At 48.0% G+C, this 232,416-nt stretch overlaps 6 protein-coding genes and 1 long non-coding RNA gene across 12 annotated transcripts; 5 read left to right on the top strand and 2 right to left on the bottom strand.

The window, feature by feature from the left end:
• Window positions 1-8,842: 8,842 nt before the first annotated feature.
• On the top strand, window positions 8,843-14,571 carry LOC112870518 (RIMS-binding protein 3A-like). The gene has a single exon (XM_025933668.2). It carries the CDS (start codon window positions 8,948-8,950, stop codon window positions 14,030-14,032), a length of 5,085 nt encoding a protein of 1,694 aa, XP_025789453.2. The 5' UTR covers window positions 8,843-8,947; the 3' UTR covers window positions 14,033-14,571.
• Window positions 14,572-28,290: 13,719 nt separating this feature from the next.
• On the top strand, window positions 28,291-57,185 carry HIC2 (HIC ZBTB transcriptional repressor 2). 3 transcript variants are annotated; one of them, XR_015242408.1, is made up of 4 exons: window positions 28,291-28,483; window positions 48,588-48,685; window positions 50,442-53,391; window positions 53,436-57,185. XR_015242408.1 is itself a non-coding variant. In XM_086682325.1 (3 exons), the coding sequence occupies exons 2-3, from the start codon at window positions 48,660-48,662 to the stop codon at window positions 52,264-52,266; spliced, it is 1,851 nt and encodes a 616-aa protein (XP_086538451.1). In that variant the 5' UTR covers window positions 28,291-28,483; window positions 48,588-48,659; the 3' UTR covers window positions 52,267-57,185. The 3 variants fall into 3 exon arrangements, 1 of the variants encoding a protein (XP_086538451.1); XR_015242407.1 differs by having other exon boundaries at window positions 50,442-53,395; XM_086682325.1 differs by having other exon boundaries at window positions 50,442-57,185.
• A 7,995-nt stretch (window positions 57,186-65,180) lies between these two features.
• LOC147575459 (uncharacterized) lies at window positions 65,181-66,869 on the bottom strand. The gene is made up of 2 exons (XR_015242412.1): window positions 66,699-66,869; window positions 65,181-65,390 (listed from the first exon to the last, which is right to left on the bottom strand). It is a non-coding gene; the product is annotated as an uncharacterized LOC147575459 (long non-coding RNA).
• A 90-nt stretch (window positions 66,870-66,959) lies between these two features.
• TMEM191C (transmembrane protein 191C) lies at window positions 66,960-70,283 on the top strand. 4 transcript variants are annotated; one of them, XM_086682342.1, is made up of 10 exons: window positions 66,960-67,170; window positions 67,478-67,601; window positions 67,790-67,840; window positions 67,990-68,067; window positions 68,201-68,257; window positions 68,378-68,437; window positions 68,612-68,676; window positions 68,760-68,832; window positions 69,069-69,109; window positions 69,902-70,283. In XM_086682342.1, exons 1-10 carry the CDS (start codon window positions 67,016-67,018, stop codon window positions 70,014-70,016), a joined length of 819 nt encoding a protein of 272 aa, XP_086538468.1. In that variant the 5' UTR covers window positions 66,960-67,015; the 3' UTR covers window positions 70,017-70,283. The 4 variants fall into 4 exon arrangements, with proteins under 4 accessions (XP_086538468.1, XP_086538466.1, XP_086538467.1 ...); XM_086682340.1 differs by lacking the exon at window positions 69,902-70,283 and adding an exon at window positions 69,190-69,431; XM_086682341.1 differs by lacking the exons at window positions 68,201-68,257; window positions 69,902-70,283 and adding an exon at window positions 69,190-69,431.
• Window positions 70,284-78,588: 8,305 nt separating this feature from the next.
• Window positions 78,589-192,581, bottom strand: PI4KA (phosphatidylinositol 4-kinase alpha). Its single transcript, XM_086682310.1, has 55 exons — window positions 192,356-192,581; window positions 176,768-176,884; window positions 172,274-172,367; window positions 169,758-169,846; window positions 167,484-167,556; window positions 166,618-166,877; window positions 166,026-166,092; window positions 162,503-162,651; window positions 160,785-160,850; window positions 160,121-160,217; window positions 158,049-158,240; window positions 157,434-157,534; window positions 156,449-156,578; window positions 155,328-155,460; window positions 154,213-154,308; window positions 153,663-153,846; window positions 153,107-153,210; window positions 150,563-150,731; window positions 148,265-148,315; window positions 126,201-126,309; window positions 125,706-125,842; window positions 125,388-125,521; window positions 122,046-122,128; window positions 114,840-114,910; window positions 114,632-114,756; window positions 113,340-113,421; window positions 113,032-113,115; window positions 111,477-111,566; window positions 109,211-109,330; window positions 106,061-106,153; window positions 104,474-104,630; window positions 104,115-104,242; window positions 99,098-99,256; window positions 98,664-98,815; window positions 97,126-97,233; window positions 96,370-96,497; window positions 94,878-94,997; window positions 94,637-94,716; window positions 94,346-94,539; window positions 93,253-93,343; window positions 92,714-92,881; window positions 91,946-91,999; window positions 88,990-89,110; window positions 87,206-87,335; window positions 86,188-86,258; window positions 84,885-84,957; window positions 84,729-84,799; window positions 83,566-83,675; window positions 82,972-83,076; window positions 82,754-82,879; window positions 82,194-82,314; window positions 81,554-81,713; window positions 80,683-80,772; window positions 80,148-80,231; window positions 78,589-79,047 (listed from the first exon to the last, which is right to left on the bottom strand). The coding sequence occupies exons 1-55, from the start codon at window positions 192,533-192,535 to the stop codon at window positions 78,996-78,998; spliced, it is 6,333 nt and encodes a 2,110-aa protein (XP_086538436.1). The 5' UTR covers window positions 192,536-192,581; the 3' UTR covers window positions 78,589-78,995.
• On the top strand, window positions 131,015-143,633 carry SERPIND1 (serpin family D member 1). The gene is made up of 5 exons (XM_025933653.2): window positions 131,015-131,166; window positions 134,618-135,513; window positions 139,527-139,800; window positions 141,739-141,883; window positions 142,789-143,633. The coding sequence occupies exons 2-5, from the start codon at window positions 134,634-134,636 to the stop codon at window positions 142,978-142,980; spliced, it is 1,491 nt and encodes a 496-aa protein (XP_025789438.2). The 5' UTR covers window positions 131,015-131,166; window positions 134,618-134,633; the 3' UTR covers window positions 142,981-143,633.
• Window positions 192,582-192,750: 169 nt separating the features above from the next.
• Window positions 192,751-218,713, top strand: SNAP29 (synaptosome associated protein 29). Its single transcript, XM_086682354.1, has 5 exons — window positions 192,751-193,246; window positions 202,017-202,213; window positions 207,924-208,009; window positions 210,415-210,513; window positions 215,377-218,713. Exons 1-5 carry the CDS (start codon window positions 193,010-193,012, stop codon window positions 215,532-215,534), a joined length of 777 nt encoding a protein of 258 aa, XP_086538480.1. The 5' UTR covers window positions 192,751-193,009; the 3' UTR covers window positions 215,535-218,713.
• Window positions 218,714-232,416: the final 13,703 nt, after the last annotated feature.

Genomic DNA, 232,416 nt, shown 5'->3' with positions numbered 1-232,416 from the left:
AAACCACCCTGTAATATGGTTATCATTAACAGCCCATCTCACAGAAAAAGCAAAGAGAAGGCCAATGATTTGCCCAAGGTCATGCAGCCAGCTAGGAGCAGAGGGTGAGCTGCTGGCTCCAGGGCCAACGCTGGAAACTGAAGGATGGGATAGAGCAGCTGAGAGGCTGGGAGGAGATTGTTTCAAGCAGGAGAAAAGGCTCTGGCAAAGGCCATGTGGCTGTCTAGATGGCCAGAATGGAGTAAGAAGTATTAGAAGGAACAAGGGAGGCAGGTGACAGACCGGGACAGCCTTACAGGAACAGAAGGGATTTGGCTTTTCTTCTATGCTCTGTGAGAGACCTTTGATGGATGTGTGTAGCAGCCACCTAGTCAGATAAAATGTTTAAGGAAAGTACTATGATTGAAGAATGGGGAATGGAGGGGGATAAGCAGGGGAGTAGGGGCCATTTGGAAGCCTGCTGTAGCCAATCAGGCAAAAGTGATAGTGGTTGGGACCTAGGGTGTCAGTGTAGGCAAGGAAAAAGGTACCGTTTCAGTACACATTTAGGCCATGTGAAGGCATTTTTCTTCATTCTAAGAGCAATGAGTTTCCCATGAAAGGGGAGAAGAAGAAAGAACTGGAGATTTTGTAGCCTGGAATGGAGCCGGCCTTCCTCACAGTGTCCTGGGAGCCCAGGTTTGATACGGGTTGGGAGGGACGAGATGACAAGCCTCATGCCATCAAGATTCTGTTTGCCTTTTATCTCTCCCCAGGGCTGGCACACAGTGGGTGTTCAATAAACATTCAGCAAATGTGTGAGGGACTCCATTAGCCAGGTCCCTAGAGGCATGGGGGACTTGGAAGTCTGGCCCGGAGACTAACTCCATGATCATACTGTGTACACCGAACCTGGTGCTACATTGGCCCAGGTCAAAGAAAGACAGCTTTATTGGGAGCCTGCCCTGAAGAATTCCAAGGCAGTTGAAGAAGCACAGTGATTCCCTCAACCTGGACATGTGAAGCTGGCAATAGAAGGCGAGGTTCAGTGAGGGCAAATGAAAAAAGCTAGCCTTTGCTGTGGCATCTTCCTATTCCCTCACCATCACCTTGCAAGACGGCTCCCTTGCAGGTGAGGAGTGAAGGCTCTAAGCAGCAGAGTGCCACTGTTAAACAAGCATACAGAGAAATGTACCCAGTCCCAGTGGAAAAGGTACCTGGTCTTCGGGGCCCCTCTCCTACTCTAAAACCTTTATTTCTGCCCATGGCAAGCCTGGCTTCTGATCATGCCAGCTCCTTTCCACTCAGCTAATTCATGTTCATTCGGACCTGGCCTTAGTGTCACTTCCCTGAGCCTTCCATTAAAAGTGGCCTCTTCTGGGGCGCCTGGGTGGCGCAGTCGGTTAAGTGTCCGACTTCAGCCAGGTCACAATCTCGCGGTCCGTGAGTTCGAGCCCCGCGTCAGGCTCTGGGCTGATGGCTCAGAGCCTGGAGCCTGTTTCCGATTTTGTGTCTCCCTCTCTCTCTGCTCCTCCCCCGTTCATGCTCTGTCTCTCTCTGTCCCAAAAATAAATAAACGTTGAAAAAAAAATTAAAAAAAAAAAAGTGGCCTCTTCCTCCTCTTCCACTCCTCCTCTTCCTCCTCCTCCCAGACTCCAGGCCATTCTGGATACAACTTACCACATGCTGCTTCTTCTCCCAATCATCACAGGGTCCTGGATGCTCACCTGCTGGGTTCAGAGAGGTAGATAACAAGGTGGCACCTGCCCTCAAGCAGCTTGCAGCATCCTGGGGAGGCACCAAGGAAAACAACAGAATGTGGCAATGGTTTGGTGAAGTGTGGGAGCCCAGAGGAGAGGGCTGACAGTGGCCAAGGGAGGGGCCAGGGATGGAAGGAGCTCCGGGACAGGCTGACTGTATGCCCAGCACTGGGCCCTGCACATTTATACCCACCACCAAGTTCATTGGCACCACAGAGCAGCGCTAAAATGTTTTGTTTCTCAAGGTAAGGAAACTGAGGCCCTGAGAATAGTAGCTCACCCTTCATCACCCATAGGAAGAGGGGCTCCAGAAGTTAGATTCTGATCTGGTTCATGCTGGTGAGGCTTTGCCTTGACCTCCCTCTGTTGGCCCAAAGCCTCATGTCCTACATTTCTCCCTTCCTAAGACCAGTGTTTCTGCCACACTATACCCCCTGCCTCTGCCCTTGCTACTTCCTTTGCCTGTAATGCCTTTGTCATTCCCTCCCCCCATACTACCTTGTCCATCTGGCAAGTGCTGATCATTCTTAAGGACTCAGCTTACCATGGTGGCTCACTTGGGTGACCTGTCAGCCTGCTGTGTGCTGGGCTCCCAAGAGTGCAAATGCACAAGTGTTCTTTTTTTTTTTAATGTTTATTTTTGAGAGAGAGAGAGACAGACACAGAGACAGAGAGAAACAGAGCATGAGCAAGGGAAGGGCAGAGAGAGAGGGAGACACGGAATCTGAAGCAGTCTCCAGGCTCAGAACTGTCAACACAGAGCCCAACATCGGGCTCGAACTCACAAACTGTGGGATCATGACCTGAGCTGAAGCTGGACACCCAACCGACTGAGCCACCCAGGCGCCCCACAAGTGTTCTATTGACTCCCCCAATGGCCCTCTGAGGTCAGAGCTGTTATCAGCCCCATTTACAAAAGAAGAAACTGAGGCTCAAGGGGTCAGTCAGCTTTTCAGCCCCCTGGCTGGTCAGAGGGTCAAGCCTGAGTCTGCTCTTGGACTGTGAGGGGGAAACCAAGGTCTGTTTGGGAGACTCAGCTGACCTAAAAGTCTCCTTCTTTCCCTTCTATTCTCCCTCTCAACCTCCCTCTTTCCTTCCATCCTTCCTTCAGTAAATCCCATTGGGGGTACTCTGTGCTTAATGAGTGAGGAAATTCACATGGTGTCTGGCCCTGCCTTGACCAGATTGGGTGCTCAACAAACATTTGAAGGACTGTCCCTGACCTAGAGCAATGGCCAAATGACTGGACAAAGGGTCTTGCCACTGGTGTCAGTAAGAAGTAGATCAGGACTTGTGCTTCAGGCTGCATAGGAAGGAGGGCAGCTGGAAGAGGTTCAGAGGGGAGAGAAGTGGAGACGGCAGAAAACAGAAGATAGGTCTGTCCTGGAAACAGTGGAGGGCTGGAACAGTGATGCTGTCAAAAGTAATAGGGTCCTCAGGAAGCAGCAGACATTTGTCTGAAGGCTCAGGGATTACAATTACCCTCAGACTGCCAGAGCTCATGGGCCAGGCTATACTGGCACGAGTTCAGAGCCCAGACTTGGGTCACACAGGCCTAGGCCCAAGTCCTTATGTGACCCTGAGCAGTTTCCTCCTCTGGAGAGGACAGGGCCAGCCTCCATGGCTAGTGAGGACTCAGGGCCAAGGCCAGCCCAGCATTCCTGGGAGCCCTAGCCAGAGAGCTAAAAGGTGGCACATGCTTGTGTGCCCAGGAGGGCATGGAGCAGGCCAGAGATGGCTTTAGGGCCTGGGAACTGGGGGCAGACAACAGCACGGGCCCTCTCCAGGTACACAGCCCCATCCAGGAAGGGGCAGTCCTGGGGGTTCCAGGCCTTCCTACAACTCAGAGTAAGAAGACCTGGCTGGGCCTCTGCTGAGTGACCCTTCCTCTCTGAGCTCCAGTTTCTCTCTAGGCAACTGAGGACTGGGACACGATTGCCAAGAATCAATGCCAGAAGAGTATGGGCATGCCTTGAGCAGGGTGGGCATGGGAGAGAGCAGGTGTAGGCAGCCAGACCATAGAGGGCTGGGGGCTTTGCAAGGCCCTGCTGCCTGCAATCTGATCCCTAGGCAGCCCACCTGGGCTCTTAGGGAAGCCTGCTCTGGCAGAGGTCTTCACCCCATTGGCACCATAGCCCTCACTCACAGTCCCTGCCCACAATTCGAGCTCACTACACTCCTTTGCCATATCTATGTTTAACCTCAGGCTTTATCCCTTAGATTATAAGTTCCATGAGGACAGAAAGCACACCTGGCCTGTATGCCTCTGTCTTCTTCAGTCATGTATTTGTTGAGTACATACTATGTACTAGGCATTGTTCTAGACACAGAGGAGACATCAGAGAACATATAGAAAACACATTCACCCAGGGAAGCCTGGCTGGCTCAGTCGAAAGAGCACGTGACTCTTGATCTTGGGATCATGAGTTAAAACCCCGTGTTGGGTGTAGGGATTATTTAAATAAATAAACTTTTAAAAAAAGGTTTAAACTTAAACTTAAGTTTAAACTTAAAAAAAAAAATTTGGGTGGCTTGATTGGTTAAGCATCCGACTCCTGATTTTGGCTCAGGTCATGATCTCAGGGTTGTGGGATCAAGCCCCATGTCGAGCACTGAGCTCAGCATGGAGCCTGCTGGAGATTCTCTCTCTCTCCCTCTCTCTCTGCACCCCCTATTTCCCTCTCTCTCTCTCTCTCTCTCAAAATAAAATAAACATTAAAAAAAATATATGGGGCACCTGGGTGGCTCAGTGGTTAAGCATCAACTCTTGATTTTGGCTCAGGTCAGGATCTCACAGTTGGTGAGATCAAGCCCTGCATCGGGCTCCGCACTGATAATGCAGAGCCTGCTTGGGATTCTCTCTCCCTCTCTCTCTGCCCCTCTCCCTGCTCTCTCTCTCTCTCTCTTTCTCTCAAAATAAATACAATAAAAACATAATGAAAAATAAAAGGAAGGGAAAAAAAGAAAACGCACTGACCCAAAAACAAGGGATGTGGAGGGGAAGCTGGGGCTACAGGGGTCTGGAAGCTTAAAACCCTCCAGTGGTCTCTCTGGATGGAGCTGTCACCACTCACAAGGGCCAGGCAAGCTCTGTAAAGCTCTGGGCATGGGTGGCAGAGCTGAAACAGGGCCAGGCCAGGCTGGCAGAGGAGGGATGTGAAGAGATTGCCCGGGATCCCATACACCATGACCTCATGGCCCAAAGGTCACAGACTGGTGCTGGGAGGAGAGGCAGCATGGAGTACAAGGCTAGTGATGTGGCGCAAACCAAGGTGAGGGGAACAGGTGCCTTCTCTCAGGGTCAGTGAAATCACTGGGTGTCAGGGCAATGTGTGTGCAGTTAATAGACAGGAGGGGCTCTAACCCAGAAGTTTTCAAACTTGCTTCTAGCAATATGCCTCTTTATTAAGCTAAAATCTTCCTTAGAACCTAAATAATGATACTAACAGTTGGATGTGCTCTGTTGAAGCAAGTAGGGACAGTGTTTCCCATTTAGCTCTGGGCACATTCCCCCACCCCCAACAATCCTACAGTATTTCTCAGGAACCTTGGGACCCTAAGGAACCCAGTTTGAAAACCACCCATGTAATCAATCTCTTTTATATTATAGACAAGAAAGAAAGCTGAGACCCAGAGAATGCAGCTACATGGTCCATGCTCTCCCTGAGCTCAGAGTTGATGGGGCTGACAGGCAGGTCACTGGACAATCACTGAACAATGTGATGAGTGTGGGGATGGCAGAAGCCTGGCACTGGGGAAGCCCTGGTTTGCTCAACCACATTCCAGAATGCCTCTGACATGCCACAGGTGGTGCCAGCCCAGGCAGCAGTTGGATGGTGACTATAGAGTTCCCAGAGACTCATCCAAGGGTCCTCCTCCTTGGCAGCAGCCTACCTTCCTGACCTGATGGTACCACTCAAGGCTGCATCAAACATCCAGGCTGTGGAGCCCCACCCATTGCCCTGAAGTGACAATCCAGTTCTGCCGCAGCTGCCTATATGCCCTGGCAAGCCACCTTCTCCCACCAAGCCCCAGATTCTCCTCTGTCAAACAGAACTGTAGTGGGGATTGCATGAAGAATCTCTACCTGTGGCTACCACATCCAGTGGCCCAGCACCAGTTGAAGGGTAGAGCTGTCTCTCCATCTTGCCTACACACTTGACCCCCATATCCACCTTGTTTCTCAAAAAGAACATTAGGAATCGCCATTCTCTGTTTTCTTGCTACGTATCGTTGCCCAAAGGCATCTATCTCCCGTGGCACACCAGTGGTTCAGAGGACCCATGTTTGAAAAACATGAGTACAGAGGCACTTGGGTGGCTCAGTCGGTTAAGCAACCAACCCTTGAGTTCGGCTCAGGTCATGATCTCACGGTTGTGAGACTGAGTGCACGTGTTAGGCTTCTCATTGAGCATGGAGCCTACTTGGGATTCTCTCTCCCTCTCTTTCTGCCACTCCCCTGCTCATTCTCTCTCTCAAAATAAATAAACATTTAAAAAAGAAAAAGAAAAACGTATAGGAAAAAGTGTGGAGCCCACAGAACCACATGCTGAATGAACACAACATGTGCTTCTTTGAGCCTCTGTCTTCCCACCAGTGAGATGGGGCTAAGATCACCTGCTCACCTACCTGGAGACATAACTGTGTAAGTGAAAGGGCCTGAAACACAGAGAAGCCATAGATACCATAGACAGAGCCTCTTGGTGCTGGAGCAGGAATAGCAAGGAGGGAGGAGCCAGATTTAAGTAGGGCTCCTGAGTTCCCAAGCCGCACAGATGGTCCGGCCTAGAGAGGCTATGAACGCATGTATGCATGTGTGTCCCGCAGCTTTGGACCCCATCGACATCTCTAATGAGGCCTGATCCTCATTCCAGCCTAAAGCATCTGCCCAAAGCCCTGATAGGCATCCCAGAGCCTGGGGCTTCAGCCCTTGATGCCAGGTGGTACCTACATGTGAGAGGTAGTCAGGTTGGGTGGCCAGGTTGGGCAGTACCCTTTCTGCCCTTCCTGCCTGCCTGTCCCTGGGTCCCTATCCCTCCTTTCTGGAGAGGGACTTTTCACTTATTCCTTCTCTGAAACCACTCTGGGCAAGGACACTAATGTATATAAGATACATCCCTGCTCCAAATGGAAAGATACCAGGTAGGATGATCAGGGCTGTAGAATTTTAGGGAGTCCAGACTCAGCCCTAAGAGTCAGGTAAGCCTTCCTGGAGGAGGAACTGCTAAGCTGAAGCTACAGGACAAGACAAGGTTAGCAGCAGGTAAGTGGACAAAAACTCTTGATCCACTGGAGCTTGAGGCTTCCCATCTGTAAAATGGGTAGTTTAAATAATGAATGGCATGCATTTAGCACTGAGCATGGCACACAGTAGGTTCTTGGTCTGCAATGGTCATTGCCGTTATTTTTGTGTTGGGCAATACAGGCATCCCAGGCAGGGGGGAACAACACATGCAAAGGCCCAGAGGCCTTTGAGGCAGGGGGATTCTTTAGGTCCTGGAAGAAGCTTGTGAGGGTCTAGGCCAACCCATAGATGGGACAATGGGAACTTACACAGACCTCGATGCAGCTCCTATTGCACACCTGGCCATCACCTGACAGAGTCCTGGTGTCTCTCTAACCATGGAAGACTGGTGTTATCAATACATCCATTATGTAGAGGCCAGGAGAGGTGAAGTAACCAGCCATAGTCACTCAGGCAAAAAGTGGCAGAGCCTGGATGGATACCCAGGTCTCTGAGGTTTCCCATCTGCCATGAGTCATCTGGAGTGAGTCCTAGGGAGCACAAAGAGTACCTGTGCTGCCTTTACCATGGCAGCCCTGACTGGCTTCAGCCAAATCTTTGCTTGCAGACCTGTTTCTGTAGCTGCAAAAAAGGGACTGGGATTAGAATCAGTGAGCTGCCAAACAGAACCTTGCTCTGTTCTAGGCACTGAGTGCTCTTGCCTCATTGAATCCTCACAAACAGTAGAAATGGGTGCTCAGGGAGGTCAGGGAACTCTGGGAGGTCACACAACACAGAAAAGGGCTGCATTTATTAGCCCATTTTACAGATGAGGACATGAAAGTGGCACAAGAAGCTGCAGGACTGTTTAACTCCAAAGGCGTGCCAGTCCTAACCATCTGACCACTTTGCCCCTTGGAGAGCCATGAAAAATTCTCTGGCCTTGCTGCATCCAGGGAGGGGGGATAGAGAGCCAGCTGGGCCCATAAGGATCTGTGACTTTACCTTTTGGAGAAGTAGGAAGCCCTGGACACTCCTGGACCAGATAAAAGGTAGGCTGGGCCCCCATGGCATCCCCATTTTCTCACCTTCCTCCCTGGCTGGCCCCCAACTCTGGGTTCTAAATGACCCTCTCTCCTTTTGCATATGCAAAGTGTGAGACCCTGCCCTGGGAGAAAGAGTGGGGAGTGGTCTTCATAGCCATAACCCTGAGGTTGGGCAGATGGAGTAAGAGTACCCACGGACTCTGGAGGCAGAATTTTCTAGGTTTCACTCCCTACTTAGCTACTTCTGGGCAGCGTGACCATGGAGAGGTCCTTATCTCTCAGAGTGTCCTTGCAAGATGATCGTAAAAATAAACCAAGAAAACATAGGCCAGGGCTTTGGATCTCCAAGGAGGCCTTCTCCCCTGTCTCAGCTGGCACCATGCCCAGACTATGGGCTCAAGACTTCTCATCTGTAAAATAGGCATAGGAAGTTTAAATAGATAATGCATGCAAATGTCCAACACTTCCAGGGGTCCTTGGAAGGGTAGGTGCCTTGAGGGTGCAGACACCAGATGCATCCCCCAGTAGGGGTTCAGGGCTCACCCCCAAGTTTGGGGGCATTCTTTTGTGTTTCCCAGCCATTTAGCCCAAACAGGTCAGCTGAACCCATGACAGAGCCAGGCGCCATCTACCCACACCCCATCCTGATTTTGACCCATACATGGAGCCCAGAGCAGTAGCCCAGGCTTCCCACAGTGCCAGTTGGCCTGAAAGAGATTGTACGGTGTCTGGGAGAGTATCCCCCCGGGCGGGGGGGGGGGGGGGGGGGGGGAGGGTCACAAAGGACCTGGCACCAGGAACAGGGAAAGGCCTGGGATCACAGAGACCCCTGGGCATCCCAGAAAGGTCATGGGCTGCGTTGAGCAGGGGTGTCTGGAGGCCAGCCGCCTCACAGGCAGCCCAGAAAGGAGATCAGGCTAGTGCATCCGCGCCAGAGGATGGGGGAACACGCTCAGAGGCGGAAGGGGCGCGCGGAAACCCCCATGGGAAGCCGGAAGGGGCACATGGGGCGGTTGGCCGCAGCGGGGGCGGCGGCCGTTGGAGAGCAGCGGCCTGGGCCAGGCGAGGTCTGGCGTCTGGCCAGGCCCGGGGCTACCATGACCAAGGACTCGCCCAGCCCTTTGGGCTGCGGCCGCGCGACACCCAAGAAGCCGGGTAGTCCGGGTCCATCGGCGGCGGTGCTGGAGGAGCAAAGGCGGGAGCTGGAGAAGCTGCGGGCGGAGCTGGAGGCGGAGCGGGCGCGCGGACGCGCAGCGACGCAGCGCTTCGCGTCCCAGGCGCGCCAGCTGCGGGAGGCGGCCGAGCGGGAGAGGCAGCAGCTGGTTGACCATCTGCGCTCCAAGTGGGAGGCTCAGCACGACCGGGAGCTGCGGCAGCTGCAGGAGGACATGCTGCGGGAGCGTGAGGCCGAGATTCGGCAGCTGCTGCGCTGGAAGGAGGCCGAGATGCGGCAGCTGCGGCAGCTGCTGCACCGCGAGCGCGACGGCGTCATGCGCCAGGCCCGGGAGCTGCAGCGCCAGCTGGCAGAGGAGTTAGTGAACCGTGGCTACTGTGGCCGCGCGGGGGCGCCCGACGTCGCTGCTGCTCAGTGCCGCTGTCGCCTGCAGGAAGTGCTGGCACAGCTTCGCTGGGACACCGACGGCGAGCAGGCCTCGCGCATCCGACACCTGCAGGCGGCGCTCGACGTGGAGCGCCGGCTCTTCCTCAAGTACATCCTACAGCACTTCCGCTGGCATCCCGCTTTGCCTGTCTCCCCCGACCCCCAAGCCGTGCATTCTTCGGAAGAGCCGCCCCTCCATACCGCCGGCAACTCCCCTGGGCCCCCAAAGTCCGTCTGTAAACTCGAATCCTTGAATACTGACAGCCTGAGCGCTGGCATCCGCCTGCGCTCCCGCTCCCTAGACGTGGTGCCAGCCAGGTGCTCCAGCTCCCCAGACAGCCTGCTCCACACGCCGCGCTCCTGCTCTCTCGATTCTTTGGCACCAGCGCGTTCCCGCTATCTCGACAGCACCCTCAGTTGCCCCAAAGCCCCCGAATCCAAGAAGCCGGCCTCCTGGCCAGACACCCCCATCTTAGGCTCCTCGAGTCCTCCGCCCCCGCTACCCCCACCACCGCCACCGACATCGAAGGACAGGAGACCTAGTGACTCTCTAGGAGAGGACTCCGGGAGCCAGCCCTGCGAGGCCCTGACTCCCTCGCCGCCGGATCTGGACTACCAGGAGCTGGTGAAGCAGAACTCGGAACTGTCAGAGGCGTTGCAGGTGCTGGCACGCCGCTGCTCGGGACTGTGGGAGGAGAACGTGCAGCTGTGGCGCGCAGGTTTCCGGGACAAGTCCGACGAGGAGGTGAAGCTGCTCAACGTGAAGCACGCGGAGCTTGCAGGCCTCGCGAGGCGCCTAGAGGACCGGGCCCGAAAGCTGCAAGAAACCAACCTGCGGGCTGTGAGCGCGCCTGTGCCAGGCGAGAGCCGCGCTGGCCTGGAACTGTGCCAGGCCTTTGCCCGCCAGCGCGCGCGGGACTTGTCGGAGCAGGCAAGCGAGCTGCTGGCCAAGGACAAGCAGATCGAAGAGCTGCGGCTGGAGTACCACTTGCTGCAAGCTCGCGTCGCCTCAGGCATGAATACTGTCCCGCACCCTGGCGGGGGTGCTGCCCAAGCCCAGTGGCTCAACATCAGTGAGTTGGACCGGCTGCAGCGCGAGTCCCAGCGGGAGGTGCTCCGCCTGCAGAGACAGTTGACGATGCAGCAGTCCACCGGCTGCGCCCGAGCTGAGGCGGACGGCGAGAGCGCACCCTTCGAGGAGGCGCGGCGCCAGGTGCAGGCACTGGAGCTGGAGCTGGGCGCCCAGGCGGCCGCCGCACGGCGCCGCGGCGAGGAGGGTGAAGCGCAGCTGCGGGCGGCGCTACGCGAGGAAGTCTGGCTGGCGCAGGAGAACGCGCTGTTGCAGGCTCAGGCCGACTGGACGCGGAAGGTGGCGGCGGAAAACAGCGATGTGCGCAGGCAGCTGGGCTGCGCGTGCCAGGAGCGCGACGCCGCCGGCATGCTGGCGGAGCAGCTGCTACAGCAGGCTGCGCGCGGGCAGGACAGGCAGCAACAGCTGCAGCACGACCTGCAGAAGGCCCTGCGAGATCTCCAGGCTGCTAGGGAGGAGATGCTGGCGCTGCAGTGTCAGACTGGTTACCTTCCCCAGGAATCCCGGGAGGCCCCCCAAGTCCCGGAGGCTCAAGTCAGAGATAGTGAAAGGACCAAGTTCCAGCTGGAGCCTGAAGAGCAAGCAGCTTCACAGCCCAGTGCAGGCAAACAGGGAAATCAGGAAGCTTCTCAGCTGGAAAGTCCAATTGCTATCAGGGAGCCAGCCAGTGACCCTCAAGTGCCAGACAGAGTCCCAGCCAGCGGACCTCTGGACTCCGGGTCCCTAGCCAAGAAAACTAGCTCCCAGTCGAATTCTCCCTCTGAGTTGGAGTCCATATGGACCACGGTGCCATCTTGTCCTCCTCTGGATATGGACACAGCCAGCGAGGTGGAGGATCTGGAGCCTGACGGTGTGTCCTCTACCTTGGAAGCGAGGAGCTCAGAGGCCCCCCTGACTCCTAAGTTCAAGATCTTCCTGGCTCGGTATAGCGACAATCCTTTTAAGGGGCCTAATGAACATCCTGAGAGTGAACTGCCCCTCACAGCTGGAGATTATGTGTATGTTTTGGGGGACATGGATGAAGATGGATTTTATGAAGGGGAGCTTGAGGATGGCCGGCGGGGGCTGGTGCCCTCCAACCTGGTGGAGCAGATTCCAGACAGTGACATCCTGGGCTGCCGGTCCCCCAAGTCCCCTGACTTCAGCCCTACTCGACTCCTAGGTAGACACAGCAAGTTTTTGAAGGAAGACACTGGTCACAGCTTGTTGCCTGGGAAAGCCCAGGGAGCTATGGACAAGGGGACATGCCAGATGGTGAGGGCAGGCTCCAAGACAGAAGTGGCAATAGAGATCTCAGATGCCAAGAGAGAAGAAGACAGCTGGCTGGGCTCGCTGCAGTATGGGGAGGAGAAGGGCTTCTCTAGACCCCTTCTGGGGGCCACAGGGGCTTTTTGCGTGGCTCCCATGCAACTACACCTGCAGAGTGTTGCAGCCACATCAGCCAAGATTACCTGGGTCTACAGCAGCAGCAACCAGCCCCACATGGTATACCTCAATGACCAGGAGCATGCCCTGACCCCAGCAGGTGTGTGCTGCTACACCTTCCACAGCCTGCATCCTAGCACACGGTACCGGGCACGAGTGGAGGTGCAGCTGCCATGGGACTTGCTGCAGGTGCACTGGGAAACAACGTCCTCCACCATCACCTTTGACACACCACTGGCAGGACCTCCTCACCCTCCTCTGGATGTGCTGGTGGAGCGCCATGCTTCACCAGGCAGCCTAGTGGTCAGCTGGCTCCCTGTAACCATCCACTCTGCTGGGTCATCCAACGGAGTCCAGGTCACTGGCTACGCTGTGTATGCTGATGGGTTCAAAGTTGCAGAGGTTGCTGATGCCACTGCTGGGAGCACCCTGTTGGAATTTTCCCAGCTCCACCTGCCCCTGATGTGCCAGAATGTCTCTGTGAGAACCATGTCGCTTTGTGGTGAGTCCCTGGATTCAGTGCCAGCCCAGATCCCTCATGACTGTTTCACCTGTCACCAATTGCCAGAGACTTCTTCCTTTAGCTACACCTGTGGTGACCTGTCTACCTGCAGAGTCACAGTCCCTGTCCATCCTCAGAGTCTGGCACTGGCTCCCCTGAGTGCTAAAGCCAGCCCCCACACTCCTGGAAGCTGCAGGGGGCCCCAGGTCGAGTTTCTAGAAGCATTCCCTGAAGAACCCTCAAGGAGGCAGTCCCCGATGTGCAACCTGAGTTCAGAGGGAGAATGTGCAACTGTGGGGTCTGGCAGCCAACCCCAGGGGCCTATAGGGGCCCAGGAGGTCTGCAGAAAGGACTTGCTCTTTCAGAAGGGTTCCCCAAACCACAGACCACCTCTGCTCAGTGGACAGTCTAGGGGAGAAGAAAACTGCTACTGGCACATGGGCGCCAGAAAAAGCCATGCTTCGGGAGTCGTCCATCTGTTCCCAGAGTTTGGGCTTGAGAAGCAACCATATCAGGAAAAGGCTGCTTTTGAAAAGGTCCTTAGGCAAAAGCAAGATACCGATGTGTTTGCCCCTCCCCAGCTGGACACCAGCCAACCATATGTGTCTGACTTCCACAACATTTTGCAGGAGGAGGAGGCAGTGCACGTCAATCTGTGGGGCCCAGAGAGGCGAGAGCAGAGAAAGGAGTTTAGGACCCAGAACGGGAGCTGTCAGGCTCTGGGGAGCAAGAGAGAGTGCCAGCTCCTGGAGCCCAGCCCAGCACATTGTCCAGCTCCATCCAGCAAAGTCATTAAGATGTTCAGCGGTGGCCCCTCACCACTGGGGACAGAGGTGGACACTTTGGCCAGGGTCTTTGTGGCCCTCTTTGATTATGACCCCCTGGTGATGTCTGCCAACCCCGAGGTTGCAGAGGAGGAGCTAGCCTTCCAGAAAGGGCAGCTGCTAAGAGTGTGGGGCTCTCAGGACCCTTGTGGCTTCTACCATGGTGAATGCAATGGGCAAGTGGGCAACATACCTGGGCATCTGGTGGCCGAGGTAAAGGTAGGCACAGAGCAGACTGATGGGATGTGGCATTTGCCAGCACAAGGGCACCTGTCCTCTGTGGCCCACCTCGATGACTTTGGGGGGCTCACCAGCCCCCAAGGCTCCTTTCCTATGCCCCAAGGGAACCCCCGGAGGTCACCACTGTGGACTCCAACAACCATGATGACAGCTTTGGACTATGACCCCAAGGATGGGCGAGCAGGGGGCCAGGTGAAGGACAAGCTGTCACTGAGGGCAGGGGATATGGTCATGGTCTATGGGCCTGTGGATGACAAGGGATTCTATTATGGGGAGTCAGGTGGTCACAGGGGCCTGGTCCCAGCCCACCTGCTGGATCACCTTCCCCTCCATGGAAAGTGAGCAAGGCTCCTGCCGGGGTAGTGGCCTCTGGCCACCCACACCCCGCCAGAGGAGAAGCAAGAACTGGGACCCTAACTCCAGCATCCCTCCTCGACTCTGTGAGCAGCACTTGCTCAGAACGTCACTGTGAGAAATTGACACCAGTCCCCAGGAGTCCCCTGGCCTCTGAGAGGAGCAGGGCTTCAGTCTGAACTGAGCTGTTCCCAAAAGAAAACAGAACAAGCAGCCCACGAGAGTCTGACAGACTGTTTTGGAGTTGTCAGTGACTATGACAGGTATTTGGAGAAGGGCCTTTTTCTGTGCTCAGTATGCATTTTCTCTAGGAGTTTCTTTAGAAGTGTCCTCATCCATTGCGTTGTATGAAAGTCTCAAGAAAAGCCTGCCTCTTAAAAAAAAAAAAAAAAAAAAAAAAGTGACCAGAATGTTATTTTTCTATCTTATGTTCAACCCCTCATTAAAATGTTCATAGAAAAAAGAAAAATAATACTTCAGAAGTAAAAGCACAACCAAGGGAAACACAAATATACCTCTCTTCCCCTCTCTCTTCTGTCCAGGGGTCCTGCAATGGCTGCAGACATGTGTTCCCAGCTGGGGAGGGCACCTCCTTATTCTTTGGAGGGGGCTTAGCTTATGGTCTTCTGGCAGGACTATACAGGAGTCAAGCCAAGAGCCAGGGCTGAGAAGCAGGGCCCCAATGGCTCAACGAGGTTGACATTTCCCACAGGCTTCCCTGCATGTGGCCTGTGTCCCTGGGTGCCAGCCTTTGTGGAGAGTGGGATCAGTGTCTCCCGACTGGGAATCCCACTCTGCATGGTGTTAGTAATTGCCCCCTTTCCCCAGGGCTTCTCTCTGGGAGGGTGTTTCTATATTTACCCCATCTTGTAGAAGAGACTCTGAGGCTCAGGGGGCCCCCTCTTGTCAGGTGACACAGCTGAAAAGCTGTTTCCTCCCACAGTCTTCCTGGCTCTCCCTCTAGGAGAGCGAGAATGAAGGGTGGTCTTCATCCTTCTCTGCCTTTTTTATAAAGTTTTATTTAAGTAATCTCTATACCCAATATTGGGCTGGAACTCACAACCCCGAGATCAAGAGTTGCATGTTCTTCCTACTGAGCCAGCCAGATGCCCCCATCCTTCTCTGCTTCTGTTTGATACTCTTTTGTTTCCCTGAGTACATCAATGATGTCAAAGGAAGGGCACTGGGTGCAGGAGGAAATGACCAGAAGCATTCCTGGGCATGCGAAGGATTGGAGCCACTAGCAGTTTCCTTGGGGAGTTGGCAAATTAGGTCCGGAGGGTTCCACCATCTGTCCCAGGGGCTGAAGGCAGGAATTAGGAAAGAGCGGGCCCAGGGGTTGTCTCAACCTGACACACAGCTGCCTTATCCTCAGAAAACACAGGAATGTGGCAGCTGTGGTGTGCACACACACCACTCATGAGTGGAAGGCTCCGCTCCAGGTCTCAGGCTGGGAAGGAAACTGTTCCTTGTTCCCCATCCACAGGGGAGGTAAATCATCCCTTCTCATGTTTATATCCACCCATTTTACAGTGAGAAGGCATGCTCAGAACGCCCTGCAGCTAGCCTGTGGAGGCAACCCAGCCCGATTCACAATTTGTTTTAAAAAAAATTTTTTTTTAACGTTTATTTATTTTTTTTTTGGGACAGAGAGAGACAGAGCATGAACGGGGGAGGGGCAGAGAGCGAGGGAGACACAGAATCAGAAACAGGGTCCAGGCTCTGAGCCATCAGCCCAGAGCCCGATGCGGGGCTCGAACTCACGGACCGCGAGATCGTGACCTGGCTGAAGTCGGACGCTTAACCGACTGCGCCACCCAGGCGCCCCCACAATTTGTTTTTAATTGTGATAAAATATACATAACAAAATTTACCATCTCGACCATTTTTTATTTTTATTAATTTTTTAAAAGTTTCTTTATTTGGAGGCACCTGGGTAGCTCAGTTGGTTAGACTTCCAATTCTAGATTTCCACTCAGGTCATGATCTCATGGTTCGTGAGATGGAGCCCCACATCCAGCTCTGCACTGGCAGTGTGGAACCTGCTTGGGATTCTCTCCCCGCCTCTCTCTGCCCCTCCCCAGCTCGAACGGTCAGCAGGAACAGCAGAAGCAAAGGCCCGGAGGCATGAGAATAATGAGTGATTGAATATTTGGGGGAAACTCAGGGAGCAGGAGAAAGAGACTGGGACAGGTACCTATCCTCTGGTGAAGGCCCCCTCTCCTGGAAGGGCTTCAAAGTCCCTGGGAACTTCCTGATTCCACCACCAGGGGGCAGCCTGGGTGAACCAAGGGTTGTTCCCCAGGGACTGTACACCTGGGCAGACCTGCCTGGGCCCACACCTGCCTTCTCAGGCCCTGTGCCCTGGTGTCAGGGTAAGCAGAAATGTCTCTTTGAACCGGAAGGCCTGGGATTCAGGCCCCACCTATCCCTGTTCTCTCCCTCCCCTCTCCCCAATACACCCAGAGGAGCCCCTCCTCCCTACCGCCAACGGTTGTCCTTCTGGGCACCCCAGTGTCAGGCTTGGCAGGTCTGACACCTGGCCATAGGAAAGCCTTACTCTTCAGAACTCTTTTCACAGTCCTGTTCCTACAAATCCTAGTTCCCTTGAAGCCACAGGAAGTTTTAGTGAGTGAATAAAGAAGTTTAAGCCCTGGTGGCCTGGAGGGGGCAGGGCCAGGGAGTGGTGGAACAGCTGGGCTCAGAAACCCAGCCAGCTAGGTCCAAACCCTGGCCTGCCAGCAGACAGCTGGAAGGCTTGTCTGAGCCTCAGTTTCTTCATCTTTTTTTGAAGGCTATTTTTTAAATTAAATATATATATTTTTAATGTTTGTTTATTTTGAGAAAGAGCACAGCAGGGGAGAGGCAGAGAGAGAGGGAGAGAGAGAATCCTAAGCAGACTCCTCACTGTCAGCACAGAGCCCGATGCAGGGCTCAACTCACAAACCTCAAGATCACGACCTGAGCCGAAATCAAGAGTCAGACGCTTGACCGACTGAGCCACCCAGGTGCCCCAGTTTCTTCATCTTTGGCAGGGCTGGGAGTGAGGGCAAGTGGTTGTCTTGAGCAGATCATGTGTACAGAGCTCTCAGCCCAGGGTCAGGACCCAAAGGAAGACCAAGAAAGCTGGTAAGGACACAGGTCGCAGGGGCAGATGGGGCTGGGTCCTGCTTGCTTCCTGCAAGGGCCCTGAGAACCTGAAGACTTGGAACAGAGGCACAGGAAGGCTACGCGGGTCTAACGAGGTGGGTAGGCTAGGAAGGAGCAGGTGCCTGGTTGTGGCCTGCCCTGGGGCCCCTCCCCAACTGACCAGACCACCTGGAGGCCCAAAGCCTGCCCAGGCCTGCTCAGGAGGGGATGGAGGATGGAAAGCCCAGCTGGCCAGAGGGCAGAGGAGCCTAAGGAGTGGGCAAAGGGGCAGCATCCAGGGAGCCTGGAAAGTTCTGGAGCAAGGGTCACCAAGCCTGTCCTGGTGCTGTCCGCTTCTGCCCAGGGGCCTCTGGTCAGGGCAAGTCTCAGCACCTCACCAGCCCTCCCCCCATGGAGGAAAGGCTTTCAGTTATTTCTCATCAGGGACCTTGTTTCTTGCTCCCACTCCCCACAACATGGTTGTGGGTTATCCCATTTCACATGTGAAAAGAGAGACCCAGTGGCAAGAGAATAGCAACTGCCACAGAAACAGCATGAGGACGTCCAAAGGACTCCTTTTAGCCTTTCCCAAGGCCCATCTGCCATAGGGACCCCTGTCCTGCCTGAGCCCCCTGGAACTAGTCCGTCCCTGCCCCTTTACCTATTGGTGACCTGCTCCCTCTAGCCCTTTGTCACTGAATTTTCAAAGTATCAGGACTCAATTAAAAAAAAAAAAAACTCAAAGATACTTCTGAGGCCCATTTTCAGTTCATTCCACCTTTTGGTCACACCCCCTTCTGCCTATCTCACCCCAGTGGAAGTCCGATGGGTGGGGGTATGTGGGAGATCAGAGGTTCCACCTAAGGTCTTGTGAAACCAGGTGGAGCTGCCTCCAGGAAGCAGGGCATGAAGGGCTCCTGGGGCCATGGTGGCACTATTGACACCTCATCTGGCCCCACAGGTGCAGTCAGCCTCTGAGCTCAACCCCAGCTGTCCCTGTCCCAGGAGGTGGGTGGGTCTGCAATGGGTCTACTCTGGGCTGCAATATCCAGTATTTGTAGGTTCCCCCTGTCTCAAAAGCCCTGGCATCTGGTACCTGGCTATAGGCCTGTGTACCTGAACCCCCAGGTGAACTCTCTTCAAATCTTCTGGTAACTGACCACCTGGCAGGCTAGTACTTGCCTGCCTGAAACTCTAGGACATTGACCTCAGCCTGGGAGACCCCACTGGCCACACCCCTTGAGCAGAGTGTTTTGGCTAGAGGGTGCCCTCTTGGGGGCTTGGCCCCTTTTGCTCATCCTGAGAGTGAGGAGGGGGCTGAATCCGAATCAAATTCTGAATCACCTACTTCAGGTAGGGCAACCTCAGGCAGTTTTTGTGATTCTCAACTTCACTTTCCTCTTTTCTAAAACTGGCCTTCCAGCTGGGCTGCTCTGCCTCTTCAGCCAGCTTACTCCAAGATGTCCTTCAAAAGTGCCCTCCATCTAGTCTCTGGGCAGCTTCTCCATCTGGCCCCACCCTCACAGGGTTTAGCTGCCCCTCCCTTGAGCATGAACAGCCCCCAGGCATAATCCCTGTAAATAAGTAAATTACTCATTCATTCCAATTGCCTCTCCCATCATACTGGGTCTAACTCCACCTTTCACCCTCAATACCTGGCATTGGGGTTTGTGGGCTGGCACGTTCCTAATTTAGGACAGGGGCACCAACTGGCTGTAACTGAGACAGTCCCAAGAAAGTATTGGCCTGGAGCTATCGTTGGGTGCTTCCAAATGAGAACTGACCTTTATGAGCCCTCACCATGTGCCTTAGCTCACGTCCTGCTCACAAGCAACCCTATCCAGATGGTGTAATTATTTCTCCCTTTTACAGATGGAGAAACTCAGGCTCAGAGAGGGGAGGTCATTCATCAAGGTCATTCAGTTGGTAGGAGAGTCAGGGTCTGAACCCAGGTGTGTCCCTTTGCCCCTTGCCCTTATCTGGAGGATTCCTCCCCCAGCCTGGGGGCAGGCCCTGGGTCTAGGGAGGAGAGCAGAGGGAGGGATAGCCAGGAATTCAAATTGGTAGAGTTGGTTGGGGGGAGGGCAGGAGGTGCTGGGGAGTGGCCAGTAGTTAAGGCTTGGGCAACAGGGTGCTCTGCAGAGCTTTGCTTCAGGGAGGGAGGGGACAGTGGGGCAGGCACAAACCTGCTGGGCCAGAAATGCCCAAGGGTCTCCAGGGGAAGGCATCGGGAAGGTGGCTGTGAGCTGGGGCCAGCAAAGCAACCCAGGGGGGCAGGCCAAGTAGAATTGGGCACTGAGGCCCCACCCCAGAACCATGGGGATTTAAGGAGAAAGAGGCCTCGGAAAGGGCAGGAGGCCACATTTTCTAGAAGGAGGGAGTGGTCAGCCTGCACAAGGTCAGGCAAGATAAGAGTCACTGGGCCCAGCCTCCCTCGTGACTGTGACCAGAGGCTACTGTCTCAGCCCAGGGGCTTCCGTGTACTGGCCATGGTGGAGTTGGCCCCCTCCCCCACTACCACATGAACCCTGGTGATGAGGGAAGCCTTCCCGAAAGAAAACTGCAAAGTTGGGGGACACCTGAGTGGCTCAGTTAGTTAAGCATCCAACTTCAGCCCAGGTCATGATCTCACGGTTTGTCAGTTCGAGCCCCAAGTGGGGCTCTGTGCTGACAGCTCAGAGTCTGGAGTCCACTTCAAGTTCTGTGTCTCCCTTACTTTCTGCCCCTCCCCCATTCAAACTCTGTCTCCCTCTCTCAAAAATAAATAAACATTCAAAAAAGTTTTAAAGAAAACTGCAAAGTTGGAATTTGGAAATTCCAAGCCCTCCCCACTATGCAGCCTTGGTCCACTCCTACCTCTATGGCTACATGAGCAGAGGCCCCCGGGGTACTTCTCAGTGCTCCACAACTCTGTTCCCTGCTAAGATTCCAGAGGAGACTGCCCTCTTAACTCCTGCCCCATTCAGCTTCTGGAGAGGAACCTCACAAGGGAAATGAGCATTGCCTCACCTTGGCCTCACCTTTTGCCCTAAGGTACTTTGCCCACTTTACTCCCCTCTCCCCATCTGCTAAGGCTCTGGTGGGCTTCTGCCTGTCCCATACAAGCCAATGAGGCAGATACAGCTATCAGCCCCATTTACAGGTGGGTAAACTAAGGCCAATAGAGGTCAGTACTAGGGCAGCTGGCTGGTCACCATTACAGCCAGGATTTGGATCCAGGTCCAACCTCCTCTCCTTGAGCTTACCCCAGAAGCACAGACCCACCAACCTTTGTCTCTACCTTGCTCTTCACGGAGCCAGGACTGGGCCTCCTCCTTCATTCATCCATTCAGTGGAGCCAGCAGCTATTCAGGCACAGGGGTCTCAGCATCCTGCAGAAAGACCCCAGAACAGACACTGCCAGTCTAATGGTAGAGGCAACCAAGAAACCAAAGGGTTTAGTGGGAGGTTAATCGAAAGGGGGAGGCTCAGGGCCTGGGTGGGCTTGCAACCAAGTAGAAGACAGGCAGTTTTCCAAGAATGGTAACCAAGTAGAAGATAGGCAGTTTTCCAAGAATGGTAAGCCTCACTGAAATCTTTCTTTCTTCTTTATTTCATAATGGTTTTTCCCAAAAAATAACAAAAGTAATACGTAGAGGGGGGAGTCAGTTAAGCGTCTGACTGTTGATTTCGGCTCAGGTCATGATCTCACAGTTTGTGGGTTTGAGACCCACGTCAGGCTCTCTGCTGACCACGGAAGCTGCTTAGGATTCTTTCTCCCTCTCTCTCTGCCCCTTCCCTCTCAAAATAAATAAATTAATTCCTTAAAAAAAGTAATACATAGAGGTGATATAATAATTTCAACAATATAGGAGATTAAATGTGGAGTTACATGTGAAGACTCCATCCTCCCCCCCCTCCCCCATTTCCCCTCTTCCCCTGAGGTTCCCACCCAAACTTTCTTTAGGGATTTATGAGCATAGATAGAAACGGAAACATACAGAATTTCTAAAAACCATCAATGTGATTACATTTTACATATTGTTCTACATCTTGCTTCTTCCACTTAGGAGAATGTCTTGGCCAATAGTAAACTTTTCACTTTTCGTTGGCCAGTCTGTCTGGTGACAGTGTCACTGTCTTCAGCTGGGTTCCAGGGCTGTGTTGCTTTCCTTTTAGCCTTCCCTGGGTTGCAGGTGGAGTGGACTTGTCTACACGCTTCCAGTGCAAGCATGTTCAAGCCTCCTGCTGCTGGCCTGGGCTGACAAAGAGTGCACCAAATCGTATGTATTGACTGTGTAGGTGCCTGCTGCCATCCTAGCTACTTTCTGCAGCGGTGGAGAGCAGATGATTGTGGCTTGAGCAGAGTTCCCATTGTAGGGAGAGCGAGAGATGTGAGCAAAGAAGCACCTACATCAGTAAGGTCTTCACAGGTGGTGCAAGACCTGAGAAGCAGATAGGGAGTGGGGACGGACAATGAAGGGCAACTGTTTTAGAGCAATCAGATGAAGTTGTACTAGGAACAGCATTGCAGCAGATGCTGAAACATAGCTTGCCAGGTAGAGGGCACAGCATAGGCAAAACCTCTTCCTTGGCCCTACAAACCAGGGCAGTCAGTTTCTCCGTTATGACCTTGCAAAGCAGTCTGCACATCTCTTTGCCCGGATCCAACCCTCCTCTGAATAATATTCTCTCATCTCCTGCCTTGACCATGGTCTTCCAGGGCCAGGGACCACCACTGGGCTGTTTGCTAACATGGTGCCCACCTCATCATCCACGGTATCAGCAACTGTCAATTGAAGGACAATGGAGTGTGTGGCCTCTCTTGGGCTCAGGGTGTCTGGCTCTGCCTGGGGCTGTGGATGGCAAAATGAGGGGAGGTGGGTAGTGAGGAAGCCTCTCCCCAGCAAGGCATGGCCTTCACTCTAGGGAATATGTGGGGGGACTTTTCTTCAGATGGGGTACTGTTCTAAGAGGCTGCACCAAGCTCTTACCTGTCAGAGGGGCTTGGGTTTGAGCTTAGCTGTGTGACCTTGAACAGGTGACCTTAACCTCTTTGAGCCTCAGTTTTCCAATCTATAAAATGGGATCATAACAGCATCCTTTTCATAGGTGGTGATGAGAAACAGCAAGCCCATGTGTGTACAGTGCTTTGCTCACATGTAGAGTAAGGACTCAGTGTTGGGAGCCAATCACAGCAACCAGGAATTGGTGAGGCTGATGTTCTTGCAAGGGATATTCTGCTTCCCAGTTGAGTAACCTGAATACCAGGTTTCTGCAGTGCCATTCTATCTCCTGTGTGTACCACTCACATTACATCCTTTATGGTAAGGAATAAATGAACGCTACATGGCTCGGGAAGCAGTAGATGGGGTGCATGGTGGTCGGAGGGAATGAGGTGGGAGTTGGAAGGAAATTCATTCATGCATTCATTTGACTTTTTAGTGGAGCCTGACTATTTGGTGGCAGGCATGAGCTGGGTAATGGGTCTACAAGAATGAACAAGACAAAGTCTTCCTGCTGTCATGGAAACTGCCCATCAGCAGCATCAGGACTGCATCAGGGTGAGCAGGCTGGGGGCAGAGGAAACTTTCTGAAGGAGTTGATGTCTGAGCTGGGGAGGAGTTGGCCAGGCAGAGGTGGGGAGAAGGAGGAAGGGTGACACAAGCAGGAGGAGCCCTGGGTGCTAATGGCCAGAGGTGAGAGGAAAAATCATGGTGTGTATAGGAGCGGAGAGTTTGTCAATGTGATTTGCTCTTGGGATGGGGGCAGTGAGATGTGATTTTACATGGGGTATACTTACATTAAAATACTATAGGTTGTTTATCTGAAATTCAAATTTAACTAGGCATCTTGTATTTTTAAAATTTTTTGTTTTAAGTTTATTTATCTTGAGAGAAACAGAGACAGTGCAAATGGGGGAGGGGCAAAGAGAGAGGATGAGAGAGAGAATCCCAAGCAGGCTCTGTATTGCCAGCTCTGTATGAGCCAGATGTGGAGCTTGAGCCCAAAAAGCCGTGAGAGATCATGACCTGAGCTGAAACCAAGAGTTGGAAGCTTAACGACTGAGTCACCCAGGAACCTCTAGGCATCCTGTATTTCATTTTATTTCGTTTCATTTTTATTTTATTTTATTTTATTTAATGTTAGAAAGCATGCCAGGGAGGGGGGCAGAGGGAGAGAGAGAGAGACAGAATCTTAAGCAGTCTCCACACCCAGCGCAGAACCTGACTCAGGGCTAGATCTTGTGACCATGAGATCATGACCTGAGCTGAAATCAGGAGTCTGGATGTTTAACCAACTGAGCCACCCAAGCGCCCCAGCATCCTGTGTTTTTTATATTTGTTAAACTTGGCTATCATGTTAAGGCACTGTGATTTACCCTTTGGGGATATTTTGTATCATTTGTTTTCCTTTTGTTTGTTTTTTAATTGAGAAAAGACGATGGTAAAAGTGACACATCAGCTCTACTGTCCTTACTTGATCCATACTACATGACATAGCAATCATAGAGCTACTTTATCCAGGGCTTGCCAGAGCTTGCCAGAGCCTGATTCTGTACTCTATCTGACAGTTTCATCTTAATCAGTCCTCACAAGAGCCCCATGGGCAGGTGCCATTATTATTCTCAAATGACTGATGAGGAAAGATGATCAGAGAGGTTAGGTCCCATACTAGACACACAGAGGGAGCTGGAGTGCAAAATAAATCCAGTTCTCAATGGTTCTCCTATCCTCATTACTGTGTGGTTTTTATATTTCCATACTACCTTCCACCCAAATAGAGTTTTACGGGGTTGCTTTCAGTGAGAACAAAATCTTGAAACCTGCCATTTTCATTTACTATATCGAAAACATTCCCCCAAATTTTAAAGTTTAAGTGCTTATGTACTATTGCACTAGAAGCATGCTTGGATTTTATTAAGTGCTTGGCAGGAAATGGGCTTGAGGGTGAACACTGGATGTGGGGAGACCATGCAAACCTCAGAACAGAGATGGTAGGAGTCTAGTACAATATGATTTAGAAATCCTTTCTTCCCTCCTTGGATTTTTCTTTTTTCCTTCTGAGTTTATTTATTTATTTTAAATATTTTAAAGTAATCTCTATACCCAACACGGGCTTGAATTCATAACCCCAAGATCAGGAGTCCCATGCTCCACCGACTGAACCAGCCAGGCACTCTCGTCTTTCTGATTTTAAAGGGACTATGTACTAAATATGGAACACTTGGAATGTTCAGGAAAGTTAAAGAAGCAGGAATAACAAAACCTTAACAGGCTTGATATGAATTGCTACACCATTTGGGAAGTATACCAGGTAGGACCTATCCAAATTGAAAATGTTCACGTATCATTTAGCCCATAGAGTCTATTTCTAGTAAACTATTCTGCACAAGTGAAGGCAGAAGGATGTAAAAATATATATTCAATGACTTTAAAAATTGTTTTTTAGGGGCGCCTGGGTGGCGCAGTCGGTTAAGCGTCCGACTTCAGCCAGGTCACGATCTCGCGGTCTGTGAGTTCGAGCCCCGCGTCAGGCTCTGGGCTGATGGCTCGGAGCCTGGAGCCTGTTTCCGATTCTGTGTCTCCCTCTCTCTCTGCCCCTCCCCCGTTCATGCTCTGTCTCTCTCTGTCCCAAAAATAAATAAAAACGTGGGAAAAAAATATTTAAAAAAAATTGTTTTTTATTTATTTTTTTTAATTTTTTTTTCAACGTTTTTATTTATTTTTGGGACAGAGACAGAAACAAAACAATTTTTAATTTTTAATTTTTTTAAATTAATTTTAATTTTAATTTTTTTTTCAACGTTTTTATTTATTTTTGGGACAGAGACAGAAACAAAAACAATTTTTTTTAAATATTTTTTTCCCACGTTTTTATTTATTTTTGGGACAGAGAGAGACAGAGCATGAACGGGGGAGGGGCAGAGAGAGAGGGAGACACAGAATCGGAAACAGGCTCCAGGCTCCGAGCCATCAGCCCAGAGCCTGACGCGGGGCTCGAACTCACAGACCGCGAGATCGTGACCTGGCTGAAGTCGGACGCTTAACCGACTGAGCCACCCAGGCGCCCCAAAAATTGTTTTTTAAAAGCACCAAACTGGGGTCCCTGGCCGGCTCAGTTGGAAGAGCATGAGACTCTTTGTCTCGGGTCATAAGTCTGAGCCCCACATTACATGTGGAAATTAGTTAAAAATAAAATCTTTAGGGGTGCCTGTGGCTCAGTGGATCCTCTGACTCTTGGTTTTGGCTCAGGTCATGGTCCCAGGGTGGTGGGATCAAACCCTGTGCTTTGGGCTCTGTGTGAGTGTGGAGCCTGCTTTTATCCCTCTCTCTCTCTCTCTCTCTCTCTCTCACTCTCTCTCTCTCCCCCTCCCTCCCTCCTTTCCTCCCTCCCTCTGTCCCTCTCTCTGGTTTGCACACACACTGTCTCAAAAAAAAATCTTAAATTATATATATATATATATATATATATATATATATATATATATACACTAAACTGTAAGTAATCTGAAAAGCTATGATTAAGGGAAGTGTTTATGGAACCCTCATACTCTGGAATCTGTTAGCTATTAAAAAGTGAATTGTGTGATATGAACTAGAAAGATGTCTGTGGTAGCTTCTTAGGGACAAAGAACAGATGTCCTGTAAGTTCTAAAGTGACTTGCCATTTATATGGTATATTATTTTGTAGTTTTAAAAAAGTAAGATTGTTGTGTAACATGTGAACAGATACCTGTTGATGTCAGATGTACATGTCAAACTGCTAATGTTACTTCAGAAAACATATGGGAGTGAGGGGGAAGGAGAATGAGAAACTTTAAAAAAATGTAGCTGGAATTATTCCTATTAGAAATGTTCCTTTTGTAATAAAACACTAAAATATACATGTGCATGAAAAAAAAAATCCCAACCCCTAGAGAGAACCTCTGTAAATATTTTGGTGTGTTTTCTTCAATATTTTGCATGTACCTATATATATTTGTGCACTTTTTATTCTTAATATCATTTGCACATTTCCAGATCATAAAACATCTTTGTAAACACGATTTATAGTGGCTCCCTTACATTTTCTCTTGTGGGATATTTGACCAATCCCCTGTTGTCAGACATTTACTTTGTGTATGATTTTTTTCATTATTATAAATGACACTTGAAAAAAATTGATTGTACATTAATTTTCAAATGCAAATAGAACAAGGGACTACTGAGTGCCTATTAAGTCTCAGGTGTGTTCTTGGCATTGGGGTTCCAAGCTTATGATCTGGTTAGAAAGATCATCAAGCATATGGTCTGCAAATGTGATTAATTTCTTTAAAACAGAGTCCCAGAAGATGGATTACTACTGCTCCAAGGGGGTATTGATCATTTGAAAAGATTTTTATACTTGGCTCATACTGCCAAATTCACATTCAGAAATTTTGAAGCAATTTATGTACTTCCAACAATATATGAGAGTGATTACTCACCAGACCCCTGACTGTTTGAAGATTATAATTTGAAACTGATTCCTGAAAATAAAACCAAACCCTCAGTATGTTGTAGTTTATTATTTTTTTTAATGTTTATTTATTTTTGAGACAGAGAGAGACAGAACATAAATGGAGGAGGGTCAGAGAGAGGAGGAGACAGAATCTGAAGCAGGCTCCAGCATCCAAGCTGTTAGCACAGAGCCCGACAGGGGCTCGAACTCATGGTTCTGGTCCGTGAGTTCATGACTGAGCCAAAGTTGGACGCTTAACTGACTGAGCCACCCAGGTGCCCCAGTATATTGTAGTGTTAACTTGCATGTCTTTGGTTAGTAGAGTATTGACATTTTTTTCAGTAGTTTCTTCCATCACAGAATGTGCCTTTTCTTCCTTACCGATGTTTGATATTTCTCTTTTCATTTGTTATGTTCTTACCATTTCTAGGATCTGTTTCTAGGCTTTTTGTCCCCTTTCTTTCTTGGTTTGTACCACACTGAATTGACTGTGGTAGCTTTATAATTTAAGTATTATTAAAGCAAGTCCACCTTCATTTGTGGGAAATGAGAGCTGGTTTTGGTTATTTATTCTTTCAGGTGAACTTAGAATTTTGTCAAGTCCTGTTAGGATTACATTAATTTTACACATTACATTAAATATACATTTACATTTAATATACTTTAAATTTATGCATTAATCTGGAAAGAATGGTCGCATAACCAGCCTTCAGGAGGGGGTCTTGGCTAGTGCTAGGGCACAACTTCTCTGCATGGCAAGTCTGGGTTCCTCTCTCAGACGTTGACAGCGGTGTGTTCTTTTGTTTGGTGTTCAAAGTAGAGAGAGGTCCATTAAGTAACTCCCTAGAGAAGCGGCCACGCTCGGGGCCAGCTCCAGTCCCTCAGCAGGCCATCGGGCCACGAGCTTGGGTCCAGGCGGGCCAGCTTAGGCGCGTCGCTTGACCCCAGGGGCCAGTGAGGGTTTGTGGTCACCGGAAGGGGCTGGCTGAACACCGAATGCTCGAGACCTCCGCGTCCTCTGAGCAGGTAGGGCCAGCCCGGAGGGCTGCGAGAGCGGGGACCCGAGGGGTCGCGGGGGTCAGGGGTGGGGGTGGAGTCCCTTTCCCTACAGGACACAAATAACTTGGGCCTCCTTGGGAGCCCAGATCACGCCACCTGCAGTCCCCGGGGGCTGCGCCTTTGACGGCGAGGTCCCTGCGGGGGGCACGGAGCCAGGGTGCGAAAGTGTCCTGGAGGTGGGGCGCAGGTTGCTAGGGGTTGGGGGGGCTTCAAAGGGGTCAGGGTCAGGCTCAAAGGGGGTCAACTCTGCGTGTGTGGGCTGGGCGTGGGCATGTGGGGGTCCAGAGTCCCCATCCCAGGGGGTTGGGCGGTCCGGTTGTTTCGGGGTGAGGTCGCGGTCCTACCCCTGCACCTGGGGTCTGGGTCAGGCGGGGCGCCCACCGTCTGGGTCCCGGGTGCCTCCTGCGCGCCCCTCCCCCCACGGCGGCGTCCAGCAGGCCCACCGCCCCGCCCTGCCCAGTGTTCGGACCTCTCGCCGGCTCCGCCCCGCCCCTCTTGCCCCGCCCACAACTAGACCCCGCCCCAAACCGCCCCCGGCCCCGCCCCGCCGCTCGCCCATTCAGATGTGGGTCAGGGGTGAGCGGGCGGCGCCGACGTCACAAGCTTCCAAGATGGCGCCGGGCGGGCGGCTGTGAGCGGCGCTCGGGGCGCGCTGGGCGGGGAGCCGAGCCGGGCCGGCGGCGGGCGGACGGGGCGGGCGCAGGCGGCGCAAGCCGGGCGCCGAGGACAAGGGGCCGCGGGCAGGGCCGGCCGGCCGGCGGGCGGAGCGCCGCCGCCGACGCACACGAGGTGAGAGGCGGTCAGGGGCAACGGGGGGCGCGGGCGGGCGCGCCCCCGGGGAGAGGGGCGTGGGCGGGCGCGCGCCCGCCGGGTCTGGGCGGGGGCGCACGCGGGACCGCTGGCTGGACCCAGCCCGCCGGGGCTTTGTGGTCCCGGTGCCCGGCAGGGCGCGAGCGGCGGGGGACCCCGGGCACAAAGCCCCGAGGCCGCGCCAGGCCGGGCGCGGGTCTGCGGAGCGGGGGTCGGCGGGCTAGCGGGCGCCGGCTCTTTGTGCCTTTTCATTAGCAATCTAATCCGAACAGCGTCGGGAGAGCTGCGCTGCCTGACAGGCGGGCGGGCTTCCATTATGCAAACGGCCCAGCGCCTGCGGCCGCCCCTCATAAGGGGATTTTGCTATTTCCAGAACTGCGGCGCTCCTCTGCCTGCGGTCCCCTTTTCTTGCCCCCTCCCTGCGGGAAGACCGGCCTGGGCAGGGGCAGGGTTGGCCTTGGAGGAGCCGCTCCCAGAGGACCAGGCCCTGCGGCTGGTGGGCTCGCTGCCCTGCCCCCAGACCTCTCCTGTAGGCAGCCACTTGGCAGGAAGAGAGATGGGCTTGGGGGAGGGGGTCGGCTGGCAGAGGAAGGGGGCTGAAGGGCCCCAGCTTGTCACTCTGTTTATCTACTAAGATGGTTCATATTCACGTAGACCTAGTTGGTTGGGGGTGGGGGTGGGGGGGAGGCAGGGATGCCTCTCCCTGGGGGGCAGTGACTTCTGGAGAGCAGGGAACGAGGTCAGATAATGCGCCCAGCGGCCCCACCCAGAACAGCGTGGGACTGCCTGGAGAAGGGAGCCCAGTGCTGATCCAGATGGGTTGGAACGTTTTTGAAGTTATTTATCCATGCCTTTTATCCCCTCCACCCCCAGTGTCTTTTTCTAGTAGGAGTTGCCAAGCACATCTGGAAAGCTAGGTTCCCGCGCCCCCCACCCACCGCCCCAACAGCAAGGAGGGGTGTAACCCTGGGAGGCCACCCCTCTGACATATGTGGTGGGGGGGAGGGGCAGAGCTTTGCCCATAGGAATCCTGTGGCGGTGGATTGTTGACTGATGTGGGGATTGCTGTGCCTCTTGTCCTGGGGGGGTGGGTGGGGGGGAAGGAGAGCTGGCAGGTAGTGGAGGTGCCTCCAGAGCTTCTAGGCTGAACTTGGGCCTGTTCTCGAGGGACTTTGGCTGGAGGGATGGAGCTAGGTCACTCAAACCCAGGACCTTTCTGGAGCTGTAGCATTTATTGCTTCCTGGCTCCTGGCTTTACTTCTTCCCCTCCATTCCCATCTGCCAACCCTGGACTCCTTGGCCCTTTCTGCAGACATTTTCAGTAGCACAGGCCATGTGGCTGGTCTGTAGCCCTGGCTCAAGGAGAGACTGTACACTTAGAACAGGGTTGCTGGAGTGGTCTGAAAAAAAGCAGATGGGCCGGCCTCAGGCTGGCCTCTAGAGACAAAGCTGTGTGGTGAGATTGCTGGTTTAGCGGGCTCTTAGCACCAAGGGGGGGGGGGGGGGGGATGGGAAGCTGATACTTGGGGGTTGAACTGAGTCTTTTGGCCCAGGAGTAGGTCACCCTGCATTCCAGGGAACCTTTGGTCCTGTACAGTTGGGGTTATGAAAATCTCTGGGTCCCATGGGCAGGCAGTAGACTCAGAAGGCTGGGAGGGGCTCCCCACCTGACTGCCTGCTTCAAGGGTCGGAACTCCCAGGTTGGTCTGCCTTTCTTTGGCTTCTGGCTTTCTGCGGACCAGTTTTGGGGAGTTGCTGAGTGCCTCTTGCCCAGCTTCTCTGGCCGTTTGACTCAGAGTGCTGGTGTGTGCCCAGAATTTTCCCTGCAGTGTTTTCCTGCCAGTTGTTAGGACTTGTAGATTAGTCACTCAGCTTTTACAAGCAATTCCTGAAAAGAAAAATCTCCCTCTGGTTGCTGGCTCTGCTTAGAGGAAGAAGCAGCCCGAGGGAGCCAGGTCTGTAATTAAAGCAAAACTGAAATGATTGCTTCAATTGCTGGAAGGAGAAGAAGAGGCGCAGGTGGGGCAGAGGCGATATGTCCTGTCCTGCTGCGCAGTACCTGCTCTGGGGACAGGTAGGCACGATCCTGTCTTCATTCCCTGGTCTTGGCCGGCAGCCCAGCCTTCTCCACAAGCTGCAGTCCTGGATTAATCCTCACGTAGTGTTTTCTTTCCATAGATCAGATTTCTCATTTTGTTAATAAGCACAGCCTCCGATCCACTTGAAGTCAGCTGTCGTGGACTTGGAGCAACAGGGTTTTGCATTATTGAGCTGACAGGCCTGCTGCCTTCCCGGTGTCCTTATTGTCTGTCAGGGTCAGATCTGGGGGTGGGGGCAGTGCCTTTTAATCAGCAGCTAGCCCCCCAGAGAAGGGCTGGCTGGGCAGTTCTGGAGAGTCGGAGGAGTGAGGAAGGAATAAAGTTCAGTTTACCCAGGGGACCTGTGGTGTTGCCCTTTTGCTGGCCTGTTGGCCTCAAGCTGTCAGCCCCACCCGAAAGGTTGCTCGCTTTGCCCACTGGGGCTGAGAGCCACTGCCCCCAGGACCTGATCACTAAGAGGGTGGGGGCTCTTGTATCTGCCACCTGGGAACAGCTTTCACCATTGAGAAGAAACAACAAATCAGGTTCTTGTCCTCCTGGCTCTTGGAGCCTGGCTGAGGAGGGACTCAGAGTGCAGTGAGAGGGAACTGGGCTTAGTTAGAAAGTCTGGAGCGTGATGCAGACTCTGCCGTTTACTCTCCGTGTGACCTTGGACAGTGATTGACTCTCTGAGCTTTGGTGTCCCTCTGTCTAAAATGGGAGCAGAACTTGAGTTTACATATACATATCGCTGCCCTCCAGAGCTCACTCAGCCTGGGGAAGACTGACAAACAAATGATTGTTAAGATGGGGCGATAAGGTCTGGCACTGTGCTGTATGGAGTGTAGAGGGCACCACGGGGATGGTGGCTGTAGCTACCAGGCACAGAGGAAGGGCCCAGCTCTGGGGTGGAGGAGATCCATGAATGCCATGCTGAGTTGAAGTTGGTCGTAGAAGAGTTTTAATGGGGAGTTCACAGGAAGACCGTGGCAGTGTGGAGTGTGGCAGGGGAGACTGGAGAGCAACAAGGCAAGAACGTGAACCTGCAGATGCTGTGTGTTAGAGAAGCTAGCACCGGAGCACCCACTGCGGGCAAGGCACCTGGGAGGCTCTTTCACAAGCTTTTTATTTATTTGACAAGATTTTCTGAGAACGACACAAGGGTGCAGCACCCAACTCCTGTGGCTAGACTGGATCATGCTGGTTTCTGCCCTCTGGCACTCACAGCCTTGCCAACAAGTGGTCAACCTCGGGACGGGAGATAGGGGCACACTTAAGTTTTCTCCAAATCCTTCCAGGTCAGCACACCACCACTTAGTCTCCTCTTACACGGACTGGTAAATGAGACTCAACTGGGAGGTTACATAATTTGCTGGGGTTGCAAGCAAGCAACTGGTCAGGCTAGGGCTGGAGGGTAAATGCCTTTAACTCCAGGGCTTTGTGGCCCATGTAGTGTGGAGTCTGGAGAGGTCTGAGCTCCAAGCCAGGAGAGGCCAGCAGACAGCCCCCTCCCCAAGAGGATTCTGGCTCCGGTTTAGGGGCTTCCAAACAAGCCAGGCCAGTTTGACTCTGCCTGGCACGGCCAGCCTGTGCTTCCTGCTGGGAGGGGCCTTGCCCTGAGGGATAGGGACCTGGGCTGGGGGAGGTCTCAGAGCTGCAGTCTGGAGTGGCAAAGCCAGAGAAACCGTGGGGGTTGGGGTTGTGTGTGTGGGCCCCTAGTGAGCTTGATAAGGAAGGGAAAGCCGGGAGGTGACTCCAGGCCCACCACAGTCTAGGAGGGAAGGGCCCCGGCTGGGGTGCCTCTGCTGAGGGAGGGTGTGGCTGGACTGAGTGCAGTGAGTGACTCTAAGAGCCTGCCTGGGACGTTTGGGAAGGGGTTCAGAGCCCCTCCTTCAGACTGCTCGGTTTTCATGTTTTTCATGGTAGTGTCCCATGTGGGTGCAGAGGAGGGCGAGTGTGGCCTTAAAGTTAGAGCAGGTCTTTCTGTGGTGAGAGGGGACAGGGCAGCCATCTGTTGCTGCCTCTGAGATACATAGTGCATAGTAGGTGTCTGTTTCGTGTTTGAGGATAAGCCACCCCTGTGAGCACATGGGGTATGAATGAGGAGGGAGAGTGCGGTATGGAAAGGCAGGTGGCCCAGTCTTCCAGTGCTGTACTTCCAGCTCTCTCCATCCATTCCCTGGCAATTCTAAGGGCCACTAAGGAAAGGTGGTGTTTGGGCTTGGCTGGGGGGGTGCTTCCAGGTGGGGAGTTGGCCTCTTGTGGAGATGGAAGGGCTGTTGGCTCTGGCACGGGTGTGGCCGCTGTGCAGACTTGTCCCATGCGTTCCAGGCTGCTGCTGCTGCGGCCTCAGGCTTCTTTCCCAGCAACACCTGTGGGTGGGTGGGTTCTCTCAGGTGAGTGTGGGGAGGGGCCACTCCAGTGCTTTGAGAAGAGTAACTCCCCCACCCCCACGGAGTAGAGGTGCTGCTCCCATCACACACTGGAGTCTGAGCTCCCTTGGCCTCTTCATCAGCCTGGTTATAGGTCCTTCAAGGAGAAAAACTGCCCCATGGCCTTTGCAGTTCCCTCACCTGTGCTGCTTTGGAAGTTTATCAGATCTTGGTGAATTCTCGTACCTGAAATGAATGAGAAGCGACAGTAGGGTTGATGGCTAGGAAAGTGGGACCCGGAGCCTCAGTGGCCTGACCCTCTATGGACATCATGGAACTTTCCTTGTGATGAGTGTGTGCTGCTACCCTTGCTTCCTGGAAGAGGCCTGCCTGCTGGTGCCCTGGTTCTCAGCTCTGGACCTCAGGATCATCTGGGAGCTGGTAGAGGCCAGCCCAGCCTAGACTATTTCTAACGTCCATGTTTCCTAAGACTTGGAAATGAATTCAGTGTGCAGCCAAGATCGAGAACCACTGCTTTAAAGAATCTTTGTTGGTAATAGAATCAAGCAAGTGGTGAGTCCAAATCGACCAGTGCATTATGACCTGGGGTGGTCATGGACTGCTTTACTCTAATGGCCCAGTGGGATTGAATTTATTTGCAAAACTAGTTAGGTTGATTCTGTTAGTTACTAGGGTCTTGGAGAAGCACCAGACACAGAAGGGGCTCACTCTTTTTTTTTTTTTTAATTTTTGAGAGAGACAGAGCACGAGCAGGGGAGGGGCAGAGAGAGAGACACACACACACAGAATTTGAAGCAGGGCCCAGGCTCTGAGCTGTCAGCACAGAGCCGGACATGGGGTTTGAGCTCACAAACTGTGAGACCTGAGTGGAAGTCAGATGCTTAACCAACTGAGCCACCCAGATACCCCTGGGGCTCGCTCTTTTCATGGTTTTTCTTACTTGGTGGCAGTGGGAGGGACCACAGACTGGTGTGCACTAAGGGGACAGCTCTTCAGAGGTCCCTGGGGAGCTGCTTGTTGCCCTTGACTCCAGAACTCTTGGTCCTGCTTGGCTTTCAGAGTTTACCTGTTCTGGTTTTGTGGTGGCGTTCTTGGGCCCTGGTTGGCCTCTGTGTGCCCTGGCAGGGCCTGACATAGTGACATTTGGGAATCCTTGTGGCTCCCTCATGAGTCCACTGTGGCCATAGCTGGGGATCCCTGGAACCTGAGCTCCTGTTTTTCTCTCTGACCTCAAGGTCCCTGGGGGAGAGAGATTGATTCCTGAGGTTGCTTTTCTGGGTTGTTATCTGGGTAAGGTGTATAAGGGGCCAGGAAACAGTGTGGGGGGTGGCTGTGAGAGGCAGAGCTTCAGGTAAGACCTGGCTGGCCTGGCCCAGCTCCCTTTGCTGGAATAGAACCATGAACTGTCCTGGCGCTTAGTGCATATCTGCGGGCAGATGGAACATAAGACAACCCTGCCTGCTCTGGGCAGCTTACAGAATGAGGTGAGCAAGTGTCTTGAGTCTGGTGTGGTTCTGGTTGTTGTCTTGGGTAGGAAGTGCTGTTTTTTAGGGAAGGAAGACCAGCCTGGGCTGTGGCTGTGAAGGAGAGGGGATCAAGAAGTCGTGGCTGGTAGTTGAGGAAGAAGCAGGTGGTGTTGGGAGCACAGACAACATGTCCTCCCTCTCTGTTCTTTTCCACCTGTACACATCATGGTAGGTGGACTCTGGTTGTGTCTTGAGAGTGAGTGGTCCTGGGGTCTGGGTTCCTGCCTCAGCTCTTTTTGCCTCTTCTACCATGCTGCAGGACTTCCCTGCCCTTCTCTCTAGTAGAAGGTGGCTGATGGTTTCTGTCTGACAGGTGCTACTTTAGCTTTGCCTGAAAACTGGGAGAATTCCTGGCAGAATGCCAGGAAAGTGTGGCAGAAGATGGTTGGGCGCTCACTTTTAGGCTCTTACCCCATGGTAGCCCTTGTGGGAGGCGTTCGGAGTTTAATCCTTGGAACATAACCTGTGCAGTGCCAATCATTTTATCAATCTTCATTGTATAAGTGACTTAGAGAGGTTAGGCAATTATTTTCAAGTCACATAGCTAGGAGGTGGGTAGAGAATTTCTAAGGGTAAGGTAAACACAATCACACATGTGTGGCAGCATTGAACACGTATATTTGTGGGCTTCCTCTGAGCAGTGCCTGGGCCTGGAGACAGTCAAGGTTTTCGTTTGGAGTGGGGTGGCAGGATGACTGTCTTGGACAAAACCTGGAGGTGACTGGTAGTCCCTTGATAACTGCGGAGGGACCACTACAAGCTTGGTGAGCGGGTCCATTCCCCACCTCCCTCCAGGAGCTGGGGGACAGAGGGGACTCTCTGGGTCATCCTTATTCTACCAGTCTCAACTCCTTCCCTTCTGGCACATGGGACTCTTCTGTCCTATGGAAACTTTGGCCTTTGCTAACCACTTCCAGAAGAGCCTTGAGAGGGAGGCTTTGGGGGTTCCTGGGAACTCAGAGCTGGGCTCCTTTCCTTTTCTTGGTATTCTCACTGTGTCAGTGAATGAGAGGTGCTTGGGCCAGCGGTGCTGTGTTGTGTGACATTGGGCAGGGTGACCTCTCAGCAATGTGAGGCTCTTTCTTGGTAGATGGGTGATCTTGGTGATGAGGGGAGAGGCCAAGCCATAGCCTCTTCAGTTTCCCTGGGCCACCTCCAGCAGGTGCCTTTCTCACCTGCCACGAGGCTCCAGGTGCAGGTGGGTTGAACGCTGGGCTTGGGTTGTCCTTTGGCTGTGGTAGATGAACCTGAGCGCCAGAGGGGTGCAGGCAAAGGGGAGAGGACTGTTTCCAAAGTCCCACATTCCATGCATGTGTTGACGCTGATAAGGGCAGCAGGGCTGGCTTAGCTGCTTTGGGCAGGAGGGGACTTTGACTTCATGCCCCCAGCAGGCAGCGGAGCTTGCACATCCTGCTTCCTGTAGCACCCCTCCCCCTCCGCCCTCTCTGACCACCTGTGACTACTGCCTCTGGAGGGCCCACGACATGCAAAGGCCCAGCTTGCTCCCAAAGCATTGCCAGCTCTGAGTAAGCAGGCCTCTGGAGATCTGTTTGGAGTTTCTGTCAGCCCTGCTTTTTAGAGTATTTGGTGAACAAGTGTGGTTTTGAGAAGAGTGCCTCTCTGTGACTCATTTTCCTTTCCTGTAAAATGGGTTGTTAGAAATATTTGAGCTAATGCATGTCAACTGTTCTCAGAGTGGTTTGCAGACCCCTTGGATTTCCCAAGACCCTTTTCATAATTCTTAGAAGTTACTGGTCTTTGTCTTGTGCAAAGCTGTGGTGGGTGTATGTGTTGCCCAGAGTTGTGTTCTCCACTGTTGGTGCTCCAGACTGAGACATTCAGTCTTACGAGTGACTGGGGGAGGCAGTACAGATGACTGAGTAGTAAATCTAGACCCTGGGGTACACACACGTCTTTTTAGTATTCCGTGTGATAAAATGGGGAGTATGTGTGACTACTGTGGAGTACAACTGTTGTCCCCAGAAACATACTTTGCATTTGCTTGGGCTGAGCCCTGAACTAGCTGCTTTCTCCTCATGGAATATTGTTTTTACTTGAAAGAAGAACCGACAGACAAGGTGTGGTTACTCAGACTTGGAGAATTTGTGCAGATATTTTCTCAAATGAACAAAGTGAGCCTTGCCACTTTGAGGAAAACAACTGATAATATTTGTTGCCAGAGCTAGAACCCTTAAGGGAAAATGAGAGTTTTGGAAAACTATTCATACGGTGAGCCTGACTTAGACTTCACTGATAAGATCAGCGGTGATATTAACACATGGATTTTTTTGGTGTTGTATAATGAAATGTGACATTTGGAAGATCTGATTCACTCAGTGAACCAAATGACCAGTGCTTGATGTTGCAAAATCCTGCGTGAATATGAGTGCAGTGTAAACCAATGGATTTTTGCGTAACCGAATTTGAGATAGTCACAGATACGATTTCAGAGTCTCCATTGCAGCTTTTAAGAAACCTCTGCTTGTCGGGTTTTAGTGTGATGTCAGTGAAGAATAGCCACAGTTAGCTGAAAGGATTATTAAAATACTCCTCTCTTCTAACTATGTGAAGTCACATTTCTTGATAGACTTTAATCAAAACCAATTATCCTAATGGACTAAGTGTAGAAACAGGTATGAGAATCTAGCTACTTCTAAGCCAGATGTTAAAGAGATTTAAAACGTAAAACAAATGCCAAATATAAAACAGTACTACTCTTTTCACTAATTAATTTTTTTAAATTTTGGAATCTTTTTTTTTTCATAAAAAAGCATTTTTAATGTATTTATGTTAACGTCGTGGCATTTATGTTAATGTGTTTTTTTATTGATATTCTGAGTCAAGTATTTGTTTTAATTACCAGTTTTTTTTAATACAGTAAATGTAGAACAGTAGCACCAACTACAGTAACATGTAAACCACATGAAAGTTCTTTGGTTCTTTGGGAGTCCTAATTTTGAAGAATGTAAACAATAGTTTTGGAACTGCTGACATGGGAGGGCGCTGAGCAGCCTTCTCTCCTTTCTTGTTGCCCCCTTCTCACGGCCTCCTTGTCTTCTCTCACGTATTGTTTCACTCTTTTAGCACTAAACCTTTCTGACCAGCATTTGCTCACCTAATACACCTTTATGAGGGTCTGCTTCATGCACAGTGTAGCTGTGGCTGCTGGGCTAGTGGGACACAGGGTCCCTCACCTTTGGGAGCCTGCTTGGGGTGGGTAAGGGGTCTGGGGGGAGGGCATGAGCACAGGGTGGGTGCACAGAGGGAAGCAGCTGGGCGGCTAGTGCTGACATAGGTCCCGGGAGAAATGCAGGGCTGGCTTCGCAGAGGGGCACTCAGGCATGTCTGTGGACCAACCAAGCTGAGAGGTGGGCCAGGTCCTCTCTGGGAAGCACCCTGCAGGCCGGGCTGGAGTGTGGACTTTATCCAGGCATCGGGAATGCATTAAAAGCTTTAAGCAGGGGAGTGACTGGATGAGATCGGTGTTTGAGAAAGATAACTCAGGGTTGATTGGACTCCGAATTGGAGGGGGCAGAGGCTGCAGAGGGGAGATGTATGCTAGACTTTGATATTTTCGATTAGAGTGGCGTGTTAACTGCCCTCTTCCCCTCCATTCATTGGGAGGGTTCCTGGGATTTCCATCCTGTTGGGTAAGACACACTTGGCCTCCCAGGTATGGAGGCCCTGCTTTCTGTTGCTTTCTATTTAGGACCGAGTGGTACTTTCTGGGCATCTCCAGTGGGATGGAGCTCTCTGAAGCCCTTGTTGGCACATTGTTGCCATATTTGCCCAGCCATGTGGCTCTGCAGTGTGGGGTCCTGGGTCAAGTGTTGTGAGCAGTGCTCAGCGAGTATCACACAGCTGTAGTCTCTGGCTCCTCCTTGAATCTAGAAGGTCTTGTCCAGGGGTGTCTGGGTGGCTCCGTTGATTGAGGGTCCGACTCTTGATCTCAGCTCAGGTCTTGATCCTCAGGGTTTTGAGTTCCAGAAAGAAAGAGAAAGAAAGAGAGCGGGTGGGGGAGGGAGGGAGGAAGGAAGGAAGGAAGGAAGGAAGGAAGGAAGGAAAAGAAAGAAAAGAATTCTAGACGGTTTTGTCCTGCTCCCCTTTCTTTTGGGACTTCTGCACAGAGCATGCCAGCTTCCTCAATTGATTTGAAGATTATGCTCCAGGTTATTTACAAAAGTGTTAATGGGAGGGTGTAAATTACACATGCACACATATAGGTATAACTAGTGAGCAACACACACCCTTGCTTCCCCCACCCATGTAAGAAATAGCCCCTGGACACCCACCTGTGTTGCTCCCCAGCTTATCCCTGCCTCCCCCCAGAAATCACCACTCTTTTAGATTGTGGGTTAACTGTTCCCTAGCTTTTCTTTGTAGCTTCCTTGGGCTTGTCTGGATCCTTGAACAGCGGTTCACTGGGTTTGCTCTTTGTGTACTCAGAGCCAGGCACTAATCTCTATTTTGAGATTCACTGAAGTGTTGTGTGTAGCTGTGGTTTCTGTGTTCCTGTCCCTACTTGGAGTGTTCCAAGGTGGCACTGTCCTACATTTCATCCTACCCCCTGCCAGTGGGGGTTCCGGGTGTTTTTAGGGCAGAGTTTTTGTTACCTCCTAAGTAGCCCTGTTTTCACCTCACCCCCTGGCTCTACTTCTCCAGGAAGATAAATACCTCTTTTTCTTTCTTTCTTTCTTTCTTTCTTTCTTTCTTTCTTTCTTTCTTTCTTTCTTTCTTTCTTTCTTTCTTTTGTTCTTTCGTTCTTTCGTTCGTTCGTTCGTTCGTCCGTCCCTCCCTCCCTCCCTCCCTCCCTCCCTCCCTCCCTCCCTTTTTTTCGCCTGTAAACCCAGTTTCTTAATGCTAAACAATCCTTCCAGCACCACTGAGACTCCATTTTAAAAGTAGAATGACACTGTGTGTGTTTTTTTTCAAGTCTGAGTTGATCTCTCTGTCCGATTCCCTTCTGAGCTGTTGGCCTCTCCTGTGTCAGACCCTTCAAGATGACTGCTGGATGGGTGAGACCTCTTCTGTAAAGTACCACACCTGGAGGCTTTAAAAAGCCTTGGGCACAGGACCAAAGAGTGTGAGATTCTCTATAGAAGTTCACCAATTTTACTGTTAAAAAGGCCTTTTTAAAAACTTTAGCAGGTGCCTATGGTATCTCTACTTGATTTTTTTTTTTTTTTTTTTTTTTTTGGATTAAAAAAACCTAATCTTTGATCTTTGGCTATAGCTCCTTGAGTCATTTGTTTCCTTCTGCTTAGTGGCTCCCTTTGACCCCCTATACTGGAGGGCTACAACTACTTTCTTCCTGGCTTCCTCCCTTTGATGCATCCAGCTAGCTGCTCAGGGACCCGCTTGGGCCTTGGTGGAAGGTATACTGTTTGTACCTCACCTGCAGCTCTGAATTTTCCTCTCCTGAGCTTGCCTGAGTGGAGTTCTTCCTATCTGTTGAAATATCAGCTAGATGCTAGGATTAAAAAACGTCATCACATTGTTGTTACTTTGAATGGCAACAATGATTTTATGGTGGTTTCTAGATTTCCTGTAGCTTCCTGGCTGGTCTGTAGAGTTCTCTCTTCCAAGATGGATATTCTGCCCTGGATGTGGCCACTCTGTCCTGTCAGTTCTCTCTTTCTTGTCTTATGATTGTTGTTATTAGTGGTTATTAGTGGTTCAGGGAGGTTATTTCCTGGCTTGGATCTACTTGCTAATCAGGACCAAGACTGGGCCTTGCTTCCCATCCTGAAAGTTTCTGTGCACTGTATTGCATTCAAGTATATCGTACGTAGGAAATATGTGTAGTTGTGAATGACTGTTCCGAGGGTTCTTCACAGATGGACATACTTATGTAACCAGCATCCAGAATGAGAAACACAGCCCCAGAAGCCCCTCGTGAGTCCTTTGAGTCACCCCTTCCCCCTCCCCACTCTCCTCTCATCCCTGGATCCGTGTTGCCTGCTTTCCAATTTACGTGAATGGAATCACACCACATAGTCTCTTTTGAGTCTGGCTTCTTCGGTCAACAGAATGCTCAAGAGACTCATGTATGTGCACGTAAATCAAACCGTGTGACATCACCAACATTTTTAACCTATAAAAAGCACACCTGTATGTGTAAATGTTCAGTCCTGTGCATGGCTGGGTAACCGTCCTTATACCTTTGGCTACCCCCTGTCGTGTAGGTGTCGGGCTCCTGTGAACAGGGCTGCTGTGCACACGCTTGCCCGGGTTTTGGTGAGCATGTGGGTAGGTTTCTGTTCGTGTATACCTTGGAGTGCACTTCTGGACCATAGGGCTTGCATGTTTTCATCCTTGGTCTTATTTCTAAAATAATACCTTTCTCTTTTTCCTCAGGAAGTATTCTTTAGTCTTTGCCCGGCCAATTAAAGTCCCATCATTACTGTCTGGTATCAGGTTTTGTTTTTTCTAATTCTCCTTTAGGGTGCGATTTCTTTGTCATCCTGGCCTGCCATGTCATGGGGCAGGGCAGCGCAGCGCTGCCTCGATGCCAGCTTGCCTCAAGAGTTCTGACCAACCCACAATGACCATGGGGGTGAAGGGTTGTCAACCACCCTTTCTAGGGAAGGGCTCCTCTGCATTGAGAGGTGGTTCCTCCTCCTTTTTGATCATGAAATATTTTCTTGTCTGACATGTGAAGTAGAAGATGGTAGGAGTTTGGGTTTGCTTTGTTTGGCTTTAATTCTTTCAGAGTCCTTGGTGGGCATAAGAATTGTTATTCTTACGACTACCAGGTTTGGTTTTGAAATTGTGGAGTGAGCAATGGGCTCGGCAGCTCCTGCTCTGTGACTCAGCTGTGTCTCTTGCTCTGGGGCTCAGTTAACCTCATCTGAAGGGTGTCCCTGGGCCAGGTGAGACGACCGTGATAGTCTTTTACAGTAGGGCTGCCCAGGCTTTCTGGGTGCTCTTTAGCTCCTCACATGTGGAATTTCCACCTATTTACCACAGTGCTGTCCTGCCCCTCTCCTCCCTTGAGGTCTCTGCCTACCACTCAGGCCTGGCAGCCCCTACCCTTGGCCGTGTCCTGCCTCCATAGATGCCTGGTGACTAGGCTCTACCTCGCTGTCTTGTGTTCCAAGCCCACCATTTTTATTAATCACTCTCTGGGCTTATTTACCTGGGAAATCATGTCTTCCCTTTGGGAGCTATCTTCTTTCTCTCGACCCCCAACGGCTGAGCGTTTACTACTTAGCGTTTACAGAGCATTGGGCTTTCCTGGAGGTAGAAAACTTATAACCCACCTCAGTGCTTCCCAGACTTGAAATGTGCATGTGAGTCCCGTGAGGTTCAAATGCAAGTTATGCAGTGAGGTCTGAGCAGCAGCATTTCTTGTGAGACCCTGGGTGGTGCTGCTGCTGCTGGTAAATGGGGCTGGGGCCACAGAAACCAGTGCACTGGGGCCTCTCTGCCTCTTGACTGAAGTAGCTCTTGGATTTTCACTTGTTCCTTGCCTGATGGAGATGGCAGATGTCCTCTCCCTGCTCTGCTGTCCTGTTGGCCAGCCCACCCCATGGGTGCTCCATGCCTCCAGGCTCCTGCTCTGTTGCTGCCAGTGAGCCTTTCACCAACAGTTCAGGCCCCTCCTGAAGGGAATGCAGTGGGGGAGAGAGCCTGGAGGTGAGTGTAGCTTTTGTATGAATAATCATGATCTTAAACTGCTCTTCCCCTTCTTCGATCAGTGCTCACCTGCCTCTCCTCAGTGGCACTTAAGGTCGTGGCCTGGCTTGGTACACTGCTAGACCTGGCCCTCCAGTGGGACCCTGTCCTTTGCCTTTCCTGGTGCCAGCTAGCCAATTGTGTCAGAGCCAGCAGAAGAAATTCAGTTGCAGGCCCCCAAGACCATCCTGGCCTTGCTTCTGGTTGGCTTTAAAGCCAGGAGCAATGGGAGGGTTGTAGGCCTGGAGGAAGGAGGGAGAAGACCCAAGGCTGTCTTGGAGAAGCAAGGTTTGCAGGCTGTGGGGCCTGTGCACTGTGGAGCTTCCTGCCAGGCCTCTCCTCACACTAGCACTTTCTAACCTTTTCCTCACCGTGTTATTAGCCAGGAGCTGGCCCATCTCTTAGATGGGAGTGCACGGAGACGAAGGTGGTCAGGGCCCAGGCAGGACTTGGCCCATCACAGGCAGCACGGGGTCTTCAGTAGGGCCTAAGGGAATTTCAGGACAGACTCAAAGTCCAGCTGAGGTGGATGCCACTTGCCTTGCTGTTCAGGGTAAGCTGGTGGGTGGGTAACAGGGCTGGCCTGAGGGGCAGAGAAGGATGCTAGCACTGGGTCCCTGATCATTGTGCTACCAATGCAGTCAGTGGAACCCAAATGTTTATTTCGTAGAAGCCGCGTTGGAGGGAGGGCTGGGCTCCTGGCATTCGCAGAGCCTGTTGCTTTCCAGGAGGATGGTCTGGGAGAAGAGCCAGGAGCTGCTGGCTGGCATCCAGGGCTGGGCTAGATTACACGGCTGGGCTTGCCCAGAGCACTGAGTCCCACCCACCACCAGCCCATGCCTGGAGGAACAGGCCAGAGAGGTCATGGAGGCCAGGCAGGGGTGTTTCAGAAAAGCAGCATGCACAGCCTGGGCACCCAAAGCAGGCTGTGTGACCGGGGTCCCACCTTGTCGCTTCTAGCCAGAAGCTTCTCACTGGCCTCAGGTAGTAAAGGAGTTGGACTGACCTTATACATGAGGTCAGGAGAATGCAGCCCAAGTGAGGCCCTGCTGTGATGGGGAGGTGGGTGGTGGTGGGCAGGGGAAGGTGATGGTGGAGGTGCAGACCAAAATCCTTCCTTCTGGCTCTGCATGGAAGGTGGTGTTCCTGTACATGGCACTCCTGCCTGGCAATGGGAAGTGCATGCTCTCTGTCCATGGGGTAAGGAAAGTCTAACAGCGGCTCTAGATCAGGCTTTGAGCTCTTATTCTGCCACCTGCTTGCTCTTGTGACTCTGTACAAGTTCCTCAACCCCCAGAACCGTATCTGTCCCTGGAGGTAGAGATCACTCCTTAGTCTTCCCCACAGGCAGGCTGCTGTCTCCTGTGGGGCAGACTGAGGTAGGTCAAGGTGCTGTCTGGATGGGTGGGGAAGGGGAGAGAGGCTGCCGGTGAAGGGGATGGAAGAGACTTCATGGAGGAATACAGAGAAGAGGGGTGTGGAGGAGGATTCCCGGCCATGGGGACAGGAGAATGCAGTCTTGGGCTTCTGGTCTGCTGGACTGGTTGGTGGGTTGGGGGTGGGGCCTTGGCTTTTCTGGATCCTGAACTGCTTGTACCTTCTAGGTTGTCTCCACCATGCCCTCAAGCTGCTCTCTTGCAGCATGGGTGGGGCCAGGCCTTCAGGGAAGAGGCACTTGTTTGAGCACCAGGTGACCAGTGCCGGTCAACTGTGACTGAGGCGAGTGCTGACCTCAGATTCAGGCTTGGGGACAGTAGCCAGCATGTTTGGTGCCCTCTCTGACACAGAAGAGCTAAACCCCTGTAGGTGTGGAAGCTGCTTTGTGGCTGGCTGTACCTTGTGCCCCTCTGCTTGGCACTCTTTTGTGCCTCCTACCTGTCAGTGGAACTCTGGGTGGGCGATGAGGGGCTGGAAGATTCCTGTATCTCTGTTACTTCTGGCCAGGTGTGGTTAAAGAGAAAAGATGGTCTCCTGTTGGGTGCTTTGGGATGGGCTATCCTCCAGCATAGCCCCAAGACTCTTGTGAGAAGTACCACTTGAGGAAGTGAAGGAGGGCCACAAGAGAGGGAGGTGGGATGACAAATTTTCCAGGAGATCTGGGCAAAGAGGCCGGCCCAGGGAGAGAAAGCAGGTGGTCCCTCTTTCCCTGTCCTTCATCTTTCTCTCTAGGGCCCACCCTTCTGGTTGGAAGGGAAGGTGGAGAAGTTTTCTGAAATCTGGAGGCCTTCAGTCAAGGTGCCCACAGTGGTGTCTGGAGTAGGGGTGGCGTGGAGGGGGGGGGGCGGGGTTTGTTCCTGCCTGCAGGAGGTCAGGCATTGAGTAGAACAGATAGCATTTTTCTGGGGCATACTGCTCATGAGGGTCAGGAGTGCCAGGTGTGAAACACTCCCTGGGTTTGGCCCCTATCTGTGGGGCTGGAAATGGGTATGGGGTGTGCTCCACTTTCTCCAGGAGGGACGCAGTGCCTGCTGCCAAGCCCCAGGGAGGTGAGGCTGCCAGCCTGGTCTCCAGAGGGCACCACACCACTGGAGGTTGAATGACCAGGACAGTTATTTATTTATTTATTTTTTTTTCTTTCTTGATTTTTAAGTGATCTCTACATCCAACGTGGGACTTGAACTCATGACCCCAAGATCAAGAGTTGTATGCTCTTCCACCTGAGCCAGCCAGGCATCCCAGACCAGAGCAGTTCTGAATGCCCAGGTCTCCTGGAGCCCAGGCTTGGACACAATGGGTGTCCAGGCTGAGTTAGGCAGTTCCCATGAGATAGGTGGTTGGAATTGTTCTCCTGTGCTCTCTGCTTAACCAAAGATCACTTTAAAACTTCTCATGGCCTCTGAAAGGCTGGACTAGTGCATGCTCTTCTGCTTTTTGTAGAATGCTAGGAAAAGAGAGAGGCCTGGAGGTGACCCTATTCTAGCCTCCCCATGAGCTCTTGAGGCCATGTAGACTGCCTGGGATCATGGGCAAGTGGGGTTCCTAATGGGGTGCTGCTCCAAGGGTCAGAAGGCCATGGGCCCTGCCTCCTGCCATCCTCATTGGCTTCTTGTCTAGTGTGTGTTTGATGGGATGCAGGGTAGGAGATCTCAGGTCAGTATCCTTGACCTAGGGCTTTGAATACCTACCAAGAACCTGTGATGGCTGCCTAGCCAGGATGGAATCAGGAGGGACAGGGATCTGTTCTTGCCATTACCACTCTACCCTCATGGGCTACTTGTGTGCCTAGGATGAGTGAATGTTAGGTGGTAGTGGGCTGCTGAGAAGGGCATGTCCTTTGGAAGCCTCCGTTCTTTCACTCTTTGTTGGAATTTTTTTTTCAATATGAGGTAAAATTGACATATAACATGGGACCCAAATTTCTGGTGAGCCCTTGAGTTTTGACCAGTGAGTTCATTAACCTTAACCCAAACCTAAACCCAGATATAGAGCCACCCTGGGCCTAGAAAGTTCCTCATGTACCTTCCCAAACAGTGCTCACCAAACCTTCTACAGGCTCTTCTGATTTTGTTTCTACCATGATTAGTTCTGCCTGTTCTAGAACTTAATTTAAATGGAATCTTGCAGTCTGTACTCTTTTTGCAAGGTTTCCTTCACTCAACATCATGATTTTGAGACTTATGCATGTTTGTACATCGGTTTTTTTTTTTAGAACTTAAAAAGTAATACACACTTATTTTAAATTTTGAATATTATAGAAATGAACATAACAGAAACTATAGTTTTCCTGTACTTCCATCCCCCCCCCCTCCCCCCGCCTGCCCCAAGATAATCTTGTTTATTGGTTGGGTGTTCATGCCCCCAAGATGTTTCTTTACCGGATGGCATTGCCAGGTTGGGCCTTTCATGCCTTGGTTGAGGAGGGTAGACAGGAAGAAGCAGCAGACAGGTGCGGGGAGCTCCCCCTGGCTCAGCTCTATTGGCCTGACCTTCCCTTAGGTGGGTGTGTCTTTTAAAAGTCTCGGATGTCTGGGCCCTAGACTTGTCCTCACTGTGTGTATGTGGGGATTGCCGTTGGCTTTTCCGTGGCAGGGACTTGGAGGGGAAGGAAAGAAAATGTTACAGCCCAACTAGGTAGGTGGATGTTGACCATTTTGTAAACCGGGACCTGGGAAGGTAATCCAGCTGTTACAGCCAGGTCTTTCTGTTCATTACCACCCCTACCCCACCCTCAGCTTTTGTGTTCATAAGAAGGAAGGAGGCAGAGCTGGCTTTCCCCAGGGACTGTGTTTCTCCTGCCCTTACCTGCTGGGGTCAGCCTAGCCAGGGATTCTCCACACTACACCCCCAACCCATCCCACTGCCCCAGATCCTGGGTTTCCTGGAGCCAGTGCTCTGGCAGGCAACGGTTTTGAGCTGGGTGTGGATCCTTGGGGCTGATAGGCACGCTGCCTGGGCCTGCTGCCAGGGGGCTGCTGGGTGCCAGGAGCTGGTGCCAAGAGGTATCCTCATCCCAGCCTGCAGGCTCCTGCCAGGGCTGAGCACCAGCCCATGTACCCAGTGGGGTGTTGCACTGCCGGCTTACTGGGCCAGTCCCCACAGCCACGTTTCTAGTTACCTGCCACCCCCCACCCCCCGGCCCGCCGCCTCCCCAGGGCTGTGTCCTCTCTAGCTTAGGCGCTTGCTGCTCCCACACCCTGTGTTGAACAGTAGGGCAGAGGACTCTGCTGTTTTTTGCTGGGAAGAAAAGAAGCAACGCCTTGCAGGGGTCTTGGCCCTGCAGCAGGGGTCACCCCCTCACAGACATAGTGGCGGCCCACTATGCTGGCTGTGAATTCCCAGCAGGCAGCTCCACCGGGGCCCCACCCAGTGGAGGGTGCAGCGAAGCCTACTCAGTCCTGTGGGGAAGTTTGGGCTCAAGAAGAGTCCTGTCTGACCCAGCCTGGGAGGACTTGGTCAGTCAATGTGCCTTTCCGGGGCTGTGAAGTGGCTGGCACAGCTAGAGCAATGGGTACCTGTGGAAGCCCTCAAGTTCTGTTTTGCTGCCTGCTCTCTGCCTGGTTTTCTGTAGTTGGACTGATCTCCCACAAGGGCAAGTAATCCCTAGTTGCAGGGCCTGGCACATAGTGAAGCGGAGGCCACTGTGTGGATGCCTCAGCAGGGCTTGGGTTGCCCTGAGATCTGGTGGGGAGCACGCAGTGGCACAAGGCTGTATGGTGGGTGTCTGGTTGGCTCGAACATATCACTGTGTCTCCCTGTCCATTTTTCAGGGCTGCTCTCACCAGCGCCCAGGTGGTCTCTGCCCCCTTCCCAAGGCTGGGCTCTATTCTGTGCTGGCCATTTCTGGTAACACCCAGCAGGGGAGCCTGAACTCTTTACACAGGCAAGGGGCCCAGGCCACCTTCATTAAATGTAGATGCCCTCAGGCCTCTGGACCTACGGAGCTGGTTCTGCTGCCCTCTGGGCCATGGGTAGGTTCCTGGACCAACCATCCCCCCCCCTCCATTTCCCCCACACCCCTGGGCTACCCCATGAGAGGGGAGCTGTCCTAGGGGCCAGAGAGACAGCTGGTAGGCTGAAGCTGAGGCCTCCCAGCCACCCCGCACCCCAGGTCTGGTCACATTCCTGAGGGACCTGCTGAGCCTCCCTGGCCCAGGGGGTGGGGGAAGGGCAGGCAGGGATGGGCCTAGGGCTGCTGCAGGCCTCCACCCCCACCCCTGGCTCCATTCCAAGGGAGCCCAGACCTGCCTGAGTTGGGTGCAAAAAGCCAGAACCTCAGGATCCTAGGGATCTGCAGCTCTGGGGGGTGGGAGTGGGGAGCGGGAGCCCCTCCGCATCTGGCTGCAGCTGCCAGCTGCTTTGGCGGGCTGGTATTGAAAGGCCTGTCTTGCAGAAACTCCTGCAAGGGGAGGCCATGTGGTCAGGCTGGGCTGGGCAGGAGGGGGCTGGGCCCTCTGGGGGGTGGGGGGGGGGTGGCAAGAACAGATCAGGAAGGGAAGGAGGCAGGAGAGCCAGAAGCGGTTGAGACTGGTTCTTATAAATAGCCCATTGCACCAGGGCCTCCAATTTTGACCTTTTGTTATGTAAATGTGGCCAGCCTGGGAAGGGCCTTGCCCAGGCCTCCTGCCACCACGCCTGCCCGCCTGGAATTACAGAGGAATTACGCGCCTGCTACCAGCTCCCTGACAGGCCTAGGTGGCCCCTTAGAGTACCCTAAATCTCTTGGGTGGGAGGAGGGTGCAGCCCTGGTGAGCTCTCCAGACCTGTGACCTTCCCTGCCACCAGGCCTGACTGCTGGGCACTGTGGCCTCCATCCTCTGCCTGGCTGCCCCTTATGTCCCACCCAGAGAGACCCCAGACTTTCCTGGGAATAAGGGCTCCAGGGCCACCAGGTGCCTTCTCCTTCACTGTTCCTCCTTCCCTCCCTTGCTGGTGTATATATGGGTGACCCTGTCCATCTTCTCCTCCCCAGGTGACCAGGCATTGATGCACCCCCAGGGAGGCCACGCGCTCAAGGAGGCCACCCCCGCTGGCTGCTGCTCACATGGTTTCTGGGCCCCTGGCACTACGGTAGGCTGGGGACAGGGAACTGGCAGGATGGAGGGAGGGGGAGACATGGGGGAAGGCTTTCTGGGCGGCCCACACAGCCTTGCAGTTCTCAGCCTGGTCCTTTGTGTGTATGCAGTGCTGGGGTGCATGGAGGGGAGGTTGGGGCCCACTGTTCTCAGCCTGCAGAGGAGGGGCTGCTGTGGCTCACATGCTCTTGGAGGACGGGACCTCCTGCCCTTGGCCTGCCCCTTGCCAGTCTGGGAGCACCAGGCATCCTGGGTGCTGGTGGGGCTGACACCACATTTCCCTGGTGGCTGGGTGTCCCTGCCAGTGTGGAAGCTGTGCCTTGGGCTCTTTGTCCCTAACTGGCTGGCTGAGGAGCAGGGAGTGACAGAGGGTAGGTTCTCTTGGGACCTGGGCTCTAGCCTCTGAGCCCCAGCTGAACGGTCTTGTAAGGCTGGGTTGGCTGGGTTGGCTGAGCCCATGCTTGCTGCCTCCTATCAGGCCCTGAGTGCTAGCTTGTGGCTCTGTCTACCCATGTGTGTTCATGGTGAGTTCCAAGGCCTTCTTTGGGATGTGCATGGTTATTAGAGTTTCCGTCTATCAGAGCAGGTGTGGGGTAACTGGGAGTGGGAAGTGTTTGTGTTACAGAAAGCCAGCATGGGCGTGATCCCTTCAGGCTCTGCCCTAAGGGAGGCAGAACTGGGTTGGATACACTGGTAGAAGCTGGGAGGTCCTGGGTAGGGTGAGGCTCAGAGCAGTCAGTTACTTTTGGAGACGTGAAAGCACATTTGTCAACTGCATGGCACAGAGTTGCCTGTGTGAGGGGCCAGAGGGAGCATGGAGCCACACTTTGTGCCTTGGGTCCTGCTGCTCATTTGGGTGGGTGCATGGTCAGAGCATTACTGCTCCCAGAGACCATGTGCATGCTCTTACAAAGCCCACCTGCAGGATTCTCGGGGAGGTCAGAGGTTTCTGTGTGTCTATTACTTAATGACATCAGTGACTGTACCAGGCTGACAAGGCCAGCTGGCTGCCGTTCCCAGGGCCCCAGTGGTGCCAGAGGCTTGGCCAGGCCACCTTTTCTGCCCAGCACCTAGCGACCCAGGCTGGGGTGCTCAGGGCCCTCCTGAGCTGGGAGCAGGCATTGGCAAGGGACTCTGGCTGGGCTGCAGTGTCTGAAGGCAGGAATGTGACGTTGACAAACCTGTAAGTTTGGGAAGCCACTAGGGTTGTTTGAGAGGCACTCAGGGCAGAGCAGAGGTCACAGGTGGCAGCTGCATAGGAAAAAGAACCTTTATTTGACATTGGGAGGTTTAGCCGGGCAAACTTAATTTCTAGTTTGCCCTAAAAACCAGGAAGTTATATGCCCATGTGGGAAGTGAACCTGCCTGGGAGCTTCTGCTCACTTCATTCCCCACTGCTTCCCAGTACCTCAGAGTCCCCTGCTGGTCATTTTTAAGTCCCCTGTGGGCATGTGGTCGACTTGAGTGTGGAGACGGTACCCTGGGTTATGGAACCAAATTCACATCTGATTGTCTCTGCTTAGCATCATGTGACCCTCATTGTCCTCTGTTTCTGTTTTTCTCATTGGTGCAAATGGGGCCAGTGCCAGTGTCTCTTTTTCAGGCAGCATGAGCCCTGATGGGTAGTGTGAGTTCCCTGCTTGGGTACTGTGCCAGTGAGGCCCCCTGAGCACCACTGCAACCCCACATTGTCTCCAAGCCCTTGGATGAGGCTCCCAGGTGGTTAATGCCCCATGTGTTCTTGCCCACAGGTGGTACGCGTGGGCAGGGCGAGGGGACATGGGGCCCGACATGGAGCTGCCCAGCCACTCCAAGCAGCTCTTGTTGCAGCTGAACCAGCAGAGGACAAAGGGCTTTCTGTGTGATGTCATCATCATGGTGGAGAACTCCATCTTTCGGGCCCACAAGAATGTTCTGGCTGCCAGCAGCATCTACTTCAAGTCCCTAGTCCTGCACGATAACCTCATCAACCTGGACACGGACATGGTCAGCTCCACGGTGTTCCAGCAGATCCTGGACTTCATCTACACGGGCAAGCTGCTGCCCAGCGACCAGCCAGCTGAGCCCAATTTCAGCACTCTCCTCACTGCCGCCAGCTACCTCCAGCTGCCCGAGTTGGCAGCCCTCTGCCGTCGTAAACTCAAGCGAGCCGGCAAGCCCTTTGGCTCCGGACGGGTGAGTGCCACCGGCATGGGGAGGCCTCCCCGCAGCCAGCGGCTGTCCACAGCCTCTGTCATCCAGGCACGGTATCCGGGGCTCATGGACGGACGCAAGGGGGCCCACACCCCCCAGGAGCTCCCCCAGGCCAAAGGCTCGGATGACGAGCTCTTCCTCGGAGGCTCAAGCCAGGAGGGCGTGCATGGCCTGAGCCGGGCTGTCTGTCCCACCAGTGGGGAGGCTGGCCTGGGCAGCTGCAGCACCAATGGGAGCAGTGGGGGCTGCGAGCAGGAGCTGGGCCTGGACCTGTCCAAGAAGAGCCCTCCCCTGCCCCCTGCTACCCCCGGTCCCCCTCTGACCCCGGAAGACCCGGCCCAGCTGAGTGACAGTCAGCATGGCTCGCCCCTCTCAGCCTCTGCCCCTCCTGTTGCCAACAGTGCCTCTTATGCTGAGCTGGGGGGCACCCCCAATGAGCCCATGGATCTGGAGGGGTCTGAGGATAACCACCTGAGTCTGCTGGAGGGGCCTGGTGGGCAGCCCCGGAAGAGCCTGCGGCACTCAGCCCGCAAGAAGGAATGGAGCAAGAAGGAGCCTATGGTGGGGTCCCCCTTTGAGCGGAGGGAAGCGGGGCCCAAGGGCCCTTGCCTGGGGGAAGAGGGCGAGGGGCTAGGGGACAGGGTTCCCAATGGCATCCTGGCCAGCAGCGTTGCGGGGGGTGGCCCCAGTGGGCCTTACACGGAGCCCCCGTACTCCTGCAAGGAGGAGGAGGAGAATGGCAAGGATGGAAGTGAGGACAGCGGGCAGAGCGGGAGCGAGGGGGGCAGTGGCCATGCTGGTACCCACTACATGTACCGGCAGGAGGGCTACGAGACGGTGTCCTATGGGGACAACCTGTATGTGTGCATCCCCTGCGCCAAAGGCTTCCCCAGCTCTGAGCAGCTCAATGCCCACGTGGAGACACACACAGAGGAGGAGCTGTTCATCAAGGAGGAGGGTGCTTACGAGACAGGCAGCGGTGGCGCTGAGGAGGAGGCTGAGGACCTGTCAGCGCCCAGTGCGGCCTATGCTGCTGAGCCCCGGCCCTTCAAGTGCTCCGTCTGCGAGAAGACCTACAAGGACCCTGCAACGTTGCGGCAGCACGAGAAGACACACTGGCTGACTCGGCCCTTCCCCTGCAACATCTGTGGCAAAATGTTCACCCAGCGCGGCACCATGACACGTCACATGCGGAGCCACCTGGGCCTGAAGCCCTTTGCCTGCGATGAGTGTGGCATGCGCTTCACCCGCCAGTACCGCCTCACTGAGCACATGCGCGTGCACTCGGGCGAGAAGCCCTATGAGTGCCAGCTCTGCGGAGGCAAGTTCACCCAGCAGCGCAACCTCATCAGCCACTTGCGCATGCATACTTCCCCCTCCTAGCTCCTAGAAGCCAAAGACCCTTCTCCCCGGCCCAAGGGTGCCCTCTGCAGACTCGCCCTCGGGAGCCAACGGAAGGAAGAAAGAAGCACGGAGGCCAGGCAGGAGGGGCCAGGACCCCCAGGTCCCACAGGGGTAGCTCCTGGTGGCACCTCCAGCCAGCCCCCCCCCCCCCCCACACACACACCCAGAGCTTTAATGGACAGTCTGTACCAAGAGAAGAGAGAGGAGGGAAGCCGATGGGCCCAAGCTCCGCATGTGCATTGCTGGTGTGCAGTCTACCTCCCGATTCCGCCCAGGCCTCTGGCTCCCCGAGACGGCCACTGCGGGGCCCGTGGGAGTGGGTCATGGGGGTCTTGCTGGGATCTGGCCCCTTTCCCGCAGGCCGGGTCAGAGCAGGGGGCAGTGGGGGCCTCCCTCTGCTGGGGAGGAGCAGGGCTGCCCCGTGGCCAGGGGCGGTGTCTGTGTGCATGCACGAGTGCTTGTCTGTGTGCGGGCCACCCTGGCTTTTCGGGGAATGGTGCTGGAGGGGAGGGGACAGAGCCCTCCTTCCTGGAGCCAGGGGTCACTGCTCACTGGCGCTAGGACAGTCAGGGGGGCCCCCACCGCCTACCTCTCCACAGCTAAAGAGCCCTCTGGGCCTAGGTTGCTGTTATTCCTACTGATCTGTTCCTTTTTTCTTTTTGAATTTTGTTTTTTAAACCAAAACTAACAAGAGTTTATTTTCCTCCCGGCCCCTCGGGGCTGAGCCTGGGTCTGCAGACTGAATGTACAGGGGCAGCTGCCCTCCTGCCCCCGCCCCGGCTGAGGGGCGCCCACCCCTCCAGGCCCCAGAAGCCCTTCTAGGCCAAAGGCTTCCCTGGGCCCCGAGCCCCGCCTCGGCTGCCTCAGGAGAGAGAGTGATTTACCTATAGTTTCCGAGGAATATTCTTTGTTTAGAGGTACTTCTTTTTTATTAAGAGAAAAACCAGTGTAATGTTTATGTGAATGTTTGAACTGGAAGGTCTGGGACTTGTGGGGGGAGGGGGGAGGCTGGACTCAATGCCAGAGCCGTCGGTACTCTTCTTTTTCATTTTCTGTGTGTGTGTGTGTGTGTGTGTGTGTGTGTGTGTGTGTGTGTGTGTGTGTGTGTGTGTGTGTGTGTGTATGTATGTATGTGTGTGTGTGTGTAGTGTGCTTGGTGCGTGTGGACAGATATTGCGCTTTCCTTCCTTCCTTCCCAATCAAGGTGGAGAGACTTCTGACCTTTTGCTACCTCTTGAATTCATGAGAACAGTACGTTGGTGACTGGCAGTTGAGGCCGTGACACTTGTTTTCCTCCTGTTAGTGTGCATAGGAAGACGCGAGTTTGAGTGAGCCAGGCTCTGCCTGGCCCAGGTGGCCCTACTGGGCCCTCCACCCCCAGTGCTCTTAGAGGGGAGCTCCTGCAGCTGCTGAGTCACCTCGCATGTGTCTTTACCCCCAGAGCATGCGGCTAGCTGTGTCCACCCTGTGGGTGTTCTGAGTCCGTTGTGAAGCGTCAGGGAGCCTGCGTGTGTGCCTCTGATCTGGGGCTGGGTGAGGCAGGTGAGTGCTCCAGCCCCATGGGAGATCAGGGCCTGTAGCCAGCTCCCTGCAGTTCCCTGCCAGGGCCAGGATGAGGTGGAAGTGAGCCCCCCCCCCATCCTGTCTCCTGGGCCTGCAAGAGCTGGGACTTGGGAGAGCAGCAACCCCTCCCAGCCAGTGCAGAGGCTTAGGGAGGTACTGGCCAAAGTGATGTATACCCTCCTTGGGGACAGGGAGAGGTTACCTACCCTGCTTTGGCACCTTCTCTGAGCAGTCCTGGCTGCTCTGGCAAGAGGCTGGCTGCCACCCATTGGCTCAGCCCTGTCTGGAGTCCCACCCTTTACCCCTCAGCCCTCACCTTGGGGTTTCTCTACCAGCCACAGGACCTCTCCATGGGCTGGGAGTCGGGCTCACAAGGCCAGACCAAGGTCGCCGTTGGTCCCACTGTCCTCAGCTGACTGGAGCCACAGGATTAGGCCAGCAGCTTTATCTTCATTTTGCTTCATGCTTTTCTTTTTTTTTTTTCCTTTCTACTTTACGTTCAGACCAAAAAATTCCAGAGTCATCCTCCACCCTCACCCCTCCAGAGACCCTCCAGCTGAAAACAGCCTGAGTTCAGGGACCCGAATGGTGAAGGGTGTGTTTTGCAAGTGAGGGCTTCTGGCTGAGCCCATCTCAAGGCACCCCCAGCCCCAAGCTGGATCTTCTTCCCTATGGGTGGGAAACAGAGCACTAGACCTAGTGTCTTGTGTTCCCACAAGTCAGGTGAGGAGGCACGGTGCTTTCCAGGCCCCTCTGCCCTCCCGACCCCACCCCACTCCATCAGCACTTAAGCCACACGACACAAAGTCTGTACCACACGGGAGTTTTATGTGCGCCTGGCCTGTGTGTGGCCTCTTGGGCCGTGGGCAGCCGCATCCATGAGGTGACCCGTGAGAGTAGGTAATTCATTTGCAGAGCTTCAGGGACTGGGCGCAAAGGCCCCTCACTCAACGACGTTCGTGCGACATAGTATTGTACCCACCTGAGTATTGTATCGAGCCTTTTCTGTATTTTAACAAGAAAGCAAAACACTAGTTTCCTATTTAAGATTTTAAGGGTTTGTGGGGTGGGGTGGGACTAACACAACACTTGGTTTTGTTTTCTTTTTCCTTTGATTTCATGTGGAGTGTGTGCTTGCGAATGTGTGTGTGGAAATGTGTTAAGAGCCTCACAAGGAAATTAGGCCGTTGGAGGCCAAGGGCGGCTTACAGTTCTCTGCTTTAGTCACTTAATTCCTGAATGTTTCGGAGAAACAGGAAACAGAAAATAGCAGATGTCATGTAGGAAAGAGAGGATAAACAAAAAAAAAAAAAAAAAAAAGCTCATACCCAAATTCACAAAACCTATTTTTTAAACCAAAGCACATTTTGAATGAGTATGGAACCTCAATGGGCTCAGAAAAAAAAGATACTAATATATTTATCTCATTGTTTACATAAACTTTTACAGTTTCAGACCTCAGCAGCTGTAAGGCTAGTCCCAGTGAATCCCCACCTTCCGCTGGAGGCCCTTCTGAGTTGGCTCACGGGCAGAGGGGCAGGCCTGGAGGCCCCCCAGATTCACCTGAGCCCTCCTCCCCAGCCTGAGGCCTCTCAAAGCCCAGCTGGCACCAAAGAGCTTGGGCCGATGCTGACTGCCCCCCAGGCCTCCTGGCCAGACCTCAGAGGTCCTGGCTAGCTGGCACAGCAGGGGGTGGCCGTCAGCTCTGGCCACAGGACCCGAGTCTGGGGTTGGGCCCCAGGATAGAGGGTCCCCCACTCTGCCCGTGACCCTCGTGGTGGGTTGATGTGAGGGTCCCTCTCAAGCCAAAAAGCCGGGATCTTTGCACAGCTCCGTTAACTCCAGTGGGTCCCCACCCCCAGGGGACACTCCCACCCCCGGCAGTGGGGGGGTGCTTCCTGGGCTGGTCCTTACCAACACAGACGGTGCAAACACTCTGAACAGTGTTGTTTTTGTATCAATATGTTTGTGCAGTGATGAATGTATTTATTTCTCAGACTTGGGGCGAGTGAGCGGCCGGCTCCGCCACCGCTTGCTCCCACCAGACCGAGCCATCACAAGGGCTCCTCCAGGATTGCAAAAAAGGTAAAAAAGAGAAGATGAACCTTTAAGCAAAGAAGAATCTCAGAGACTCGCAGCATAGCCATACACCTCAGCCTGTGAAATGAACAATTCGGACCCAGACTGACTTGGAACCTCACGCAGCCTTGTGTGTGTATTTCCCGTTCGTCACCACTCGGGGGCGCTGGGCTGCCCCGCTATGCTCCCACCCCCACCCCGTCAGTATTCACTGGACTGGACCGCGTGCAGGAGTGCGATCTGGGCCGGGCTGGCTGGGCAGGCAGACCCTACCGCCCTCCCCACAGCCGTCCTGAGTCGGGGAGGCCTGGGCAGCCAGGAGGGCAGGGCTCAGGGAAGGTGGTGGGGGGGGGGGGGCGCTGCATCCGTCCACCCCCTTGGCTTGGGGAGGAAAGCAGAGGCACTGGGCCTCCAGAGAACAGACCAGGGATCTCTGCCCTGTTGTACCCCTAGAAGGGACCAAGGCCCTTGCTCTTCGCCAGAGTCACGTTGGGGCAGACATTACTGAACCTGTGAACTGATGCCAGGAGTGCTAGGATGGAGAGAGGGACCTACTCAGCCTCAGTGTGACATTCCAGATCAGGGGGTGGAGGTTCGCTGTGGGAATGGAGGCTGCCCAGGCCCCCGTTCCTAGGACGCTTCTCCCCTGCCAGCTTCAGTCACCCACTTTAATTTTTCTACCGGGAACCCCTCCCCCTACCTCACCTTGCTATTTATTGCTGTAATTTATTGACCTCAAAAATGCTGCATAACAGACCTCACTTGGGGCAGGGAGGTTCCCCAGGGCTCCCCCCCTCCTCTTGGTGGGGCCCCGTGGGGCCAGGTGCTGAGGGGAGCCTCTCTGTATCCCACCCATCACTTGTTTTCCCCCTCCCCCACTTGGGGGACCCCAGGTTGGGCACCTGCCCATTCGCAAATACCTCGAGGGGGAGGGGGAGGGATGGGGTTATAGCCGTTTTGTTTAATCGGAGAAGCGGGATCACGTCCTACTCTTATTTCCTTCCCGGAAGGGGGAGGGGCACCGTGATCGCACTCCTGTACTGGCCACCGCCGCTATCCGTCTTCGCATCGAGTTCACTTCCTTTGAGAGTTTGGATAAATTCAGGTCAGAGCTGCAGGTACGCAGCCCACAAGTGTCATAGAAAAAGCAATTCACCGACGACTGATCTCTCCATTCAGAAGCGTGCAGTCTTAATGTACAGTGATGAGAAACTGTTATTTTATGATCTTTTCATTAAAAGCTTGATTGAAAACTATCTTGTATGGGGCCTCTGTGTTCTGTGCCTGTTCTCTTCTGCTAAATGACACACTGCTTTCCTGTGTCCAGCACTTGCAAGACCCAGGAGGGTGGGAGCTGGGATGGGCCATCTGCCCACTATTGTCCTAAGGGCGGGTTTCAGGTGAAATGGCCCCAGGGGCTGGAATCTCACTTGGCCATGTGTGTGCATCCTGGGGTTGGGCTGTGGACCAGGGAACCAGCACCCTAGGGTCAACATCCTTTTGGGCAGTGTTGGCCTGAGTTAGCCTGTTCAGGAAGCAGTGGATATGTAGATAGGGACAGGGACCTGGTGGCCTGGATGAAGGGAGGTCTGGCTTGGGCCCAGGACCACCTGTTGGAGCAACAGAGTCATGCTGGGGCAAGACAAGGGCTCTCTACTGCACACTGCTCCTGATTCCTGCTTAGGGTAAAGGGGGGAGGAAGGAAAAGATAGTCTTAAGTTTCCAGGGGCAGAGACAGTAGTTCCAGTTCCCTGGTGGATTGTCCCAGCTACCAGAGGGGAATCCCAGAATAAGTGAAGATCCAGTAGGAGGGGCAGGGCTGGGGCCAGGAAGGTGGTCAGCAGCGGATGACCTCAGACCCCAAAACTCCAGAAGAATATGGACATTGCTGCTCTAAACCATGGTAAGCTCCATTGAATTATTTTTATTTCTTCTTTCAAGTGTGTTTTTTACATTTGTTTTTAAGTAATCTCTACACCCAACATAGGGCTCGAACTTAACCCTGAGATCAAGAGATGAATGTTCTACCAACTGAGCCAGCCGGTGCCAACTGTTCAATTCTTTTAAAATTCATGGGGCACCTGGGTGGCTCAGTTGGTTAAGTGCCAACTCTTGATCTCAGCTCAGGTCATGGTCTCACAGTTCGTGGGTTCAAGCCCCAGAATGGGCTCTGTGCTGATGGTATGGAGCCTGCTTGGGATTCTGTGTCTTCTCTTGCCCCTCCCCTGCTTGTGCACATGCACGCTCTCTAAATAAACTTTATTATTTTATTTATTTTTAATTGTTTAAAATCTTTATTTTTGAGAGAGAGAGACAAAGTGTGAGTGGGGGAGGAACAGAGAGAGAGGGAGACACAGAATCTGAAGCAGGCTCCAGGCTCTGAGCTGTCAGCACAGAGCCCGACGTGGGGCTTGAACTCACGAACTGTGAGATCATGACCTGAGCTGAAGTTGGATGCTTAACCAACTGAGCCACCCAGGAACCCCAAATTTTGTTATTTTCTTTAATGTTTGTTTATTTTGAGAAAGCACGAGCAGGGGAGGGGCAGAGAGAGATGGAAACACAGAATCCTAAGCAGGCTCCAGGCTCTGAGCTGTTATCACAGAGCCCCACTTGGGACTTGAACTCACGAGCGTTGAGATCATGACCTGAGCTGAAGTCGACGCTTAACCGACTGAGTTACCCAGGCGCCCCATAAATAATAAAATAAAAGAAAAGAAAGAAAAGAAAAGAAAATTTGTTTTTGTTTTTGTTTTTTTTCCACGTACTAACTGAACATAGTTTAAATAATCAAAAGCTTCTTTAAAAGGCTTAACACGGGTGCCTGGGCTGGCTCAGTTGGAAGAGCATGTGACTCATGATCTCGGGATTGTGAGTTTGAGCCCCATGTTGGGTGTAGAGATTACTAAAAAAAAAAAAAAAGAAAAAGGCTTAAAACAAACAAAAAATAGTCTTTTGTTCCCTTAACCCCATCACAATGTATGCAGACCCCCACTTCTAATTTGTAGCATCATTTATGCATTTATCTCCACATTTCTTAATAGTAGGCTTATACTGCTGTCTTATCTCATCCTTTTCAGAGTTGGGACGTATAGATGGGGATTTTAGTTCAGCTTAGTGCATTTATACCCTCTTCCCCTTCCCTTAAATTCCCCCAGATAGTTTAGTTTAATCTAGGGGTTGGCAAACTTCTGTAAAGCAGCCAGATAGTAACTATTTTAGCCTTTGTGGGCCATACAGTCTCTACAATGACTTCTCAACCCTGCTGTCACTGTGCAAAAGCTCCCACTAACAACATAAGGAGGTGGGCATGGCTAAGTTTCATTTAACTTCATTTATAAGAACTGGTGCAGGGGCGCCTGGGTGGCTCAGTCGGTTAAGCATCTGACTTCGGCTCAGGTCATGATCTCATGGTTCATGAGCTTGAGCCCCACGTTGGGCTCTGTGCTGAAAGCTCAGAGCTTGGAGCCCACTTCAAGTTCTGTGTCTCCTCCTCTCTCTGCCCCTCCCCCATTCTCTCTCTCTCTCTCTTTCTCATAAATAAATGAATAAATAAATAAATTAAATAAATAAATAAAACTGGTTCAGTGTGCAATTTCTGAATCCATACTTGTCATTATCACCATGTATTTGTTTATTGCTGAACCAAGTGGTGTAGTGCATCTTTTTGTACAATCTTTTGTTCTTCTTGAGGTTAATTATGTTTTCAGTTACTCAGATTGATTTGTGTCTCCATCTTCCTCCACCCTTTAACTCTGAAATGCTTCCCAGTACAGCTTTCCACAGAATCAGATGCTGTCTATTCTTTTTCCCTCAAGGGACATTCTTCTGGAACCTGATGTTTTCCTGCACCAATTTGGCAGGAGTTCTCTTGCTTTTTTTCCTGCACTGGAAGCCCACTTTTCTGGATCCCATGTGTTGTTTTCTCAGGTTACCTCCTTGTGTAGGTAGGATGTTTTATCTGGTACATCCTGAGAAAGAACACATGGGAGGTAGGTTTTTGAAGCTGAATGTTGAAAATGCTTTTAAACTACTCAGAATTGATAGTTTGGCTGGGAATAGAATTGTAGGTTGGATTTCATTTTCCTGTTGAATTTGCAAGTGTTGCTTCATTGGCTTCTACCTTCCAGTGTGATGAGAAGTCCAGTTCCCTTTGTATGTAACCTTCTCTGGAAACTTCTAATATTGTCTCTTTATTCTAGATGGTTTGTTCATTCATTAGGTTGGGCACTTGGTGGATTGGTTTCATTCTGGAGACCCATTCCCTTCAGTAAACTTACTGATTTTTAAAACGTGTCAGCAATTATTTTGAATTTCCTTTCTTGTGTTTGTGCTTTGCTTATTGCATTTTGTTCTCTTTTCATAGATGTAATCTCTAAGGAAAATTTAATTTTTTTTGACATTTTCTTCTGTTCCTTGCATAGTGTCTAGTTCCTTTTTAGATTGCCACTTTAGGTTAGTTTTTATACTTAAAAAATGTAATTTTAAAGGCTTTCTTCAAATGTTGGGTGACCTTAGCAGGCTCTGATATTCAAGAATGAGACCCTAGGGGTGCCTGGGTGGCTCAGTCATTTGAGCATCCGACTTCAGCTGAGGTCATGATCTCATGGTCCATGAGTTCAAGCCCTGTATCGGACTCTGTGCTGACAGCTAAGAGCCTGGAGCCTGCCTCAGATTCTGTCTCTCTCTCAAAAATAAATAAACATTTAAAAAAATGAAACCCGAAAAAGCATCTTGGAATCAATCCAATAGTTACCTAAGATGTGTGGAATGGAGGGAGATGAGACACTGAGCTGGCAGTGGCACTTCTGACAGAGCCTTCTGCCAAACTGGAGATTCTTAGTGCTAGGGGCTTGAAGAACATTCTAGAGAATGGTGAAAGGTGAGACGAAATACTCTATTGCAGGCAGACTCTAAGTCAGGGCCAGGCTGGGGAGTCGTTCCATGGTTAGAGATCAAAGACAGGTTCTGAGCTGTAAGTACCACTGTTCCCTTCCATAAAGTGTTTGGTTTATTATTTTTTTTAAACATGTTTTTAAACTTTTTTATTTTTTACTTTTATTTATTTTTTTTTAATTTTTTTTTCAACGTTTTTTATTTATTTTTGGGACAGAGAGAGACAGAGCATGAACGGGGGAGGGGCAGAGAGAGAGGGAGACACAGAATCGGAAACAGGCTCCAGGCTCCGAGCCATCAGCCCAGAGCCTGACGCAGGGCTCGAACTCACGGACCGTGAGATCGTGACCTGGCTGAAGTCGGACGCTTAACCGACTGTGCCACCCAGGCGCCCCCTACTTTTATTTATTTTTAAGAGACAGAGACAGAGCATGAGCATGGGAGGGGCAGAGAGAGAGGGAGACACAGGATCCGAAGCAGGCTCCAGGCTCTGAGCTATCAGCACAGAGCCTGACACAGGGCTCGAACCCACAGACTGCGAGATCATGACCTGAGCTGAATCGGACGCTTAACTGACTGAACCACCCAGGAGCCCCTGGAGTGTTTGCTTTAAAACATGCCTCTTTTCAAAAGCCATTTGAGGTAGATGGCAGTAAAGGAATTCTATGTAGTCGAGAATGAGCCGAAAAAAGGAACAAAGAGGGAGGAAAAACTACTCTGTTGCCATTAGGCCAGAAGATGTGACTGAGCGTGCTAGTTGGCTCTGTGTGCCTAAACAAGAGGGAGGGGAAAAGGTCAGGAAGAGTGAACTAGAGGCTGTTTCCACTTTCGTGCATGAGGAAGTATCCTGGATGCTAAATATTTCAAGAAATGTTTCCCACAAGACCTTCTACGAGAGCATTTGCTAAGTTGCACACCAAATGTACAGGAAACTTTTGAATGGTTCATTCTTCAAACCTGGTAAAAGCCAGGGTGTGTCATTAGAGTCTCAGGTGTGCTGTGAAACGTTACTGTTGGTGATTCCAAAGTGCCACCTGTGCTTCTGCATGTCCTCTGCAGGTAATATGCACATCCACTCTGAACGAGAACGTGTGAGACCTACACTAAAGTGGCCTGGCACCAAATCTGCTCTGACCACCCCCTTGGCACAGGCTGGCCTCTGCCCTCCTACAGCCCTGGGCCTTGAAGAGGAAGGAGCCTGCTGGGAGGCAGTGGGGGACCCTTCCTAAACCTGGAAGCTGCACAAACCTCACGCTAAGGAGGGCAGTCACCTAGCAGCTGGCTGGAGGAGTGTGGTCAGCACAGGCTCCCTGGGAGAACAGGTAGCCACGTGCCCCAGATTGTCCTCTGCCTACAACAAGCTGAAAGATGGCCTCTATGCTGTAGAAACCAGATAGGCAGAGAGGAAAGGTCTGATTCTTGGGAAAGGCAAGCTGGGCAGGCCTTGGCATCAGCATAGGAGGCTGACCCACCCTCGGGGCCCAGGCTGTCTTCCTCAGCATCAGGCAGTGTAGGAGGCAGGGATGCTGGAAGTCTTACCAGTTACTGCCCAGCCATAAAGAACCCCCTGTCCTGGGCACTTGGCCTTCTGGGAGGAGAGCAAGCAGCTCCCCTCCCCACTGCACTGGTCTCTGCTAATGCCACTGACCAGTGAGTTTAGGAAATATCAACAAACAGTCTTGGTGTTAACCTATTTCATGTTCAGCCCTTCTTTCTGGCCACAGGCGACAAAGCTGGTTGCCACCTGCAGGCATCCCTGGTGTGAGATCAGGGCCGGCACCAACGGAATGTCACCATTGGCTTCTCTCTGTCAGGTGGGTGTGCATCCATGTGACATCTGAGGAGCCCAGGACAGTAGACTGTGTGTTGGGCCCAGAGTCCTGGGTTCATTGATGGTGCATGGACATGGCCCCTGACCTCTTGGATCCTTGAGTCATGTGAAGGCGACAGGCAGATAAAAACTAATGCTAACCCGAGTCCTCCATAGCCAGCACTGTACCAAGTGCTCAGCAGCACTAGCTCTTGCGTTAACTCAACCCTGGGGGTAAATGGTAGTACTGCCCCTGGATCACCTGAGATGAAACACGTCCCAGAACTCACAAGGGAGGGGGACGGTGTCCACAGGAGGCTTGTGTAGCTCTCGAGAGGGTCAGGCCACTTGGAAGGGGACTGCAACCAGAAGCAATGGCAGTGGGGGGCTAGGGGGAGTGTCCCAGGCAGACACAACAGTATATACGAAGGCCAGGAGGAGGAGTCGGTGTATTTTTGGAACTGAAGCAATTTTCTTGTGGCCAGAGAGATGTGTGTGGTGGGGGAGGGTGGCACCCAGACTCTAGCCAGGCGGGGAAGGACCTCCAAAGCCAAATCAAACAGTTGGGCTGATCCCAGGGTGTTGCGGCAATGTGTACCTTCCCACCATTGCCATTGCCTCCCCAAGTGGGCCCTGCGCTTGGGGGGCCACCCCCAGCATTCTGTCCACCGGTGGGCCTGGCCCATCCTCAGGAGAGGGAAAGGGGTGTATGCACATGCTCAGGTTGTCATAACAGAGCACCACAGAAACCAGAGCTGAACAGTAATTTCTCATGGTCCTGGAGCCTGGAGGCCTGAATCCATGTCTCAACGGAGTTGGTTTCTCCTGGGGCCTCTCTCCTTGGCTTGTAGATGGCTGTCCTCCCTCTGTGAGTGTCTGTGTCCACGTTTCCTCTTATAAGGATCCCAGTCAGATTGGCTTAGGGGACACCCTAACAGCCTCATGTTAACCTAATTACCCCTCTAAAGACCTCCATCTCCAAATACAGTCACATTCTGAGGTGCTGGGTCTTCCAAGCTTAGGGATTCTGGGGGACATAACTCAACCCATAACAGAGGTGTGCCATGTGCAGCTTTAGGTGGCCGCAAAGGTGCCAGGCAGCCCTCTGTCCACACCACAGGCTCTGCAAGCTTGGCCTCCTGGCCTCAGTGTCTGCCTTTCCTTCTGAGGGCAGTAAGCCCAGCGCCCAGGCCCTTGCTCACTCAGATCCTCTCTGCCCTCAGCAGGCACCTGCTGGGCCCCTATGTCCTGCAGTGAAGGCGTCTCATCCACAGCAGGCCACCTGGGGAGCTGGTGAGGCTCCGTCCTGGGGCCCTTTGGTGGCTGCCTTCCCTGCCCTCACCCCACCTTCCTCATCAAGCTTTCTTGTTGCATGTCCATATTGCACTGTCGCCTTGGCCACAGGCTACTGCAGAGGTGTGTGGAACAGTTGGTTGTGGCCACAAGGGGCCTGCGGTAGCCATGGAGGGGGTGAGGGAGAAGTGGTGGCTTCCATCTTGGAGTGACAGGAGGCACCAGGAGCCTGCAGTGGGAGTCTCCAGGCTGCGTGCCTCTGGAGGTGAACGTCGCTGTCTTCAGTCCCCTTTCTTGGCTCATGCCAGTGGACTGTCAGCAAAACCCCTGGGATCTCACCTTCCCATGTCCCTACATAGCCTGTCCACTTAGGGGAACACAGACAGCAGCATTCAAGAGCAGCTCAAGGGAGGCAGCTGCTCACCAGCCTCTGTCCTTTGGTAGGAGACACAAGGTACTGCTGGGGCTATTGCTCTGCTGCAGTGCCAGGCAGCTGACCCAGCCAGGTCGGGAAAATGGCAGGGGCACCAGGGTCCAGGGGTGTCCTTTCAGGGAAGCAGAGGCAGGCCTAGGGGTGTGGCAGGTTTTGGCAAATGAGCAAGGGGCAGGCTGTGGGGTCAGAGGAAGGACGTGGTTTGGGGCCACAGCTCTTCAGGGTCATGGCTGGTTTGTGGCCTACGCTCTTGGACAAGATGCCACATCTCTGCACTGGAGACGGCCTGTCCACATGCCCATTCAACAACTCTGTGTGCCAGGCCCTGTCCTAGCTGTGCTCCTATTCCAGTGCAGGACACAGTACAGATTGTAGGTGGGTACCCATGCTGGGTAGACACAGGAAAAGTGCCGTAGGAGGTTGTGATTTGGGGTGGGGTCGCCAAGAAAGGCTTTCTTAAGAAGCTGGAATTGCGGGGAGGGTTGAAGGACATGAGGAAAGGGCTGGGCAAGGGGAAGAGCAGGTGCAAAGGCCCTGTGGTAGGTAGGTGAGTCTAAGGAGCAGTAGGGGACAGATTCCTGGGCTCTGAGGCCGGTTGCCTGGAAGAACAGGCTAGGCTGAACACCGTGAGGGCATGGACTTGTGGGAAGCTGCCAGAGAGCTGAGAGTGTGTGTGTATGCGCGTGTTGGAGGCAGGGGGGGAGCAGTTGACCTCTGGTTGCTGTGGGTAGATGAGGTGGGAGCAGGCTGACTACTTAGGAAGTTTTGGAATGATCCGGCCTGGAGGAATAGCATTGAACATGTTTAAAAGAGGTCAGAAATTGGAAACTTGTTTTTTATTTAAACTTATTTAACAAGGGTTTCTGTGTCACTTACTAGTGCCAGATGTGTTCTAAGGGCTTTGCAAACATCAGCTTCTTTATTCTTCATAACAGCACTGATGAGGTAGGTGGCTTCTCCCCTCACAGTGGAAGTGGACGGACAGGGCAGTAATTTGCCATGCAGCAGGCCCCAGGATTTGGGGATAGGCTGGAGGGAGGGTGAGAGAGGTCAATGAATCAGGTTTCTAGGACATCAAGAACATCAAGGTTTCTAGGACAACAGCTGGAGGAGAGGGGGCAGGACTACCTGGGGGGGCCATGGGGGCAGTGTTGGTGGTGAACCTCCTGGTGAGGGTGCATGGGGAGGGGGTCACCCCTCAGGGTGGCAAATGGGCATCACCACATGGGGAGGGCTCAACTGCAGGACACTGTGTGACATCTCCGAGGGAGAGAGGGGATGGAAGAGGAACAGCTGTAGTGAGAGGGGCCGGAGATGAGGGAACCCGGTGCAGGGAAGGGGCTTTAACCAGGAAGCCAAGACCTGCTTCCCTTGGGTGAGTCCTTGGGACCATGGGCCATTCCCCTCCCCCTGAATGAGCCTGGCTTCAGGAGAGTCCTGGACGCCTTTCCTGGCAAGCGAGCTATAGGGCAGGTTGGCACTGGTCAGAACTGGTGGCCAGGTGCCCATCTTCGAACAGCACCTGAGACTCGGCTCTCTTCTCCAGCACCTGTCCTGAGACTTTGTACGCCATGCAAAAGAACTTTTGATTTTGTATTCTTTTACATTTTTAAAAGTTAAAAAAAAAATTTTTTTAATGTTTGTTTATTTTTGAGAGGGACAGAGACAGGATGCGAGTGAGTGAGGGGCAGAGAGAGAGGGAGACACAGAATTGAATCAGGCTCCAGGCTCCGAGCTGTCAGCATAGAGCCCTACGTGGAGCTCGAACTCACAAGCTGTGAGATCATGACCTGAGCTGAAGTCAGATGCTCAACCGACTGAGCCACCCAGGCGCCCCTAAAAATATTTGTTTTAATTTTATGTTAGAGCACAAACGAGCAGGGGAGAGGGGCAAAAGGAGAGAGAGAGAATCCCAAGTAGGCTCCACACTCGGCGTGGAGCCCAACGCAGGCCTCTACCCCATGACCCTGGGATCACGACCTGAGCCCAAAATCAAGAGTTGGAACTTCAACCTTCTTCCTTTTAAGAACATCTCCTTCTTCCTTTAAAGATCTTGCCCATTTACCTGGTAATCATAGTTATTTTAGCATAAGTCCTAAATCATATTTTTTCACTAGATGAGATATCTCTAGACATGCCACCTAATTTTTAAACAGAACACTAATGATTACAAGTTTCCTTTTTGTGATTACTGTAAAGCCTTTAACGAACCATTTAATGCCTAGTGTTTTTTCTTTTTTAATTATTCCCCAAATTTTCAGGAGTGGAATAATTGGGTCAAAAGATCTGATGGATCCTGATATATATTTCCAAGTCTTTTCCACAGGAAAAACTGACCAGTTTGCAAGTTCCATCTTCAATTGGGGAACCAATGTTGTCTCCATTATTCTGCATTAGGTATTAGTATTTTATTAACCTTACTGATCTGATCTTGGCTCTTGCATAACATTTTTTGCGTGAGGGACGAAGCGTGATCCTGCCTGACCCTCGTCTACCGCGGCTCTGGGCGGGGCGGGGGTGGGGGCGTGGGGGCGTGGGGGGCGTTGGAGGGTGCGCTGTGCTCGGGCGCCCCCTGTCGCCCATTGTGACGCCGGTCGCGTGCCGGATTCCCTAGGCGAGCAGCGGCGGCGGCGGCGGGGCAGAGCCCCTAAACCATGGCCGAGTCACGAGAGCTGCTGCTGCAGCTGCAGAAGGACAACCGCGACGGGCGACTACGGAAGCAGGAGCTGGAGGAGCTAGTGCGGGGGCTTGAGGCCGAGAGCGAGAGCCTCACCGGGCGCCTGCAGGACCTGCGGGAGCGTGAGCGCAGGTGCGCGGGAAGCGGGGCTCAATGGGGACGAGGCGGGCGCGCGAGGGTCAGTACTACGGGTGGTGGCACCCAGGCCTGGGCAGAGCGGCTGGCCGGCCCGTCGGTTACGCCTCCCCGCAGGGCCCGAACCTCCGCTCTAAGCCGGCGGGACCTGAAAGATCTACTCAGGGGACCCACGAAGGGGAGGGTGCAGCGACCCGGCGCGGGCTTCCTCGGCCTCACTAGTAACTGGCCTTTCCCGGCGGTTGCGGGAGTCTGAACACCCGCCGCCTCCCTCGGTGGCACCGCCTCAGTTTCCCCTCTGCAGCCTACAGCGGAAGCGAAGCCAGGCGGCGCGGGCCCAGAGAGGCGAGGCGCGCGAGGCGGCGCGGGAGCGCGCGGAGCGCGCGCGCGCGCTGCTGGAAGCGGCGGAGCAGCATAAGCAAGACTTGGTGGGGCCTGGGCCTCGACTGGGGCTATGCCTGCGGAGAGGGCGGGGCCCTAAATAGGACCCGGGCAGGGTCGGGACCCAGTGTGGGGCCGTTCCGATGCTGGGACCCCGCCCCGACTGAGGTAGGGCCAGCAGCAGAGCCTGGGGTCTCTGAGAGGCCCAGACTGCCCCCCTCAACCCTATCCACAGGAGCAACACAACCGGCAGCTGCAGGAGCAGTGGGAGGAGCTGTCAAGTCAGGTACAGTCAGGAGGCGGCCTTGGTCTCTAGCTTCCCCTAGGAAGTCCCGTTGTAGTTCTCGCCCCGGTTTTTACCCTGTCCCGGCCTTTAAGGACATCCCCTGCCCCTTGAAGCCCCGCAAACCCCGTCCTCACAAGACCCATCCCTAGCTCTTCTACTACGGAGGGGAACAACTGAGTCAACAGCGCGCAGAACAGCAACTCGGGACCCAACTGATGGCTTTGCAGGTGTTTGGGTGGGGCCCCCAATGCCGGAGCGGCGGTGCGAGCAGCTCCCTGAGGGGCGGGGGTGGGCCAAGCGGACGCGTGGGTGGGGTTCCGGGAGTGCTGGGCTCCTGACATTCCTTGGATCCGTCGGAAGAAACAACTGGAGATGGTGGAGGCCAAGCACGCCAAGCAGGCCGAGGGCCTGCGGCAGGTGCGAGCGAAGCTGGGGTTTGAGGGAGAGTGTCGGTTTCGAGTGTGGGTGGAGCCTGGGCAGGTGCAGGATGGAGAGGGGTTATTATCCCAAGTCTCATCAGGGCCCCCCACATCCCAGGGCGTGCAGCGGACGGAGGAGGCTTGGGCCAGCTTTCAGGAGCAGAGCGGAGTCCTGCAGGTACGACCGCCCTCAGTCCCAAGAGCAGCTCACCTCCGACTCCACTGTGGCTCCCACTCCTCCACCCCCAGAGCTGCTCCTCTCTCTCCCCGCCCCACCCCACCCCCAGATCTCCTCTGCGAGTCCTGGGGCCTTACTCCCCCCCCCCCCCCCCCCCCCCCCCCCCCCGTCCAGGAGCTGCAGGGAAAGGTGATGGAGGCGGCGGCTACGCTGGACGCCTCGAGGGGCGGCCCGGAACTGTAAGGGGTTCAGGACTGTGGGGGTAAGGTGGGGTGGCTGTGGAACCGAGGCAGATCGTCCACCTCGATGCCCTTCCCGGCAGGTGCGACTCCCAGCCTCGACGGATGCAGGACTGCGCGGGCTCGCTCATGGAAGAGGTGGCCAAGGCTGACTGTGTGAGCGCGGGCCCTGGGCGGGGCGCGCTGGAGTCGGGACCCAACACATGGGAGATACCCACACCCACGGGGTCCCACCTGCCCTCGAGGGCCCGCCCCCCGACGGAATCGCAACCCCCGTACCCGCCCTGCGGGAGACTGGTCCCCTACGATTCCCTCCCGCTCCTTGAGAGACTCGGACCTCGCGGCGCCCTCCGCTCCGGCGCTGAGCTAGACGCTGCTCCGTCTTTCCGTAGGAGAGGCGGCTTTTCGGCGGCACCTGCGGAGCGGGCCTCAGGTGAGCCAGTGGCAGGCGGCGGGCGCGCTGGGCGTCTTGCCCGCCACTGCCCGTCTGTCCGTCCGTCCTTGGGTCCGCAGGCTGTGGGCTCTGGGCGCGCTGCAGACGCTGCTGTTGCTCCCGCTTGGTTTCCTGGCGCTGCCTATGCTCTGCCTGATGCTGGTGAACCCCTCCGCCCTTCGCGGGGGGCTCCCGCGCTTCGACTTGGACGCAGCCTTCCGCGGTTTGCGCTACACTCTGTCCCCGCTGCTCCAACTGCGCACGCGCGGCCTGCTGCCCGCCTAACGCGTATCATGCCGGCCGTGGCCACAAGCACTAAGCACTTCTGTCTCCTGTGTGGTTTCTGGGCGCCTGGGGGGAGGCCGAGGGGAGACTCCTGGGGTGGGGGGTGTAATGTGTCGCTCGGCCCAGCGGCCCTGGCACCTCCGGCTCAGAGGGTGCTGGGCCTTCCAGGCGGTGCTTAAGTTTGCAGAGGCTGTCCCGGGCGCCTCTCGGCGGAGCCCGCGACTCGGGAGTGAGCTGGGTGCGTCCTCGTCTGACACCGGCGCCTTGGGCTGGCTCGCACCAAGGAGCTCCCGGGAGGGGTCCCCTTTCCTACAGCCCCTGCTGCCACGCCTGAGCCAACTCGGAAGTTGGCCAGTATCTTTTGCTAAACTTGCTTTTTCCCTGCTAGTGAGCCTGGGGGTTGGGGGAGCAGGCCGGTCAAGTCCTCTCCGTGGAGATCCGTGGTTCCTCTGGCCCGGCTGCTTGGGGGTGATTTAGTTCCCCACAGTACCTCTTGTTTTTTTTCAGGGTCGGTTCTTCTCGGTGCGGGTCCGGGCATTCCTCTCCTGTGGTCCGCCCCGCTTTCCGGGAGTCCCAGGCCTGCTGGCAGTGCACGTGCAGCTCACCACTGCAGTCTTTGTGAGGACTCGTCTTTTTACTCATGTGAAATGCTCTGCTTAGTGGAAATGATGAACCTTGAGTTTCATTTTGCCCTACTTTTACCCATTACATTTTTTGGTAGTAAAATTGTTCCGTGTATCTCCTTGTTGCTGGCGCAGCACACAGGTTTTTGCTGTGGCCTCCAAATAATCGTTTTCTTATTGATTTGTTGGTGTTTTTTTTAGTCTTTTGGGAGTTAAATTTGTTTATGTAATCCTGTGTATAAAATTCTATCAAATTTAAGACTTAACGTGCTGTGTCCTAAATGGATTTCATTCTTGGGGTGCCTGGGTGGCTTGGTTGTGTTTGACACTTGCCTAGGAGTTGTAAAGATATTCTCAAACGATGGCTTATTTTTTTTAATTTATTTTTAATTTTTTAAATTTATTTATCTATTTTTAGAGAGAGAGAGAGAGAGAGAGAGAGAGGGAGAGAGAATTCCAAGCAGGCTCTGCACAGTCAACACACAGCCAGTCACAGGGCTCAAACTCACCAACTGTGAGACTACGGATGATGTTAGCTTAAATCAGGAGTCCTGTGCTTAACTCAGCCAACCAGGTGTCCCTCTCATACCTTACTTTTTTTTTTTAATTTTTTTTTTCAACGTTTATTTATTTTTGGGACAGAGAGAGACAGAGCATGAACGGGGGAGGGGCAGAGAGAGGGAGACACAGAATCGGAAACAGGCTCCAGGCTCTGAGCCATCCGCCCAGAGCCCGACGCGGGGTCGAACTCATGGACCGCGAGATCGTGACCTGGCTGAAGTCGGACGCTCAACCGACTGCGCCACCCAGGCGCCCCTCATACCTTACTTTTAAAATAATTTTATTTTGAGAGAGAGAGGGGGAGAGAGAGAGAGAGAGAGAGAGCACGCTTGGGGGAGGGGCAGAGAGAGAGAATCCCAAGCAGGCTCCACACTGTCAGCACAGAGCCCAACGCAGACTCAAACCCACTAACCTTGAGATCATGGCAAGAAATCGAGTGCAGCGCTTAACGGACTGAGCCACCCAGGTGCCCCCCCTTTAATACTTTTAATTGGTGTAAACATTTTGTTTAGCCATTCATTATAACATTTTGTTGCTAACCATTTTGTTTATTGATTCATGCATAGATGGCCATTTGGGTTGTTTCCAACCTGTGGTTGTGGTAAATCATGCTTCTGTGAACAAATATTTGAGTCTCTGCTTTCACTGCTTTTGGGTGTGTACACAGAAGTGGAATTGCTCGATTAGTACTTCTGTGTTTGATTTTCTGAGGACCTGCTCTACTCTGTTCCACAGTGGCTGCTGCACTTTACATTTCCACCAGCAGATCACAAGGGTTCCGATTTCTCCACATCCTCACCAACATTGGTTTAAGTTTTAAAAATAAGGAAAAATGCGTGCCTTAGTTGGTTGAGGGTCCAACTTCCATTCAGGTCATGATCTCACGTGAGGTGGAGCCCCACATAGGGCTCTAGGCTGACAGTTCAGAGCCTGCTTGGGATTCTGTTTCTCTCCTTCTCCTGCATTCATGCTTTCTCTCTCTCTAAATAAATAAACTTTAAAAAATTAAAAAAATAATAGCCATCTTCATGAGTGTGATTTTCTTTTGCTTTCAGTTTTTAGGCATCGCGTTATTTTTTTCTTCCAAGTTTTTTATTTATATTTGTCTTTATTTTTTATAGTTTATAATTACAGAATCAAATCCATGAAAGAAGATGTTTTGGGGAAGTCTAGCTTTTATCCCTGTGCCCTCTACCCTCTTGCCTGCATTCCCTTAGAGGAAACATTTGATTGTTTTAATGGACTCTTCTTTTTTCCCCTTAGCTAAGTGAAATATATCCAGTCACAACCTCTTCCCTCTTCCCAGTCACAACCTGTTCCCTTCTTAGGTGAACACATGGACTTCTCTGCTCCTCTTTTAGCACCTGGCTCTGAGCAATGTCAGAGAAGTGGTGTCCTTTACTGAACTGCAATGACATGGGTGGATTCCCATGATTTGCTATATTACATCAATAACTCAATGAGGAGCCTTCTGCTAACACTTTTCTGTATTTTTCCAGATAGTCTTTGAGATGGATTCCTAAAAATGGGATTGTGGGTCAAGGCTGGCTCCATACAGGATAGTGCTGGAGACCTGCCCTTTCCATTCCCACCATCACTGGATATGTCCCCTGTTGTCACACTGGGGATTTTTGTCAGTCTGAGAGGTGAGAAATGGCACTTCAGTGCAGTTTTAATATGCATTTATCTTATTATCAAGGTTAAGGAGCCCTGTGTGGGGCTCAAACTCACGACCCTGAGATCCAAGACCTTAGCTGAGATCAAGAGTCAGATGTTTAACTAACTGAGCCACCCAGGCACCCCAAAGTTAAGGATATTTTTATATTTAAGTGCCAGTTACCTTTCTTTTTCTGTAAACTACTCATATCATTTGCGTATCTGAAAAATGTAGGATTGTAGGGTTTTCTTCTTCCTCGGTTGGCATTTTCACTTTGAGATCTTTACTGTTTGTCTTTTACTTTGTTCATGGTGTTTCTTTTGCTATCCATACACTGGTTGTAACATTGTACCTGCCTGTATTGATTCTGGATTTTGGTTAGGAAAGTTCTCCTCACTTCTAGGTTATTGAGGAAACTTACCCATGTCGTCTAACATTTGCATAGTTTTCTTATTATTTTTTCAAGTAATCTCTATGATCAATGTGGGGGCTGGAACTCTTGACCCTAACATCAAGAGTCATACACTCCTGGGGCGCCTGGGTGGCGCAGTCGGTTAAGCGTCCGATTTCAGCCAGGTCACGATCTCGCGGTCCGTGAGTTCGAGCCCCGTGTCAGGCTCTGGGCGGATGGCTCAGAGCCTGGAGCCTGTTTCCGATTCTGTGTCTCCCTCTCTCTCTGCCCCTCCCCTGTTCATGCTCTGTCTCTCTCTGTCCCAAAAATAAATAAACGTTGAAAAAAATTTTTAAAAAGAGTCAGACACTCCTCTGATTGAGCCAGCCAGGCACCACTTGCATGGTATCTTAGTTCACATTTCAACCTCCAGTCCATTTCAGACTTAACTATGGTTTATGATGTGAGGATCTTTTGCACGTCTGTAGAAATTTTAGACTCGGCTTGTCAATTCTCATAAAAATGTCTGGGAAGTGAATGCACCGAATTTAGAGATCAATTTGCAGGGACTTCAGTCTTCTAGTCTTCAAACATGATGTCTCTGTCCAGTTTTTACTTCTCTCAGCAATGATCTGTATTTTTTTAGTGTGACGGTCTCGCACATCTTTACTTTTAGCCCTAGATATTTAATTTTTTAAAATTGTTTTAAAAATTAAAAAAAATTAACTTTTAAAAAAAATTTAATATTTATTTTGAGAGACAGTGAACAGGGGAAAGATAGAGAGGGAGACATGGAATCTGAAACAGGCTCCAGGCTCCTAGCTGTCAGCACAGAGCCTGACGCAGGGCTCGAAACTACAAACCATGAGATCCTGACCTGAGCTGAAGTCAGATGCTTAACTGAGCCACCCAGATGCCCCAAAAATTAAAAAAAAATTTTAAAAATGTTTATTTATTTTTGAAAGAGAAAGAGAGTGCAAGCAGGGGAGGGGTGGAGAGAGAGAGAGAGAGAGAGAGAGAGAGAGAGATCTGAAGCAGGCTCCAGGCTTTGAGCTGTCAGCACAGAGCCCGATGCAGGGCTCGAACCCACAAATTGTGAGATTATGACCTGAGCCAAAGTCAGACGCTTAACCGACTGAGCCACCCAGGCGCCCCTCAGTATTTTATGTTTTTGAATGCTATTAAAAATGGTGAAGATTTTTTAAAATTTCATTTTCCAACTGCTCATTGGTAGCATATAGAAATACAACTGACCTTTGTATATTGACCTTGTGTACTGCGATATTGCTGAACCCCCTTAGTTCCCTGAGCTTTTCTGTAGATTCTTCAGGACCTTATAGACAATGTTATTGTGCATGAGCAGGATGGTTTCTCTTTCTCCTTTCCAATCTATCAACCACTATCCTTACTGCACTGGCCACACTCTCCCCCAGTACAATGCTATTAGAAGTAGTGATAACGGGCAGGGCACTCGTGTCTTGCTCCAGACCTTGGGGTGGGGGGGGGGTACGTCTTGAATATTTCATCGTTAACATGTTAGCTGTGAGTTTTTTTCTCAGATGATCTTTATCAAATTGGAGATGTTTCTTCTTTTTTCTAGTTTGCTATACTAGAAGAGTAGAGTAGTCCATACTGACAGTTGCCCTGTTCCTGTATTTCTATTGCATTTTATTCTATCACACAAATAACCACAGTTATTTATTGTTGAAGGACATTTTGGTTAGTTACAGTTTTTGGTTATGAATAGTGCACCTCAGAACATTCCTATTTGTGTCTTTTGGTGTACAGGTTTTGCACCTGTTCAGTACCTATGTAGGAATGGAATTACTGGGTCATAGAGTAGGAGATTCTCAGCTTTAGTGGACACGTCAGTTTTCCAAAGTGGTTGTAGCAGCTTGCACATCCACCAGCAGCTTTGGAGCATCCTGGTTGCTCCACATGCTCACGACACCTGATATTGTCTTTTCAGACGTGCAGGTGGGTTAGTAGGTATCACGTTGTGGCTTTAACTTGCATTTTAAGCTGAACACCTTTTATTATTATTCAATGGCTCAGGATAATCTGTTTTGTGAAATGCCTCTTCAGCTCTTTGTCCATTTTTCTAGTTTGTGTCTTAACTGATTTTTAGTAGTTTCTTATAGAAGTCCTTTGAATAGATACATGTACTGCAGACATCTTTCCAGGTTTGTGGCATGCTTTTTTTTTTAATACTTTTTAAAAGCTGATTTGTTTGCATAATCTCTACACCCCACGTGGGATTTGAACTCATGACCCCAAGATCAAGAGTCACATGTTCTACCGACTGAGCCAGCCAGGCACCCCTGTCGTCCCTTTTCAGATAGTTGAAATTAGTTTTTTTCCTTTTATGATTAGTGCTGGTTTTGGTTCTAAGAAATCTTTGTGTGTCCCAAAGTCATCAAGCCTGTATTTTCTCTTCTGTATTTTTTTCCTAAAAGTCTTAAACTTTACCTTGAACATTCAGCTCTACATTTCACCTGGAATTTTTATGTCTGATGTGACACAGGCAGTGAGGATTATATTTGTTTTTCTATACTGATATCCAGTTGATGTGACACCATTATTGAAAAGACTATTCTTTCCCTACTGCCCTGCAATGTCTTTATGTATGTGGGTCTATTCCTGGACTTCTCTTCCATTGTAAACCACATTGTCTCAACTACTGTAGCTTATGGATAAGTCTCGATATCTAGGCTTGTTGGTTTTTAAGATTGTAATAGCTGTATTTTGACCTTTGTATTCCCATATAATTTTTATTTTTATTTTTAATTTTTCAACGTTTATTTATTTTTGGGACAGAGACAGAGCATGAACGGGGGAGGGGCAGAGAGAGAGGGAGACACAGAATCGGAAACAGTCTCCAGGCTCTGAGCCATCAGCCCAGAGCCCGACGCGGGGCTCGAACTCACGGACTGCGAGATGGTGACCTGGCTGAAGTCGGACGCTTAACCGACTGCGCCACCCAGGCGCCCCCCCATATAATTTTTAAAAAATATTTGAGAGAGAGAGCACGAGCAGGGGGAGGGTAGAGAGAGAGGGGGAGAGAGAATCCCAAGCAGGATCCAGACCCGCATCGAGCCCGACATGGGATTCGATCCCACAACCCTGAGATCGTGACCAGAGCTGAAATCAAGAGTTGGGCGCTTAACTGAGCCACCCAGGCGCCCTTCCCATATACATTTTAGATGTGCCAGTTTCCACCATAAAACTTTCTGGGATTTTGGTATTTGCAGTGAAACTATAGATCGATTTGGGGAGAATAATCTGTGGGATGTTGAATCTTCCAATCCATGACTATGTTACTCTATTCGTTTAGGTCTTCTCTCAACAATTGTACTTTTCAGTATTTCTTCTTTCATTAGATTTATTTTCTGATATTTGATGTTTTAGGATCCAACTCTAAATGATACGGTTTTCTTTTGTTGCGAGATATACGTTGTACACATACACACACAACTTGACTTTTGTATATGAATCTGTATCCTATCACCTTGACTATAGATATTTATCGATTATCTGGATTTTCACGTACACAAATTCCACTTCTGAGTTTTGTTTTTCCTTTCCAGATTCTTAAACTGTTTCCTTTTATTGCTTGACTGGGCTGACTAGGGCCTCCAGCACAAGGTCTTATGGGGTGGTGGCAGCAGGCACGTGTATACCTTGTTCTTTATCTCAGAGGCACCCAGTGCTCACCTATAAGCAGGATGGGTTTTTTGCAAACACATCAAGGAAGTTCCTGGTCCTTGGGGCATGGCTTTATTTCTAGTATACCCTATCCCAAGTGTAGACCAAATTTCCCTAATAAACTCCTCAGAGGCATCAGGCTCTTGGGTTGGTCTTTAGTCACCAATGTCATCAAAACAGGGATATTATTGTTCTTAAGACTGATTTATAGAACTTAGGTCTTTTATTTTTTAAGTAGGCATCACGCCCAATGTGGGGCTTGAACTCACAACTCTGAGGTCAAGAATCGCATGTTCTACTGACTGAGCCAGCCAGGCACCCCTGTTAAGATTATTATTATTTAAAGAAAAAGAGTAGGCAAGAGGGGAAGAGAGAGAGGGAGAGAATTCCAAGAGGGCTCCATGTTCAGCACAGAGTCTGATGTGGGACTTGATCCCATCACCCTGGGTCATGACCTGAGCTGAAATCAAGAGTCAGATGCTCAACCAACAGATTTATTCGGCCCCCTCTCCTCCACCACCAGTTAAGATCTTTAAATTTGTTTTCAGTCTCTAAAGAGACCTTATTTTCTTTTTTTTTTTTTTTTTTTTTAATTTTTTTTTCAACGTTTATTTTTATTTTTGGGACAGAGAGAGACAGAGCATGAACGGGGGAGGGGCAGAGAGAGAGGGAGACACAGAATCGGAAACAGGCTCCAGGCTCTGAGCCATCAGCCCAGAGCCCGACGCGGGGCTCCAACTCACGGACCGTGAGATCGTGACCTGGCTGAAGTCGGACGCTTAACCGACTGCGCCACCCAGGCGCCCCGAGACCTTATTTTCTTGTCAGCTCACAGATTTAGATTTTCTGCCCAGTATTATAAATAGCATTTCTAATTTTTCAAGATCTATAGTTTGCCATAATGCCAGAACTGTGTATGTTGCATTTGACTTCCTTTTTAAGGCCAATTTGACAAGTCTTTTCAAGGAGTGTGGTTTGAAATATTTCTACTATGTTTGAATATATTTCTACCATTTTACAATGTGTTTATATCCTGCTTTTTCTATGCTCTCCCCACCCTTATGTTCTGGTTGATCTTTCTCCAAATTACACCCTATTTTCTGGTATCTTTTTAAATTTTTTTTTTTATATTTTTATTATTGAAAATATTTTAAACGTTTATTTTAGAGAGCGCAAGCAGGGGAGGGGCAGAGAAAGAGGGAGGGAGACACAGAATCTGAAGCAGGCTCCAGGCTCTGAGCTGTCAGCACAGAGTCTGACACAGGGCTCGAACTCACGGACTATGAGATCATGACCTGAGCCGAAGTCGGACACTCAACCGATTGAGCCACCCAGGTGCCCCTGTAGACTGCTTTTTGTACAGGCTTTGCATGAGGAATGGGGCATGAACCGTGAGATCATGACATGATCATGACAGTGTCCCTGCCCGTCAGGATCATGACATGAGCCCAAATCAAGAGTTGGACGCTTAATCAATCTATCCGGGCATTCCCTTTTGAATTTTTTAACTTACATAATTGGCTTTTTCATACTTTTTTTTTTTCTTTTTTAAGTAGGCTCCACACCCAACATAGGGCTTGAACTCACAACCCTGAGATCAAGAGTTGCATGCTCTACCTATTGACTGAGCCAACCAGGCACCCCATATTTTTTTTGAATATACTGCTCAGGACTCAACTGTGCTTCCTGAAGCTGAGTATTTATCACCAACTCTGGAATCCCACTGGAAGCTGACTGGAGCTTCTCCTTCACAGCTTCCCCTTTTGCTTTATTTTGGTAATTTCATTGTTCTCTGGTTTTCTCTTCATCTAGATCTACTGCTTAAAGTTAAAAATGCTGTTTAAACTTTAGTGACATTTCTAGTTGCCCTGTGTCATCCTCTTCTTTTAGTTTGGGGTCTTCCTATCTGCTTAGAGGGTCACAGTGGGTGGGAGTAGGTGGCTGTTGGGGGCTGGCTGCACAAAGGTTTTTGAGTCCTGGAGCAGAGGCAGGACATGGAGCCACACCTGTGCTGGCAAGAGACACGGATGGGCGGTTGGGTGGCCTTTAACAGGAGCCGGAACAGAGCAGTTCAGGAAAATGCAGTGTGATTGTTGGTGCATCTGCGCTGTGATGAGTCAGTTGTGAAGTGCATTAACCTGGGCCCCTAGAGGCTTCCTGGTGGGCTGCACTCTGGGTGGGAGAGGGAACACTGCCCTGCTGCCTTCCCAGCATATCCAGGAATCACCCCTCAGCTGAAGGTACACCTGGCACTCCACACTTTTGCTGGTTTTTATTTTGTTCACATTGGTTAAATCTTAAGTTGAATATAATTTTTTATATACAAGAAAATACTTCATGTACCTAGGGAATGTGTTGGGAATGTGTCCAGTGCAAACGAATTATTCACACCCATGCAGAGAGTGTCGCCAGAGGATTGTCAGTCATCTCAGTCTCACGTGTCACATGTGGGTTACACTAGGAAGGAATGGATTGCCAGGCTCTGCATGGTGGACTTTTGTCTTATTTGTCCTATAAAAATAATTCCAATGGATGGAATGACGGGGCCACCAGCAGTTCACCCCCTTTGACCACGCACAGCAGCCAGGGTGGGGCTGTGCTCTCTCAGCTCTATGATTGTGGGATGGTTGGGGGGCGGCCATGATAGCTGGTCCAGCTCCACCCTCAGTAGGGGATGTCGTTCTGATAGTACTGGATCATGTCGTAGGTCCGGCTCCTGGAAGGAGAGTGGAGGGAGGCTGTAAGGAGACTGTCTCGGGTCTGGGTCCCTCTCCCCGCTGCGTCCTTCATGTCTGCCTGGAGAGCTGCATTGGGGAAGTGCCCCTTTTCTCCTCTCTGAAGGTGCAAATGCAAAATCGCAGACCCTCTAGCCTCCCTGCCAGCCTCTCTTCTAGGGACACTCCTTTCCCCACCTGTGACAATGACTGTGTGAGCTCCTTTCTGCTGTCTCCTCCTGGGCCTCCTCAGCCAAACACCACTCTGCCCCACACTCTGGTAGTAGCTGGACTAAGAGATTCCCAAAGATATTCCGTGTCCCCAGACATAGTGACTGACTCTGCCCCCTGGCCTGCCACGTGGCATGCAAATGACAGCTCATTCTCCTCCTGTCACACCCTGCAACCCACGCCCGTCCTACTCTGCCAACAAAACAATGGAGACCTCCCTCGTCCTGCCTTTTACACCCCTCTTGTCATGTTCCTCATGCTTGCCCTTGAGCTGCCTCCCGTTCCTCTGCTCCTGTTAGGCCCACCCCAGCCGGCTCGCCGTCTTCCTTGGGTTCCATGTCTGCACCTCCCAGAGGGGAAGCTTGGCTCCCCGACTGCCCAGGTGCTTAGCCGCTCTGCCTTCAGAACTGGAACCCACCTCTTCTCATGGCTCCACTATCATAATGGCCAATTGGCCTGTCTCCACCCTGGGCCACCTGTCACTGCCCAGGCGGCAGCGTGAGGAAGGTGTGGGGAAGCAGGGGTGGGGCTGAGGCCTCTTCTGCTCCTCAGCCAGCCCACTGGGCTGTGCTCGCCTCCTTGCATGCCCTTTGCACCAGCAGCTTGCTTGGCCTCGCAGGCTGGGTCCCAGGTGGGCACGGTTTCTGGCCTTTAGGCCTCTGTTGGGTGTTCCCCTCAGCATATCCCTGGCCCCTCTAACCCAGTACCCTGTCACTCCATGAGGGCTCCCTTCAGGAGCTGTGGTACAGAGTACCCTGGGACAGCAGCATCTTCGTCACTTTGGCCCAGGCGTGGCCCCACGCAAGGTGCCTGGAGAACATTGGTGTGTGGCAGCAGGCTCCGGAGGGGAAAGTGGAAGGGGGAGACTCACCTGTTACTGAGGAAGCAGCTCTGAATGACCTTCATGATGAAGTTTGCAGCCTCTCTCTCGGTCATGTTGGGGCTGAACCTGTGCCTGGGGGGCGAGGGCTGTGTCAGGGCTGTCCCCTGCCACCTGTGGAAACTGCTCCCTCTAGGCTACTCTCCCGTGGGATGCGGTCTTGCTAACAGACCACTTAGCATTTGTGGGAATTTGTTCCCTCCTGGGAATAGCTGTAAGGGGGAGGGGCACTGTTCCCAGCTGGCTCTGGAGGGCCTCTCCCCTTCCCCAGCAGAGCCTAGGGCTAAGCCGCTGCAGCCTCAGGCTGGAGGTAAGGCCTGGCACTGCATCCTTGAGAAATGAAGGGATACCTGGAACATCTGCAGCCTGGTGCAGTGACAGCGCCTCACCAGGAACCCTGTCTGCTCTGGGGTTCTGAGGAGAGCGCTTGGCCTTGATAATGATCACATTTACCAGCACTTGAGAGGCTCCCACCTTGAGGGGACAACTGCCCCCCAAATGGCCTGCGCATCTGCCCAGGACCTACTTCAAGAGCTTGATTGTCTGGCCACGGAAGCAAGGCAGGCCCGTGTCCAACATGAGAGTGACGAGAGAGACAACTGCATCCATGTAGGGCCTGTGGAGAGACAGGGAGGGAAGGGGAAGGAGGCTGGCCTGAGCAGGGTGGCCTTGCCTGCACTCCTGCAGCCCAGCCACCACCCAACAGCTGCACGTGTCGGCCCACCTCCCTGCAGCTGCCAGGTGGGGGCTGCTCACACATCCTTGAATGGGCTGAGCATCCTGTCCCGGTCTGCCCACCTGAGGCCTCTGGCCATGGTTTCTGTGCCTGGCTGAGGAAGCGCAGGCATGCAGGGCAAACATACCCTGACCCTCCTTTTCTCGTGGGGCAGGTGCACTGAGTGGGCGTGACATAGGCTCCAACAGACTCTGGGTTGGAGTCCAGGCTGCTGTGTGGCCTTGGCTCTGTGACACTCTGAAGCCAAGACAGTAAGTCTTCAGGGTGCAGCTGGGAGGTGGCAGATGCTCACGCTTGGGTGAAGGGGTGAATGGCGTGCTCACAGTGAGGAGCCCAAGGTGTTGCCAGGCAAGGCCACACCCAGGAGACTACAAAATGTGGACACTGACACCCGGAGCACTGACACCCAGAGCAGAGACACTGGCACAGGTGGGCAGAGTGGTGATGGGAAGGCAAGGCCCAAGCTGCCTGGACCAGCAGGCATCCTCTCGAACCTGCCTTGCTTTCTCTGAACGGCAGTCCCTCGATCCACAAAGGAGCCTGAGACGGCCCCGTGGGACCTCTGAGGGATCTTGCAGGACAAGCGGCACCCAGGACTGGTGCCTGACCACCCTCCTCCCCACTGTCTCGGTACCCCCACTGGCCCCTCCCTGGGGCTCACCGCACGGCCAGGTAGCCACGGACACACATCTCCATGAACCATTTGAAGGGTGTGGCCTCCATCTTGCCCCCCATGATCATCACCATCTCATCAGTCAGCTTGATGTCTGGTTCCCAGCCAAGGTTGCCACCCGGTGAGCTTTCAAACATGAAGCCAAAGTCTGCAAAACCCCCAAAGCCATTCGTGACAAGATCAGATGACAGAGCAGAGATATGGGCGTGCTTCAGCCAGGGCTTGGAGCCACAGGCTCCCTACACCCCACAAGCTGGCCATAGGCCATGTTTTCTTGGAGATGGTAGGGGCAGTGGAGCGGGGGGGTGACAGCAGGCAGGAGAGAAAAGAGGTTATGGAGGTGGGGAGCCAGGCTGGAGCGGAGATGAGGCTGGCCCCGGGGCTAGATGAGCTGTGCTCTCCCTGGTTCCAGTTTTCAACCCCAGAGTGCCCCATGCACTGTGGTACCGCTGCTACTCACCCCCACAGCCTAGTAGCCAACAGCTCTGGTCTCAAAGCTGGACTTGAACCCTGACTGGCTGGGTGACCTGAGCATGCTTGGCTCCTCTGTGGGATGGGGATTGGTGTCCTGCCCTGGGCTCTAGGGGGTGAAGGGAGAGGAGGAGGGTGGCTCTGGGAGCTGGCTGACCGATGTGGATGATGTGGCCCTTCTTGTCCAGCATGATGTTGCCGTTGTGCCTGTCCTTGATCTGCAGCAGGAACAGCAGGAGGCTGTAGGCAGCCATGCTCCGGATAAAGTTGTAGCGAGCCTGTGTGGAGAGGGCCCAGGTGCTCACGGATGGCCCTAAGGCTGCACCTCCCAGGACCTTTGGGCATTTTCCTGCCTTGTTCCTGGGACCCCAGGGCCTACAGGTGTTCTCTGGGCTCTTGTTTCTAGCCTTGGAGGTAGAGCCCAAATCAGCAGGCCAGATCTTGGGAACAGGAGTGACAAGTGACTGTGTCTGGGGGTTTAGGGGTTTAGCCCCTTCCTCCCACACCCACGAATTTGCTTTCTTCTGGGGAGTCCATTTCAAGGTTCCTTTGAATCCCAAAGAAGGTTATGAGGTGCCCTTGTTTTACCCCCAAACGTACAAGGACTCAGAAAAGCAGGGAAAGTGGGAAGCAGGGTGCTGGCCCATAAGCAGTGCTGGGAATGGTGGGATGGAGAGCACAAGCAACCTCTGGTCTGGGGGCTGCCCCGCTGGTCACCTGCTGGAAGGCCAGGGTGGACTCGTCCCCATATTGGCGCGTGAAGTAATCATACATGCCGAAGTCCGTCTGGCGGCCCAGCTGGTCCCGAGAGGTACAGTCGGGGATGCACTCAATCACTCCGCACTGGAGAGGAAGGGCCAGGTGCTGAGGCCTGCAGGCAGGACCTGTCTTGGCCTAAGGCATCGGGAACACCCCCTGGGCTCCTGGGAACTTACCCCAGGGGCGGTGGCCACCACCCGGTATGGGAAGACAAAGAGGTCCAGGCCAACCAGCTGGAAGATATTCTTGAAAAGGTCAATAATCTGCAGGGCCAGCATATCCTGGAGACCAGGGAAACAAGGGGTGGTCAGCTGGCCGCCTCCTGTGCTCTAGTCCACATGACTGCTAGCAGCCCTGCCAGTGAAGAGGGAGAGAGGGAAGGAGAGAGGGAAGGAGAGAGGGAAGGAGAGAGGGAAGGAGAGAAAGGGAGGCCATGGCCAAGCAGGAGTCTGGAGCATCTGGCCTCACTGCATACCATGCTGGGCTGGGCTCTGACCACTGGGCACCGGGCTAGACTAAGGCCATGCTGTCTAGTGGGGGATGCAAGTCAGGAGTGCCTGTCCTCCAAGGCAGTTCCCTCTGGGCGGCCAGGGGATGGGCAGTGGGTGGGAGCTGCTGGAGAGACCCCTGGGTTTGGCAGAAAGCCCTGGTTTCCTCTGTGGCACCTCAACCCAATGTGGGAAACAAAGATTGTGGTTCAGCATGTGAGGTGTGACCCCTAAATGCACCCGGAGCCTTGGGAAGAGGGCAGGCCTGGCCCCACTCACTACCTGTCGGCAGTCATCTCCCACTTTGAAGATGGCCGCCTGCCATGAGATCTTTTGGCCATCAGCCTCCTGTGTGCCACACTCGTCCTCAGAGTCTGAGCGGCACCGAAGACCTGTGTGTGGGCGGTGGAGAGGAAGCCAGTTAGCCTGGAGGCAGGGAGAGGCCCTCGGGGCCAGGGCAAGTCCTGCTCACCTGCCTGGAACCCTGGGAATCTTGGGGATTGTCTCTGCAAAGCCCCAAGGAGGCCAAATGAGGCCCAGCAGACAACTGGGGTCAGCAGATGGAGCCACGAGGCCAGGGATCTCTTCTGAAGAATGTTTAGGCTTAGATGGAACTGAAGATAGAGCCCCTTTTTCATTGGAAATGGGGACCCAGGTGTGCCTGGGATCAGCAGAGGGCACTATGAACTGGGGGGCAGAGGTGTGTGTCTGTCTGCATCCTGGGGTGCCTGGGAGGACCTGGGGGCCAGAGTGCAGGGAAGGCCATGGAAGGCATGTCCCCATACTGGCAGGGGACCACACCTATTCTAAAATTCATGCCCACTCAAAACTGCAGAATGTGACCTTTTTTGGAAATAGTATCTTTGCACATGTAGTCAAGTTACTGAGGGTTAGGGTGGGCCCTTATCCAATGACTGGTGCCCTTATCAGAGCAGGAAAATCTGGACATGGGCACACAGGGAGAAAGCCTTGAGAAGACAGAGGCAGAGGTCGGAATGACGAAGATGCCAAGCATCACCAAAACTTGCCAGCAACCACCAGAAGCTGGGAGAAATACACGGAACAGATTCTACCCATCTTCAGAAGGAGCACGGCCTGGCCGACACCCCAATGTGGCACTTCTGGCCTCCAGAACTGTGAGAGAATAAATTTCTGTTGGTGAAGCCACCCAGGCTGTGTAACCTGCATGGCACCCCCCAAAGCTCTGGGCTACTCAGCCTCAGGAAGGTGCCTCCTGGACTCAATGGCTGACCTGGGGCCGGTCTCCAGGTGTCTCTGTCACCATATATAAGCTCTGTGCCATTCCTAAACAAGGGCTCAGACCCAGCGTGGATGGAGGTCATCTTTCACAGGGAGCTGGTAATAAACTAAATATGCCCCCTAAAACTGGCATCATCCAGAGAAAACACTTAGATCCCAAACCGTGTCAGAGTTTCTTCACTGACCTTCTTTTTCGAGTTCACTAACACCACATCGTTTCACCTTAAACTTAGCCAGATACGGGGCTTTTGCAGCACTGCAAAACAACAGAAGGAACATGGGTGCTGGAGCAAATGAGAACTTTGTGCAAGGGAACTGCCGAAAGACAGGCGGCCTCTCACCTCTGCATGGGTGTCCCGGACTTGTAGTCGATGTCCAATACGATGGCCTCGGGGTTGCTGGGCAGGTAGCAGCCTGTGCAGGGACAGAGGGCGAAGTTACAGGGAGCCCCAAGATGACTCCCTGCCCCCAGATGGGGCTTCTAGGTCCTCATCTGAGGCACCGATATTTTATCCTGTGGCCATTACAGGTCCATCCTCCCTGATCTGTGGTCTTTTCCTGGACCCTTCCTGATATCTAACAAAGGAGCTGCCACCTCCCAGGAGACACTTCTCCAGGAGGACACACCAACACTCAGCTTTACAGACTTAGCACACTGCTCCTCGGGGCTCCACTGGCCGACCAGTGCCAGGTGGGGAGCTGCCTGCTCTTACAGGGCATGTGCAGGAGCTTTCTACCCTGCCTCCATTTACCTGGAACACCCTCAGTTCTTACACTCACCCACTGGCTGTAGCTCCCCTCTCTCAGCACACATGTCAAGTAGGGAGGACAAGAGAAAGCCTATTCCTGGCCAAGGAACTGGCAGTTCCCCTGGGGGGCTGGGGTGTGCTCCCTGAGACCCAGGAAGCGGGGGAAAGATCCTGGCTAGGGAGTGGGCTTCTAGGAGAGGCCCTGACACAGGAAGTCCTGGGACTCCTGGGAAGCAAAGCGAGGCCTTGCTGTGGGGTCAGGTGGGCTTTGCCACCAGGGGAAGGAGGGGCAGAAGGAACATGCTGTTCCCTCAATGCCCTCACACCGTCCTTCCCTGGCCAGTTCTGGTCTCTCTCCCAGAAGCACAATCACTGCTCTGCCCTGGAGTCCTGGCTGGCTTCCCAGTGCCTCCAGGACAAGACCCGGCAGCATGGGCTGCAAGGGTCTGGGAGCCTGCTGACCAGGGAAACTGCAGCTTGTGTGGACGTCGAGCTTCTTTGAGCTGAGCTACTGTTTACACTGGGCAGGGCAGGTGGCTCAACAAGGGTCAAGGAAAGGTCAGCCAGTGTGGGCACCCTCAGCCCAGTACACCTGTGACACTCCCACCCATGCCCACAGTCTGTGCAGCCTGTGTTGCTCCTATTCCACTGGAGTTCAGGAAATTTCTAGAATCATGGCTGCCAAGGACAGTGTCTGGGCTTTAAGAAAAACAGAAAGCAACAAGGAAGATAAAGAGTATCTGCTGAGAAGTAGCTCTCAGCTCACCAGGGGCAGATTATGGAGAGGGACACCAGTGCCCCAGGGCCCAGGCTCATGTGGGCTGGCCGCCTCCCTGATCCCGGTGCCTACCCACACTGCCCACCCACAGGAAGAGGCCCATCTCATCCTGCTCACCAGGCTGCACTTTTACTTCAGACAGAGCCGACAGGCATGCCTTCTTTCTCTCGTCGCCTTTAGGGTAGGGCCTGAGAAACAGGACAGAAATGCTTGGCTTTGTCTCTGCAGGAACTGGCCTCTGGGGCTTCTGGGGGACAGCCCAGAGCCCCTCCTGTCTGATTCTCCTTTCCTCTCCTCGTAGTTCTAGCTACTACTGAAGGCTCTGCTAGACCAGTTCTTCCTGGACCAGGGTGGAGTTTTCTGGCTGTCACTGCCCCTTGCCTGTGTGGGGTGTGTGTATGTTGCTGTCAGAGGCACACAGGGGACACAGTTGGCTCTGGGGTCTATGCTCAAGTGCTGGCTCTGTTGTTTACTTGCAGCATGACCTTGGGCAGGCCCCTTTGTCTTTCTGCATCCCTAGGATGAGGATGACAGGGTAAAGTGGAATCAGGTGCCTGACATGATGCCCAGGAAACACCACCTCCCACTCCTTTATTTTTGCGGGCTAGAAGCTGCTGCATCACCGCTCTACTTAGTACCAGGCCCAGAAAAGGGCCTCAGGGCACACAGCCTAGGTCACTTGGTGACCAAGGTGCCAGGGAACAGCCCACGGAATGAGGCACTTGAGAAAACAGGAAGCCAGTGCTCCCCCTGCCAGGGCCTCTCCCAGGCACTTGGCCAGTTGACTCCAGGGCCCCGTCCCACATAAACTGGCAGTGCCACAGATGCCCCAGGATGGCATGAGCCCTCACAAATGGATGGCCCAGGAGGTAAATCAATAAAACAACATTGGGAGTTACAAATGAGTCTGGTTTTCCTAACACTCTTCAAAACTTGGAGAGAGCAGAGTGGCTTCAAGTTAGGGGACAGTATCTAGAATGAAAGATATGTTTTCTGAAATTTGCATGGCTGTGCATTTTGCTATACTTTCAAGAGACTTGAATTGCCAGGGCAGTGATTCCCAACCCTGGCTGTTCATTAGAACCAGTGCGGGCCCTCCATGCAATTCCCACAAGCCAGGACTGATGCCACTTACTTGATGATAGCAGACACATTGGTGATCTTGTTAAAGAAATCAAATTCCCGCTGGTAGAAGTCCTTGGCTGGGCCTGACAAGGAGCCTGTGATCTCCTCCACTAACTGCTCCAGGAGGTCGCCGATGTCAGCTGGCAGAGAAACCAAGAGGGTGAGCCTGCAGCCATGCCACAGAAGGCCCTCCAGGAAACCCCACACATCTGCCAGATGTACAGTCCAGATGTCCAGGTGTCCCCCAGCAGCGAGGTCAGACATCCTGAGTGTGGTCTGCAGATGCCTGGAGGGTCCCTGGGACCCTTCAGCAGGCTCCCCCCAGTCAAAACCATATTGACAGGCTGTTTGCCTTCCTTGTTGTGTAGACACCTGCGAGGCTGTGCACAAGCCATTGGCCAAGGTGCTGGTGGTCAATGGATCTTCATGGCTCTGCTCCCACAGTATAAACAAAAGCCAGTGTCACTAAGAATGTCCCTGGTGAGGTGATGAGCATTGACTAATCTGACTGAACTCTACCCTGAGTGTATCTTTCTAACATTCTGTGTGTGATGAACTGGACAGTGTCCGGAGCCTCCTGCTGTATGTGAAGCACGCGGATGCTGTGGTCTCAAGGAACAGCATCTTGTGTTGGTGTGACTTTCGGGCTAAACTAATCTCTTTTTTCAGGGAACATCATTTTTTACTTGAAAGAGTGACTGACAGGCAAAAATAGAGTTATTTGGACTTAGGTACATGGGAGATATTTTCTTAAAAATCAACAAGTCGAATCTGCCATTTAAGGAAAACTACAAAGTTTTGGAAAACTTGCATCTGTGCCGGTGAGCTTGACAGCTCCCCACCACTTGACAATGTTTCTGTTTGGTAAGGCCAGTGGGGCACAGGCAAATGTGAGTTTGAATGCTGTGAAATCCTGTGGGGGGTGTAGTGAGTGCTGGGTAGACCAATGGGCTTCAAAGAAAGAGCACGAGAAACTCGCTGCCATGATTTCAAATCCACATCGCAATTCACCTTTAAGAAAACTATCACTTGTTGTGTTTGGTGCAGTATCAGCAGAGACTACGAGACCACCTATAGTGACCAGAAAGACCACTAAAATGGTCCTTTTTCTAGCCACGTGTCTGTACCAGGCTGAATTCCCCTCATTTACTTCAACCAAACAACAGGGTAAATGCAGAAGCAGAATGAGAGTCCTGTTGTCTTTTACTAAAGATGCTGTGGCATTATTACAGACATTAAAGAGATCTGTAAATCTGTAAAGCAACACCACTCTTCCTCTTTTTGAGTTTTAGAGTCGTTTTTCATAAAAATGTTATTTATGTTAATATGTGATGGGCTTGTATTATTTTTTAAATGTCTTGGTTTTCATGTCTAACATTGGTTAACACTGAGAACCAAAGCCCACATAAACCAAAGGTCTCTGGGGGCCTCACTAGTTTTTAAGGGTGTGACGATGTGAAGATGTGTACAACCTCTGAGGACTTCCTTGGGTGGTTGCCTCGCCCCCATATGGAGTCACTGGGTCAAGCGCAGGGTGAGGAGAGGCTCGGCCTGAGCAGGAGGCTCTCACATGTGCTTGGGGAGCTACATGATGGTGCCAGGGCAGGGAGGACGTCTGGAGGGGAGGATAGCAAAGGCTTCACGAAAGAGGAGGATCCTGCTCCCGCTGGGTGTTGAAAGGTGAGAATTCCCACCAAAGGATGGGAAGCAGAGGGAACCATGGGCTGGGACAGCACGGGCCTAGGAGGGTTAAAGTTGGGGGGTGAGGCCTGAGGGAAGATGACAAATACTCACGGTCCTTCTGGTGCCCTTCTTCATCCAGATAGATGTTAGTTTTCATGTTCCAGATAAACTGGTGTGCCAGAAGCTGGGATTTGGACGCTGCCCACAGAATATACTCCCGTACGTAGCCCATCTATAGGAGAACAAGGTCACCATCAGCTCAGGCCTGGGCGCCTCTCCACCACAAGACACTCTCACCCAGTGTAGGAGTAGACTCCTAGCACTTGCAGACCCAGCAAGAAGTAAGGCCCAGTGGTTTCGGGCTGTGTGAGCAAGCTTGTCTGGTTATGTGTGAGCCCAACCTACACAGGCCAAGTTCCAGCTGGCTAGCTGGCCGGTGGGGCAGATGGAGCCCCACGTGATGGTGTCTTCAATATAGGAAGGAGCCGGCTTTTGTTTCCCCTGTGACTTCCCCTAGATTCTAAGAACCATGACTCTCCAACCAATTTCTGCTGTTGTCAAGTACGAGGAATGAGTAGGTTGGGGACTAAAACTCAGTTATAAGCTGGTTGTTTGGAACAATGTTCCACAGTGATGGGCAGGTTCCAAAAAAATTCTAATACACAGATACTTCATGAGTTGACACACGATGGCCACTATCCTAAGGACCTTTCCTCTTTCTTCTTCTTAGTTGTATTCTACTACTCATAACTCCAAGTTTTAATTACCCTTTTTTTAAAATTAAAAAATTTGCTTGTTTACTTATTTTTGAGAGAGACAGACCACAAGTAAGGGAGGGGCAGAGAGAGGGAGACACATAATCCAAAGTGGTCTCCAGGCTCTGAGTTGTCAGCACAGAGCCCATGGCGGGGCTCAGACTCACAAACCATGAGATCGTGACCCGAGCTGAAGTCAGACACTTAACCGACTGAGCCACCTAGGCATTCCTTAATTACCCTGTCTTAAGGTTTAAAAAGGTGCTGGCCTTTCTGGAAGACTCCTGGAGGAGTGGCTTCTCTCTTCCTCACAGTAGTCTGTGGCCTCCCATCTGGTAAAGTATTTTGGGGACAGATGTCCTCAACTTGGCTGGGTGGGCTTACCTAGTAGGTCAAACTTCAAATAACTCCTCGCTATGGGTTTCCCACTGCTAACCCAGTAAAAGGATCTAAAGATAAACTATGAATATTCAATTTGTAGTCTGCTTAAATAAAAGTTTGTGGAGTTTCCGAATTGGTGGAGAGGCTGGGAGAGCCAGGCGCCTGAAGAGCGTGGAAACTCCACAGCCTTCCCACATCCCTTGCCCTACACTGCCCTCGCACCTGGCTGTTTGTTGATTATGTCCTTTTATGATGCATCGGTAATCCAGTCAGTTTTGCTGAGACCACAGAAGGGGACTCAGTGCAGTAACGAACAGACTACAACAGGGAAGTGGAAACCGGCAGCTGTCTGAACAAGGAGGAAGTGTCATCAGTCAGAGGCCCACTGAGGCTTCTAGCTTTGGGAAAGGTTTTAGCATTTTATTCTTGTGTGTTCTTTCTTTTTTTCATTTTAAAAAATGTTTATTTATTTTGAGACAGAAAGAGAGTGTGAGTAGGGGAAAAGTGCAGAGAGAGAGGAGAAAGAGAAAATCCCAAGCAGGCTCTGCACTGTCAGCACAATATCAAAACCACCTGCTCAGAATTGGAGGGCTTTTGGCAGCTACCTAGCTAAAACAGGACTCAGTGGGGCGCCTGGGTGGTGCAGTCGGTTAAGCGTCCGACTTTAGCCAGGTCATGATCTCGCGGTCCGTGAGTTCGAGCCCCGCGTCGGGCTCTGGGCTGATGGCTCAGAGCCTGGAGCCTGTTTCCGATTCTGTGTCTCCCTCTCTCTCTGCCCCTCCCCCATTCATGCTCTGTCTCTGTCCCAAAAATAAATAAACGTTGAAAAAAAAAAAAAAATAAAACAGGACTCAGTGTTTCAAGAGAAGTTGGCTGCAGTTCTAGAAGCACTTTGGTCTATGGACCAAGACAGAGCATCCTGCCAATCTGGGAGGAAGAAGCTAGCCCTGGGATACCCAGCCACAGTGCTCATAGCCACCACAGTGAGACACAGCACTTGCTGCTACTGCAAGGACTCAGCCAGGACACAGGGGAGTCTGGTGTCTTATGCAGTGGGGAACAGAATCAGCAGGAACAGGAAAGGGGCAGATGTTGCTGCTACACTTAGACTCAAGCACAGGTCAGGGGGCCGGTGCTGGGATGAAGCACGGGCAGTGTGGGTTCTGGGCTGTGGTCACCTCCGGAGGGGTTTCTGTGCCAGGCCCTGTGGTTAGGTATCTTATGTACAAGTGCTATACGTGATGGGTTGAACTGTGCCCCCCAATTCATGTGTTGAATTTGTATGCCTTAGTGCCTCAAAATATGATGGTGTCTGGAGATGGGCCTTTAAAGAGGTGATTAAGTTAAAATGAGATCATTAGGGTGACACTTAGTCCAGTGTGGTGTCCTTATAAGAGGAGATTAGGACACATACACACAGAGAGAAGACCATGTGAGGACAGAGGGAGAAGGCAGCCATCTGCAAACCAACCCTCAGGAGAAACCAACCTTACAGGCACCTTGATCTCCGACTCTGAGCCTCCAGAACAATGAGAAGTACATTTCCATTGTTTAACCCCTCACTCTGTGGTTCTCTGCTATAGCAGCCCAAGCACACTAATACCTCCATCATTTTGTTTGAGCCTCCCTGATTCCGACTGAAGAAACGAGGGAGCTAGATTCAGGGACTAAGGAAGTGGCTAGCAATACTTCTAGGGCCCACCCACCCTGCACAGCAGATGGGGCCTCAGGGTGAGACAGGGTGAGTGGGGCCTCCTGGCCATGAGCACCGGCCACAACCATGGTGGGGGTGTGTGTGAGAGGAGCTCAGAGACCAGGTCACAGCTTGGCAGCCCTGCTTCCAAGGCCCCATCCCTGTTACTGAGGACCCCCTCCGGACTGCCCAGCACGGCTCTCAGAGGGAAGGACAGCACATGTTGGCACAGCCTTACCTTGTCATACCTGAGGGCCTGCACAATCTGGGGGATGTAGAATAGGATAGCATCCTGCAAAGGAGGAGGACAAGTGACAATGACTTCCAGGAAGAGAAGACAATTCCTTACCTCTAGGAAGGTGATAACAAACTCAACACAGATGGCTGTCCCAGGGCCCCACTCAAACCTGGAACAGCCCTGATGTCACTGAGCCCATGGGATACCATCTCACTGGAGATCACAGAGGACTGAGAACTGCGGAAAGTCCAGAGGGTGGCAAGGAAAATGGCCAATGACTTGAAACACATGATGGGTGAGAAAAGGCAAAAGGAACAAGGCTCCTGTGCCTGCGATGACAGGTGAAGTGCCCGCTCATGTATGTTCCCTGCTGAGGACCTGCTTGGGGACAAGGGCTGAGGTTCTAGCAGATCCCTGTGTTGGGACCTCCACGAGTCAGCTACCAAATCTGTCACTGTGGCTGTCTCATGGGATCCCCCGACCTCCCAAAAGCCCACTGCTGGAACCAAACTCAAATTCAACTTCCTTCTGTAACTCAGACACCAAATTAAAATTAAAAAACAAGTAATACCAATAAACATATCTGAGTCAGAACTAAATCTGTCTTCTACGACTGCCTGGACAGAAACAGGGTGAAGACATGCTCTAAGATGGACCGATGCTTCATCAGGCCTGCATCAAGTGGAGATAAAGCTTGTCCTTACTGTCTCCACCTAAACACTGCCAGATAGTCCCACTGAGGCTGATTCAGGCAGGACGTGGGCTCACCGGAGGGAAGGACCGCAGGACTTTCACCCCGTACTGGGCCGTGAGAGGGTGCGGTGGGTACATGCTGGAGAAGTAGGAGAGGCCTGTGGGTGGGTCTGCGGGTGCCCAGCACAGCACATGGCTGAGCTCAGGGGCGTCGGCATCGATGGTGTGCCAGGTGACCAGAAACTAGGAAGGAAGCAGGGAAATGGTCTGGCACAGGGAGTTCCTGAGGGCCCTCTGGAAATACCTGGCCCCACCCCATATCTTAGGGATGGCCCCAGATGATAATAATAAAGCACTTATAGTAATGTGGGGAAATACTTCTCATATATTATGTAAAGTAGCATAATTTCAACTAGGGTAAAGTATGTTCGATATTTTTCTGCTGTAAGCATAATAAATGTCTCACTTGAGAAGTGGAAAACACAGGAAATTAGAAACATCATTCTACCACTGAGGCTGCTAGGTTTTCCTAACACTTCTAGGTTCCAGGTGTTTCTGGAGGCAGTTCTGTTTTTGTGCAGTTTGAGCCCAGGCCCCAGCACGTGCTATACTACCTTGATAGCTTCGGGAATGTCACTAACGGCTCCTGGGTCCAACCGAACGAGACGGGTCACTTCGTTGCCGATGGCTTCTGTGTTCTTAAACCTAGGGCACAAAAAGGGTGTGAAGGAGATGGCCTCTCCTGCCTCCATGTAACGGGGTGGAAGAGCCCTGAACTGGAGGGATGCAGATTAATGCCAAGTGACCCCTTAACACTCTACACTACTGACATATTGGTAACTCTGAACATGAGTGTTTACAATAAAGAGCACTATGATTGGCTATGACAAAATGCCAGAACTATCTAAAACAGGAATTATCCTATATTCCGCATTCAAAAGACATCCCCTTCTATAGTCCTTGCTTTCAGAACGCCCCCTTGCCCTGTCCCCCAAAGCAGCCTGTCCATGGCATGGCGAGGCCACAGGCCAGAAGGTACATCCATAGATGGGAGGGTAGATGCAAGTTTTTAGGGGTCATGACCCCAGGCTAACACAAGGTAGACTTTCCATGAATACTGTCAAGCTGTGGTCCTAATCCAGAGGACTGGATTAGAACCAGAAGAAGGAAGCAGTGAGTAGGCAAGTGTGGGCTCAAGGGAAAGAAATGTCCACTCCTGGATGTGGGGTGGATGCACTCCCCCTGGTGGGATTTAACACAGGGGCCTGGGAGGACCCTCTCAGCTACTGGTTTTGTCCTTGGCAGAGCTACCGGGGAGAGTTCACAGGACACTCGGTTGCAGGCCACCTCCTGTGAGTAGCCTGCTGAAGACCTCTGGGAACAAAGCCCAAAGGATCCCCAGGCCTGCTTCCCTGTAGTGACAGCCTCCATGTGCTTCCTTTCTTCCTTGAATAGGACTGCGGCCCTGAATGTGCTCTGTTTCCTGCTTGGGCTCTGGGATATTAGGACATCCCAGGCAGGAATCCATGCTGTGTAACCAACCACTGCACAGAGAGACTGGGTCAACATCCAGGGCAGAGGACCAAACCACTAAGATTGCTTCCCCAACCATCCTTGGCAGTGACCACGTCATGTTCCTTCCCACTCAGGTACCCTTGGACTGGACTCTGGCAAGGCCCTCATCAGGCAGGTAGGACTAGGACCCACCTGGCTGGCAGCTGCACGGCCAGGTAAGGAGAGATGCTCCAGGCAAGGTTAACATTGTCTTTCCACTGCTTCTCGCTCAGGCTGATATATTTGGACCTCCAGTTGGCCACGCTGTTCTCTCCGGCCTGGTCCAGCTCCAACTCCGGGGCCGACAGTGGGTTGTACCATGTGATGAGACGCTCAATCTCAGTGGCCTGGTGAGATGAGACATCGATATGCCATCTGCGTGCACCCATGTGCCACGCTGCTCCTGTCCTCAGTGCTGTGGGCATATGGCAGGTGTCACCTTACCAGCAGGGACAGCAGCAGCGTCCTGCGCTTCATGTAGTACTTGTGCAGCTGGGAGCCCCGGTTAGTCTTCTTGGACATGCCTGTGGAGAAACAGAAGGCACAAGTGTGTTCTTCAGAGTTCACTGACCTACCCTTCATTTCTAGAACCTAGAAGAAGCTGTCTTTCAGCATTCTGCCCACTGTCTGAGCTGCCAGGATATGACTCAGACCCAAGGGACCTATCTGCAAACCTTTAACTGACCTGACTTCTTTGAGATGGTGGACATGCCACTGGACAGGGGGTAGGTGTTGATCCAGCCTTGAGTGGCCTGTTGCCGAGAGCCAACTGCTATGTCCAGATTGCTCCGGGTGTCTTGGTTATCTGTGGGCAAACACATTACTGCTTCCAGAATGAGGTGTCTAGACTTTCACCAAGGGCAGGAAGGGAGAGACACGGTGTTGAAGAAACGATTTGCAGAAAAAAAACAACAGCCAAGATTTTTGTTTTTTTTAATATAAGCTCTACACCCAATGTGGGGCTTGAAGTCATGACCCCAAGATCAAAAGTTGCATGCTCTACTGACCGAGTTAGCCAGGTACTCCTAGGAAGTTTTTAACCATTCAACATGTAAAGCCTACTAAAATGTATTACGTTCCTCCTAGGATTCAAAATGGAATAAAACAAATGTGAGTGGTGATACTGATAAATTACAAACAGCTCTCTCATCTCTGGCATCATGTTGCTTTTTAATATGGTGGCAACTCGGGACCCTTGCCACCCAGGCAGGCAAGAAGAGATGTTGGCCCTGCTCTATGTGGAGCCAGGAAGTTGACTCCGGAAATCACTGCCTGATTTTCCCTTTCCTTTTTTCTTTCCCTTTCCCATTTATTGATAGAGAGCGAGCAAGTTGGGGAGAGGGGCAGAGGAAGAGAGAGAATCTTAGGCAAGCTCCATGCTCAGTGTGGAGACTGATGTAGGGCTTAATCCCATGACCCTGGGATCATGACCTGAGCCAAAATCAAGTCAGACGCTCAACTGACTGAGCCCCCCCAGTGCCCCATCCCTTCCTTTCCCTATAGTCAGGTTGTCAGCTGTGGGTCTGTCTGCAGAAACTGTACTCCTCATCCCTAATTTGTGCTGTGTAATCAGCTATGTGCTCAGAGAAACAAGAACATGTTTCTTTGTGGAGGTTTGTGGCTTGCTTACACCTTACCTTTTCTTTAACCTTATCCACCCTAGCTTGCTCCTGTTCATCTTTGAAGCTCAGCTGTCACCTCTTCCAGAAAACTGTCCCTACCTCCCCAACTCTGGTGGGCCAAGTGCCTGTCCTTGAGGGGTATTCCCAAGATCCCCTCATGCTGACATCACCTGTAGATTTGACTATCTTCTACCAGACGAGAGCAGATGGTGCCTTATTCATCTTGGCATATGGGACTTATCCAAGTATGGGTCTGTCAGATATGCAGGGGGGTGGCTGGTGAACTGGGCTGGTGCTGGGAGAAGTTACATGGAATGGCCTCTGCTCAGGGCCTTCTACACTCATTCATGCTTGTCAGCTAGTGCTGGAGGACAAGTGGTGGCCAGGCAGGCTTTGGGCCTCTGGTGACCATGCAGCATGGCTAAGGCCTGGGCTCAGTGAGACCCTCACTATTCTAACCAGACTCCTTCAGGGCTGCCCACTGCGCCCCACTGTCCCGCCTGCACCTATGTGTCCCCACCACCCACGAGCAGCTGTGCTGAGAACAATGCTCACCTGGGGGAACAAGCTGGCTGGCAGTCAGGTACTTCTTATCAGAGAACATGGCTGTCCAAAATTTAATCATAATGCTTATGTCTTCACGTAGCCTCTTTTCTCCTTGAGTGGGGAACTTTGGGGGGCAACTTCAAACAACCACAAGAGGACAAGAGTTGAGTGCCTGGAGTCTGGGACTAGAAGCCACATGTATTATAAAGCGTGTGAGAGGTGACACAAGTGGTCTCTTAATGACCAAAGGTGAGCCCAGAGCTGGTCATCAGCAACAATTATCTCATTAATTCGCAAGGAAAAGCGTGATGATTTTCTGAGCTTTCATGGTTCCCTCCACCACTATCCCCAGCACCGTCGACAGCCCTTGGCTGCATGGTGTGCTTGTGGTGGGTCCTGCAACTGCAGCTGTCTCCATACAACACAACCTACACACTCGCAGAGCCCCGGGCAGCGGATGATTGCAATTCTTTGAGCAATAACCACTCCTAGGAACTGGAAAGTTAAATGAATGCACAGTTGAGCTGGGGGAAAACGTGTGCATCTCGTAGAGAGGCTAGCTCTAACTAAGTGCACACATGGAAACATGGCACAGGGCTGAAGATGTTCAAATCCTGGACCACCAGAGCCGCAGAACAAGGAGGGCAGTGCATAAATCAGGCAAAACCATTTCTGCCGTGACTTCCTGGGATCTGGGACAACTGGGGGCACTGGGTGCAGTGGGCTGTCACTGCACATGGTGCACAGCACAGCGGGGGGAAGTACCTGAAGTAGTCAAAGGCGGTTGAGTAGATCTTCTCACGAAGCACGTTGCGAATGGTCGCGTTTGGGACCACATCGGCGTGCAGAAGGGCCAGCCCCAGAGTCAGCAGTCTACAAGAGAACACTGGGGGCTGAGTCAGAGTGTGGAGGGCCCAGGAACGTCCCAGGGTCCCTAGCTCCTGTGCAAACCACTTGGCCCTTGGGCATACCTCTGGATGACAGAGCTCTCAGGTGCCAGGACTGTGGCACCAGCCAAGTTACTGCCATTCAGGTTTATTGTACCAGAAATGTCTCAGGAAAGGTTTTTTAAAACCATCACTTTAATTGGGGGCAAATGAACAAGTTGTTTGTTCATCTACCTTGGCCAGAAGCTCGTCTATCTCCAAACTATATGCAAACTACTTCCTGAGTGCAGTCACCAATAAGTGCTACAAAGGTTAGAATATTTAATTCAAGCTAAAAGAAAAATAAATTTACCAAGCACCAAGTTTCTGCCAGGTCAGGGCTACTCAATGGGCATCTACAGATGGTGTTGGTCTGTGATGAGTTAGTACAGAAACTGAGGGGATTACCCGCTCATTTCTATAGCAATTTCACATTGTTATGACAGTCCAGTGTGAATCCTTTCCTAGTAATTCATTCTCATGCATTTTATAAAGGTACAGGTCTATGATGGGCAGGAAATGAAGGGAACAGAGTACTAGCCCTTCCCTGCAGTAGTCTGAGAAGCATGGTCCCAGAGGGTGCCCAGTGGGCTGCAGGAACATGGGTCTGGAGCTCAGGGGAGGGGTGGAAAGAACTGGTGTTGGCAGTGGGCAGCAGGAAGGGGTACAGGCAGGAAGAGTGGCATACTTTGAAAGGGGGCCCCTCACCCTTCCTCCAACTGACCACCCAGGCACCCGAAGGCCCTCCCCACACCAGACTGACCCTGCCTGCTGTGTCCATAGCACCTGGCCTGAGCCTGCCCACTAGGCCACGGACCCCCTAAAGGGGGTATCCCTGGTGGGGTTGATATTTTGCATGTCTTGGCAAAAATCGACTTGCTGTAGTCAGCATGATCAGAAGTTTTCCATGAACATTTCAGAGGAGTAAAGTGACTGCCCTAAGTCACTGCCAGCCTCCCAGTCTGAGCTTGTCATACCTGGGTTCTGCTACATCACCTGTTTTTTAATCACCACTATGTTACCAAAATCCTTTTGCTGCTATCCACCCCCAAACAATTTAGAAAGGCTGCCCAACATTTGGTTGCCCAAGGTCCATGAGTGAACCACCTTCTTGAACACTCCCCTGCTGAGGACAGCATGCTGGCTGACTTCCTCAGCCCTGGAAGGGCATGGAAGGCAAAGTCATTCCATTCAGGTCCCCTTCCCAGGAGCCCTGCATGTACTAGGGGCTTGGTCAGTTTCTGGCAAAAAAAAAAAAAAAAAAAAAAAAAAAGACCAAGCATGGGAACCTCCTGTGGACTACAGCACCAACAACTCTGGTAGAAATTTCACCCACACCATCCCTGCCACCATCATAGGAGGAGGAGAGGCTCTCACTTGAAGCGAGGCCCGATGGCTGCCACGTGACGGTTCATGCTCCCCTTGGCCCCACCGATGTTCAGGGACATGGAGCGCTGCAGCAGGCTGGAGAAGATCTCCACTTGGTCGGAGCTGCAGTACTTGGCGATCTCGAACCGCTGCACCAGGAACTGAGTGGGAAAGAGAACATATCGCTGCTGGGGCCTGGCCTGCTCACCTACAGAGCCAGCAGAGCCAACTGATGTGGGGCTCTGGGCCAACAGAATGGTGGGTATGGGTCTTCGGGCAAGTGCAATGAGTCCACCAGAGGCCTGGGCAGAAGGCAGGAACAGCCATCCCTCCTCCCCAGGTAAGGCGTCTTAAACCTGGAGTCCCATGCTTATTGGGCCACTGGCCCCAAGGGGAGCCCCTGACCTCCTGCTAGGGTGGAAGGAGCCTGGGGAAGCACTTACGTCAATCCAAATGTAGTGGGGGGTCACTTCGGGGGCACACGGTTTGGGTTGACTGGCTTCCGATGCTGCCAGGGGGTCTGCTTCCTTTATCTCCGCGGAAAACAGGCCGAACTTCTGCTCCACTGTCATCTGCCAGGCTCCTGCCATCTCCCGCATAAACTGCAAGCATACAATGACCATTAGTGCCTCTGCGAAGCATAGAAAAGTACTTACTGTTGTTTAATTTTAAAAGGACTATGTGCTTAATGAACAAAATAGAAAACCAAAGAAAGTATGAAATAAAAAATAAAGATCACCTATGATCCAACTTCCCAGCCGTTTTCTACTAAAAAGCCCATTCTCGAAATATCAGTAGGCCAGGTGCTGTAGTCCTGCTTTGTGGTGTCAGCACACCTGGGATGTGCCTAATGCCACGTGGACTCTCAACAGGCTCCGCCTGGCTGAATCTTCCTAATAATCCTGAAACCATCTATGGTTCCAGAGGTGAGCAGGGCCTCCAAACTAGCAAAGGCAGGACTGGATTTTGCTTCTGGAGCCCAGTTCCTTTTCTTCATCCCATGCAAACCCTGCACATCAGCTTCATGCCACTAATCAGGCCCAGGGAATAACTGCGGGAGCCAAACTGAGTCTGCAACTGCCACCAGGTGGTTCTACAGGGGAGCAGCCTCCCCTTTTGGCCTGACAACATCAGGCAGCAACATGGAGGGCATCCAGACCTGCTGCAGAGAGGCGGCAACTGAGGCTTGGTGCCCAGGGTAAACGCCCTGGCTCCTGCCCAGTATCCATCCCTGCCTTTATTATGGTTTTATTTAGGGAGGCCAAGTAGCTGGTCACCAGTACCCCCACCCAGGCTTCTGCTGGTTAGGGTGGTCAATGGTTCTCATTAGCAATAATCTAGTGCTGGCTGACATCAACAGACATCGACTGAGTCAAGGTCAGGGCAGCCAGCATCCTCTACCCTCCTTCTTGCTTAGAGGCATGCTAAGGGTGGCAGAGTTGCAAATGTGAGCCAAGCTATCAACAAGCTGCACGTGACACCAGGAACATAGCCCCTGGTGGTCAAGGCATTGTGTCCAGTTTCTGTTTCCTGCAGCCAAATGTAAGTCTTATGTTAGAGGAAGAAACCGCAGGGCTAACAGGCCTGATGAGCCACAGTCAAGGCTGCACGCCCACTCATTTGTTGAACAAGCACATCCTGGTTGCTGCCTCTGGGCCTGGTTGCTTCCCCTCCAGGCTCTGGGAATGGAGCAGTGAATAAGACAAACATCCACCCAGTTTACAGCAGGCTACAGATAGCAAGAGAAGTAAGATACAGATATTAGACATTGATCAAAGCTAAGGGGGAAAACAGAGCCATGAAAGGGCTTGGAAGAATGAATGAATCGATGGTTGTGTGTTCTAGAACAGGGTAGGCAGGGGACAGCTAAGACAAACCCTGAAGGAGATGCAGGAGTGAGGAATGCAGATGCCTGAAAAGAACACTGAAGGAGAGGGAAGAGCTCTCCCAACCTAAAGCAGGAGCACGCCTGGAGGGCAGGGGCAGTAGGGACCCCAGTGCGCCTATAGCAGGTCAAGCAAGGGGAGCAGAGGGGCCTTGCAGATTACAGAAACAAGTGTGGCTTCTACTCTGAGTGGGCATGGGCAGCACTGGCAGGTCTGGGGCATAGGGGGGACCTGATACGACCCATATTTTACTGACTTGCTCTGAGCGCATGTGAAGAAGGCAGAGAGGGCCTGGGTAGAAACAGGGAGGCCAGGGGCTGCCCTAAGTCCAGGGCAAACGAAGGATACTGGGACCAGGGGGCAGGAGTGGGATGCTGGGAAGTGGTCAGCTTCTGGATATACTTTCAAGGTAAAAAGGTAAATCTGACAGGATTTGCTGAGGGTCATTTGTGGTTAGTGCAAAAAGGGGAATCAGGGATGGCAGTAAGGACTTTGAGCAGAGGGAAGGACTATGTTGTCATTCACAGAGATTTGGAGGCAGATGGGTGGAGGTGAGGGGTTAGTTCATTCGTTTTGAGTCATGAATTTGAGCACCATACCAAGGGATCAGCATTCTTTCCAATCTTAGTGAGATAAGGGTCCCAGACTCTCACAAGGAAGGTCTTCATGCTGAGATGAGCCCAACAAGCTCATAGCTCTCTCTCTCCTGTGACTGCAGGAGACATCAGGATTCTATCAGTGATTGTCTCTAAAGTTGGAGTTATGAATGATTTTCATTTTTTTCATTCTGCTCTTATCTTCCAACTTCTCTATAATGAACACACATTGCTTTCATAATAGAAAAAATTAAAAACCAGAAGCCAACAATACAAAAGACACTGAAACAAAAGTTAAGTCTGTCCAAGATGTTGCCGGGCCTGGACAACAGGTCCTTACAGAGGTAGAGACAGGGAATGAGAGGAGATAGGTGGACTTCAGTCCCAAGTGAACAGCAAGAATGATCTGGAGGATATAAAAACCATGCCTGTCTGGACGGCTGAGGAATGGCAGATGAGAAAGCCACAAAGAACTGATTTACAGAGACTTCACCAGGAAGCAGCAAGCTCCAGCAGCTCGTGGGCCAGTGCTGGGTCTGGACACAAGTGAGTGGACAAGGCCTGCCAAAGGCCAAGATACCTGAAGCCAGCAGAGCTCCTGTTGATAGCAGAGGAAATAGATCAGAGTTTAAAAGATCCCAAATGAAACAGCAATTTGCTTGACATAAAAATCCTTTCATGACCCCTCTTCTCTCATTTTGATGGGGGAAGGGGGAAAGAGAGGTGAAATTGGGTAAAAGCAAGAAGAATCCATCCTTTTGGCCAAGACTAACCCCTAGGGGTCAGTGACCTTCATTTTAGTCACCTGACATAAGAAAGATCTATATTCTGGGAAAATAAACAGCAGTGCCCCTCAGTCTCCACTGCTTTTCTTTCCTTAAAAAAATTTTTTTTTAACATTTATTTATTTTTGAGAAACAGAGTAAGACAAAGTGTGAGTGGGGGAGGGGCAGAAAGAGAAGGAGGGGCAGAATTTGAAGCAGGCTCCAAGTTCTGAGCAAATGGTCAGCACAGAGCCTGATGAGGGGCTTGAACCCACGAAATGTGAGATCACGACCTGAGCTGAAGTCGGACGCTCAACTGACTGAGCCACCCAGGTGCCCCTCTACTGCTTTTCTATATACAGAGTCCAGAACAAAACAAAAACATTTAAACACTAAAGAAAAAAAAAATCAACAGAAACAAACCCACAGATGACCTTGATACTAGAACAAACCAGATAAAAATTTTAAAATAAATATTACAAATATGACCAAATATTTATAGGTAAAGATGAAAAGACTAGGTGAAGGCACAGAGAATCTCAGCAGAGAAATACAAACTATAAAAAAGAAACAAAAATTTTATGGGGCACTTGGGTGGCTTAGTTGATTGACTTTGGCTCAGGTCATGACCTCATGGCTTGTGAGTTTGAGCCTTGCATCAGGCTGCTTGCTGCTGTAAGTGTGGAGCCTGCTTCAGATCCTCTGTCCCCCTCTCTCTCTGCCCCTCCCCCTACTTATGCTCTCCCTCTTAAAGTAAGAGAAGAGCACTCCCAGACAAAAGCAGGAGCTTCTTTTAGTAAAAAAAAAACAAAAAAACAAAAAAACAAAAAAACCCCACACACATACAAAAATTCTAGACCTGAGAATTACAATATCTGAAATAAAATATATAGAAGATGGCTTAACAACAGGAAAAATAAGGCATTAGAAAATAGCACTAAACTGGAAGACAGACCAACTAAAATGAACCAAAATGAAATGAGAGAGAGATAAAAGTGAAAAGCACTGAAGAAAACATTAACGATCAAGGGACAATACGAAGTCACCAACATATGTGTGTGGAATTGAAATCCCAAAATGAGACAAGAGAATGGAGAAATATTTAAAGAAATACTAAAATTTTCCAAGTTTGATGAAAAAATCTAAATCTCTAAATTTAAGAAGCTCAATAAATCACAAAGGGATAAATACACAGAAAACCACATACTAAAGGCAAACTATTAAAAATTGAAGATAAAAGGAAACATCCTAAAAGTAACCAAAAGGAAAAACAAAAAACAGGGAACAGAAAAAGGAAATACCCCTTTGACCACTTATCTCAATTCATCTTAAGAAACACAGAGAGGCACCTGGGTGGCTCAGTGGGTTAAGTGTCCAGCTTCAGCTCAGGTCATGATCTCAAGGATGATGGGGTTGAGCCCCGAGTCAGGCTCTGTGCTGACAGTTCAGAGCCTGCTTCGGATTCTATGTCTCCCTCTCTCTCTGTCCCTCCCCTGCTTGCGCGCGCTCTCTCTCTCTCTCTCTCTCTCTCAAAAATAAACAAACATTAAAAAAAAACAACAACAGAAAAAAAGCTGCCAAATTCCCTGTTAATGAGATCTGCAAAAAATACAACAGTTCTTAGGTATTCATCCAATCACCTGAAAGGGTGTGTATCACCTTGCCTGGGGGCTTCCTCCAGTAGCAACTTCAGAACTATGGACACCAGGAAGGCTGCCCCTACCAAAGGTAGCAGGCCAAGAGAAATGTCTTTGTGGACAAATACAAATGCTCCCAATTACATCCCATGTGTTCTACTCTCAGAGAAATGGCTCCCTCTACTGAGATTTTGAAAAACAACAACTTCTGGGCACCACTAGGATCCTTTCAACACACACACATATATATATGTATATAGTATATAGTGTAGTATCTACTGTGTGTGTATGTATGCATACATACATGTATGTATGTATGTGTGTATATATACATGTATATACATATACACACACACATATATATATGTATATATACACACACATATGGTCCCTGTGGTCTCCATGAAGCCTGGTGGTCAGGCATTAATATCACAATCTTACATACAAGGACACTGAGGCCTCAAAGGGTGAGGGGCTTGCCCAGGGTCTCCAAGCTTGTCAGCTAAGCAGCCAGGCCAAGCTCTCTCCATCTCTGATGAGCCCCACCCTCAGGAGCTGAACACAGCCAGTGTCCTACCGGCACTTCCACTCCGTTCTTGCCAGCCAGTAGCCACTCCCAGCAGGCCAGGGCAGTCTCCATGCCATGCTCGTTGAACATCCGGAGGGGACCCCAACACAGATGATGGAGGAGCTGTGGGTCACAATCTGCAACCAAACAAATGTTGTTCAGAAGAAGCTTTGAACAAAGGCTGAATCCTATGCTTGCCTCCCCACATCAACAAGACAGAGCACCAGGTGGGCCAGAGATTGTTTACTTCCAACCCTGGAAAACATCACAGAGATCTCTATTGGGGGAGCTCCAGCTCACTAAGGAAGATGAAGGTAAATACTCATTTCTAAATGAGCCCAGAGTTCCCTAGTGCCTCTGTCTGTTACCTTTGCTGCTGATGAGCATTGCTGTCAGCTTGAACATGGCCTGTGTGTAGTGCTGGGGATTACTGAGATCTAATGCTGTATTCAGCTCCTGGACCATCATTTTGTTCAGGTCAGATATCTGGCCAGTGGCATCTGAGAACCGAATCATTCCATACACCTGCAAGAAGCACACTCATCAAGAGAATCATACATAATCCAGGCATATGGGCAAGGTGTGACTAGAGTCTCACTCTCTCATACTGGAGCTTGTGGGTACAGACAGTGACAGACTTGTTTCAATAATGCTACCACTGCTCACACCTTTCTAGGGAACTTGTCTTTTAGTGCTGTGTGTAGGCATTCCCTTCATTTTAGATGGTCCCTGAGGGCAGAGACCTGGTCTTGTCAATTTCACATTTCAGTAGCAAACTCCAGGTCTGAACCATGATAGGGCTGCATGAACATGGGCTGAATGAATACAATTAGTGACTCAACCAAGAGCATCCTTACTATTTTTAAAGTTGTACATCATCCCCCCCCCCCAAAAAAAAGTATGCTGCTCTCTTATTTATAAGACTTGACTATATAGAAAGAATCTGACTCCTTCCAAAAACCAAACCTACCCCCAAAGACAGACTTCCCACCACCACCTAGATATCAAAACAGGTAGAACAGGCCCTCAGAGCAATTCCCAGCAATGGAGGATGTAGGGTCAGCGTCAGCCTACTGGAGAGAGGGGCCCACTTGCCCAGGGCCCAGGAAGAGGAAGAGCAACTGCTGGAATGAGGGAGTCACAGAGTAGGGGGGGAAGACCCCACTCAAGACTGGGCACCAGTGGACTTGCAGGGACCTCTAAATAATGGCGTAGACTAGCGTCTGTGTTTTTATAGATTCAGAAACTGAGGCCCCAAGTGGTGAAGCAACTTGCTAGGCTGGGCTAAAGTGTGGCGTGGTAGACAAAAGCCCTCATAGTGATCAGATGTGGTTCCCGACCTCACTCTGCCTATACGACTCTGGCAAGTTACTTCATTTTGAGAACTTCAGTTTCATTATCTGTGAAACTGGAATAATAGTCTGTATACCTTACTAACTGCCCCAGTTAGTAAGTACACAGCACTCAATGAATGCCTGCTGCCACTTAAAAAAGAAAAGCCAGAAAGGGGCACTTGGGTGGCTCAGTCCATTAAGCAGTCGACTCTGGTTTTGGCTCAGGTCATGATCTCACAGTTTGTGGGTTCGAGCCCCACAATGAACTCTGTGCTGACAGTGAAGAGCCTGCTTGGGATTTCCTCTCTTTCCTTCTTTCTCTGCCCCTCCCTGACCTGCTCTCTCTCAAAATAAATACATAAACTTAAAAAAAAAAAAAAGAAAAGCCAGAAAAATAGAAAGCTTCAGCATGGCCAGAGTATATGTACATGAGGTCATTCCTTTGCAGAGGTGGTAAGTGGTAGTCATAAATGCTGCTGGCTGGGCTGGTGAGTCCCAGGGCCCCATGGCTTCAAGTCCACATAAAATGAGTAAGTTCCAGAACCTGAGCTCGTTTTCCACTGGGAGCTGACTGGCAGTAGAGTGAGAGGAGACTTTGAAAGCCTGCGTCAGGATACGCACCTCGCCCGCATAGCGGTTGCGTAGATTCAGGGATGCCATGAAATTGGAATAATCTTTCTTCACACAGGCCGGGCGCTCTGTTAGCTGAGTTGCCTACAGAGAAATATCAAGAATTATTTCAGACCATTACCACATGTTTTCTTTGTGTTCACTATGGCTAAGCTTAAGTCCAATTAAGAAGTCAAGTTCAGATCCAGAGGTTATTAAAAATCTTCTATGCTGACAAGCTAATAAAATGAAATACTTTTAATTTTTTTTTTAACATTTATTCATTTTTGAAAGAGAGAGACAGAGCGTGAGTGGGGGAAGGGCAGAGAAGAGAGGAAGACACAGAATTTGAAGCAGGCTCCAGGCTGTGAGTTTTCAGCACAGAGCCCGACACAGGGCTTGAACCCATGAACCACGAGACTATGGCCTGAGCCAAAGTTAGATGCTTATCCAACTTAGCCCACCCAGGCACCTCAAAAAGAAATACTTTAGAACACCTTCCAGTCTGATAAGAACCACGGAAAAAGAATTTAAAAACAATTTTAGGATGAAAAATTTTCTCTGGAAGGCAGCTTGTGATAGAACTTCACTTTGCCACCCTGACTGCTTTCATCCCAGTGGTGAACAGGTCTTTTGCAAAAGAAATAATCATCAGATCATTATGAAAATCATCATAATCTGCAATGAAAATGCTGTGAAGTTAGTGCTCCCGGGCTGTCTCCTCTGTGGGTGCGTGCTGGTGTGTAAATGTGACTTGAAGATGGTGAATGGTGAAGTTGAGAGCATAGTGACAGTGAGCAGAAGCCAGCAGGGGCTTGGAGATACCCAACAGCTGCCAACAGTCTAAGAGCGGAAGACAAAAGGGGCGCACTCTGAGTACAACGGCAGCCCACAGGATGGGGAAAATATTTTCAGACCCCCCTTCACTTCCTCTGCTTCAGCTGCACCTCCCACCACTCGGGGTCCTGATGACTGCTCTCCCTTACCCTGGCTGGTCACTGCTACCATGCTCCTCACTGCCCTTCCCAACATCACTGAAGACTAAGAACATGCACTGAAGATGACCTTTCACCCCTTTAGCGCCTTTTACTATAAACCAACAAAACCTATCCACTTCTTGACATTCAGGTCCCATTGGGGAAAATGAATCTCTCAATAGTTGAAGTTTGAGGGATTATTTTTTTGGAGGGAGCAGGCAGGTAGGGAGAAAGAGGGTCAAGAAAATAAAATATGAAATTTGGGAAAACATAAGCAAGAACAAAAATACATGATTTTCTCATAAAATTATTAAGCTGGTCTATTTTGCAAAAGGTCATGTAACACTACATTTTTTGGAGACAGTGTGGCCTATGGCATCAAGCAGGCCTACACTGGAACCTGGCTCTGCCACCAACCAGCTATGACGCCCTAGGGAGGCCACTTGCTGTCCCTTAGCCTGAATATACTCCCCTGCAAAATGCGGAAAACAATGGCCTTCTTACCAGGGATTCCGTGATATCTGCGCAGCCCCCAGACAGCAAATGGCCTGCACTGCAGCCTACCTCCCTCCCTGGTAGAACTACTCCAACTGCTTTGGCTCAGACGTCTGGTGCAGTGTGATGGGGAGGGCAGCCCTACAGGAGTTTTCTGACAGTCTCTATGCAGCAAGAGCCACTGGCCTGAGACCATGCTTCTCAAACACCCCCTAGAAGCTGCTCTTCCCTGAATACCATGTGATGGGGAGATGTCACTCTGGTGGCCAGCAGGCTCCTGTGCTTTTCATGGAGCAGGGGCAGGTTGGCCAGGATCTCCATTACAACCAACAATCAGAACACACAATACATATATCCTTTCCTCCTCAGCAATAGAAAAGGGAAAACCACACCTAAATCTCTTTTTCTACAAAAAAAGATTTAAATCTTTTAGGAAAAACTGACCTCTTACAAGCTAGCCTAGAAGAGGACAAGGAGTTGTCAAAGGCATTCTAAGGAGTGCCCACTTCTGGCCTCTGCTTGTGTCCTCAGAGTGGTGGAGAGACCCAGCTCAGGGAGCTGATCTTACGCCGCTGGGCCTGGCCTGTAAGCACAGGGTGTACTGGTGACACTGGTATCTTCAGAGAACATGGAGTGACCTCTGTGAGAGCTCTGAGGATGACACGGGCTGTGAGAAGACACTGGCTACCTGTGGCACTGCCCCAGGCTCCACAAGGAGGCTGAGAGCCCCCAGCCCACCTAATGGGCTCCTCCCTTCCTGCTTAGACTTGTGGCCATGGTGAGAAGTGGCAGCGCCATCCTCCCTCCTCTGCACCCCCACCCTATCATGTCAAAGACATGATAAAAGACAGGCGGCAGCCTCTCCACCTCTCCACCCCGAGAGAGTTAAGAGGCACAGAGTTAAGAAGCACATAGCCACACTTGCTTGAGACAGACATCATGGTAGGCCCTAAGGCTGGGAGACACTGACATGCAACACCGCCAGTCAGATCACCTGCTCTCAATCTGCTACTTTGATCCGAAACTCTGATTTAACTAAGAAAGCACTACTTCATGGACGTGCTGCCCTCTAAAGTGATCTTCAGTGGAACAAGACCAAGTTGAAGATGTGTGTGCACATATGCTTTGGCACCTGCTGAAACAGGAAAATCCAGCAAATGTTTCCAATCAACATGACTATAAGATAATGCTGACCTTGTCTCAAAGAGATCAGTTTCCTTCCTTGTGGATACACAGAAATCCAAATCTGATATCATTAATGAAGCAAGAAACAGTAAGGATGGGGAGCCTGGGTGGCTCAATTGGTTAAGTGTCCGACTTCGGCTCAGGTCATGATCTCATGGTTTGTGGGTTTGAGCCCTGCATCGGGCTCTGTGCTGACAGCTCAGAGCCTGGTGCCTGCTTCAAATTCTGTGTCTCTGCCCCTCCCCCACTCGTGCTCGGTCTGTCTCTTAAAAATAAATAAATATTGAAAAAAAAAGAAAAGAAAGAAAGAAACACAGTAAAGAAATGCCTGTTCTACTAACCTACTCTCTCTGAACCTGAGTATCTTACATGGGATTCCAATCTGCCTACTGCTAGCATGGCCGCATATATCAGAAAAAGCTACATATCAGCTTTGGTCTTGCCCCTCATATTGTGGCTCCCATTGCTGAAGGAGACTCCTGTTCCTCAGGAGGCACACACATACCCCGAGAGTGGTGTTCTGCTTGTTGTAGCCGGCAAAGTGAAGGATGCTTTCGGTGGCCATGGCCAGCCCCGTGTGCTGGGACAGTCCTGATACCCAGTTCTGATGTTTGTTCAGATATTCCTGAAGTCGGAAAAAAAAAAAAAAAAGGCTGTTTTACTTTAAAGGTAAGAATAATACTTTATAAAATAAAGTGTGAGGTAGTAGAGCAAACATTGGTTCCAATGTTGGGTTCATCCCTTGCTGTGGGACCTTCAATAAATTAAAGCCCCCCCTTCCCCAACTGACTCTTGCTCATGTGTGAACGAGGATGATTTCCCCAGAGTGGCAGGCACACAGTAAATGTGACAGGACTGTTTATTCTTTGGGCACATCCTTGCTGAGAATCTGCCACCTGCCAAGTCCTGTGCTAGATACCTGGAAAACAGTTGTAGAGTTCTGGTCCCACTGTCAACACGCAGGCAGTTGTACTGCTTGCCTGAGCAGCCCTGCTGTGAAGGAACGACCCAACAAACAGCTGGAAGGCAGAGTAAGGGCCAGAATCTGCCTGGCCAACTAGTGGAAGGGGACACCTGGCAGAGCGTGGAGATGTGAGAAGGCCTTCTGCTCTGGGGACCATCAGGGGTCAGGGGTTAGCACTGCAGGAGCACAAGTACAAGGGCTAGATGGCAGGCAGCCAGCCTGGGCCAGAGATGGGCCAGGCCTGAAAGGCCTTGTGTGCCAGGTGAAGGAGTTTAGAGTGAGGCACAGGACTCCCCTCAGGAAAGTGCATGTGAGCACTGACTTACAAAATTGTGCCAGTGGTTTTGGAGGGTTCATAGAGCCCCAGAAACCCAACCACGGACCCCGTGGCGATGGGGAGTGGCTAATGAGCAAAGGTAGCAGATTTGCTATTGACACCGGCCCAGCATGGTGGATGACTCAGGACAGGCTACAGTGACGTGCCCAGGTGGGTCGGGGCCACTAAGGGTAGGCAGTGAGGGCCTGACAGGAGGTGGGGTAGGGTTCAGACAGACTAGATGTCCAGGGGAAGGGAAACAGAGCCTGGGGCAACACCAAAGGGAGGCCTGGTAGAAGTACCAAGACCAATTCAAGCCTCAAGCTTGTTCATTTTCCACTCCTTTCTTAGGCCATGGTTGAAGAAATAAACAGCTCTCCCAATTAAGGCCTTTTTTTTTTTTTTTTTTTTTTTTTTTTTGCTTAATGAACCCTTTTAGGAATGAAAGGGGCTTCCCCTCTTTAGAGCTCAGCCTTGGGAGCTGATGCCCCTTTCCTCCATGTGAACCAAAAGAAAAGTCAGTTCCCAAAAAGGAACAGTTTGAAAAAGTACCACAGTCTGAAGAATACTAGTGTATCCACTAGACAGTGACAGCTGTCAAGCTATAGGCATGGCCTAGTTACAAGGCCCATCGCTGTCCAGCTTAGCTGCTGAGTGCCTGACAGAAGGCTCCATTTTTTTCATTTCCCCAATTGCTCTAACCTCACCACTCCTACATCTTTCTGGAAGGAAGAACTTTAAGGCAACACAAGGCACCACCCATGGGTTCTTGCAAAATGTGTTTCCAAACAGCCTCTAAGCTGCTCGGTCCTTCCTGGATTCTGAACACAGAAACACTTTGGAACTAGCTTTATCTTGACAAATGTTGCTGAGGTCAACTTCACATGCTCCTCTAGATGCAACTTCTTTTTATTAAGCCAGATTTCTTCTAGTGGGATTTTTCTTATCTTTGATTCCTTTTCAGGTGACTTTTTCCTCTCATGAATTGTGGTATTTTTGGTCCATCTCTGCTTGACCAGAATAATGGCTCACTTTGTAGTCATTTGTGTTCACACGTCAGCACTTTGGTCTGCAAAGGCTCATGTCCAACTCCACATACAGCCTGGATAGGGCTCTAATGGGACAGCAGCCTCACTCCAGCTCTGGCATTCGGCAGATGCTACTAGACTGGCAGGCCTCCTCGCTCGCGCCTAGCCTGCCACACACCTGGCACCTACCTGGTGTGAGTGGTCAGTTCTCTGGGCCTGCCTGCCCACAGATCCCATCGCACCTGCCCCGCTCACCCACAACCAGTACCCTTACCCCACAAGGTGTTCCTAACAAATAGCGGCCTCTGAGGCCTCTGTTATTCCCAGACACTAGACTAATGTTTTTGGTCTCTGTTTATTCACATTAGCGCTGTTTCTATTTTGAGTTCGCAGTCTATGAAAGTTCTCTGGATCACTGGAAGGAGCTTAACAAAATTGCTTTTTGGTGATTTCAAGAAAGTACCTGTAAGTGGGACTTGGTGACCGTAGGTGCCCACTTCATTGCCTCCTGTAGGATCATTCCACAGCGCGCCGCGAAGTCCTTCACGATGCTCTGGAAGACGGTGTGATCAAGCCGAGGTCAGTGTATCTGGGCTGTCAGAGGATGTCAGCTACAAACTGTATTTAGTTACTTTTGAGGGCTGAAGTGCATCCCCCTAAAATGCATGTGTTGAAGCCCTAGCCCCCACTACCTCAGAATGTGACTGTATTTGAAGATGGTGCCTTTATTTTTTTTTTTTTTAATTTTTTTTTTTCAACGTTTATTTATTTTTGGGACAGAGAGAGACAGAGCATGAACGGGGGAGGGGCAGAGAGAGAGGGAGACACAGAATCGGAAACAGGCTCCAGGCTCTGAGCCATCAGCCCAGAGCCTGATGCGGGGCTCGAACTCCCGGACCGCGAGATCGTGACCTGGCTGAAGTCGGACGCCTAACCGACTGCGCCACCCAGGCGCCCCAAGATGGTGCCTTTAAAGAGGTAATTAAGGTAAAATGGTATCATATGAGTGGACCGTAATCCAATCTGACTGTGTCCTCGTAAGAGAAGATTAGGACACAGGCACAGAGGGAAGACATGTGAGGACACAAGAACACGACAACCATCTAAAAGCCAAGGAGAGAGGTGTCTGAAGAAACAACCCCGCCAACACCCTGACCTCAGATCTCCAGCCCCCAGCACTGTGAGAAAATAAATTTCTGTTGTTTAAGCCACTCAGTCTGTGGTACGTAATCATGGCAGCCCTAGCGAATGATTAGAGTGACTATGTTCTAACACTGAGCCTTGGGGTATAGGGCACAGACATCCTGGTCTGTGGTCCTGGTGTAAGGCTGGGCGGCAGGGCCTACACTAACAGTGCCTCACACGGCCACTGGGCAACATATGTCCTGAGTCATTAACTGAAGGAGAACGCAGGCCATGGCAGGTAAGAACCGGTGCAGGGGCCTCGTCACCGTGTGGGGAACTCCCTGCCCACAGCTGGAGGCCCAGAGGTTGGGACATGACCTGGCCCTAGGTCTGAGCTGTGGTCTGCGCTGAGCTTCAGTCTGCCACCATGAGGGCTCTGAGTCAGACTCACACAGCACAGCCTCCTTATCCGGAGCTACTTACTCCATCTATTTCCCACAGCACCACAAAAGGCGAAGTCGTTCCTCACTACCACAATGACAGGTAGTCTGCACACCTCACAGCAGTGAAGTTCATCTGACAGTCATACTTGCTCAGGCAGCTTTGAGAAGCTATAAACTGACAGGCAGCAGAAAACCTCTTTGGCAGCTGAACTAAGAAAGGGCTTAGAGTCAACACGGCTGTGGGGCAGGAGGAGGCTTGGTAGACAGTCCCAGCTGGGAGTGAGTCAGCACCCCACTCATATTGTGAGACTTTCTCTCCTGCGGGCTGGGAGAGAATGCTCACACCTTAAACTTCTGGGGACTGAATGACACAGTGTGTGCAATGTGCCAGCCCTGACACTAGAGAAGGCAATGAAAATGGCCGTTAATTAGGAGACGGCTGCCACCTACCTCTCGGGCTTCACAGGTGTCTGGAACGGTGATCCGATAGGGGGCATCAGGAATGTCGTAGTAAGGCTGGTCCTTGTGAATGTCCTGAAAACAACCAAGCTCCCTTTTCCAAACCACCTTCCCTGGGTGCCTCTGCTCATGCTGGGCAGCGGTGTTTGCCTCCATTCCCCACACCTGTCCGGTCTGTGACAGGCTTCCAAACTTACTACAGCTCATTGGTAAAGGCCAGGACAGGATCTGGCCTCCCCACCCCCAATTTGGCCACTTGCAGCATAAATTAGGCTCTGGTATATGGCAGGGACACTCACAGCGCTCAATGACAGTGACAGGGTCTGGAGGATGTCCAGCATGGTCTTCAGCACTGTCCCGCTCCAGAGCAAGTGGGGAAACCTGCACAGACAGCCATATCTCAGGGTCCAGGAGACAAATCTTCAAGGAATCTGAGTTCCTTAAAGTGCTGCCTCGAGGGGTGGGGCAGGGTGGGGTAAAAGCCCCACCTCCTGCTGCCCAGCTGACGGTTGGAGGAGGTCAGGAGGTCTCCCAGGCAGGGCACTCTGTCAGAAACACCCCCTAGGCACTTGCCAGCCCCACTCTTCAGAGCCTAGATGTGGCCTCACGTGACCTGCTCTCAACCTAACACTGATACTGGCTGGGACATACTCCCTCACTCCCCAAAGTGATCCTCCTTGTTTTTGACCAGGGGTCCCCAATATTTTCACATGATGGCAAAATAGAAAATGGCCATATTTGCAGGACACTCTAGCTCAAAGAGAAGAAGCTGCTCCTGGATGTGGTGGCCAGGGTGAGGGGAGCAGACTCCGTATAGCTGTGACTCATCATGGCCCTCTGCTTAGGAGGTCCAGCTCAGACACATGTCATATACGTGCTAGACTTGCTTTCTGGCCCTGCCTAGACCAGGCGCACAGCACCTGCAGCAGGCTCCAGAACTCCTGGACGCTTGCATGGAGCTGAGGGCAGGCCCAGCGTGGCTGTTTGCTGCCTCTGGCCTTTACATTGCAGACAGGCTGGTCCAGCCCACCTTTGAGGGTTCTCGTCCATGTGGGGGCATGTCCCTTGAAAGTCTGCTTTGGCTCCCAGCACAGAGAGCCTGGAGTGGAAAAAGGTCCGTGTGGGCTCTCCTTCCTCTCTGAGGAGCCTGGAAGACACTGATTCTACCAGGGACCTCTGGCTGGGCTCTGGGGTAGGAGGTATCGCTTAGGATGGCTGTGAGCTTCCCAGAGTGAGCCCAGAGAGGCCCTGTGGCAGGGGAGGGTGGGATGCAGAGACACAGAGACATGACACCCCTTGTCAGGAGCTGCACTGTAAGTAACATCAATAGCTCAGAATAAGTAGAGGTTTCAGGTACCAAACTTCAGACCCTGCAGCAAATTCCATGACATTCTGAGGGAGGCCGCATTGCCATTTGAGAGTTTAAATTCTGACTCCGATTTTGCTGCATTGATAATGTAAGGATGGTTCTTCCCTGATTCTAAACCTAGAGGCACGTGCACACATGCGCGCTCACACACACACACACACACACACACACACACACACACACACACACACACACACAGCATTAGAAGGAAAATGAGCTTACTTATCCACTAGACCAGACAGATACTTGTCTGCCACCCTCCGTATCCTCTTGTGAATGTGGTTGAAGTTCACCAGGAGAAACTGCGCATGCCGCTCCAGCTCTTCCTCATTTTCCTTGGTCTTAGCCTGGAGATTCAGAAGAGACAGGTACAATAGGCGCCCTCCACATGCTTCCAGCAGACACACGCTCGCGCTCTGACAAGGCTTACTTTATCTGCCATCATGTTTAGGAAGGCATCAAATACTTTGTCTGCGACGGCAATCACACACTGCATCATCCCTGAAATGAGGAGGGGGTTTCCACGGGTCAGAAGCATCAAGAGAAAGAGACCGATCCCAGCTACTTTCAAACATAGTGTTTAGAAATGATTTTGGATTACAGACAAATGGCAGAGAGAGCACACAGTTCCCACATACCCTGGACCCAGTTTCTCCTGATATTAGCAGCTCAACTTGTCAAAACTAAGAAGTCGACACTGATATACCATTAGCTCAACTTCAGGCTTTATTTGGATTTCCTGTTTTCCCACTAATGTCCCTTTTCTGTCCCAGGATCTAATGAAGATGCCATGTGGCATTACCCATCAGGTCTCCTTTGTCTCGCACAATCTGTGCTGATTCCTTGGTCTGTTCTTGCCTTTCATGAACCTGACACTTCTGAAGAGAATAGGCATTTTGTAGGATGTCCCTCAATTTAGGTGTGTCTGATGCTTGCTTGTGATTAGACTAAGGTTACAGGCTTTTAGGAAAATCCCACAGAGATGAAGTGGTCTTGTTGCATGGTAGCAGGAGTGTGTGAAATCAGTATCTCCTACCACTGGGGAGGATGACCTTGATTGCTTGGGTACAGTGGTGTCTGCCAAGTTTCCCCCTGTCCAGTTACTACTTTTCTCTTTCCATGCTCTACTCTTCAGAAGGGAGTCACTGAGTCCAGCCCACACTCAGGGAGGGGAATTAAGCAGCAGCTCCTGAAGAGAATGTAGGCATAAGAAAAACCGCCACGGTAACTGGAAAATACCCTGGGTAAGATACTTAAATGTGTTGATTTTTTTTTTTTTTTTTTTTTTGTATTAAGTAGGCTCCACACCCAGTGTGGAGTTCAATGCGGGGCTTGAACTCACAACCCTGAGATCAAGACATGAGCTGAGATCAAGAGTCAGATGCTTAACCGACTGAGCCATCCAGGTGCCCCTGGGGAAGATACTTTGAGGTCATGCAGACATCTCATTTCTCTTCAAGATTTTGCCCACATTTTAGTATCTGTCAGCGGGATGTGCTTGCAGAAGGCACTCTGGCTCTCACTAGGATTTTGTTTTCTTCATTCTTTCTACTTTTAGTAATTGGGATTCTATAAGGAAGTTCTGTCCCTCTTTCCCCATGTTTGATGTATTCAATCATCTAATCAGTATAGACTCATAAATATTTATTTCAGTCACTGGGTCATAATCCAATACTGTCATTATTTGCTGCCCAAATTGTTCCAGCTTTGGCCATTGAGAACTCTTTCGGGGAGACTCAAGTCCTTGTGACATGCCCACATCCCTTTTCTTTTCTTCTTCCTTTCCTTTTCCTTTTTTTCCTTTCACAGGACCTTCCTTTCTGGCACTACAAGGTGTCCCAGGCTCATCTTGTATTTTCCCTGCCCCAATTCTCTGTAGAATCAACCTTTTTTTCCTTGGACACTTGGTTCCTTTTAATGCAGAATGATATTTAGAAAGCAAGATCTGAGCACTGGATGTGCTTGTTGCCACCAGAGTACAAAGCAGATTTTTTTTCAAGTTTATTTATTTTGTGAGAGAGCGAGTGAGTAGGGTAGGAGCAGAGAGAGGGAGAGACAGAAAATCCCAAGAAGGCTGCACACTGTCAGTGCACAGAGCCCAGTGAGGGGCTTGAACTCATGAACCGTGAGATCATGACCAGAGCTAAAATCAAGAGTCAGATACTTAACTGACTGATCCACCCAGGCGCCCCTACAAGGCAGATTTTAATTTTTTTTTTTTTCAACGTTTATTTATTTTTGGGACAGAGAGAGACAGAGCATGAACGGGGGAGGGGCAGAGAGAGAGGGAGACACAGAATCGGAAGCAGGCTCCAGGCTCTGAGCCATCAGCCCAGAGCCTGACGCGGGGCTCGAACGCACAGACCGCGAGATCGTGACCTGGCTGAAGTCGGACGCTTAACCGACTGCGCCACCCAGGCGCCCCACAAGGCAGATTTTAAAAAGCAACGGTACAGCACAAGCATCACAGTGCTGATGTAATAAAGTGCTGCTTGCCCACCAGTGCTGTCCCACTTATCCACTGTCCTTTTTTTTTTTTTTTTTAAAGATTTTATTTGGGGGTGGCACAGTTGGTTAAGCATCTGACTCCTGATCTCAGCTCAGGTCATGACCTTACAGTTTGTGAGTTTGAGCCCTCCATTGGGCTCTGCACTGATGGCATGGATTTTGTCTCTCTTTCTCTCTGCCCCTCTCTCACTTGTGCGCACGTTCTCTCTCAAAGTAAATAAAAAAAGTTTTAAGATTTTTTTAAAAAGTCATCTCTACACCCAATGTGGGGCTTGAACTTACAGACTCTAGATCAAGAGTGGCATGCTCTACCAAGGGCGCCAGCCAGGAGCCCCATCCAGTGCCTTTAGGCTGGCTAAATGACAGGGCTGTAAGGTCAGCAGGGCAGAGAGATAAGGAGGTGCTGCACCTCTGTGCCCCAGGCAAAGCACAGAGCTGGAAACACAAAGACGCATCGCATATGTGTTTTTTATGAGGATAAATGGGCCCCCAAAGCTCTCAGACATGGAAAATGATTAGTGTGACGTGGACAGATGCCCAAACAGGGAGAGGCTACTTTCTCAGAAGTTGGGTTGGTGGATGAAATCTTGTTTGGAGGGGTGTGTTTAGTGTAGTATCTTTTCATATAGCTCTTAGGAAACTGAAACTGTAAGTTTCTAATAAAAAACAATCAGATAGTAGTGGTCAGATGCCAATCATCAACGCGCAGTAGCCTCTCTGGAGATTTTTACTTAAAAACAGCCACTTTGCTTTTTGCACTTTCCTTTTACACTTTAGCTTGGGACTACCTCGGTCTTAGTCTGCACTGACTGACTAGGCAGCTGGCAGGCTGCATTCCAAGAACACATGGAGGCTGGGCTCACACCTGCACAGAGGAGGTGCCAGCCCTCCCCTTCGCAGGCTGCTAGATGCTTCTTATAACCTCCTTCCTGCTTCGTTCTGAAAACTCATGAGTAACACATCTCCATAGACATGTCCTTCCCACCTCTCATGTTTTAGGAGAGAAAAGGAAGAGGAAAGTACACTCAGTAAATATACATTTATTGGCTTAACCTAAGTGCCATACTCAGAACAAAAACAAATAACCCATTTGGAAATCATGTGGAAGAGTATGGTGTACTGTGAAAATTAAAAGTGTCCATAAGGTGCACATCAGTTCCCAGTGCAATTATGACACAGTAACAGAAAAAACAGACCTTAGGAGAGAGAGGACATTTAGCTTTAGAAAGGTATCTTATTCTGTCTATAGATATTCTCAATAGGAGGCTGGCAAAATGTGGTAGGTTCTTAGGCCCCTTTGGGCTAGGAATCTCAATTTTTTTGTTGCCTACCTTCCCTCCTAGAGCCAAAGAAGCTCAGGGTGACCCAACTGTTTAGCACAAAACAACTGTTATATAAACAATGGGCATCTGGGTGGCTTGGTCGGTTGGGCCTCTGACTCTTGGTTTTAGCTCAGATCATGACATCACAGTTTGTGAGTTTGAGCCCCATGGAGGACTCTGCACTGGCAGTGTGAAGCCAGCTTGGGATTTTCTGTCTCCTTCTCTTTGTGCCCCTTTCCTGCTTTCTTTCTCAAAAATAAATAAATAAACATTAAAAAACAAAACAATGGGTGGATGGACAAGGGGAACAAATCAATGAACAGCTCAGTCAGTGGTTAACAGTGTCTCTACTATACTCTCAAGTGGTCCTTGGGCATGTGTGTGGGACTCTGAATGTGGGGCTTCCTCTTCCAGTGTCTACACCCTGGTGGGAGGGGTTTCCTACCATACAAAATTGCCTGCCTGCACCTCCCACCATGGCCTCTAAAGAGCTCCTCCTCCTCTAATCCTTCCCCCTACTGCCAGCAGGGGGAGCTTCCAGAACCCATACACTCCTTCCTTGCCTACTCCACAAAAATAAATAAACGCACCTAATTTCCTGACTGTCATGTAGGAGTGATAAGGGTTCTATAAAGGACTTATTGGACAAAGGTCTTACATGAAGCAGCACCTCAGAACCTTGGGGTGATTTTATTTTTTATTTTTAAAAGTTTTATTTTTACGTAATCTCTAGACCCAAGGTGAGACCCAAATTCACAACCTGGAGATCAAGAGTTGCACTCTCCACTGACTAAGCCAGCCACGTACCTCCTTGGGGTGATTTTTAAAAGGATTTCTTCAAGGACTGATTTTTCAACAATAGGAAAAATGGCATAAAAATTATCTGGGGATTAATTCTCTACTGGCAAGAACAAGTTGATAGATTCTTCAGAGTGCCAATGACTTCTGGCATGGAAAGGTCTCCTCTCTACTTAATAATAAATTTATTGATTTTAAGAATTGTCAATTAGCAGTCTTTGAAATATTTACCCACACAGTTAATCAATCAGAACTCATGGCCATAATGTACCCAAATATTTAAGCACAATTATAAAACTGATCAAGTTCTTCTAAGCATATAATTAAAACATAGGTCTAACATTTCAGAGTCTCTTATATTTTTAAACACTTTAAAAATCAACACAGAGACCAATGCAATGATGCTTAAAACCTGTCAGTGTCCTTATACTCAAACTGGTTAAACAGTGCCTATACTATGCATTTAATTTTTTTCTTTGTTATCTTTTTTTAAATGTTTATTTTTGAGAGAGAGACACAGAGTGTGAGTGGGGGAGGGACAGAGACAGAGAGGGAGACACAGAGTTGGAGGCAGGCTCCAGGCTCTGAGCTGTCAGCACAGAGCCCAACGCAGGGCTCAAATCCACAAAGTGTGAGATAATGACCTCAGCAGAAGTCAGACACCCAACGGAGTCACCCAGGTACCCCTATTTTTTTTTTTTTAATGTTTATTTATCTTTGAGAGAGAGAGAGACAGAGAAACAGAGAGAGAGAGAGAGACAGAGAGAAACAGAGAGAGACAGAGTGTGAGTGAGGGAAGGGCAGAGAGAGAGGGAGACACAGAATCTGAAGCAGGTTCCAGGCTCTGAGCTGTCAGCACAGAGCCCGATGTGGGCTCGAACTCATGGACCGTGAGATCATGATCTGAGCCGAAGTCGGACGCTTAACTGACTGAGCTACCCAGATGCCCCTGTTATCTCAATTTTAATAGCTCTTCTTATTTTCATTCCTATTCTTATCTTAGGTTTGCCCTAATAGAATTCCAGTAAGTATAATATTTTAGTACCATCAGAGAGTTTCAATTATTTCTCTGTTTTCCCAGGAGTTTGCTTTTAGGACTGGTTGCAGCTGAGACCCTCTGTGCACTCAGGATCTGAGGACATTCGCATCATAGGACTTGCAAGTCTTTGTGTTTCATATAGATTTTCCTATTCTGAAACCTTCCCAGAAATGATGTGGCCCTTAAATCAGATGTTGCCCACAGGTCCTGACCTGCTGCCCTGACATTCTGACCTGGCCTGATGACACCACTGGAAACATTCATGGTCCTGAGCAGGGTCTCCTTATAACCAGCAGGACTACTGAGGCATGAAGCCCTCGTGGAAGGTCTGGGTATCCTCACAATGAACTCTCTAATAGCTATTCTCAGCTAACAGAGCACTTTTAACTAGCCATTCTGTGGGATGTCTCTGCCTATCACCTGCTGGGCACCTGTCAACTCTTGGAGACCAGGCATGACTTTATCGTGGGTGCCACGTCTCTCCTTGAACTGTGTAGCTCTTTCTTTGTGTTCCCTCTTTCCTGATTACATAAGAGAAACAACAACCTATCTTTACTTCACAAATACTTAGTGGAAAAAACAAACATTAGATATATATATCCTATGTATTATGTTATCACTACATATCATATATTGTTATGCTAATGTGTGTGTATATACACACACATTAGCATAACAATATATATATATATGTTTTTTAGCATAACATATATATATGTTTTATATATATATATATAAAACCTAGTATATTTGGATATACACATCCTAGTATATTTGCCCTTCTTTTAAGCAAAATATGTATTCATGTTCAAATTATGATACTTTGTCCACTGGGAGTCCTTTTATTTTTTAAAATATTTATTTTTGAGAGAGAAAGAGAACGTGCAAGTAGGAGAGGGGCAGAGAGACAGGGGGACAGAGGATCTGAAGTGGGCTCTGTGCTGACAGCAGTGAGCCTGATGTGGGGTTTGAACTCATGAACTATGAGATCATGACCTCAGCCAAAGTCAAACGCTCAATCAACTGAGCCACCCAGGCACCTAGGAGTCCTTTTAAATTGGTTCTTAGTCCTCTTTGCCTGCTCTGGACATTTTTCCTATCTATCTACCTATCTAAACATTTATTTATTGGGGGGGAGGGGCAGAGAGAGGGAGACAGAGGATCCGAAGCAGACTCTGCCCTGTGAATGCAGAGCCTGATGCAAGGCTTGAACCCATGAACCATGAGATCATGGCCTGAGCCAAAATCAAGAGTCAGCTGCTTAACTGACTGAGTTGAGCCACCTAGGTGCCCCTACTCTGGACATTTAAAAAGTATAACTGCTCCCTGGCAACAATAAGATGCTCCAGGTTCATCAATGATTATTTGAGAAGCCCAGGATCCTTTCAGCATGGGATAGTATTAGAGACTGAAATTTGGGGGCTAGAGCATACTCAAGCATTGTGGGTAGGCAAGAGTGATGCTCCTTAAGGCTATATGGTTATGTTATACATTTTTGTTATTTTAAAAAAATTTTTAAATATTTTATATTTTGAGAGACAGAGACAGAGCATGAGTGGGGGAGGGGCTGAGAGAGTGAGAAACAGAATCTGAAGCAGGCTCCAGACTCTGAGCTGTCAGCACAGAGCCCAATGTGGGGCCCGGACCCACAAACTGCGAGATCATAACCTGAGCTGAAGTCGAACGCTCAGCCAGGTGAACCACCCAGGTGTCCCTTGTTTTTTAAAGGCAATAGAAGTTTACTAAATATACTTCAAGAGAGTGGCAGGCAGGACAGCAGAGAAGAGGCTGTCTGCCATGAGGCAGTGGTGTGGGATACACTGTTAAGGTTCTGTTTTATACTGACCTTTCCAATGTAGTATGTAACTTCATAAAACTATTTTCTTCACAAAGACAGAAAATTGGTAGTATTCCTTTTTATACTATTAAAGCTCAATTCATCATTAGAGTACCACAATAATCGACTTACCAGATTTGTCTTTCTGAATAGCTTTATCTTCAAAGTAGCAGAACATTACCTGGAAGCGGTCAGGATCTGTTGAACGTAGTACCCTAGCAAGGAGAACAGTTTTGAGTAAATTTTAAAAAATCCAGGCCCTCCCTATCACAGATTTGGTACTGCCCAGAACTGCTGAGGCCATGAGGAACCAAGTGTCATAGACTCACATGGACTTTCTGGAGGACAATATCCACCATCTGTCATAACATTCCCACACTGTTCACCCAGCAACCCACCACTAATGATGCATCTTAAGGGTAACGTGCACAACAGTGCTGGCTGAATGTTCATCAGTAGGAGACTGGTCAGCTACACCAAAGTACACCTATTCAGTGGCACAACATGCAACCACCAAAATGAAAGATAACTCCAGAAAAACATCGAAGATACATGAGAAAGCAAGGTGTGGAGAAAATGGGTACAGCATAATGTTAGTGACAGGTTTCCGAAAGGCCTCCATGTGCCTTCTGTGTGTAGGATATTTATGTTTGCATTTAAAATTTCTAGAAGGAAAAGTAAAACTATCAATAGCGGGTATCTCTGAATTCAGGGCCTGGAAAGTAAGACGTGTAGTTTTCATCTTTAGCGTCTTCTGTACCATTTCAATGTTTTCCTTCTTTTTTTGGTTTATGCATCGTTTTTATTTTCAAAGTAAAAAATATCTTTTACTTTGGGGCAAAGACAGAAAAAGAAATGCATGCACTTGAACCATAGTCCCTGTGAAGGGCCATTCAGAGTTTGGGGGGCTCCACTAAGATAGTGCGGCACATGTGCACACAGGCAAGCACTTGGTGGAGTCTATCTGTGGGCTTCTGCACCAACCTTTTGTGAGTCAAACTGCAGTAGGGCAGGCTGTGTGGCTTTAAGTGCATGCATTCTCAAGTGCTCACGTTCACACAGCTTTTATGTAATTGCTCACGTTGTCCACCTCGCTGTTTTAACATTCTCCTAATAACCAGTGGCTGGGAGTCTGAGCCAGGTTCTTGAATAAAGGCTTCAGGGTTGCTTCTCTGTGCTAACAGTGCTCGCAGAGGCCTGGCAGGCAACCTGGAGTGGGAACTGGGTTCTTGGGAGCTGCCTGTGGGCCGTCCCCTTATGGTCCTGCTCTACCAGCCCACTCAACAGCCTGGCGTGAGACCCTATTCGTGGGCACACTTGTGGGGAAGCAGGAGACAGCCCTGCTGGCGGGCACATGAGGCTTAGAGGGTCCGGAGACATCGCTTGTAGCCATTCAACTTAGGAGCAAACAAGGTTTTTGATCTGTGTTGGTTTGCTTGTTTTGTTTTGGTTGGGTTTCTCTTTGAAAATGTACTCTTTATGGGGCGCCTGGGTGGCGCAGTCGGTTAAGCGGCCGACTTCGGCCAGGTCACGATCTCGCGGTCCGTGAGTTCGAGCCCCGCGTCAGGCTCTGGGCTGATGGCTCGGAGCCTGGAGCCTGTTTCCGATTCTGTGTCTCCCTCTCTTGCTGCCCCTCCCCCGTTCATGCTCTGTCTCTCTCTGTCCCAAAAATAAATAAATAAACGTTGAAAAAAAAAATTAAAAAAAAAAAAAAAGAAAATGTACTCTTTATAATAAAAAGGATGAGAGAAAACTACACTAAGATGCTATAGGGAATGGTGGTGAGGTGAGTAGTTTTTCCTCTCCACTTATTTCCAAATTTGTGTGTAATGTTCTATTACTTTTATTAAAAAAAAAAAACAAAACAAAACTGTAATGAACAAAGAAAAGAAGGTCAAAAGCTCCTTAGCTCTGTGGGACTTTGGGGGAGAATCGTTCACTAGTTTTTAAATTTTGCTCTGTTGTGGTACCCTCAGGCTACCAAGCGGCCGGGAAAAGAGGACAGAGCTGGAAAGTAGGGGCTCACTCCCACTTACCCAAAAGAGCCTTAATCTAGGTTATATGTTGAGCTTCCTAGCAAGAGGTCTTTTACCAGAGGCTTTCATGGCACCAAACAAAGGTTTAAATAGTGGCATTTCCCAAATATTCCCCCTTTTAAGAACTAACAGTTTACTTTTCAAACCATTTGGTAAGGTTTATCCTATAACTTATTACACCTATCATGTGACTTCAACAAACAGATTATGTGTAACCTGACTTTTTTTTTTTAAGTTTATTTATTTTTGAGAGAGAGAGAGAGAGAGAGAGAGAGAGAGAGAGAGAGAGAGAGAGAGCATGAATGGGGGAGTGGCAGCCAAAGAGGGAGACACAGAATTGGAAGCAGGCTCCAGGCTCTGAGCCATCAGCCCAAAGCCCGAAGCGGGGCTCGAACTCACGGACCGCGAGATCGTGACCTGAGCTGAAGTCGGATGCTTAACCGACTGAGCCACCCAGGAGTCCCTAACCTGACCTTTTTTGATGACAGGGATGCATCTTTCTGTAGCTAGTGTATTCAGGTGCAGCCCTATGGTGCCTCAGAGCTTACCATGGTGAGTCTGTACCATCCACATAGGCAGCTGGGCTCTGGGCATCCTAGCTGCTTCCTCCAGTCTTCATTTACAAGAGGCAGCATGGCACAGTGCTTAACAGACTTGGATCTCAATCCAAATCAGGGTTTATTACCTTGGATAACTTACTTAACTGTTCAGTGTCTCAGTTTCCTCATCTGTAAAATGGGTATGTAATAATGCCTACCCCATAGGCTTGTTGGAGAGTGTGTCAATACAGGCAACTTAGCACAGTGCCTGGTATGGCATAAGCACTCAATCTGTGTTAATATTGGTGTTGTTATGATGACAATTATTACAGTTGTTAGGTCTGCTATGGTTACATATGTATCTTGAGCATCTGCTAACTGTGGGACTGTTTTGGGACAGGCCCCTTCCCATTTCCAATTTGCTATTTGTACTCAGCTGTGATCCTGGAAACAAGTTCAATGAATGTCTTAGACCATTTTCAGTGAGGGCTGATCCCTAACAGGGGCTCTTAGTCAAGTGGACAGAGTTTGCAATATCTATCGTGATGGCTCAGAAGCCTATTCCCTATAAGGAGAGGATAATAAGAGAGTTATAAGATGTGGTGTTTGGTACTCAGGAGGGAGGAGCACACAAGAAAAGCAGAGGGTGTTTTTGTTTTTTGTCTTTTTTTTTTTTTTGAGTAGCAGGCAAAAGTGTATTAGAGTATAAGATTAGAAAGTAAGAATAATAGGAAAGCTCTCTTTACAGAGAGGGGACATTTGAAAGTGACTGCCTCTGTTTTTTGCTTTTTAAGAAAGCTTACATGTCTTAGGAGGAACTGAAGAGTCCCACCCCCAGAAGGCACAAATATATAAAAATTAGCTCCAGGGGCTGTATTGGGAGGTAAAGGCCTGTATACCTCATATATTCCAGCCGATAAACAGACAGGAGATAGGTGGACATGGCAAAGTCCAGCTTGTTGATGAGGGCGGACACTTCGGGGGCAGGGTCCAGCAGGTTGATGATGGTGCTGCGGAGCTCACTCAGTTCAGCCTAGGAGGAAATAAAAGGCTCAAGGGCTCTCACACAAGCACCTGGAGGGGAAAGCGGCCCTCCTCCAGGAGAAGTAGATAACATGTGATAACAAGGACAAAGAAAGGATCTGCCCATTGTTCAAGAAAGCTTAGCAAAATCCCTGCCCTGCATCATCTATCCTTGGCAGGGTGAGAATCCTTACAGGGGTGACTGTGTCGTTTTTCATGGCCGAGTTATACTGGAGGACGGAACGCAGTGGTTCTTTGCTGGGAAACGTGAGCAGGGGTGACTTGGTGGCTATTTCACAGACCCCTTCGTACCATTCTTCTGGCCAAAGTCCTGCAAGAGAGTGCCCACAAGTGAGACCACCACCTTGCTCAAGAATCACTATAGAGCAGTTGACAATGACCATTTCTACAGTCGTGGGTCCTTTGCTTGAGCCAATTACCCCAAAATGGGGCACAGAAATGAGTTTGTCTTCTAACTTGGATGGGTTTTTTTCTAAGATTCATGGTATTCTTAGAACCCTAAAATACATCTGGGAAGTATAACATTTGCATACACACTTGTAGGAAGCAGCAGCTGAATTTGAACTAATTTTGAATGCATACACATTCATAATTAGGTAGAGTCCTACTTCCACCTTTGTTTTCACTCTGCACTCTTGTCTTCCCCAGAAGAGCAAGTATTGCCCTACCTGACCCCTCCACTGCGAATCCCATCAGCACAGAATAGAGCCAGAAGTCCCGGAAGAGCTTCTGCAACCGAGGTTTGGCTTCTTTGATGGGAGGCAACCTTCGGGTGAGCTGATATACCAAGGACAGAGGGAGAAAAGGAAGTTATTTGCTTGTAAGCCCTAAAACCTACAGATGTGAAATCAACCACAGATTCATTCTCCAAGAATCTGTCAGTCATTTTGGGTAGGAAAAGACACACTGAGCAGTGACCAACACCTCTTGATCAGTTCACTGGTAAATACTCACCCATTCGGCAAACACTTATTGAGTAGCTAATCTGCACCAGGCACCATGCCTGGGAGGTGAAAAGCCCCATTCCTGCAGAGGACTTGCTGCCTAGTTTGGAGGCAGGTGAGGAAATAATCACAGTGTGGCAGAGATCCTGGAGAAGGTGTCATGGGTCTCAATGTTACTATGCAAGGAACTCTTAGCCAGGCAGAGAAGAGAAAGCAGCCCATCCTGTGTAGAGCATGGAGGGCCTGGGGAGGCTGGAGCTCAGGTGAACAGTTGTGACTGAAGAGAAAGTGTGATCGTGAGAAATCTCATGGATCAAGGAGAAGTGGTTTTCAGATCTTTTCTGGCAGCGCAACTTTTCCAAACAATAATCTTGGGCAGAATCCCAAGATGTAAAACAGGTATAGGCAGAGTTGCTTAGGCGCAGGAGTGAGAGGCTGAAGTCCCTGCATCCTTGCTCCAGGTGGTGTCCCGCCCAGTATAAAGCAGGCAGTAGCTTGCAGTTATGCAAAAAACGTTAAATTTGCGCACAGCACCTCACCTATTGGACAAATTGGTCCTCACAGAACCCCCAGAGGACGTCAAGCCTCCTACGGTGATAATCAACCTACGATGAGGGGTCTCTGCAACACAAACATTCATGAGTGCCAAGTATGGGCCAGGGTCATGGGGTAGGACACATGATGATAGATACCATTGCTGGCAGGGGTGGGGGATCACAGAGAGAGATGGGCACCTGAACCCATGACTGGTAAGGACTATATAAACTGGTACACTATTTCCTGGAAAGCAATTTGGTAAAATGAATAAAAAATTCTAAATAATCCCATCATTTCACCAAAAATCTCCTCTCTAGCAATGTATCCAAAAAAAATCTGAGTTAGGCACAAAAGTGTTGTAAGATTTGTTAGAACAGAAAAATAAATAAGGGCACCTGGGTAGCTTAGTCAGTTAAGTGTCTAACTCTTGACTTCAGTTCAGGTCATTATTTTACAGTTCTTGGGTTCAAACCCCAAGTTGGGGACTGTCAGCACAGAGCCTGTTTGGATTCTCTCTTTCTCTCCCCCCCATCCCTCCCCCTGCTCATGCTCTCTCTCAAAATAGATAAACTTAAAAAAAAAAAAAAAAGAGTTGGACGCTTAACTAAGTCACCCAGGCACCCCTGGATCCTGGATTTTAAAAAGCTATCAAAGAAAAATATGGGGCGCCTGGGTGGCGCAGTCGGTTAAGCGTCCGACTTCAGCCAGGTCACGATCTTGCGGTCCGTGAGTTCGAGCCCCGCGTCAGGCTCTGGGCTGATGGCTCAGAGCCTGGAGCCTGTTTCCGATTCTGTGTCTTCCTCTCTCTCTGCCCCTCCCCCGTTCATGCTCTGTCTCTCTCTGTCCCAAAAATAAATAAACGTTGAAAAAAAAAATTAAAAAAAAAGAAAAATAAATAAATAGTAAATAAATAAATAAAAAGCTATCAAAGAAGTCATGGAGAAATCTGACTGGGATATGTCTGATATGAGAGAGGAGGATTGATTTTCCTAGATGTTAACAGTGGTGCAGAGTAGGGCAGAGACCCTTCCATTTAAGAGACAAAGCTCCAGTACCCAGGGCTGAAGTGTTATGACCTCTACAACTCCCTTTCAAATACCTCAGGAGATACCCTCAGGGGGCACGCACACAGGGAATTAAGCAGATAAGGCAAAATAGTAACTGTTTTATCTAGGATGCTGGTATATGGATGTCCATTATTCAATTCTTTCAATTGCTCTGTATATTTTTAAATTTCATAATAAAAAGTTGGTGGGGCACCTGAGTGGCTTAGCCAGTTGGTTAAGCATCCAACTCTTGATTTCAGCTCAGGACATGATCTCATGGTTCCTGAGTTTGAGCCCTGCGTTGGGCTCTGTGCTGACAGTGCAGAGCCTGCTTGGGATTCTCTCTCTCCCTCCCTCTCTGCCCCTCCCCTGCTTGCTCTCTTTCTCTCTTTCCCTCTCTCGTAATAAATAAACTTAAAAAAAATTTTAACAAAAAAAAGCTGTAAAACATATCTAACCATAAGGCAAGCCTTGTAACTAGAAAGAAAACAATGGAGTATGTGTGGCGGAAGGTACTGATTTACAGTGGGGGCCAAAACTATACACCTCCATTGGGATACAGATCCAAAACTGTCAGAATTGTCAAGAAGGGCTGTCAACACTCAGTTACATGATCAGAAACCTAGATATGTAAGGGGCACCTGGGTGGCTCAGTCAGTTAAGCATCTGACTTTGGCTCAGATCATGGTCTCATGGTTTGTGGGTTTAAGCCCTGCTTCAAAATTCTCTCTCTCAGCCCCTCACTCACTCACACTATCTCTCTAATATAATAAGAATAAAAAAAGAAATCAAGCTATGTAAGAAACAGTATTGATTAGTTTAAAATAATCTAAACAATATATACTCATAGAAAAGAAATTTCAGCAAAGAAGTACGTAGAGTGAAAAAGGAACACTTTCCACCTGCCTTCCGTGTCCAATGTTAAAAGCTGGCTGCATCTCCTTCCAGACCTTTCCTGTGAATAAACTATGTGTGGTGAAAGTGATAATAGCTAACATTTACTGAGCATTTACTAAGTGCCGGGTGCCATTCTCTGTGCTTTCCACACATTATTACCTCATTTAATTTTCACAGCAACCTTATACAGTAGGTATAACTACTGTTTCAGAGAGGAGAACACAGAGGGCAGGAGGTGGGATTCCTGTCAGAGTAGCCAGTTCAGCCTTGGTGAAGCCCAGAGCAGATGGTGTGAGCACAGCAGCCATGTGGTGGTCCAGAGAGACAACTTCCATGCAGAAAGAACAGCCAGTGCTAAAGCTCTGGCGGGGGCCAAGCTTAGTGTGTGAGAACAAGGTAGAGGTGGAGGGAGCTGGCCTGGAGCAGATTATTAGATCCCTGAAGATTCCAGACAGAGGTAATGGACACTCTGAGCCAGCGTAATGGTGCCCACACTGAAGTCCTAGTACTGAGTAGGAACGATGAAGATTCTGAGAAAGCCACGTGTGAGTAAAGCTAGTGAGTGCTAACCTAGACCCAAATCCAGCCACTCTTGCCAGGTCTTGAACACAATGGACAACCCTTTACATGCCAGAAATTTCTCGAAATGAGTAACACACAGACGCCCTGCTATGGGCTCCTTAAGAGCACCTACAGAGTCCCCAGAGAGTTATGTTCTCCCTTTAGAGGGTCTCTGGGTGACAAACACACTCTCAGGTACCAAAATCAGGGAGCAGCACTCTGTGACAAGTTGGTCTTCTAGGCAATCCAGAACATTCCTATAATAACATTTTATTTATTTATTTATTTATTTATTTATTTATTTATTTATTTAGTGAGAGAGAGACAGACAGAGGGAGAGGGAGAGATGGCGGGGAGAGATGAGGGAGGGGGGAGAGATGGAGGGAGGGAGGAAGGGGGAGAGAGAGGGAGAGAGGGAGGGAGAGAGGGGGAGGGGGAGAGGGGGAGAGGGGGAGAGGGAGAGAGTGAGAGAGAGAGAGAGAGAGAGAGAGAGAGAGAGAGAGAGAGAGAATCTTAAGCAAGCTCCACACTCAGCATGGAGGGTGATGCAGGGCTCAATTCCACAACCCTGGGATCATGACCTGAGCCAAAACCAAGAGTCATATGCTCAACCAACTCAACCAATTGAGCCACCCAGGTACTCCAATGATGTTTTAGATTACAGAATTTAAAACTAATTTTATTTATGTATTTATTTATTTATTAAAAAATTTTTTTTAAATGTTTTTATTTATTTTTGAGACAGGGAGAGACAGAACATGAACAGGGGAGGGTCAGAGAGAGGGAGACACAGAATCCGAAACAGGCTCCAGGCCCTGAGCTGTCAGCACAGAGCCCAACGTGGGGCTCGAACTCAGGGACCACGAGCTCATGACCTGAGCCAAAGTCGGCCGCTTAACCGACTGAGCCACCCAGGCGCCCCTAAAACTAATTTTAAAGAGTGATCCTAGCCCCACAGATCCCTGTGAATGCCTAGGACCCGAAGTTTGGGAAGCACTGTTTGGTAATACCCTATCTGTCCTGCAATGGACATGGGATCTGGGCTGCAAGCCTGGCACAGAACACAGTGAGTGACCCCTGACTGAAGAAAGTTCGGTGCCAAGGTCTCCTTATGTTATAAATCACTAATCTCATTCCCTTCCTTCACTTTTCAGAGGGACATGCTAATAGAAGCATGGGGACATGTGCCTAGTAGCCGCATTAGCCCTGGAGACCAGGGCCAGGTCAGACATGGAGATCATCCCAGTGGGAGAATTCAAAGCTAGAGGGCAGGCAGAGGGCCTCTGCTTTCAGGGGAACATTATAGCTACCCCCAATGCAACCAAGCCTCCAGAGCTCTGAAGAGTATGTCAATTATGTGGTGGCTTCAGCAAGGACTGTGTCCACAAGCACATTGACAAAGTGACAAATCAGGCCTTCAAAACACCAGCTGCACCAGAACTGGGGCAGAGAAGTCAGAAGTCACTCAGCAGAGATCAAAGACACAGCCGAGGGGGTTTGTGCTGACAAAGCTAGTTGAATGGTGTTTGATTTGGGACATATTTACTTTGGAAAATACCCAATACCAGCCCAGCATCAAAGTTCACATTGAAACCCTGCTGGTGACCTTGGCTCATTTCATCTCTGCCACACTTCTCAGAAGCACAGAGGTGAGTTGGGTTTCTGACATTTCTGCTGATTATAAACTCTTATTTGCGGTGGTTAGAGATGGGTAACTGGTGCATTTCTCTATCAAACTACAAGTTCAAAAGCTTTCTACATCATCCTAAAAATGGAAAAATGTTTTTATTTTTTAGTCTGCCTATTGTAACATTCGTCAGTTATGTTTTTGAGACAATTGACAAAATTGGAACAGGAACTAGAATAAAGTATTGTGCCTATGTTAGATTATTTTAAATGGATAACTGTACTATGATGGTGCATGAAAATATCCTTGTCCTTAGGCACTTTTCCCTAAAATATTAGAATTTAAAGTGAGAGGGACATACAAGTGACCTATTGTCAGAAAGTTCAGAAAAAAAAGAGTATACATGTGTGCCTGTGTGCACACCCATACACACACACACACACACACACACACACACACACACACACACACACACACACGCATACACACGGAGAGAGCCATAAAGCAACTGTTCTAAAATACAAAAGCTGGTGAAATCTGGGTGCACAGGGATTGTTTTTTATGCTGATCTTTCAACTTCTGTAAGTTTGAAGTTATTCTAAAATGAAAGATTTTTTAAAAAAACTTTAGGCAGTTACTTCTCTCCCAACACATCTGCCCTCTTGGGGCCTGAAGACACACCCTGGAGGGACTAGGGTGTCCAGATGTTACGCTCTGATGCGTGATCAAAAAGGCTAAACCTGTTCCATACAATTGGCATGAGAAAGCGCCATATAAAGTTCCCAGAAAAGCAAACTTTTGAATGATTTACCTTTAAAAAATATTGCTTCTCTTCAAAGATAGTCATCTGGATTTAAACACAACTTAGTGATAGTTTTAAAGTGTCTTATATAATTCTTAATAAATGGCAAAATGACAGGAAGATGGGCCTTTTAGATCCTTAATTTAAAAAAAATTTTAATACTTATTTACTTTTGAGAGAGAGAGAGGCAGAGACAGAGACAGAATATGAGCCGGGGAGGGGAAGACAGAGAGGGAGACACAGAATCCGAAGCAGGCTCCAGGCTCTGAGCTGTCAGCACAGACGCAGAAGCAGGGCTTGAACCCAGGAACCATGAGATCATGACCTGAGCTGAAGTTGGACACTTAACCGACTGAGCCACCCAGGTGCCCCTTAGATCCTTAATTTTAATCCACAAACAATATCAAAGAGCTTTTCTCCTTCCTCTAATAAGGGAATAATGAACACTATTTTTGGTTTTTTATCAGATAATGCAGAAACAGGGTATAAGAAGCTTCCAAATATACTACATGAATACATGAAAAAAACATGAATGTCTTCATCTCTGCCTCCTTATCTGGTCTCAGATTCCTTTTCCTGAACTCTTACTCATTCACGTTACTGTTGTTGTTTTTAACCTTGTTTTTATCTGAGAAGGATCCTTTTAAGTGCAGCCTAGAAAGGAGACTTTCATCACGTTGCTCACTTTCTTCTCTTTTTACAGTGTACTGCTATCAATATTCACGCCCAATTCTGTCTGGAAATTGGGCCCAGTTCTACCTGTAGCCAGACACATTAGAAGTTGTTTCCCGCAAGTGGGACAGGTGTGCAGCATGGTAGCCTCAGCTGGGTGTTGGTGGGGTGGGGGGGCGGTGTGGGGCAGGAAAAGACAGCGGACATTTTCTAAGTCAGAAACTGTGACTTGCCCTCTCCAAAATGTGTGATTCAAAAGTCTCTTGGTGGTGATTAGAACAGCATTTGAGCCAACTATTTTCACAGTACCATAGGGGAAGACCCAACCAAGGAGGGAGACTAGGGGGCAGAGAAACCAGTCCTGGTGCTTCCAGGCAAACAGGTGGAGGTTCCACTGCCACGTATAGTGACACAAGGCTCAGTATTCTGGTATGTAAAATGCTGGAAGGATGAAGTTAAGTTGCACAGATGAAGTTCCTTGTATAGCACCTGGCATTCAGCAGACACTCTATCAAGAGCCACTGCTGTCATCAACATCAACAAAACCAAGAGCATCCCAAGTGGGGTATCTGTATAGCTAGCCCCATTTCCAGGCCTAACAAGTCCAAATATTTATTTAACAGGTGCCAGTAACTCTTATCTGGCTTGGACTAGAAGCAGATATTCTGGTGATCAAATATCTACCTAATGGGAGATGGTTACACACACACACACACACACACACACACACACCCCAAACTTTACAAGACACAATTCTTCCATCTGGTCTCTTCAGAAGTGATGCTGGGATCACGTGTGATGGTGTAGCATTAAAAATGCCTGCTGTTGCTGTCCCAGAGAAACACAGAAGCATCAAATGATAGTTCATCTACCCAGGATGTAATTATTACATAGGAAGTAAGCAAGAGAAAGGTAAAGCCATTGGTAGGTAAAACTGATTTGACAAATCAAGGCACATCCTTCCTTGGAACAAGGCAAGGGATGGGTAGATAAAGACAGGCTTACTTACCACAGCATATATATTAAAAATTTACCTGGTTGATTTCAATAAAGGGACTGCCCCTCAGGCCTTTTAGTAAGAGCTGACATTACCCTAACACAGACCTTCTAAGTCTGGTAAGATTATTTCTAATTCAATGCTAGAAGCAGTTAAGTAAGAAAGTTTTAGTAGTTCTCCTGCTAGCAGTGGGAGCCAAGTAACAGATGCAAAGAAGACAGCACATCTGCGGTAAGCCATATAACCTCACAGCTTCTGGGGCTCCAGGGGAAAGACGAGCCACCAGTCACCTTTCATTAGGCACCCAGAGGATCACTACATTACGACAAATTCCAAATCTTACGCAAATTACACAACCCCAAAATAATGACACAAATCTCACATTATCTTTAGGATATCTGTTTTCAGAAAAGCCTGGCCTGCATACATTTTGCAACATCTCCACTCAGGCCCCACCTCTTGGTGAAGCTTGGTGAAGCTCTCCTGGCACCCTGCTCCTACCACAGGAAGCAGAGCCGCACCGCAGCTCTGCACCCCTACCTGCTTTGGTAGTGTCCTTATGTGAGCCCCGTGCTTTATTGCACATCTGCTCCCCATCAGGCGAGCAGAACCCCTTGGTGGGGGAGACTTTTGTGCCTCCCGTGCCTAAAATATGTTGTTTGGAAACAGGAGACAAAGTTTAGTGAATGAATGAAAAAGAAACTCCCTGGGAATGCTAAGCCCCCAGGATTCTATATGGTTTTAGTTTTGCAAACCTTAAAGAAGGGATTCTCAAGTAGGGTCCACAGATCCTTCAGGCAGGTTTATGAAACCACACAAAATATTAGTTACCTGTTTATCTTCACTAGCTTCTCTTAAAGTTCATGATCCTAAAATGGTTAAACACTCTGACTCCCAGGGCACCTTCCTGGGTCAAAACCCAGATGACTGCTTGTCATCTGAGCAGTGTGGTGGCAGGTCCATGAGGCCACCTCTCACCATGTCATTGGTTTTCTCTCCCAGCTTTAGCTCTGCCAAAATGAAATGCCCATTCCAACCCCTCATCATTTCTCTCATCCTAATGTCTATATGTGGGAGCAACAGCCTGGCTGGTCAGCTTGAGAAAGGAGGGGAAGATTCTATATCCACAGACCCCCAATGGGGGCAGTTAAATAGCAAAAACCTGAGCATGCCCCTTCTCCCTGCTGACTTCCACAAGGAAAATACGGTCACCAACGACTGGATCCCAGAGGGGGAGGAGGACGAGGACTATCTGGACCTGGAGAAGATATTCAGTGAAGATGATGACTATATTGACATCATCGATGCGGTTTCGCCAACCGATTCAGAGGCTGGCGAAGGGAACATCCTCCAGCTCTTCCAAGGCAAGAGCCGAATCCAGCGTCTCAACATCCTCAATGCAAAGTTCGCTTTCAACCTTTACAGAGCACTGAAGGAGCAGGTGCGTCCTTCCGACAACATCTTTATAGCCCCAGTGGGCATTTCCACCGCCATGGGTATGATTTCCTTTGGCCTGCAGGGGGAGACCTATGAACAAGTGCACTCGATTTTGCATTTTAAAGACTTTGTCAATGCCAGCAGCAAGTATGAGATCATGACCATTCACAATCTCTTCCGTAAGCTGACTCATCGCCTCTTCAGGAGGAATTTTGGGTACACACTGAGGTCGGTCAATGATCTTTATGTCCAGAAGCAATTTCCAATCCTGGATGACTTCAAAAGGAAAGTAAAAGAGTACTACTTTGCGGAGGCCCTGGAGGCTAACTTCTCAGACCCTGCCTTCATATCGAAAACCAATAACCACATTCTGAAGCTCACCAAGGGTCTCATAAAAGACGCTCTGGAGAATATAGACCCAGCTACTCAGATAATGATTCTAAACTGCATCTACTTTAAAGGTAAGAATAGCTGGGGCACCTGGGTGACTCAGTCGGTTAAGCGTCCGACTTTGGCTCAGGTTAGAATCTCATGGTTCGTGGGTTTGAGCCCTACGTTGGGCTCTGTGCTGACAGCTCAGAGCCTGGAGCTTGCTTCCGCATGTGCTCTCTCTCTCAAAAATAAATAAACATTAAAAAAAGAAAAATTTAAAGGTAAGAATAGCTTAAGTTTCTCAAAACAAATTCGCAACATACTTTTAGTGCACAGATGGACTGAACATCGAGAACTATATTCTAGAGGCTCCTGGGTGGCTCAGTCAGTGGAGTGTCTGACTTCAGCTCAGATCATGGTCTCATTGTTCGTGGGTTCAAGCCCCACATTGGGCTCCATGCTGACAGCGTGGAGCCTGCTTGGATTCTCTCTCTCTTCCCCCCTCTCTGCCCCTCTCCCATTCATGCTCGCTCACTCTCTCTCAAAATAAATAAACTATACAAACTATTTTAAAAAAATGTTCTAGCTCTGATTTATCCAGGAAACCAAGACACAGGTTAGCTCACAGGGAAGATGAGGATGGGGTGATGGTGGCAGCTGACACTGAGCCCTAACTCTGTGCTTTCTGCTCACTGAATCTCCACCAAAACCTTGTTATTAGTGTTGCATGTTACAGATGGAGACACTAAGGCACAGAGAAGTAAAATGAGGCTCCCAGGGCACACAGTCAATTAAGGGCAGAGCCAAGGTTGTCCCAGGTTGCTTTGTTAAATTGGAAGAAAAAATGGAAAACCTTTTTAGAATTTGGCCAGCCTAGATTTGAGGGTTTTTGGGGTGTTTTTTTTCATCTCCTTCCCCAATTATTGGTAAGCAGGAATATGGACAAGAGGCTGAAGACAGATGTCTGAAAACTGTTCAGCTTGACTAACTGACATGAACACCTGCAACTCCTTTTTGGGATACTTATGCACTAATGGGCAGGAGGGGGCGGGGAAATATACTATTATTTCTAGACCAACTGTTCTGCGCCAGGCAAGAAAGGAGGACATTTGCCAACCCCACACCACTATGCACATAGGACCCCTGGGATCCTAGAAATAAATTGGCAATGGACTTGTAAAACCCAAACCTCTTTCATAGTGCCCTGGGACCTGAACCAGAAGAAACCTCTACCCCACTCTACAAGCCTAGAGAGCCAGAGGGCAGACACAAGGAATGAGTCTATATCTCAACGACTCATGGTGACACACAATCACTCTCCTCTCTGCCACCAAGAACTGGCAGGCACCAGCTAGAGTCAGTCCCCCAGGTCTGGGAGGCCACGCTTCTTCGCTACTTAGCTCCAGTGTTGGTTATAGCAGCCCAGAGAGGTGAAGGACAGGAGACCTCTCTTGGCTGCTGCTCTGAGGTGGTGGGGCTGCTGAAGGTAAGCCGAGACCTCCTCACAGCTGTGTCAGGTAGGCATTCTGCCAGATGGGCAAAGTAGGGCTGAAGCAGCCAAGACCACAGGAGGGACATGGAGGCTGAGCCAGGTCCCTGGGCTTCCCCCCCGAATGCCAGGCACACCGCTGGCCTTGTGGTGGGTAGATCAAAGGCTGAGGCTCTAGCAGGCTTGTGACAGACACACACACACACACACACACATGAACTATATATACAGTGAACACATACATATAATTTTTATTACTGGCTGTAAGTATGTCTTTTGGAAGTGAGCAAACTGGAGTGTAAGCCCTGGCCTCACCACTCCCTATTCATGTGGCCTCAGGAAAGTCATTCAATGTCTCTGCGACTCAGTTTCCTCACCTTTATCACAGAGATGATAACATCTACTCTAACAGGGCTGTGTGCAGGACTGCAAGAGACAGTGATACAGTGCTAGCCCAGTATGTGGAATGTGGCAGGAGTTTAATGAACTTGAATGAGTAAAACTGCAGATGTCAATGTCATATAATATATTAAGTAGGTATGATATTGCTAGTGATGTTTACTCTGCTTCTATGGGCAACTAACCTATGTTTAGGAATGGCTTTAGAACAGCCAGTGTAAGTCACTTGGGCAGCATCAAGGCCCTCAGTCTTACTGGTCTGTGGGGCACCCTGGACACGAATGCCTATGCATTAGGCTAGCTGGATGATTGGGAATAGACAGAGAAACACAGCAGCAAGCCACTCATGCCAGCATGGGCTTCAGAAATAACTAGGACAGTCAGTTTATGACCTCCTGCACTCAGTGACCAGTGTAACGCCAAAGGGCAAAAGTGGCAAATATATGTGCGTCCTTTTCCCCTCATGTTGGATAGTCACTTAATTTAGTGTTGGAACCAGAGGGATGAAATGCTAATAGGAGTTAGTCTTTCATTGATGCTTATCAAAAGAAAGGAAGGTCTAGAGGTGTATTTTATTTTATTTTATTTTATTTTGAGAGAAAGAGAGTGTGTGTGGGAGTGGGGAAGGGGCAGAGGGAGAGAGGGAGAGAGAGAATCTTGGGCTCCGCACCCAGCTCAGATCTAACACAGGGCTCAAAGTCATGACTGTGAGATCATGACCTGAGCCAAAATCAAGAGTCGGACACTTAACTGACTGAGCCACCCAGACGTCCCTAGAAGTGTAATTTTAATCACCAGCTTCTAAATCTGTTACTAATTTGATTTTTAATTACAAATGTTATAACCACATTGCAAAGCCAATAAAAACAGAGGTTGGGCCTCAGGAGGAAGTCAGAAGAATCCTAGGAGACATGTGACAGCTCCAGCAGAAGGGTAGTGACATCCGTGGTTGCAACAACCTGGGGGCAGGGGGAAGCACCCCTGGCATCTCAGGGGCAAAGGTCAAGGATGCTGCTAAACACCCTACAAGGCAGGACAGCCCCCACAACAGAGAACTGCCCAAATGTCAACAGTGCCGAGGCCGAGAAGCCTGGGGCAGAGGCCCGCACAGGGAGAAGGAAACCTGGCTCCCATCACAGGCAGGCAGTTTAAACCTCCTCCTAAAGAACCTCCAGCTTACCTCATCCCAGCAGTTCTAACTACCAACTGGAAACCTAGAACAAGTTACTTAGCCTCTTTGTGCCTCTGCTTCCTTGTCTGTAAAACAGGGCTAATAATAAAAAGCATGCACCTCATATGGTTGCTAGGAGGAAGGAATGAGTGATCCAGGAGAGATGCTTAGGGGAACGCAGGCACACTGCCAGTTCTCCATTGTCAGTCAGCAGTCATTAGTAGCTACCAGCACCTTAGAGCTAAAAGAGAGGCCTGCTTATTCCTGGATACAGTGTTACACCGGAATCTTTTTTTTTTTTTTTTAGTTATTTATTTTGAGAGAATAAGAGTGAGAGAGAGTGTATGTGTGCAAACGAGGAAGGGGGGCAGAGAGAGAGAGGGAGACAAAGAATCCCTGGCACGCTCTGTGCTATTAGCATAGAGCCTGACCTGGGGCTTGATCTCACAAACCATGAGATCATGACCTGAATGGAAATCAAGAGTCAGATGCTTAACCGACTGAGCTATGTAGACACCCCACACCCAAATCTGATGTGAAGATCTGATGGCATCATCAGTGTGTGCAGCTAGTCCCTATCGAATCGCAGAGTGGAGAGGATGAAAGCCATCAAACTAGAGCTGTCATGAGAAAAAAGCTACTCTTTTTATAGATCAACAACAAGCAGAGGTCCAGGCATGTTAGGCATCTTGCTAGAGTCAAACAACTAGTTAGTGCCTGCATCTACACCAGAATTCATTCCAGTCTATTTCTCTACCATTATCACGCTTCCTACAAGTATGTTAGCATTGTGACCTTCTTGGAATCATTTAGAACAGTGGTCCTCAAAGTGTGGTCTCTGGACCAGGAGCATCAGCATCACCTGGGAACTTGTTAGAAATCCAAGTTCTTGGCTCAAATCAGACCTACAGAACCAGGGACACTGGGGGTGGGCCCTGTAGCCAGAACAAGTCCTTCGGGTGTTTCTGTTGCACACTTACATGTGTGGACCACTGCTTTAAAATAACATTTTAATAAAAGCCTTGTTCTTGTTGACTTTACAGGATCCTGGGTGAATAAATTCCCAGTAGAAATGACACACAACCACAACTTCCGACTCAATGAACGAGAAGTAGTCAAAGTTTCCATGATGCAGACCAAGGGGAACTTTCTGGCCGCAAATGACCAGGAGCTGGACTGTGATGTCCTGCGGCTGGAGTATGTGGGGGGCATCAGCATGCTAATTGTGGTCCCTCACAAGCTGTCTGGGATGAAGACCCTTGAGACACAGCTGACACCACAGGTGGTGGAGAGATGGCAGAAAAGCATGACAAACAGGTACTTTAAGTTGAATGTTCTTTTGATCTCTGGGAGGCTGGGAGAGCCCAGGAATACTGGGAACTTTGGTCATTTTAAGAAGGAAGCTGTGTGCACAAAAAAAACAAGAACTGTTACACTGGGTCACTCTTGTTAATTCAGACCAAATTTCCTGCTCAGTGAGAAGTAATCAGAAAGCATCTGTGAGAAACACATCTGCCTTCCCTATGACAGTTTCAGAAGTGAGGGGCAGGTGACTTTGTGCCAGTATGGAAACAATCCTGGCTCTGCCATCTAGTTGCTCTGTGGCTTTGAGCCCTGGCTTTGTCATCCGTAAAGGTAGCATGATTCCATGATTTCCCAGGGTCACAGAGAGAAATAAATAGAAATGTAATATTGAGCATCCCTCACAGCGCCTGGTGCCTGAGAGGTGTTCAACAAAGATGAGCTTTCCCTTTCCTGAGCAGGAAATCCTGTGGTCCTTGTAGCCTATTAAGGACATGTCATTCATGATTTTCCTCTTACTATTTATTACTCCATAGACAAAACTACAGGTTTTAAATATTTACTATGACTATTAGAGGATCATGGCAGAAAGAATAAAAAAGTTGTTTTTCTGCTTTATTTAATACTGGCTAGGCCCATATTAAGATATGAATTTGGTTCAGATTTCCTTTTGGGACAAAAATACAAAGAAATGAGGGATGCCTGGGTGGCTCAGTCGGTTGAGCATCTGACTCTTGATTTCGGCTCAGGTCATGATGCCAGGGTCATGGGATTGAGCCCCATGTTGGGCTCTGAGCTCAGCATATGGCCTGCTTGAGATTCTCTCTCTCTCTCTCTCTCTCTCTCTCTCTCTCTCAAAAAGAAAACAAAAAAAAGTCCCTCTTGTGCCTGCATCCTTCTTAACCTCACTGCCATGACCTCCTACCCTGAGCCAGGAAGGCCTAACCAGCCTGTCCATTCCATTCCTCAAGCCACCCCGCACTGGCCTCCAAACAGCATTCCCAAAACACCCTCCACTCCACCTCCTCTTCTCATAAGCTCTCTGTGGGCCCCCTGCCCATGGGATGTGGCCTAGCTTCTTGGCTAGGCCCAAAGACACAGCCCCCATCTGACCTGCTCCAGCCCTCCTCCTCTTTCCTCCCCACCTGCCAAGTGCCCCATTGTACCCCAGCCATACCACAGCCTTAAGCTCCCTCCAGGCTTTGCTCATACCATCTCTCAAGCTGTGGGCAGCCTCCAGGCCACAGGAATATCCCTCCTCCCCATCCCCTGTTGGATGGCTCCAGTACTTAGATCTATTCTAGTTGTTCAGACATTATCATACCACCTTTACAATTCTGTTGCTTCACACATGTGAGTACTGGCTTGGCAAAAGGGAAGCAAACTCTTGAAAAGGGGGACCATGCCTGATGTCCTCTTTATCTCCTTCATGTGCTGGACTTGGCCCTATGGGCACTAGAGTTGCTGTTTATCAATAAGGACTGAATGTGTTGAGGCAAGGACTGAGAACATTTAGCACTGTCTGGCAAATGAAGGCTTCTTTTTTCAGTACACTGACCAGATATTTAATTGCTTACTTAACGAAATAAGAAATGCCTAAAATCAAGGACCCAAACAAGAGAATTATTTTAGATACCCTCAAACCATAAACCAGTAACCATTCTGCTGCTGGCCAGGAAGGCAGGATGTGAATCCCACAGTATGGAGGAAATGACTGCACAGTACTAACCATATCTCCATTTTAAGGAACTGGAATCATAATGGATGGTCTCTCTCAAATCCTCAACTGACAGTACTAGGATGTGAATTTTAAGAAGTGCTGCATTAATTCTGTGGTAAAAGCAACCTGGGGTTGGTGGGAGAAAGGTAGGTTGTGGACATCTGAGGGAAAGACATGATTCTTGTATAACTTGTGGTTCAATAAAACTGGGCCCCCTTTCCTTCTCTGATCAGAACTCGAGAGGTGCTTCTGCCTAAATTCAAGCTGGAGAAGAACTACAACCTGGTGGAGGCCCTGAAGTCAATGGGGGTCACAGCGCTGTTTGACAAAGACAGCAATATGGCAGGAATCTCAGACCACAGGATCACCATCGATCTGGTAATCTCTCCCCTTGTCCACCCTCTGCACCTGACCCCAGGATCTTCCCCCAGCAAAGCCTCCCTCCTGCCTCACATGACTTCACAGCTCAGGGGTGCTGGGTCTGCTCTCCCTGGGTCTGTCAGGCACTGAGTGGGCAGGGTAGTCTGTTTTAGGGAGCACCATGGTAGCCCCCATCCCCACTGACAGCAGAAAGAGATGGGGTGTGTGCTCCAATCTGTGAAATACCTACACCCAGCTGAATCATGAAAGGCTCATTAAATACATGCAGAGACACTGCATGACCTGCATGCTGAACTTAACACAACCACAGACACTTCACAAAAAAAAAGAGAGAATACCAGTCCAAACAACATGCTGATCGAGGCCCAACCCTTCTGGCAATGCACCTAGAGCTGCTCTCTTGCTGGCAGACCACTCATACTGTCACCACTATGAGCGACTGTAATGTTGGAGTTTAAAGATACACACTGTTTAGGGGTGCCTGGGTGGCTCAGTTGGTTAAATGTCTGACTTTGGCTCAGGTCATGATCTCATGGTTTGTGAGTTTGAGCCACATATCAGGGTCTGTGCTGGCAGCTCAGAGCCTGGAGCCTGCTTCGTATTCTGTGTCTCCCTTTCTCTCAGTCCCTCTCCCACTCACAATTTGTCTCTCTCAATCTTGCAAAAATAAACAAACATTAAAAAAAAAAAAAGATACACAGTTTACACAACACAGCTTCTGAGCACAATTACTGCACTTGGAAGGAGGTGAGCAAGACCTTCAAGGGTCCTTCTGACCAGCTGTGGTTTGGGCCTTGTATGTGGTCTTTCCACCCTGAATGAAAGGAGACTCCACTCTATTCTCTATCCCTCCGTGTGCCCACTGATGGGATCTGACAACTTTCCTTTCCATTTTCAAACAGTTCAAGCACCAAGGTACCATCATGGTGAACGAAGAGGGCACCCAAGCTGCCGCCGTGACCACTGTGGGGTTCATGCCACTGTCTACCCAAGTCCGTTTCACTGTCGACCGCCCCTTTCTGTTCCTCATCTATGAGCACCGCACCAGCTGCCTGCTCTTCATGGGGAGAGTTGCCAACCCCACCAAGTCCTAAAGGTGGAGGTCTGGGCATTTCAAGTGTTTTGGGGCCACTCTGTAATTCTGGTTCCATTCTAACAATGAGAACGGAGATGTTTTGCCATCATGGCTTTCATGGTTTATGCTACCATTCTGAAATCGAGGCCCATAGGAGACAAGAAATTTACAAACGACCAAGAAGCTCACTGGAATCAGTTCAGCACAGTGAATAATGCCAGCAGTTCATAGAAGTTAATGTACCTGTGACATGTCAGCTGTTACCTAGAGGGTGTCAACAACATACAGATGGGTTTAGTTCCTCCTCCTCAGTGCAAACCTGTGGAGGTCCTGCCTGCACACCTCCTTCCCCTGCAGTCCCCGTCCTTGAGCATTTGGCTCTATTACTCAAATTACCAGCGCTCCTCATCTGAACACAGAACACAGAAATGAGCTGCAGGACTAATTTCTCACCTCTCCCAAGGCTGGTGCCTAGGACAGAAGCAACCTCATGACATTTAAGGGGTGCCCTGGGTGTTAGCGCTTCATTCTCTCAAGGTTCAACCTTCCGAATTGATGCTAAATGTCATCTATACTTCTGCTATCACCTCACCGCTGCCCAGAAGACAGCATGTACACATGGCACCATGCTTCCTACCTTAGCGATAAATACATATCGCCACTTTTACTGTGTCTGTTATAATTCTCTATTTTTTCTCTATTGAGGCTCAAATAACTAAGAAAAGCCAAATTCAAAACAGCTGACATCCCTAGGAATGACAGAGGTTGACAATAAGCAACTTGAGTTCTTCACAGTGACTTATGTGCTACACATGGGGCATGTTCCTCAGGATCAGGATGTGGTGAGTGAGGGGGCAAAGATGTTGTGGATGGGGCTTTGTGGAAATTCCTGAAATGCTAGTCTTTAAGTGGGGCACATGCTTCAGCTTTATCCCTGGACACAGGGAGACCGTCAGACAACTTCCTATAGTAGGTCTGGTTTGAGAAAACAGGTGGCATCTGAGGAATATGTTTCCAGATCCTTCGTTACCTGGATAAGACGAGTGGAATCCAAAAAGGCTGCTCAGAATTCAAGAGTGGGGGCACCTCTGCAGTCTGGGGATTATGGGCAGTGACAGGGAGAGCATCCCAAGTGCTGTGTGGCTAACTCTGACCCCCACAGCCCTGCAGGAGAGTTTTTCTCTTCCCTTTTCTGCAGAGGAGGAAGACCAGGGTTTGAGCACAGGTTGGTTTGACTCCAGGGTCACCCGTGGAGTCTTGTCATAGAGGGTTTTAGACCCAGTGAGACCAATTCCAGTTATGGGGCAGCAAAAGCAGAGCACCTCATGTTCCCCGTGGTAGGGGGCGCTGTGATGGGTGTGCAGGCAGGTTATCACTGAGTCCTCATACCAGCTCTAGGGGTTCAAGCTGTTACCATCTTCTTTTAGCAGCTGAAGAAACAATTAAAGATCACAGAGGAAACATGATCTGTCCCAGGCCCTCCTGTTAACTCTTAATACACCTCTCTACCTGCTTCCTTCCCAGCTTCCTGCACCAGAGCCTCCACCTCCATAGCAGGACTGAGGCTATGTCTTTCCCTATCACAGTCTCCTGTGCTCTTGGGAAGCCCTGAGCTTGCTGACACCCCACTCCTTGAATTCTTTCTCCAATTCACTTCCACACAGTCCTTTCAGGAAATGCTTGCCCTGCATTTTTTTTCCTGCTGGTTCCTCGTGCCCCTCCCATTCCTAAATGTGGCTCTCTCAAAAACTCTGCCTGTAGCCCTTTGCCATGCCTGTCCCCTATCCAAAAGGCAGCCGTCTCCCTTCCAATGTGACCTGTCCCACTTCTGCTGGAGCCAGCCCTCCTCTGTGACCTGGCCCAGGTCAAGGCCCTCCAACCTCCATGCTTTTCATTCACCTACATCCACTCAGAATGCACTCAGACCCCCTTTTTCAGAAACTAGCTGATCCAGGTTTTAAGGCCATAGAGTATTAATTCAAAGCACAGACTCTGGGCCAGGCTGCCTGGGTCCCAACCCTGGCTCTGACAATTAGCAGCTGTGGGACGCTGAGGCAAGTTCTGTGCCTCAGTTTCCCTACCTGTAAAATAGGGATAATAACAGCACCTACTTCGCAGCATTGTTATAAAAATTAAGGGAGTTAATGCTTGGAAGGGGTTTACATGAGTGTTTGGTGCTTAGCAAGAGTTAGGTAAGGCCTTCTTATTACTATCTTTGATGAGAAAGTACCTAGCCCAGGGGTTCCTAACTGGGGGTCCTTGGGTGGGTTTCTCCCACTCAACTTCCTGAGATTAAATGCAAAATCTTGTGAAGAAATGCCCTTCTATGGAAAGAGAGGGCAAGGCTTTCAAAGGAGTCCATGACCTAAAATCTGTCAGTTCACAAACCTAATTTTACAGGCACTGAGAGAATAAATAACCTGCCCAAGGCTACAAAAATGACTAGTGGCACAGGTAAACTAACTCTCAGTGAAGTGCACAAATGTTTTCTGAGCAGGAAGCATATCTTATCAAATCACTGGTTTATGACAGTGGGGCACACAGGACTCTAAGCATTAGATACCTTTCAAGGTGCTTAATTAACACCTTGGCTAGACACCAAGAGAAGCAATTTAATCAGGATATTTCTAAAGAAATACTTTTCACAAACTTGCAGGTCAAAGATCACCAAACCTAAGCTCTGAAGGAGCCTCAGAGATCACATGACCTGGCCTCCAGTGACTCCCTCCAGACTCTTAAGGTTACTGATAAGTGACTGATAAGCTGCATTTGAACAGACACCCAGGCTTCCTGCCCCAAACCCACTGGTTCTTCCACTGAACTAAGTACTTGGAGACACTCATCAAAAGATGCAAAACAGAGTACCTTTTTCCAAAAGCAAGGAAAGAAAGGAAAAAAAGAAAGAAAGAAAGGCAAACATTCTTTAAAAAACGCTTTGGAAACTAGTTTCTCCCAGAGGGTCCAAGGGGTAAACCAGAAAGCAAATACAAGATCCCATGATCTCTGTGCTCTTTGTTGAGCAATAGAATCAAATATTTGTTTCCTCCCCCATAATATAACCATTAACTTTTGTTAAGACTACAATACTTATTCTATTCATGTAAAAGGTCACTGCAGTGGAGTAAACAAAGTATTTTAAGTGAGTGTGTGCTTGCCTATCACTGCTAACAGTCATGCCTACACTGACCCAGCACTTCAGAGGTTCATCTCCATCTTTTCGAGAAGCTCTGTGAGCAGAGTAAGCATAGAGAAGCTGTGATGCTCACCCAGGATCACACACACAGTACCAGGAGTCCAACCCCGACGCTTGTGATCCTAAACCCTATGTATTCCCAACCAACCTCATCAGTCATTGCTCCCAGGAAGTGCAGAGTGCCCTCTATGAATTTCTTCTATGCATTTATTTAAACTCTAAATGATAACAGCTACACATGCTGTACCCATGTGCCTGGGTCACAGAATTCTGGTGTTCAAACTCACTAGAATTCACTGAACGAGTGTCACCCCAAACATGCTCCCTGGCTGCCAAAACCTGCTCTCTCATGGAGCCTGCTACCAGCCCTTCTTGCCTCTAATAGGCCAGAAGAGTGCCATGGACTTTATGCCCCTCACCTTTCCCTCCATCGAAACAAAGGATCCATGTACAGTGGTACTTCTAAAACACAATTGTACACTAGTCAATATCAAGTATAAAGAGAAAATGTTTATGTTTTTAAAAACCAATGGAGATGGTGATGAAAAATACTGTGGCTGAGAGTCTTGGCCATTCTCAAATCCTCAAAGCCTGTGGGACAGTACCTGATCGCAGGTATGAAGGTGGTAAAATTCCCAAAGGGAAGTGAAAAGCCATGATTACAGGGAGGCAGCTACAGGTGGAAGCTACACAAGCAAACTTGTAGGCCCCCTTGTCCCCTCAGGCACATTCAGGAAAAGGAGACTGTCCTGACCCAGATGCAAGCAAGTCAGCTCCTGCTCCAGAATTGGCTACTTACAGGGTGAGGGAGAGAGGAAAGGACAGGCAGAAGGAAGGTGAATAGAAGCAGAATGCACCACAATGTGCAACCTGTGACATCTTAAAGGTAAATGATAACAAACCAGTCAGTTTGTTATTTTTCACCCACCTTGGCCAGCTAAAATCAGACATCTAAGGTCCCCAGATTCTGAGTGATGATGTAGAATGCAATAAGTACAGAAACTTAGATCAGCAGAGGTGCCTCTCTGTCCACCTGCCTGACCTCTAGGCCCCTGGGTCACCCTGGCAGCTTGGGAGGTCAGCCCCTCTGGCGTTCCATGTGAAGGGACATGCATGTGAATGCTCAAGAGTCAAACTACTGGGGGTGGGGTGAAGTGGGAAGGAACTGGAAGGCAGAATCAAGGGCTTAACTAGAAGGTAGATTTAGTGGAAGCTAGAGAATCACAGATGAAAACAAATACTAGAACCTGGGGCCCTGACTTAGGACTGGCAGCTGGGAACGGAGAAAGGGGAAAACAACTTCTACAAAGGTCATATGGGAAGAGGTGGCTGTAGGTTAAGACAGGACAAAATGGAGACAGCCTCTCCACCATGGAAGTGCTATGGCAGAGGATGGGGCCTATGTTGGGAGCTGCCTACCATGGCAGTGGGCGGGACTGTAACCCAAAGTATGACCAGCCCACTGTGTCAACAATGCCCCCACGGAGCGCACTGAGGGCTGCAGCTCCAAGAACCAGGCACCGTGCAGAGGCCCCAGGACTCATCTCACTGGAGGGGACCGAGAGGGGATGGAAGCAGAGCCTGCCCACTGTCAGTCAGAGGCACCAGAACAGGTTGTGAGACACAGGACAAACCCAGAGTCACACCTCAGACTTGGGAGCCACACAAGAGGGAACCACAGTGCGTTTCCTGGTCAACTGGCGAGGCGGCTCAGGCAGAGCACGGAGAAAGGGAGTGAGGTGGTATGGCCACAACAGGCACCTACCAATAGGACAGTCCCAGAACAGCTGTAGGTGGCAGAAACACCTCCAGAACAGCTGGAGGCGGCACACGTACAGAATCACTGCGGCCTCCACGCAGCATTCTGCTAAGGAATTTGCGGTGTACCACTAGGCACCACTGAAAATATGGTCACGGTATCTGAAGTTTAAAACCACTCAGTTGATGGGGGGTGGGAGGGAGGGGAGGGTAGGTGATGGGTATTGAAGAGAGCATCTTTTGGGATGAGCACTGGGTGTTGTATGGAAACCAATTTGACAATAAATTTCATATATCAAAAAAATAAAAAATAAAAAATGAAAATAAAACCACTCAGTTAATGAACACTCACCACAGCGATTACAGGAATGAGTACACCCAAGTTCCCCGCACTGCTAGAAGCCTAGAAAAGAATGGAGTCGAGTCATCGGAAGCATGTATTTCTTTCATTAAAAGAGAAAAAAGACAAACATAGTGTTAATTTCAAAGAAATTATGAGATACATACAAAGCGATATATAAACATGCTCACCCAACATCATTTTAATAGCAAAAAAATGGGAAACATGTTAACCAGAACGATTACATAAATCATGGCCCCTGTGTATAATGAAATACCACACAGCTGTTAAAAAGACCGCTTTTGGGGCACCCAGGTGGCTTAGTCAGTCGAGCATCTGACTCGGTTTCAGCTCGGGTCATGATCTCATGGTTCGTGAGTTCAAGCCCTGCATCCCCTGCTTGGGATCATTTCTCTCCCCCTCTGTCTGCCCCTCCCCCATTCCTTTCTCTGTCTCTCAAAATAAATAAACTTGAAAAAAAAAAGACAACTTTCTGAAAAATATTTACTCATCCTTGGAAAGTCCCCACAGCAAAATCAGGATTTCAGAGTATGCTATGATATAATCCCAATTATATAAAATAAATATATCTGCATAAAAAAATCTAGGAAGGAGGGCACCTGGGTGGCTCTGTCAGTCTCTGTCAGTTAAGTGTCCAACTTTAGCTCAGGTCATAATTTCACAGTTTGTGAGTTTGAGCCCCACTGACAGCTCAGAGCCTGGAGCCTACTTCGGATTCTGCAGTTCCTTCTCTGTCTGCTCCTCCCCCACTCATACGTTGTCTCTCTCTCTCTCTCACACACAAAAATAAATAAACATTAAAAAATCTAGGAGGAAGTCTTTCAAAATGTCAGCAATGAGTAGAGGGATTATGGGTGCTTTTTACTTTATTAGTTATAGGTTTCTGCATCTTTTCTATAATAAACATATATTCTTTCCAAGTTATGGAAAATGTGGGGTTACTTAAAAAATAACTAGAAAAAAAATAAATAACTCTAAAAGGTAGGTTCCTGGAGGCTCCTGGGTGGCTTGGTTGGTAAAGCGTTCGACTTCAGCTCAGGTCATGATCTCACAGTTTGTGAGTTCAAGCTCCATGTCAGGTTTATGCTGACAGCTCAGAGCCCAGAGCCTTTCTCTGCTCCTCCCCTACTCATGCTATCTCTCTCTCTCTCTCTCAAAAATAAATAAACATTAAAAAAAAATGTAACAAAAGAAAAAAAGGAAAAAAGAAATCAGTCACCCAGATTACTGTCGGAGGAGTCCAGCAGAGGAAGGCTAAATTAGAGTGAAGGGTTTCAGAACCCCATATTGTACCAGCTACTCCCCCTTGGCCAAGATTTTCACACAGAGGGCTCCTTTTCATTTAGTTTCCAACTTAGCTGTCACCTCCTCAGAACCTCACACAGCCCGATCTAAAATGCCCCTCACCTCACTGTCCCGCTTTGTTTTTGCTGTCTGCAGGAGAAGGCAACTTGTCTGCCTACTCACTTCCATATCCCCAGCACCCACAACAAGGGTCAAGAAACTGTGGCTGATGGCCAAGTATGACCCACCACCTGTTCTTAGAAATAAAGTTTCACAGGAGCACAGCCACCCACCCATTCTTTAAGTGGCTTTATGCCACCAGAAGAGAGCTTAGTTGCAGCAGAGACTATATGGCTCACAGAGCCTAAAACAAATATAATCTGGCCCTTTACAGAAAAGGTGAGCTGATCCCTGATCTAGGCACACAGTAGGCAAACAGCAACTGTCTGGGGAAGGGGAAGGGGAAGGGGCAGGGGAAGGGGAAGGGGAAGGGGAAGGGGAAGGGGAAGGGGAAGGGAAAGGAGAGGAGGGGAGGTGGGAGGAAAAGACAAAGGAGGACAAAGGTGGGGAGTCTGGAAGAGAGACTGGTGCCAACATGACATGTCAAAGGGGAGATGATGAGAAAGGAGGCTTAACCCACTTCAACCCCCCTATTCTGTCTATTTGGGACCTCGAGACCTGTCGTTTTGTCTGTTCCTGTGGACCTGTCTCCCTGGAGAGCCCAAGATTAGGTCAGATCGGGCCCTTCTCATGTTGTCACTGAGTTCCGATGAAAGCCTCAGCCTCCTGACTTCATGATGACTGAGAGAAGAAAGAGTGGGGTCTGGGGGGAATCCACACTAGGTTGCTGTCACTTACCACCCTGGGCTGAAGGAGGTAGCTGCTACTAGCCAGACATGGTCCTACAAAAAAACCACCCTCTCAGAATCCCTGAGAAGGAACCTTAACCCCTTTGTTCTTGCATTTTACCAGATGCCCCAGGGTGACTGTCCTCCTCCTGCCTACCTTCAGGGCGGGCCCCTTCTCACTGGCCCGCTCACTGGCGCGCTTTCCCTCCAGCCCCAGCTGCACAAACAGCTCCAGCAGGTTCATGAGCAGCTCGTCCACAAGGTGCTCGTCCTGGATGTTGGCTGCAATGTTGGCCAGGGCATTGATCACTGCCAGGGAGCAGTGCCTGGTGGAGAGAGAAATGACAGCTGCCACAACACAAGGGCCTACACTGCAGGGGTGAGGCTGACTAACGCCTGCCTCATCACACCCCTCTCGGTGCCTGTGAACAGAAGAGCCCTCCAGAGGGGATGAACCTCTCTGTGAACACCAGCTCCTAAAGGAAAGTCAGCTGCTATAGAAATGGCTTTAACCTCTCCAGACATGCATTAAGGACCTTGGGGAACTGTTTAGGTTCCAGGAATCCACACCTATGGAACTTGTGAAGGTCTTAGGATACTGTTTTCTGAGTGTCGAGAGCCCATTACATAGCTAAAATCTTGGCTGGACCCTGCTTTCCTTTCAAATTATAGGTACCCTTAATTCACTATTACCATCTATAAAACTTTCCTTTGATGATCAGCTTCTTCCCCACGCTACCTCCAGCCCACAGTATTAGCTCACATCAGACACTTAGGAAGCACTCAGTGGCTCTGGGACAACCTACATCAGGACAGTGTTGGCCCCACATAACCCCTGGACATGAAGCTGATGATGCCCTCCCCAGCCAGAGACAGCAAACCAGCAAGGCTGGCCTGGCTTCTGAAGGTGCTGGGGGCAGCCAGAGCCTACCACTTGCATGCTATGTGACCCCAGGTGAGAGGCTCATCCCTGAGTAAAGCAGGAATAAAATAATTCCTTCTTCACAGGGTTTAGGAGGAATGAAACACTCTGTGTGAAATACTGAGCACACCACACCGTCTGACCCCTGGAAATCTCTGAGCAAACAGCACCCCCTTCACAGACACGTGAAATCCTGGGAGGTAAGGGAAAATAAAAGCTTTCACTGGTAAGGAAGAGGACAAACCACTTCTGGTGGCAGTATCAGAAAAGGCTTAATGGAAGGGTGAACTGGAGTCAGAAGTTGAAGAGTTGGTGGGCATGGAGAAGGCCAAGTACTGCCCACAGCAGTAAGATAGAGGCAAGGGTCAGAAGGAAAACAGCAGGGGCAAAGACACGGAGGAGAAGATGTGAAGGCCAAGGAGGTACAGGAGTCACTTTCAGGACAAGGAAGCAATGAGGGAAAGAGTTGTTTTGGTCCATGTGTCAGTTTCTTCACAGAGACCAGGATAGATAAAGGGGAGGTGAGCTGACTGCCTCCTTAAACTAGTCCTTAGGCTGTTCTGGTAGCCTAGGCTCTCAATGGAGGCAGTGAGTAGGCAAAGAAATGACAATGCCAAGAGCTTGCATTTATCGAGAGCTTTCCCACATATGATCTCAATTACCCACACAACTAGAGACAGGCATTCATTTGACAGATGAAAATATGGAGGCACAGAGAAGGTGAGATCATTTTTGGAGGTCACACAGCCACACTCCCACCCACTAAATTGACTCAGAATCTCAGAGCGAGGCCTGCATGTAACGATCAGGAAGGGAGACCATAAATGCCAACAAAAGGGCAACATCTCTTCCTCCCTGCCCCACCTCTCTGTCCCTCTCTTCCCTTGATCTGTCAAACTCTATTGAGATCCTCCATATATGGATAGATGTGCCCTGCCCTTATGACATTCCCAGTAAGGGCAAGGAATAGACAAGGAAGCATATCTTGGACTTCTGGAAAAACCAGCCAGACTTTACACAAATATCAAACATGTGAAGATGTAAATGTCTACTCCCTTTGGCCCTCCAAATCCCACCCCTGGGAATCTATCCTGAGGAAAGCATCAGAGACACTCACAGATATGCAGCTATTAGATTGTTCAACGTAGCACTTGCCAGCAGAAAAACTGGAAAATAACACCCAAGCTAGGGACTAGTTAGAAATATCTCAGTGCTGGGGCACCTGGGTGGCTCACTTGGTTGGACGTCTGACTTTGGCTTAGGTCATGATCTCGCGGTCTGTGAGTTCAAGCCCCATATTGGGCTCTGTGCTGATAGCTCAGAACCTGGAGCCTGCTTCAGACTCTGTGTCTCCCTCTCTGCCCCTCGCCCACTCACGCTCTGTCTCTCTTTGTTTCAAAAATAAATAGACATAAAAAAAAAAAATCTCCATGCTGCTATATGATGGAACACTACACAGCCATTAAAGATGACAGGCATATGGAGGAACGTTAATGGCATGGCTTATGTGCTGTTACATAAAAAAGTGGGTAAGCTGGGTGGACACTATGAGCCTGTCTGGAGTCACGGAGGGTTTGGGGTAATGACACTGACATGGTCAGCTCCAGATGGCAGTCGCATGGGGTCTTTCCCTCCTGGTTGTGAATGCACTACTTTGAAGTACATAATGCTTTTGTAGGAAGAAAAGTTTATTCAAAAAATAAATCCCCAAACTTCACACTTTCAAAGACGGCTAAAAACTGTCATGATCTAAAGTGACAATGAGGTCTAGAGAGTTACCTATAGCCATGATCCTTGTAATCTTTAGTAGCTGAGTACACGACAGAGCTGGCCTTCACACTAATCTGCTGGAAGAGATTCCACACTTCCTGATAAATGTATTGCTGGAAGAGAGTGAGGGACAGTTAAACCATGTCATGACTTCTCCATGAAAGCACTCCTTGATACATGGAAAAGGCCCCATCATTCAGAGGGAAAGCTTCTGGAATCATGCATGGACCATAATAAGGCCCTGAAAGACCATCAAGGGCATCCATTCCTAAAGCTTTAGGCAAACCTCAAAGGCTAAAAGGAAGATGGTTTCAATGTAAATCCTATTACATGTTATTAACATCAGCATGAAATAAGTTTAAAGAAACCTCTCTTTTCCCTAGCTCTTATGGAACCATGATACTATTCTCTTTTACTTGGAAAAAATCTCCCTGTTCAATGTCAAGACAGTTGTGAGCATTTAATTCTACAGGGTAAATTTAATCTATTTTAACATTCCTGATAGTCAAAGGAGTGTAACAAAGCTTGCATAGAGTAGTGGGTTTCACAGCAGGTCCTGCCTTACGTTTCCGGTGATAACCAGGCAGCCTAGCTGGTCGATGATGAGAACGTCAAGGGGGGAAGGGGGCTGGCAGAATTTCTGTTGCAGGATCTGCAGAATCGGTTCCATGACCTTTGGAGTGTCCCTCAGGGCCACTGCGATGTGTCCCAAGGCTCGGATGGTGTGGTCAGGAATCAAGTGAGCGTCTCTACGGGAGGAAAGAACAGAGGCATTCTCAGAACAGTCCTCTGGGAAATGAAACCCAGAAGCTTCACAAGCTACAGCTAACAGGAACAAACGTTACCACAGTCATCTGACAGTGGCAGCCTGGAATTGTTAACTACCAGAAGAAACATAAAGTCCCTGGCACTGGGCAGTAAGACAGACATCTTTCTCTGCTCCCAAACAGTGGTCCAGGATTGATACTCTACGGTAGGTTTGAACTTAAATCCTGGGACAGATCTGATGCACAACTCCAGACTGCAAGAAAGAGCACAAACATGCAAGACACCGGGTGGCTCCCCAGGTAGGCCTGCAGGGAACACCTGGCTGCCCCCTCAGGGATGGGACATACTTGTCACTCTCCTGGGAGATGTAGAGCCGGTTGGAGAGGCTGGCCAGGAAGGCCTCCACGATCACTGGGTCCACAGTCAAGCCAGCTTTCAGGCACCTGGGACATAAGGAAACCCACACAGCACTGGGTATCAGAACAACAGATGAGTGTTTTGTGTTTGCTTTTTCCCCTTTGTCAGGTCTACAGAGTTTAAAGAACTGCTCTGAGCACTTTTTCGCCAGAAATCTGAATGAAAGTCATTACACAGAATGAATTCAAAGAATTGCTGCAGATTTTGCCCACTTGATAAATATCTCAGTCGGAAACAGTAACTTCATTATTTGACCAGAACAGTTTCCTTCAGAATGTTACCCTAATCCCAATTTAAAATTTCCAGCACTGTTCCTTAACAAAAGTCACAGTAACTAATTCAAGACAGATGGTCCCAGGACAGCTGAGGGAATATTAAATATTATATCAAGGTTTTAATAGTATGGAGAAATGCTTATTTTTTAAAGAAAAGGGGAACTTTTAAAAGCCCGTAAGGACACAAAATCTTTTCAGGCATCTCTCACTCTCTGCATCTGTTTGGCTCTGAGGACACAGGCAGAGAAGAGCATGTGTCTGATAGAAAGGGGCCACCACATTCTCTCAACTGGGCTTCAGACAGCAAGGAGCCAGAATTCAGACGGAAAGATACATTTTCACATAAATTAGAATATCTGTGGTTCCTGAGTTCGGAGAGCAAGAGTTCACATAGCAGGAGCCTGGGCAGCAAGGTCACGTGATCATATAAACCGCATTTCTTACACCAAAAATTACACAGAAGAAAAAAAGAAGAAACGTGACAATCTATTGTTACTCTGGATGGCAGGCTGATGGATAATTCCTTTCCTTCTACTTTTCTATACATTCTATAAATTTTCTGTTTTTAATTACGTTTGTGATCAGGAAAAGAAAAGCAAGAAGCTTTATTTTTTTAATATGAAATAATCCCTCTTTTTAAATCAGCTATAGGTTTAAATAATCAGAAACAAGCTTTAAAAAATTACAAATGTTTCTTATTTTTTAATAACCGTATCTAAAACTTGTTTCCTTCCTCCCCAGGTCACCCTTCCCTCTGGCCGGTCTCCCACCTGCAGATGTTGTCAATGGCAATGTCCCGAAGCTGCTCATACATGGAGGGTTGGCTCTTCTTTCCCGGCATGACATTCAGGGTTGACTCAGAATGCTCGTTGGTTACACTGATTTTTATATCATTACCAGCAACTAAATGTAAAAATTCAAGTATGTATCTAGTTAAGCCTGTCATTTCCCATCCCCTTTTCCATAATTCAAAATCAAAATAATATGCTGATCATTTTTAGCTTATAAAAGCAACCCCTCTAAAATGATTTGAACAAACATTTCAGAAACAAAAGTGAGAAGAGGAAGGATGAAACAAACATGTTTAAACAAAGGGAAAAATATTTAAGTTGCAAAGTGATAAATATGTAACACAGCAATTTCTTAAGAAACAGTTCAAAAGTCCTGATGAGCACCCACAGGCACCCAGCCCCGAGGGTGAGACATGCCCTATCACCAAAGGTTATCTAGCTAACGTGCAAAACAGGTAAGGGTAGGGGGTGAGTGTGAGAGCAGGAGCCTTAGAGCCACAGAGACCCCTACTAGTCCCGGGGTCCAGGGAAAAGTCTTTCACCTGCTGAAGACTGGGTTTCTTCATCTGAAGGGAGAGAATAAAGCATCCACCTGCACAGGACTGGGTGGGATAAGCAATACATTAGAGCCCCAGCAGGTGTTAATGAATGCTAATGGTTACAGGTGACCAGATTTGCTCTGAACCTGTGCCATTGTTATAGAAACATGAAAATACACTCACAAGGCAGGGATAGGGACTAGCTGAGATGGAGCATGGACAGTTCCTGGCCCAGTGTCTGGGACACACTGGATTCATGCTTTATACTGCCTCAGTGACAGACAGAGCTAAAACCCCTCAGTCATAGGAGTATATGCAAGGGGAGGGTGGAGGAAGGAAAGAACTGAAGCCTGGAGGGGGTCATGTAAGGAAAGCCATGAAGAAAGGCGTGAAGAAGGAATGAGCCAAAGTACAGTGCAGGATTGCAGCCCAGCCACAACCTCTCAGTCACAAAACGATGGTGGGCTTGCACACAAGGTCATGTGGATCTTTTCTTGGAGCCTCAAGAGCACATGGCGTGTAGGGACTGGAGAGATAGCTTTGGGTACAGCCATCCATTACCTGTGTGGTATTGACTGTGGCACTTATAGAGCTTCACCAGCACGGGGGATGGAACAACCAGGAAGTCCCGCAGAGATGGCGTCACCGAATGTACCACCACCGGGAACCTCTCACACAGGCGGCCCAGACCCTGTAACACACCATCGACCTGTCACACAACCCAGGTTGTGGCCGGCTGAGCAGGTCCAAGCAGTGAGACGCTGAATGCTTCAGATACACAAGTTTGACCAGAAACTTCCAAGGTCAAATCTTCCAAGGCCACTTTGGCCATGGGGCAAAACAAGACAGAAAAAAAGGAGGGTCTAGACTCTGCTCAGCCTAAAGGGAGATATATTGCTAAAGTGTGTCCATTTCTTTTGGAAACAAATTTAGGGGAGAAAGGGTATACAGTATGATTTTTGAACAACGGCAAATTCAGAGTTACTGGGGTTTGTATTTCAGCAAGATAAGAGAGCAGAGCTGGCACTGTAGACCTCAGGAGATGTCTTCAACACTTGGCCTGCGACCTTGGGAATGGCCCAGTAGATACAGGGCAGCCTCTTCACAAAGGAGTACTCAGTTGTGCCTGGAAATGACAGAAATCCCTGGCACACTGTCAGCAGTGACTCCCACTCATTGGTGAACTGTGTCCATAGCAGGCTCTAGTTCAAGTTCCTAAAGACAACAACAGCTCAAGGGTGCATAGGTGGCTCAATTGGTTAAGCATCCGATTCTTGATTTTGGCTCAGGTCATGATCTCATGGTTTGTGGGACTGAGCCCCGTGTTGGGCTCATCACTGACAGCACAGAGCCTGCTTGGGATTCCTCCCTCTCTCTCTGCCCCTCCCCCACTCACCCTCTTTCTCTCAAAATAAACAAATAAACATTAAAAAAAAAAAGAAAACAGCTCAGACTCTGCTGCTGGTATGCTAATCAGAGCCTGAATGATGTAACAAGAAAGCTTTGTTGATGGGATCGAAGCTTCTCCAGTGTCAGTGAGACTGACCTGCAGACAGCAGATAAGCAAGGGCAAATGGGCAATGATGACTTTGCTGGATGTCTTAGACTGCAGCTTCTCAGACAGCTTAATGCAAAGATTTTCTGCACCTAAGTTCAAAATCAGAGGAGGGTGTGGACAATTAACAAAGGTCAATTTTACAAAATACATGTTCACCAATTAATCACATAACTAAAAGCCCAGAGGCATACTTTGTGCAGGCTTTATTAATAATAAGTGGTTACACCAAGAAGTATTTACAGGCAGGCATCCTTAACTGAAAACTCATCTCTGTTCCTTTTCTGTTGTGAAAACACCATCCTGCATTGTATGTGACTGCTCTCTCCTCTCTGCTGGCCCTGAGCCTCTTGTCCTCAGTGCTCTGCGCGTGGCAGCCATCCACAGTCTGCTACGTGCTTCCCATTCTGCTGTTCACCCTAGACAAGCACCTTTTCCTCCAGCACAGAGTTCCCACTTCATATAAAAGCCTCAAAAACCAGCAGGAAGCAGTGGAAAGAACACACAGGCCCTGTGGCCTTGCCCATCACCTCCTCCCATGTCCAGTTTCCTAAACTGTGGGACAAGACACCAGATATCTGGGGCACAGCAGACGCCAATGCTTACCTTGCTCATCCTTCACAGCCCAGACCATGAGGTCCACACAGGCAGCATTTGCCTGGCAACGCAGCTTGAGGGGGCTCAGCTCATTGTGGATCCGGTCTGCATCATGCAGAATCTTCTGAAGCTCCCCCTGGCTCGTGTTGAACTGCTCCAGCACAAAATCATGGATCTCCTTCACAAAGGAGGTTGGGAGGTCTGTGGGAAAGAGAGCAGGCATTGCAGGTGGAAACAAAACCACCAAAATTCAGGCAGCAGCTCTATGGTCTTTCTCTAACAGATACCCAAGAGGAGTAGGTCTGCCACTGGCTCCTTTGGTTTCAAGAGTGCCCAGTGGGAAGAGCTTGAATAGGCTGTGCTGCCTCTCGGCACACATGCCACCTGGCACTCAAAGAAAACAACCATTTCCCAGGGAAGTGAGAGCCATGTTGTTTTAAGCAGTCTATATACTAAAACCCATATGTATGAAACAGAGAAACTGGCATGTATCATCACAGACACTGGTCCAACTAACAATAAGAAATACTTTGGTGATTTTAAGTTTATTTATTTAATTTTGAGAGACAGAGCGAGTTGGGGAGGGGCAGAGAGAGAGGGAGAGAGAGAATCCCAAGCAGGCTCTGGGCTGTCAGCACAAAGCCCAATGTGGGGCTTGATCTCAGGAACCATGAGATCATGACCCAAGCCGAAACTAAGAGCCGAAACTAAACTCAACGACTGAGCCACCCAGGTGCCCCAATTTTTTTTTTTTTACAAGAAGGTTGTTGGCTATCAGCTAAGGGCAAAATCTGGTTGCAGTCTGAAGAAGAGAATTCCCTGGCTACAGGGCTGGATCTTTGGGGTACCCAGAGTTCACAGCTTCTTCAAACTCTCATCCTTGGGGCCTGAAAAATCAGAAGAACCTCTGTGATGGGCACAAGTCAGAAGAGCCAAGGAAGCTGGCAACATGCAGCTCAGGTGGGGAGAGAAGCCTCGGGGTTCCTAGGGGTCAGGCTGAGCCCAGTCCCCTGCACCCTCATTTGTGAACTTAACATTCGCTGGGGCCCCAGCCAGACTCAATCCCAGGAGCTCTTAAAATTGAATTAGGAAAACAGCTAACTAGATTACAGTACATCTGCTTGACCGAATATTACACACTGATCAAAACTTATGTTGAGGGGTGCCTGGGTGGCTCAGTCAGTTAAGTGCCAGACTTCGGCTCAGGTCATGATCTCAAGGTTCATGAGTTCGAGCCCTGCATTGGGCTCTGCACTGACAGTGTGGAGCCTTCTTGAGATTCTCTTCCTGTCTTTCCCCCTCTTGCGCTCTCTCTCTCAAAATAAATAAACTCAAAAAAGAAAAACTTATATTGACAAAAAGTGCTCTGTAACATAAGAGAAGAATGCAGAAAACATGTTTTAAAAATGTACTAAAGGGTAACTGGAGGGGCGCCTGGGTGGCGCAGTCGGTTAAGCGTCCGACTTCAGCCAGGTCACGATCTCGCGGTCCGTGAGTTCGAGCCCCGCGTCGGGCTCTGGGCTGATGGCTCGGAGCCTGGAGCCTGTTTCCGATTCTGTGTCTCCCTCTCTCTCTGCCCCTCCCCCGTTCATGCTCTGTCTCTCTCCCAAAAATAAACAAACGTTGAAAAAAAAAAAAAAATTAAAAAAAAAAATAAATAAAGGGTAACTGGAAGGAAGGGCTAAACTTGTGTGTGTGCACGTGCTAAACTATTAAGACACTTTTTCTCTGAGTTACAAGATTATAAATGCCTCATTTTCTTATTTTTTAACTTTTTAAGATATCTGAAATAGACACGTTGAATTATATACATATTCAGGTGATCAGGACACTACAATATGGCCATGTCAGGAAAGCTCCTGAGGAAATAAATCCACCAAAGAAGCTGTCATGGATGGTAAAAGGGGCACAGGATTATGAGAGTTTTTTTTTTCTTACTTGCTTTTTTCTTCAAATCTAAGTAATGTGACATGTTGCCTATGTGTTTTTAAGTGGCCCCAGCAGAAAGGAAGCATAGACCTGCGGCAGTGGCCTGGAGCCTAGTGTCATCATTGTCACACGTGGGCACAAACCACCTTTACCTTTCATGTAGTACAGAGTATCACGTAGCATCTTGAACATGGCCACGTAGAGAGGGTCGCTGAATGTGGTGTAGTAGAGATCAGCACTAGGATTGGCCTGTGAGGGAGCAGAGGCACATGACCATGCTACAGAAACTCTCCCCTGGACCTCCCTTTGCCTTCCAGGGAGAGGCATGGGTATTATACCCCTGATGTAGCATTAGAGAGACAGAACGACCGTTTATCATGATTCACCACTTGGAACACTTGAATTATTCTCCTCACACTCTCAAGCATCAGCCAGAGGAAAACAACAGATAAACTCAAGCTATCCAGAGATGCCTATTGGGGGGCTGCTCCCTGCATCCCAGAAGGGCGAACCACCCTTCTGGGCTGAATGCTCACTATCTTTGGCCGTCTTATGGGAAATGAAGAGAAAGACAATCAAGGGGCCACCAGACCGCTGTGAGATGATCTATTAAAAAGAACCGGCACAGAGCAAGCTCTCGGGTGGCAGCTGCATTGCCATTATGGGGACTAAACTGGAAACTCACTGACAAGCCTGTCTCTCCAGCCACCCGCCCTATCCCCCCCCGCCCGCCCCAAAAAAACACCCTTCCTGTTCTCTCCATGCACAAGTTCATGTCAGGCTGACCTCAGGGTGGCGCCCTCAAAAGGGACGTACCTCTATCACGCTGGCTACAACTGCATCCAAGGACTTGAGAACAGGCTCCTCGACAATCTTCTTCACCTATTAGGGAAATAGGATCGCATGAGGCACCTGATGAACACAGTGAGAGACAGGAATGGCAGCTCCTTCAACTAAAGAACAAATCATGCTGACAGATAAATCCACAGAACGAGCGTGAAAAATGGGATGGAAATGACTGGCCAGCAATATACTCATGATAGCTCCACATCAAACTACACACACAAAATGTCCTTAATTCTGCCATCACTTGGATGTGTTTTCTTGCCCTCGATTGGGAATAACATAAAAGCAGGAAAGGAACCAACTCCCTCAAATTTGCTGACATTAGATTTCCATTTCCAGAATGTGAAAGTGTTCAGACTCGGCATCACTAACAATTTATCCAAACCTTCTCCCAGACATCAGGGACACCTTCACAGATGGTCCTCAGCCCTGATGACTCTGCCTCTTCCCACAGGCCTCGTGCACTGGCTCATCTGAAGCTGCCTAGGTACTCAGAGTACAGCATACATTCTAACAGAAGATATTATTTCTACCCGGTCTCTGTACCAGCTCTTAGTACAGAAAGGAACCATTCTGTCAACCATGGAACGTCTGGGTAAAAACAGCCCGCCACCCCCATGGTAGTACTTAAAGAAGTAGATTTTTTTTTAATGTACAGACAATGATAAACAACATTCCAGGAGAAGAAATGAAAAATTGCCTAGAAGAAAAGCTAACCTTGAGAAATTAAAATATACTGGAAAAAATAATTTCCTCTATGAAGAGTCTGAAACATGCAGCCTTCAGTTGGGATTTTTGACATGATACTTGAAAGTCACTTGATCATCTGAGAAGGCCACCCAGGCCATGTTCCATCTGGGACATGCAATTAGTAATTCATTGTGGCTCTATCCTCAGTAATTATTGCCAATGCTTTAATGTCTTCCTACATCTTCAGCCTAAAGCCATCCTTTTTGAGTGACTTCTGTTCACATGCTACACTGAAGGAGATGGCTGCTCTCTCCGGCACATGCTTTGTGCTTTCAAAAGTGTCATCCTTGTTCCCTCTCATTCTTTCCAAAACAGAAAATCCCATCTTTAGGGTCTGTCCCTGATAACATCTCCACCCCTACCTACCCACTTGAATCTATTTTGAAGCAACCCAGCTCAATCATAACACCTTCAGAGTCCCTGGATCAAAGACCCATCTATTTTGGGAGTGGGACAATGGCACCAATGTCTTCTCTGACTTCACTTCAGCAGTCATTCCTAGATACCCAAATATGAAAAATTTAGGTTTTGTACTGATCTAAAAAGAGCAGCGCATGGGAGGGAGTCAGGTGTAATAGGAACTAGACTGGGGATCAGACTCCCTGGGCTGAGCCCTATCTCTGCCCTTTGCCTATGGTTCCTTGATGTATTTGGCACTGACTGCCTTACCTCTAAAATGTGGATGAATGGCTGCCTCTCCCACACAAGTGCTGCAAGGATTCAGTGACAATATAGCACACAAATGACTCCACGAATACTACTCTCCTTCCTTCCTTAATCGAAAATTTATGACTTCTAACTGGTGTTCTGAAATACTGAAAATCTCCTAGTTTTTCTTAAAAAAACAAACAAACAAAAAAAAAACACAGGCCAACACCACTAGCAATTTTACTGCTAGATGTACACAAGATCTCTTGTTCCACCAAAGCTTTCCTTACCAAGTTTAAGAGTTCTCGAAGCATTTCTAGTGGAATACTGAATTCCTTATAGGTGATGCCATTGAAAAGAGGAGAAACTGAAAAGCTGGAACTGATGGTGGAGAAGTAGTGATCGGGCTCCAGGGCACTCCCATCAGGTAAGCAAGACACTGGCAGAGGGGAGGGGAACCAGAAAATCAGTCACGTTAACAAACCACCAGAATACTTCCTCAAGCTGATCAAGCTGACTCCTCAATAACCAACAAAAGTGTACAGTTTGCTTTTGTTTATACTCCAATCCTTTGTTTTTTAATTAAGAAGTAAAGACTGGAGGGCACCCGGGTGGCTCAGTTAGTTAAGCATCTGACTTCAGCTCAGGTCATCTCTCACAGTTCATGAGTTCAAGTCCCACATCAGGTAAGCTTGAGCCCTGCTTCAGGTGAGGCCGCTTCTTTCTCTTTCTCTCCTCCCTAACTCTCTTTCTGCCTTTCGCTCACTTGCACCCTCTCTCTCAAAAAAAAAAAAAGGTGGGGGGTGGTAAAGGCCAGATTTCAAACACTTGGAGAGTGATGCCACCCCTCTTGGGGGGGTGTTTCAGGTCAAAGCTCAGATATAATCACATCCTAGTATTTCAACACAGACAATATAACTTAATGTAGGAAGAAAAAAATTACACCTTTTTAAAGGTTGACAGATGCAAACATTTGAGGTCCACAGGACCCCAAGGTATTTTACCACCAAAATTAGGACAAAAATGCATATTATTAGATGTTTCAAAATCAGAAAAATAAAGTCAATCATTGAACACTTATGAATAAAGTGTCCACATGTAAGTGAAATCATGCTGTTTCTTTTATTTTCTCTCCATGTTTGGCTTATTTGACTTAGCATAATGTCCTCCAGGTTCATCCATGTTGTTACAAACAGCAAAATCTCCTTTCTTAAGGCTGAATAATATTCCATTATAAATGTGTGTAAACCGTAAGATCATGACCAATAAATAAGGTAAGAAGTTTGTGATCAGAGGGCATTTCCCATATAGACGCTATGAAATAAGGACTAAGTCCTGTGTGGCTGAGCTAGCCAGCGTGTGGTAGGCAGAGATGGAGGCAGAAGACAGGAACTGCACAGCCAAGGATCAAGGGTTTGGGATGTATGCAAAGGGAGGGGAAGGAGTCATTGAAAGTTTTTAAGCTGGAAATGAAATGATCAGATTGGGGCACCTGGGTGGCTCAGTTGGTTAAGCGTCTGACTTCAGCTCAGGTCATGATCTCACAGTTTGTGAGTTTGGGCTCCATGTTGGGCTCTGCACTGATGGCTCAGAGCCTGGAGCCTGCTTCAGATTCTGTATCTCCCTCTCTCTCTCCCATTCCCTCTCCCCTGCTCATGCTCTGTCTCTCTGTCCCTCTCAAAAATAAGCAAATATTTAAAAAAAAAAGAGAGAGAGAGAGAAAGAGAAAGAGAGAGAGATGATCAGATTTGTGGTTTAAAAAAATAAATAAAATAAAATAAAATAAAATAAAATAAAATAAAATAAATAAAAAGAAATAACTCGTAGGGTGCCTGGATGGCTAGACGGTTGGCTCAGTTGGTTAAATGTCCAACTCTTGGTTTCAGCTTAGGTCATAATCTCACGGTTGGTGAGTTTGAGCCTCACATTGGACTCCCTGCTGACAGTGCCCTGTTTCCCTCTCTCTCTCCCCCTCTCCTACTCACACTGTCTCTGTCTCTCTCAAAATAAATTAATTCATGAAAGAAAGAAAGAAAGAAAGAAAGAAAGAAAGAAAGAAAGAAAGAAAGAAAGAAAGAGAAAGAAAGAACGAACTCTTTCAAAAAATTCTTACAGCTCTGTGGAAGTGGAAGAGGGTCTGGAAAGAGAAGAGAGACAAAATGTAACAAAAATCAGAGTCAGGGCACCCTGGCCAGCTCACTCAGTAGAGCATGAGGCTCTTGACCTCAGGGTTGTGAGTTCGAGCCCCACATTGTGTATAGAGATTACTTAAAAATAAAATCTTCAAAAAAAAAAAAAAGAGGGGTGCCTGGGTGGCTCAGTCAGTTAAGCATCCGACTTCGGCTCAGGTCATGATCTTGCGGTCTGTGAGTTCGAGCCCCGCGTCGGGTTCTGTGCTGACAGCTCAGAGCCTGGAGCCTGTTTCAGATTCTGTGTCTCCCTCTCTCTGACCCTCCCCCGTTCATGCTCTGTCTCTGTCTCAAAAATAAATAAACGTTAAAAAGAAAATAAAAAGAAAATAAAATAATAATAATAAAAAAAAGAAAAAAGAAAAGAAAGAAAGAAAAGAAAAGAAAGATCATAGTCAAACAGAGGCACTCAGGCAGAAAAGGAAGAAGGAGTAGTGTGCTTCCTGCCTGTTTCTTTGACAATGAAGTGCACTCCCAAGAGCAGGAAAATCATCTGTGGAACTCACCACTGAGGCAGAGAGGCTGGCACAGAGGCTGGCCTGAGCACCGCTGAGTGCCAGCCTGCATCTGCTGAAGGAGCACAGGAAGCTCACACAATCAGCCCACACCTGGGTGCACCCTAATCCTGAGTACTCACTAGAAGTGCTCAAAGCAGGGCAGCCCCAATAGAGAAGGACCCCTGAGTACAGAGAACAGAAGAAGAGCTGTTCACCAGGGAAAAAGAAGCCTCTGAGGGCACATCATGGCTGTCTTCAGATGCCCCAAGGACAGGCAGGTGGCCAAGGGGCTGTTTAAAGCCTAAAGGGATATATTCAACCACAAGTGATTCTCTCTGGGAGGAGTGGGAGTTTGAATGGGTGAGCTTGGCCCCTTTACATTTTAACATACACATAGATAATAACACAGGGTACATTCTTACACAGCCAAGAGATACTCTACGCAACACTGCCCACATTTATTTGAGTTCAGCTTCTCCCCTCATTTTTTAAAAATTCCCTTCACATCTTTCAAGATCCTATTGAGAAATGCTTTTAATAATTAGCATGATCCAAAGATGGAATAAGTGGCATTGTGAGGCATGTCATTCTGGTTTCCCCACTTCCTACCACTTAACCTGAGTCTTACTTTCCTTGAAGATAAGGTAGAGGTGATTTTACCACATGTCTGACACTGTACAGGGCTGTCATATGAATCAAATTCAGCAAATTATGTGGAAATGCTTTTGACCCACAAAGCTCCATAAAAAGTACTACTCATATTATTGTATTTTTAAAAATATTATTTGCATACTTAATGACCTTCAAACAAAAAAAGAGAAGGACCTACCATTATTACTTTCACCTGAAAACCAGCGCTTTCCTAGGATAATTTATTAAAATTCTGATAGCAGGCACATGGGGTCTGTATATTATTTTCTGCACTTTTTTCCATATTTGAAATATTTTAAAATTAAATTTTAAGAAGTCTGAACAAAACTAGAAACTAAATGCCTTATAAAAGCTTGACTCTCTAGATGCACAACAGCAGAACACTAGTATTAGCATCTTTAATGTCACAAGGGCTCACAGTGAACCTGCCCGCCAAGTTACTAGGTCAATATTCTGGTCAGAAAGGTGAAGCCCACCTTCAAAGTAGTGAAAAGCAGATCCTCCAGGGGAGCTGGGAGGGGGCATCCCACGTTCAGGGCTGACCTGAAACACAAAACCACCTGACATATCAGAAAACGCCAAACCTCAGGCAGTTTTGCCTCAGACAAGGTCTCTGCCAGCCCAACATTTGTACCTCAAGTCCTAGTTCACACCTCACCTCCTCCCCAAAGCCCACCTTAGCTACAGCGTTCTCTACTATATATCATATGCCTAAATTCTTTGTGCCTAGCCATATATTTTATACATCATTACTGAGATGAATTATTCTCAGCATTTGGTGTCTTTATCTTGTGACCATGAGTCAATTATATACTTCTTAAGGGCACCAACTGTCCCCCACTCAGAATAGAGCTTGGCACCCAACTGCTAGGAAACATACTTCATGACTAGGAAATTAAATCACTTCTAAATCTTCAATAGACAAAAGAAGCCTTTATTTTACAGAGATTTCCAGTGAGAACCTTTTCTGTTTTGTGAGTTTCCTTGAATAGCACGCGAGTGGGGTTTTTTTCCGAGTACTTCACAAGACCTGACCTCTTTGCCTGCCTCCCAGGAGCACAGCCCCACCTGAGAGATGCTGGACACGCTGCTGGTCTTCCTCTTCAGGGTGCCCTCCTGACACACTGTCAGCAGATTGCTGGGGAGGATGGAACGGAAGTCATTGAAAGATCGCCTCCGCACGCCTTCAAGCTCCTCAGGGACTCGGAGGGAATGAGGAGGGACTTTGGGGAACAGTTTTGACAGGAGAGACTCTTCCGTGTTGCTGTAACGCCCAAATGCTCGTGAGATTCCTATCAGGCATGGGATCGCGTATTTGCAAAGGTATTCTAAAAGACAAAGAGAGAATGTTCCAATACCAGAAAGTTCCCTGGGAGAGAGCTGTGCTGCACCAGCTTGTAACACTGGCTGACATCTCACAACCTCCCCCTACCCCCAAGTAGGGGGTCAGAACAAGTCATAGCAACAGGTTAGCCTTAAGGGCTGACATTAACAACTTCAGACTACATCTCCATCACACACAGCTGCTCTTTTTGGGAGGTCTTAATCTGTTCATGGTACACTCAAATCAATAACACAGGTAAGTCTTGTTATCAGGTACCTTTACTATACTTAAACCATATATTTCTTCCTCCTGGGATTATATAGGTAACCTCATACTAGAGGCAGTCAGGCATGTTATAGGTGAGGAAACTGAGGCCCAGAAAGGGTGAGGTGACTTGTCTAAAGTCACCTGGCATTCAGGTAGCAGAGCTGTGCTCATGACGACCATGTGACCTCTTTAACACACAACAAAGGCAAACTAATATAGGAAGGTTTCATCCATCAAGTACATAAATAGTAAAGAACAAAAAAAGAAGACTGGGAAAAGCAAGGGAAAAAAATAATCACAAACCATTAAGGAAAAAAAAAAAGCCTTGGATCTATAATCATACCTTTTTCTTGAATCTCCAAGGCCTGGCACATTCCCAAAAGAACATGCAAAACCTGCAAAAGTGCCTCTAAAATCTGTAACAGCCAAGGAAACAGAAAAGACAAACGTATAAATAAAATCGGATAAGTACCACAAAATTCATTCAGAATTGGAAGGATCTTTAGACAATATCTTGTCCAACCCCATATGTGATACATAAAACCCCGCATGACAGCTCTGCCAAGTGGCCAATCAGTTGACCTTCTAGAGACAGAAACTTGCCCTCCTGGGTTGGCAAAGAGCGCCTCCTAACTCTGGGCCAATGTTGTCCTCTGGGGCTTGTGACCACTGGCCTTGGAGCTACACCTTCCATATTTGAGAAACAGGTGATAGGACCCCAAATCTCTTTTCATGGTTAAATATCTCTAGTTCTTTTAATCCATTTCTTATGATTACAAGTCCTTCATGATCCTGAGTGCCAGCTTCTGATTTCACAGTAGTCCCATGTGTCAGAAACAGTCTCTAATTGTGGTGCTCAGGAAGATACATTAATATTCCAGGGATGCTGGGACTCCCCCTGAGTAATCATCAAACTCAACACAGATTCTAGCCTTCCACATACATGACATCAGCTGTTCGGCAGCCACTTCACAATGCTGGCTCAAAGAGCTCACTGATATGTAAAATACTTAAATCTTTTTTACACATGCTGCCAACTCTACTGATGTTGGTATTTTTCGCCTGTCACTGATGTCTACAAAAACTCAGGGGATTAGCTTTAGCTCATTATACTGGTCTCTGATTCCCAGCTTTGTATCATCTACAAATGAAACCAACTTCCTTTCTGAATTTTCATTTATGGCCCTGGCTCCTTTTGCTTCAGTGTATAGGGCAGACCTAGGGAAGACTCCTGCTGGGCCAGCACCCTGTCACCCTCTGGGATGGCCCTTTAGGCAGCTTTGCAAACTTTCCAAATTGTTTTGACCCTCAGCCCATATTCCAGATTCAGGATGTCAGGAGGAGTGTTTGTCTAAAGCCTGGATGAAGATCAACTAGACTGTATCTACCTTATTTCCCTCTACTACCAGTCTTGGAAATCCCAGACAAAGAAGAGAATAAAATTGGTCTCATACAACGTGTTCCTAATCAAGGCAAATTTCTGACATTTTGCTAATGTTAAATGATGCTGAGTAACATACAAAGACTTGAAAAGCAATGCTTTCTCCACTTTGTGTACTGAAGTTATGCCATCATCTTTAGCATTGACATTTTGATAAATGTTATTTACAGAAAAGCCCTTAATTTCTAGCCTAACTTTTGAAATAATGATACATGATTCTAGTAGATCTAGTTATCTCTTTAGCCAACTTACAAATAAAGAACGTAAACTAAGAAAAAAGAATGGAGAAGAATGTTAATGACAGAAATACTGACAATAGAATTTACACTTTGATATGAAGAGATTTTAGAAATTAAAAAAGATACAAGGACTCAAAAAGCATAGCTAGCTGGGAATATTTAACATATAGACAAGCAACCAGGCACTCCTTGGCAGGTCCTGAGGATAGCAGCATATACATACTGATTTTTAAAACAAAAAGTCTGATTAAGAAAAAGTTTAGATTATGATCGTATTCTTTGTTTAAAAAGGAGGGGATGGGGCGCCTGGGTGGCGCAGTCGGTTAAGCGTCCGGCTTCAGCCAGGTCACGATCTCGCGGTCCGTGAGTTCGAGCCCCGCGTCAGGCTCTGGGCTGATGGCTCGGAGCCTGGAGCCTGTTTCCGATTCTGTGTCTCCCTCTCTCTCTGCTCCTCCCCCGTTCATGCTCTGTCTCTCTCTGTCCCAAAAATAAATAAACGTTGAAAAAAAAAAATTAAAAAAAAAATAAATAAATAAAAAGGAGGGGAGTATGAAACGCATTTAAGTAACATTTCAACAAAATAAATTCAAACCAAAAAAAATTAGGGCACTTAAAATCTGGGTATAATTTCAACAATCTAGATCATTTCCTTCCATGAATGACTTCAATCTCCAACAGGGATTGTGAGCCATCAGGAAAGTCAGCTGCCTTGGCCTTGTGCTGCCTACCTCACAGAATTATGGGGAGGGCTGGATGAAAGAAGACTCAAGTGGTCACTGGGTATTGTTAGTATATATTTAACATTTCTTAGGTGTGTTAGTACAAAATAAATCAACAGAAACAACCAAATCACTTCAAAATTTTACTTACTCTTTTCTGTTACTTTGGGACTCTCTTTGATCATACAGAAATGCACTCCAACTCACCACACACTTACCTCATCCCGAAGTGAGGGGTCCCTATAAGCCACATCAGACAGCAAAGTGACCAAGCAGAAGCTGAAACTCTCTGCAACCGGGAGGGTGGCTGGAAGGCACACAGACATGAGTCAGATCATTACCACTGAGACACTGGGCTACACGTACTGGCCACCTGATTCAGTAAGTTCCCTTTCTCACAGGATCTGCCAAGGGACCAGTTTATAGGGGTGGCTGCCCTCAGTGAGGTGAACCTGAAAAGAACAGATATGGGCCCAACTTGTTTGCTGAGAAATACCCCTAATTTCTTTTAATAGAATGCTTTGGTTCAACAAACTTAAATGTTTCTGAGCCAGTTTATAGTTTGAGATTATACAGCTCTCTCAACATAACAGACTCCATTTTTTAATTCCTGACCTAAATTTCTACCTAGGGTGAGAAACCAATCTTGATAAAGTGTAAGAAATGGTATATGAGGCTACCTGTCAAATACCAATTACCACTACTTTAAACTGAATTGTTTATATTTCTTTTCTGCTTTATTTTGACAAATGGAGAAAATCCTAATAAGAGCTTCCAAAGATTTGCTCTATTCCTAATAGGTTTTTAAGCCCATCTACTACCGAGCCCCCTCATTGGGAGGTTCTCAGGAGCATGGACTCAAGGTTGGGAAGGGATCACTGTACCTAAAAGACCAAAGCTAACCAGTACTTCTATGGTGTGCACCTTAAAAATGTCAGAATCACTGCTGTGTAGAGCCAATTGCTATTAAATATTTAATCAATTTTGAGCGTTGAATTAAATCAAGGACAGAGAGCTGCCCACTGATTTATGGATCTATTCATAGTACATGGCAGAAGACTGTTATGTGTTCACTTCCGTACTTATAATTTTAAGATGCAGATCTAGGTCCTTCTCAAACTAGAGTGTGATCAGGATCACCTGGAGGCTTCCTTGTCCCAGACTTCTAATTCAGCAGCTCTGATGCAAGGACTGAGAATCTGCATTTCTGACAAGTTCTGACACTGAGGCTGCTGATCCAGGAATGCCACTTTGAGAACTACTGCTCTAGAGTTTAAAGGTCTAAATCATACTGCCTTCGTAAAAAATAAAAGAGTGAAATGTTACCCAATAATTGGAGATTTATATATCCCTAACAATGCTTCAAATAATGCTAACACTTACATTCTAATAGGAGTCCATGTACATAGAAGCGGTGTTTGGAAAGGAAAGAAAATAGAATCAACTTCTACTGGTATTCTACTTCTCCCCAAGTTAGATCTAACAATGGTTGACAGAGAGATGTTTGACTTTTTAGCAATGCTTTCTATCTAATCTGTAGACCTTTAGGGTGGGAGGATGAACGAAATAGGGGAAGGGGATTAAAAGGTACAAACTTTCAGTTCTAAAACAAATAAGACATAGGGATACAATGTACCACATAGGGAATACTGTCAATAATAAGTATCAACTTGGTATGGTGAAGAATGGTAGCTAGATTTATCACTGTGATCACTTTGTAATATATATACACCTCAAATCACTGTTGTATGCCTGGAACTAATATAATATTGTATGTCAACTACATTTCAATTAAAAAAATTGTAGTCCTTTAAATTTGAGGATACATGCATAATCTGGGGTCTGTCAGTTTTAGGCATAGTATGTTACCAGAAATGATGAAACCCAAAGAACAAGAGGACTAGGCTGAGGCAGGATGTTCATGAGATCAGCAAAAGCCACCCTTAGCAGGCTAAGCCCACCCAACAAATTAGGGCCGTGCCACCAACCAAAAGAACAAGGGCTTTCTTTATAGACACCAACCCCTTGCTTTGTCTGAAGGTGGGCCGTGGGTCTCACAGAGGGAGACTGTAAGAAAACTTTGGTCTCCAGGGTCGTGATCTCTAAAATGTTGGTGGTGTTCCAAACTGATTTGGGAGTCTTGGGAAATCAATGTATGGGAATATCAGTGTTACAAGCGCTTAGCACAATGCTTGGCACATAGCAGGCTTATTACCATTCTTAAAGGTGCAAAATTTAAAACTCAGCCAACAGCAACAAAATGATAAACTATTTATTATTTATAGTGGACATGGTGTTCAAATCCTGGACATACATCTCACCCTTCCTTTTTGAGAAGCAGTGATGAAATCTGGAGAACTGGCCTCACTCCAGGAGTGAGCCTATTCATCGAAGGGTAAGAAAGACAGGTTCAGGGATGGGCAGGGGACCCAATTCTGGCAATGAGACATGAGAAAAGGTTCCCGCAGGTCTCCAAGTTCCTGTTCACTCCCAGAGTACAATACAAAGTCAGTTTTCTCAGCCTTGCCTTTGCCCCACCTTCACCATGGACTCTGGACAACAGTGAGTAAGCATAGCCCATGTTGCTGCAGGCAGGCAGCTGTCCCACAGCCAGGAGTGGAACCAGCTAAAAACACTGTACTTGATGCATTAACATGATTAAACACTTGATCTTTACAGACTGTGAGCATACATGTTCTTCCCTGAATTCAGGGAAAACGTTATACAAAATTACCTCTGCCTTTCCGAGCTGTGCTTTCTTCTACCCAATACACTTTCGGAAGACCTTTAAGCAGTCGGAGAAGGTAAGGAACCACGGAATCTTTATGCTTAAAAAAAAAAACAAACACATTTAATACAAATGTGTGGCTGGTAGCTTTTTAGTACTAAGCCTAAAGCAAAGCATACACATCCAAATCATCTCAAATATGGATGGTCCCATGGCATTGCACCCTTCCTATTTCCATGTGGTGGCAGCAGGGGGCGTCCGAGGTCATCCCATAAGCCTGCACTAGGTGCCTAAGGGAAGGGCTACAACCTGCTCTTCTGCTCTGAATGTCCAGCCTGGTTCTGGCCTCCTCTGGACATTGGGCCCCTACGAGGGCCTCTCCAGAAGGTATGTGTGAGCACACAATCTCAAAACTGCCTCAGTAAGAGTATTCAGAAAGCCCTCAAGCCTTTCAGTGGGCCCCTGGATCAGATCCTCTGGACTGAGGGAAGCTCACAGCCAGAAGCTTTTAAACTTGGTGATACTTCTGTTATTCATGGCCTTTGTCCCCTTTTCTTTTTTCTTTTTTTTCTTAATTTTCTGCTTCATGTTTCCTTTTGCTTCTCTCAATCTGAGCATTAGACTTAATAGCCATCGTTAGCCAATACAAAAACTACTTTCTTCTAGTTTCCAAACTAGCCAGTCAACATGTAACTTCACAATCTTCTATGACTGGCTCTTTTGGCTGTTTCCTACTTATAACTGCTCCAGTTAAGGATTAGGTAAGTGCTCCTGAGAAGAGGAATACCATTTGGTTCTGAAACACTGATAAACACATGTGGTGATATTGAAAACATGACTCCAAGGGGTTCCTGGGTGGCTCAATTAGTTAAGCATCTGACTTCAGCTTAGGTCATGATCTCACAATTCTTGGGTTCAAGCCCCACATCGAGCTTGCTGCTGTCAGCATGGCGCCTGCTTCGGATCCTCTTTTTCTCTCTCTCTCTACCCATTCTCTGCTCATGCTCTTTCTCTCTCAAAAAAAAAAAAGAAAAAGAAAAAGAAAAAGAAAACATGACTCCAAATTCTGTGACACTCCAACTGAAAGGTGGAGTCAAATTCACTTCCTCTAGAAAATGGGCTGCCTTAGTGACTTGCTTCTGGTGTTTTTAGAAAGTACAGCTGATCCTCGAACAACAAGGGTTTGAAGTACACGGGTCCACTTATATATGGCTTTTTTACAGTATTGTAAATGTATTTTCTCTTCCTTACAGTTTTTCTTAATAACATTTTCTTTTCTCTAGTTTATTGTTTTCAGTAAGGCTTCTGGTCAATAGTAGGCTATTAATAGTTAAATTTTGGGAGAATCAAAATTATATGTGGATTTTCAATGGCACAGGGGGTCAGTGCCCCTAAACCCTACATTGTTCAAGGGTCAGCTGTGGTATAAATGAGACTGACTTCCTAAGTTAGGTTAAAAAAGCAGTGCAGCATCCATCTGCCTTTCTCTCAGGACACATGCCCTTGGGACCCAGACACTATGTTGTGACAGACAGACAGGGGCGCCTGGGTGGCTCAGTCGGTTGAGCATCTGACTTTGGCTCAGGTCATGATCTTGCAGTTTGTGGGTTCGAGCCCCACATCGGGCTCTGTGCTACCAGCTCAGAGCCTGCAGCCTACTTCAGATTCTGTGTCTCCCTCTCTTGCTGCCCTTCCCCTACTCGCACTCTGTCTCTCTCTCAAAAATAAATAAATGTTAAACATTTTAAAAAAAATTTTTTAAAAAGGGGCGCCTGGTGGCTCAGTTGGTTGAGCACCCAACTTGAGCTCAGGTAGTGATCTGGGTTCACGGGTTCAAGTCCTACGTCAGGCTCTGTGCTGACAGAGCCTGGAGCTTGGTTTGGATTCTGTGTCTCCCTCTTTCTCTGCCCCTCTGCTGCTCACACACACACTCTCTCTCTCAAAAATAAATTAAAAAAAAAAGTGATATAGCCCAGGCCACATGGAGAGGTCATGTACATAGGGGTGCCCTGGCTAAGAGCCCCAGCTTAGGTCCCAGCAACAGCCAGGATCCACGCCCACACATGTGCATGAACGAGTCTTCTCTGGTGATTCCAGCCTCCAGCTTTCAAGCCCACCATATGACACTGAATGGAGCAGAGACAAATGACTCTTCTGAGCTCTAATTAAATTGCAGATTCACGAGAAAAAAACAAATAAACAAATCTGTTGTATTAAGCCACCAAGTTTTGGGGTAGTTTGTTACACCACAATAAATAACCATGACAAATAGAGAACTTTCTTTACCAAATGCAAAACTTTTCCTCTGAATCACATAAAGGAGTTGGTTACATCTGTCCAGGATCCCAGTGTACTAATACGCACAAAACTCTGAAGGATGTGCACAGCCAGGCTCCCTGCAGAGGAAGTGACCCCAGGTGTTCTCCCCCGTATAACCTGTTATGGCTTTTGTAGCATGTGGTAGTAAACTACTTCTTTTCATTTAAAAAAAAAATTTTTTTTTAATGTTCATTTATTCTTGAGAAAGACAGAGACAATGCAAGTAGGTTAGGGGCAGAGAGAGAGGGAGACACAGAATCCAAAACAGGCTCCAGGCTCCGAGCTGTCAGCACAGAGCCCGACGCAGGGCTCAAACTCATAAGCAGTGAGATCATGACCTCAGCCGAAGTCGGACGCTCAACCGACTGAGCCACCCAGGCGCCCTGGTAGTAAACTACACCTGCTACTATGGCCACAGCAGCTGCCAGCGTGGCCCACTGACTAGACGTGGAGGCCAGTAGCAAGTCCATCCTGGATGGAGGCAGGGAATATCAACACCAGGTGAACCAAGAGAAAGCTGGTTACTAGGGCTCAGAGGGCTGGCAAAGAGTGCTGGGCTCCTTTCCTAGTGTCCATGAGGCCAACAGGATTCCTGGAAACACTGGCAGACTGTATGGCTCAAGGGACATCAGCGGCCACCCAAATCCTGCCAATCCTTACCAGGAACCCAAATTACACCAAAGGCAATTTGTATTCATCTCTTCTATGCCACCCTAAAAAGCCTACTACAAGTATTAGGGTCAATCTATTAAGGTCAATCTTTAGGTCAGTCTATTAAGTAAAGTTTGCCAAAGGTATTTTCAATTAATACACATTTGAACAGCAGTTTCTCATACAAATTATTTTAAAAATCATTTTCCTTGTTTATACTTAAATTTAAATAAATTAAATTTAATTTAAATAGGACTTTGCAAATAGAAAAGTAGAAATGATTTTTTCTTTTCACACTTATAAATAAATAGAATAATTAAAATGCAGTTTATGTGCATCTAATTTTGGTTTTTCATGGGGCCCTGATCAAATAACCTATTTAATTTTTTAAATATTACTCTAAAATTAAAATGCTTATTTTTTTACAAATGCATAACTATTCTGTCAAAAATATTAATCCTTGTTGAAGTAGAATTCCAGAACACATAAGCGTTTTTAGATAAATAAAAATTCAAATATCAGACATCATTTTTTTCCTAGCACAGCATGATTAAACATGGAATTAAAAGTGATTCTTGATAATGATAACAATAAATAAATAAAAGAGTCTGTATTCAGTGATTAATCATTTGCTTTAATTAGCTTTGGGAAGTACTAAAAAAACAAAAAAAATGGCCACATCATTTTCTATTGGAGCCACAACACTGATTTTTAAATTACCTCTAAAGGACACAGTAACATGTACTCTAAAAGTTATATCTATCACAGTTCTTTTTTTTTTAAGATTTTTTTTTATTTGTAAGTAATTTCTATACCTAATGTGGGGCTCGAACTTACAACCCCAAGGTGAAGAATCACATGCTTCACCAACGTAGCCAGCCAGGCGTACCTATACCTATCACAGTTCTGAAAAAGATGGTATTATGTCAAAATTATCTCAAAGAACCCTATCTTTTCACAAGGAAAAAAAAATGGTTACTCTGAGTTTGACCGATAAATGTTTGACCTTAGATTAAAAATCAAGTCTACCCTGGAAGGCACACAATTATTTCACAAGCATTTTAACTAACTTTCTGGCAAAACACAACAATCAAAATCCATTTTATATATATATATATATATATATATATATATATATATATATATATATATATGTATATATATATGTGTGTGTGTATATATGTGTGTATATATATATATATATATATATATATATGTATATATATATGTGTGTGTGTATATATGTGTGTATATATATATATATATATATATATATATATATAATTTTAACTTAATATATTCACACAATTCAAAAAACAAAATTTCCTAAGAAGGTATACATTAACTAAATTAATTAAATCACACACCCCAACCTGTTCCACCTACTCTGCCTCACTATCACTAACCACCTTTATTAGGTTTGTATGCATTCTTCTAGTACTGCTTCAGGTAAATATAACCAGGTACAAATTTAAATTCTAATTACATTCCCCCTTTTACAGAAACACTTTTAATGTAGTAAAGACATACCTGAAGATCAGATTCAACGAGAAAAATGCCCAATGCAATCACTGCATCTCTCCGTCGTTCATCCAATTGGAAGATCCCATGGAAATCTACTGGGCACATACAAAGCAGCTTTTGGACCTAGAAAATGAGACCACCACCAACAACAACCAAAAACCCATAGATTAAAAAAATATATAAACCCACATTCAGAATATAAGATATAAACAATAGCATAAACACCAATGAGTCTATATAACCAGTAAGTCATTCTTTTCCAATCCAAAGGTCGTAAAAAGATCATCTCCAGCTTCTGAAATGATCATGCACATGCTCCCAAAACATATATGCACTGAGAAGCTTGGGCCAAGGGTTAAAATGAGGTACACACAGAGGAAGTAAAGCACAAGAGCCAACGTCTGCATTTCAGAGTCAGAAGAATCACAGATCTCCACTACTCAGTGGTACTCAAAAGCACTTTACCCAAACCTACCTACAGTCGCAATGCCTCCCATACTGTTCATTAAAAGATTAAATGTGGGAGAGGGGGGAGATGAAATGTGGGTAAAGCACTTAGGACAGTGCATAATACATACTATGCATTTAATAAACAATATCTGTTGTTACTGGATATGCCATAAGAGTGGCTAGCAGAAGCAGATAGGCAGTAAATCAGCAATTTACTGAATATATGGAGAACTTAGAATTATTTTCAAAACAGTAAATACCTGACATAAAGGAACTAAAAATCTGGATTTGTTATGAATAGGAAAATAGGTGATGCCTATTCACCTTGAAAATCCCTGCCATAAGAACCCTTGAGCAGAGCATTCAGACACATCAGGCCTCAACTTTGCTGTTCTGTTATGGAACCAATGAGAAGTCATTCACTGACATTCATACAGTTTCTTGGGATATTCTAACGGCAAAGGAGATCAAGTGCAATGCTTGAGATTTGCTTTGAAAATATCAATTATCATTGCAATTTAAAAAAAGAAAGCATATTTTAAAAGGGCAAATACACAATCCAGAAAAAGAAGCACCTTCTAACCTGAAGAGAAGTAACGTTCTTTGTCTTAGTAATCTTTCTCTTAGGAATGATTGTAAAGAAATAATTAGAGATCTAAAGCATTCTGGCAGAGGCCACTGGAGAGACAATACAATGGGAAAGAGAAAGCAGGGATGCCCAGAAGTCCAAGTTCAGGTAGAGACTGGGAGCCTGGCTTGTACTCTAGTAGCAATGCAAAGCCAAAGCCAAGGAGACAGTCTCACAACTTCTTTAACTCCAACATCTTAATATCAGTGAATCAACTCCTATTTGTTTTTTAAATATTTTATTTTTAAGTAATCTGTGGGGCTCAAACTTACAACCCCAAGATCAAGAGTTGCACACTCCACCGACTGAGCCAGCCAGGTACCCTAAAATAACTCCTATTTAACTACAACTCCCCCTCCCCGCCCCAGTAACTACAATTTCCCCAGGAGTCTCAAACCAAGTAGGAAAGTTTCAGCCCTGACAAAGACACCTGTGACTGCACACAGGCACAGCAAAGACTGAAGCAGGTACCACGTGAAACGAGACCCAGGAATATAAAGTTTAATCTCACAAAATGGTCTTGAAAATATTTCACAGCTCTGTGTAAATAAAAAGGAAACTTATTAAATTACTTCATTAACAACAACAACAACAAAAAACACACGAAAAATGGAAGGTGAGCTTTTCTTTTCATTGAGCATAATTTCTCTAAAGACATCCAGAATACATGATGCAAGTTCAACTACTTCACTGAGATGATGCTCACTTGGATTTCAGACCTGAAGACCTCTCACAACTCCCAAATGTAAGCAGAATCAGAGATGGAGAGCTGAAAGAAGTTGCACACTCATCTGCCAAATGTCCCCTTTCAGGCAGATCATGTGTAATCCTATCTTTGTTTAATAGGTTAGGCGACTAGGCCCAGACAGGTTAAGTACAATCTTAGACAATAGGCTCTTAACAAGATCCTCTCTGACTTTTGTCTCTCCCTACTCCAATATTACTACTCCCAGCTCATGCACCTTCAACAGCTCCCCACCCCAGTGAACACTCAATGCACACTCCCAACCTGGCAATGAAGGTCCTTCCCAATTTGCCCCAAACACCCGGGCCCTGAATACCGAGCTCACTTCTCCCTACCTGGCCTTTTCCATGGTTTTCACCCATCTTTAACATTTCATTCAACCTGCCTTATCTCCCCTATAAAAATTCTATCCATCCTTCTAAGATCCTGTCTCCCATTTCTCAAAGCTTTCTCAGACCCCAGTAATGTGCTAAGATCTTTCCCATCACACCTCTCAATAGCCCACCAAGAATAACGTAATTTTCTTGACATAATTATCTTTTGAAAAGTCTTATTTCAGAGTTACTTGTATACTTATCTTCCATTCACTGCAGACAGGACTGTGTTCGCCTCATCACTGCCCCCCACATCACTGTATCTGATGCAACCTACACGTTCCAGAAACTTAACAACTATTTAGTGGAACTAAAGGGGCTGAAGTCACAGGGATTTAATGAGATAGGAAGGAAAGTAAAAAGAAAGAGGACCACTGGAACCCAGCCATCCTACTGTAGGGCTTAACTATGTGGTGTCATTTGTCATATAACCAGTACTGGGCACAGTGCTGGCATGCAATTGGCACTGAACAAATATTTGCTGCATCATTAAATGAACAGGGGGATGGATGGAAGAATAATCAGGTTAAGTCATGTATAATATGTAGTCACACTCTCACAATCCTTACAATCCAGCCAGAGTTACACAACCAATAAAAAGGCCACAACTAGTGAATAATGCAGGTCAGAAACTAAATGATGAGGGCCCCCAAAAGCCTGGCACCAGGTCTAGGCTCTGATGCAAAATGGCCTTGGACACTGGGACTCTTGTAGGGGGAAAAAAAGTGAAGACTTGAACCCGGGTCCTATAGAAGTCATAACATATCAGACAAGGGAAAATCAGTTCTGCTGGGTGCCAGTCTCCAAATACTAATAGTCAATAGTTATTGAACATTGATCACATGTGAGGTGCTGGTTTGTATTTATCTAATCCTCACAATAGTGCACTATTTATTATCTTCATTCTATGGATGAAGAAACTGAGACACAGAGAGGTCAAAGTCCTAATGCAGAATAAAGCATTAATGCTGCAATTTAAAAGAATGAAAAGAGGGGCGCCTGGGTGGCTCAGTTGGTTAAGTGTCCGACTTCGGCTCAAGTCATGATCTCACAGTTCATGTGTTTGAGCTGTGCTGACAGCTCAGAGCCTGGAGCCTGCTTCGGATTCTGTGTCTCCCTCCCTCTCTGCCCCTCCCCTGCTTGCAGTCTGTCTGTCTCTCAAAAATAAACATTAAATTTTTTCTTAATTTAAAAAATGAAAAGAAAAAACACTGATTTTTTTTCAGAATTTTACAATCAACTAAAAAGTTGGTTGTTTTTAGGGGGTAAAGGGGAGTAGATCCTGCATTATTAAAGGTTGTTAAGCTCAAAATCTGACAGTGGTGGCCATTTACAAAAAGGATCCAAAGGGGCTCTGGGCAACACTTTGAGGAAGTTGATAAGTCAATGGACAACCAGGAGGCAACAAAGGTAACTCACTTAGACTTTGCTAAGAACTCTTGACAATACTTTAACCGAAGGCTATTAAAAGAGAAACCACAAGGTGAATTTAGACTGCCAAGGTAAAGAAATGCCAAACCAAGGAGAAAAGGTGCCCCCACAAGTCTGAACCATTGGGCAGAGAGAACTGCAGATGAAAAGTCAAAACATAACAGTGGGTGTAGGTAAAATATTTAGGTCAAAATAAACCTACCAATAATAGCATTACATGTTGGATAATTAATGAGTTTTTAAAAGAATACAACTTTTGTTATCTGAAACCTCTGGGAATAGTCTTTATAGAGAAACAAAATTCCCTGAGAACAGGAGATTAAGCTTTAAGTATTAGTGGCAGTGTTTCGTTAAATCTGTTTTTTAAACCCCCCCCCCCCTTTTTAGTTTATTTTATTGGAGGAGGAGGGGCAGAGAGAGAGGGAGAGAGAATCTCAAGCAGGCTCCATGCATGATCCCACAAACCACAAAATCATGACCTGAACTGAGATCAAGAATCAGATGCTTATTTGACTGAGCCACCCAGGTGACCTGTTAAATCTGGGTTTTTTTTTTTTTAAGTTTATTTATTTATTTTGAGAGAGAGAGAGAGAGCAAGCACGAGCAGGGGAGGGGTAGAGAGAGAGGGAGGGAGAGAATCCCAAGCAGGCTCTGTACTGTCAGCACAGAACCCAATGCAGGGCTCTGACCCATGAACTGCAAGATCATGACCTGAGCCAAAATCAAAAGCCAGACACTTAACCGAATGAGCCACTCAGGCGCACCTAAATCTGATTTTTTTTTTTAATTTTTTTTTTCAACGTTTATTTATTTTTGGGACAGAGAGAGACAGAGCATGAACGGGGGAGGGGCAGAGAGAGAGGGAGACACAGAATCGGAAACAGGCTCCAGGCTCTGAGCCATCAGCCCAGAGCCTGACGCGGGGCTCGAACTCCCGGACCGCGAGATCGTGACCTGGCTGAAGTCGGACGCTCAACCGACTGCGCCACCCAGGCGCCCCAAATCTGATTTTTAGTTGTCTTTCTCAAATGCCCTATCCCCATCCATGGAGAACACTGAACATAACCTAACATTTCCTAAGTGACTGAGAGCTATCATGATAACAGTGATTGTAACAAGATTCACATGGAGCTGCAGATGCATGTGGAACAGCACCTGCTCCTACAAGCAGTCCTGGATGAGGGTTTCATTAAAGATGTTCTGTTGGCTGTAATCAATTAACATGGCTTTCTACAACATCCAACACAAGTAGCACTCCATGAGCCTTTACACACAACGAATGAGTCTCCGTTTCTTGAGCCCAGCTCATGTGCTTGGCAGAGTACAGCACATACAAATCCATGTCTCTGATTCCTGACACATCGTTTCACCAGGCAATGCTCAGGGGAGCTGTACGGAGTTGTGATTTTCATTCCAACTCTAGCACTTCTTATCTAAGTGACCCAAGGTAACTGACAAAACCTATCTGAACATTTTGACTTTGTATTTCCTTCTGTAAAACGTGGACAAAACAGCAAGTGTGTGTATATATATAAATCCACAGAATCTTGCTAATGTCTTAAAATTATGCCAAGGAACGCCTGGGTGGCTTAGTCGGTTGAGCGTCCGACTTTGGCTCAGGTCATGATCTCACAGCTCATGAGTTCGAGCCCCGTCTCGGGCTCTGTGCTGACAGTTTGGAGCCTGGAGCCTGCTTTGGATTCTGTGTCTCCCTCTCTCTCTGCCCCTAACCCACTCACATCCTATCTCTGTCTCTCTCAAAAATAAATAAACATTAAAAAAATAATAAAAATAAAATAAAATAAAATAAAATAAAATAAAAATAAAAATAAAATAAAAAAATAAAACTATGCCAATATTGATAAGTCTTCTCCCCCAAGTCTCAGTTTTCTCAAATGTAAAAGGATGACCAGATAGTTTTTTTGCAATGTCTGCTCTAGCAATAAAATCTTGTGATCCAAGAACTTCTACCTGTGGCCATGAGAGATTAATAGGATCTGGATTTACCTTCCTGCCATAAAACAACTAGGAAAATGGACAAATACATGAAACCACTGATTTCATACACTGGACAAGGAGCACAGGACTATAATATCTGAGAGGCAGAGGAAACAAAGTGAGCCCTATGACTGCCTGGTTTTCTGCCAAAAGACATATCTCAGACCACAGAACAGGAAAGGACATCCCAGTCATGCAGGTCTAAGTGGAGGAGAAAGAAGTAAGAATACAGGAAGTCTAAAGCAGCTGGAAATTCTGAAGAGGAGAGAGCTAAACAAAAAAATCTCCAGAAATCAGAGCAAGAGTTCCCTTGAATTTTTGATGAATACTAACACACACTAGTATAGGTGATATTCCAGGAAGTTGGAAAAGAACAACCAGGGAACTGCGTACTGAATAGTTCCCAGAGTTCATATATAGCCGAGAAGAGTCTGGGTTACTCCCAGCCAGAGTGGAAAGCCCTCATTCAGTAGAAACCTCAAAAGGGCCATACCTTAGCAGTGGAGTTAAACTATCCCTGTAGCAAAAGCTATTATAGACCTGCCCCAGCAAAGTTTTAAATTAGCTTTGTAAAATTAGCTTTGTAGCTTTCCTGTTTCTGTGGTCTGAGATATGTCTTTTGGCAGAAAACCAGGCAGTCATAGGGCTCACTTTGTTTCTTCCGTCTCTCAGGTATTATAGTCCTGTGTTCCTTGTCAGTGTATGAAATCAGTGGTTTCATATATTTGTCCATTTTCCTAGTTGTTTTATGGCAGGAAGGTAAATCCAGATCATTATTCGCTCAGAAAAAGCATCTGAAAAAATTCCACACTTCTTCATGATAAAAACACTCAACAAACTAGAAATAGAACTTCCTCAACTTGAAAAAGGGCATCTATAAACCACTCAGAACTAACATCATATTTAATGGTAAAAGGCTGAAAGTTGCCCCCGAACAGGAACAAAATAAAGATGTCCACTCTCACCACTTCTATCCAGTATTGTCCTGGGGGTTCTAGCCAGGACAATTAGATACGAAAATGAAATAAAAGGCATTCAGATTGGAAAAAAAAAAAAAAAAGTAAAACTATATTTGCAGATGACATAATCTTATATAAAGAAAAAACTAAAAACATATTAAAACTAAAAAACAAGTGTAGCAAGGTTGCAGGATACAAGATCAACATACAAAAATCAATTGCAATTAGAGTTTCAGTTTTACAAGATGAAAGAGTTCTGAAGGTGGATGGTGGTGATGGTAGTAAAACATTATGAATGTATTCACAAAAACCATTTACTTTTGCTTCCTGGCACTTGTTAGCGTTTTCAATTGTACTTACGTGTAATTTTTTGTTTAATGCTTGTCTATCTCCATGCCAAACTCCATGACAGAAAAACAATGTCTACTCATTCAATCCCTCTAATAGGTCCCTTCAAGGCCTGGCACACAGCAGGCACTCAAAGACTGAATGAATGAATGAACAAACGAACAAATAAACAAATGTCACCATCGTTTGCTTTTATAACAGTACATATAGCCTTGGCTGGCCTAAATCTAGGCTTCCAGACCAGCTTTACACACAGAAGTATTCAGGAAAAGAGAACAGCTTCAGCAGCAAAGATAGAGCCTCTCAGAACTAAGTCAATAAATGCAAGTGAGATCTGAGGATTTTTGCCTCAACCATGTATTTTATCACATAAACATAAATAGTGTTCTGACTGGCTTGGCAATGTTCACAAAAGGCCAAGCCTTTTCCCAAAATTCCAAGATACATGAAAGAAGCAAATACAAAAACAAATAAATATATAAATAATGAGGACAATGAAGTGCACAGATAAATTTCAGCAATTTAAATCAAAGATAGGAATAGCTGCTGGTGGAAAGGACTGAAGGCAACCACATCCCCCACTAGGTACAAACTGCAAACACAGACGGCAGAAAAGAAAATCTGCAGTAAGGAGTAAGAAATAGAACATTCTTGCTCTCTTGGGGAGTAAACAACTAGTGACATGTCAATTCGAAGACTCCCTAAGGGCATCAATATAAACAATATGGTCATAATAATCTTCTTAATGCACATTACTCTTGGCCCTGAAATATTGAAGGGCTCTTCCCTGTCTCATCAATTCAATACAAACTCTTGAGTCTGGGACTACATATGAAGCCATCTGCTTTCTTCTCCACTTTCATTTCCATTCTCTAAATATACTATATTTCTGGGGCACTGGGTGTCTCAGTTGGTTAAGCATCCGACTTCAGCTCAGGTCACAATCTCACAGTTTGTGGGTTCAAGCCCCACATCAGGATCTCTGCTATCAGTGTAGAGCCTGCTTCAGATCCTCTGTCCCCTTCTCTCTCTCTCTGCCCCTCCCCTATTCTTACGTGCTCTCTTTCTCTCAAAAATAAACATTTAACATAAACATTTTAGGGGCGCCTGGGTGGCTCAGTCGGTTGAGTGTCCGACTTCGGCTCAGGTCATGATCTCGCGGATCTGTGAGTTTGAGCCCTGCATCGGGATCTGTGCTGACAGCTCAGAGGCTGGAGCCTGCTTTGGATTCTGTGTCTCCCTCTCTCTCTGCCCCTCCCCCACTCATGCTCTGTCTCTCTGTCAAAAATAAAATAAACATTAAAAAAAATTTTAAATAAACATTTTAAAAAACTAAAAAAAATACTCTATTTCTTTTTTTTTTTTTAACGTTTATTTATTATTGAGAGACAGAGAGACACAGAGCATAAGGAGGGGAAGAGCTGAGAGATGGAGAGACACAGAATCTGAAGCAGGCTCCAGGCCCTGAGCTGTCAGCACAGAGCCCGATGTGGGGCTCAAACTCACAAACCACAAGATCATGACCTGAGCCAAAGCCAGACGCTTAACTGATTGAGCCACCCAGGTGCCCCCCAAAATACTCTATTTCTACTGAACCCTATTACTGCTGTTCCTCATTTTCTTCTGTGCTTTGCTTTCTTCTATCTGAAATGACCTTCCCTTACCAACTACTCTTGGCATTTACAAATGCCCATTCCCAGGCCTTCCATATTTAAAATCTCTGCCGAAAGTAACCTCCCAGCAAGTGCCCATGATGCTTTCATTTTCTTAGAGCATGTTTCACTTTTTTGCTTTCTAAATTTCCACATACCTGCCAAGACTCATGGAGAGTTCTTTGGGGGCCTGAAGAAAAAATTATTTGTACTTCCCATTCCCATGCCAACAAAGTGCAAAACAGCTAAATATCTTCACAGAGGAGTTGTATTGAAAAGCCATATGGTCCACCATCAGCTCCTTTCTGGACAACTGGCCAGCCCCCACCTATGACTACTTCTACTTGTTATAAATTATTTGAGGGTTAGGATTGTGTGCACACCTAGACCCAACTGTCAAAAGAAAAAAGATACCCAGAGCAGGCACAGCTAGAAGTCAGTACCCAAGCAACAATACCCTGAATTCAAGTTTCCACATAGCAGAAAACAAGAGCACAATGTCACACCATCATTTCTGTTTCATGGGTTTTTGGTTAATTCGTAAAATATCATTATCTTAGAATCAAAAGAATAAGGTCCCCTTTTATGCTTGCAGAGTTAGCAGGAAAAAGTAAACAAAATCCAACAACAGTGAAGCTATAAACATGCACAAGGTCTCTTGCTAATGCTATCTACCATAACTAAGTATAATCCTTTGAAAACAGTTGGGCAGTAAACATCAAGACCTATCCACATTTAACACATTTAAGAATGTAATTCAAAATTAGACAAAATTTTAAGTGTATAAACGCACAATTTTACAAGGGAAAAACTAGACAGCCTAAACAGAGAAATCCTTAATTTTGATCTGTCAATAGAAAATATGGCATGCAGCCATTAAAATAATAAATATGGGCTATTTTTGAAAAAAGCAATAAAGTGGAGTGCCTGGGTGGCTCAGATGGTTAAGCGTCTGGCTCAGCTTATGATTTCACAGTTCTTGAGTTCGAGCCCCGCTTCAGGCTCTGTGTCTCCCTCTCTCTCTGCCCCTCCCCTGCTCATGCTCTCTCTCTCAAAAATAAACATTGAAAAAAATTAAAAGAAAAAAGCGGGGCACCTGGGTGGCTCAGTCGGTTAAGCGTCCGACTTCGGCTCAGGTCATGATCTCGTGGTTTGTGAGCTCAAGCCCCACATTGGGCTCTGTGCTGACAGCTCAGAGCCTGCAGCCTGCTTCGAATTCTGTGTCTCCCTTTCTCTCTGCCCCTCCCCTGCTCATTCTCTGTCTCTGTCTCTCAAAAATAAATGTTAAAAAAAATTTTTTTTTAATAAAAAAGCAATAAAGTGAATATAGCTAAAGACTAAAAAGGAGGCCTAAGAAATTAAAAAGCTAAAGGGTTAGTGTTATGGGCTGAATTATGTCCCCCTAAAATTCATATACTGAAGTCCTCATCTCAGGCACCTCAGAATGTGACTGTTAATTTGGAACTAGGGCCTTTATTAACACAAGGTGATTAGGGTGGGCCACTCCTATCAATCTGGCTGGTGTTCTTATAAAAAGAGATTAGGATACAGACAGGTACAAAGGGAAGACTATGTGAAGACACCAAAAGACAGCCACCTACATGCCAAAAAGAAAGGCTTCAAAAGAAACCTTCATCTTGGATGTCTAGCCTCCAGAACAGTGAGAAAATAAATTTCAGTTGTTTAAATCAATGTGGTACTACTATGTTATGGCAGCCCTAGCAAACTAGTATAGTTAATGTGGCATGATTACAGGTAAAGACTTTTTCTTCTTCCAATTTCTTCTTAAAATATTTTACAGCTGGTTTAACAATAGTTCTAACATCATGAATTCCCTCTACTGATGCTAATTTTCTCTTCTCTTATCCTATACATGGTTGTTTTGAACATAACTTCACAAAGGAAAGGGAGCGAGGATAGAAATTTTCAGCTTCATGATGCTGAAAAAATGCCAATACCATGATTTTTACTCCATGGCAAACCACTCTAAAGGAGTGGGTAACTATGAACTCCAGAAAGCCCAGTGTCCTGAGCATGAGGACATACATTCCTCCAAACAGAGATAAGAATTAACCAGCTCATCTTCTGGAGCACAACTGTCCACCAGGGAGGGGTCTGGCCTGTCCCTAATGCTGCAGTGCTATTTAAACACCACACTGAGTTAGCTAAGACACCTCCAGATTCTGGCAGTCTAACTGAAGAAAAGAGAGGCTATTTTAGGACATGGAAAAAGATTCTGATCAAAGCCTCCTGAGGGTGGGAAGAGAGATGGAAGGGCAAGGAATGCTGCCTACTTTTCAGCTCTGCTGGGAACTCTCCATGTCCCAGGGTTCGGGTCCATTAGTATGATACAGGCCAGGTAAGAAAAGGCAGGAACAGCTCACCCATATCCTGGATACGAGGAGTACAACCAGATCCAGACAGATCCAGATCCAGACAGAAGCTTCTTGGCAGGGGTGGCTTAATAACATTCTTAAGACAGATGAGAAAGAGGAAAGCAGAGCAAGACTAGCAGGCAAAAAGAAATCAGAGAGAGGGAGACTGGAAGCCAACTGTACATGGAGAGTCCAGTGTAGACAAGACTCTCTTCTTGTCTATTTTGTTCCTCCCACCTTTCTCCCAAAGGGAGATGGCTGAGGACTGCATGGGACGTGATCCCTCTAGGACACAGATGGTGTTCTCAGAGGCAACCTGCAATCCTGAGAGTGGGCCTCAGGGCTATGGCTCCAGTCTTAGGCGCAGCCTAGCAGCAAAAGGTCAAAGCTTAGATATGGATAAGAGAATAGGCACCCAGGAGTCTTGGGTTTGACTATCTGAATATGGCAGGAGTCTGGTCACCAGACCTGCATTACAACAGTAGCTAGGGGGACTTGCAGCAAGTCTGACTTGATGCTGATCACCTGGGCAACCTCATTAAAACTGTTTCTTATTGGGGCACCTGGGTGGCTCAGTCAGTTGAGCGTCTGACTTCAGCTCAGGTCATGATCTTGCAGTTTGTGGATTCGAGCCCCACGTTGGGCTCTGTGCTGACAGCTCAGAACCTGGAGCCTACTTTGGATTCTGTGTCACCACCTCTCTCGCTCTCTGCCCCTCCCCTGCTTGCTCTCTGTGTCTCCCAAAAATAAAATAAAAACATTAAAAAAAAAAAACCTGTTTCTTATTGACCTGGCCTACCGAGCACATATTAATTAACAGTAGATGCTCAACAAATGTTTTCTGAATGAAACAGTGAATTAAATAATTAAAAGAGAAGTAAAATCTACTTAGTAGCAATAGGCTAGGTTTCACAGCCTAGACTTGATGTAGGTGAGTGGGGTGAATAAACACCACTGTGGCATGTAGATAGACAAAGATAAGGAAAGTTATGTCATTAATGTGCCCCAAGTGCCATAAAACTATGTCAGGGTTGCCTGAATTACCAATGTCTAAAGTGAGATGTCAGGTCTAACTCATAAAACTTAGCCTTCCTCAGCTCAACCCTATCTGGACCAAGACTCATTAAGTCCTCTGCCTTCTCTTGGGCGGGGGGGGGGGGGGGGGGGGGGGGGGGGGGGAGAAGAGAAAAAAAACAGAAACAAAAAAATGAGAGAGGTTTTTCAACATTCATCTCCCCACTTAAGTCCCCACCTTCATTATCCTGGTGGGTACTGAGAAATTCCTTTACTCTTAAGAACCTCAAGAAGATTTCCCTAGGAACACTGAAGGCTTATTGTCCATTGGTTTAAAGTCGTGGAATGTAGTAAGCAGCCATATGTTATAGGACTAAACAGTAACAACGACCCTCAGCATAATCAAGTCTTAAGATCCTAGATAAGAAAAGAAGAATCTACATATATGTGATGGAATCAGCCACCTACAGAAGCCTTCTCTAAGAAAGAAGTTATTTCAAGTTCCCCAAGACCACTCACACATATATAATCGTACTCGTAGCTAAATTTTATTACAGTAAATTATATTACAGTGAATTTATCAGCAAGAGAAAAGGGCAGGTGGAATCTGGAGAAAACTGTGCATGGGCTTCTTCATGTTCTCTCCTTCCTGTAAAGGTATACACTAAGCATGCTCCCTTCTACAGCAGCAAACAATGTAGTGACCTGTGTGCTACATCCGTACCTAGGGAAGTCTAACAGAGACACAGCAGCCAAGGTTTTTATTGATAGACACAGGCACTGTCTGCCTAGCAACCATTAAAATCCCTAATTCCAAGAAAGAAAGCAGGTGTTCAATATAAATCACATTAATTGTACGAAGAGTCTAGGCACAGTGAACCACTCTTATCAATTAGGAAATGGAGGGAACAGTTCAAGTGCTAAGTTCCCAGATGTGAACCCAGGACTGACCTTGCAAGCAATCCCTTCTGAAGCCTCAGGCTTGCTCAGTTAACTCTTTTCAGATTTGTAAATGTTGCCAATGAGAATGAAGTACCTCCCAAACTAAGAGATGGTATTGGGGAGCTGACAATCTAAAAACTGCATTTAAAAAATTTTTTTTTCAACGTTTTTTATTTATTTTTGGGACACAGAGAGACAGAGCATGAACGGGGCAGGGGCAGAGAGAGAGGGAGACACAGAATCGGAAACAGGCTCCAGGCTCCGAGCCATCAGCCCAGAGCCTGACGCGGGGCTCGAACTCCCGGACCGCGAGATCGTGACCTGGCTGAAGTCGGACGCTTAACCGACTGCGCCACCCAGGCGCCCCTAAAAACTGCATTTTTAAAAAATGTTTATTTATTTATTTTTGGGGGGGGAGCACATGGGAGGAGCAGGAGAGAGGAAAGACAGAATTCCAAGCAGATCCCATGATGTCAGTACAGAACCCAATGCAGGGCTTGAACCCATGAACCGTGAGATCATGACCTGAGCCAAAACCAAGAGTCAGACACTTAACCAACTGAGCTTCCCAGGCATCCCTAAAAGCTGTATTAATTAGTTATAAAATATATTGTAATTTTGATGACTGAAGCAGTTACTATAAAATACAAAGCTAACAGCGTTGTAATTACAGAATGTTCTTGTAATTATCCAAAAAGGCCGAAGAAGGCCGGTTGAGCTTAAGGTGCATTTCTCAGAATTACTGAGTGGGAATAGGTCCCCTGCTAGAACTGCAGGACTGGGCTTTTTGTTTTTTTGGTTTTTTTGATTCTTATGTTTATTTCTTTTTGAGAGAGACAGAGAGAGAGAGACAGAGTATCCAGAGCAGGATTCACGCTGCCAGTGCAAAGCCCAATGTGGGGCTCGAACCCATGAGCCATAAGATCATAACCTGAACAGGTCGGATGCTCAACTGATGAGCCACCCAGGCGCCCCTGCAGGACTGTCTTCTTAAAGATCACCCACTCCCCTGCAATCTCTTCTCTCTTCTTCAAGTCCAGCAAGCAAACTTCTGATAGGATTTTTGGTCCTCCTACCAAGAAGAGAATGTGCTGACTAGCTGGCATGAATTTTATTTGATAAGCCAGCACCGTGGTCCATTAGTCAGGCTCATCCAATGATAACAGTTCTTAATCATTAGGTATCCATGTGCCTGCCTTTATTTGTGTCATTTTGTTGATCCTCATAATACTCTTAGCTAATACTGTCCTTATATTTTGAAAAGAAACCAAAGGATCATACTGGGGAACTGACCTACCCAGAGTCACACTCATGTAAGCAAACGATACAGGATTCAAACTCAGGTAGTCCTATCTCTAGAACTCATATTCTTTCCATTTTATTGAATTCCTCCTTCTGTCAGAAGTCAGGTTGGCATCAGTCTCCCAGGACCTGCTCACCCTGCGGGTAAGTGAGAAATCAGGTTTAAGAACCCACAAAGCCAAGGAAGGAGTAGGTCACTATGACAGAGTGCCTAACACAGCATTTCAACTTCACCACTCACCAGAGCCACAAAACGACTCTGAACAGCAGCAGGCAGGTCTCCAGTCTCCCTACTCTTAGACAACAGATCTCTTTCCATCTGCCAGGAAGATGTGTGAAAAAAGAATCCCATCCCTTCAGTGCTAATACACTTTAATGAGTCTCATCACACCATGGGGGGGGGGGGGGAAGAAAGCTGACATTTACTGTTCACCTATTCTGCCCAGGCACTTTATGCTTTGAACTCATTTACTCCTCAAGAACCACTTCATTTCACACATAAGGAAACAGGCTCTGAGAATTGAAGTAACTAGCCCAAGAGGACAAACAGTGACAGTGCGGGGACCAAACAGGTCTGACTCTGATATCTCTGTTCCTTCCAACATCTGAGCCACACCTTTGAGTCGCCTTTCACCTTTCTCCCAAGGAAAAGATACCCCCAGCATAAGTTGTCCTTTCTCCTCTGAAGGAATCCTGGGTTCAGTTCTCTGTCTATGACAGTTCATTACCCCTTCCTGGCCACTGTCCCTTCTTCACACACCATCTTTTACCCAGTCTAACGCTCCCTCTAGACTTCACGGAAAAACAATGCGCGGATTTGCATTTTAGAAAGCACTTTCAGATTTAGAAAGCACTTTCAGATTTACCATTCCACTTGCCCTTCACAATGATGTGAAGTGGGGAAAGCAGGTGAAAGCAACTCCATTTTATGAGAAAGAAATCTCTCCAAGGTCACGGAATAAAAAGCAGAGGAAGTCGGGAGCAGAGCCCCAGGTTTTGACCCTGGTCGTTTGCTCTTCCCACTGCTTCTCACTGCCTGCCGCCCCTGCCCCTGCGATGTCACAAGGTGCCCCCTCGGCTCAAACCCCAAACCCTGGCCAGTAGCTCACGTCCCTCGTCCGCCACCCACCCGCAACGTCCCTACCTGCCCAGCCCACTCCCTGCCCAAGTCCCTCCACTCTCCTCTCTTCACCAGCGCTCTTCACCAGGCCCATGGGCCTCCTAACCCCGCCGGCTCCCTCCCATCACATATCCCCTCCAGTCACAGGAAGCTCGAGACCCCCTCTAGATCTCCCATAGACCCTCGCCCCGCCCCCTCGCTTCGCCACCCTAGACCGCTTCTCCTGTCAGCTCGCGGCCCAGGCAGCCAAGGCTACCTTCTCCAACGATGCCGGTCTCTGCACCGCCAGGGAGCGGGCCAATGATAGGACCGTATTGAAATAGAAGCCCCGTGAAGCGCCGGAGCCGGAGCCAGAGCTGCTGCTGCTGCTGCTGCTGCTGCTGCCGCCGCCGCCGCCTCCTCCTCCTCCTCCCCGGGCCACGGCCGCCGCCATCATCGCGCGCGCGGCGGCGGTGCCGGCTGGCCTCCCGCACCGGCCTGCGAGCGACAGAACTCACGGCGCAGGCGCGGCGGTATCCGGCTTCCCCGCCACGTGACCTCTGTTGGCGACACTGGGTGGGGCGTGGCCGTGGGGCGATCCCACCGCTGGAGGGGAGAGACAAACCGAGGGGTAGGCTGAGGTCGCGCACACAGGGCGTGGTCCCCCCCAAACCGCCGGGCAAGATGGTCAGCTCCGGAGGCGGGGCCTCCCTCGCAAGGCCGGCGGAAGGAGCTCGCTCCGCGACCGTGGGGTGGAGGGGCGTAGAACTTCTCTGGACCTCGGGCCGCGGAGACTAGGGGCTGCAGAGCGGTGGGTGCTTCCCCAGGGCCTCGGGAGGGCGGCCTGGACCCCTGCGGGCCTGCAAAAGCCGTTCCTCGCCTTGGCCACGCACCTCCCTTTCCTGCCCAGACCGAGACGAGCGGCGGCACCATGTCGGCCTACCCCAAAAGCTACAACCCATTCGACGACGACGCAGAGGATGAGGGCTCCCGGCCGGCCCCGTGGAAGGACGACCATGACCTCCCCGATGGATTCGGCGCGCCCACGGACAGGCAGCAGTACCTGCGGCAGGAGGTGATGCGCAGGGCCGAAGCCACGGCCGCCAGCACCAACAGATCCCTGTCCCTCATGTACGAGTCCGAGAGAATAGGCGTCGCCTCTTCCGAGGTGAGTCTTTGGCAGGGCTGGGCGGCCCTACCAGTCTGAATTATCACACGGGGTCAAGAAACGTTCACTTTGCAAAGAGGTGTGTATCTTGAGTGCTTGAAAGAGTCAGTTTGCCCCCAGTAATCTTCCATAGTTATTAGCAGAGCTCGGGTTAAGGAAATGGATTTTCTGTTTCTTTTATATAATTTCCTGCCCTTCACCCATCCCTGAGTGGCTGAAGTGACCCATGAGACCCTGAGTGACCCAGAATGGGCGAAGATTGTGCGTGGTGTGTGAAGCGTCAGCAAATGGGACTTGAGTTCTTTCCTGTCACTGACCACTTCTCCACTTCGCCAGTAGAGATGATGATGTCTGTCTGGACAATTGCTGAGTAAGCCATAATCCAAGTTTGGTCGAGTCTAGGGCCTTGCCTTTACTTCCCAAATCCAGATGAAGATGCCCTAGGTAGTGTATGGTTTGTGACAGTCCATTGCTCCAATTCACCTTTGTCAATTCTTCTTTCCACCCATAGAAGATTTCAGGGACCCTAAGTGAGAATGGTTCTTCCTTAGGCTCCGCATTTTCTCCTTAGCCTACTAATGAAATGGTTTTGTTGGAGCATTTGGGTTTTGTTTTGTTTTGTTTTGTTTTTTTAAGTTCTTAAAAATGTAATAGTAGATCACTGGTATATGAGCTGAGATTAATTTTAAGCATTTGTAGTTGTTGTTGTTGTTGTTGTTTTTCCCATGACCTGAGCCAAAATCAAGAGTCAGTCATTCAACCAACTGAGCCACCCAAGCACCCCGTTAAGCACTTGTAGCTTTGAAACTTAGTGCTGGAAGCTAAAATGTTGTCTTCCTCTGTGGGTCTCTGTGACTCTTTTCTCTGGCAAAGTTTATTCTGACCTGATTACTTACAGTGTTGGGCAGTTTGAGGTATGTTGATTAATTTCTCAAATAGTCATCTGGGTCATTTCTCCATTGCCACTTTGTTGGTTATTTTCCTTCCCTGCTTCTCCCTATTACAGTATCTCTCATTGGCCCATCTTCCTGTCTTTGGTCTCCTTAAGGAAATTTAGGTGTAGTTTTTATATCTCATATCTATTAGATTCCTGTGTTTGAGTTTAAATGAAAAATGTTGACTAAGATTTGGGAAGATTGCCTAAGGTCTTAGGGCCCTACTAGAGGAATTACTTAATTGCGGGTCCCAGGTCCAAGGAAGCCAAGTAAGAACTGTGTGAAGGGACATCTCTGAAAACGGTGAGAACAAATGAAATAGGAAATCAGAATGATAACAAATCATGGCAAAGGATAAACTTGAATCTGGTATTTAAGACTACGATTTAGACAGGAGTGAGGAGGGGGAGAAAGAGCAAGAGGGATGTTCCTAGGGCAGAGAGGAGCAATGCAAAGGCACCAGCCCACCACCAAAGCTCCTGGGCTCCAGTAGGGAAGTGATGCACAGGTTGCATTCAAGGAAAGAGCCCAGAGGAGGCAGCCTAGGAGCCTTCGTGGTCAGAGGAAAGTCTTTTCTTCAGAGGGAAGGAGAATCACGAACATAATAGAGATGAGTGGTTTCACATGGATCGTGGTGACACCGCACCCCCCCCCCATGCTGCCCCTAAAGGTCCTTCTCTTTGTGTAAAGGGGACTGTGAGAACAGAGGCAGAGTGGCACCTCAGGCTTGTGAGGCTTGGACTGAGCCAAGTTGGCATTGCTCTGAGAGGTACATTACGATCATGACTGGGTAGGTGACAGACAGGCACTGTCATCAGTATAGTGACACTGAATTTTTCCAGGATTGAGTCAGTTCTTAATTATCAGAGGCCTTGGGAGGCTGGAATGGTCAGCTCCCCCCTCCCCACCCCACTCTGTACTCTCCAGACTGCCTTTGAATCACTCTTTGATTCCAGTCAGAATGGGAATGGGGCTGGGGCTGGTAAGCTCTTCCTGCCACTGAGTGTACATTGTGGCTCCCAGCCGACCCAAGTCACCTGCTAACCTCCCAACATAGAGCCCCTGTGCTGAGCCATGCCAAAACATGATAGGTTCTTATAGAGGATTAAGAGTTTGCAAATATTAGGTTGGGAAGACATCATCCCAGGTTGGCTGAAGTAGGAAAATTACTGAGTCTGGTCAGCTCTAGAGAAGGAGAGCTGCCCTCCTCCTATGAAACCTGACAAGGTTTGTTTCTCACAAGGAGTCTAGCCACAGGTCATGACCACCAGGGGCCAGAATTAGAGCAGAGCAGGTTGTACTCAACTGGCCTGGTAGGCACAGTCCAGAACCATAGAGAGGCTGGTAGGCCACTCAGCAATTCTTCTGTGTTGCAGGCATAATTTATTTATTCTTTTCTTTATCTATGGTTTAGCTATTATGAAGCAATATTCAGTCACATAGTTTAAAATTTGGAACACACAGAAGACTGAAATTTCCTCCGACTCCTCTGCCCCCACAGCCACCAGTTACTATCAATTCCTTCAGTGTCCTTGTGGAGGTATTCCATCTCTAGAGACATATCTATAGTCCTTTCCATTTATTTATTTATTTATTTATTTATTTATTTACTTACTTACTTACTTACTTACTTACTTACTTTGAGAGAGATGTGGGAGGGGCAGAGAGAGAGAGGGAGAGAGAGAGAGAGAGAGAATCCAAGGCAGGCTCCACACTGTCAGCACAGAGCCCGATGTAAGGCTTGGACTCACCAACTGTGAGATCATGACCTGAACTAAAACCAAAAGTCAGATGCTCAACCGACTGAGCCACCCAGGCACCCCACTTTTTTTTTTTTTTAATAATTTTGACTTAAGCAGACACATTCTGTATATTTTAGTCTGTGTGTTTCTTAATAGGCTTGGAGGTTATTCCCCAGCTATCTATAATGCACTGCTCTTTTTTTTTTCAAATAGCTGTTTCATATTCTACTGAATGAATGACTTGTATTTATGTAGCCAGTCCCCTAGTGATAGCCATTTGGGTTGTTTGTACCTTTGGGCAAGCCTGTGGAGACATGCCTGCCTAGGGTGTTCCTTGTTCCCTCCGGCAGCTGAGCATGCTCCTGTGTAGTTTTGTGAAACCTGGGATCTCATTTCAGGGGAGTCCAGCAATAAATGTTAGACCAGAGCCTGAAGGCTGGCGCAGTAACATCAATGGAATGGAAGTGGTGTTTGGTAGGCCATCACACAACCATGTAGGCATGGCTGACCACTTGCCTGACTGGCAGACCTGAGTGTTTAACCCCTCCAGAGGTCAAGCATGTGGCTGAAAGCCCCCATCATAAATCACATTGTTAGCATAAACTATTTGGCCTACCCTAAGGACTCAGGTAAATAAAGATACTTTTATTGGGGCAATCTAAGGGCAGGGAGCCAGGCAAGGCCTTTCTTTAGAACATGCAGGGTGTAGACAGCGCAGGCCTGCTGAGTTAGTCCTTTAGTGTGGGCCCCCAGTCAGCCTGCACACATGCGGTGGGGAGCACCTGCATCTCCACCTTTGCCCTTGGATTTTCATACAATCTAAGACTAGGTTTGTGTTTTCATATCCACTCTATAGTACTGCAGTAAGACGGGGCCTCACTTTGAACATGTTCCATGCTCATGTGTCCCCACCAGCTCTTATGTATGTGTGTGTTCCACTGGAAAGGAAGTGACATAATGGAGATGAATTTCAAGTTTCTAGATTCAGCTTACTGATTCCAGATTGATTTCCACCTACTTATCATTCAATATCTGAGTTTATTTTTTCTTTTTTTAATGTTTATTTATTTTCAAGGTGGGGGAGGGGCAGAGAGAGGGGGACGGAGTAGCCAAAATGGGCTTTGTGTTGACAGCAGACAGCCTGGTGTGGGGCTTGATCTCATGAACTGCAAGATCGTGACCTGAGCTGAAGTTGGATGCTCAACTGACTGAGCCACCCAGGTGCCCCCTGAGTTGTTGGTTGTTTTTTTTTTTTTTTAAGTTTATTTATTTATTTTGAGAGAGAGGTGAGGGAGGGGCAGAGAGAGAGAATTCTAAGCAGGCTCTGCACTGTCAGCACCGAACCCAATGCAGGGCTCAGTCTCATGAACCATGAGATCGTGATCTGAGCCAAAACGAAGAGTTGGACGTTCAACCAACTAAGCTACCCAGCTGCCTCTCGATACCAGAGTTTAATTACAAGTTCAATACAAGGACCTTAGTACTGATATTTTCCCTCAGAACCTCAGGACCTGACCTGGTCAGGAGGACAACTAGACCCAACTGACCTTATGAGATGCATCAGCTGTGAATTGCAGTTGGGATCTAGTGGTCACTGCTGCCCTCTGTGATGCCTGCTGGGTCCTGCCTGGCATCCTTCCTACTCCCTCACCTCATGCTCACATTTCTCCTCCTCTCTCAGCTCCCCCAGCTGGCCCTGCTGCTCTGGGCTTCCCCACTGCCCAGAATCTCTTGCTACATCCCAACCCTTTGCCTCCCTAACTTCAACTTTCAGTTTCCCCTTCAATGTCGCTTCATCAGGGAGCCTCCCTAACCACCCACCCCCCCCTTAAGTCAGGCAAGGAGTCACTGTGAGGGGCCTACCCTGGCAGAGCGGCCATCATGTGTGTGTAGGATAGCTTTCTTTCTGCCTACCCCGAGAGACTGTAAGCTTGCTTTCTCTGGTGTCTCAGCACTGCAGTGTCGTCAACCAATGAAAAGTCAAATTGAACTTGACTCTGTGCCCTCCACCAAGACTGTAAGCTCTGTCAGGGCAGAGATCTGGGGCTGATTAGTTCACCCTGAATCCCTAGCACTTGGAACTGTGGCTGGCAGAGAGTAATATCTGTTGGTGGATATCCTGCAGGACCCCTATCTGTGTGTGTTTTCTATCAGCAAGGATTGTGTGATGTGTTCACACCCTCACAGCTGGGACATAACCCATCTGGCAAGAAGTTGCCTCATATAGGACAGAGTATGCCCTCACAGGGTCTTCAGCTGTCTTTTGCTTCCTCTTGCTGTATCAGGAATCCCTGTTTGATAAGAGCCACAAACCAAAGGGGAAATTGAGACATCCCCTGTCTCTGTGCTGTCCCTCAGCATAGTACCATTGGCCCAACCAGATCTTTTCTCTGACCATTTTCTTTTTCTAGTTTAACTTTAAAAAACTCCTTTTGGTTGGGAATGCAAACTGGTGCAGCCACTCTGGAAAAACAGTACGGAAGTTCCTTAAAAAATTAAAAATAGAACTACCCTACGATCCAGCAATTGCACTACTAGGTATTTATTCGAGGGATACAGGTGTGCTGTTTCAAAGGGGCACACTCACCCCAATGTTTATAGCAGTGCTGCTGACAATAGCCAAAATATGGAAAGAGCCCAAATGTCCATCGATGGATGAATGGTTGAAGAAGATGTGGTATATATATACAATGGAGTATTACTCAGCAATCAAAAAGAATGAAATCTTGCCATTTGCAACTACATGGATGGAACTGGAGAATATTATGCTAAGCGAAATTAGTCAGAGAAAGACAAGTGTCATATGACTTCACTCATATGAGGAATTTAAGATACAAAACAGATGAACATAAGGGAAGGGAAACAAAAATAATATAAAAACAGGGAGGATGACAAAACATAAGAGACTCTTAAATACAGAAAACAAACTGAGGGTTGCTGGAGGGGTTCTGGGAAGAGGAATGGATTAAATGGGTAAGGGGCATTAAGGAAGACACTTGTTGGGATGAGCACTGGGTATTTTGCATAGGGGATGAATCATTGGAATCTACTTCTGAAATCATTGTTGCACTATATGCTAACCAACTTGGATATAAATTTAAAAATAAATTAATAAAAAAGAGAAAACTCCTATTGGAGCTCAGGGCTGGGGAGGAGGGTGGATCGCCTGTAATGCTGACATCTGAGCTTTGCATGCATACCCTTTACACTGAGGCCATTCTCTTAAGCTCCGCCCCCTCCCCCCATAGCCACCCTTGTCTCTCGATGACCTCCATTCTCAAAGGGAGCAATGATGATAGGACATGGCCCCCCTTTTAGGGGATAGGAGGATGTCTGGAGACTGGAGTGTTTGAGGCCTGCCTTCATAATGGCTGGTGCGGGGTCTACCTAGCTCATCCTTTCTGTCCTGGCATTCCTGATATTGCTCTGCCAAGCCCTTCTTTCTCTTTAGTTAGAACTAGGTCATAAGCACTTGGAGCCTGGTCCTTTCCTCGGCCTCAGGAGGAGTTTAGCAGAAGTTCCTCCTCTCCTGGCCTCCTGATCAGAAGATCACCTTTGGTGAACACCAGCTTCCAGTTCACAGACACTTCCAGAGACCAGAATAGCTCTCACTTCACTGGCCTTCCAGCCTCACAGCAAGACAGGCCACCTCATGGATTTCTCTTCACTTCGATCATAACATCTAAGTAAGACATTTGGTTTCCTTACCAAGTCAGCACAGTGGCACAGACTCGGAGTTTTTGAGAGACTGTGTCAGTTGTGAACAGAAGGAAATAAGGTCTCACTGTGAACTGGGGAAGATTTTGTCAGCTGTTGGTCACTGCTGCCACTCTCCAAATTGAGGTCGGGAGGCTGAGGCGAGAGGGCAAGTGGTTGGTGAGATGAGCCACCACAAGAGACCTCACTGTCAGGGAGGCCAAGGACCTGCCTCCTAGTACAACAGAGTCCTGACCAGCACTCCCACCCCCAGTTGCCAGGCCACCTCCTGGCACATGCTTTATCTTCTGCAGTGGGAAAAATAGGCTAGTGGGACTGGACTATGAGCAATACATCAATTCAAAAAACCTGTGAATGCTGGAGAAAACCATTTCTATCCTAATTTACATCTCTGCCTTATTCCAGAAAAGACTTACCTTAGAATGGACAGAAGTTGGGGCACCTGGGTGGTAGTCAAGTATCTGATACTTGGTTTTGGCTCAGGTCAGGATCTCACATGAATTTGAGCCCCACATTGGACTCTGTGCTGATGGCTCAGAGCCTGCTTGGGATTCTCTCTCTCCTTCTCTCTGCCCCCCTGCTCACTCTCTCCCTCTCTCAAGGTAAATAAAAAAATAAAAAGAACGGACAGAAGCTAACAATACTGAGGTGTTGGAAGAAGGAGAGACTCTAGATAAATTAGCTGCTCTGGGGGTTTTTGTTTTTTGTTGTTTTTTATTCTTTCTAAAAATGAGCCCTCATAAGATTTGACCACAGTCCAGAAAAGAGTTTTCCTTTTGCTTAAAAAAAAAATCTGATGGTTTCTTCAGACATGTTTCATGAGCTGGTGAAAAATAAATGTTCAAAGCTGTAAAGCTTAGAAGTTATAAGTTTATTTCCAACAAGAGTTCAGTTCCAACTGCCTAAAGCTTAGAAGTTATATGCTTATTTCCAACAGGAGTTCAGTTCCAACTGCCTGGATGGCTGAGTCGGTTAAGCGTCCAACTTTGGCTCAGTTCATGATCTCATGGTTCATGGGTTTGAGCCCTGCATTGGGTTCTGTGCTGACAGCTCAGAGCCTGCAGCCTGCTTTGGATTCTGTGTCTCCCTCTCTCTCTGCCCCTCTCCCACTCCCCACTCTATCAAAAATGAATAAATGTTAAAAAAAATTTGCTCAGGACTCTGTTTTTAGGTATTAAGAGAGAAATCTCTTAGGATTACCTGTCATAGCTAATATAACTGCTGAACCACAGCAGATGCAGGGTTAAAAGAGGGCAGGGGCTGCCTCAGGAAGTAAATAAAACAGGGAAAGTTTGAGAGTCTTCTGGCTGGAAAGGCAGATCACAGAGAAAACATGGCTGGAATGGCCTGAAGTAGAGGCCAAAGCAAGTTTGGCACAAAGAAAGGAAGGTGTTAGTGTTGCTGAGGTGGTGAGTTCACATCCACCACCAGAATCATATCAGCTCTTGAGGAATATGGTCCAGGCTCTCCCTGTGGCCACAGAGTGTCATTCACTTATCCATTTGGCAGTCCTGCAGCAAGCTGCTACTCTGGGTGAGACATTGGGGACCCAGTGAAAAAGTGGGTCCCTGTCTCATGGAGCTTGCATGCTGTAAAGAAAACTAAGGTAGGTTGAGGGTGTAGAGAGGTGGGTTGAGGATAGAAGTTCTACTTTAGAGAAGATGTTCAGGGAAACTTCTCTGAGGAATGGCCTCTGAGCAGAGACCTGAATTAAATGAATAGAGCCATACCAGTATCTGGATGAAGACCATTACAGGGAAAGAAAGTAGCATGTAAAAGGCCCTGGGGCAGAGTCACATTTGTTTTAAGTTTTGAAGCTGAAACTATGGATAAGTTGGAATCAGATAATAACAGGGCCCAGAAAGGACCCAGAACCTAGCCTGTGAAATAATTTTAAGACATGGCCAGGGCCAGGTGACTCCAGTGTCCCAGTAGAAATCCCATATGTGAAAAGGGGGAGTATAAGAGCCATAGGCCAATGGCAGGGCCAGGTCAAAGCCTGTAAAGTTACAGGGTTATGGGGGCCAGGAAAGGGGGAGGGCTAGAAAGTGTGCTGCCCGTCCAGGCCCTGCTCTCTGGCCCCTGCCAGCACCCTTCATCCATGTTAACATGGTCCTGTGAGCCAGCATTATATGGGCAGGAGGGAAAAAGAACTCAGGAGCAAATATGAAAGAAAGCAGGTAGAGGCAGGACAGGGAAGGGCAGAAAAAGGAATGTGTTGTCGGAAAGGATAACGTGCTCTTCACAGATGACCGCATCTGTGCCTATATGTGCTCACTGAGGGTTTGTGACAAACCTGCTGTGTGTGGTCCTCTGCAGAGAGGGGAAAATTACAAAATGGTATAATATAATGCCATCACCTCTTGTTTTCCCCAGGAGCTCGTCCGTCAGCGAGGCGTCTTAGAACGCACAGAGAAGATGGTGGACAAGATGGATCAAGATTTGAAGACCAGCCAGAAGCACATTAACAGCATTAAGAGTATGTTTGGGGGGCTTGTCAATTACTTCAAATCCAAACCAACAGAGACACCACCAGAGCAGAATGGACCCCTCACCCCCCAGGCCAGTAGCAGGTGAGTGGATCTTTAGCCATCCCGATATGAAGCAGCTGAAAGTGGGGTTTAGTGCAAATAGTCAAGATTTCCAAGCCACTTCTAGTGCCTTAAAGGGATCCAAGGTCTTGGTAAGTTACCAATTGTGAGGGATTTGTCTTCACACGCTTTGAATTTTTTTAAGTTTATTTCTTTTTGAGAGAGAGAGAGCACAAGCAGGGGAGGAGCAGAGAGAGAAGAAGACACAGAATCTGAAGCAGGCTCCAGGCTCTGAGCTGTGAGCACAGATCCCAAAGCAGGGCTCAAACTCATGGACTGTGAGAACATGACCCAAGCCGAAGTTGGCTGCTTAACCAACTGAGCCACTCAGGTGCCCCTTTCTTCACACATTTTGAAACAAACATTTCTCTAGGGCTTCTGATTATGTTCATTTGATTGACATCCGGTCTGCATAAATTGGGTCTCCAATAAAATTAAATTTCTGCTCCAGTAATTATAAGTTGAAAGAATGTTCACCTCAAAAAGCTTAATCAGTATAAATGTGATTCATTTCACAGAATTTTTTAAATTCTTTATAAAGTCTTTTTTTTTTTTTTTTTTTTTTTAAGTAGGCTCCATACCTAACATGGGGCTTGAACTCAGTATCCTGAGATCAAGAGCCACATGTCTACCGACTTAGCCAGGCACTCCAGAATTTTTTTTTTGTTTTAAGATTTTATTTTTAAGTAATCTCTATCCCCAACATGGGGCTTGAACTCACAACCCCGAGATCAAGAGTCACATGCTCTTTCGACTAAGCCAGCCAGGTGTACCTTAAAAAGTCTTTAGAGGCGCCTGGGTGGCTCAGTTGGTTAAGCATCTGACTCGATTTCAGCTCAGGTCATGATCTCACAGATTGTGAGATCAAGCCCCACTTTGGGCTCAGTGCTGACAATACAGTGCCTGCTTAGGATTTTGTCTCTCCCTCTGCCCCTCTCTGTCTCTCTCTCTTTCTCTCTCTCTCTCTCAAAATAAAAAAAGTCTTTATATTTAACATTTCCATATCTAATTCAGTCTGGCCATTAATTTTTGTTTTATTTTATTTTATTTTATTTTATTTTATTTTATTTTATTTTATTTTATTTTTTAATGTTTATTTTAAGAGACCGAGTGCGAGCAGGGGAGGGGCAGGGAGAGAGAGAGAGACACAGACAGACAGACACAGGATCTGAAGCAGGCTCCAGGCTCTAGGCTATCAGTGCAGAGCCCAATACAGGGCTTGAACTCATGAACAGTGAGATCATGACCTGAGCCAAACTTGGTGCTTAACTGACTGTGCCACCCGGGCACCCCACCATTAATTTTTATTTTAAAATTAGAAATTATTTTTCTCAAAATTTTCAGTTAGAGGTATAATAAATCATACATAAGATTTTGGCAGGTATTTAAATATCACACGTATGAAGTTAAGAGTCAAGTTTCTATTGACATAGATTACTACTGTTCATTTCTCAGACCACTGTATCTACTTTTTGTTATAGAACAATATAGTCATTACAGAAAAATCTGTACCTTACCTGCTATAGCATGAAACCCCAAAACTTTGTTTTTCCCTTCTTCAGTGTTTTCATAGTGGCAATGACAGTGTTCATTTGGTTGTGTACCCTATTTCCATTTAACCCAGAGAAACGTTTGATGTAACATTAATGTACAGGTTTCATAGCCATGTCTCTCTGTTTATCTTTCAAATCTGGAATACAGGAGCGCCTGGGTGGCTCAGTCAGTTGAGTGTCCTACTCTTGATTTCAGCTCAGGTCATGATCCCAGGGTCACGGGATCAAGCCCCATGTCAGGGTCAGTACTGAACGTGGAGCCTACTTAAGATTCTCTCTCCCTCTGCCCCCTTCTCAGCTCTGGCACTCTCTCTAAAATAAATTAAAAAAAAATTTTTTTTAATCTGGAATACAGAGCGATTTTTTAAGATAAATTTTTTTTAAGTTTATTTGTTTTGAGAGAGAGAGAAGGAGAGTGCAAACAGGGGAGAAGCAGAGAGAGAGGCAGAGAAAATCCCAAGCAGTCTCCACACTGTCAGCACAGAGCCCAGTGCAGGGCTTGAACTTAATGAACCGCGAGATCATTATCTGAGCCAAAGTCAAGAGTTGTCCAACTCTTACTTAAGAGTAAGTTGGATGGCTTAGCTGGTTAAGCATCTGACTTAGGCTCAGATCATGATCTGGCAATTCATGAGTTCAAACCCCACGTCAGGCTCTGCACTGACCGTGGGGAACCTACTTAGGATTCTCTCTCTCTCTGTTTCTCTCTCTCTCTCCCTCCCTCCCCCTTTTCCTCCATCCCTCCTCCTCCCCCACTTGCACTGTCTCTCAAAATAATAAACTTTATTTATTTATTTTTTTTTTTAATTTTTTTTTTTCAACGTTTTTATTTATTTTTGGGACAGAGAGAGACACAGAGCATGAACGGGGGAGGGGCAGAGAGAGAGGGAGACACAGAATCGGAAACAGGCTCCAGGCTCTAAGCCATCCACCCAGAGCCCGACACGGGGCTCGAACTCACGGACCGTGAGATCGTGACCTGGCTGAAGTCGGACGCTTAACCGACTGCGCCACCCAGGCGCCCCTCAAAATAATAAACTTTAAAAAAAAAAATGCATACCTGCGGCACCTAGGTGACTCAGTCAGTTTAGTGTCTGACTTCAGCTCACGTCATGATCTCGAGGTTTGTGAGTTCGATCCCCACATCTGACTCTGCTGTCAGCTCAGAGCCTGCTTTGGATAATTTGTCTCCCTCTCTCTCTGCCCCTCCCCCGCTCATTCTCTCCTTCTCTCTCCCTCTCTCAAAAATAAAATGTTTTAAAAAATGTATACCTGATGTACAGTACAATACACACATCTTAACTGTGTTTACACTTTCACTAAACAGGTCACTGTTTACCTGTATGTATATCTATGTAACCACCACCCAGATTAAGACATAGGTATGGTAGAGAAGAAATTAGGAAACTATTTCCAGCTCACAGTAGCGCTGTGTTAGGGTAGCGCTGTGTTACGTAGGAAGTTTAAATGTCTGTTTGCTTTGGACTAAGACCTCTGTACCTCACATGAGCTCAGCAGCAGAGCCAGCCCTGGGAGAAGTGGGAAGCTGACAGGTTTGTGATTGGTGCTTTCCTGTGTCCCACATGCCACTTCCCAAAGGCTTCTTAGGACTTGTGCCCCACCCCCGCATCCACCCACCTGGCCCTAGTCACGCCATAAAAGCCTTTAAAGTCCTGGGGCTCCTAAGGCAACTTAACTTTTGCGGGGAGCATCTTGAAAACTGGAGGCCTTCCTGACAGAGATGTCCCAGTAGTGAAGCAGCCAGAGTTACTTCAGGGAGGTGAGCCTCTGAGTGCCTGATGTCACCTGCCACATCTGGCCTTCTGTCCAGAGATCAGCTCTAGTCAACTGTTGCGTTCTTGCCATTCTTTAGTAAATGCAGGAAAGGAAATCTCTTAAATGAAGCGACTGACTCTAGTTCACCTGCTCCCCAAATGCATTGAAGGTATCCATGCAGCTTTGTTGGAGAGGCTGATCCAGTGGCCTTAACACGGGTTCCTTCCTTCATGGGTGCCAAGCACTCATGCTTTGCAGGCCAGTGCCTGTCCTAGAAGACAAAGCTGCAGGAGAGAGGTCAGTCTGTTGGAAGGTGCAGAGGAGGCAGGTGATCAGTGATGCAGCGGAGGCCCACAGGAGGGGGGCTTGGCCCTGGGAACTGAGGCACCAACCTTTTACATGGACTCAGGATTGCACGGGAGCTTGCCAGTTAAAGGAGGGGAAAGTGGCAGACACATGACAGTCTAAGCACAAGAGAAGCTGGGATGAGGGATGATATTGGCTGTTTCTAGAGCGGGAGCCCAGCAGGCTCTTGACATTGAAGCCTGGGCTGCAAAGGTATCCGTGAGCTCCTACACCCCTAACTTTGCAAAAATCACTATAATGTGTAATTGTTTCTATAAAATAAGTTAAATCTGTGATTCTGTCAAAAAACCCCTATTCCATAAATGCAGGGATATTCTCATATGAAAGCTTTCAAAAGAACTTTCTTCTCTTCAGACTTCTGTCAAGTCACTTGTTTTCCTGTGTATATCCTTATCACCCAAACCCTTTGGTTTCTAAGTTGTATTTGTTTTTCGTTAAGCCATTTTTGTTCTTGCTGATAAAGCTTCATAAGCTACTGCTTCCCATTTCCATTTAAAGCTCCTGGGGAGGTCCGTTCAGATCATAGATTTAACCACTCCCTAAATGTAAAACTCTAGCTTATTTAAGACTTGGTTTCTAACCAAGAGCCACCACTCTTTTTAGACTTCTTTCTTCTCTTCCTTAGCATTTCTGTCACTATCCCTAGAATTGGCTTTTGTGCGAGGAGCCATTTTTCACAAAGAAGCCAAGTTTTGATCATTTAAGTGTTACTACCATGTATATATGAGTACATAGGAAAGAAGTCAGCTTTGCGGTATATAGGCTGGCAGTAGCCAGGTGGGCTCAGCTGCAAATACCTCCCACTTGCACTGGCCTGGCCATTCATGGGGCTCACAATTGTGCTTATAGAAACCAGCTGTGTGTTCTAGACCTCCAGTCACTGCTTCTGAGTAATGAAATCCTCAGATTTCAGGAGGCTCTGCTCTGTTCTGTACATTGCTGAAGCACTGGGCACCTACAGAGCCTTTAGCCCGATGAGGTCCAGGCTTGCTCTGGTGGGGAGCCATTAAAGACTTTCACCAGAGAGGTTCATGCAGGCTATGTCAGAAAGATGCCCGGCATCTTTGGATAAGGATTGGAAAGGTGGGAGGCTCATCCATATAAGGATAAAGAGACAAGCCAGAAGGAGGGGCCAGATTTGGGGGATCTCTAGGGGATCCAGAAGATGTTTGCATGGCTTGCTGGGAGTGGAGCTGTACAGAGAAAGGGCCTACGTGGAGAATGGTTGGTTCCCAGCACGGCTGATGAAGTGGCCAGGCTGCCGGTCAGCAGGGTAGAGAAGAGCAGACTATGCAGAAGGCTCAGGTTTAGGGGAGGGAGAGTCCCTGTCATGCCTGAAGGGTTTCAGCAGGGTGTCAGGCACAGTGTGAGGATCTCCAACATACCGAGAGAAGTCCCTATCTGTAGCAGGAGTCGGTAGACTGAGTTTTGCGGGCCAGGAAGCAAAATCAAAGATATTTTGTAGGGATTTATATAACAAAAAAATTTTTTTTAGTGACAGAATTCAAAAAATGAAAATAACAATTGAGTACGATTCTTTGTAACAGATCTAATGGGGAGAATGAAATTATTGATGGAGGTTCAAAGTTAGTGTTCTCTGTCATATAATCCATTGCCAGTGGTCATCTATAAAGGCTGCTCTCTGCCAGTGGCTGTGCAAAAACAGGTGGTGGGCCAGATTTGGCCCATGGGTCACGGTTTGCTGACCCCTAGTCTGAAGATATCCATTTGGTCTTTTCGTGTGCTTCTCTTCCCCCTGGTCCTGGGATTCTCATTTTCCTGAGTGAGGGCCACCTAACCAGATGCCATTCTTCTAAAGCAGGTGTCTCAAAAGCTTGCTGTGCTGCTGGCAGGACTGCCAGGAACTGCTGATGAATATCCCTGCTTTGGTCAGAGGCGGCATTTGCTTTTTGCCCACAGGCATTGCTTGAAAAGACTAACTACACTGTCATAGGTATTTTCTCTAAGTTTTCTCTTTTCTTGACTTTTATCCAAAGATTGAAAGAAGCCATAAGTACCAGTAAGGAACAGGAGGCACAGTACCAGGCCAGCCACCCAAACCTCAGGAAGCTGAATGATTCAGGTCAGTGGGGACCAGTGCTTGGCCACACTTGGATTCTGTGGGGAGACCTCTGGATTTAGTGTTGGTCCTGGTGGATTGGGGGCAGCAGAAACCCCAGCTGCTGTCATGGGTAAAGGTTGTTAGGGACCCAGTGCCACTCCCAGGGGGCTGGAAGTGTGTGTTAAGGCATGGCTCATCCCTCACTCTGTGGAGGGTGAAATAAGGAAGTAGGGGCCTGTGTCCCTTGAAAATGAGCCTGCCCACCATTAGTTCCTACCCTGTGTAGCTCCAAGCTCTTCCAGCAGAGAAAATAAAACTGTAGGAAAGCCCCTGTGGTAAGGGGAATAGCCCCCCAAAAATGCCCATGTCCCAGTCTCCACACCCAATGAATATATCTGGTTATATGACAAAAAAGGAATTACAGTTGCTAATCAGCTGATCTTGAGACAGGAAATTATTCCTGAGTTAACCGGCTGGGCCCAGTGTAATCACACAGGCCCTTTATAAGTGGAAAGGGAGGCAGAGGAGAGATTGTCAAAAACTGGAAGATGCTTGGCTGCTAGCTCGGAAAATGCAGGGAGGGACCAGCTGCTAATGAATGCAGGCAACCTCTAGAAGCTGGAAAAGGCTAAGAATCACATTTTCCCCAAGAGCTTCCAGGAGGAGCACAAATCTGTTGACACCTCAGTTATAGCCCAGTGTGACCCATTACTGGACTTCTGACTCCCAGAACTGAAGGATAAGTCTGTGGTAGTTGTTGCTCAACACAAGGAGACTCGTGTAGCTCCTAAGCCCAAGTGGGCGGAGAAGCAGCAGCATGAACAGGCGTGCAAGGTCGATTGTATTTGATGTCCTAGTGCCTTGTTATCACATGATAGTCCCAGAAACACAATACCCCTTATCTGGAAAGGAATTTAGGCCTCCTGGGAGTCCCTGTGGACCCTTAGAAGTCCAGGCACATTGGAGCATGCTAGAAACCAGATGCTTCCTGTGCTACCTTCAAGGAAAGCAGGGCTCATGGTGGACACTCCGGAACCCACTACTCTTGGTTGACACAGCTAAGAAGAAGCCTGATGAAAGCAGAGCTTGGGGGTCAGGAAAGATGGACATCAACACAGTTCAGTGTGGAAAGGCAAAAGCCATGGGAGACATGAGAGAAAAAAAAAAACTAAAATGTGTAAGGCCCACGGAAAGTCCAAGCTTAATATACCCTGAAGAAGTAGAAAAGGAACCCTGCACCCAAAAGATACAATTTTAAGGCATTAAAGGGAGTTTTAATTTGTATTGTGTGTAGTAACCTAAGAGTCAAAAAGAAAAAAAGGATACCATGCATATCAGTAGATTGTGCTAGAGGAAATACACTAAGTCTAGAAAGAGAAGTTTCCCCAGAAGATATAAACTGGGATAATAGGGCTTTTCTGTGTGCATTCAGAAACTGCAGTTCAAGGAAGATTTGGGGCAAATGTGCATTATTGACATTTCTTTTTGCTTGTTTTATTTGAAGTGAAAAGACAGCATAGAAATACATTTCAGGAAGAGAAGTCATCCACAATCCCATTTCTACAACATAGCTATTTTGATTTTTTTAATTAAAGTTTTTATTTATTTATTTTGTTTTTTAAGTTTTTATTTATTTATTTATTTTGATAGAGAAAGAGTGTGTGCACAAGCAGGGAAGGGCTAGAAAGAGGGGGTTATGGAGGATCTGAAGTGGGCTCTGTGCATACAGCAGAGAGTCCGATGTGGGGCTCAAACTCACGAACCATGAGATCATGACCTGAGCTGTGAAGGCCGACACTTAACCAACTGAACCACCCAGGCACCCTGCTATTTTGAGTTTTAAGCCTCGTCTTGTAGACCTTGTTCACAACCCCAAGTAGTTTTGCATTGTTGTAGTTCTACTGATGTCTCATTACTTGTATGAGTCTCTGTTCCTTTCCCCGGCTCGTGTCCAGGGTCTGTCTAACCGGGTAACTGTAGGTTGAGGGTCTTTGATCTCCAAAAGGGCTGCCCCCCCCCCGCCAGGCTCCTCTCCCTGCCCCACAAGGCTGCCCAGTGCTCCTCCCTCATGCACCTTATCCATCCCCACACTCACCTCTTTGGGTGACCTCATCCCTTCCGCCCGTTTTCCAGATTAAGATTAATTTTGTGGGGCTCCTGGGTGACGCAGTCAGTTAAGCATCCGATTCTTGATCTCGGCTCAAGTCATCATCTCACAGTTCATGAGTTCAAGCCCCACATCATGTTTTATGTGGATGGCGCGGAATCCACTTGGGATTCTGTCTCTCCTCTCTGCCCCTCCCCCACTTGTTCTCGCATGCTCTCTCTCTCAAATAATCTTAAAAAAAAAAAAAGATTAATTTTGTGAAGCAGTATTTCAAGACATGTTAGTTAACCGTTCTCCTGGTGTTTCTTTCCAAACTCAGACTCCATCCCTGGAGGGGCTGGTCCTGCTGCGAGTACTGAGGCTTACCCAAAGAACCCACACCTTCGAGCCTATCACCAGAAGATAGACAGTAATCTAGGTAAGACCGGAAGGCTAGCTACACCAGCCTCCTCAGGTCACTTATTCAGAACACTTGTCTTCCAGACAGCTTGTGCTGGGCCCAGCCAGTACACCAGTAACCACCAGTTTCTCAGGACCAAAATGTGGTATCTGCCACTTCTTCCCTACATGTCAAATCCAATATGAGATGTGAGTCATAGCTATCTCACCTCTCTCTCCCTTTCCCTCTCCCTCTCCCTCTCTCCCTCTCCCTCTCTCCCTCTCCCTCTCTCCCTCCCCCCCTCTCCCTCTCTCCCTCCCCCTCCCCCTCACACTCTCTTCTCTCTCTCTCTCTCTCTCCTTCGCCTTCTCTCTCTCTCTCTCTCTCTCTCCTTTGCCTTCTCTCTCTCTCTCCCTCCCTCTCCCTCTCTCCCTCGCCCTCTCTCTCTCTCTCTCTCTCTCTCTCTCTCTCTCTCTCTCTTTCTGGAGTCAGTCTACTTCTGTCCATCCTTACCTCTCATCTGGGCTATGACAGCCACAGGGACTAGGAGTCCCTGGGAGGCCACACAGTGCAGCATTGAGAATACCCCATCACCATCATCTCCCCTGTACACCAGGCACAGGAACAGAACCTGTCTCTGAGGATTGGGGAGAAGGTTAGATGAGCAACACCATAAATCCCATAGGGAACTGCCTGGTCTGTAAGAGTTGGCCACTCATGTGGCCACTGCAGCAGACACTGGCCACACAGCCAGGCTCCTTGAATTCTGTGTCCTTTGCCCAGCCTCTTGCCCCATCTGCCTCTCCACCCCTCCTGCCCTTGTCACTTGTGGCTCCAACTGCCTTCCTGCCTCTGCCTGGAGTGTCCTTCTTCCCCGCTGTTTGCAGGCCGGCTCCTTCTCATGCTGTGGGCCTGGCTTTAACGTGCTGTGCCCTGTCTTAGTTCTGTATCTGCTGGCTCGTCTGGTGTCTTCCCAACCACACTGTAAATTCCAGGGAACACAGGACTATTTCTATATTGTCATCACTTTACCCTGGCCTAGTAGGCAAGCACTCGATGATTCATTTTTGAATGAAGGGAGAGAAGCCAGTTACTTAAAGTTCAAGTGGAGGAGTGTGTGTGGGCAGTAGGAGCAGGCGTGTGAGCGGTTTCCATGAGTTCATTCTACGTGGTGTCTCAGATGTGCTGCCCCTCCAACCTTCACCCCCCTGAACAGGAACCTCCCCCATGGCTACCTGGGTCTCCATCAGTCTCCCACCACTGTTGGGAGATGGCAAAGTGGGTGAGATCCAAAGTAAAATCTCCCCCTACCTTAAAGGTATCTAGTAGGAGACAAAACTGAGACCCCTGGTGATGCACATTGGGCATCTGTGCCTAGGCTTCCTCTTCCTCTCCCCCCACCCGCCCCACCCCAGGAGGGACACTGAGGGCCCCTTCCCTTATTTACTCAGAGCAGTGCCCATTCCAGAGCCCTGAGCAAATAGCATTACAGCATGTTAGACAAATCCATATACTTTCTTGTCAACATTTAACCTTTGTTTCTGAGTATTTAGATTCATTGTAGAAAATTATGAAGTTAGAGAAAAAAAAATTATGAAGTTAGGTAAATGCCATGAGGAAATAAACACTTAGAAGCCTATTGTCCAGCGGTAGCCACTGATTTGGTATCATCTACTTTGGATGTACATGTGTACACGTGTGTGTATTCAACGTCACAGTACTGGGGGTCATTTAGTATTACATCCTGCCTTTTTCGTTTACGTGTTGAACACTAAAATTTTTTTCTTGAAATTTTTTTGACAAGCCCCACTTCACCAGTCCCATCCCCTCCTTTTGGACGCTTAGGTTATTTCCATCCTTCTCTACTATATATGATCCTTTTGGGAGCAAATCATTATAATCCTATGAGTAAATCTTTGCTGCATTTTGTAGCTGGATTGCTAGAATGGAATTACACAGGGAAAAGAAGTCTCCTCCTGAGCATTAAAAGAAATCTCCATGGAAATAAGATGTCAATTGTAGAAAGTAGACATAAGCAGGAACAATAAAAGAACTAATTCGCCCACCCACAGCTCACAGTTTCCCTCGGTGTGAATGTCAGCACTAAACCTGCCCGCCGGTAGCAGGGGAGAGGGCCCATCTCCACACTACACACTCAGGCAGGCTTCCATCCCAAACTCCACCTGCCCTTTGCCTTCAGAGCCTAGGAAAGCCCCAGGCAGCCAGCTCTTTATTGGGTCCTCTGGACTCTGCCCTCCAGAGCCAAAGGCCTCAGCCAGAAGGTGCATCTGCTGGGATGTGACCACTCCAGAGCCACACAAAGGGACTTGAAGCCCTCAGTCTTCCCCACTGAAGGTTTCCCCACCCAAATGGTGTCACTGGTGCCAACTGAAGAGAGGAGGAGGAGGGAGACCTATGGAACGGTACAGAGTTTAGGGAGTGAGGCAGGAAGAAGGGGTAAGTACAGCCCATCCCTGGAGGCTAAGGGGGTGCAATTGGCATGATCTTTGTAATCTGGGCAGGCATGTGTGGCATGCCGAGAAGGGCTAGGGTGGCACTCAGGAGCCATTGGGCCCACTGACACAGGCTGTGCCTGGCTGCCCTTCACAGGTTTGCTCCTTCCTTCCTACCACACCCCCTGGCCCCTGCCTTTATCTCAGGGACTAGTGCAAGTTCCCTTCTGACGGCAGCTCCCTTGTTGGGTGGCTTTACTTTATCACATACTTTTTTTTTTTAATCTCGGTATACTTATTGCTTGTTCTTTGCTGTCCCAACAACCAGCAAACTCCCTGACGCTTGGGGTGACCTCATAGGTTTCACTCTCCATGGAATACAAGATCAAAGGTTTCAATAAATTCAAGAAGCATAGAGCTGAGGACAATTTTAAAAACAAATTTGATTCTGCTTAGATTTGTGGTGCTAGGGCCAAGTATTTGTGTAACCTGACTTTTCTTTGCTTAATGTTTTATCTTTAATTCAGCCACAAGAAGGCTTATGAAGCACCTCTTCTTCTCTCTTCCCTCTACTTCTTTCTTGGCCTGCTGCTGCTAGTAAAAGGACAGAGGGCAGCTCTGGGCATGCCCCCCATTTCCACTCTGTGCATTGCACACATACGTACATACACACACACGCACACACATATACACACACAGCCATGAATCCCGGGAAGAGGCCATACTACCTAAGTCCACCCTGGCAGAATATTGAAGTCAAGACTCACCTCTGCAGTTGGCTCAGCCCCATCAGGGGACCCCACAGTGCCTCCAGCATCTCCCTTCAGTTCGCATCGATCCTAGTTCACCTTTATGTCACCTCTGCCCAATACTCCCTTCATATACTGTTAAGTCCAACCATAGCTTTACAGATGTTATCCGTCTTAAAAACAAATGTGGTAGTGATTTTTTACAATTATTTGAAACAAAGGGAAAATATTCATCACAGGACAGCGTATGGAAGGAAATAGAATGAGTTCAGAAGGAACCTGACACCAGAGTGGCTAGTTGTGGCAGAGCCACTCCCTGGGGACCTGCCTCTCAAAGGAGATTCCCCTCAGCTATGATCTGAGTCCTGGGAAGGCCAGAGCACAGATTAGGAAAGGGGTCAGAATTTGAACTCAGACCCAGTGGGACTGACCTGGGTTTCTCCCCATACTGCACTTGCCCTGCTTAGAAGTGGGACATTGACCCCTTGTGTTTGGACTTGAATTTCAGCAGTAGTGATGTAACCTATTGCTAGTGCTGAACCTTTGCCAAAAGTCGTGTGCTTCATAGTCCCCTTGGGTCTTGCCCCAGTTGGCATATCTGAAGGGACCTTCAGCTCTTTGTTCCTTTTGACATGGGGACCCTGGACTGCAGGGATCTCTGCAGAGATCCCTCTGCTTGTGCAGAGTCCACTGTCTTCTTTCTGGCTGCAGTGTAAGCGAAGGAAATGGTGCCAGCCAGATTCAGGTTATGTCATACCCGCAGAACATATACAGCATCGATATGTTTGTGGATCTGAGCAGTGGTAGCTGAGAATGAACTAATGTGGGAAAATGTGAATTTTCGTAACAGAGGTGACAGGACCTCACAGCATTCAGGTGCAGTGGAAACATTTGCACTTCATGGGTTTTTTGGGAGAGTACCCCAGGTGGCAAGGCAGGGATAACACCCCTATTTCTCCTGCCACCTGCAGAGTGGAAGGGTGGGTGGGATGCAGCCTTCTCTGAGGGGATCCTAGGGCAGGAGCAACCCGGGTGCAGGGGCTCCCTTTGGACAGGGGCTTCCCAGGTCCATCTCTCAGATGTGTTTCCAAACAGGAATCCTCATACCTGCTAATCCAGAACTGTGCTTTGATCGAGCTTTAGAGAGCTGGAGATGGAAGCAAGGAAAGCTGGCAATGTTGAGTTTACCCACCAACATGGGGCTTTTGCTCCTGAAGAACAAGCCAGTGGGTCTGGCTATTAGTTACCTACGTACTTCTCACAGATACTCATCATGGGGTCTGGGAAGGGAATGTGTTTTCCAGACCCCTCTGTACTTCTCTTTTCCTTGGGTACTAACTGATCTTGCAATATGCTGCAATCTACTAGAACATTCAGAGGCAGCTGAAAATTATGATCTAGATGCATTTTTTTAAAGCACGAAAAGATAAACAGCATCGTACAAACAGTGGTTATCTTAGGCTGACACCTGGGGGAGGAGTGGCTTCAACATTAAGCGCAAATTGCTTTATATGGAGTAAGCAGGTTTTCTTTTTACTTGCATGTGTTTTGGAAAATGTAACCAAAGCCCTAGAGTTTTATCTATCTTATGAGAAGGAGGACTCTGTAAGTGTAAGTATTGCTGAGCACCTGCCATGGACCACACAGCAGCCGCAATGCTGTGACTTTGCTCAGCCCCGTGTCCTTTCCCTCTCCCACAGATGAGCTGTCCATGGGACTAGGCCGGCTGAAGGACATAGCCCTGGGGATGCAGACGGAAATTGAGGAGCAAGATGACATTCTTGACCGCCTCACAACCAAAGTGGACAAATTAGATGTCAATATAAAAAGCACAGAAAGAAAAGTTAGGCAACTTTAAAGACAGAGAAGGAGTTCCACTCCATTGTGATGAAAAGAGCCTAAAGATCTTTTAAAGTCCCCAAAATTTCATTTATGTTGTTTTAGTATGTAATGTACCATGTGTTTGCAAATGTTATAATTATAGAGTGGGTCCTAGGAGATGTTGTTAGAAGAAGTGTCTGTCCCACTTTTTTTAGAGCCATCATCTCTTGATTCTCTGAACTGAATGCTCAGAGCTGTAGTCTGAGCACAGTAGCATGGCCCTGAGTACCTTGGGCGTTTGGTTACCATGCCAGAATGAGAACGAAAAAGTTGCATTTCTCAATTTAACAAGCATATGGAAAGATGTGGGCAGAATTTCAGTCTTGGAACCACCAACCTCTGTTCCTGTTTGCTGTATTTCTCATTTCTTGGCCTTACGGTGAGTCAGAGCACTGAGAGACTGTGTAAGCCAGTTGTTTGTGGGGGATGGTCCTTCCCACACCTTGGCTTACCATTTACGATCCTCCCACTCCCACACACACACACTGAGCACATTGCGATTCTCTCAACACACCCTCCCACCACCCCCCGGAAAGGATCAGTGTTAGATTCAGATTGTGATCCTCTCAACACCCTAAAAGAATTAGTGTTCAGAAATGGAAAGTATCAGCATTTGCTGTTTGGTTGACAAGTGTCACCTTTCCCTCCTGGCCTCCATCCTTGGCATGCATTTTAATAGGAGGTGTTCAGATCCTCCTGCTCTCTGTGATGCCTGGAAATATGCAGGGAATCAGCTCAGCCCTGCTTCCCTGTGCACTCTCACTTCTAAGTCGCTGTCTGAGGTTAGGGACAGATGCAGCACTGCCTCAAGTCTATCCAGCTAGCCGATTGGGGGCCCTCTACAGTTTGTGGGAATGGAGCATCTTACAGACCATGCCTGCACTGTGTGCTCCTCCCCTCTGGGAGCACCTTGACCCAGCCTTGGGGATGGCAGTGTTTATTCAGTGCCTGGGGTCCCCTGACCTGCCTAAGATTCCTATCCATTCTTCTTCTTGCAAGATGACTTGACTCATCACTTGGTTCTTTGCCACCCAGTTTGAGGACTGATACTCCACATACGATGCTGACTTGCATAGAATGACTTAGCTTTAAAAAAAAAAAAAAGCCCAGACATTATCATTTTAAGTGGCCCAGCTTGTTCTACACAAAGACATTAATCTGATTACAGAAATAAATTTTAATTAATGCTTTTAAGTGATTCTTTTTTTGGTAAAGTGACATTAATTAAAATTGACTTCTGTAATTAGATTACTGTCTCGGTGTTGGTGTCTCCAACAGAATAATTGAAGCTATAAGACCCTTGTCTTTTTAAAAAGCAAATTAATTAAACTTTTAAAAGATGGTGAAAGGGGCTGATTTTAATAAGATCAGTTAGGTCAGAAACTTTATAATAGTGTGCTTCACCTTGACACATGGCACTGTCTGTGTGACATTCACCAGTTTGGTTCTGGAGCCTATAAACAAAGTCCCTTAAAGCAAAGGAAATCTCTGAAGTGCTACAGCAAAGTATTTATGTAGCAGTTCATTTGTAGAAGTTCCATCCCTGCATGATATTCCTAAAAACACAGCTTCCATTGGCAGATAGAACTTTGTCATGTTCCAGCCACCTCATGGAGTCTGAGCAACATCATTATGAATATCCCAGCACATGAGAACACAGAGGTGGTCAAATTAGATGTTTATCAGATGAGCTGATCACTCAATTGATCAGTGGTAAAAGGAAAAATTTTAAACATATACCTAGCCCAGATAAAATGAGTTCAGAGAACTTTCAGCAAAAAGGCTGCTGAGAAGCATGAGGCCAGAATGCAGAGCAGCCTGTGTGTATATTTCTACTCCTAATTGTTTCCGATTTTTTTCTAACACCTTCCATGTATGTCATCATAGATGTTTCTGTTCATCAGGCAGAGACTCATGGAGATTAGTCATTATACCTCAGGCCTAAACTTAATTTTTCAAATAAATACATGTAAAGGCCACAAACATTCTCTTCCACAGTCTTCCATTTGTATAATGAGATTAGTGGTTTCAGTGACCTGAGGCGAAGTGGCACTGAATATTTTGCCCCTTCCCTGTCTTTTGTTAGATAATTGAAGCCAGTTGCCCCCCACCACTCTTTCTTTACCCACCCCCAAGCATATGAAAGGAAAGCACCGTTACTTTTCTAGAAATTGTCTTCTGACACATTAGACGTATATTTAATCCACTCTTGTTTAGACCCTTTTATTCTAGGGCCCTGGCCAAGGGACTCTCCAAGCTAGATGCTGGCCACCAGCTTCTTTCTGCTGGGTCTTCACTCCTGCTCACATGCCCATAAAGGACCAGTTACCGATTCTACTTTATTAAGCAAAGTTGTTTGCATTTTCAGAGAACAAAGGGAAACATGGAGCCTCCAGAATCTTTGCACATGATGATTATGATCAAAAAGAACATTCTACCCTCTAGACTAGATGACATACCTATCTCATGGAGCGCTCCAAGGTGCCCAGGCTGGAGTTGGCTGTGGGTGAGCTTTGTTACCACAGACAAGAGCAGTGAACTCACCCTTCTTACCAGATAGGGTCTATAGGACAGGTTCTTATTTCCACAGTCAAGCTGGAAACAAACTGTGCCTTCAAAAAAGTGGCTTTTCTAACTTTAGGTTGGTTATATGTTAAGTGTGCTACTAACTTAAAAATAAGTACATTCTCTTCAGAGGAAACAGTTTCTAACATCTAGTGATCTGTAACAACACCAGTGGAGCTGCCTTGTCTTTTCTGCATTCTGTAGGAAAGGAGACCTGAATTTAACTCAGGTGGCAAGAAGAAAATTCATAAGTGCATTTTTATTTCTCTTTCTCTAACTTCTGTTTGTGAATATGTCATTTTAAGGGTATACTACACCAATTTAGTAAAAAAAAAAAAAAAAAAAAACGCTTACATTTTTGCCTCTATAGGCCTTTTCTCAGAATTTGTAAAGTTACCACTGTTGTTAGCATCTTCAGCTCTGATGATGAAATGTCTTGTATAGAGAATGATAAGCCAGTCATTAAAAGTGCTTGGGGGGCGGAGGGGAGGCTCTTTGTTCAGAGTCTATCAGAACAGCCCCTAAGCTCCATGCCTTCAACTTGACAAATGACCATATTCTGGAAAATAAAATGTGAAGTTTTTAAAATCAGATTCTGTCTCTTACATAGTCATTTTCAAAGAGTGGGTGGAGGGACTCCTTCATGTTGAGTCTTCATATATTTGGTCCTTGCTGCCCTATGAACAAGCTTCCTTCTTGAAACCTTCTCATTTCATCTTTCAGAGTATTCTTCTGATCTGTCTCCTACCTCCCCGACCACATTGCAGTACTGTCTAGATATGGGCTCGGCAAAGCGCTAAAAGGCCAGAGAGTAAATGTTTTATGCTCACAGGCCAAACAATCTGTCATAACTACTCAGCTCTTACATCATGGCACAATAGCAGCCAAAGACAATACATAAATAAAAGAGAATGACCGTGTTCCAATAAAGCTTTATTTATGGACACAGATTTTTTTAAGGAAATTTAAATTTCATATATTTTCACATGTCACAATATCCAATTATTTTCCTTTTTTTTTTTTTTTTTTTCAATCAACTTAAAAACATAAAAACCACTTAGTTCATGGGAGGTACAAAACATGGTGGACTGCCCTTGGCCCACAGGCATAATAGTTGGCCATACCATTTAGACTGCCACTAGGTACTCCTAGGAATGGGAGAATGAAGGATGGCTGGGCACTCTATTCTACAAGTGGATCCTGTCAGGACTCCTGGCCCCTCTAAACATCGTAGTTCACCAAAGAAAGAGCAGGCCAGCCTAACCTTGACTCCACTGTCCTGCTTCCACCTTCACATCTCACCACAGGTGCAGGAATCACTTCAAGATTTGAAAGTTCTGAGTAGGCACCTGGAGGCTGGACTGGACCATCTTGAAAATCTTAACCTGTCAGTGGACTGGCTACCTGTGTCCCAAAGACCACTCTGGTTTTATTGGATATCATCTTTGGGCATCATTATAGATAAGGAATGATGAGAATCTGAACATGGGCAGCAGACTGTTGTGGGAATACAAGGGAGAGATGTTACACAGAAAGAAGCAAAAGCAAAAAAATCAAGGTGGCTCACATTTGGACTGCAAGTAAAGGAAAAGCTAGAGTTTGGGTTGTGGGTGGGAGAGGACATGAGGAAGGTAGGCAGGTCCCAAATGAAAGGCCTTATGGGCCTTATCGAGGAGTCAGAGTACACTGACCTTCCTTGACAAGGAGGCACTGACAGATTCTAAGCAAGAGAGTGACATGACCAGATTTGCATTTTGAAAGGACCATATAGATACATCACAGCATTGTTTATAAGAGCAAAAAAGCCTGGAAACAACCTAAGGAAATGATAGAATAAATTGTGGCTTACCCCCAGCTGCAGTAGACAGTTGCAGTTATGAAAAGTTTTCGGAGCATATAGAATAATGCAAAATTTACATTATGGGGAAAAAATGGACATAAAATTCATTAGGTACTATGGTCCCAATTTTGTGGAAAAGCAAACCAATATGTATACTGCAGGGAGGGGGGGAATCACCCTATGTCAGTGAGAAGAACAAGATGGGAACAGGCTAAAGAGAAGCACTTTGTAATGTTCCAGGCAGGAACTGGAGAGAGGACCCACACTAGAGCGTGGCAGGGAGGGAAGTGGGTGAGTGGGCCCCAGAGAGCCTTAGGCAGAGCAGACTTTAGTGATGGATTTGCCAGTGAGGGAGGTGTTGAAGAGAACACTCAAGTTTCTGGTCACAGGAACTAGTAGCAGACAGTTTCATTTCACTAAAGGAATACAAAAACACAAGCAAGTCTGGGGTTATGGTCAGAGGAACATGTTGAATTTAAGAGCTTTGGGACATCCAGACAGATTGTAGGTGCTGAGCCAATGGTTATGCACAAAACAGGCCAGGATCCCTATTCTCAGGGAACTTACATTCTCATGGGAGAGAAGATGATCCACAAATAGGAAAACAATTAGTATGCTAGAATTCACCATGCAGGTCTGGGGCCTGGGGGAGAAGTGGGAAATATTCGGGGAATTTTCAGATTATAGGTGGTGATTAAAGCTGAGTAGGTGAAGGAGTGCCCCAGAAGAGTGAGAGGGAGTCGCACCTGAATCCTGGAAATACAGACACTGGAGGCCAGAACCCTCGAGAAGAACCCAGCTCAAGGGGCACCTGGGTGGCTCAGTTGGTTAAACCCCCGACCTTTGATTTCAACTCAGGTCATGATCTCAGGATCGTGAGGTCCCTACTGACAGTGTGGAGCGTGCTTGGAATTCTCTCTCTCTGCCTCTATCTCTGCCCCTCCCCAGCTCACAAGCGCGCGCGCTCTCTCTCTCTCTCTCTCTCTCTCTCTCAATAAATTAAATAAATAAGCATTTTTTTCAAAAGGTGGAAAGAGAAAAGTGATCAGAAAGCAAAGGCAGATGGAGCACCTGGGTGGCTCAGATGGTTAAGCGTCCAACTCTTGGTTTCAGCTCAGGTCATGATCTCACAGTTCATGAGTTCGAGCCTCACATTGGGGTCTGTGCTGATGGTGCACAGTCTGCTTGGGATTTTCTCCCTGTCCCTCTCTGCCCCTCCCACATCTCTCTCTCGCTCTCTCAAATAAAAAATAAAACTTAAAAAAAAAAAAAAGAAAGCAGAGGCAGAGTTCCAAGGAGGAAGTGATCAGCGTGCTCAAATACTAGACAGGAAGAAATATTAAGTCAGAAGTGTTTCAATGGAGTGGCTTGGGTGGAACCCAGATTATAAGGGCTACAAAATGAATAGGCAGCAAAGGGGGAGATTACTCTCTTAAACATGGCCGTGAAGGAGAAAGACAGGGTGGTAAACTAAGAAGGCGGTAGAAGACAGGATCATGGGAGAGTATGGACCTTATGTGAAGGCTAAGAAGAAAGGTGAGGAGACGGGAAAGGTCAACCACAGACCCGAGAAGAGACACCTCTTCCCAGAAAAAGAAGTAAAGAAACAATGTAGACATACGCACTGGTGTTGTGCCCAGGTAGCCATAACCAAGTACCACAAACTGGTGACTTAAGCAACAGAAATGTATTGTCTCAGTTCTGGAAGCTAGAAGTTCAAAATCAAGGTGTTGACAGCATTGGTTCCATCAGGGTGGTGAGGGAAAGCTCCACCCCAGGCCTCTCTCCTTCACATATAGGTGGCCATTTCATGTTCATATGACATTCCCCCTGTATCTACACATCATCTTTCCTCTGTCCACCACTTTGTGTCCAAATTAACCCTTTTTTGAAGGACACCAGTCGTTATTAGATTAAGGCCCACCCTAATGATCTCTGTAAAGGTCATATCTCCAAATAATGTCACATTCTGAGTCACTGTGGGTTGGAACTTCAGTATGTTAATTGACATGTAGACACAGTCCCACACAGCTGGAAAGGAGCTGACCTCTGACAACCTTAATTTTCTGTGTGAGGCTGAAATAGGTGGGAGCTAAGATAGAGGATGGAAGCAGTAGATTATCAAGGGAAGGACTGTAAAAGACCCAGCTAAGACGGGACTCAGAAGGACCCTGGCAATGAACACATTTCACAGATCTTAAAAAATAAAAACAGAAGAGTGGGGTTTCTAGCCCTGCAGCTCCCTATAGGTTTTAAGGCTGCTTGGCAGCAGATAAGAGAGACTCCTTACAATGTCACCAGAGTTCCAGAGCAGCCCTCTGTTCTGGGACAGAGGTAAATTAGAAATCAGAATTCTGGCCTATGGCCTAAGGCAATGGTCTGGTTCCTTGACCAGAGTCACAAGGCAGAAGTCTGGGTGCTAGAATGGGCTCAGATCAGAGGAAGACTGGAAGCAAAGCTGACTTGACATTGATTTTTCCACTTAAAACTCTACCAGAAGAATGACCCGAAGTCTAGGCAGGACTCAACTTGAAAGTAGGCTAAGAGCAGGGAGCGAAGCAAGTCATTACAAATGTACAGGAAACTGCTTACCCCACAGAGGCAGCATTTAAAGGGGTTACAGTGCCCACTAAGGCCAGAGATAAACCTTTGAGACCAACAGCGCCTGCAGGCCAGTTAGAAATTAACTTAAAATCAAGTTCTGCTGTGGGTTGATTCGACTTTTTTTTTTTTTTTAATGTGTTTTGTTTTCAAGTTTCTGTTTTCTGAGACAGGCTAATGCTGGTCATGTCATTCCACCACTTAAAACCCTTTGTTAGCTCCCATTGTGGCTGTGACAGAAGTGTCATTTAGGGAAGCCAGTTGGCCAGCTGAGGCAGCACATGACAAACCTCTGTTGCACCAAATATGGTGGCCCCTGAGTCCCTAGACCCAGAGGTGGCTAGTTTCCTGCGGATGCTAACCAAAATCACAAAGAATTTTAAAATGAGAAGGAAGTCCAGGGTTGCTTGGCTGGCTCCATTGGAGGAGCATGTGACTCTTGATCTTGAGGTCATGAGTTCGAGCCCCACATTGGGTGTAGAGATTACTTAAATAAAAACTTTTAAAAAATGAGAAAGAAGTTCCTAAGTATTCATTTACAACAAGAAATACAAGAAATATAATCGTCAATTTGAACTGGGATGTAAGCTCTGTAAAGATGGGAACTCTAGAGTGTTGTGCCTGGCACAGAATAGACAGTAGGTTTTTGTTGAGTGGATGGTTAAAAAACAAAACAAAAAAAAACGAAGGAGGGGACAGAGAACAAGAAAGTGAAATTCTTGGCCAACAAGTAGTGAAAAAGTACTCAACAGGGGTGTCCCGTTGGCTCAGTCGAAAAGAGCATGTGACTCTTGATCTCAGGGTTGTGAGTTTGAGCTACAGGTTCAAGAGCCACAGGTTGGGTGTAGAGATTACTTAAAAATAAAGAATAAAATCTTAATAATAATAACAAAACTTTAAAAAGAGTACTCAAGGGGTGCCTGGATAGCTCAGTCAGTTAAGCGTCCCACTTCTGCTCAGGTCATGATCTCATGGTTTGTAAATTTGAGCCCCGAGTCAGGCCCTCTGCTGACAGCTCAGAGCCTGGAGCCTGCTTCGGATTCTGTGTCCCCTTCTCTCTCTACCCCTCCCTCGCTTATGATGTCTCTCTCTCTCTCTCAAAAATAAATAAACGTTTAAAAAAAAAAAAAGAGTACTCTGGGGCGCCTGGGTGGCTCAGTCGGTTTAGCATCTGACTTTGGCTCAGGTCATGACCTCGCACTCCGTGAGTTCAAACCTCACGCCAGGCTCTGTGCTGACAGCTCAGAGCCTGGAGCCTGCTTCAAATTCTGTGTCTCCATTTCTCTCTGCCTCTCTCTCTCTCTCTCTCTCTCTCTCTCTCTCTCTCAAAAATTAACTTTAAAAAATAAGTAATAAAGAAGAGTACTCAATATCACTTAACAGGGAAATGCAAATCAAAACCACAATGAGGTAGATATCAACTCATGTCTGTTAGGGTGGCAATTATAAAAAGACAAGAAAAAGCAAATGTTGGCAAGGATGTGGAGAAAAAGGAACCTTTCTGCACTGTTGGTGGGAATGTAAATTGGTATAGTCACCATGGAAAACAGTATGGAGGTTCCCTAAAAAATTAAAAATAGAATGGGGGGATGCCTGGGTGGCTCAGTCAGTTAAGCGTCCGACTCTTAATTTCAGCTCAGGTCATGATCTCATGATTCTTGAAATTGAGCACCATCGGGCTCTGCACTATAAGCATGAAATATGCTTGGGATTCTCTCTCTCACCCTTTCTCTCAGCCCCTCCCCTGCTCACATGCTGTCTCTCAAAAAAAAAAAAAAATTAAAGACAATCTTTACCAAAAAAATGATAAAAATAGAACTACCATGTAATCTAGTGATTCCACTTCTGGGTATTTATCCAAAGGAAACAAAATCACTGTCTCAAAAAGGTATCTGCACCTGCATGTTCATAGCAGCATTATTTACAACAGTCAAGACATGAAAGAACCTAAGTGTTCATCAATGGATGAATGGATAAAGAAAATGTGATACACACACACACACACACACACACACACACACACACACACACACACAGTGGAATAGCATTCAACCAGAAAAAAGAAGGAAATTCTGCCATTTGTAACAACATGGATGGGCATTGAGGGCATTATGTGAAGTGAAACAAATCACAGAAAGAAAGATAAAGATCATATGACCTCACTTATGCATGGAATCTTAAAAAATAAACACAGACACAGAGAAGTTTGGTGGTTGCCAGAGGCAGGGGTGGGGAATGGGTGAAATGAGTGAAGGTGGTCAAAAGATATAATAAACTTCTACTCATAGAATAAATAAGTTCTGGGGATGTCATGGATAGAATGGTGACTCCAGGGGCAGCTGGGTGACTCAGTTGAGCGTCCGACTTCAGCTCAGGTCATGATCTTGTGGTTCATGAGTTCAAACCCCACATTGGGCTCACTGCTGTCAGCTTGTCAGCACAGAGCCCACTTCAGATCCTCTGTCCCCCCTCTCTCTGCCCCTCCCCCACTTGCACTCCCCCAAAAAGTAAATATTAGAATGGTGACTACAGTTAATAATACTATATTGTATATTTGAAAGTAAATCTTAAAAGTTCTCACAAGAAAAACATAACTCCATGAGGTGATGGATGTTAACTGTGGTTAACCATTTCCCAATATATACATGTATGTAATCATGTTGTACACCTAAAGCTAATACAATGTTATATGTCAATTATATCTCAATAAAACTCAGGGAGAAATGTGAAATTCTCATTGTAACTGAAAACCCCATTCTCTCTCTGTAGGAATGCTATTGAGCCAGGTTAAAATCTGATGATAGCTTAGTTCTTATTCCTTCCTTAGGTTGAGCCTCACCACACACGGCCATGCACATCATGTGTGCTGAGTTTATTCATCATTTAAATGTCCATTATCTCAGGATCTTGTCTGCTTTTTCTGAATTCCAGTAAGGAGAGGTTTTAGTCCACATTTGCTTGAATGGCTACCTAGACATTTTTTCTTCTTCCCGATGACAAAGCCACAGTCACGTTTGGTCTAAGTCAGGCACGGCTCTCCTATTCTTGCTGGTGCTTGCTTTAGGAGTGGACACGTGACCTAGTGGGGTGGGGATGGGAAGGGGAATCTCTTGAAAGTCTTCTGGAGGAAGTGCTCTTTGCTCTTAAAAAGGAACACAAGGTTCACCTGGGTGGCTCCATTGGTGGGGCTTCAGACTCTTGATCTCAAGGTTGTGAGTTCAAGTTCACCCACGTTGGGTGTGGAGCTTACTAAAAAAAAAAAAAAAAGTCCTTCTTCCACTGGCAGTGTCATGACTGGATGTGAGGCCTGGGGTGCTTGCAGACATCTGGACACCAGCCAGAAAAAGAAGCCAAAATCTGAAGGTGGTTAGAACCAAGAAAATCACAGAGAAGCAGACCTAGGGTCTGGATATCCTGCATCTGGAGCTGCCCTACTACAGACTTTGTGTTGTGGAAAATGACAAATGCCCTTACTGCTTAAATTATTTTCAATCAGGGTTCCTAATTATTACAGCACAAAGCTTGCCTGGCTACAATGGTTATGCCATGAATCCTTGATGAGTAAATTTTTTAAGATCCCTGAGTCACTCTAGTATTGCAGGTATGGACTGATAGATTGGATTGCCTAACCCCAGGAGGTGTAGACTGCTTTTTTTTTTTTAATTCTTTTAAATGTTTACTTATTTTTGAGAGAGACAGACAAGACAGACAGAGGGTGATTGGGGAAGGGGCAGAGAGAGAGGGAGACACAGAATCTGAAGCAGGCTCCAGGCTCTGAGCCGGCAGCACAGAGCCTGACACAGGGCTCGAACTCACAGACTATGAGATCATGACCTGAGCCAAAGTCGGACACTCAACCGATTGAGCCACCCAGGTGCCCCTATGGACGGCTTTTTGAACAGACTTTGCATGAGGAATGGAGTGGGATAATCCTAGGTGATCTGGGGGTTTAAACAAACACAAAGTCGTCTTTTTCAGAAGCAAAGATGGCCAGGGGAGCCACTATTATAATGGGTAGGAAATAAAAATGTGGAAACGGGGACCTATGTTGAAAAGAAGTGTTCATGATTTTATAGCAGCTTTTGAGATTTTAGTCTTGTTTTAGGGAAGGGGAATTTGGGATTGAAGTCTCCTGTCTTCTGTCTGCATCATTCACAGATTTTATCCTTACAGAGATGAGAGTACAGTGAAGAGCAGTTACAAGGTACTTCCTCAAATAAAGATGGTTGACACAAGACTCCTCACATGTAAGCACTGAGTCTTGTATTTATGCAAAGATTTCTAGTTCTCACTCTGACTGTTACAGAATAACCATATACCTCCTATGATGGTATGGCTATATGGCATGAATGCTATGGTTATGAATTGAAAGTTATTTTATAATGAGAATCAAACTATCAGTATTACTAAAAAGGTGGGATCTCAGCTATAGGTCAAGTTCTCACAGGGTCAGTCACCACTGTCCTATGAATCACGGAGGGGAAAAGATGTTTCTCTCAGATGAAAAATTGAAACTGAGAAGGAAAGCCCCAGGAGGTGCAAGTCTGATTGTACATTAGGATTAGCTGGAGTTTTAAAAACTATTGAAGGTGGTCCTTAAACATATGTGAAGTTGCTCAATCTCATTCCTAATATGAAAAAGGTAAAATAAAACTACTCTGAACATTTTTTTCACATATAAGTTGCAAGGATCTAGAGTCAGATATATACCATTGACTGGTGAATGGATAAAGAAGAGGTAGGATATATATACAATGGAATATTACTCAGCCATCAAAAAGAATGAAAGCTTGCCATTTGCAACAACATGGGTGGAGCTATGTCTTATGCTAAGCAAAATAAGTCAATCAGGGAAAGACAAATACCATACAATTTCACTCACATGTGGAATTTAAGAAACAAAACAGATGAACATATGAGGGGGCAGGGGAAGAGGAGGGAGGGAAACAAACCACAAGAGGCTTTTTAAAAAATATTTATTTATTTATTTATTTATTTATTTATTTATTTATTTATTTATTTATATGTTTGTGTTTTTTTTTTTTTTGAGAGAGAGAGAGAGTTCTTGTGCAAGTGGGGGAGGGGCAGAGAGTGAGGGGGACAGAGGATCTGAAGTTTGCTCTGTGCTGACAGCAGGGCTCAAACTCATGAACTGCAAGATCATGACCTGAGCTGAAGTTGGGCGCTTATCTGACTGAGCCACCCAGGCGCCCCTATTTATTTTTGAGAGAGAGGGAGAGAAAGCAGGGGAAGGCAGAGAATCCCAAGCAGCCTCCACACTGTCAGTGCAGAGCCCAACGTGGGGCTCAAACTCATGAACCATGAGATCATGACCTGAACCCAAAGCAAGAGTCAGATGCTTAAATGACTGTATGTTAAAACTAAATTTTAGGGGCACCTGGGTGCTCAGTTGGTTAAGCATCCGACTTCGGCTCAGGTCATGATCTCATGGTTTGTGAGTTCGAGCCCTGCATTGGGCTCTGTGTTAACAGCTCAGAGCTGAATCCTGCTTCGCTTCTCTCTCTGCCCCTCCCCTGCTCATGCTCTGTCTCTGTCTCTCTCTGTCTTTCTCTCAAAAATAAATAAACATTAAAAAAATAAAACTAAATTTTAAATAATTTTTTAATAAAGCTTTAAAATTTGGACATACAATTTCACCAATATTCTCTTCTACTTCTCCTCTACTTCTGAGGATATGGGGATTCAATTCCCTGGTCCCCTTTCATTGAGGCTTGGCATGTGACTCATTCTGATTCATAATTCTGCAAATAGAATTAACATACATCCTCTGGGCTGAAGCATTTTTTTTTTAATTTTTTTTTAACGTTTATTTATTTTTGAGACAGAGAGAGACAGAGCATGAACAGGGGAGGGTCAGAGAGAGAGGGAGACACAGAATCTGAAATGGGCTCCAGGCTCTGAGCTGTCAGCACAGAGCCCGACGCGGGGCTCGAACTCACGAACCGTGAGATCATGACCTGAGCCGAAGTCGGACGTTTAACCGACTGAGCCACCCAGGCGCCCCTGGGCTGAAGCATTTAATAGCTGGTGTTCTGAAATGAAAGAGACTCTCCAGTTCTAAAATTCAACTACCGAGGGAGAAGGTCAAGTGTTTGTTCCACTTGGTGTACCTTCAGGATGGTGGAGCTTCCACCAGCCTGGATTGCTGAGTTGCTGCACAGAGGAACACTGCCCTGTCTGCTTATAAGTCAGAAATAAACCTTTATTATGTTAAGTCACTGCTACATGAGTCCGGGCTAGTCTAATACACTGTCAATGAGGCTGTGGGGAGAGAGGCATTCTTCTATGTTACTGCTGAAGGACAAAATGGTATGATGTTCAAGAAAGGAAATTTGACCGTATGTACCATTTATCCTTTAATCTTTTAGGAATTCATTCTACAGAAAAACCTACTATTGCAGATTGAATGTTTAATGCCCCCCAAAATACATATACTGAAATCTAATCCTTAATGTGATGGTATTAGGAAGTGCGCTTATGAGAGGTGACTAGGTCATGAAGGTGGAGCCCTTATGAATGGAATTAGTGCCTTTATCAAAAAGACCCCAGAGAATTCCCTCACCCTTTCCTTCTGCCATGTGAGGACACAGGAACTAGGAAGTGGGCTCTCACCAGACACTGGATCTGTGGATGTCTTGATCTTGGACCTCCCAGCCACCAGAACTGTGAGAAATAATTTTTTACATATAAGCCATTCAGTCTTTGGTAGTTTATTATGGCAGCCCAAACTAAAACACCTGCATACTTATGAAATTATATGCATATAAAGTTATACACTGAGGTACTGTTTATAACAATAAGAACTTGGGAATAATTTGAATATCCATCTACAGAGATAGGTTAAATAATCTATGGTATATCTTCACAGTGGAATAGTATGCAAATGTAAAAACAAACAACAAAGAACACCTCTACATACTGATAATGGAAATGTTTCCAAGATATATTATTAAATTTTTTATTTTTATTTATTTTTATTTTTTTTTTAAATTTTTTTTAACATTTATTTTTGAGACAGAGAGAGACAGAGCATGAATGGGGGAGGGTCAGAGAGAGGGAGACGCAGAATCCAAAACAGGCTCCAGGCTCTGAGCTGTCAGCACAGAGCCTGACGCGGGGCTCGAACCCACGGACCGCGAGATCATGACCTGAGCCGAAGTTGGCCGCTTAACCGACTGAGCCACCCAGCGCCCCTTATTAAATTTTTTAAAAGCCAGATGCAGAAGCATGGATATAATGTTTCCTTTACTTGCATAATGAATCACTTGTGTAATACACAAAAGGCAAATAAAAGTAGTAAACTATAGGGGCCTCCAAGATAGATGGTATAGGTGTCTAATTTTTTTTTTTTTTCATTTGAACCATATGGATGCATTACCTGGTTGTTTGTCTTTTTAAATATAACTCAGGTCTCTCCAGGTCAATTAAATGAGTCTCTTGAGATGGGGCCTGAGTGTTGTGTTTTTTTTTTGTTTTTTGTTTGTTTGTTTTTATGCTGCCCAGATGAACAAATGTTCAGCAAGGTTTAAGAATCACTGCTTTACATCCGTCTCAGTCTCAGAGAGGCACAGTTTACCCTTGAACAATGTGGGAGTTAGTTAAAAATCCTGTGCAGGCAAAAATCCACATGTAACTTTTGACTCCCTGAAAACTACTAATAGCTACTGTTGACCAGAAGCCTTACAGTCACATAGTTAACATGTATTTTGTATGTTATATGTATTATATACTGTATTCTCACAACAAAGGAAGCTAAAGAAAATTATTAAGAAATATTAAGGAAGAGGGGCGCCTGGGTGGCTCAGTCGGTTGAGCGTCCAACCTTGGCTCAGGTCATGATCTTACAGCTTGTGCGTTCGAGCCCCACATCGGGCTCTGTGCTGACAGCTTAGACCCTGGAGCCTGCTTTGGATTCTGTGTCTCCCTCTCATTCTGCTCTTCTCCCACTCACACTCTGTCTCTGTCTCTCAAAAATAAATAAATGAAAAAAAAATTGTTTAAGAAATATTAAGGAAGAGAAAATACATTTTCTGTAGTACTGTACTGTATTTTTTGACAAAGATCCATGTGTGTATAAGCAGACCTCTGCAGTTCAAACCTATGTTGGTCAAGGGTCAACTGCAGCTTTTGTGTTGTGGGTGTGGGTAGTTTTTGGTCTTTTCTCTATGTCCTAGAACCTAACTCTGGTGGCTCAAAACCCCGTTATGGGTGGAATACTGTCCCTAGATGAAGGAACTCCATCTGGATAAATGTTGACAGTGCTGTGGGATGTAACCATGGATCATGTGCCAGGCTGTCTAGGGCTGAATGCTATGAAATAGGGCACTGGCCAGACGTAGAGATAGAGTAAGATGCAAACAAACACTGACTCTATTTATCATGGGTGTGAGGTTGTAATGAGGGGCCTTTCTCAGGGGAGAGTAGGCCTATAGAAGTTGTGGCAGTGATTCTAAAAAATCCTGGGTCCCACTGGGAACAGGACAAAGACACACACGTTCAATATGGAAGATGGCAAACAATGTCCAATGGGCTGAATGTAGCCCACTGGCTTTTTGTATGGCCTTTGGCCAAAGAATAGTTTTACATCTTTAAATGGTGGCAGGGAGGGGATCAAAAGAAGGATATCTCATGACACATGAAAATTAGGTGAAATTGAAATCTCAGGGTCCATAAAGTTTTATTGAAATAAATCTATACTCATACCCATTGGGATAAACCCACATGTTGTTTATGGCTGCTTTCCTACTACAATGGCAGAGTTGAATTGTTGGGATAGAGACTAAATGGCACTCTTATCTCTTTGCTCTCTGCTCAGCTCTGTGCCCTACAAATTGCCATGATACAATTATAGCTCAACAGTTCCAAATGCCATGTGTTGACATTGTAGCACAGCATTTTATGTTTTTACTGCTTGTGCACATCCATTGTGAAAAGAAGAAAGGCAAATTCTGAATATCACATTTCTAGGGCAAAGTGGACAGTAGATTTTTGTTAATGAATTACATGGCAACACACTGGGTTTATTATACAGTGATGCTCTATCTGTGCTAACGTAAATCACCTTACACTAAGCGGTCATCACAGTGTCCCCAACTCACAGGAAAACAACAGTCAGAAAATTTGAGAGTTTTCTCATCAGAATTTCTTCACAAAAACAAATGAAAATGAAGTTGCAAGCAAAGTAGGTTTCCAAGTGGCTCATGTTAGCCAAAGAAAGCTGCTTACTAATGCTAATTAAATTGTGTTTCATTGTAGCAGGCAAAGAAATATGTCCAGAGAAAATACACTCATTTTAGACGCTTAGTCATTCAGTGAGAACACTTGCTCAAAAATTAGAAGACACTGGGAGTATCATCAATAGTCAATTAAAAACAAGACAGGTTCTGGTTCAAGATGGTGGTACAGGAAGATCCTGAACTCGCCTCCTCCCACAGACTTACTGAGTCTACGGCAACATATGGAACGATTTCCTCTTTAAAAAACCTAAAGGCTTGTTGAATGGCAACTACACTTGAGGCAAATGAGAAGAAAACCACACTGAAGCAGGTAGGAGAAGCTGAGAAACAATTTTGCCATAAACCCCACTCCTGTGCAGCAAGCCACAACTAGGAGAAAACTCAAATCCCACAGCTTTTCCCTGAGGAGCCTCATGTCAGGTACCTCAACTTTTAGGACCTGCACCTGAGAGACAAGCCCCCAAAATACCTAACTTTGAAAAACAGTGTAGCTCACATCCCCAGACTCACAAGATTGTAGCGATCTGAGAGATAGCTCTTAAAGGGCCTGTGGGGTTGGACCTACCTACCCCAGTTCCCAGCTCAGAGGCAGCCCA

This window comes from Puma concolor, chromosome D3, assembly GCF_028749965.1.
Source record: "Puma concolor isolate L17-30 chromosome D3, mPumCon1.1.hap2, whole genome shotgun sequence".
Taxonomy (NCBI): domain Eukaryota; kingdom Metazoa; phylum Chordata; class Mammalia; order Carnivora; family Felidae; genus Puma; species Puma concolor.
The sequence above is the reverse complement of the archived record's forward strand: the minus strand, read 5'-3'. Positions and strand labels throughout refer to the sequence as shown.

Bases quoted from the DNA above. Each gene is read 5' to 3' on its own strand.
- LOC112870518 (XM_025933668.2), top strand. From the start codon at position 8,948: ATGGGGGAACACGCTCAGAGGCGGAAGGGGCGCGCGGAAACCCCCATG.
- HIC2 (XM_086682325.1), top strand. From the start codon at position 48,660: ATGGTTTCTGGGCCCCTGGCACTACG. The intron at 48,686-50,441 runs GTAGGCTGGGGA...TCTTGCCCACAG, and splicing joins TCTGGGCCCCTGGCACTACG to GTGGTACGCGTGGGCAGGGC.
- TMEM191C (XM_086682338.1), top strand. From the start codon at position 67,016: ATGGCCGAGTCACGAGAGCTGCTGCTGCAGCTGCAGAAGGACAACCGC. The intron at 67,841-67,989 runs GTACAGTCAGGA...ACCCATCCCTAG, and splicing joins GGGAGGAGCTGTCAAGTCAG to CTCTTCTACTACGGAGGGGA. The intron at 68,833-69,068 runs GTGAGCGCGGGC...GTCTTTCCGTAG, and splicing joins AGGTGGCCAAGGCTGACTGT to GAGAGGCGGCTTTTCGGCGG.
- SERPIND1 (XM_025933653.2), top strand. From the start codon at position 134,634: ATGAAATGCCCATTCCAACCCCTCATCATTTCTCTCATCCTAATGTCT. The intron at 135,514-139,526 runs GTAAGAATAGCT...TTGACTTTACAG, and splicing joins AAACTGCATCTACTTTAAAG to GATCCTGGGTGAATAAATTC. The intron at 139,801-141,738 runs GTACTTTAAGTT...TTCTCTGATCAG, and splicing joins CAGAAAAGCATGACAAACAG to AACTCGAGAGGTGCTTCTGC.
- PI4KA (XM_086682310.1), bottom strand. From the start codon at position 192,535: ATGATGGCGGCGGCCGTGGCCCGGGGAGGAGGAGGAGGAGGCGGCGGC. The intron at 155,461-156,448 runs GTAATGGATGGC...TTTTACATTTAG, and splicing joins CCACAGTCAATACCACACAG to TTGCTGGTAATGATATAAAA. The intron at 122,129-125,387 runs GTATACAGGCCT...TCTCCTTGCTAG, and splicing joins TATCGGCTGGAATATATGAG to GGTACTACGTTCAACAGATC.
- SNAP29 (XM_086682354.1), top strand. From the start codon at position 193,010: ATGTCGGCCTACCCCAAAAGCTACAACCCATTCGACGACGACGCAGAG. The intron at 193,247-202,016 runs GTGAGTCTTTGG...TGTTTTCCCCAG, and splicing joins TAGGCGTCGCCTCTTCCGAG to GAGCTCGTCCGTCAGCGAGG. The intron at 210,514-215,376 runs GTAAGACCGGAA...CCTCTCCCACAG, and splicing joins GAAGATAGACAGTAATCTAG to ATGAGCTGTCCATGGGACTA.